Raw genomic sequence first — 243,793 nt, forward strand, 5'->3', positions numbered from 1 at the left:
CTGCATAATGTTAACCCATTATCCAACAAAATCTGGCTGCACAAACTCTGCTGAACTAGCTGAATGGATTACAAGAATAAAGGCGCTGACAGCTTTAATTTAGCATGATACTGAACTGCAATGCTTTGTATATGCCATAAGAGGGAAAATAGTACTTTTGTCATTTTTCCCCAAAAAAGTCAAAATCCTAAAGGGATTCTGGAGAAGGTGAAAGGTTCCTTGTTCTAAAGAAATACATTTAGAATAAAGCAGTCTTTTCTGATATCAAGTGAGCTCAAATGAAAACTCAATCCTTTTCCTCACCATCTATGCAAATGCCCATGATTTTAGGTTTTGCTGATTTTCTTTCAGTAGCATCAGTGAATTTGGTTTTTTCTTCCAGAAAACATCAAGGATCTTAAAGTCTTTGAGAACATTCTTCACATGTCTTATTCACTTGAAAATGGCCAAAAGGATTCAAAGGTTATTAAGTGGAATGTGGAAAAACTGGACAAGCTAAATATTTTGCTCGGAGTTCATTTCGTCAGCAGTCCAGAGTCCAGAAGCACGGGTTAGAGGTGTGCTCATGTTCTGCTGCACCCAGATGAGCAGGGCAGACCATGCAGAATGGAAGTCAGAGACAAACTAGCTCAGCTCTGAGAATCCCATAATTGCATTAGCATAGCATGGGACCTGAGCTAATATAGTCCATTTAACTGGAGCTGAACATCATGATACACCACTGTAATGGTGTGACAGTAGTGTCTGTCTGGGCTTTTATCTGCTGACCCAGCTTTGTGAAGCAGTGGCACAAGCCTGTATTCTCACTTGCTGCCCAGCCTGATGGAACAAAACTGTATTGACGGTGCTGTGGCTACCTAAGCCTGTGACCAAAAAAAAAAAAAAAACAAACACACAAAAAAACAAAACAAACCACAAAAAAAAAAAAAAACAAACACCAAAACCAAACAAATAAAAAAAAAAAAACCAACAGAAAAAGAGGCAGTATTTTATAGGCAGAAGAAGAACCATCTGTCACTGAAGCAAGAACTTTTTGTCTGACAGATTCTGGCAACAGATTATCAACGCTGGGCAGTGGTAGGTGTGAATTGAGCTGTTGATGTATGGGATAGTTCAATGAAGCCATCACTCCTAAGTGTTTAAACAAGCAACAAGATGTTTCAGTGGATTAAAGGGAATGATAGATACTCCAGATAAAACACCTTAATGACACTACACTTTGCTGTCCAATGAAGAGCAAAGTATGCTTTCATCCCAATTGGAAATCAAAACAGATGGAGAAGGAAATGGTTTCTAAATGTCACCAAATTTATTACCACATTTCCTAGATAAAAAAAAAAAAAAAAAAGAAAAAGAAAAGTGTAAAGGGGTGTTTAGTGGTGCATGAGAAGTTTAATAGGATATTCAAAATCATGTAAGGAAATCAACAGAAACATTTTCAGGAAAATCAGGGGAAAACTGATTACTTTTCCCGTGTTTTAAAATATCAAAGAAGAGCCAACAGACTGTAGCTAAACTGAAGGCAATCTAGAACCATGCAAAGGAAGTATCACTTTACAAGTCACATGTACGTATCCAGTCTATTGGTACAAATGGCCACTGAGACAAAATTTGTGCAACAAGAGACCGGACACTCATTACAAATATTAATTGTGCTTGTGAAGATTGTTGCTAGAAATTATAAGGGATAACCAAACTATGTATGTCATGGGTAGCATAAGTTGATCAAAATGGTATGTTTAATTGCTAATGATTTCATTAAAAGAAACTGCCACATAAGCTCACAGATATTTAATTTTACTAGACAGTTGAGGCTTTTCATGCCAGATAAAACTAATTCATAATTTCAACAGTATCTCAGCAATCTTAGGTATTCTTTATAAAGAAGAGTATTTCTCATCTTCAAGCAAGTCCTAGCACTGCCAATGGTTTGCTAATTTTCATGGTGTGAATAAGCAGCTGACCACTTTTAAATCTATAATGGCATTAGCCCACCATGCTTAAATGCAAAGATTAATTGCCTTTGAGTTTAGGAAGATTTGCAGTGGGATTTTGGTTTGGTTCTATTGTCATATTATGATTTAACCCCAGCTGGCAACTAAGTACCAAGCAGCTGCTCGCTCATTCCGCCCCAAGCCCAGGTGGTATAGGGATGAGTATAGGGAAAAAAGGGTAAAACTAGTGGACGAGGTAAGAACAGTTTAATACTTGACATAAAGTAAAATATAATAAGAAGAATAACAATAATAATAATAGAAAAAAAGAGAGAGGAATAAACCACACAAAACCACAAGTAATGCACAATACAATTGCTCACCACCTGCTGACCAATGCCCAGCCCATACTCCAGTGGCAATCAGTGGCTCACAGCCAACTCCCCCGTTTCTATACTGAGCATGATGTGCTGTAGTATGGAATATGCTGTTGGCTAGTTCAGTTCAGCTGTCCTGTCTCTGATCCCTTCCAGCTTGTTGTTCCCCTCCTCACTGGCAGAGAATGAGACTGAAAAGTCCTTGATCAAAGTGCTACTTAACCACAACTAAAACACTGGTGTATTATCAGCACTGTTCTCATGTTAAAGCCAAAACACAGCACTGCATCAGCTCCTAAGAAAAAAATAACTATCCCAGCCAAAACCAGGACATGTCATCATGGGCTGACCATAGAGCTCAGCTCAGGATCTGAAAAAACATGTTTCAAGGTTCTCAGACATGAGTTTAGCATCTGTATCATCTCTATGTGCAACTGAAGCTGACCCTAGCATACCTTCAGTATCAGCATCTTCTCTGTCTGGATGCCTCAGCTTTATTTTTTGCAATGGGCTTCATGTTCTGCCTGCTTGTTCCTCCTTACCCCCACCTTTTTTCCCCTCTCTGCTTCTTTCTGTGAGGCTCCTTCATTTGGGTGAACTCATTAAGTCAGTTTCTATTTCCTTATTTTTCTACCAAAGGAGTAAAAGTAAAAAGGTGACCTTAGTCCATCTATTTCAGCATTTTAATGGTCAGAAGCTTCCAAAGGACATGTGAGATGCTTCTATTTTAAGACAGTGACAGAACAGTCTGCCATGGACAAGTCTTTTCGAAAAGGTTAAAAAAATCTAGTGTAAATCGTAAAGTATGATATATTAAAATGTGGTAGCACTTATCACTAAGGTTCACAACCCTTTGTTATGCACCAAAGAGACTGATTAATTTTTAGTTTCCATAACTTCTTAAACAATTACATATAAAAACACATCTAGAAAATATTAATTTTTACCATCTGAATACAGCACATTCTGTTGTTTTCCCTGGACTTTGGCTCAGCAGAAGGAAACCCTCCCTAACAGAATATGCCACAGCCTCATAAAAATCATTTGTCTTTTATTATCTGTAGCTTTAAAAAATAGGGATAGTCAAGTATTCAAAGGTATTCAAAGATTTAAATCACAAGTCAAATATCAGTCCACACTTGAAATAACAGCTTCAAAACTGTTTTCAAATATAACTAATGCTTTTATATTCAGGTTACTAGCTGCCCTAGAAGAAAAAGAAGAAAACAAGTTAACTAAAACTAAGAGAGTTAATTTACTAATGTTCAATCGGGTGTATCTGAGGTCGGTAAGGTGCTGTGAAAAGCAGGGTTTACTGTCTGCAAGAAAGGATGCTAAATACAGAAAATATTTTGAGAGATCAGGTGCCTTGTTTTACATGTTGTTTTGAGCATTTATATTGTGCACGCCTAGGAACGTCTCTAGTAAACAGTTATATTTGTGACCTGTAGAATAGCCAATTCTAAAAGGGAGGGAAAAAAAGTGGCATGGACTGGCTTTTCCTCTCTTTTTTAATTTTATAAAAAAATAAAAATTGCTTTATTATTAAAGCAATAAGCTGCTTTAATTGGCCGCAGCAATTTCATCCAGCAGCACTGCAGAGAGCATCACCTCATTACTGAACAGACCAACTCCAACAGCTCTTCACTGCTATTATTGTTTTTCTCCTTTGATAAATTCTAGGTCAGAAGTAGACATTTCCATGCACAGAGCACAAAGCTGCTAACTTTTCTTTCATAGCCCAAATCCCCAGCTGTCCATAAGAGGGAACAGTAATCCCAAGGAGATGAAAGCCAACCTAAAGTGCATTTCCTCAGCTGGCAAGGTAAAAAGTGGAGGAGAGCATGACTTGATCTATGGTTGGGTTTGCTTTGTTCTCCCACTCTGAGTTATCACAGGTCTCATTTGGCTTACATGTTTCTTTGAATGAAACCTTATTCTAGCAGCTGCTGAGAAAACCTTTGGGGCCTGCTCAGTCTTTAGGCATGTTTATTTTCCTTAGGGGACAAGGGTAAGGTTTAGGAGACAGGGAAGGAGGTTTCTTCTTAAAATCACATCATGTAGATCAACGGATCAACATGTACACAACACTCAGCCTTTGACCTACTCAACCTGAAAAACTTCAGAATAGGACTGGTGACCCAAACCCCAGCTCTTAAGGTAAGTTAACTATCTGAACCCTAGTAATGGCCTTACCTGCCAACTGTATTGATAGGCTACATCAACAAGGTCACATCAGAGTATCCTGATGCTTCTGTCAGCAGAAAGTCTAGGGCAGCAGGATGAATCTTGCAGAGAGAAGCTGTGGCCCATTTCCAGCCAGGCAGTGCAGAGCCCTGTGGCTGGCAGCCAGGACTGCATCCCCACAGGGGCTGTACAGGGGAGAAGCTGCTCTGGAGATCAGTAGTCCCATCCAAATAACAACTATCCCCTACTCTCAGCCTTGCAGGAGGGCTAAGCCTGACTTTCTGTGGCTAGCTAACTAAATACCAACCAGGAGGCAGCAGATTTAGTTCTGCTCACAACTCAAAGAAGCTTAGCTTGCTGTGTGTACAGCTGATAACACACCCTGCAGTTCATGGACCTGAATGACTTGCTGTTTCTAACGCTCATTTTACCTGAGGTTACTTCAGGCTTTCGAAATATCTTCCCATTTTGTTCACTTATAAGAGCTTTCTGGTTTTATGAAAAAGTGCTATAAACATAAGACATTATCCCTTAAAGGGTACAATATAATTTATCTAGCTGCCTCACCTTTTATTTCTAACATAGCGATTTCTTTTATAGCAGTTAATCAGACATTGATTTGCTTCAAAAGAGAGAGACAAAGAGAGTGCATACGACTTGTTACTGGTGTCAGAACATTTTGCACTATTTCTCCCAGGTCCACACAGTGCAGAAGAGCAGTCTCCTGGGGGGCTTACTGCAGGCTTGCTCACCTTCTGTCCATCCAGCTGCTGCAGACCACCACCTTGAACATCTCCCACATTCAGGATTCCACTTACCACGTGCTCCAGAAGGCCTTACCTGAATCTGTGCCCACACATTTGCTACATGAGCAGAATGCAAAGCTGGGCTTGCCTTGTGACGGCTCTTGCAAGACGCCATGGCTCTTGTTCTGCAAGCACTTACAATATGGGCAGCCTGTCCCTCGCTTACAGTGTTAACATTTCCCCAGACAACCAAGTAGGAGGAAACCAGAGCTGCAGGAAACACCACTAGCCCTTCTTTGCCCTGGATGGCTGAATGAAACCGAAGAAGAGTTGTGGATGTTCATGCACTATCCTAACCAAATAGCAGAATGAAATTCAGACCCTGCTTAAATGTGAGTAAAACCAGGACACTTCCCTGCTACCACCATTCAATACATCCTTCACCCAGAACAAAAGGAAAAACAAAAGCACAGCCCAACAAGACTGTCCATTCCCAAGCATGAACTCAGACTGTTGGAGAAGAGCTTTGGATGAGATGGAAGAGGAATTATTACAAGTTGGCTAAGATGGCATGTTTCCAGGTATACCATCAGGTTAGGAAATTGTGAAACATCTGCTTGCTGCTTGAAAACATGAAAAATGTCCTGTAGAGGGTTGAAGAAAAATGTGTTTCAGCTGATATACTGCTATCATTTAAAAAAATTACATTTCCATGTCTATGTATGTAGCATGGGAAGCTGAACTGCCAGAGCTCAGTATCTGTTCAGCAAGGTAGCCTGGTCCAAGCAGAGCCTAACGATAACACAGGATTTGTGCTTCCAGGAACTAAATGGCTTTCCTAGAATTGCTGACTCCCCAGATCACTTCTGTTCCTTTCTTTCAGGAATCATAGATGATCCAGCCTCAGCCTTTCTAGCATTTGTCAGCTGTTCATTTAAATTACAGGATGACCTTGGTGAAACATGAATGCAACAAAACATGATTTATCATGTAAATAGCTAAGAACTAGAATAATGTGCCCTGATATTAGACACATTCAGAAAGACTAAGAATTTGTATCAACATGAAGAGGCTGAAACAGCCATTTAAAAACAACAGTTTTAGACTCTGCAGGCTTATAGCTATAAACATTTGGGATTATATGTTCTTTGCTGTATATTACATCTTGCCCAGAAAACAAAGAGACAGGACTGGGAACAATGCTTGGAGCTTTTCTTAATTGTCTTCAATGCGTTTCAATACAGGTGTATAGATGAACTTGGTGCTTGTCAGCTGCAGTGACCGTATTGCATAGATTGCCCCATTGTCTCGTCAGACTGTTCCAGAAAGAGACATGCTTCAAGCAAAGCAAAGCTTAGCTTCTAGAAAGAAAGCACAAAGGGTACTGACTTTATCATTTCAAGTGAAGACACATCTTTGCCTTGGCGAGTATTAATTAAACAAACCAACCCCCAGGAAATTACTTAAGGTGAACTGGAAGACTTTCTCTTCACCCCCCAAAAAACATAGTTATAAGTAAAAATAGGTATTTGGGTGGAAACTAACAGGATGGAAGTCCTGGGTGAAGAAATGATAAGGAAAATCTCCACCTTCGAATAGCAGGTGGTCTCTTGCTGAGGCGTATACTTAAGACTTTAAAGTCCTGTCTTCAAGGCCCTACTTGTCTAGCACAGCTGACAGTGATTCTGAAATCCTGAGTATGCATGACCTTCCTTTCCCTTGAAAATAAACAAAACCTGTTGTCTTGATACAGTATTTGAGACTCAAAAACTCTGATACAAATATAGTCTCACTTCAGTCTAGTCACTGTATTAATAATGTGTAAGACTGATAATTCAAAAAGTCTGAACAGCAATGCAGAATCCTACATCGATTAAAAAAAAAAAGTTTCTAAATCTGGACAACAGATTTCTTGTAAGTGTTCAAGATCATATGTCATTTGTTAAGTGGGATTAAGTTTTGACAGGGAAAGAAGAGGCAGCCCTAGGAACTGTATCTTTAAGTGCCTTAGATTCACAAGCACTTACAACTAAGGGCAGGGGCACTGCAGAAACAAATGTTTATTAAACAGAGCTTGCTGGAGATGGATACTGAAAAAAGAAGAATGATTTTCAAGTACTTGAATGCATCTGTGCTCCTGCTGGGAATCAATGTCAGAGCTGCAAATAGATTCTAGGCATCTTGCCTCTCGATTACCAGCTCTAACACTGGACTCATTCACTCCTAACCAAACATTCTGCTTGAAAGGCTTGTGCTTTAGTGAGTCCAAAATTCACTTCTTCCCAAACTACGTCAGACTGTGGGATTGCAGTTATTTTATTAAGAGAGAATGTGCTCCCCACAGGTGAAAAGGCCAGCAGCTGATTCCATTAGTTATGCAGCTGGCTCCAGAGGATCCACTGATAAGAGATGCAGACAAGTTTTTACTCATTTGCAGAGCATTTCTTTTTCCTTAAGCTGGCCACCAAATTGCAGGATTTGAGATGCTTGCTGGAAAGAATCAAATGCATTACCACTGAGGCATATACTTGCTATAAAAGCTAAAATTACAGTCTTCATGTTTAAACATCTGGTCACAACCCAGGAGGGATGTATCCCTGCTGGCCATGAAAAAGTAAATCTTAAATAAGTATAAGTTAATTGCCTGTAGTAATATGGAATCCTTGTAATCATTTCTGTTCAAGTGTATGAGTGGGTATTCATTAAACTGTATTTTCAGGCATTTACAGAGATTATTTAACACATACATTACCAAAATTATTATCTGTAAATTGGAGAAAATGTGCCCTGTGCACTGGCACTGTCATTTTATTCTATTCAGTGGCACTGAATCAAAGAGATAGATAATACATTCACAGATCAACATCACAGGAGGAGGAGATAGATGGTTTGAGCTTCTATGTATGTCTTTTTTCATCTGAACACACACTCTGCACCTACCCATGCTTAATGTGTTGTTATGTTACCTTTTTCCAGTACGCAGGGCGCACTGGAGTTTAAGATTTGACCCATCCCTTTATTCTGTCCTCTGTAAATTTTTGTATATAACTGAGAGCAAAAGAATAAGAGAACATTCCAGAACTTTTCTTCAGTTTTCTATTCCTTCTTGTACCTCCTTAGTTGCTGGACTTTAAGTCCCTAAACTTCTCACATATTTTCGTTCACAGGACAGTGGAGGTGAGAACCTACACTAAAAAGGGATAAGTGAAGTTACAGGGAGTCATTACCACCAATGCATTCAATTGGGGGGCTGCAAGGAAAGCAGAGTGATAAAGATTTTGTCGTACTGCTGCCAAGCTTGAGACACCAGTGTCCTGGGTTCAGCAGTAGCAGTCGTTTTTTCTCCTTCTTAGTAGCTGGTGCAGCGCTATGGTTTTGACTTTCAGCCTGGGAACAGCGCTGATAACACCGATGTTTTTAGTTGCTGCTCAGTAATGTTTAGTCTGACCAAGGACTTTGTGAGTCTCATGCTCTGCCAGGGTGAAGGGGAAGATGGGAGGAAGCAGAGACAGGACACCTGACCCAAACTAGCCAAAGAGGTATTCCATACCACAGCACGTCATGCCCAACTGATAGTTACCCACAAGGGTGAGTTCACTGTTCGGTCGGGCGGGGTATCGGTATTGGTTGGCAGGTGGTATTGTATTCTCTTCCCTTGTTATTTCCTTTATCATTATTATTATTATTGTGTGGGCAGGTTCGTCATAGCTGTGAGCAGAGGCAAAGGCTTGAACAGAACTTGTGCTCCTTTAGTTGAAATAAAGAGAGCCTGGGCTTTAACATAACCAGAGCATCCGGGGAGGCATGTTAGGGAAGTAAGACTGCTGATGGTGTATAATCTTACAGCTAGAAACAGGATGCGAAACCGCAGAATTAAGATGTTGAAAGGTCATGGTCGGCAAGCAATTAGCAAGTCGACATTGTTAACTTTCGAACGTTAGAATGTTAGCCAATGGAATTGTTGTTTCTAAGCTAATGACGTAAGTTAAACTTTGAATGTTAGCCAATGGAATTGCTGTATCTCAGGATATGACGCAAGCTTGAAGAATGAGATTGGTATATAACCCAGTGTAAATGCAATAAACTTTGGCAATTGCTTGATCACATTGATCATCTCTGCATTGTCCGTGACTCCTGCGTCAACATTATTGGTGGTAGCAGTGGTGGGTTTGTGTTATACCTTAGTTATTAAACTGTTCTTAACCCATGGGAGTTACATTCTTTCAATTCTCCTTCCTACCGCTCCAGGAGCGGGGGGAATAAAGGGGGTTGGGGGTGGAGAGTAGACTGAGTGGTTCTGATTTATGGCCTGGGCTTAAACCACGACAACCAGAAACAGTAGTTTGCCCATGTTCTTATTTATTAGTAGATCACTGACCAATGTATATAATTACTAGGCCTTTGCAAGTTTCCATTCCTTAACCCTCAACAATGGAATCAAGCCATCTTGTTGACAGACTTGCTGCAGAAACTGAATGTCTTAGGCATCAGTGGAGAATGTTTTAGAGCTTTGGTCATACCAGTATAATACGAAGCAAACTCAGCCACCAACCAAAATCTGGAAATACCCAACTCTGTTCTGAATCAGTTACATCAGTCTATGTGGGGTCTCAAGGGAGCAGAGTAGAAAGGCACGATCACCTCCCTCAACCTGCTGATCAAGCTTGCTTTGATGCAGCCCAGGATACGGTTGGCTTTCTGGGATGCAAGCACATACTGCTGGGTCATGTTGAGCTTCTCATTGACCAGCATGCCCAAGTCCCTTCCCTCAGGGTTGTTCTCAATCCAGTCTCCACCCAGCCTGTAGTTGTACTTGGGATTGCCTGATACACATGCAAGAACCTTGCTTGCACTTTAACTTCATGGGGCACAGGCCCACCTCTCAAGCCAATAGGCTTTAATAAAGTCCTTAATAAAGGTTAATAAAGTTTTAAAACATATTATCACTTCAGAGACACAGATAGAAGGATAGTTCTATGTAACAATAATGGCTATTAATTGCCAATCAACCTTCTATATTGCAATTCTGCCCCCTGAAATGTAGGGCAGAAGAGCGAAAGAGAAGACAAAATAGGTAATCCACCCATTCTTTGTGAACAAAACACTGCAGGCAGCCTCAATGCCAATAATACTTCCTTCTCAACAAGTTCATATTCATATGTGGCACTGACACCACCAGAAGACAATTTATAAGTACCGAAGAATCCCACCAGAGGAGTTTCACAATTTCTTGAAGGTATGTTTGTTGGTGCTGCCCACTGCTCCTATATCTATCAAACAATGAAATTTGCCAGGAGAAATGTAAAAATCCTAGGTGCCACATCCTCATCCCCAATCAAAAAGCCAAATGGATTCTCCAGGTGTGCTTTATATCAGGCAAAAAAGCGAGGGACCAGAGGGCATAAAAGCATAAACATAAGCCATCAGTGCATTTGCTTATCATACTGTCCTATACTTAGACTTGAAATAAAGAATTCATCTTCCAATCAACCATATCAAGTCAGGGCAAAAGAAAAGTCACTCGGGCCAGAACTACTGGTACAGCTATACAGTGTAGTAATTTTTCCGGTGTGCTGTTGTGTGGTAACACACATAGAGCGTTGCCAGGATTGGTTTCATAGCCTAAAATAAAATTTGACCTACTGAATTTACCTTACTATTCTGCAAAGAGTCAAAAGTCTCATCATATGCTGGGGGGAAAAATCCAGGGGTTTTGGCTCTTTCCAGTCTCTAGATAAAGGCAAGGAACTATCTACCCATAAAAAGGTCAGGTGCAAACCCGAATTTCAGTGGTTTTAGATTTTATTTTTTAAAAATCTAACTAAAATTCCACAAAAATCACTGTGATTATCTTTCCTATAGGTTGGCTTATTTTAGCCTACCTTTATTTCATAGTTCCTAGAACCATCCTCCTTTCTGCTTTGCAATTGTTTATCACCTGGTTATAATTTTTAAAACTGTATATATGAAATTAGCATTAGGGAACCCATTTAGCATATTCTACAATACTCTAAAATAATCTATCAAGAATTTACAAGGACCTAAAGTCCTTCATAGAACAGCAAGAGACACCTGTTTAGGAACACAGAGTACTGAGCTACTCTGGCAGAGAACTCATTTTTTCAAGGACAATAGATTATATCTTCCCTTATAAAGCAGCAGACATGTAAAAGAATCTGTCATGGATGTTCAATGTATAGCTTGAACTATATAAATACTGAAATCCATAAATCTGATATTAGACATCTATATATCTAATTAGACTAAATAAAACAATGGTACTTTTAAGTTTAAAAAGTGATGCAATAGTTTGAAAAATTGTTCTAAAACCAGATTTCTATTGCCTCACAGTAATTCAATTTCAAATATGTTCTTGCAATAGAGACAGATACTTTGCCCCCTCCAATTTATCTAAGAATATGAAAAATGAATTGTTTTGAGCCCATCAATCTATGCCTAGAAAACAAATCAAACAAAGGCAATGCAGCAAATAGAAGAATCAGACATGTTTTCTGTTTCTGTGCTGTTTGTGCAAGGCTGACATGAATAATTCTGGCCACCTGAAACACTTGAGCTGAGGGTGATCAGGCTGTGCAGAACACATCTGGGTAAGAAAGCAGGATTTAAATGCAACAGGTCTTCTGAATGAGATGTTGTTCATACAGAGAAAAAATAAACCAATTAACCACAAAAATTACAACTGCCTAAAATTAAATATTAAAATACATGTTTTGAGAGTTGCTTTTTCAGAGCTGCTGCAGCTATATCTGGAGATAGCTAGAGTTATCTGAAATCCCCATTCAATTTTGTGTTAACTGCAGATACTTAAAACTTAGATCAAATATCTTCAGCTTCTAATTATGAAGCAAAAAGGACTAATTTAAAACATGTAAATCTGAGATTTTAGACCTGAGCCTACAGATGCATTTGAACCTCTGAGTGCTTCTTCCACTTCACTTACTCGTAAAACCACTTAGTCTGAATGCGCTTGAGGTCAGCTTCCTAACTGAAGCATTAACAAATTGCAAGATGAGCAATAAGAGAAGATACAGCTTTTTTTGAGTTGAGTACAAATTACTTTGTCTGTCTGAAAGGTGTCAGCAGTGTTGCATGAAGAAACATAAGTTGAGTGGTTTTTCTGTAAATCGATACAGAATATTTTAAGTATTTTAAGATCTCGTACAAGTTCAGCTGAATTTTCTGAATGTTTTTGTATGCAGCATTTTATGAAGCATCTCCTTAGGGGACATTTCTGAAATCCCACTAGTTCTCAGGAAGTCAGTTCCATGATACCCACATGCTTTAAAGGTAACATACTGAGAAGATGTGGAACATGAAAAAATACATTTAATTATAGTATTTAGGTGAAATTTATGCATAGAAAATAGCTGGCAGTCAAAAGAAAGCTTAAGGATTTTTGCTTCAGCTGTAGAAAGACTGATATGTGCTTGCAGTATTACAAAAAGCAGCTGAAGCCTGACAGTGAGACAATAGTGAAACCCAGTGCATGCTAACTAAGTAAGATGCCTGGTGTGAAGGGATTGTATTAACTGCAAAAGCACTTATTATACAGGTATATTTTCTTCCAGAACAATAAGAAAACACTGTTACACTGTTCTTGGGATTGGAATAAAAATCAAATATGCCAGGAAAAGAGCCCCAATTCCCTAAGGAGTCTGTTTGTTTTTCAAAAGAAAGCAAGTTCTTTTTCTATAGAGTCATTTTCAGTGATCAGAAACTTTCCCACTGCTGGAAAGGAACAGGGGATGGAAAATTCAGTGTGTTTCTTTTGTTTGTATCACTACACTTTACACAGCCTCTTATAACCCACAAGTTTAATATGTTCATTAAATACACCAAGCTATAGAATGACTTCAGGTAGCAGCAGGGGGATATTTTTTCACTTGTGATACGCTGCAGAAAATACATGTCAGGCTTTACAATGACTCAGCTATTGCCCATTAAAATGTTCTCTGTCAAATGAAGCTGTCTATTATTCTAGTCAACTTTTTCAAACCTTATTAAACTCTGAAATACACAATTTTCAACCTTCGGGGGTTTTCTGTTTGTTTACAACATTCTTGAGTATGAGAAGGAGTTTTGCTGTTGTTTCAGACACTTACTGGCATTTTGGTACGCCTGTACATTCACACATGGTGTTTGTCCTTATACACCAGATTGATCTGGAGAGGAGTAAAATCTGAGATTCATAATTTTACTATCAGTTATCCAGAGGTAAACGCACTGTATAAGGATGGTGGCAGTATTATTGTGTTAGAATGCAGTAAAGCACCCTGCCCTGGAAGGGAAAGGGTGGCAACACTTAATAGTTCTCTCCTGCCTCCAACAATTATGGAAGAGGGGCAAAACAAATCTGAAACAGTTTAGCCAACACTGTAACAGTTGCTTTTTTTTTTTTTTTTTTCTCCACCAAGGAAAATGGTGGTTGTTAGGCTAAATCCCAAAAGGGGTACTTAGAGAAGAGAATCTTGATTAGATCCAGTTTGCTGCAATATTCAACTTATTTGAAGTCAAGATGGAGTACTTAAGCACAGAAGAAAAGCTGCAGCTATTGAGCAGGGAAGTTATAGCCACATTTTCCCTTTGTATTCCCCATCAAAACCACTTCTGACCATAGTCTGCCTCTGTACCCAGTAGATGCTATACTTAAAGTTGTACATTGCACATTGAAATCCCAACCAAATGCAAAGCATTCATTTTTAAAGAGCTACAAATAGAGAGACCAAAGGGCAGTTATGATTAAATAAGAAGTTGAGGGCCTTTTTTTTTTTCTTTCAAAATCAGAAATAATGAAATTCTTAAAAAGCTTTCAAGAGAGCATCCAGAGCCAAAATGCTTCACATGTTCATAAGTATGTAATGATCATTCTTCCTGAGTACTTGAGATTGAGATTGTCTCAATACTGCAGACAGTGTATTTTATTTTCTTTTACTCTTATTCTGTCTCTTATATTAGTGATAGCTGCAGGCAAGGTTTGTTTTCCTTTACTCATTTGCTTCAGTTATAACACGTCATGGTTAGCTTCTTTAATGGAGTGCTTGCAGATGAGGTTGTAAAAGTCATTAGCCACGGCTGGCAGATGCTAGGTACTGCTAGGATGCTGTTCCAATAACTTCTTTTCTTTAATTAAAATTCTAAATAAATCATGAGGTTTTGCAAACACAAGACTACAGTTCTTGCATAAGATGAAAGATGTGCTGACTATTGGTTGCCTTTATGCAGCTCTTTAGCCTCTTATTTCTTCTATGACTTGTTTTGTTGGCTTTTGAGCTTTTTTTTTTTTTTGGCCTTCATACAAAATCCCCATATGCAGTTCTTCAATGCTTAAAAATCATTATTGCTTAAGATCAATACCAAGAAAACATCTGTGGCTCTTTGTGGTGCACAAACAGATTTACTCTGGGTTTGTTTTGTTTTTTACAATGAATATAACTAAAAGCCCATTAAAAGAGTGAAGGAAATTTTCTATATTCGGTTGCCTGTAGATTTTTTGTGATATTTTTGTGAAACATAGATGTGAGAGCATTAAATATGCACAGCAGAATATTTGCCATAAAACCTGAATAAATTGAATCTTTAGCTCCTTGTTTCTATGGGAACAAGTTCTATTGAATAAACAGTCTTTGAATAATATTTTATCATTTTTAATTATATTAATTATAATTAATTATGTCACATTAAAATAATTTCAATTGTAAAGAGAAACTTTAATACTGGTGCAAGCTTAAAAAATAGCCCAGTTGAGCTAAAGTAATTTATGCTGTCTGTAATTTTTAGTTCCATTGATACTAGAGCTAATTATTGAATGTTTGCATTTGAAATCTTAATGGGGTAATGTTCTATCGTGGTATTATGAAAAGATGTGAAATAACCATGATGAAAAGAGCAGACGTTGCAGAAAAAATAGTTTTACTGATGCAATGTATCAGTAGGGAATTTTTCTTGGTCACAGGATCCCTGCATTTTCCCTGTTTCTGTGTAACAATTATCTCTTTTTTTTTTTTCCCTAAAGTAGCAGATAAATGTCTGAAATATAATTTTTCATACAAATTAAAGATTTGTATTAATTGCAGTCTAGTCTGTTGGTTAGCCTCTTATGCCTACATAAGACCAATGGAGTCCCTCACAGCTCAGATGGATGAGCGTGCAGAAATGGGCTCCCAAACGACACTAGGATGGAATAGGATAATTATTTTGAAGTGAAACAGCAGTGCTTAACCAAAACTAAATTGAGCAAACCCAGTCTAACCAATATAAATGTCAAGAAAACAAACTAAAATGACAAAATAAAAATAACCCAAAACGAAACAAAAAAGGCACGTAAATGAAGGGAGAGAGATGTTATCACCATTCTGGAGAAATTAAAAACAATGTAAAAAATTCACTGGCTTTTTTTTGTGTTGCATTGCTGCTGATTATCATATTTCTGTTGCCATCACATCCAATTACTCATATACAAAATATCAAGTCAGTCAAAATTTTGTTTTAAACGAATTAAATTTACCTGTAGCCTTACTCATAATTACCCAGCCTTTTCTTAATTATTCTACAGCAATATCAAAATCTCTTCCTCTTTTATTCCTTTTCATTTCAGAAAGCTGCCCAAATCGTGATTTCAACATAAGTTAAAGATCAGATGTTGAGTCAGAAAAAGAAGAAAATTCCTGGCACAGTATGCATCTGTTGTACTGAAATAGCAAAGTGAAATCTGAAAACCACGTGAAGAGAACAATGCATTATTACTTTATAAAAGCCAGCTTTTAAATTATTCTCATGACTACACATGTTTAGAAACACACTGACTAGCAAAGTACTGTTCATGTTCTCCAGTGGTAGGATTCATGGTGACAATAGAAATTTACTTTCATATTTTTCATCTGCCACCACTCAAATCTCATAAACCTGTCAGAATTGATCATCTACATTAGAAATGTTTCAATAAGTTACAAAAAACCATTGCAGATTTTCATTTAACAGCTGGAATACCTAATGAATTTGAATAATGATTTTATAATTGTAGCATGCTGGAGGATCAGAAGTCCTCTTTATTTCACACTAAAAGGAATAAGCCACTATCCATAAATATTTAAAATACACTTACTTAAAAATGTTATATTTTGCATTTGGCCACATGTTGTATAAACATGATGACACCAGAGAGTAAAAAATTCTCATTACAAGCTTCTTTGTTCTGTTTTATTGTTGCTTGTGATCTGCGATACTGTCTGAAATGGCAGGATTTTTATTAAAGTAGAATAACAATAATTCTTTTTCAATATAGCCCTGGATTTGGGAGAGTGAAGTCATTCTTATTACAGTAGAGGTAACACTCCCCGTAATACAGACTTGTCCACATTTTATCCCCAAAATAAGTGGCAAAAATATTTTTTATGTAATTTTGTAGACTTGGCACATTTAATTCTAAAAAGTTTTTAAAAGTTGCTTTTGTAATTTGGTCCAAGACCATGTAACTAAAGCAATTACTTATTACCTTTTCAGGAAAAAAAAGATCCTGTTGTAAACCCTAATGGACAGAAATGATCCTACAAATCAAAGTTTTAGCTTCAATGGAGTTTGTAACTGAGACTGAGGACACTCAAAAAGGAGAAGAGCCACTTAAGGAATTAATTTTGAAACAATTGAATGAGGTACTTGTAACCACAGCAGGAAAGAAAGAGAAAGGCTCTTAAAGCCTTTGCCTGTACAAGTAATTTATTTTAGCTATCATCTCCAAAGTTACACAGGAAACAATATGGAAAGGAATTAACTAATGAGAGTTCATTAATCTAAACTCCAGCAGTCACTAGTTTATAGGAATGAGATATGTATTGAAAGTTTCAATAATGCAAACAATATAAAAAGAAATGTAGCAGAAAATGATTTTTTACAGTCAGCTAGAAATAACTTATGTAAGCATCTTAACTAGGGTGAAAACTTCAGGAAGTACAACCAGCAGATAGAAAATGCATATGCCAAAGAACTCAAAGCATTACTTTTGTCACCGGTTTGTCTGAAACAGTCTTCTAGTTAAGGGCTATACTAAATAACTAGTAATTACTTTAGAAGTTCCAGAGGATTTAGAAAATGCTTAATACACTTTCCATCTTTAAAAGTAAAAGAGCCTGTTTCTAGTAACTGTCATTAGTTAAGTTTATCTTCTGTCTGGTAAAATGCAAAGTGAGGATATTATGTGATATGTTAGAAAGCTGCAGTAAGGAATAGGACTGCAGGAAAAGCAGTAAGAAATAATAAAATTCTCAACAGAAATTAGTTTAAAGAAATAGTAGGGAACTAAGGAGAAATGGAAAAATAAGTGGTCAGAGGAAGAGAAGGTAGCTACTGAGGAAGCAAAGACAGACAATAAAAGGACAGGTAGTGACGACATAAGGAGTAAAGGGCCAAAGTGGCAATGGGTAGGAAATAATACATGCATTTGCTCCTGAGTAGATTTTTGTTGTTATGGTTCTGAAAACAGAAACGGAAAAGCATATAGAATTCTCCTGCATGAACTTCTGACATGGGCCAGGATACTGAGGCCCTCCTAATAAACCCTAACCACTAATAGATCCATAGGACCAGATTGGAGCTGATATGAAGTAAAACCTCTTGACATACACATTGGTTAGATGCCATGTCTACAGTATCAACCATTTTGCTCTTCAGTTTCTCTCCCATTGTTCTGCTTTTACAACTTACATAGATACAGCCCCAGAGGCACTTGCAAAAGCACAACCTGCGATCTCGCATCAAACCTGTTGCCCATGCCTTTAAAAGTTAGGAAGGTTTTCCTTGATTTCGCCTAACTTTGCTTCCCTCCCTTGACTTCATAAACCCTCTAGGTTACAACTTGGTTAAGATCATACAGGTTAAAACTTAAACAGGGGATGTTTAGATTGGATATAAGGAAGAAGTTCTTCACTGTAAGGGTGGTGAGGCACTGGAATGCGTTGCCCAAGGAAGCTGTGAATGATCCATCCCTGGCAGAGTTTGAGGCCAGGTTGGGCAGAACCTTGGGTGACATGGTTTAGTGTGAGGTGTCCCTGCCCATGGCAGGGGGGTTGGAACTTGATGACATTAAGGTCTTTTCCAATCCTAACTGTTCTATGATTCTATTCTATGATTCTATACATTATTACTTTCAGAGGGCCTGAATTCTCAAACAACAAAAAGAAAAATCCTTTTTGAAACTATTGCTTGAACACTGACAGCTGGTTTTTAAAAGTAGGCTAATGGTGGAACATTTGATCAGATAATAATGTTGTCTCCATAAGAGACTCAAGAACATATGATTGTTAAGAGTGAGATAGATACTCTGTATTCACTAGAGGTTTTACTGGGAGAAAACATACAAGTCAATGGTGAAATCACATAGCTATACACATGAAAGAAAAAACAAAGATAAAAACCTACAAATCTGAAGATTTCAGCACCCTTAGTTTAATTTCTTTGTCAAGAATAGTCAGATAAAAATAAGAAAACAAGCAGTTTCACTATTTTGAAGAATAGTTTTAAAAGAAAATTTTAACAAAAAAGACAAAAGTAATTCAAACTTTTCCACATCTTTTCAAAATCAATATCAGTATATATTTAAAATGCTGAAATATCAGTATTTCAAAATCACATTTTTTCAAAAGCAACACACAAAATGATAAAAATGCTTAATTTCGTAGCTGGATTGTGAGTAGTAACTGAAATTTCATAATCACAATACAAATACTTATCCTTTGCTGGGTTTAAGTACTGAGTTAAAAAAGAAAAAGAAAAAAATAGAAAAACAAATTAACATTGCAGGGCAAAAATATATTTTCAGCAGCTAACAAAAATAATTCTGCTTTTGCAGTTTGTGTCAATAATGAGTAAATGTAATCAAATATCATGATAAGCATCTCAGGAAAATTATAGCATTTTGGATATGCAATCTTTTACATATTTAAAAATCAATCTACAGGCTTGAGAAACATATTCTCCTGCATCATCCCAAATAGCCAATTTTATTTTTGTGCTATAAACTATACACTTCCCAAACAGTTCCTCTGTAATATAAAGTGTGTTAAAGTGACTTTACTAGCCCTATTCAAAATCAGGGCTGCAGCAAAATTATTTCATTTTAAACATAAAAAAGTAATTTTTATATAACATAAGAATCACCAAACGGAAACACATGATCTATTAAAAAAATACATGGCAGACACAGCAGGTAGGAATGAGATAACTTCTTTGATACCCAACAGTGTTTTTCTGTGGAAAAGAGCTTGTGAGTCACTGACACAACCAACAATTTCAATTATCATTACTAATCTAAAAACAATAAAAACAAAAAAGAAACCCTCATTTTTGTTTTACTGAACACCAGTCACTTTGAAGACCATCTTAGGAACGTATGAAGTAGACAATGAAACTAAATGACATACTAAAAGAAATTATCACATTAATAAATTGAGAGAAGCTTTTTTGTTGATTTTTTTTTTTTTTTTACTTCCTTTTGTCTCTTTTTTTAATGTCATCTACACCGTTGTTGCACCAGGTTTGTACAACATAAAATGTCTTTACATAAGCAAGCTTGCAGTTGATGGCATGTTCCCAGAATCCATCTTTGATGTATTTTGGGGGCACATATTTTGTGTTGGCATAAATAAATTTTTAGGAAGACATTGAAATATCCATTTTAAATGTTGTCACCCAAACAACACTTCAAAGAAAGATTTTCTTAACATTCAGAAATATAGCAAAGAAAAAGGTCTAGGTTTAAAAACCATAGGTCTGGGAATTAAGATCTCTGTACAAGAAATCATACTTATGGTTTGCTACAGTTTTCTGCAGACCCTCTGAGACACACTCTCATTTAACGTCTTTTAATTTTTCCTTGTTTAAAATGGAGATACACATTCCTCACGGAGATGCTGGAATGTTTAACTTATGAAGTACTTTGGAGGGTTATTTTAATGCAAAAGAAAAGAAAAAATAAATTAGATAGACGGTCTCTCTCACACACACACATGCAAAGACAGATCACCTTATTTTTAGTGACAGTTTGATCTGACTATTTCTTGATGAAATCACAAGAACCATTTTGCCTTAACATAATTTAGGTTTAAACACCATATGACAAGGATTAGAAATTATTCCCTACTTTTTCCTTTCACCAGCACTCTCCTGCATTGAGTGCTTTGTCAATTCTTTGCTTCCCAGCCTAACACTTAACACCTTGACTTCAGTTTTTAAAGTTTTCAAAAAATAATTACATGATGCATACACTATTATAACTTTTACCCTTTCCCCATCAAGTAGAAAAGAAAGGGGGAGGTCAAGGATATGCTTATAGGAAAAGGAGTTTCAGCAGTAAATGTGAAGAATAAACATTTCATCAATTTATATGTTTTACTTAATGTATCACTTTTAAATGTCTTGTTTTATAAATAACATCAGCTTGCAGATCAAAGAGCTGAACACAGCAAAATGCATTAAATTGGTGCCTGTCTAAATGTTAGTCTTGTAAATATAGTTCAGCTTGACTCATATAGTGAAAAATGAAAATGTTAATAAATATACATTGATAACAAATCTTATCTTACTGAGTTCTTTCAGATTACACTGAAATATGACTTTGTCCCTTGTCCGCATTCTGGTGTCTACTGTGAGAAGGCAGCTCAACATTAAGGCCTGAGGCAAGAAAAAAAGGAAATAGGAAAATAAGACTTGCACAGTCAGGAAAGTAAAAGCACATAGGAAGAAAAGGACAGTCATTTCCCTTCTCACATAACTTTCTGAGGTTCCGAATTTTTCCGTGTTTCACACCAAGTACTGTTCTCCTTTTCTAATTTCCCAAGAAAAATGAGGAAGAGTGAATCATGCTGGATTGATGTTTCTTAATTCATGTATCTCACAGTTGATCTTGTAAGGCATTGTAAGAATAGAGTTTAGTTTTGCCAGCCTTTCTCCAAGCTTATGTGGAATAGCTCAAGAGGGGAAAACAGGAGAGGAAGGTCAATGTGTTTTTCACTTTCTGATGCTTAATATTCAGTCTTGATCATTAAAACAATGGATTCCATTTTTCTCCAAATGACTGATGGTGTTCTCCCTTCAATGATACTAATACAGCCATTGCTGATTTAGACATAACTCTTAGGTGCATTTCTGAAGTGGAAAAATGGTTTATTATGTATCTGGGAACTCAAAGTGAGTTGCTGGGGATGAACTCTTCATCAGGGACTGTAGTGACAGGACAAGGGGTAATGGGTTAAAACTTAAACAGGGGAAGTTTAGATTGCATATAAGGAGGGAGTTCTTGGTGGTGAGGCATGGGAATGGGTTGCCCAGGGAGGCTGTGAATGCTCCATCCCTGGCAGTGTTCAAGGCCAGGTTAGACAAAGCCTTGGGTGAGATGGTTTAGTGTGAGGTGTCCATGCCCATGGCAAGGGGGTTGGAACTAGATGATATTGAGGTCCTTTCCAACCCTAACTATTCTATGATACTATGATTCTAAGATAAGAGTGGGTAAGCAAGAAGTGTATGTAGTTTAACAAAGACAATTGCAAGGTTCTGGACCTGGGACAGAATAACGAAAGAGTCCAGTAAAAGCTCTATACAGCTGGGGAGTAGCCATTCTGAAAGGGACCTGGTGGTCCTGGTGGACAACAAGCTGAACATAAGTCAGCATTATGTTGCTGCAACAACAAAGGCAAATCATGCTAGGCTGCATGCACAAAGACGTTATCAGCAAAGATAGAGATGTGATCGTCCCACTCTACTCAACACTCATCAGGTCACACCTGGAGTACTGTGTCCTGTTTTGGTCCTCACAATTAGAAAAGGACGTGGACAGACTGGAGAGGGTTCAAATGAGGGCCACAAAGACAATAAAAGGGCTGGAGAACCTGCCTTATGAAGGAGTTAAGTCTTTTCACCCTTCAGAAGAGGAGACTCAGGGATAACCTCATCACAGTTTCACAGTACTTAACAGGCAGCTACAAAGAGGATGGAGGATCTCTTTTCACTAAGAGACGCATGGAGAAGACAAGGGACAACAGGTACAAGTTGCACCAGCAGAAGTTTAATCTTAATATAAGAAAAGAATTTTTTACAGTAACAGCAATGATTCACTGGAAGAACCTCCCTAGGGACACGGTGGAGACTTCATCACTGAAGGTTATCAATATGTAACTGGACACGGTGTTAAGTTATATTATCTAGGTTCCCTTTCCCACAGATGTCTGGATAAGATGATCTTCTGAGCTCCTTTCCAACCTGGGCTGTTCTATGATTCCATGATTTCATAATTCTATCTATAGAAATGAAAAAACAATTTCTTCTTCCTGGCAAAAAACATAATGGGGAGGGTGAGTGGGCAAACAGGCCTCTCTCTAAATAACCAGATGGTTCGCATTCTCCTCCACATTTCTTCAGAGCTAAAATTTTCAATTTTGATCTCAAGCCTATGGTAATATCCTTTAGAATCTTGTGCCTCCTACTTACAGATCATCAATCTCAAACCTAGATAGATCATGGAAAAAGCAAAGGCATATTTCTTGAGTGAGAATATTTCATTACATATTATGTCCTGCATTTCCAGTATTTCTTCTGCGCATAAATTGATGAAACACAACAAAACAAGTTTACTTTGCTGACTTCTTTCTAACTCCAAAACTGTTAAACCAAATAGCAGTGCACTCCATAGAACATCCAGCCACAGATGTATAACCAGTGACCTAGATACATTGCACCTTGTCATGCAATCTGTTCTCAGGAAGGAAATCCTGGCCATGAGCAGGAAGGGAACTTTGGTGATTTGTATTGGTCTGAATGATGGAGGGACCCAGGCCAGGCTACAGCTCACTGAATATGTCTGCCCCACTGCATAGACACGGCTCATGAGCTCTCAGATCTTTCCACCAGTCCATACTCAATCACGTAGATTTCAAGTCAAAGTAAAGGTACCTAAATATATGTATCGGCATGTAACTTACTGTAAGCCCAAGTGCCCATTGCACTCAATGGAGATTTAGCTGATAGTCAAGGAAACCTATGACTTTTAGCTGACCTGCCTGCTTTGAATCATAGAATTGTTTGATTTGGAAGAGAATTTTAATGATCATCTAGTCCAACACACCTGCCATGGACAGGTACATCTTCCCCTATACAAGGTTGCTCAAAGCCCTGTTCAATACCACTTTGAAGTCCTCCAGTGGTGGGGCATCCACAGATTCTCTGGGCAATCTGTTTCAATGTCTCACCACCCTCATTAATAAAAAATGTCTTCCTTGTACCCAGTCTAAATATAACCTCTTTCAGTTTAAAGCTGTTGTCTCTTCTCCTTTTACTATGGAACTCAGAGAAAAAGTATTTCTCCAACTTCCTTTATATAATGAAAAGCCACAATACATTCTCGAGAGCCTTCACTTCTCCAAGCTAAACAATGCCAGCTCTCTCAGCCTCTTTTCACTGGAGCAGTGCTCCCGGCCTCTGGTCATTTTCATTGCCCATCTCTGAATCTCCCCTCTGGGGTCCATGTCTGTCTTGTTCTGGGGACCCCAGAGCTGAATGCAAAACTCAAGGTGGGCTCTCATAAGAGCAGAGGGGGAAAATTACTTCCCTTGACTGGCTGCCCACACTTCTTTTTATGCAGCCCATGCATAAGGCTCATGATAATCACCCTTTAGCTTCCATTATTCTACAGACTTGTGCTCCATTGACATAGTAGGAGTCTGGGCACTTTGCTTGTTTATAGACACTTGTATTTAGATATTGCAGACACCTGATGTCATGTGTCATCTAAGGCCAAGTTGCTTGGCCTGATCTGGCCTCCAGACTCTCTTTCAGAAAGGCACAAAGCCAGATAATATCTGCTAGCCCTATGCAGATGCCTCACCTACCCTAAGGCATTTCAATACACCAACCAAACAGGGACCACAGTGTCAACTCATTGTGCATGCATTTGATTATCAATAAATGGAAACCTCTTTACAATAAATGGAGACAGCATAACTAATATCACTGAAGACACCTTACTCCTGAATTACACTGTCATAAATATCAGAATGTCTTACAGCATAAATTAATATCCTTGATCTGCTTGCAGTCTTTTGACAAAATGCATTCAAAGAGGCTACAAAAGAAATAAGGACTAAATATTTGTACATTCTGTCTATAGAGGTTTCAAGATTCTCATATGTATTCCTATAATGTGGAGGAGTAAGTCATCACACTTCTTTGAAGTAATTAAATTCCTTTTAATGCATTGTGTCAGACATTATGTGGAACAAATATGACACTGTTAATGAAATGTGTTATGAAAAATGAAAATTCTATCACATAATAATATGATAGTTTTCTAAGTTATTTTATATCTAGATAGAAAAATAGATAAGAGGAAGAGGAAGAGAAAGAGAATTTGGCTCACTTATGAGCCCGAGAGATTGGCCTGCCTCCTTTCACAATTCTATCCCTTTACACATGCCATAAATGCATAAATCCAGTACAAAAAGAATAAAGTACATTGTCGTGTGTGTGTTAGTTTGGATATTTTAGTTCTGCTCTTGGCCATTCAAAATAACATTTATATATAGCTTCACTTACATTTACCAAAGAGACTTCTGGTTAGGTCAGGCTGTGACAGGACAATCTTAGGCATGATAACCTAAGTTTTGAGTCTTCACCTCAAATGGTTATGCTGATAACAGAAATGTGTTTATTTAACTATCAATTTATTACTGTATTTATTACAAAGTAATGACTTTGTTATAATTAGAACTGTAAGTTCAAAAGTATTCAAAGATTTCAAGTACATATGCATACAACACACAATGTACAATAGACAAAAAAAAAAAATCCAAAGCAAAATCTAACAACTTAGAACACAGGATTTTATTTTCTTTGAGATCTTTTAGAAAGCCAACTTACTAAGAAGTCTCAAATATAAAAGCTTTATGAATTGAAAAGCAGATTAGAGTCTAGGGTAAAAAGAGAGAGAACCCATAAATAAAAACCAGAAAAGGATTGATGACTCACCTAATTATCTTGGTTTACACTTTCTTCAAAAGCTGAACAATTAAAAATCTTGCAGAAAAAAACAGGTTCGCATAAGAAAAAGGTTTGTGCCATTTAGATTTCTCTTTTTCTTCCTCCCTCTTTCTTTTTTTTTTTTTTCAAGGGCAGTTTGGCAATCATGTAATTAATGCCCTGTCTGCCCTCTCAGTCAGTCTGCTCTGTCAGGGATGCCAGAGCAGTGAAATACTGCAAGTGTGTCATGGGATCCATGCCCAGAGCTCTACTTTTCTCCCAGCTGTTGGCCCGTCTTGTTGTAATGACATTGCACATCACTCAGCATGGCAATACCAAAACAGCTATCAACCAGGAGCTGCACATGTAGCAGGCTGTTGCCATGCCGATCTAGCGCTGACTTATGCCAGTTTCCGCCAGCGTAAACCAGCAAACTACTCCATTGGCCTGTTGAGAGAGAAGGAAACAACAGGGACACCATTGGAAGAGCAGTAGGACTGAGACTATTCTGCCAAACTTTATATTTCTGCTTGAAAGCTGCTTTAAAGCCCCTGTGTCCACTTGCACTTTTTGTGCATTTGAGTTGCCAAGACTGCTAGTGGAAAGCAAATAAAATCTTTAACACAGAGACTGATTTATTTATATAAGGTCAGTGTATGCTCTACAAACCAGGAGGAGACCAATAACTGGAAAAAGATGTGCCAAGCTATACACAATCCCTTAGCCACTGTCACACTACAGAGAGTACCCACAGAAATCACCTGTCTTCTAGCTTCCCATTTGCCTTTTACTGCTGAGCCTCCATTATCTGAACTTGCAGGAGTTTGATGACTCAAACCAAACAAAAGTACATGAAGTGCATTGCTGTTAGGGACTACTAGGTGGTTGTTGATGCTATTAGTTTGCTAAAGTGAAACAAGGCTCTGAAAATAGTGCTTGCCTTACATACTCAGGACAGAGGTATTGTATGGATAAAAACGATGCCGTCCAGGTCAGGAAACTCATCAACAGATTTTAGAGCATCTCTTTTAGGACAGTGAATTTTTACACTGATGTTCAAAACATTTGGTTTTAACTTCTACTTTTTAAGACCTACTTGTTTAGTAGTTCTGATTAGAAAGTTTGTTGTTGCATTTCACATTTCAGTACATTCAGAAAACAACTGTCATTCATGTTCATATAACTCTGGTAAAATAAGCCCAAATGATCTATTCTTGAGATTTGGTTTGTTAATAATGCTTCTAAATGACCCTGGTTATTTCACAAGAGCATAGACATATTTCAGTTGTCTGAAACACAAATACTTAACTCATGCCACAAATGGCTTTTGAATAGTCTACCAGGCTTAGGATATGTAACAGCTGCCATTAATTTCTTTTTCACCTTTGTTATATACAATATAAATTGAACAATGCAAGAATAAATATGATGATACTAAGTTCATCTTAGTTTGAAGTCAGTGACATTGTGGAGTCTACTGATTTTTCAAAATAGATAATTTTTTTAATTAACAGGATACTTTTTAACTGTGAGCTGGCACAGCTAATAACATATGACCTCCATTTTATGCTGCAGATGTAAGCATGAATGCAATGATTAAGATAGGTCTTTTGAATAGGCATGCTGTAAAAAAGGGACACTTTCTGTGTGCAGCTGCATTTGGTGGCCTCCTTATTGCCTTGAATTTGAGACTAGAACCTTTCCAGACCACTTAGTTACTCACGCACATGCCAGGAGTAGTTTTGAGTTATGTTTCCAGTGGTTCTGAGTGAGATTCCTTCTCTGGCATTCGGCAGTACCTCAATGATTTCTGCAGTTATACTATCCTTACATTTTAGTTTGTAGGCTTGGCTGTAGACACTTGGGCTCAGTTCTTTCTCCAAAGCCTACTTCATCAAAGCTGACCCTTTGTACCAAGTGGAGGTCTCTCTGAAACACACTGAAAATGTCCTAAGCCTCCATTTGCTTGTACTTTCGTAGGGAGGAAAGAAGAAAGAAAATTCTATATTTATGCTTTGTTGGTAACACTGTAGCTGCAAAAAATAAACCAAGCAAAGGCTTTCTTGTTTAGAACAGCTCTTTTATTCTTTCTGGTTGTTGTTTATGATTACTAGACCTGACTTTCAATATATATTTGTTTTTTCTCGTTAACAATTTTACTATTACTTTTACTTGTTGACAATTTTACTATTACTTTAACTTCAAGGGTTTTTCTTTTCATTAGCATTAAAAGATATCTAGGTCGGTCTGTGCCTGTTCATAATAGCTTTACACATTCTGCTGAAAAACTGTTTCTCTCTCCTAGCCAAACCATTCCTAGATATACTGCCATGTATATCTCTGAGAGTTTCTTCAAGTTTCTCCTCTCTTATCAGAGATGGGCTCCTGCAAACATGGTGGAAAAGCTGTCTCAGAGCAGAAGTTCTAACTCCTTCCTGCTCTGATAGTAGATGATACATCTGGAAATAAGCATTCTTTGAAAGTACTTTTTAACGAAAAAGAAATTCACAGCACGCAAATCATGGCCATTTCCTATATTGGCTTCTCTGACATACAGATGTCTAAAAGAATGAAACTAAATGCTTACTTGGTTCCTTGCTATTTATAAATCACATTGCATCAGTGGCTCACTTTAGTTTATGATTGTCCATACCATGAAACTTAGGGAGACTATAGAAAAGTAAGGTAGAAACTTCTAAACTTTTTCATATTACTCACCTTAAAAGCAGAATGCAAGATGATAATCAGCTGTACACACTGCATGTGAGTTTTGGAAAATACTAGTCTCAGCCTAGGATGACTTTGAGTCCTATCACTCATGACTATAATAATTCCTATTCTTCCAAACAGAAAACTCCAAAGAAGTTCATCAGCCTCTGGTCATGGGCTGAGCTCTTTTCTGTCCAGTCAAGAACTTGATCACACATACCCCAATTCAGGCCATGTGCAAGCATTCAGCTTTGTTTTGTCAATGTTAGGAGATTACAGGACAGCTAATCAAGTAAGTGTGTTTGGCTTATTTTATCTTCATGAGGTATACTTAAAATATCAGCTTATGTATTCCTCAAGCCTCCAGTAAAAATAACAGCCCCAGAATCAATTAAAAGAAACAGGGAAACCTCAACACACACTTTCTGTAGCACATTCCTGCCGTCTGTATATTGTAGACAGCAGCCTGGGTGAGAAAAGGGTTTTCACCAGAATTTGTCAAAACTAAAATTTGGTGTTTTCAGAACACTTATCCTCTGTTGAGAAATTTTCCCAGCAGCAAGGTGGGCTTATGTGTTAGTTGTAACCTCAGAGACAAGATTCTCAGGGTTGTAGGTGAACTTGCATGCAAGTTTTGGACCCTGTCTCCACTGAGCACCTTACCCACTGCAATAACTCGTTATTCCCTTTCTGGTTGCTTCCAACATAGAAGCCTCAAAGCTCCAACGACCTGAAAAATGTGAAAACATTTCTCATTTCCCTCTTTCACTATTTCAAGTAAGCATGCTAAAAAAAACAATAAATAAACCATGCAGTCAACCAATAAATCTTGCAGTAGCCTAATTTTTCTTGCAATGATGCCTCCGGCAAATCAGCTGCGGCAAAGAAAGGAAAATCATTAAAGCTTTGTCAAATTCTCTCATTTACTTATCTTCTACATCTTCTTAAACTACTACTCCCCTCAAGGGATTCAAAGTCCTAGTGTTGCTCAGCTCTTTTACCAACCACTGCAAAGAAATGTTTAATGATGCTTATCAGACCAATTCTGACAAATTTCTCAGGAGTTTCAAACCAAGTAATTAAGTAATTATTACTTTTAACCATAACACAATAAAGATAGTATATAAGAAGTTTGTGGCAAATATTAGTCCTTCAGTTCTTTTCATGGACCCTTCTCACTCCATGAAGAAATATTTATTTTCTCTTTCAACAATAACACCTCTGATTAATCCCTATAGAAATTCATCTGGATTGGCTAGCTACTACCCTTTCTATTCTTCAGTAATTTCAGAGAACTGCTTTTAAAACGCACATAGTCATTTATCAGTAATTTTGATGCTGTACTACAGACCACATCCAGAACTAAAAAGACATTAGCCATGCTATTTACTATCCCATAGATAGAAGTTTAATACTCATTCTTCTGTTGCTGGCATCTTTCTGCATCACTCAGTGTTTCCATCATGAGACAGAAGTGCGCCATCAAAGGAGGTATTTCACACGTTGTACAGCATTCTGCTCCATTATCTTTCAGAGCTTTAGCTAATGTATACTTCTACTTTGTTTGGAGTTGCTTTGATAATTTTCTTGATGTAAGAACTCCAGAAACTACAGCCAAGGCTGAAATCCAGCAGAAAGCTTCCTAACTTACCATAGAACCACAGGTCTCACTCATTTTTGCCTTTTAGTCTCCCTGCATAATTTCCAAACATGATCAACATCTCGAGTCACTTTTCAGGATGGGCATCCCTTAAAAAAAAAAAAAAAAAAAGTATTTTCCTTAAAACACCACGATAGTAAACAAATAAAATGTTGCCTTTTACCAGGTGAATAAAGGCTCTTTACCGGAAAAAACATTACTTGGAGCTAGTCCCAAACTGTTGAAAACATTCTCAGAAAACCTAAAAACCAATGCAAGCCCCACAACCTTACCCCCTGCCTGCAAAACCAACTTCCTTGACCTTCATTCTCCTAATAAACACCCAGCAGAACATATGCAAATGTAAAAAATACTTTGTGTTTTTTCATCTGCAGACAGTTATCCTTCAGGAAAAGACAGAGAGAAAGAACAGAATAACCTGTATGAATTAAGCCCTGAATTATCGATTTTTCTGAGTATTAATATTTTCATGTGAAATAACAATTCCTTGTCCTGCACATTTGAAATAATCTGTGAGGTTTTATGATTCAGGATCAGGGTTTGCTGCCCCTAAAGAACAGGGTGTTTTTCTTGTTTATCATTCAAACACACCAGATGTATCAAATTTTGATGTTACAGATAGTGTTTCTTCTGCCTTGTATGATTTGTGGTATTTTAAACTAATATTTCACCTGTAAGTTATGTAACCAGCCTCTGATTTCTACCAACAGGAAGCAGGAAGCAGATTCCTGCTTATATCTTCTGTACATTTTGTTTGCATCATAAGGCTTGGTGCAATTTTGGTACTCATTGTCAACATCCAGGATTTATATATGTTCTGGAGTTTGAGGATTCCAGGTTGAGAGAAACACAACACAATAAAGAATCATGACTAATTTATTAATACAGGGAAAATATAGAAGTAGCAAAAGATATGGTAAAAGATATCTCTGATGCTTGGTTATCTTACCAACCCCAAAGACCGTGTAATGACTATCAGAAAACCAGCTCCAAGAAGCATCATCACAGTGCGAGATGGCAGGCTCAAACTTAGTAGGCATTGCCTTGGAGGCAACATTGACCTGGTTGGTATGAGGTTCTGCGTCCTCACATCGCCTGATGCTCGGGCTTTTATACTAACAAAAACGCACACTCATTCTGACTCAGGGGCCAGCCTACATCGGAAGAAGTGGCCAGCAATATCTACAAAAGTCTCGGAGGGTCGGGACTCTTCCATGGATTTCTAAAGCGGGACCTTCTGGGGAGGAGCTGACACGTACAAAGAGTACTTTTCTGTCTTCATGTGTTTCACCACATTATATAATGCCACTGACACAATATAATTATGGGAAAAGGAGTCAGTGATAATGGTTTTCAATCAAAGTTAATTAAAAATAAATGTTATTAAGTAAAGTAACATGCTTTTAATGAACTAAAAAAAATTTAAAAAATTAAAACTTACAGTAATGATCCAGCTGTAATGTATTAAAAAATGAAACTGCTTGTCTCTATTCATCTGTTTTGAGCTATCACTCAAAAATCCCCAAATCCTTCCAGTAACTTCAAGATCTACTATTAACACAGAGTCTTTAATTTGTCTCCAGTCATGGATGACCTAAACTCCTTTTAAACTTCTGCCTCTGCAGCCAGTCATTTCCATTGTCTGCTCAGGCTGGAGGCAGAGAACAGTTCTGCCATCTCATTCAGAATTCAGCACCAAAAGGCAGAAGAGATAGGACAACACATGTATGGACAATACCAACTTTCTTTAGGAACTTGAGTTTTAACCGTTTGTACTACTAAAGTGTAGCATAGGTAACAGAAGTGTCTTCCGACCTTCCTACATACCAGATACCATATGGCTTCAAACAAGAAAATATAAAGTGGTATGTTTCCTTGAAAGAAATTGAAAAAAAAAAAAAAAAAAAGAGAGAGAAAATGTCAAGGTATATAGAAATTAGTAAGATAATGAGTAGTATTATTCCTACAAAAAAACTGTTATTGTTGATTTTAAGAAATATATCACCACTTATAAAGAGCAGGTTCAACATAATGCTAACTGGCAAGGCATAGAAATACATGAAAATACATGTAAATGGCTTGTCATTTTCATGAAAAATACTTCTCTAAAAAAAGTAAATTCCTCTCCACAACATGACAAAATACAGGTGTAATGACTAGTTGATGTTAGATCAATCTTTCATTTTCAAGCTAAACTATAACTTAGGTTCCGGCAAAAGCAGAATTGCCTTTTAAATGTGTATCTGCTGGCTAAACTAGCCTGTAACAAATTAAGCACTTAATAAATTTATTTTCTTTAATGACCCAGCTATATGAATACAGAACTTGCATGGCAACACCAAGAATTATACCGATTTCATTCTGACTGACAGGCTTTGCAGAAGCGTGTAGAATGAAACCACATCAACTCAGGAACTTCCTGCTGAGATATATCATTTAACAAAACATTAAATGGTAAGAAGCAAAATTGTTCAGCATGAAAACTTCAGAATTAGCTAAGACAAGTTTAAGACAGAATCTAGTAATAGGGTGAAAGTGGAAAGACATTAAGTGTTACTCACTAATTGATTTTTTCTGCATTACATAAAAATGAATGATCCAGTTGCTGTTGTAAACATAGCTCATCAACTTAAGAAATTACTAAATTTATATTCTCCTAGACAATACTTTATTTTCTTGAAATGGAGGCTGAAGTTACCGATCTGAAATGTCTTAATATACTGTCAGAGGCATTGTATTTCTCAAAAAGGTCAACCAGCAAGAAGTTCAGCCACTGTTCTACAAAGCAGATTACTTTGCCCATTTTCAGAAATGACAGTGATGCAGAAAGTACAATTACAGACAGCAAAGCCAGTGGAAACAGAGGCAAAAGAATGGAAAGGTATGAAGAGCATTGCCTTGAAAAAAACAGCTTTCAAAAAATTTGTTCATAGACTAATTTTCCTCAGTGTTTTAGAATTTGTATTATTTCATTGTTTTTATTAAGTTCTTTAGCACAAAAGTGTGACTAAATTAAGAAACTGGTTAACATCACAAAACAGGGAATATAATCTGTTTGAGAGCCAACTGGAGTAACACCTGGGAAAAAAACAGATGACTTTGAAACATGAAGAAACAGAAATTTAATAGTAAAATAAAATACAAGGTCCTGAGCTGAAGAAAGTACAGGAATTGCTAGTTTTAAATGCATCAGCTACAACTGAAGGAGAGAGAAATGTAATCACAGCAAGACCAATAATCAGCAAAGAGAAGCAGCTATGATATGAAAAACTTTAAAAAGTGTTTCAGTCAAGCCGTTTCTCGTTGAACTAGGTAAATACAAATGTGATGTGTGCATCACTATGTGATGCCTAATCTAAAATACAGTTTTCACCACACATACTTAGATACAAGGAACTCAGACCAGAACAAATAGAGAGAATTAGTACTGGAGTGGTCTGAGCAATGACTAGCCCATCATATGAGGGGAGGTTAAATGGTTTGTTTTCAGACAAGTAAATCAAAGAACAGGAGGAACTTGTGAGCAAAAGAGGAAAAAGGATGCTTTAGTTTAGAGTATAAAAATCAGGTAATAGGATGAAAACTGTTATTGAGATGTCAGAAAAAATCTAGTTTCTAGCTTGTCAGGTAGTGAAATCTGGAGCAGCCTTTTTAGAGGCTTTTCATCCATCATTATCTTATCATCCTTCAGTTTTGATTAAGTTAAATTCAATTAACTTGCACTACTATTATTAAATTATAGAAAACTGTGGGCTTACTGAAATCAAGAGGAAATTGACTATATTGGTAAAAGTCATTGTTTTCTTGTTTGCCATTAGTCAGCCTGGCAAGCAGGATGGCATGAGCCTTAATAGTTGTGCTAGAATGAACCTCTGAAACTTTAGCCTCCAGGTAATCTCATCCTCTAAGGTAACTGGCTTGGTGTCATCTATATAAAGTTGAAAATGTATTCTCATATGCAAAATTTCAAATGTGTTTTCCCACTCACAATTATTAAAAACTTGAAAAAAACCAGCAAAATCAGGTTATGCATAGAAAGCCAATGAATGCAGATAACCATTTATGGAGGCAAAGAAGTAAGAAAAGGAGGAGCAGTATTTACTTGTATAATGATTCCCCAAGTGACAGAATTTGTATGGAGAAACTACTTCACTATGCAGCCCAGAGGAATCAACAAAGATTGGACTGCATCTACAGTGAGATCTGAGCACTATAACTCAGGGTGTGCATGGCAACTTCTTCTTGTTTTCCTAAATGAAGTGCTTTTTCCTGTAGGAAGAGCCTAGTCTGCTCAAATTAGTCCCAGGTGCAAGAACAGACATTACCTGGCAGACAGTTTTAAAAAATCATCCTTCCCACTTGTATTTTATCTACTTGGCATATAATTTCATAGTCATTTGTTAGCCATATCAATTGAGATACATTTTTTCTTAACTACAAATATCTGTTTTGTATCCTTAGATCAATCTTACTACCATATTACTATTCTTGCATTATTATTACATTTCATACCTCATTCAGTTGAATGGGTTCATGTCTATGTATCGACATAAATACACTAACAATATAGAGTAAGAAAATTTTTAAACCTAAACTCTCCTTTACATACTTCCACAAGTCTAGATTAGGATCATTGCTGCACAGTGCTGAAGAACATACACATTCTGCCTAAAAGTGTTCCCGTATTGAAACAAGGGGGATAGAAAATCACAAAATGGAATATATAAACCTTTAGAATCAGTTTTAAGTAATGTTAAGTTTGATGGCTTTGTAACAGTAGCAATGGAAAATTACTAAAGTGCATGATACATAGAAAAAAAAATAGAGTGCAGCTAGAGAGCACACTGAGCATTCTTGTACAAGATAAATTGTTATAGTTGACAGAGTTTTAAGAAAAACAGGCTAGAAGAACAGGACACAGGGATAAGGAGTATCTGGGAATGGCAGGTGTCCAGGATGGGCTACAGTTAAACTAACTGATAAGTAAGAGGATAGGAAGATTATTATGTCTCCTGTGCTAACGAACCAATTAAACTGGTATGAGCATCTACTGCGCGTGCTCCGAAGGCTGCCAGAAGTGATGAAGATTGTTGGAAGAAGTAAACAACCCTCAGAGACCACCACCACAATTCTGTACGCATGCGGGGAACTTTCTGGAAAATGACGTAATGTATGTATGCCCAGGGTCTATATAAGGACAGCCTGTGGAGCAACAGAGAGACACACGCTAGGAGGAGCTATTCCCTGTGTCTCCCAGCGCCGCAATAAAGAATACCTGCTTGTCAGCTTGAAAACTTTGTTGGCAAGTTTGTTCCTGGAGTTTTCTCCGAATCAGTATATTAGAGTTTGTCTTAAACACTAAAGCTATTACAGCAATTTTTAACACTGCCACCTAGGGCCACCATTAGTGGTGACAGAAACAGAAACAGTGGTACAGCAGCAGTTACTGGAACAAATTAATTATACTCATTTGACAGGTGCACCTGTGACATTCAGAAAAAAATTATAGGAGTTAGGCTTAAGGTGCAGCTTGTGAATATAATTCCCTATGAAAGGCATTATCAAGCATAGCTTTTTGACAAATCAGAGGTTTAGCATAGATTTCTATCGGCTCTTGTACTTACCAAACAGAAACAAGAATGCTGGGAAATCATTGCTGCTTCATTGCACTTTCACAAATAGAACAACCCTGTGAAGTAAAAAGCAAAAAGATCCTGGACAAAGAGCACCTTTACCTGCATTAAGTGCTTCTAAGCATCTATCAGGGAAATAACATGTAAATGCAAATATTGCAATGCAGTATGAAGAATTTACAACACCCTTATGATCCACTTGCAGACAGTAGAAAAAAATAACAATGACATAAATTTAAAGGCATGAAAAATGTGTAAAACCTGAAGATTTTTTCCTGTTTTTACACTCTCCTAGCATCAAATGCAGTATTCAGATGAGGTATGCAGAAAGGTCATGGAAGAAGTGGAACACAGGATCACATGCAGAACACCAAAACTGTATTTAGAAATATAGTCACTGACTTAGGAATTCCTAAATGGCAATATGGCATATCTGAACTTGTTAAAGTGATGCGCAGCACTGATAAACTGGAAGGGGTTCAGTGAGCAGTCCATGAACACTACGCATTCATACAGCTATTCAGCTACTGCACTCAGGCCCTCATTTACAGTTCTTACCTCCAAAAAGGCATAAATAGAAATTTTCTCTATCCTGAAATCATGTGACACTTCATTGAAATGAATCATTAAACTTAGATAGGCTAAAAAATAAGGAGCATAGGCTCAAAGAACAGTTTTTACAGGTGAGCGTGATTGCCTTAGGATGTGCAAAAACAGTTGATGGAGAAAGCATACAAGAAATAATAGTTTTGAATCTAGTGAGCATTTAACTTATTTCAATATCTTAAAAAGTTGATTTGTATAAACTCGGATAGTGATGTTATATGAATTAAAAATAGCTGAAAGACCATGACAAATAGGAATGATTAAAAGAAATGTATTAAGCTGTGATAGCTCAGCAGTAGTGCTCACTGGTAAGATTAGATCAGTCTGTTAAACCGAAAGAAATATTACAGCCATCAAAGGGAGATGCAGTTGGTAACAATGGCATATTTATACCAATGCAACAGCTCTTGAACAAATCACTGTTCTACCTGAGTTCTGAGTAGAGTCCAGACAATCTAGAACTACCCAGAACAGGTCCATCAGCATGAACTGACATCTGTATCTGCATCAGAGTCACAGAAGAATATGCTCTAGGGGACCTCAAGCAGTCCTGACCTCAAATGCAGAGGATATAAAACCAGGTTGTTTTGATCATTCCTGCATCTTAATGGAATTCCTACATCATTTTGGCAGCTGAGAAAGAGAATAAAGTTGGTCATGAAAGGTTGCTGATCATAAGAAAAAAAAAAGTCTTATAGGAGTAGTGTCAAATTAAAGCAGAAGTTGCCATTTGACAAGCAGCTAAGATTAGGTGAGATCCTTAATCATCCTTAATGTCTAGACTACTCCACATCCAGTGTCTGTACATGGGGTAACAACACTTACGAGTTCATAGATACACTATGGTTTTATATTTTTTGTGATGCTTTGCTAATGAAAAAACACACAGAGTATTTCCTAACAGTGATCAGATTCCATATTCACCTCTGGAAAATTGCTGTAAAACCTAATCACACCACCAAGAACCAACAACAAATTAGATTAATTTAACTCAGCAACTTTGTACTTCTCCAGGCAGAAATGACAACTCAAAAATAAAAGAATATAATTAGAATATAATTACCCCAAGTTTTGGGTTTTTGTTTTTTTTTTTTTTTTTTTTAATTATTATAGATAACACATATTTCTGCCAGCTTTTTTCTCTCATGAAACAGAGCTCTACATAACAGAAAATACTTTAAAAACTTTTGCATCTATTTCAGTTTAAATAAACACACTGAATTTTAAATCATCTATAAAAAAAAATCCAACCTTTTGAAGGCTAAATTTAGATTTCACTCACACTGTTTGAACCTTGCATTACACCTACTGAATTCAGTAGCACTACTCCTAACTCAGGCAGGAATAAATGCAACTCAGATCGCTGAAGTCTGCAAATGGGAGTAGATTTAATACAAGAACTGCTTGTCTTTCAAGATTCTCAACACTTCTGCTCCAACTGGAAATTTCTCAACAGCAGCATCTCTCAAGGTATCTTGGCACTTCCAGTGCTGGCCAGCTCCCAGAAATTCAAGGGCTATAAAAATAATAAAGGTAAAATGCATCAAAACATTTCAGAATCTCAATAAAGTTTGTATCACATTTAGATAGTGGGCCATTTTTGCAAGAACACCTACAGATTAGACAGGGTGAACAGAGCTGTTAAATTCCCTACTAATTCTCTGGCCCTAATTTTGTTCTTGTACTCAAGTTTCCCTTCAGTCTATGCCTGAGTGCAAAACAATGTTTCATTTCAAGACACATAGTGACTCAAGGACCGGAGTTTAGTTTCTTGCTTTCAAAAGTGCTTTTATGAAATGGAGAAATGAAAGGTACTAAAATAAAATCATGTTATATTCTTTAAATCTGTCCACTTGCATTATGTTGAGGACTTGACTACTCCTTCACATAATGTCTAAGAAATGAGAGCAAGAAAGAGTTCCTGTCGTGCACCACAGAACTCTGAAGAAGTTAGTTGTGTCATATTTCTCAGCAGAGATTCATAGTTAGGTTCTTCTCAAGTATTTGTGTAAAAGATAGAACATCAACCAACTTTTTTTTTTTTTGACAATCAACCAACTTTTTGCATACAATTTTTTTCTAGCCAATTATCTAGTAAGCAGATAAAGTTTTCTATTGAGCAATGTATTTTTCTCCCATTAGCATTTTCAATGTAAAAGTAGATTGTTATAACTGCAGAAACAAAAGGGAGAAAATTGTTTTCACCAAGTTTGCATGAAATTCATTATTAACTAATTCATTTTCATTGGCTTTCTCTGTGTCCTTTCCCTTCTTTATGTCTGTCTCTGAATTATGAAATCTGGCCCACACTTTAATGATTGAGAATCATGTTTGCAGAAGAAGTCTCTATCTTAACAGTGAAAACAGCTTGAATAAATACCTATTCCATGTTTTACATATATGGAGACAGGAACTACAGAATTTGTTCCACTGCCTTAAATGGCAGGTCTAAAGCTTCTTCCAAGCCACGTTTTGCTTTGCTTGCCCTTTTATTCCTGCTGGACATTTCCACCTCCTTTTGATTTGTTGCTGGAGATCATCTGACCACATAGCTACAGTCAGTTCAAGGCTGAAAAAAACCTGTAGTGAGAATAACAGTAATGATAATGAAATAACGAAGTAACAAAATAACAAACTCACAAAATAACAATAACAAATAATTAATGTATCTCTATATTCCAACCATCAACCATAAAATGCAACACAAAATGTAAAAAAATATAATAAAATTAAACATAATTTCCTCTTAAATTAACTAAAAAAACATTTTCTCCTACCCTTCCTTTTTTAAGAAATTATTTAATGAAGAGAAAAATATCATTCTCTCAGTCTTTTGTCTAGATTTAGAAGAAACAAAACAGAAAGAGATGCACTTTCACCCTGCACTAGGGACCTATCATTCCTCATTCTCACCCCCAAAATTCAGATTTTAGGTCTGGTCTCTGACTATAGGATTGCAAGCTTTTCTCCAAATCCAGGACAGTAAGAAAACTAATGTTATACAGGAAAAAGAAATACAGTATGTAATAGCATACAGAAAAGGCCATAAGAAAAATCAATATATACCACACACACTATCACTATTATACTACTCGGCTCCCTAGTGGTATCTCTTGTCATCACAAGCATCATGTCCTCTACTACAAGGAAAGAAAGCCTTTAAAGCCCTTTTGCCAAAAACACTCTTCCATGAGCTTTGTAGCAACTGACGTTTGTAAGCCTTAGTTTCAGAAAGAAAAGTTAACTCCGGGTTGTTAGCCAGAGGTTACAGAAAACAGAGTGGGTTTTTACATGCAGAATGGTCAGTAGACTGTCTGATTTTGGGCTGCAGAATTGGATTTGGGCTTTGTTGGCTTTTATGTTGTTGTTTGGGTTTTGTTGTTTGTTTTTACCTAAGGCACAAGTGCTGAAATCAGCTCAATAAGAATTAAAAGAAAACATAAAAACTTTCTGCCATTCCAGTTCTAGAAACTTTATTCTCTTGGCCTCTTATACAACCAGGGGTACAAAATCTTCAATTATTTTGAGACAGCAAAATAAATGCACTCAAGTGCAACAATTCAGCTGGCATAAAGTTGTCATGAATATTCTGTATAAAACCTCTTTGCCTGTGCTTCTCATTATAATTGACAAAAATGTTTAAATTTTTTCTTTATCAAAACAGGTACTTGTTTTGGATGAATGAACAAATGGAATTTTCCCTGCATTTTTTTTTTAAACATCTGTTCCTCTGTCCCAATCCTTTTTCTGCTTTCCAGCCCAACAAAATAATAGAAAGAGACCGACTATTCCAATTGGCATGTTCAGAGTACTCACACATTTCCATAAGAGGAGACATCTCAAGCACTGGACTAAACTCTCAGGTTCCAAGTATAATTTTGGACCATTTATCTAAATTCAAACATCTCCAGATGGAAATTAAACCTCTGTTTTATTTCCTGGATGCTCACAATGGAAATTATGTCGCTTCTGAAGCTTGCTTGTGGTGGCCTCTGTGTCAAGCCACCTTCTCTGCCTCAGTTTTTCCATTAAGTTTTCCATTTTCTTATTAAGAAAATGAAATTGTGAAGTCATCTACTTCTAGAGCTATAGTAATTTTTCCATGGTCAGCTCTCAATCTCCATTATTCAGGTCTTCCTGGCATGCTGTCATCCCTTATCTTTTAAGCAAACTATGTTGATTTCTCACTCCCTGTGACAAACTCAAGTTCCTCAGCATCTCTTGTACAGCTCAGATCCTGCCTATATTTCATCTTGACTTTTTCATGCCATAAGACTCAAGCCACATACTAGCAGTTATCTCATAATATTGCTTCTTTGCCATGTGATTCTTTCAAGCCTTGTAGACCTGTCAAACCCTCTGGGAAGCATAAATATAGCCTACAGCAATCTGGTGTGAGAACACCAGGAGGGTGCATGGGACCACTGAAGAGCACCTTCTTCCAAGCCTGCAGAGCAATTAACATTCAACAGCATCAAAGACAACAGGTTAAACCAAGAAATGTTATTCCACTGCAAAGAAAGGTCTAACTATTGCAACAAACCTTCAGCCTCTTCCTTCCCCCACATCAGACCCAAGTGCCCCTTTCCCTTCACTAATATTTCCCTTTGAAGAACATTTTGGAAGGAGCAGCAACATTTTGGAACCCTCTGCTTTTTCTAAAAGAGTTTGCATTCTATTGCCAGTGCTGGCACAGTCTAGGCCCAGATAATGTCTGTTCCAGCATTTTCAGTCCTTCGTTTATTCAATTTATTTCATTAATTTCTCCTTTCTGGACATGTGACCTCATAAAGGCTTGAGTACATCTCCCACTCTCTCCATGGGTCATTAGTGCTTCTGCAGCCAGGAGACAGAAAATACAGTTAAAAGAGGGGAAAGGAGGGGGCAAAGTGAAACTACGTGGTTTTGAGGGCAAGGGGGATATTTTATCACCTTATCTCCAGCTTGATTCCGTTAGAGGGAGTTCAGGCATAAGCCTTGTGTCAGTCGTCTTTTAAAGCAAAAGCAACATTTCTACACCTATGAAAGCTTCACAGTTCAACCATGGGGAAAGGTTTCACGTTTATCTTACTTCTTCAGGTAAGCAATGCTTGCAAAAGTTCCTCTGATTTTAAAGCTCCAGTGAGGAGAACTGCCTGGCTGCTTCATTAGTCTAAACTGACAATGGAGGGATGAATGAAAAATCTCATGCCAATTATGGATTTAAACATAAACAAGAGTCAACAAGCATTGCTTGTACACAGAAAAATCACATTACAACACTGATATTTCTTACACGAACTGACAGGAGATACCAGGACACTCCCTGCCACAATGGGAAAAGTCACTCTCCATGCCAGAGCAATATTTCCCAATACCCTCTGGCAGTTTAAAGGACAACAGATTCCAGGCTGCTTTCCTAACCATGAAAAGAGGGTGGTGATGTCCCTGTCTAACTCTAAAGTGATTGCTTCAACTCTATAAAAGTGTCTCAATATTTTATATGTCTTACTTGAATCCCTAGCTCAAGGATCTATTATTTTTAGCTCCTACAGTCACAGAAAAGGCTCATAATGTAAACTTTATAGGCTTCTAATTTTGAAAGATTTTTTTTTTAAATAAAACAAAAGTCATGGTTTCAAAGAATGTCAGAATTTAGACAGCTCTTGAGCTCTTCCAGCTGGCAATACTGATGCTACCCTCTCCTTATTCAGCTGAATCTATTAACATTAGCTGTAAGCGGTCCATTTGTTTGCAGCTTTGTAGCTTTGTTATGAGTAGGGCTGGGGAAGTAATCCCTAGGTGTCCTGCTCTTTTCCTCCTACACTGTCATCACCAGCCATTGCTGACAAGCATCAACAGCTTTGGGCATAAACCAAATATGTAGTTGCCTTGTACTGAAAATAATAGACTTTGCTGTAATCTTTGCCTAGGTTTTGTCTTGTCTAAATGTTGAACTAGGGGAATTGTGGGATGAAGTTACAGGAATTACCTGCTCCCTTATGAGCCCATCCTTTGCAACATGCTACTGAAAGGTGGCAATGGCGTGGCATAAAGTGTCAAGGCATAAGAGTTTTTTCTTTGGCAATGCCATACCTCCCTAGCAAAAAATTGAAATCTGTTGATTCCATGGTTTTCCATCACTTTATTTTGCCTACAAAGCTGACAAGCCTCAAGTCAATTCTTCTAACAATTCAATACATATTTACATAGCATCCTAATCTATGGAAAAGTGAGAGAATATTGCAATAAAAATTAACAAGCAAAACTGAACATATCATCGGTTGGTGGTCCCAGCAAGAGCAAAAACTTGAGCTTATGTCAGAAAGGAAGGAGTATATGTCACAATTATCCCAGTTGATGGTAGTTTTATACAAAACAATTCTTATTTCTGGCAAAATCAGTAAGAAAGAACAGCAAGTTGGCATTTTTGCATGAAATGAAAAGTAGCGCTTGTTCAAAACACTGAGTCACATAATTATATACAGGAGAAAAATGTTTTGAGAATTTTCCCAATGCAGCCTATAGAAAGATTGGGTTAAAAAAGAACCACTTTTTCATACAGACAAGCAAACAAACTTATTGCTTTGATTTCATTTACCAGAACCCCAAACTCTGGTGGATTTTAAGGCACATTTCTGACCAAATGCATAATTTTCTTCCGTTCACAGTACCACACTAAACATTCATATATCCTGGACTTCCCTTTGAACACTGGCTGACACAGCTGTTTATTTACTTAATACTAACCCACTAATAAAAACAAACCAAAACATAAAAGCAAAAAAGCCCCACAAAAACAACAACAACGAAAAAAAAAAAAAAAAAGGAAAATCCTAGTCCATAGTCTGTAAAGTCTGGCAAATTAGCTTGCCATTAAAAAAAAAGTAAAATTTTCAGTGGAAAAATGTTTCTTGGTAATAAATCCATACAAAACCCTATAAAAATACCAGCTGCTCCTAACAAAACCCTGAAGCAACATTAACACTTCAGTACAATTTTAGCAGCTGCAACCTCTAGGCAGTAGCTGAGTTGATAACCAAAAATAGCTATTATGCATATTTGATATTAACTGAAACAAGGAGGCTTCTGACACTGTATTTGCAGACTGAAGGGAAAACAAGATGGCACACAAAGGTCAGGTTTTCTGAAGACATGAATCACAGAATCATTGAATGGCTGAGGTTGGAAGGGACATCTGGAAGTCACCTGGCCCAATAAGAAGGGCCACCTATAGTGAGTTGCCCAGGACTGTGTCTAGACAGATGGAGACTCCGCAACATCCCCAGCCAATCCACTCCAGTGTTTGATCATTGTTACAGTAAAAAATGCATGCTCCTCTGGGCATTAGCATTTACTAAGCATTTGCTAAACATTAGTAAATACTAATGTCCAGAGCAATCTCTGTTATTTCAGTGTTTTCCCTTTGCCTCTGGGCCTGTAACTGGGCACCACTGAAAAGATCCTGTCTCTGTCCTCTTTGTACCCTATATAATACCTTAGGGTATTTATCTACATTGATAAGATACCCCATGAGTCTTCTCTCCTCTAGCCTGAACAGTCTCAGCTCACTCAGCCTTTCCTCATACGTGGGGTGCTCTTGTCCATTAATTACCCTTATAGCATTTTGTTGAACTCCTCAGTTCTGGTGTCTTCAACATAAAAAGGACATGGAACTTTTGGAAGAAGTCCAGAGGAGGGCCACGAGGATTATCAGGGGACTGGAGCACCTCCCGTATGAAGACAGGCTGAGAAAGTTGGGGCTGTTCAGCCTGAAGAAAAGGCTGCGTGGGGACCTCAAGCAGCATCCCAGTATCTGAAGGGGGCCTGTAGGGATGCTGGGGAGGGACTCTTCATTAGGGGCTGTAGTGACAGGACAAGGGGTAACGGGTTAAAACTTAAACAGGGGAAGTTTAGACAGGATCTAAGGAGGAAATTCTTTCCTGTTAGGGTGGTGAGACACTGGAATGGGTTGTCCAGGGAGGTTGTGAATGCTCCATCCCTGGTGGTGTTCAAGGCCAGGTTGGATGAAGACTTGGATGAAAAATCCATAAAAACTAGGTAAAACTTGGGTTTAGTGTGAGATGTCCCTGCCCATGGCAAGGGGGTTGGAACTGGATGATCTTGAGGTCCTTTCCAACCCTAACTATTGTATGATTCTGTGATTCCATGTCTCTTTTGTACTGGAGAGCCCAGAACTGTACACAGGATTCCAGGTGTGGCCTCACCAGTGTTCAGTAGAGCAGAAGGATCACCTTTCTCAGCCTGGTGGCAGTACTTTGTTAAATGAAGCCAAGAATACTGATGCAGCAAACTCCTTGACTGTTAAAAATGTGCAGTTTACTTCTGTAGCTGCTTCATTTTTAGCTCCTGGAGTAGCTAGCGCTCGAGCTTTAGCAATATTGAATAAGTTAGGATGTTGGCTCACTAAACAAACTAATGCTACAGCATCCGCTCTCTCTGCATTACTCGCTGATGTTGATTCTATTAGACATGCAACTTTGCAAAATACAGCAGCAATTGATTTTCTCCTCTTAGCACATGGACATGGGTGTGAAATTTTGGAAGGAATGTGTTGTATGAACTTGTCAGATCATTCAGAATCTATACATGAAAGTATTCGTAAATTGAAAGATAGTGTGATGAAGTTAAGGGAAGATAAAGATTGGCTATCATCACTTTTTTCTGGTTGGGGTATAACTGGATGGTTATTAGTCTTGGTCAAAGGAGGACTGATCTTGTTGCTTGTCTTTTTTGCCATTAACTGTATTGTACCTTGTTTGTTACAATGTATTCAACGTATGACAATGAATGCTATGAAGCATGTTTGGCTTGTGCAACAAGAAAAAGGGGGAGATGTGGATGGATTTTTAGCAAAGAATGGCCACATTCCCAAGTCAGCAAGTGCCAGCTGGCCTGTATTCAACCTGTTGTCCACCAGAACCCCAAGCCTCCCAAGGTCCCCACCAGAACCCCTATGTCTGTCTCTGCCAAGGTGATTTCCAGCTGGCTGGAGCCCTGCATACACTGGCACATGGAGTTGTTCTTCCCCAGGAAAAGTCAGTCTTGCATGTAAGGCTAGTACAAATTCAATAGAAATAGTATTGAGCCAGAGAGTCTTAATTAAGGTGCTACTATGATGGCATTGCTTTCTTCATGGGATACAGACATGCTGCTGAAGCTCTGCTAGTTACTGCTGGGGAAAATATATCGCAGACAAAGAAACTTACATTTCACACTAAGACAGTCACATGTTTCTACAACTGAAAGGAAAGGGGACAAGTAAACACTCTGGAAGTTACTGAAAGACTTGGGACTGAACATAGAACTAGAACTGCCACTTCTAGTAACCCCTATATTTCAATCGGTACCTACATTCAGAATAAGGTACACTGTGCTTGTGTCCATTCTGGAGTTCAGGCAAAATCTCTTTTCACAATGGGTTCCTGTAATAAAGTGTTTTTGTCAACATACTCTTGGCTGCACTAGAGCACTGGCAATCAAATCATTTAACAAGGGATATGTCTATCGGGTTGTCTAGGGTTTCTTCTAAATGAAGCACAAGCTTCAGCTGAAATTCTCATCTAGAGGCATACTTAAATATCTTTCCATGGGAAACTGAAATGTAGTTTTGTGTATACTTTTGGAAGATACTTATTCTTCTTTCTCCCAGCTCAACAGATGCCCTGGGGACACAGCAAGTCTGCTTTGGAAAACACAGTAATCAGCTGAATGGGTTAGTTTTTCACATAAATTCTGCACTGCTATTCTGATAACAGCTCCCTGTAACTACAGCTTGCAACCAGCTCCCTGGAAGTAAGGCACCAATTCTGGTACTATCTGCAGCTCCAAGCCAGGTGACCAGGAGAATCCTAAGGTGAATTTTACAGCCACTTTCAGTCCCTCAAACAGTATTGTTGCTACCACCCTTTCCTTCCCTTGCCTATCAAACATACGCCTGGAAAAATGTCAGACTATCTATAAAACTAAAGCTGCTAAACTAAATCATAAATTTTCCAGACAATTAAACCGCTTGTGTGCATAGGTATTCATGTCTGCAGGTACATAGCCTCTACTATATACAACAAAGGGAATTTTCAGATAACAGAATTTATTTCGGAGGCACGCAAATGTCAGCAATCACAACTGCCTTTCAGCTTTTTCCTTTTATTGGGAGCAGGAGAATTCCTTCTCTATTCCACAGAGAAGGAATCAGTGAGTTAGACTAGTAGCAAAAGACTACATTATCAACTGTATCATTTAATCTAGAGGGATTAAATCAGCACTGCTTCCCTCAAGCTTTCTTGTCAGCATTTCTCCCTCCAACCCAGCCTGCTTCGTTTTATCTCTCTCTAGTACTCCATTCAGTTATAGAGTACTAGACCCTTACATTTATTTAGATTCTCAGTTTCCTGTGAAAACAAATGGCAAGCTGGTACTTAATGTTTTTGAGGGGTTGCCTTCTAAAGTCTGAATGTCCATTTGATAACAAAGACAAAAATAAGCGAGCATCCCAATGAAAATTAACAAATATCTGGCAGCAAACAGAAGATTATCTTTCACTAAGATTTCTTCTCTTAATCAACTGATACCGAGTGTTTAATTTTTGCTTTACAATAGCTAAACAAGCAGAACCAAATGCCCTTTTTATCATAATAAATTCAGCTAACCATGAATCTCATTTACAGAGAGATAGCTTTAGGAGGTAAAGGCTCTGAAATGCTTTAAAAAGCTAAGCAAAAGACAATACCCTTGGTGGAAAATATCTTAGTTATTTTCTTAGGCTTTTTAATATACAGTACATAAAGCAATTGCTGCATCAATTTTACCCAAACTGTTCTGGAAAAAAATCAACAAATAAAGCAGTTTTATTGTTCAGATCCTATAACAACTTACCAAGACAGCAGTGAAAAAGAACTTGGCTTCCCTCCCTGATCCGCTAAAGCTCTCTCAAAACAATAAGCGAGGAAGAAAGGATGAAAAGCTGAATTTATGAACCACGTTTAATACAAATGTATACAAGTTGTCAGCATTCCACAAAGAAACGCTATCAATAAATTTCACAGTACAAATAGACCATGCTTGCTTGGAAAGGGTAATTCTGACATGGTCACAGAGAGACCAGTACCCAATGAATTTATGAGCAAGGCTTAACTGAAAGTCCTGCAAACTGACAGAAAAGCCTTACAAATGGCTTTTAAAATTACTTCAGGCAGGTGCTTGTACTTAACTAGATGCTCATTAAATACACTATCAAATAATACCCATCTAGGAATGTGACTTTTGTTACTCTGAATGCTATGATGTTACAGAGGAAGCCTCCGTTCCTGATATGCTGCTTCCCTTTTTACTTTAGAAAACACATGCTAAGGGAGTTGCATTTGCAAAATTGTATGCCACCTATCAACCAATACCCTTACTGAAAGATTATATACCAAAACCCACAGTAACTTTACCAGTTTGTTGCTGGGCTTTGTAGGTGTGTCACATTCACCTGACTACATAGCTGGGAGATAAAACCTTATATTTAATCACCACACAGAAAGATTCACAGGAAATAACCACTAATAAAAAACATCCTACACCCACAACATCTGACATAAGAAATGGCAAGATGGTGGTGCATCTAGTGTCCCAGAGCCTGAGCGAGTAGCAAAAGCCATGCATGAATAAAAAGGGAAACATGCTACAGGGAAAAGGAATGGGTTATTTTTGTCCTCAGGCCAGTGGAATCTAATCAAGAGTCTGTGCTACATTTGTGCATTTTAGAGAGCATCACCAGAGAATTTAGGTTGTAAGAGGTATGCATAGTGAAGGAAAGAAATTAAATAGAAGTTGCTGTCGCACTCATGGCTGAATAAATGACTTCTCTGTCAGGCTTGACAAAGTGATAGTATAAATAACTTCCAAGGATAATTTTCTAACACTTGGCTAGTTGATTTGATTCAACACTTGGCACTGATAACCGAGTCTGATTCTCAGAAGAGCAATGTATTGTTTAATTCTTAATTCCCACTGCAGAAAATTGCAACCTGTAGTAAGGTCCAATGATTTACCATGGTAACATATATCACCAGTCTACACATTGCAGTCACAGTAGCTATCTGTATCATTGTCTCAGAATGTGTATACCTGTATAAAATACAGTGGAGGAAATGGAACCAAAATGTAAGTCGAAAACATCCCAAAGAAAGTAAAACCACAAAATTAATATTTTTTATAAATACTAATTATAGCTTTCATGGATTTACAGGTATCCTGATGTTGGGATCTAACCGAAATTATTATACGGACAGACCCTTTCTGGTTGTCCTCTTAGTTCTCATGTGTCTTAAAACAGCAGCTCAGTCATGAAAAAAAGTCCTTCTGCGTGTGAAAGTATGAAGTTTAGTACTGCTTCAACTTCGATAACAACTTGCTTGTCCAAAGGAGATTGCTGTCAAGCTGCACCAGCTTCAAGTACTTTATACACTTATAGTCACCTGTTTGGTCCAACTATCCCTAGTCACCTGTCATTCTCTCCATTTTGAAACCTAAATCTTCCCCAGCTGCTGCTGTGTCTGCTTTATGTAGCATGACCAATAAAACTGAAAGTGGTAAAGAGCGCTCTGATAATTAAGGATGCTCCAGGGAGAAGAAAGACCCAAATAAGTGAATCAGACTGTAGCGACCTTCTTGTTGACAACTGTCAATTCAAATGCTCATATTCATGCTCATTGCTGACTACCTCACAGCAACCCTTCCTTGACTACATGCTAGCCTGAATCATACCCTCTCAAAGGTATCCAACAGCAGCAGATGCAAATACTTTTATCGATGCAGAATTTTCTTGTAAAAGGAGTTTATGTTATTAAAGTACTGCAAACAGAATGCAAAAAATCAACCACCTGTTGTACAATAGCCACGTTTTTCTCCAATTCACCCAATAGGGTGGTCCTAAAAGCAGAGGAACAGAGGCATGAAGAAAGTGTGTGACCCCACAAAAGTCCCTCACCAGCAATGGTAATAAGAAAACCATTTTGCAGCATCCTCTGCAACCACTTGAGTACCACAAAGACTTTGAAGTAGTGATGGATAACAGACCTGGTGACTCAGTCCAAACAGTTACTTCAGTATTGTCTCCATCCCAACTAACTGATGCAACACTATAAAAAAAGGGACGCAGATGTGAATTTCAAACAGTGTTGCTAAAATTCTCAAAGCTCTGATTCATGCATAGTCCACATTGTTGAATGTACCTTAGAGGATAAACCAACTTGAATTTCATTGTTCAAAAAAACCCCACAGTTGTATGCAAAGAAGAGATTTAGAACAGAAAAAAGTTTTGATGGGCAGCAAGAGGACACATCCTATTCTTCTTTTAGACTTTTCTGTCTTCCTCCTCCTAATGCTATGAAGCTTTGAGGCGGTGATCCCTTGGTTATTTCAGAAAGTTGTCAGCTCTACCATGAGCAAGAGAGGAAAAATTAACTGTACCATTTCTGTATGTATACATATATATACCTATAAATAAATCTGTATGTGTTAATAAAAACCTTTCCCAAGAAATACACTATAACTTACAGGCTATTTACCCCATGAAAACGTAGTGAGAAAAAGAATGAAAAATAGCAGATGCTAGATACTCAGCCTCTAGGATGATGAAGGCAGTGAAAAGTCTGTGTAGACTAAAATAGCATAGAACAGCAGAAGCTTGTGACATGGAAGCAGCTACCTATATAACCAGCCAGACCTAGATGAAATAGATGGTGGATCTGCTACTGATGATAAACTTAACACATATCAGGTGTAAAATCCAAAACTACTATTTTTACAAAAAAACAATTTTCCCAAAAGAACATTGGATATTTTCAGGAAAAACAGAAATATGTAGACCATGACCTGAATGATTTTCAGAGACTTGACATGATAAGTCAACATCACAAGGTACATCAAGGGGAAAAATTAAAGAATGTTAATGAAATATTATAGATGGGGTGGTAGACATCACAAAAGACAAAAAAATTAAGAAGTTAGTTTTCCACAGCAACGTTTGCTTTACTGTGTTATACAGCATTACAAATACTATATAACCACAGCATACTAATATCTACATTTCACAAAGAAAAAGAAACACATGTAGCTTTTGCCCAAATTATAAAAACAAAGCCAGTTTTGAACTCAGTGGAATTGAGATTAAGACCCTCTTGTAGCAATGCATGTATTTACATGTCCCATATGAAGAGATATGAAAACTACATCTGGTAGCAGAACTTAATTTGCAAAGATAAAACTTAGTGGAAATCAAAGAACACTAAATACAAATTCTATTGATAGGTTGAATACTGTTTTGTAATTCATTCTTGAGCCTATCATGGCCATTCAAATGGTCTTTTATTTTTAGGTTTCTACATCAGGTGAAATTAATCATAAAATCATAGAATAGTCAGAGTTGGAAAGGACCTCAAGATCATGTAGTTCCATGCCCCCTGCTATGGGCAGGGACACCTCACACTAAACCATGTCACCTAAGTCTTCATCTAACTTGGCCTTGAACACTGCCAAGGATGGAGCATTCACAACTTCCCCAGGCAATCCATTCCAGTGCCTCACCACCCTTACAGTGAAGAGCTTCCTCCTTATATCCAATCTAAACTTCCACTGTTTAAGTTTTAACCAGTTACCCCTTGTCATGTCACTACAGTCCCTAATGAAGACTCCGTTCCCAGCATCCCCATAGCCCCCTTCAGATACTGGAAGGCTGCTATGAGGTCTCCACGCAGCCTTCTCTTCTCCAGGCTGAACAGCCCCAACTTCCTCAGCCTGTCTTCATACGGGAGGTGCTCCAGTCCCCTGATCATCCTCGTGGCCCTCCTCTGGACTTGTTCCAACAGTTACATGTCCTTCTTATGTTGAGGACACCAGAACTGCACACAATATTGCAGGTGAGGTGTCATGAGATCAGAGTAGAGGGGCAGGACCACCTCCTTTGACCTGCTGGTTGCTCCTTTTAGTGCAGCCCAGGATATGGTTGGCTTTCTGGACTGTGAGCGCACACTGAAGCCAGCTCATGTTCATTTTCTCATCAACAAATACCCCCAAATCCTTCTCCACAGGGCTGCTCTGAATCTTTTCTCTGCCCAACCTGTAGCTGTGCCGAGGATTGCTCTGACTCAGGTGTAGGACCTTGCCTAGTCATGGTTAAACTTCATCAGGTTGGCATCAGCCCACCTCACAAGCTTGTCAAGGTCCCTCTGGATGGCATTTCTTCTCTCCAGCATATCAACCGAACCACACAGCTTGGTGTCATCAGCAAACTTGCTGAAGATGCACTCAATCCCACTGTCCATGTCACCGACAAAGATGTTGAACAAAAGACCGGTCCTAACACTGATCCTTGAGGAACACCACTCATTACTGGTCTCCAGCCAGATATTGAGCCATTGATCACAACTTTTTGTGTGCTGCCATTCAGCTAGTTCTTTATCCATCGAGTGGTCCATCCATCAAATTGATGTCTCTCCAATTTAGAGATAAGGATGTCATGTGAGACAGTGCCAAAATTCTCTAGAAATATCTTCATGAACAAAAATGTGTTAAACAAGGAATACAGACTTGCTATCATCATCTGAAATGATGTGAATGGCCTCAGTTACCAGTCTCTGAAATGTTGGCTACTAGAGGTAACTTTAAAAGAACATAACACAGAACCAGATCTTACAGAAATAGAACTGAAGCATAGAACCTGAGTTTATTGTTTAGATCATATATAATATTAACAGCATGAATGGATTTAAACTTTAGTAATGCCTTTGTGACAACTGTGACAACATGACACCCTGCACAAATTGCTTCAGACAAACAACAGTCATTAATATTTCGGAAATTCAAGAAAGGACTATGATTATCACAAGGACAAAGCTACAAAATAATAAGGTTATTAAAAAAAGGGTGCAATTACAGGGATAAACAAACTACAGCTGACTGAAGCAAGCTCAACTGCTAATTCAAAGGCATTAGCAGAAATTCTGCTATAATCTGGATATAAAGGCTGGATAAAAAGTTATAAGAGTACCTGAATACCATAAATTCCACCTAAAGGGGATTATTGCTATGCTATTGTACTTACAGAAGGAACTGACTTTTCAAATAAGCCCACAGAAACCTATTTCACAAGAGGTAAACAGAATGACAGGAAAGCCTAGGAGGATATAAAACTTTATAAGCAAAGTACAAAGATGAGAGGGAGAAGACGAGATTGAGAACAGAAGGGGAAAAAAGACAACTTCAGTCTCTGTCACAGGAAATAAGAAGCAGACTCAGGTACACTACAAAATAGCAGAACTGTAATTTGCATAAGTAAACAACCTTATCTTGCCAGCTTCCTCTTTTTATCCAATTTTATTCATAACCTCAAGATCTCCTAACCTATATCTGCTTCAGCTGCACTTAAAACCCCACTTCCTTAGAAATTAGTTTCCTCATTACAGCATTCCTGAGCATGTTTACACACTTTTAGAGGACCTCTACCTTGGAGCTTCAAATAATTCATAGTTTTTCCCCAAATAATAATAAAAATAATGAAATTAATTATTTGCTGCTTGAGGTATCTATAGCAAAAGAAAGCAACAGAAATGGGGAGGACATGGTCACTCTCCACAAAATCTTGTGAGCTGATGGTGAACAACAGAGCACTTGATTTGGGCACCCATCTTGTTCTGCTGAAAGCCCAGTCTGCATTTTGTCCCATTCCTGAAAGGACTCAATCCATGTCACCAAGTGTGGGGAAGGGGCAGTTTCCAATATCTGCTGCTGAGTATCTTACAGCTTTGGACAAGGTACTTGAATATTCACTGAGCCAAAGAAAGGAATGACATTATAACCTAGTGGCTGCAGCAGTGCAGTACATGCCTGTTCATAGTCCCTGCTCCATGAATATAAAGTACATTATGAAGCAGAACAGCAGCATCAGACAGTACCAAGAGCTGTCCATCCATCAATGCCCTACAAGACAGTGCTTAGGATATGGTCTGAAGCAGCAACTGCTATAAGAAAATCAAACTGAGATCACTCACCTCTTTATAAAAGTGGTCTAAATACAGCATATCTCATTAGCAGAATGAATATTTATATATCTGATATGAAGCAAAACAGCACCAATACAAAACAAATGCACCCACTCCTTCAGTTATGCTTAGTCTGTATCATGATGCTTGAATTATGAGGAGGATTCAAACCACCAATCTACTAGGCAAAAAGGTAAGCACCACTAGATGGAAATATCTGTTATATTCAAAACAAATTCAAGAATAATTTCAAGCAATTGAGCTACTTAAGGCCATTTAGCTCCATCTAATACAAATTTGCAATTCAAATTCCATCATTCATGGACCTCATATCAAAGAAGCTACGTAAGTACAGAGTATGAATAATTAACAATAAACTTGAATTTTGAAACTGGGACGATACTTAAGTAATAATTGAAAGAGATGATCTATTTTATGTAAATCTAACTGTTAACATAAATTTTATCATATGTTTAGCATTGTTGTATTTTGCAAATAAAAAAAGAAATAAGATGTAATACACAGCTGACTCAACATTTTTTCGTTTAAAACTTATTTGTACACTTTAAAAAAATAGCATTTTAAAAATAAGCAGGTTAAGTAGTTGAAGGAAAAGTCTTTAACTAGTTTGCTTCTTTTTCTTCTTGAAGTGGAAAGGAGGGAACGTCTAGTCTCTAACTGTTAAAGCCATAATTGTTTTTTCCATCCCTACCTCCTTTCTTCCTTCCTCTTTCTTCCTTTCTTCTGGTTCTGTTTTAATCTTTCCATCCCTGCACTTTTTCGTTTTCTCAGTTCCTCATTCCTTTCTCCTCTATCTGTTGTGGGTTGTTTTTGTTTTTTTTTGGTTTGTTGGTTGTTTTTTTTTTTTTTTGTTTTGGTTGGTTTTGGGTTTTTTTAATTCTCTTATACTTTAAATAGAGTTTATTGCTTAAATAGTCCAGAATCATTCCTATATAGACTCAAGCGATGAGTGAGGAGAGGGCAGAGAAAGAAAAGAATCAATACCACAGCGACTCCAAGACTTCTAAATTAATTCTGCATCTTATCCTCTATTCAGTGTTTTTTTTCAAATTTTTATAGCCCATTTCATAACAAATGGCAACTACTGCCACCTCTAGCAATCACAGACTCCGCAAATACGTAACTTGCATGGGCTCAAGACCGTACGAAGTATTTATGCAGAGACAACATGAATTGTAAGGTTTCAGGATAACTTTATTATAAGTTGGCTGAAGATGTTCTTATTTTTTACACCATGTTATCTGTGTCCTCTGAAATCCTGGAGGATTTCCACTCTCCAGTAAAGCACCGTTGAGGAGTTTTTCTCTGCCTCTTCCCATCCCTCCCAGCTGCAGCAGGACATCTCCAGTCATTTCAGACCACATCCTTGCAGCTGTGAGGTCACATCCACAGTAGGGAGCACAGCAAAGGTGCAACCATATAGCAGATATAAATGTCCAGTGCAGAAATTGAATGGTCTTTAAATTAAGTCCACAATGTCAATTCTTCATCTTTCACATTCTTTGAATTTATGATTAACAGGCTTCTTGTTCTTGACACTTATCAGAAATGATTAATATTGCTCTAAGATACAAATAGTCCCTCTTCCAAATAAAACACAAATAGATTTTTATTTTTTATTTTAATAACTCTGAGCTCACATAATTGCCTATCATACTTTTGAGCAAACAAGTTTATGTTTCTCCAGCAAGTATAAACTTTTTAGTCTTGCTTCCACTACTGGGTATTACTGAGCCTCCACAGTGACTATTAAAGAAGGCAAATGTAGAAAAGTATAGTAATGAGAAGAAAAATGGAAAAAGTAAGAATTATGTTAGTAATTCTTTAATTTCTTTTAATGATGATGTTGGATTTTCAGTTGAAGTTACTATGCTGGTAGCCATTTAAAAGAAAATCCAGCAGATTAGGATCTTGAAGTGCTATTTCTAACTCCTTTCAAAAAAAGAGATTATAAAGTTTGGGAAGGTCATCTTTGCAGTCTATTTCAGTGTTTCTAGGGTGCTAATACAATTGCTATAGGAACAAGGGAAAGTGACAAACCTGGAAAGATTCCCAAAGAGCATATAAATGAAACATGAAATAAAGATTATCATTCTCAACTTTTTGCCATCATTAACGATACACTAATGTTCCCATTAGTTGACATGGGTTTAGAATGAAAATAATGGCCCTTACAGATACTTTGAGAGACATTGTTTCACAGGGAGCTACATCTTGTTTTTTACATGCCTGAATTAGGCCCCACCGATTCAAGGAACCAGATTAAGTCAGATTAAAGGACAACCCCAGCAAGGCGCAGATCTGTCCTTCAAACCTGAATTTTCTGAAGAATTATAAATAGTTAAATGATACAGGGTGTTGGGTTTTTTGTGTTTCAGAATGCTCCACATTACACAAAGGGATCAAAAAAATCTGATTATTCTTATTCTTGTGGCTCTTTCTGTTTCTGGATTACAAAAAATATTGTGGCTGGTTCAATTTTCAAAACACTCTTCTCATATCACTGTTTGTGAGAACTGACTGGAATGGAGTCAGTTTCTGGTGTGGCTCCAAGTTATTGGGAAATGTGTTCCTAAGAAAAACAGTGATATTTTCAGAAATGCAGAGCTCATACCACTCACTGTGAAGTTAAATTCCAAATTGTAAAATAAAGAAAGAAGCAAACAAAACAATAGAATTTCACATAATTGTGTCCTTCGTCCACTAGACTATTGCAAGATTTGCATAAATTAATGGCAGAATTTAAGACCTGTTTAATTTTTTATTCTTTTTTTTAAGATCAAGGTTTAACTTGACTATTCAGAAAGACAATTACTTCTAAAACCTGGTTTTGCTCACACTTATACAAACTGTAAAAATTCTGAATTATCAGAGTTTAGGAAGGGGACTTGATTGTCGTGACAAGCTCTTTAGTAAATGTGCAATTATAGTCAAATCAGGGAAACAAGATGTTGTATATGGACTAGGGAAAAACACTTATGAAAATGTTACTTTTTCTATAAATCAGAAGTGTAATTTCATCTGGATTAATATGTAGCCTATTCCAAAAAAGGCAATGCAGAATTAGGTAGGATTCAAGGCATGACAGCAAGAATTATCCACGAGGACGCAATCTGATGAAGAAAAACCAATTTATTTTGTTTTTACATTCTAATACTTTCAAAATGATTTGCACAAAAATTTATGGACATCAATAATTTTAAAAGATTCAAGGAAAACCTGAATATTTGTACAGACAACAAGAGTAGTACAAGTTAGAGCTGTTGGAAAATATCCTGTCTTGGTTACAAGAATTTCTTAAAGAACAGCTAGCTTTTGGTGCTAGCTGTTGTTGACAGCATCAGGACATGGAAAACAAACCACAACTCAGTAAAGTCTGCTAATTCCTCCACTCACATAAAATTGCCAGTCAAGGGAACAACCTTTTTCTTAAATTCTCATGTATTAATTAATATGTCTTCATCTATAACCCATAAAGAATACATTGCTGTATAAGCTGTTAAAGTAAGAAGAGTGACCACCTCTCTGAATGTCCTTCACAGAAGGTAGGAAAAGAGACCCCAAGTAAACTCATTTTATAGTCAAGAACTAGTGTATTTTATGCCAGACAAAATGTTTTTAAAGCTGCCTATATTCAGAAGTAACCCAAAATTCACTAAAATTGCAGCACCTGGTCCATTTTAAGGGCTTAGTGAGAAAGAGGACAGGTTAGGAAACAATCTATGACTGGGTCAAATCACCTCTATGTTGTGACTAGTCTCTGCTAGCATCTCAAATGCTGTAATAAACGCATAATACTTCTATAAGGGCTGCAGAGTGAAGCCTTTTCTTTTTGATATTCCAGACTCTTATTTTACTTTCCCCACAAACAAGTTAATTCTATAGCTTGTTCCAGTGACCTTTTTACCATTTAAATATCACAAAAATGGTACTATGCATGATACTACAAAAGCAGCTCACTGTGAGGAACTAGGAACCACTAACCTCAAAGTTTCAAGCAAACATTGCGCGAAAGAAACATTTTGTTCCAACTTTCTCTGCTCTTTCCTAGTGTGGAAAACTACATAGAAGTTTTCCCTTGCTGGAAAACTGCAATAGAAGTAGACAAATAAAGAAATGTTCTAAATCAGAAGTAAAAAGTGTGAGAAACACAGCAAAGGAAAGTCATTCTGTCCCACATAAAGTTCTTGCGTAGTTCTTAAGTTTTGTTTAAGGAAAGGGGTGTCTTTCAGAGATTTGTAGGATCGAACCAGCATTCAAGAAGTCATCTGTTTAGCTCTCTGACAAACAACTTATGACAGTCCTGACATATTTTTTTAAAGACTGATTATAAAAGACGTGCACTAATAGAGACCACACAGCCCCAAGGGCAATGTAATCAATTGCATTAGGTAAAAGAATTTTCCAGAGCTAAAGTGTAAGCTCTTTATTATTGCAATGCATCAGAAATAGAGAAAGGAATTTATTCCTTCCCTCTTAAAGGTGAACTTCATTTGTGACCTTAGTCTCCCTAGTCCTCTTCAAGTCAAACAATGCTGTCATTTACTCTTTCCCCCAAAATCGCATTCCTTTGACCTTTGACCACTCTCATTCCCTCCACCAGTTTCTCTCCAGCTGGTCCACATCTTTTACTGTCTGAATACACACTGTATGCTACCTAATGCCTTACAATTGCAAAACAGAGTTAAAAGGATTACACTGCTCATTGTAAGGCTATATTCCTGTATATTATTTTAGCTCAGCGTATCGAAGTCTGGCAATGGCAGGATGTTAACTCCTCTTTGTCTTATGATGCCCAGATGATATTTTTGCACAGCACTACTACCTAATTAGTGGTATTTGTACTATTTTAAGCACCTAATTTAGATGCTTGATCTAGGAAAGTTCAGTTACTGATTTTAGTCCTTTGCATGGCCCCCAGGTCTCATGTCTAAAGTAGCCTGAATTAAATAATAGATACGATTTCTCGGCATTTGCCACATGATGTAAACATTTATCTTGTTATCTTTTTCAGTGAAATACTACTATAGGCCTGATATATTCGAGTATTACACACAAAGATTCCTGAAGACAAAATGTTCATTTCACAGTACATCTAGTCTGACAGAAATGCTAGTTATATAATAATAGTTGTAAAGTTCTTTTATATACCTGACGACTGTAGCAGCATAAATAACTAAATGGGAGATGAAAGTGAAGGGAATGGCCTGACAAGGAGAAGCCTTCTGAGTAAAAAGCAAAGATGGACATTTTGTTCCAAGCACTTCGAGTGTCAAGTGGCACAGGATGAAACAATAGGGGCATTCAGTTTTTCCCTTTATACGTAGCTTACACTTTGCAGTAGTCTGTTTTATCACTAGACATGCCAAGAAGCCCTCAAAATGCTCTTCCAAACTGCAGTTCTTATAACCAACTATATGTTGCTAAAGCTGAATTAAAAAAAAAATAAATAATTGTGACAGCAGCATCCATAACTAATTGTAACAGACTCACTGAGGTGTCTAACTTCCACCATACTGACAAGATCCCATGACACATACTTTTTCAAAGGAGTCATCCAAAACTGGATCAGGGGCAAAAGCTCTGAACTAGGGTATTGAATTTCATTATCTGTCAGTTAGTAATAGACAACATCTGAAAAACAATCTGAAATAAGTTATATATGCATAAAGTTATCGACAATAAGATGGGAAAGAATGGACATTTATAATGTCTCACTTCTCCCTGGTCACCTACTGTCACGGAACCTGCAGGGATAATGACATCTTTGGCTCTCCTGTGGCAACTGTGAATGACATTAGCCATTGGATTTAAAAATTTTAAAGAAAACATGCATGTATACAGACACACAAAGACATGTATATATAAGTATATCCATATATATAAATATACACAACTATAGAGAGTCTTTTGTTTCCTTCAAAAATTTGGCAATGTTCCATGTTCACCAGTTTCAGAAAGAGGAACCTTCTCTGTTTACTCTACTGGTTTTACACTTGGGAAGTGGCTTGAGGGACAGGGGTTTTAGGTTTTCAGAAATGTATTTTCCAGAGTATATTTCCCTCTATCCCAAATAAATAATTCACCTAATTATCTCAGTATTCAGTTTTGTAACTTCTATAGTAGATGAAGAACGTTTTCTGCCTGCCACCCTTATTCTCATAACAACATCATCTGCAAGTTATGTAAGCTCCAAACACAGCCTACAATCATACACAAGGCCATTTTCATCCTGTGAGGCAGACTTAAAATTAAAATTCAACATTCTCTTATTTTAATATGCTGTTCACTAACACGGATTAATTTATTTGATTTGAAGACTCCAGAAAGCTCACTTGTAATTGAGGAATATAATAAATATCTCTAATTTCTGATATGTTACCCTTTTCTGAGGTTGTAGTCACTTCATTGTAACATCCTTCCAGATTCCCCATAAAGGTGTTATTAAGAGCGTTAGTTGATGGATAATAACTGCATCTGTAAGATATATTGCCTTCTAGAAATATATGAAAAAAGTCCATAACTTGTAACATATTCTCATGTCTACTCTGTACAGTATTTGGATTTGAATATATTCTAGACACAAATATATTTATATGTAAATGAAAAGCTTTGGTTTGCATTTGCTGCAAATCATAGAATGCTAAAAAAGTCTGGGTTGGACCTTAAAGATTATTTTGTTCAAGCCCCCGTCATAGGCAGAGGCTCTTCCCCTAAACTAGGCTCTCAAAACCCTATCCAACCTGAGTTTGAACACTTCCGGGGATGGGGCAATCACAGCTTCTCTGGGCAACCTATTTCAGTGTCTCACCACCTTCACAGTAAATAATTTCTTCCTTATATTTAATCTAAATCTATCCTCTTTCAGTTTAAAGCCATTTCCCCTTGTCCTGTCACTACATGACCTTATAGAAAGTCCCTCTCCAGATTTCTTGTAGACCGTCTTTAGGCATTGGAAGGCTGCTCTAAGTGTTCCCTGGTTTCTCCATTCTGAACAAGCCCAACTCTCTCAGGCTGTTTTCCTAGGAGAGGCACTCCAGACCTCTGATTATCTTCGTGGCTCTCCTCTGGACTCACTCCAACCAGTCCATGTCCTTCTTTGGGGAACTGAATACAGTACTGCAGGTGGAGACTCACAAGAGTGGAGTATAGAGGCAAGATCACCTCCGTCTACCTGCTGGTCATGCTCCTTTTGGTGCAGCCCAGAATATGACTGGCTTTCTGGGCTTCAAGCACACACTGTTGGCTCATGTTACCAACACTCCCAACTCCTTCTTCTCAGGGCTGCTCTGAATCCATTCTTTTCCCAGCCTGTATTTGTTCTTGGGATTGCCTCCATCCAAGTGAGATTGCCCCGACCCAGGTGCAGGACCTTGCACATGGCTTGTTGAACTTCATGATGTTTGTAGCTGCCCACCTATCGAGCGTGTCAAGGTCTCTCTGGGTGGCGTCACTTCCATCAAGTGTGTCAACTGAATCAGACAGCTTTGTGTCATCATCAGACTTGCTGAGGATGCACTCAATCCTACTGTCCATGTCACTGACAAAGATGTTAAACAGAACCGGTCCCAGTGCCGACACCCGAGGAATACTATTTGTTACTGGTCTCCACTTAGCCACAGAGCCGTTGATCATGACTCTTTGAATGTGAACATCCAGCCAATTCCTTATCCATCAAATGGTCCATCTGCCAATCCATGCCACTCCAATTTGGAATTCCTTTGTGTTGCTCTTCAGGTGCCCTTCTACTGACCTCAGACCTCTGTCCAGGCTCTGGGCCTGTCACTGTCACCTATTGCTGTCACTGGCCTCAAACTGGTAGGAGTGGGATGGACTAAGGTTCCCCTCACACAGCAACTTTAGTTTAAATCCCTGATCACCAGTTTGGCAAGCTTATGACTGAAGATGCTCTTCTTCTAATATTGCCGCCTTATTATTTCCATCTACTTTTAACAGAAATATGATCATTTTCTTTTGTTCTGAAAGAACTACATGATGCTATCAAGGTTTACTTTAACAGAATGTTCAATAAATCATTCATAATAAAGCTGACGAAATTACAGAACTTTAAAGTATAAAATGCAAGTTTAGCCACAGTGTGTATTCAGTATGAAGGTATCAGTCAAGTACATCTTCAGACTAACTCATAGGAAATAGGTGAAGGAAATGGATTCTTTTCTGGTACAGACAAGCTGTGGATCACTATTACACCAGCCACTCCAGAGTTTTGACTCATTTTTTCCTTCATATCTACTCTGTATACCTCTGTTTCACTCAGCCTCTAAATGAAAATTGTCAACCTCAAATCTAGTGAGTAAAATAAATAAATTTGTATGTTATTTACATAGCAATGTATTTACCTGGATATTATAGGATGTTATGACTTAAAGTAATGCTGTTAAATGCAAGCAACAAAAAACTTCCAGCAGACATCAGAGAAGCTCATAAAGTTGTCTTAAACAAGGCTAATAAAAATACAGTTAAACAGCCTTCATTCCTTAGGTATACAGGTTAAATCACAAAAAGAAATAGAAATAATAATTGCAAGACTACAGTACTGTCATTATTTGTTGGCAGTGCAGATGAATGAGCAGTGTCAGACAGCTGAAATGCCATAGCGATAGCTTTAGAGGTCATTAAGACCTTCCATGATAATCCAACTTTTGAAATGTCATACATGAACTTAAGAGAGATGCATGAGAGTTCATTCTTTATTTTACATAGACCATTTCTCAAGCAATATTTAAATGACTTTGTTAATGATGACAGTATAATGTTCCTAAGCCTGTTTAATTAAAGGTATATTTCTCTGTCTCATGACATTCCTGAAGCTGTTGGCTCCATATCCAGACACTGTGGACATTTTGGTCTGATAAGGCAAAACACTATTAAACATTCTTACGTCAGAATTTATGAGTAGAAGGCTAACTAGCTAAAGTTAGAAGGAGAAGACTTAAAATACAGGTTCATTTAGAAGACCCCTGATAGCCTATAACATGACATCTTACCTATTTACCTGGTTTTTTTTTTTCTTTTTTTAAGGTAAGCATGATAATTAGCTTTCTCTGAGCATATAAATAAAAGCTGTACACAAACATCTCTCAGGTTTTCTTTCTGTACTGTGGTGCTCTTCCCACCTAATCCTGATTGCTAACTGGAAACCCTGAAAATATGAATTGCTTGTGAACACTTGTGAAGTGGGCTGATGCCAACCTCACAAAGTTTAACCATGACAAGTGCAAGGTCCTACACCTGAGTCAGAGCAATCCCAGGCACAGCTACAGGCTGGGCAAAGAAGAGATTCAGAGCGGCCCTGCGGAGAAGGACTTAGGGGTGTTGGCTGGTGAGAAAAAGAACATGAGGCAGCTTCAATGTGAGCTCACAGCCCAGAAAGCCAACTGTATCCTGGGCTGCATCAAAAGGAGCGTCACCAGCAGGTCGAAGGAGGTGATCCTGCCCCTCTACTCTGCTCTTGGGAGACCTCACCTGGAGTACTGTGTGCAGTTCTGGTGTCCTCAACATAAAAAGCACATGGAACTGCTGGAACAAGTCCAGAGGAGGGCCATGAGGATGATCAGGGGACTGGAGCACCTCCCATATAAAGACAGGCTGAGGAAGTTGGGGCTGTTCAGCCTGGAGAAGAGAAGGCTGCGTGGAGACCTCATAGCAGCCTTCCAGTATCTGAAGGGGGCCTATAAGGATGTTGGGGAGGGACTCTTCATTAGGGACTGTAGTGACAGGACAAGGGGTAACGGGTTCAAACTTAAACAGTGGAAGTTTAGATTGGATATAAGGAGGAAGTTCTTCACTGTAAGGGTGGTGAGGCACTGGAATGGGTTGCCCAAGGAAGTTGTGAATGCTCCATCTCTGGGAGTGTTCAAGGCCAGGTTGGATGAAGACTTGGGTGACATGTTTTAGTATGAGGTGTCCCTGCCCATGGCAGGGGTCATGGAACTTGATGATCTTGAGGTCTTTTCCAACCCTAACTATTCTATGATTCTATGATTCTATTAATTCAGTCTTTTAAAAACATGTTTTGCTTCCCTTTATGCTATACTTTGTAAATGTGAAAATAAGAAACAAAACTGGATAACAAAGATGGGGATTGGACTACATGACCTTTGAAAGTCCCTTCTGACATAAACTATTCTAGTATTCTATGATCAAAATACGATAAAAATAATTCACTAAAGATGCCATACGTCATCTATTATGCATTAGTTTTATGTTTAAAGGAACTAAGGTTGGTTAAATATTTGACACAATCCCACCTGAAATTCTTAAAAGCAAGGTTATGGAAATCATAGGATTCATATGGGGCTTAATATCATGGTACCAACACATATTTCGGAAATTACTTCAATCCATTTCTTCCCGAGGATCTCAATTGTTGAATACCTGCTAAAGATTGCAAGGCATCTGCTTACAGCTCTGTTGTTACTTATTACAAAACCTGAATTACTACTGAAGCAACATTAGAAGACATTACTTTTTAATATAGCTGCACAAGTAAAGCAAAATAGGGAGTGACTATTAAGGCTGATGCTGTTTCTGGAGGTTCCCCTGATATCTGCAGTTATTTTTTAATATCACTCATTCAGAATGCTAAGCCTTCTTTCTGGATACAGTTGAGATTAACATAGTGAAATTTTAATAATTTGATGGTCATCTTACTATATCTTTAATTCTATTAGGCATAATAGAAAACAGTCAATAGGATCAGGAAGGCAAAATACATTCATACAGTAACTACTCGTCCAGCTGTTTGCTAGGTTAAGAAAATATAACTTTAGAGAAGTCACAGAACTCTGCCTAAAGCATTTTTATTTATGTTTAAAATAATAAAGTTTACTAGTGAGACAAGGGGGAGACTAGTGAGACAAAATACTTACACAACTCGGTCTCGATTCATAAACTATTTACAGTAAATCTGAAGCAGGAATACTATATCCTACCTGAAATACTAAAGTTTAAAAGCTGGTCTTAAGTGGAAAGGTGATTCTATCATCAGTGGATTCCTGACCTCATTGCTAACATCCAGACTATCGGGCCATGATGCCAAACAAAATTTCAGTTCTTGGCATACACTGGACTATACTCAGCTCATTGAAACTGCAGAAATACCTGTGCTTACCATTGTTCCATGCCAGTAAAACCACACAGTTGAAAGGAGATGTTTTCCAATTCTTTCTGAGGATATAGGCATAGGCAACCAAATTTATACATATCCTTCAGACTATTCCTACTGTCAGAACATTCAGTTTTCTTAAACACCACTTGAGTTTGGAATGAAATTTGGCCCCATGGACCTTCATTTTCCCCAGATTTTTTCCAGAATTTTTGATACTATGCAGCATAATATCTTAGTAACTGTCAAAGACTTTATTCACATAACCAGTATTTAAATGGGAGGCATTTCTTTCTATTTTCTCCAAAACTGTTAAAATCTGACAGTCCTCCTGCATCCGTTAAGAAAAATTCATCCCCTAGATGAATTCTGACTGGACTTTTACTGAGTCCAAATGAAAAATAAGTTCTTTAGCTAGGAACCAGACTAGCCACAGCTAAGTAGCAATGTGATTTTTTTCTTTAACACTGTCCTTACCATTCAGATTCATTATAAAATAACAAAGTTGTAGGACTTTTAGAAGCAAAGATTTTGTTTGTTTGTTTATGACCTAGAAGAAAATACTGCTTTGACAAAATAGTAGGTCAAATTTTGCTTAGATTTATACCTGGTGTAAGCTTTTGATCTGATACAATAGCTACAGATAACATGCCTGTATCTTCCATCTTTGCTTCTGAATTCTGATTAATGCAGAAAGCACTGTTCAGCTTCCCTTCATCATCCTGCATGTCTGACATTTTAAAGTGGTTTGGTCCTAGCCAAATATAATCCTTCAGCTCTGATGAAACAGACAGCAGAAATCCCCAGCCCACCCCTGCTCTGTGACTAAAAGATCCTGAATCACTGCTGGGAGGGCTGACAGCAACCAGCAGCCACACCAGAAAGCGTGAGCCGCTGCACCAGAAGAGAGAGCTGCCTACCAATAAAAATAACATTTGTTTTCTTTCACTTGTGACAGCTGCCAGCATATAAATCTGAGCATTTTACACTTCTTTTTTCAACTAAATAAAGCCAGACAGGTGCCTCATCCACCATGGGAACCATGGAACAAATCCAGACAAACAGTAGTTGAAGCCAGTCTTTCAAAAGGTACAAAACAAAAGGACAACAATAATAAAAAAAAAAAAAGTAAAATATATATATATATGTATATATATACATATAAATAAAAAAAAAAAGAAGCTGTAACCATGAATTCTCTAGAGTAGCTACCTATCCTGGTTACGCATTAGATGGTAGACTCAAATTACAAATACCGTATTTGCTCTTTAGTCTTCATGTTTTCAGGTGGCAATCTAGGACATCTTTAGCACAATCATATATAATGAAAATGCGTATTTTGAGGGTGCCAGCGACACAACAGAAGTCTCCTTAGTTTTAGGATTATTTCTCTCCTTGTATTGTACAGCTCTCTGACATTGACTCAGCTTTGTTAATAGGACATTAAATTCTACTATCTAAAGGAAAATGAAATCTACCTAGCTACTTCCAGTCATCAATAAATTTCAAACCATCTTGCAAACTACTGAGTTATGGTAATCTTAAAAACAGCAACCTAAATATTTCAGAATGGTGCCTGATGTGCATGACTGTTTCCTCACCAGAAATGCAACCTGCTTGAAAGCCTTTCAGAATCTAAAAATCCATTTATAGAAGAAGCTCAGTATACTAGTGTCTGACCCATGTAACAAACCTCTGATCCTACTGTCACCATGCTGCTGCTTTGATTTTTCCCTGCTGCCTCACACCTCATGTTAGTAATCTGCACCAGAGCAAAACGAGTGCAAACAATCATTACCTATTTTGTACAAACATAAGTGGCTATACAAAGCATTGAAGCTTTGGAGAAGGATGCACTATGTACATCTCAAGTAGTCAAAGGGATCTGGCACCTAATTCCAAGATCCATTTTCATAATACAAGGATAATTCCAACCCTAAGCATTATGAGTGTCCTGGAGAAACTTCTAAGACAGCTTTACCTTGTTTTCCTACAAATTAATGCATAAATTAAGTTGAAAATTAATAGAACAAGAAAAACTATCCAAGTTTTTTTTGCATAATGTGTATACAGTTTACAGTTTTGTATCTTGTTATTAACACATCTTTTGTCCATATAAAAAACATATAACCATATAAAACCTACCTATGGTGACATTTTAAATCTTTACCCACAAATTGGCTGGCCTGCTAAACAAAATACATTATAGTTTTCATTAAGATAAAACCTGTGCTCTTACTGTGATGCATCTACAGCTTAAACCTCAGTTCCCCCGTGGTCACACTCTCTTAGGTGAAGCTAACACAGCTTTGCATCAAAGACAGACTCCCTGCCTCTGGAAAATGTATCTGCTAAGTAAGAAGGTTCAAAAGGGCCATCCTAATTTTAGGTGTCGAACTGCAGAGTCTAATTTTCAGTGCCACTCTATTCAGAGGGGACAGGCTAACACCTCTACTCTGTGTGGACTGTACAGGGAGCCTGATGTGATGAACCTAACTCCAGCACCTCATCTTAGTTTCTGAAGTTCAGCAGCATGAAATCTCTTCTTCTTCCCCTCCCATTGTGTAATCTCAGGGCATAGTTTGATTTTTGTTTGATTTTTCATTTCTCAGAAGTGCATTCCCATATCAGAAAGAGTAAAACACCTCAGCAAAAAAAAAGCACTTCAAGGCATCTAGGCCAGCATAAAGCCTAGGCTTTCCTATAAACATTATCAGTACTTGATCACCTTCATAAATGTCCCACTAGACAAGCTCCTACCCTGAGGCACTGGAGCCTAAAAATATCCCAGCTTTTGTCTGAAATAATGAATTACAAGGGGGAATGTAGGCAGCAGTTGTTTAAATGCAAATTGTTATAAGAGTTGGTTAACTTCTGCTTGCTCTCAGAATTGCATTTGGAACCTCAGAAAGGATTCAGAGTGGACCTTAGACACGCAGTTACAGGGTCTTTATAGATTTGAGCCCAGTCATTTTGAGGGCAGAAAGGAAAGAAAGCTAACACAATTTTGGCTTCTGTTCAGCCTTTAGCAGCTGTAGGGTGAAAAAAACCCAGCATAGTCAGTTAATCATTGACAAAGTAGCAGCTCCACCTAGCTAAAGTCAGGAGGTTGGTGAGGTAAGAGGCAAGCAGAAGGTCAGATGCCCCTGTTTCTGCCTGCTGATGTGAGTACATAATGGGGTGACAGCATAAAAAGCAGCTACAGATAAGGATTGCTTACTGCTTCTGCTACCTGGAGGAAAGAGGGCCTGCCCTGGAAAGACAGACAGTGTGAAGAGATGGAACACAAAAAGGAGTCAAGGCATTGATTTAAATGAGGTTCAGCAGCCCTCCAGGTGGCATCTATGATGACAGAACTTTTTCCAGCACCAGACTATAAGGCAGTGCCTGGCAGGCTATGGGCAAAAAACATGTCTCAAAGGGGTGAAATCAACACAGAACCAGGAGATCCCCCCCCCAAAAAAGGCAGTATCTGACATATAGGTAATGGCCCTGTTGTAAAAGATGGGCTACTTATTCATACTCTCCTGACCCAGAGGTTTGCAGGGATTTCATTCAGCTGGAAAAAGCTGGGTTTTAATCTTTACCATGCCCTGAAGGTTGCTGGAATGGGTTGTGTGGGACTGCCCAGAAAATCCTCCTTGCAAGAGAAAGCCTCAGCTCTAACCAGAGTGCACAGATCTAAGGACAGATGAATTAAACACTTATCTTTTAACTGCTTCCTGCAGGTCAGCAGAGGAAGCAGCCTGCTAGAGATGTAGGTCATAGGCCACTTGACAGAGAAAACATCTTCCATAAGAGTGAAAAGGAAAGAGCACGATAATAATAACCAGAAGCCCCACCTGATGTTCCTCACTCTAGATACAAAGAAAATGGCAGAAAGTCAAAACACAGAAACACAGAAAGTTATTCAACAAACCCAGAGAGTGATTACCTGCTGAGCTTGTTTGAAACAGATTTATCTATTAGCTTGACCATTTCTTCAGCTTCCTTTCCTTTACTCCCATGCCAAAACAAATCTAGGAGTTGTCCCCATATCATGATAGTGTTCATTTATTTATGTATTACTTCTTCTTTCTACTGATACAAGTGCACTACAATTTGGAGAACTCAAGAGTTTTGGGGATTTTTCTGTTGTGGTTTAACCCCAGCTGGCAACTAAGTATCACCTCCACTCACACCCCCACCAGTGGGTGGGGAGGAGAACTGGAGAAAAAAAAACCAACAAAACTCATGTTTAGACAAGAATAGTTTAGTGATGAAAATAAAATACAATACAGTATTAATACTACTGCTAATAATGAAAGGGGAAATGTCAAGGAGATATAAACAAAAAAAAAACCACTACAAAAAAAAATAAAAGACAAACAGCAACCTAAGCCCAACAATGATACACAGTACAGTTGATCATCAGCTGTGATACCCAGCCCATCCTGGAGGAACATTCAGCCCCTCACAGACATCTCCCCCAGTTTAAATACTGAGCATGAAGTGCTACGGCATAGAGTACCCCTTTGGCTAGTTTGGGTCGGGTGTCCTGTCTCTGCTTCCTCCTGGCTTCTTGTGCCCCTCCTCGCTTACAGAGCATGAGAAACTGAAAAGTCTTTGATCAGGGTAAGTGCTACTGAGCAACAGCTAAAACACTGGTGTGTTACCAGTGTTGTCTCAGACTAAAGCCAAAAAATGGCATTGCACCAGCTACTAGAAAGAAAATTAACTCTATCCCACATGAAACCAGGATTCTTTCTTTTCCTGACATATACCAAAATAAAACTGATACTCCAGACTTCAGCAGCCTGGGTTGTGGATGCTTCTTTTTATTACAACAAGGTCTGTAATGACAAAAATCAGGATCTGAATTTCACTTTGAGAGTTTTCAATTTATAGAGAATAAATTCCTGTTGCTAAATATATTCTTGCACAAATGAAAGCAAAAAAAAAAAAAAAAAAAGAGGAACACACTGTCATTCTTAATAAAAACTATTTAAACTCCTCTTGCCTCTATAACCACCATAGATTAACATATATTGTGTGTATTTGGGCTCACATTTTTAAATAGTATTAGCAAAAGCAGAAATTTACTAGACAAAAGTAGATATTGTAGCAACAGAAATGTTTTTAAGCATCATCTTCCTTTATAAGGCCCCAGTAAAACCTTATTCTGAATACTATGTAGAACCCTTATCTCCCAGAGGCAACAAAAGTTAATTCAGTCCAGAACAGATACAGTGAAGGGTTTCTAAGATGATCAAGAAAGCAGAGAGGTGATTTTAGTAAAGAAGACTAAAAGGGCTATCTCATATACCCAGAGAAATGAAGGCAGAGAGTGGATATTAAAGCTCTCTAGTAATACATCAAAAGGTAAACAGAAGGGAGGGAAAAGGGATTATTCAAACTTAGAGACAATGTGGATGCAAAAGAAAATGGTTGTTAAGTGACCATGAATATATTTCAGCCAGAGGTGAGAAGGTTTCTGAACATCAATAGAAACAGAGCTTTGGAAGGCTTTTTCAGTGAGAGCAGAGGGAAAAAACCTTAATTAAATGTAAGATGAAGCTCAATAAATTTGCCCAGTAATAGCAGCAAGTTAGAATAAATGACCCAGTCCCTTCTGTTCTACATTCCTTTTTGTCAGAGTAGAAGCTGAGAATATTTGTAGATATTTGCACATAAGGTATACAAGAATTAAGGTAAGCCTCCGATGTATGCAACCTTTTCTACTCCTATGAGAGCAGCAATTCACATTGCCTTCAAAAGAAATCATGATGCAAAATACAAAATCTAGACAATTACTCTTATTCAAGTATTCCCAGATTAAGTCTCAGATTAATTCCAAGAATAATGCAATGGGTGGTGTTTCTGAGAGACTGTACACTTTTAGCTCTTGGAGTCATTTTTTGTACTATAATCTAAAGACATAGGTAAACTCTCCAGACTGAATGAGAAATTATTCCTGTTTGATTCAGCCTTGCAGGATGCATGTACAGCTAGCCAATAATCCATTGTTTTATTTGATTTTAAGTATTTATTTTTAAATGCTGCACTGCTGATGTTGGTTAAAATATGTTCCAACATCAGTGAATCATTGATAATCCTTAGGTAACTAGGGGCTATTTATATATAGATTTAGAAAGCCAAATTTAAATAAGACATCTAGAGGTAACAAGTATTCGGTGTATACCCTTACCTTATCCATGTATACCCTTAGGTTTGAAAATGAGTAAAAAGCAAGAAAATACACTGAATATATCCTTTCAGAAGGACTTGGAGGGGTGAGCCTATTCTGAAAATGATAGCTTTTAAAATTGTTCTATCATCACTTGGAAAATAAAAAGAAGAGCCACTGATTTTGCAAATATATACAGATGGTGAAAAAAATTACAAAATGATCTGTCATGAGCGGAGTGCTAGCATGTTTATTCCGAGGCATTAAGCAAATTTTCCTTCAGAGACTTCAGGCACCAGTGTTTGAAACATTTCACTAGCTTGGTTTGGGTGTTTGCTTTACTTTTAAAAAGTCCTCAGCTATAAATTCTGTAGTTTCATTTAGATTAAAAGGGTAAGTAGGAATAGTGAAAACAATATTACAGTGACACAGCAAGAGGGACACTGATGTAACAGGCTACTAGTCCTGCAAAAATGTTCAGGTCTTATTACTAAATTTCAAGAACTGACATGTTTCTTCTTTTGGGGAAGGGGATATCTTTTTCCAGTGAGGGGGAAGGGAAACAGTTAAAAAGGTCAAGACCCTGGTTGCCTACCTGCCCTTGGAAATGTGAGCAAAAGACATTCCTTCTGGAAAAAGGGATAGCTAATTTAGCACTGAAGGGTAAGACCAGCTTTCTACAAATAGTTGGAAATTTCACCTTCCAAATCTCTTGATATCAAAGCATCCTACAATGCTGAATATGGTCTTGATTTCTTCCTTTGACATCTCTCTGAAACACTGAGCATCTTATTATCAATGTGAGTTTTCCAGTTTGAGAAGAGAGAGTCATTTAGTGGAGATGAGATGAGCAGAGCAAACATTCTGGTGAGCTTTTTGGACTGTTTCTATTCTGAAAGTTCCTGTAATTGAGGAGGCTAGGGTTTAATGTCCCTAGAAGTCACTTCTGAAGTCGCTGTTCCTTATTAACCACTTATTTCTTATCAGTAGCTTGTATAGAAAGCTGACTTCAGTAGCATTATTTTGATTCACACCATTTGACCCCAAAATAAGAAAAAGACTTTGTTTGTAATTATGTCTTTTAGGAAGTGTGAATTTCAGGATTACTGATTCTTCCAGGCTTGACAGAAAGGAAGAGAAAAGAAAATAAAAAAGTAAATGGACCTTTACATCCCAACTCTTTATACTCCAAGAAAACTAATATATGTTTGGTACTTAACACATCATTTTAGTATAATTTATATATGTGCTTATGCTTATTATTGAGAAATTCTGAACACAAATTGAAAAGAAGCATGGTTTTCAAAAATGTCCTTGAATTTTCATTATTATCTGACCACCTCCTCTAGGGTCCGCTTCTTAAGATCATTCTCTGTAAACCACCTCACGATCAGGCTGAAAAGCTGGTCCTTTTCAGCTCCTGCCTCTAAAGCAGCATTCTATATCTTTCTGAATCATACATAATCCCTTTATTTAAAATTTGTTTTCTGCTATTCATGCAATTTTAAATTATTTCTTTTACTGTGAACACTGAAAAGGCAGCCGTTTTGCAATATTTTGTGATGCTGAGTCTGAACACAATGTCTTTCCAAATCTTCTGTTGATGTCACTACATCTATTATCAATAAAATCAGCTCCAGGTGTTTGGCCTGCTGCATTTCTTGTGAAAGACAATACATAAACAGATTACACTGATAACACGTTTCCCAAGAGTTGTTAGTTACCACATAAACTTTTCCTTGGTAACAGGGATTTTTTTTTTTGACTTTCACTTCCTTTAAAGCTTTGGTTAACCAATTGACTATCTTTAGAGCAATCAGTGCTTCCTACTGAGAACTTAGTGTTCAAAACCCACAGTTTTTTTCTGTGTAGAGATTATCAATAATCCTGTAAGTAACCAAAATTCAAATTCCTCAGAGATGGTGAGATTTCTGTATGATTTCCCATATGCTCTTTCCAGGCTAGCTCCCATATTTGCATCCCTGTTGAGCTCTGGTTGTCTTGAGGATAATGCAATACATGGTTACAACAATAGCAAACCAAGCAGTGTCAGGACTCAGACCGACCCAGAGGACTAAAAGCCCAGACTGCCAAGATCAATATTATTAAGCTTGTAGTTTCCAAACATATAACAACATTGAAAGTGCTGAGTGAGAGTTCTGTCCTGGAACTGGTCTGACCAGCGGTACTCAGCCAGGGCCGGCAGCTGTGAGGGACCATCTGTCAGTTTTACGGGTAAGTCTCATGCCCAGATCTACACCCTTTCAAATTTATGAGCAGGGATGTTGCCAGTAAATCAAAGGAATTTTAGCATGACTAAACAGAGATTTACCATTCATATCTTAGCTGAACATAACTAGATTATCTCATTTTAAAGATTCTTAAACCATTAGCTGTCAAAGAATGAGGCTGAAACAAGTTAACAGCAGCAGTTTTCAACAGATTAAATAAATATGTATAGGATGCACTTTCACAAGCTTGGCAATGAACACAGGAGCTAGGTATAAAATTCCTCTAACGATACTCCTTGCTATGAGAATATGTACTTTTTGTTTCTATTAATTATTTCCCTTGTGAGTTTTTAATCTCTCCTACTGTAATTTAAATAAAAGCTAAATTAAAAAAGGATTTGAGGAAGAGCTGTGAAGAATTGGAATTTTCACTGCCTCAGTCTAAGGATTTAGTTTTTTCCTTGGCTCTCTTCTCACTTTTGTTGGCTATAGAAACTAAACTCCCACTCAGTAAGACATGTTCACTGGGTAAAAAAAATGGGTTATTGAGTAAGAAGCTGGCTGCCTGGCTGAGCCAAAGGGTTGTGGTGAATGGGGGTAAATTCAGTTGGCAGCTAGTCACAAGTAGGTTTCCCCAGGGCTCAATACTGGGGCCAGTTCTATCTTCATCAATGATCTGGATGAGGAGGTCAAGTAGACACTCTGTATGGACCTGGGACTGTTGGTCAGCAGCCACTTGAACATGAGCCAGCTTGCACCCAGGCAGCCAAGAAGGCCAACAGCATCCCAGCTTGTATCAGAAATAACATAGCCAGCAGGAGCAAGGCAGTGAGCCCTGTACTCAGCACTGGTGAGGTTGTACCTTGAATCCTGTGTTCAGTTATGGGTCTCTCACTACAAGAAAGACATTGAGGTGCTGGAGTGTGTCCAAAGCAGTGCAACAAAACTAGTGAAGGGTGTGGAGAACAAGACTTATGAGCAATGGCTGAGGGAACTGCGGGGGTTTGTCTGCAGAAGTCTGCAGAAGAGGAGATTTAGGGAGACCTATCACTCTCTATAACTACCTGAAAGGAGTTTGGAGGTTCATCTCAAAGTAACAGTGATAGGACAATAGGAAATGACGTTAAGTTGCACCAGGGGAGGTTTTGACTGGATATTAAGAATAACTTCTTCCCCAAAAGGGTAGTCAGTCACTGGAACAGGCTGCCCAGGGAAGTGGTGGAGTCACTATCCAAAGAGGTATTAAAAAAATGTGTAAATGTGGTGCTTAGGGATATGGTTTAATGGTGAACTCGGCAGTGCTAGGTTAACAGTTGAACTCAATGATTTTAAAGGTGTTTTGCATCCTAAATGATTCTATGATTCTATTCTATGTTACATTATTAACCACCTGAGTATGGAGAATGCAGTTTCACTCAAATAATGCATGCCTGCCAGCTTTCCAAACCAGCAAAACTGTCACCTCATCAGTTACTTACAAAAAGATTAGGTATTTGAGAGCAAGACTACAGTCCAGTGAATAAAGGAGTAAACAAGAAATAAGCCTCGACTTTGCCTGTGACTTACTCTGAGATTTTAGACAGGTCTCTTAACTTCTCTACCCTTCAGTTTCTTCACCTATAATGCAGAAATAACATGTCCCTTGCAAAGTGTGTGCATGCAAAAGTGTGGGTGAAAAGCTTGTTGGCACAATCACCACAGCAGTTACTGATTGAATACAATGCCTCACACTCCTCCCCCCCCCCCCCTTTTAAGTTTGAGAAGGAATTTGAATTTGACCTACAGATGTTCCAGATCAGTGTTTGGGCCATGAAGGAGCTGATAATTTGGAGGTTGATTAGTCATCAGTACAAGTAGATATTCTAAACAGAATATAAAGTTTTTCTCAAACGTGATAGGCACTTACTAATACAAAGCGTCTTTAACCAATCAATCCTTTCTAACAAGAGAAGTTTAATTTTCCTTTGGAAAATGCTGCCTGTGTCTAACCAGTCAATATGGTTAAACCTCAGAACATCAGAGGAGCAGCACATTCCCTGACAAATGGGTGACCTACTGGCAAAGAGAAGAATTTATCCAGTTTTCAGTACCAGTGTTACAGTTTCATCTTCCTTGATGCCACAGCCTCATACAGCATGGTCTCCTAATATGATATTATTTTCCTTTATTTGCCTTCAGTTAGAGCAGGGAAAAAATATTTGTAAGTTTGTATCGCCTTTAATTTTTGGCTGACATTTTGTGGAAAATCTCAATATTATTTAATAAAATAATTTCAGCATGAAACCATCTTTCACATTAAACTGATTCCACTTGTAAATATATTTAATATTTTTAATGGTCAAAAATTTATCCAAAGAAAATATTCTTTTGAATCACAAGGAGCAAACACAAAATAAAGTGCAAAATTTGTCTACTTCACCAGCAAAACTGAAAACTTGTCTTTCTGAGCTCATGAGAAGTCGTATTGCTTTTTTTATTCTTTCAGAGATGCCAAAAATAATTTATGCAAACAGCTTTGTCCCACATATTCATTATTTCCTTTAGAAGATCTCATCTCTTTCTTTTCCAGATTTTGATGGTTCCCTTCAATTTTCCCTTTTAGATATGACTAAACTCAACTACAATCATAAATGTAACTACCACCCTCTTTCAGACCTTCATTCTGTAGACCTATTGTATGAAATTCTATATTTAATCTTGTCTACCTAATTTAATAACTGGTTTCATATCAAGCTTAAAATGCCTATAAAAGTTCTATCAACATTTTTTTGCAAACCTTCATCATTACATTATATATCAACAGCCACTTGTACTGTCATCCTACTCTATCTTATATTGAGTATAAATAAAGCATCACCTTCAAAGTGAACCTCTTTAGTCCTGACAATGACATCACTGCTACATGTTGCAGCTTCTCTCTCCACAATATATATAACTATGGAACAGTAACCCTTCCATCTCCAAGGTCCCACTAAAGTTCAAATACTGCAGACTTTTCCTGTGGCTTTTATCCTACATATAGTTAGTAATCATATTGGGTGATCATTTCTTCTGATCCTTACATCTCTTTGAATCACTTTTTCAGCTCTGCTTTCTACTACATTGTACATCAGGTACTTACTCTCTCTCTACAGGCTCTTAACAACTCAGTTTAGGCCTCACAATAACCTCATATTCAGTTGCAAGAAGTTCACTCTAATCAGCCTATGGGATAGCTTCGATTTTGAAACATACTTTTGGTTTCTTTTTTTCGATTTTGCTTTCCCTCTTAGGATGAATTTACTGAATCATCCAAGAAACTCCTTCATTATTCTCCTCCAGATTGCTCCTAAAGTCTTTCCTTTGATGTGTCATTTAGCTGTTGATGCATTAAAACTGCAATCTATCATGCTGAATAACACTGGTGTGGTGATTAATTATAGCTTTACTTGGCATCCTTGGTATTCTGCAAAGATAATAAAGTGACAAAGATAAGCTAGGTTTATGTTCACAATAAATAAATCAACAAATCCACAGCCATCTTTGTATACGTTTGCATGTTCTCTAGTAGCAGAACATAAAGGAGGCTAACAGGAGGCAGAAATATTTTGCATTCAGTCACAAAATTACATTTCAAATTAGACAGAGAACTATCGATAATCACATATGCACACTTGCTTGGCTTCTTTTCATAGCCTTGTAAAGCAACACCAGAAACTGCCAGGTTATCAATGTTCAGTTACCAGCATTGTCTGGGAGACTTCCAGGATGAAAGTGGCGCTACAATTGGTTTAGCTCTCCTTAACGCTATGCATGTTCATGCTATTAGAGAGATGCCTCTGAGAAGAAACCATTAGAGTATGTAGCAAATTCTAAAACTTACCAAAAAAGTTTTCTGTGTGTTGCTTTTACAACAGAGACTTGTGGTAAAAGAGGCAGCATGATTCAGCTCCAGCACATGGATGTGACTAAGGTGAGATGTCATTTATGTAGTGTCTGCCTTCCTTTCCTGTGAGAAGTATATATTCCTTATTGTTCCCTTTGAGTCTATATCAGAGCTAGCCTTGAGCAACAGAGCAACAGAATTGTCTATAAAGTAAGAAAAACATAAAACAACTGCAAAATTTTTTCCCGTTCATCTGAAAACACGTTGGCAGAAAAGTGGTGTTGCTTCAGCTGACAGCGCCTCCCAGAGGGTTTGAGCTAGCTGGCAAAAACTGTGGATAAGAGGTGCCAAAAAAATACAATAGTGGACAATAAATTTCAAAATATCAACAAGACCATAGAGGAATCAACAGAAATTGTAGGATTTATTAAGATTAATCAATCTAACTGAGATCTGCGTGGATCACAGTGCTTACCTTCTGTGTGAAAAAGACAGAAAAAGGAAACGGATTTGCCACTTATGTGGTAAAATTGGGGTGCAAAATTAAAGCAGTAACAAGTAAAACAAAGGTGGATTTTGGTGATACCACAAATTACTTTAAAAGATTATTATTGCATTATCTGACAAAGTTTACAGTATGTGCACCAAGCTTTATAAATGTATACCATCTGTAAGTTAGATCCATCAACACAATCTCTATCATTTTCCATCAACATTCTCCAGAAAAATAAGAAATTCTTTCCATAGTTATTAGTAATAAGGACCAACTGATCACAAAACTGCGAAAATAGTGGTCTCTTTCCAAAGAGCTAGTAAATCATTAGATGATGACAACATAATAACATTTAAAAAAAAAAAAAAAAAAAAGCAAAATGACACACACAATCTACACCGCACCCAAAAGTTAAACTGGCTTGCAGAAATTTACTTTGGAAAAAGTATGGAAAATTCCACAACAAAACATAAAGGCAGCAAACTTTTGCATTAGCAAATGCAAAGATATATTTCTTCCAAATAACGTTAATCCAGAAATCTGCCCTAAAATCTTCACTGTTTCATTTTGGAAAATCATTGTATTTTAGCTTTCTCATGCATACACATTTTTTCATACCTAGCTTCACAGTTACCAGCTACCAGCAGCTACCAGCTCAGTTACCCTAATCACAGCCCATACAAATATTTAACTGACATCAAAATAGTAATAATCTTCTTTAATTCAGAAGGCCAGGGAAAGTTACTGTGGGATAGTCCTAATGTATACCTCGGAGGGGAAGGAAAGCAAGGCAATTCAAATAAATTGAAAGCCAAGGAGAAGTGGAAAATTGTCACCATAGCAGAAATTCCCTTCCACTGTCCTAAGGTCCCATGCCATGGCTACCACTTGTGCAAATAGTAACATATATCTGCACTTACTTCAAACACTGTAGTCTCACATGAGGCCCACAAATCTGCTACATCACATACTGGTGCCTGTTTCGAGCTGGAGAGCAAAAATCTCATTTTTCAGTCACAAGCAGCAACAAAATGATGACCCTGGGCAATTCTTCAGGTAGAATAATTCAGTTTGGCTTTCCTACTCTACAGGTAGCTTTAAAATATTCCTTCATGAGAGGCAAGGAAAGGGAAAATGGTGTGGTGAGTTGTGCTGCAGTCCACAAACACATCAAGGTGAAGTTTCCCAGGTACATGCCTCTGAGCGACACAGCAGGATCATCTTTTAAATATGGACATCTAAAAAGGGTGGCACATATCCTCCCTTGAGGACCAATTCAGGGAAAATACTCTTGCCAGCAAGTTAGTAACTTGCAATGCAGGCAAGTAACACTGACTTCCACCGTGGGGGTTTTTTTTCACTTTTCATTGCCTAGGTCAGGGCTCTTAATAGTTCAGTCCCACAAGCAAGGATAATACAAGATTCTGATAACTAACAGGTAAAGACAGGTCCTGAAACTTCCAGGTATCTCAGGTAAATTGTGACTTTCAAGTGACTTCAGGCACAGATGTAATTTGCCATTACCCATTCTGACAGCATTGGCAAAGACTTCAGCTATTTTGGAGGGAAACCTGAAAATAGTGCGGTGTGAAAACCTGTAAAGGAAATGGGGGAAAACAGTTCAGAAATCATCATTTCAGTAAGATGTGGCACGGTTAACAACAGCTACAGAAGTGATGGGGAACAAGCGTCTTTTTTATTTTTTAAAAACATGGTGAAGAGTCTGTCCATCCCCAGGAAGCATAAAGAGAGATTTACAACTACAGCTCATATGAGTTAAAACAAGAACCCAAATGCATTTGTACAGGAGTTAATACATTGCAAACAGTCTATCCTGAAGATTTGGCGTATTTATACATGAATGCATTTGAATTCCTAACCTTTAAATCTGGCTGGTGTTTTTTCTAAGGAATAAGGAGTTCGTTGCTATCAGTGGGTGTACATCTGTGTGTTGCTGTGGCTAGAGGAGTCACCAGGTATCTGTGACTTGGGCTTTTTTATGCTGATTTGCCATCCTGCTTACTGGCAAAAGAAGTGTTAGAGATTATCCAGCAAACTCCACTCCATGCCTGTGAATAACAGGCTTTCATATAGTTATTCATTCATAATATAATTTAAAAGAACAAATTAAACTACACTGTGGGATATATTTACACATATACTATATTGGCTAGTGCTCCTCCTTATCTTAAAGGCGTTTAAACTAAAGCCTTCCTTTACTTAAGTGGCCTTTCTCAGTCTTTAAGGGGAAAAAAACACTCTTTCTCTCTTTTTACGGAATAGTGTTTAAATGACCCAGGGTCTCTATGAAGACTGGAAACTCTACGCTATTTCTCTGCCTTGAGACCCCTTCCCTCTTCAAGAAAAGATCTGAGACAGTTTAGAAGCTGGCCACAATATCCTCTATATTTTCTCTATAACATGGCAAAAGGCACCTCTAAGTTTTAAATCTTCTCAGTATGTCCAAGTAAATGGTTATACATGATAACCCGTGGGCATCTACATTCTCCAGTTAGATTAAATTTGTCTCAGAAGAAGAAACTTGTACAAAGGATCGGCTTCCTTTTGAACTTGATTCTAACAGTGGTACTTGAGAGTGAAATATACTGCAAACATATTCCATTAAAACAAAAGATCAAGATCCGGATTACAGACAGAAAAACAATGGCTAAAGATAAGAACTAGAACAGTGTAGTTCTTGGGTTAAACTTTAGCAATGTAATTCACCCTTAGCTAGCCAGGTAACTCCCCATGAGGCAATCTAGGACATATTTCTACCACCTACTCACATTCTGTCTTTCAAGTGCTACTACACACAGCTGAACCCAAGTCATACTCCAAAAATTGCATATTCAAGACTTCCTCTTAAAAGTGTCAAAGTTTTTCTTGCAAAACTGGCTTCTTTTCCCATCTAGCCTTCTGTAGGATAAAATCTAGACTACAGATTCTCAAGCCTATGGACATCAAAAAAACTCTTTCAGTCTAGACTATCTGGGGACAGCATCACCTTTTCATGATCACAGTTTGTTAGGCTGCCAATTTCCCATTTCCTCTCCCTGTTCTGAGTAGGAAGTAAGTTGACTAGATGTCTGCCTAGCCAGACAAGTTAATGTTCTTTATAACAAAACTCCTTCTTTCCAACAGGAAAAAAAAATTGCATAAAAGGCATAGCCTGCCAGCTGTTATCATACTCTTCTGGCTTCTTGTGGAAACCAAACAAAATACACCAGTAATACAGATTCTACGCTTAACAAGGATGTATAAGGCAGTGGTGTATACTCCACCCTCAAAGGTGTTGTTAGCATTGTCAGAATTCCTCAGCTCAACTGAGTAGGATGAAAGTCTTCCTATGAAAATTAGGGGACATTTATGAGATCTTCAGTGCCCTGCATTCCCACTAGTTGTTGGGGTAGAATGCTGAGAAACAGTCTATTCCTGCAGTTAAAATAATGGTTGTTGTTTCCGCCAGAAATGCTTAGGCACAAATGCCAGACAGCATTCTTGTAGTTATAGATATCTTTGCTGCTATAGAAAAGAAGCTATTGCCTGTTCAGCTCTGCCTGTTTCCATGTCTGTCTGAGGTCTGAGAAGCAACGGAGAAGCAGCAACCCTCTGGAGGCTGACCAGCAGGGACCATGATGGAGTCCCACTCAGCAGAGCAAGCTTTCCTACACCTGTCTTCAAGCTGACAAAGCACAGGGCAGGGGAGTGGAATCTCTACACTGCGCCAGGCTCTGCCCTCAAAATTGTATTTCAATATTGCATAGTATAAGTACCTCACCCTTCTCTTTTGGCTGTGATCCCATTTCTAGTTGTCCTCTTCTGTCAGGTTGTGAAGCCCATGCACTATAATGGCAGGAAGGGTCAGACTGATAATCCCACTTATCCTGGGATAATCCCAACTTCACCTGGGGTCATGACTCCTTTCTGGAAACTGCTGACAATCAGTAAATAAGGCTTATGGTCACTCATTGATCAGTGAAAGCAAAGCAGATCATTTAAGGGAGTACACTATGACTGTGCACTGAAAATATAATGTTCATTGTGTGGGGGAGAAAAAGGCTTCTAGGTAAAGATTACTGCACAGTGTGAACACCCAAACGGAATGACCAAGGCTTATAATTTCACTTCTGACACTCCTGGATTTTTCAGTGTTTGGTCTTTCAACCCTAATTCTCTCTTTTTTATTGCCATCTTGTGTGGGCAAAATAACAGCAGAAAAACAATTCATAGAAAATATCAAAATTGAGAAACATTGCAATTACAGTCTACACACACTGGTACCGGATTGCAGAGTCCAAAAGGATATGTCTCGAGAAGAAATTTCATAAAGTATGTACATCCTCTTGAAGTGATTCTATGATATTCTCCCTCTCAGAGATGGTATCAATCTTGTAGATTAACTGCTACTCACTCAAGCTACATCCTCAAAGGAACGGTGGTTCTCTTCATAAATGATTCAGGCAACAGCAGCATACAAACTCAACTCCTTGATGAGGAAGGAGCACCTACTTGATCATTTGGTTTAGATGAATGCATCTTGCTCCCTGTTACTCAGTAGCACTTATGGCAACCAGACAGAGGCTGGGAGAGCTCACCTCATTGCTTTTATCACTTCCACAGGCTGAGAAACACCAAATTTTAACAAAAAGAAAGGACTGACCTTGGCAAAAACACACCAGCAGTCAGGGATAAAAGCAAAATACAAAGGTTGTGTGTTCGTCTGGACAAATTTTGCCTATTTACCTTTAAAATTTAAGACTAAGGAGAGTAAAAAGTGAATCAGTTTATATCCCCTTAGGTGTCAAATTCACATTGCACACCTGAGAACGAAACTGAGTAATGCAGCATAGAAGAGGAATAAGAGAATGCAGACGAGACAAGGAAAAGAGCAAGGGAAGAAGTGAGCCAGCAAGGGGCCATAACAGAAGAGAGATAAGGGTGACCTACTGTTCTCTGAAGTAGAACAGAATGATCCACTGACAACAGAAAGAAAGCCTAATATTTACACCAGAACCAGGAAAAGGTACTGACTATGGGCTGTGTTGTAAGAATTGACAAGTCTGTCACTCAAACTGTTACAGCCAAGGAAGATGTATGATATCTGCCATGAGCAAAAGGTATGATATGTGCCTGAGGCAAGAATTAACACTGATAGGAAATGCGGGTGAGGAAAGCACAAAAAGAACTCCCCTAGTTGCCCTTCCTATTGGAACAAATGATCCTGCCAGATTCCTGTTGAAACAAAATCCAGAATAGCTCTGACCACTAGAAATGAGGCGCAAAGCAATATGGGGAAAATGAGAAAGTGAGGGTCAACAGATGAATTAATGGAATATGTTATTTGCATTTGAGGAAGATTTCAGATGTGTGATTCTTGGGACGAATTAAGGAGAAACAGTCTCTTGACACAGGGATTTCGTTATCAACCACAATACCTGGCTAACTTGCACACCAGGGTCAACTTTCATGTGATTTAAAGCAAATAAACTAGGAGAAGAACTTTTAAGAGAGAGCTCTGAAATCCATTGCTTCTGTCAACACTTAAGAAGAAAGCATAACAGATATGGAAACACTCTGTATTAATGAATGCCTGGAAGCAAAAGAAGGTGAAAAACAAGACAAAAAACACACACTGAAGGAAGTGGTGGTGTCAGCAAGGCAAAGTAGTTAAAATCATATGATCAGAAAAAGAGAGGAGAAATACAAGTGCCCCAAGTCTACACATAAAAGCAAATGGAGTCACTAGAATTTGATAAAATACATACAAGCAAATACTGTAAGACTCAGCAGGTAGTGGAGAAACAGGAAGGGTTGATCAGGATAAAACATAATCCATAAATCAAAGTGGGGTGGGGATGGGGAATGAAAAAAAGGTTTAACTGTACAATTAGTCAATCAGATAAAGGTTCTGGCTGAAAGACAGATCCAGCAATAAAAAAAAGCTGAGGAAACTGCAGGCACAGCAGTGGTTTGATGCTCCTGGGAGTCTGGACAGACGTGCAAAGACTGCTAGCAGTAGTCTACAAGAATTGCAAAGCAGTCCATATGTGTAACACAGAGAGAACCAAGGAGAGAGATTCTAGGGGAAGAATTCTTAGAAGACCCCTTAGAAGACCACCAGGGAGGAAACTGAAGACTAAGACACACTGATAGCAGGACCAACTATAAGGTTATTATCACATGCAGGGCCAGAGGTACAATAGCTATTCATGGAAACTTTGTAAAGAAGAGAGGTTAAATTCTTTAGGACTCAAGGAAACATTTACAACTAAAGACTACCATGGGGAAAGGGCTTTAACTAAGACAAAATGTTAAAGATTAGGAGGAATTTTCAATCAGGGAATTGCCAAAGAGGGCACAGTTTGTGGTGATGCAGCTCCTCAGATAGAGTCACAAAAGCTCTCTATCTGTATCCAATATCTTTACAGAAAAAAGAAAAACTGGGAAAAATTAAACAGGAAATATTGGTGAATAGTTAGGTCACTAAAAAAAAAAAAAAAAAGCTACAACAAACTTAAAATGTCTTCTACACAGATAAAGTAAGAAAACGGATGATAAGAGCAAGAATACCTAGCTTGAAAACACAGAAACATTGGAAATGTCGAGAAAAAAAGGAGACAGAAGAACATTATTCCATTGGGATGTGAAATATAGGGAAAACTACTGGATAAGTAAGTGTAACTATACATTGTAAACCTAAAGCTTTTATCATTCACATCATAAAGCTTTAATACAAAGTACATGTTAATGGAAGATCTCTACCTACAACATGGTAGAACCCCTATGGACTGGCATTTTAGACCTAACTAGAAGAAGTTCACTAATGGGGTTATACTGACTGGGTAGCAACAGTAAGCAACATACTGAAAAAGATTTGTGAGGCTGTGATATCAGTAGACAGTAAAAACAGGCCTCTATGCTATCTTCCTAAAGAAATTGCTAGTGCAAATGTCACATTAGGGTTGATGACATAAAATATTTTTATATATTTTTAATGCTTAGGTGCTCAGGTAACTCCTAACAAGAAAAGTACTGTTTACTTATTTGACCAGCACACAGATGCAAGTTCAAAATACAGCAGAGCCCTTTTGACTTTCACCTTTTGATCTGAGTCAGAATTCAGCTAAAAATAGGAAAAAAACCAAAGCCATGTGCTGTACCTGTGCTTAACTTGAGATTGCTTAACTGACTTACCTAGGCTGGTGGGGTTTTCTAGCTCACATGCCAAGGACAAAGTCACTCTGGCTTTGAAGTTTTTTGTATTACTTCTAAAATGAAAAATTGAAACTTTTTACGAAGCAACTATAACGGTATTAGCTGGCAGCATACAGAAAACACACTTTTATGAGTTCCTAGCTATATCTTCTGTAGGAATAAAAAGAAAGAGCATGAACACTAATGTAATCCTGCATCACAGCATATTTGAATAACTAAACCAAGAATAAATCACAGGAGTCGAAAAACACCACAGTAAAGAGTTCTGATACATGTTATATCAAACAGAAATATGACAAAGAAAGAAGTGCGATTAGTCATTAAATTGAAAGTGTGTAAAGCCTTATCTAACCTGCTGGTATTATAAACAAGATACCTTACACCTAGCAGTTTATATTGCATGCAAAAATACCAGTTATGGTTTAAACATTTTTGTGCCCAATATTGACTTTAAGCCTGCAGTGTAGGCAATCCAACACTTTCCAAGATCATATTTCACAGTTTAATCATCCTTACGTTTAATGATTCACACTTTATTTTCAGCTGGAATGTGTCTAGTTTTGGCTTCCAGCTGTTTGCTCTTGTTATACAGCTCCCTGCTAGATTAAAAAGCTCTGTAGTACCCAACAACTTCTCATGAAAACACTTATCCATATTGATCACATTACATGTAAATCATCTTTTGAATAAACCAAACCATACTGTGCTCTCTGTCTTTCATTCTGACATTATCCTCAGCCCTCATACTGTTTATGTTAGTTTCTTTTGTGTTCTTAGCCTTTCAGCATGCTTCTTTTAATATTAATTCATCTCAACCAATTTTAGCTGTCTACAAGCTGGGCACCTAGCCTGGGCAAGTCTGCAAGGTCCTGCTATAGCCCGCAGGGGACAGAAGGCAACTCCAGAGAGCGATCCATACTTATCTCTTAGACATCTCTCTTAGGATCAGTTAATGATAATTTGGATGCAACTCTCCCTCCATGGATTAGAGCAGGAATCTAGGCCACACAGCTGGACTGCACATCCAGCTTTCAGAAGGCTGAATTTCAGTGAGATCACTTCTAGCTGATATTCAAACTCTAGTATCAGTTGTTTTAAGCATTTTAGCATGTGCTTCATCAGGACTGCGTATGGTAGTCAAATCACCTCACTGCTCTTGCTATACACACTTGCATGTGTGCCCTGTCTGCTGCATCATAACTGAGAAGCTTGTTTTGATTTCCTTCGTGGTCTATGATCTTTGTATCATTTTTTGGAACCCTCTTCCAGATTGCAATTTCTCCTTTTGCAATCTGTATTTGGACCAAAGGTCTCCTGGAAAAATTAAGATCACTCTGCAAAACTGTATTACTGTTCCCATTATAGCTATTATAATCCAAGTAGTCCCACAGCTCAATTGCACTTATATAAACTTCCCATTTTGGAGGTTGAATGAAATGAAACTGAGCTTTACAGTTGATATAAGATGAACTCTTTCTTTTAAAGATGTAAACTGAATGAGAAACACAGGGCAACAGGAACTCCAGTAACCATCCTCACTGGTGAAGAAAAAGATTGCAAACCCATGTCATGAAGTAGAACAGCCTAGAGCAGTTTGACAATCCTGGTATGAATCTGAGGACCTACCAGTCCACTGACTCATACGCCACCTACCCCAGGTATACCACCTCCTCAAAAGATTACAGAAGTTAAAATCTTCAAAATTGTAATGAGCATGCATATTAATCTACGTGTTAGATAAATTTTAGCCACTTATCTAAGAAAGTAGCAATGCATCTGTATCGGGAGATTGAATATGTTAATGTTTTGTGTATAAATAGTTGTGATTGGAGAAACATTGGTGCGCTAGCTTTGTGGAATTACCACATAGCATCCATCTCTGTAGAAATGAAACACCTAAATACCTTGACCATGTGTGTTTATTGGCTTCTTGCATGCCAGGTGAAAGAACCCAGATCTGAGACAAATATGCCTGTACTTATTTTAGCAGCAATCTTATTCTTACCCATAATCACTCTTACTTAAACTAAAACAATTATGTTCCAGCAGTACAGAGCAAAGGTTTCCTAGTATTTCTTTTGTCTTTTTTTTTTTTTTAAGTTGTAATCTTCACTGTCTGCTTTGCATTTCATTGTAGGTTATTATGACATGGGAGTGAAACTTGTCAGTTGTCAACCTCACAGTGTCAGCAGCCTGGAAATGCTCATGCTGCTAACTAGCAATTACTCATATGTCAGTGTTAGATCTGAGCAAGCACAGGCGTCTTTGCGAAGCCTTCAGAACTTCAGTTTCAGCTCTCAGTGCACGCTATTAATGACAAACTACAAATCAGGGAAAGAAATGCCTTTTCAAATGCAGGCATTCAGCCTGGGATATTACCATTTGCTTTACTATAGCTCCAATCAAGGAACTTGGGAATGTGCTGATTTACATGGGACCCTACTGGCATTGCAGAGACGCCAGATGGTGCTTGGCCAATCACGAAATCAAAACGTGATTTTTCAAAGAAATGTGGTGCGCTGTACCAGTGCTGATACACAAAGTTTGTATGCAAATGCATCAAAAGTTTCTGCCACTAATGACTAATTGCCAAGTCACTCAACTGTAACTCAAATTGCCACTTTTTTTTCTCAAGGTGAAGGTTTTACTCCTCACAAGTGAATTGTGGGGTTGATTTTCTTCGAAGTGTATTGACAATAAGACATACTAGCCTAACTTTTGTTGACAGGGAACTTGCAGGAGATTTGCTGTCATGCACAACATTTTTATGCTTTTCTTATAGACTAGTTCTACATGTTCTAACTAATCTTGATATACTGGTCTCCTTTTACATCTTTTTTTTTTTTTTTTCTCAGTTCAGTAATAGAACATTGAATGGTAACAGCACCACTGTTGTTAATTTAACTGAAAACACTGGGTTTATCAAAATAGAAATCCAATGTCATGTAGTTTTAGCTTATTGTCATAAGTTACTATGGCAGCAGGCAAAATTATGTGCAGTTAAATAAACATTCTTTTAGATGACGATAAATTATTTCCACTCAGAGGAATAACTGCTATTTAACTAAGCCATATTATTTCTCCTAAAACTTGATAAATTTTTCTTCAAAAACTCATACTCCTTGCTAGTCACTCTTTTTTAATGATCTTTACAATATTTTAGATTATAATTACCTATCTAGCAGTGGAAAATTTTTAAAAAATAATTATGTATGGTATAATTTTTAAAGATTTTTCCTTACTTTTTGCTCCTTTGATTACTGATTATACAATCAAGCATAGTAAAATTCATCATCCATAATAATCAGATTAAAGTTATTATAAATATCAATTGTCTTCAAGTATTCTTGAAGAAACCTCTACTTTGAGTAAATGGATTACATCAGGTACTTAGACCGGTATTTTAATCTGTGTTTTGTCATGAACACTTGAGCATCATGTGACAGAAAATAAACCTTGAGGTATTTCTTGTCCTAACTTCAAATGCTAACAGTCATATCCTCTCTCCTCTGAAGGAAAAAATGATGGGTAAAGAAGAGATGTTTGTACTTTCCTGACTAGCAAAGGCTAGACTTGAAAGAGTTGTTTAAAGACCATTGTAGGTTTTCCAGAAGATTCTAGTCTGAGGACACCCAGTGTTCAGACAGGATAAAAGACTGTCCAGAAACTCTTGCCATAATGCTGCACGTGCACTATTGCAAAAGTCAACTCCAAGGAGTAAGCTCCACTTGGCAGCACTGTCGCTTCTTAATGACAATGAAAAAGACTTGGACAGTCATCTGCACATTCTTGGCTAAGAATCCCTTCCTCAGCATTCACAGTTAAGGAACATATGGGTTCCCTTGTCAGCTTACACTCATACCCATTTGTTCAGATGGTGTGGAGTCTGCCCACAAGTCAGTCAGATGGTTACTCTAGGATACATGTGACATGCAGTAATGGGTTTAGCTGAACCGCCTGCACAATACTGAAAATGCCTTTTCTGCTGCAGGATGCCTCTCATCTGTACCAGCAGTCAAGCACTGGCACCACAAGACTTCTTCCACTTGATCAAAGCTATTTGAACAGATTTGCCAGAAAAGAAAAGGAAGCTATCAGCTGACCACTCTCATTGATTGGAGGAAACAGGGCTGTCTGAGTAATAAAAACACAAAGAGAAACACTTTCTCAAGAAGCAGCCTTGGTTAACCATGAAAACTTTAAGCAGCCCAAAGAAATATAAAGAATATACAGAACTACAACTGAGCAATTCGGTGAAGATTAAGGCATAGACTGTAATTCCTAAAAAATATCTAGAAATGTCATTTATTTGCCTTTTCTTCCACTGTTGCTAGGAAAACATGGGGAATAGGTGCAAATGACAGCAAAAAAGATCATATAACAGGCTCAGTCGACTCCTAGATAATGGTATATCAATCTCAAAGCATAGTAGCATTCAGAATATTGGAACTTACATTTTGTATAACAAGTTTAGACTTGGTTTTAGATTTTGCAGTAGCTGGTACATAAAGAAACACCACAGGCACATTTGTAACAAACCAAGTTTAATGTGGGTGGCCCAGGGCATATAGAAAGAAGCTTCACATCTCCAGGGTACTAAACACAAAGACAGTTTTCAACATCTGTATAGTCACATCCATTAAAGAAAATCCCTACTGCTTCCAATGAGAAGACTTGTCAGGCAGGTAGGTAAAACAGGTGAAGACACAATCTTTTCCTATGTGTAACAATGTGGCATCCCAGCATATCGCACCAGGAAAGTTTTATAGAACAGATTACTATTTACATACATCAGGACTGCATGACTGGGACAGACATCTGTATCTGAACAGAGATTAGTCCTAGCAGGAGAAACTTATCAACCTTTACTATACTTGCTACACTTTCATTTAGTTCATGTAGGGCAGCTAACCACAGACACTTTTCTACAAGATAAAGGAGTTTCCATGGCTAATATTTCAAGTAGTATTTTCACAAATTAAATATATTTTTCAAATGGTCTTTTTTTTTTTCTCCAAATACATACAGATTCATGACAAATATTTGTTAACCCCACAGGCTGGTATGTTCTAGCAAGTATAAGCATGCAGGAGGTAGTCTGAGCTGCAGATGAAAAACCTTTCTCGGATAATCCCCATTCTGAAAACTGTTTATCCAAACTACTTTAGGGAATGCCTTCAAGTAATTAACATACTCACAAAAACATGATGAGTTTGCATAATTCAGTCATCAGAAATAGATTAAACTGGTAGTAAATATTGCTTGAAATGTCTAATCAGAAATCCTCTAAAGTGCTACCGTTCAGTTCTATGTCAGTAGAGACTGAATTAGGAGACAGATGAACCACTTAATGAAAGTAAATCCAAAGGTAAGAACAAATCCAAAGAAAATAATCCTTCAGTAAGCAGAGGTGATTCAATACAATTAAACTACTCAAATAACATAAAATATTTCATGTAAATATTTCTTTTAATTCTTTAGGTCATTCAGACTACTACCTGTATTTCCTTTCTCTACACTCCTGAGTAGCAAAGCTTTATCTGCAAGTTCAGTGGAAGATGAATTGCACAGTCTGTTCTACAATCATAAGTGAAAACCAGTTTTCAAATTGCACATAAAGCAGTACAAAGAATACCTTCAAGAATATGTTTACAATATTGGAGGAAAAAAAAAAGGTAGCTGTGGATAACGTGGTATTAACTTCACTGCCTCTGTTTTTCTGTGCTAATTTTACTGTGTGTTCATTGTTTTTCTTAGCAACAAGGTAACAAGAGACTGTGCCATAGTACCTGTGATCAGAAGTAGGGGTCAACATGATCTTTTCTCAATAGCAAACTTGAAATAAATCCTGCTTCTTTATGTTGGTTTGCATCTCAGGTTTAGAAAGTCATATCGAATGGAAGTGTAAGGACTATGCTTCGATGAAAAAGTGTTCATTTTACCTTGAACCTCTTTTCTAGCTCTTAAACTATTCCCCTTCAAGAACAAAAGAAATAATAGCACTATAAAATTCATGAAAGACACAGCTCACTAAATTTGGCCTTGGATCTTAGGCATCTGTAGAACAATGACAAATGAATTTGCTTATATCATTTATATCCTGGAAAGAGAAGGAAAAAAATCACAAAAGAAACTGCTACTTTTCATGCATAGACTCAACATCAAATGTAATCATTCTTAAGCCACCAGGCCTTACCTTCTAGAGCCTATAATTAGCAAACCTGAACAGTGTCATGCATTTGGCTATGATTCAATACATACTCCACAACAAAAACTATAATTTAAAACAACAATACATAAGCATACACGTAAGTAAAACTGACCACAATACAGTCACACTTCTCCCAGGAGGATTCACTCCACAAATTTCCTGGGGGCTGATGTAAGATTGATGGGCCTATGATTTCCTGGAACGTCCTTTAAACCCTTCTTGTAGATGGGGGTGGCATTTCTTTTCTTAATCTTCTCCGATGTCCCCTAATCCCCATGACACCTTAAAGACTGTGGAGACCGGCCTCACTGTGACATCGGCCAGCTCTCTGAATGCCCTCGGGTGGATATCCTCAAGGCCCATCAATAAGGGTCAGGTTCCTGTAGGAGTAGTTCATGCACCACCTCTTCTTTCACTGATGGTGGGTCTGTGTTTGCAAGAACCTGGATTATTGTTCCCAAGGCCTGGGGCTTGATAGTGCTGGTAAAGACAGAGGTAAAGAAAGTACTGAGAATCTCTGCCTTTTCAGTGTTGTTGGTGACCAGTTCCCCTCACCTGCTAACAGTGGACCAATGTTTTCCTTATGTTTCTGCTTGCTGTTTAAGTACCTGAAGAACACTTGTAGTTTTTGACATCTCCGGCAATTTCTATTTGAGCTGGTGGACCTACATACAGAATGCACGGCCCTTCTCATGCACCCTTCTGCACAAACTGCTGTGCCCTCTCAATCCATGTTTGCCTACTCTGCTTGCAACACTTCTGATCACTTGCACGTCCTAGGCCCATTTAAATCTCCCACGGTTGCTCCTGGCAATGCCCAAGCCATGTCAGCCCCTATCATGAGAGCTGATGACTCCTGGTGGGGCCCTCTGCTCTTTCTCAGGTTTCCATGGCTCCAGGAACCCCCCGTATATCTCGATCTAGCACCCAGCCACCTAACTTATCATTGCAGCAACTGCTTCTCTTCACCATACCTCACTGACCTACAAATGCATAAAATACTGTGTATCCCTTAAACATTTGGTACACATAGTACAGAAAATCCACACAGGTTTCAGACCACATCAAACAATGAGCCTCGTCAAACTTTGTGCATTATATTCACTTTGATAACTGCTATTTCACAGTCCCAGATAAGTTCTAAAGGAGAAAAGCTTACTTCAACACTACACATGGTGACTCTACGACCGTTCAACAAAGCACACTCTCAACTTACCACTGCATTAGTATTTCAGCCGCTCAGGACATAGACAGCCAGCACAGCATTTGTGAAGCAAGGTGAGCTTAAAGGCCCATGTACATATAAAGAATTAAACATGGGGACAATTATCAGAGAATGGGACATTTGTGGTATAATTACTCTTAATGCTGGAAACTAATCAAAATATTTTAGCCCGTGCTCTGGATGCAAAATTCAGAGCATTTAAAGATGCCAGCTCTCCCATATGTAATCTCTGAGAAAAAAACAAACAGGCAAACAAGACATAAGTCCGTTTTACTGAAGTTAGATCAGTAGTGTTTACCCAATCAGAAAAGCAGAAAGGACTTACTCTCTCCCCCATCTCTACAGTAGAAAAGCAATGCATGAAGAAATGCTAGTTTTAGATAGCACTTGCATTGGGATATATCTAACAGTTCCATCTAAATACATGTTTCCCAGTCAGTGCAAAGATTAACATTAGGATGCAGCACGAGGACTGAGAATTCAGGAGTACAGATGTGGTTCCTGAGCAGAACTCTAACTAAGCTATGGAAAAGTCTTCAAGCAAAAAGTCTATCAGTCAGGTCAGTTGGAAGTTGGCAGCAGAGATCTACAGACATGTTAAGAATTAGTTATACACTCATGGGAACTGAAACTAGAACAAACCACCTTTTAAAACTACAATACAATAAACTGATTTTCAATCAGTATGCATATATTGTCTTATTGTGTGTAATTCTGTACACCAACAACTGTAAGGCAGCTATCCTCCAGGACTGTATTTTCTTTGAAACATGAAGCAAGGGAGTCAAAATGTCAAACATTACTGACTACGTTATACCAACCTGTGGGAAGATCGTGACTCCTAGGGAACTCAGCTTGTCAGGGCATCCCACCAAAAATAAAAAAAAAAAAAACTGGTTTCCAGCATTGTTTGGCTAATGAAAAATAGAGTGAGGTGACAAGACTAGGAACATAAACCTACCCAGAGTTTGCACGGCAGAAAAGCTGAAACACCGTAATGGAGGAGTGGCCTGGGACTGCTGCGCAATGAGTCCTAATGTAACAAAAGGAATCTTTCCATTTTCATACAATTAAGGTTGTTGCAGACTGGAATTGATTATGCAGAGCTGATCATCAAAGTTACTCAGCCTAGGGTCTGCAATCCACAGAAAAACATCTTATGAATAAGGTCTTGTGTTAAGGCTTGTGTTTAGTATTCTGTTAGGGATTGATTTGATTATTCCAATTATGAGAATTAACTTACACGTGGACTTTGAAAACACGAAACCATGTGGGCAATCTCTTGCACTGCAACAGTAACTCTCATTCTTAACACATTTGATGCTGATGCCAGCCTTATGAAGTTTAACCATGACAAGTGCAAGGCCCTACGCCTGTGTCAGAGCAATCCCAGGCATAGCTACAGGTTGAGCGGAGAAGAGATTCAGAGCAGCCCTGCAGAGAAGGACTTTGGGTGTTGGTTGATGAGAAAATGAACATGAGCCGGCTGCAGTGTGCGCTCGCAGCCCAGAAAGCCAACCGCATCCTGGGCTGCATCAAAAGGAGCGTGACCAGCAGGTCGAAGGAGGTGATCCTGCCCCTCTACTTTGCTCTCGTGACACCCCACTTGGAGTATTGTGTGCAGTTCTGGTGTCCTCAACATAAAAACTACATGGAACTGTTGGAACAAGTCCAGAGGAGGGCAACGAGGATGGTCAGGGGACTGGAGCACCTCCTGTATGAAGACAGGCTGAGAAAGTTGGGGCTGTTCAGCCTGGAGAAGCGAAGGCTGCGTGGGGACCTCATAGCAGCCTTCCAGTATCTGAAGGGGGCCTATAGGGATGCTGGAAAGAGACTCTTCATTAGGGACTGTAGTGATAGGACAAGGGGTAACGGGTTTAAACTTAAACAGGGGAAGTTTAGATTGGATATGAGGAAGAAGCTCTTTACTGTAAGGGTGGTGAGCACTGGAATGGGTTGCCCAAGGAAGTTGTGAATGCTCCATCACTGGGGGTGTTCAAGGCCAGGTTGGACAGAGCTTTGGGTGACATGGTTTAGTGTGAGGTGTCCCTGCACATGGCAGAGGGGCTGGAACTAGATGATCTTAAGGTCTTTTTCAACCCTAACTATTCTATGACTCTATGGCACTAATTTAATACTGGATTATTTATCATCATGTACATAAGTAGAAAAGAGACATTTCCCAGAAACAGAGATGATAAACTAGAGAAAGCCTTTCTATCACACTCAAGGTTTAAAAGCATTTGCCCTTGCATGCAACAGGGGATGGTGATACTCTAAGTTGAATGGAGATGTGTGCAAATGCCCACATCAATAAAAAAGGTTTGTACACTTTTAAATACAGTCCTTGGAGGTAAGCTAATTAGTAAACTAGAGAGTTTTAAAACTCTCAAGTGCAATCTTTGAACTGAAAAAAAAGATATCTACTAATGAAGTCCCCAGTGGGTTAACAGTCTAGATTTGGCAGCACTCATACTGCTATAGCTGAATTTCAAATAGGTTGATACACAAACGCTAAGAAAAGTTGTATTTAAGGACAGAAAATTGATGGGTACATATAGAATATACCCAGTGACCAATATCTCTCTTCACAATTATTAGTCTTTAAGTTGTAAAGTGAAGAAGAGCAATCTAGAGGTCCTACCACTAAAAGGGAAGTGGCAAGTGAGATACACAATTATGGATGATTAGTTTCAAGCAATATCTGAGAAGTTGCTCACCCATATAAAGCACAAGAGAATTTATCATTACGAAAGTTGCATAACTACATATATTCAGTGTATTGCACAGAAGCATACATGACCTTTCCATTTTGGTCTTAATGGTTTCTGTAAAAATGGTGTTTTCACTGTACTGTTTAGTATAAAGTGTCCAGGTTTACAACTAAACTTGAATTAGAATTTTGAATGTAACAAAAAATTGTAAGCAGACTAAATATTCAATTTGGAGCTCCAGATAGATTTTCTAATTGTCCTAATCTTGACAATAAGAGAAGGATTTTACCTGGAAGTGCTGCTCACTCCTTATTAGGAATCAGTGATTTATCACACTGTAACCAAGAAGCTGGCTGGTACGAGCTACATTATTTAATAAACATGATACTTTCATACGGTGTTATGATTCCTTCTCTCTCTTTGACTACAAAACCTGGAAATTACACTAAAGTTGCTTTGGGGAACAATAAAAACAAATTAAGCTCTGAAGTTATCAGCTTCTTAAAACTTGTCACAAGTCAGAAACACAGAGACAAAGGTCTGGACTGAAAATAGCAAAAGTTGTTCCCTATTCTCCAGGAATAACATCGGGACTTTAAAGCTGTCCTCAAAAAGGCCAGGGGACTCAGGAGAAAGAAAAAGGTATGCAGAAGGAAGCCCCCAGGAAACTGTCTCTAATAAACACCAGGATTAGTATGTCCAGGCATATGGATGAAGAAAGAATTAGATCCCTCCCCTCTTACCTACAACGATTCTTCCAAGCACACATACTTCACACTACTTTTGCCTTCCAGATTGAAGTCTGGCTCCTTTTCAACCTATGGCTTTGTAGCGGAAAAGGGAAGAAAGCACTCCCAGGCCAAGTTAGAGAGCGCCTCAGAGCTGTAACAGAAAAGCCAAAGCAGCACGGAAAACCTGATTTCACATTTTGTGAGAAACTTTATTTTTCATTTCATTATTACTCACTAAAATCAAGCTTGAAGTTTCTGGTTTTGTTTGGGTTTGGTAGCAACACACTTTGTCTTTTTGAACTGAGCTAAACTTGCCTTGCTGACATATCTATTCTTTTATTTGCCAGATGGGACTAGCTTCAAAAGAGCATTTATGTTTATTCAACTCCCATCTTTCAGCAGTTTTACTGGTATTTAGTGAATACTTTAATCTAAGGGATTCAGAAAGCCCATTTTAGGATGTGTCAGAGTCATCTGAGAAGAGGGGACATTAACTTTCCCACAAAATAGAGGCAAATTATTCAAAAATGCACATTGCCAATATAAGTCAAAAGTAGTGATGCCACAGGGTCACTGTAAATCTCCTCATCTATTGAGAAAAGACCAGTTTAAAGATGGGCGGTTTGGACCTCCCATTGTTTGGTTAATTGCCCTTGTGATGCCTTTGGAGGGCATAAGGTTCGTTCTTATCTGAGTCAATCATGTTTACACTTCTCAGAGAGCTCCAGGCTACTCATTAGTTGTTTACCAGACACTGGCTGAGAACAGACATTTTTTCTAGGTGGCTTCTGAATTATTCCCTGCCTATACTGGCCGTGACTAATCCTATAGTTTTCTTTCCAGCATGTTTGGAAAAAACACTCTTGTGTAGTTGTGAAAGTGTTAATTTGTATTCCTCAAATGCACAGTTGCATTAGAATGCTACCTAGGGATCACTTGTTTGTATTAATGCAATCAAGAAGAAAAAAAAAAGGGGGGAAACTGAGTTTTGTATATGCAGAAAGAAGCTGCAAAACTTTTCTGCTGTGCTAGAGAGAAGAGCTTGTCCCCAAAGCAAATGAACTGAAAGGATCTCTTTATTCATACTGCCTGCCCATACACTTATTTTACGTTATTTCAGCATTGTAAAGAGACAACAATCAGGTTACAAATGCCTGGAGACAGGGAAAGGAGAGGGCGGGCAGGCAGGCAGACATTTTTTTATACTCCTCTTCTACATTAAGAAAAAAAAAAAAAAAAAAGAATTACTAGGTTGCTCAGAACAAAGTCAACTTTATCCAGCATCATGTCTGACAGTGGACAGGAACAGATGCGGCTAAAACAAGAGGGCAATAAGCATTATACTGTTAACTTCCAGAAATCTATGGCTTAAGGTCACAGTAAGCCACTGTTTACATCTTTGAGTTTAATAACTTGTGATGGATTTTTTATTATTATTCCATGAATTTATGCAGTGATTTTTAACCTGTTTCAGTAAGAGTTTTCTTTCTTTGTATAAACCAGTTGCTAGTTGATTCTTTTATAATGACAGAGTGAACACTAATTCTCAAGAGCCATAGGTGCAGTTGCTAGTTGATTCTTTTATAGTGAAAGAGTGAACACCAATTCTCAAGAGCCATAAGTGCATTGGCTTTCATGGGATCTCCATTACTCTCCCATACTCTCATCCATTCCACAGCTGACCGCCAAGTTAACAGTCAATGTACCTGTCCCTGGTGATTCCAGGATCTATTTTCTGAGGAGCAATAGCTGATTTTGGAACAACACTAATTTTTTTAAGTAAGGTTGTTTCTCTCTCAAGCTTACTAATAGTAGTGTGCCACTGCCTACTAACAGGATCCCAAGCAAGGAAATATGACAAAGCAAAATTATCATTGCCAGTCTGTCATTTCTTAGGAAAGGCCATAATACCTTTTGCTGACTGGCTGGAAATACATACCTACTGTATTTTCATGCATGTAAACTGCATGTCAGATAGCTCACATCCATGCAGAAGACCAGGTATTTGAAAAACATGGGCTAATGCACATCTTCATATAGCCTGCAGGAAAGCTGAGGAGCAGGGTGAGGAAATCAGAGCTGCAAAAACTCGTAAATAGGAGAGAAGGAACAGCGATTGAATTATCTGGGGATGAGGAAGAAGACAAAGGCCACTTATACACAGGAAATATGACACAGGACAGATAAGTGTTCCTCTTGGATTATTTGCTCTTCCCTATTACTATCATTGATACTCAACACAAGATCTTGGGGACTCTAGTAATTAATTTTGTCATTGAGGATGTTTTAGAGGAAGAAGGGGGGTTGTTCTGATAACTTAACAGATACTTCATAAGTATTTATCCTTCTTTAGGTACAACTGCTTCTCTGCAGACACTACAGGGGTATAAACTTTACATCACATTAGAGAGAAGGGGACATGTAGCAATAGGGACATAAAAAAAGCAAGAGTAACAAAAGGGACATAATCTAAATGTAGCAAAGGGGACATAAAAGCCTTTCTAGATCACTTACACATTCAAGATTTGGGGGCCAAATAAATGGGTGAAATTATGTAGAGAACTCTGGCACAATGTCTCCATAGTGATTAGAAAACAAGCAATTAATTTGTTCTGTCTTTCTAGCACCTTGCTTGCCTCCCCAGCTGGATGTTTTTACAGAGTTTGAAAAAACAGAAGTGCTTATTTTTTAAGACTTTCCCAAAATAAAAATGTCAAATGTAAATATCTACAGAATCTTGAGGCCTTATTTCATTTTGAACTTTTGCACAGCACTCATGAGATTACATCCAGACTAAAAGTAATTCTCAACCATGCTGTCGTGTTTTTCATCTCCTGCCAAAGACTTCTTCGAAATTCACAGCTCATTTGAACCTTATGACTACTTAATAAACAAAGCTTTGTGTTATCACTCTTATAACCTAATTAAAATATATGTCATTTCAGAGCTTTATTGCAAAACGTAAAGATTTTGCTGCAAGTTTGTACAAAAAAAAACCTGTAGAGACATCAGCTAATTGCACCTCTCAAATCATACTTCTGTTATAAACTGGCACAAGCCAAACTACATGCCAGTAATATCAATTACTATTCTGTAAAAAAATTCTGGAGAAAAATCATATTAATTTTAAGCTCAGCTTTACAGAAAACACAATTCAGCCTACATCTTTACACATATAATAAAGTGATAATTCTGCTTTTAACACCTTGTGGTATCTGAAAGGGTTTCTTGTGCAACTAGGGGTCACTTTTGCAATTGAAACTGCATTACCATTATTTGTTTCAGGAAGAATATGACATATCACAACTTAAAAAACCACCCCAGTGAAAACTTTCCTAAACTCATCACCACGAAATCCACTGGCACAATGCAAGCCTTGTACTCTGCAGGCATACCTACCCACAATCTGCCTGCACTGTGGGGGCAGAAGAATAATTTTTGTGGTATGTTGAGCATGCTTATAAATTACAGTGGGTGTGTCAATAAAGACAACATAACTAAGACAAATTATACCCTGCAGTATTTCTCACACACAATACACATATCTGCCTTTCTGTTGGAGCTTCCTGGGGCAAGAAAGAGGAAAGGGTGCCAGCGGGTCACTAATTAAAGAGTGAGGTGGAAAGTGGATACCTGTCAATTGCCTGGGAAGACACAAATAGTGTGACAGAAGTAGCAAACTCTTCTTTTCAAAGGGAAAACCCAAACCGGCTTGGGAGGGGACTTGGAGAAAGATGTGACCACCTAACCCATGCTTGCAGTGTGTTCATCTGAACATTGCTGATTTTCACTTTTGTGCTGTCCACTAGGGCTTGAACTGCTTCCATCAGTGTCACAAGGATAAATTCACAGCTATGAGATGTTGCAGCAAAACTGTCTCTCTTAATATAGAGGAACTGGCTAGCACAGCATAATGCCAGCTCAGTGCTCATAGTCACACATTGCAATGACAGGACATCCTGTGCTGGACTGAAATCACTGAGACTGAGATGGTTCTTGAGATGCAGATCATGACAGTTACACTACAGAGAAGACAAGGGGCCAGATCAACAGATGCAGTCATAGCAATTCTCAACAGGAAACATTTACAATGCCAGGTAACCCTCCTGTCAGTAGTGTCCTCCCATTACAACTGAGGTGTTCAGCTGCTTCCAGAAAATGGGGCAGGATCCTTTAGTTTTGAAAAGGACAGCATGATCATAATACAGATACAACTTAGAGACACCTTCCTCTCAACAAAGATGACTAAAATGCCATACATAATTTGAATGCAAATTAACATAGTTAGATTAAAAAAAAAAAAAAAAAAAAAAAGGAGAAAGGAAAAAGCGGCAGTGGGAGGCATAACAAACCATGAGAGCAGTTTTTGTGCAATGCTCTCCCTGCACAGTATTCCCCTACAGGCAAGTCCTTGTTTTCATATAAGCTTGGGATAGTCTGAGTTCCGTACAACTCTGCTTGCTTTGCCTGATCCCTGGAAAATCCTTTCTGCCCTCTCCAGAAGGTCTATGCTTCCCCTCTGGACCTTGCTCTCACAAGAACAGATCCCAGCCCCACCTACAGCTGCTGCCAATGTCAAGTCTTTCCTGTCCTCATCTGAGCAAAGTACCCAGGCAGCCACCCTCCCACTCCATCCATGCTCTCCTCAGAGGGGTGGCTGGGCACAGCAGCAAAACCCAAATGCCGCACATCAAAAAAAAGTGATAGAGGAGTGTAACAGAACAAGGAAAGGATTAAAGAAGCGCAACCAGGATCATCCAAGAGGTGCCATGAATCATGAGAAATATGATGGATGTGCATAAACAATAGATTCAATGGGGAAAGGTTCAGTCTTTCATCTTCTTTCCTAATGTAAGAATTAAAGTGCAATGAATGGCAATAGTAAAGGATGGATTCGAAACAGATAGAGATAGTGCCTTACACATGGAATTCAGCTGTGTTTTGGATACCATAAAAGTTACCTGTATTCAAAGGGGGACAGAAAAAAATCTTACATGAAAAAAAAAAAATCTATTTAACAACACTGACTACAAGACAGCAATTCTGACTTGTGAGCTACAAAAATCACAGATCAGTGGTTGCAGAGAATATTTGGATCAAATATCATTGCATACTTGTGTGCCTCTTCTATTTCTCCCTATTTTTTAGTGACAGAATCGTTGATGACCACCAGAGGCAGGAAACTAAGGCAGATTCAGTAAAGCCAGGCCTGTGGTTTTATGGAAAAGGAACTTTTGTTTATACAACAGAAATAGTTTTTATAAATTATACACATGAAGCTCCAGACCACCTGTATATGTTGGTCTAACTGCATATAGATGGGTGTCATGTATCCCTGCTCAGATAGCACTAACAAAGTTCTGTCCTGAAAGTAAACATTGAAAATTGTAAGATTTTTCCTATTAAATAAATAGAGAACTATTCTATCACAGACAATCAGTCTGAATTCTTTTCGGATTTTTATTAAATAACCACTGACGGATGTGAAAGGAATCAAAAAGCTTGACTCTAAGGTCACTCTCAGAGTGGGACAAGAGGGAAGTACAACATGAATATGTAATTAATAATACAAAAATGGAAAGCAGGAAGCAGGACAATATAACACTTTTATGGTGTCTGGGAAACTTAAGCTCAAGACCCCGTAGCATGACAATCATCAAAAAAGCAACGGACCAAGAACAGAAAAGTAGAGAAAACACAGAAATATTGGTCTTGGGAGAATATTTGTCTCTCTGTTAGAAGATTAGAACTGATTGCATTATGAACCTTTAGCTATTTATGAATTTAATTTTTGTACAAATTTGCAGAAATCTTTACATCAGAGAAACAAAGACAACCATACTTGCACATGACAGCATCAACAGTGCCAGCATAACAACTTCTTTCTTCACAAACACTGGGACTTTTTATCTCAAGAGTAATTTTAATTTTGACAGCATCTAAGTGGTTTTTAGGATGTATTTACCCCTATCTTTGGTAAAATAACGTCCTTGTTGTGATTAAACTCTTCCTCTTTTTCGCTTGGGCTTCTATATTACTGGTGATTATTTTCTTTCCATACCTCTCTCTGATTATACCTTAATCATTAAGGAGGGTCTTTCCAAATAGGTTCAAGATTGTTAAAATTAAAAATTCCGCCAGGTACTTCAGGAATTTCATTCCCAGATTGCAGCCTGGTCGGTTTACAAGCCCTTTACAGACCAAAAAAGTCATAATTATTTCCTAGAGGAAAATACACAGCTGCTGGCACCGCTGGTTTCTGCCAGTGGTTTCATTTTATTCCAAGGTCACATATCCCAGTTCTCAAGAGGGATTTTTTTTCTTTTTTTTTCTTTTTTTTTCTTTTTTTTTTTTTTTTTAATTTATTTATTAGATCAGTTAAAAATTTCCTGACATTTAACTTGGAAATATCTTCTTACAGGATTGCTAAGGAGACCACCTATTGGTTTTGCCTTTGGGAAGTACCTCCCCCACCCCAAGAAATGCACTTTGTGATATCATATACTACATTGTCTTTGAATGCTTTGTTCTTTAAACATTTTCATGCTCGCCATTTTTATAATCTTCCTGTTTATTCCATTTATCCATTTTCTTCACTTTGGCTTCATTTCTGGAGCTTTCTGCAGTTTATTATTAGTATTAACAAAGGCTTAATGATGGGAAATATGCATGATCATTGGATTACACAAACAGAAAACCAAGCAGTGCACACAATTAAAATCCTCACCTAACTGTTATTAGGAAGCAACCAGTCGAAATTTTCAAGTACTGCTTGCCACTTTGTCACCTTGACAGTTGCAGTGCTAGTTTAATTAAAAGAGGGACAAATTAAAAATATTAGAAGTAATGGAAGCACTTCAACAAAACAGGCAAGTAGAGCTGCCATCACATTTCCCTGTGATGGTAGTGGTGTTATACTACATCACCCTGTAATACCAGCCCTATCTCAGAAGGAACAGCATGTAGTACCTTCCCTCAGCCCATGTAAAACTGCAGACTAAAGGATCTGTTTTATTACAAGGAACAGTAAATAAAGCTAATTAAAAGAAATCTCTTGTTTGCATACCCAGACTTTTAGGAACAACAAGGCCTAAAACTGTCATACTATGTAAGTCATGAGTTCTGCAACTCTTAATTTTAAAATTATGCATGATGTTCCTGCCAAAACATGTTTGTCTACAACCTGAGTTATTATTGTGAGAGGGAAAACACGATGTTCAGCTCATAGAAGGAAACTAAACAGAGAATTTAGACTTCCTTTTAGCAGTAAATAACGTTGAAAGAAGTGGCATACAGCACATTTCAACAATCAGCTACAGGCTAAGTGAGCAGGAAACAAAGCTCTATGAAGCAACACAGTGTATTGATTCATTAGGTTTGCATACCAGCAGAGCCTGGTTTGCATCCCATCTTGAGTTAGAGGCAAAAATAAAAGCAGCTGCCTCAACTTTAACCTTCCTATAATACCAAAAAACATCAGTTATGTTCTTATACAGAGGAAGTGGCAAAGATCACAGGAAGCTATATTAAGATGACAACAGGAAACCAAGGTAGAAAAGTTTTTCTGTGCAAGGGTAACAATGGGAGGTTAAAGCAGCAATTTTCGTGGAGACAGAGATACATATATTTGAAAACAACTGGCAAAAGCAATACCTGCTCCTCTAGCACTGAGACAACACTTCCACTGTTTTCTAACAGCTCCAGAACAAGGGGTACTTCCCAGACATCACTGGGAAGATTGATTTTTCTTTTCTCACCATCCACCTGGCTGCAGCTGTGCATTTTATCAAACATCTACTTTAACAAATACAGAACTTACAATAGAAAGGTTTTTAAAATCTAGGAATCTGCTGCGATACAGTATTGCTAAGCCTGACTGAATATGCAGCCCCATCTCATACAGAAAACCAGCCCCCAGTCATGTAGAAAATGCTGTAACTCTCTATCAAAGTTTGTTTGAGAAGTATTTTCTAGATTTTGCCTTTCCTTTTTCTAATGTAGAATCAAAGGACAGCAGATGCAACATATCTGTGATTTTATTGCATTATTATGTTAGTATTTTATTCTGCATTACTTCTTTGCTTCTCTCTCATATTTTTGTTCCTCATGGCACCCAGAGAAGTCACTGTTAAAAGCAGTACACACTGTATGATTATTATATTGGCTTTTTTTCAGTTTTCTGACCATGTCACAAGTTCAGTTGACTTTTAATTAATAATCTGATAGACATTGATAAACATTTCCTTAAATGATAAGCAAACACCATTTGTATGCTAAACTCACTGAACCATATTAGGTAAAACAGTTACCACCAACCTACTCCACCAACAACCAGCAGTTATCACCAGCCACCAACCCACTCAGTATTCAGCCATAGATTCTGTTCAGAACCTGCTATTCAGCAGATTCCCAGTGTTTCCAAGTTTTTCCTACTGTAGTTTCATAAGAATTTTAAAATATTATTAAATATTTAAAAATAATCTCCAGGGTAGTATTTTTGCCAAGTTCAGTCCAGTCCTTGTGAGATCACTCGTGGGTTTCCCTGCATGGTTTCATAAAGGTTTTTGCCCACTGCCCAGATAGAGTGAAGGAAAAGTGCTCGACTAGCAGTAGGTAATTAGAAATATATGCTTTTGCTTTTGGTGGCAAGACCAGAATATTCTGGATTAAACTGCTCATGAAGCAATGGTGTAATACACAATCCAGGCATGAAAGGCTGTGCTTTACCTCATACTTCCAGTGAACAACAAGAATTCAAAACTCATTGGAGGAGCAAAGAAATATTTGAGGAAATTATCTAGGAAAGTGGCCAGTGACAGGCACTTCAGAGGGCACTGATCATTATGTAGCCCACTCTGGCTGTACAAGTTGCGTTTGTTAATTTGATAAAGCCCTATACATATGGAACCATAAGACTGCCCTGTGTAAAAGCCAATATGGGACCAGGTTTTCAAAATTGGTGTGTCTGGTTGCCAAAATTTCTCATGCAAATCAGTCACTTCCAGAAAGTGGTGCTTGCTTTACCTCCCTAATTTCAGTTTTTATTTGTAACAGATAAGCTACAAAACATTATGAGACACAGCAAAGTGGGAGCCGACTGTACTTACAAAACATTGGGCAACCTTTCCAAAAGTTTGACTCTGTAGTTCTACTTCCTTCAACTGGCAAAATACCCATGATGATCCAATCACATCCTATTGGAGCTTGCCATGTTCTGTTCACACTAATTTGTTGGGGTTTTTTTAACAGGAATCTTTTTTCTGTCATAATTGGGGCAGCAATGAAGACCTCTTTCTGTTACTAGTATTAAACATTTTCACCTGAAGACCAATAAAAAGAGGGAACACATTTGAGAGCTTCAGTCTTTGTGAAGCAGCAGAAATAACAACTCTTTCAGCAGCTGGGCTAAATGGGGAGCACTTATCACCTGGTAGAAACAGAAAACACGCAGGAAACAAGGACTATTAGTTTGGTCAAAGTTTAAAAAAAAAAAAAAAAAAGAAAATCCTTGTCCCAGAGAAATGGGAGAATCTACCTTCATTTCACAGCTTACTTCACTCTGAGAAGAAAATGTTTGATAGAGACAAGAGCTGGAAAGAGAAACAAACATCCTTATTTTAAAAGGCTTGCAACACTGGAAAATAATACCACAGCCAAATCCCTGCTGCCTGCAGCAAGAATCGAGTGAAAAGCCTGCTTGTTCCTGCCAATTAAAATTTGTGGTTTTCTCTTGTAACACTATCAAAGTCTCTTCCAGAGAAATTTTATAGTGTTTTTCTGCCTCTGGGTCTCCAAGGAAAAGGAAGCTAAACACCTCACTTTCGCTACGTGCAACATTTATTACAACTATGTTGTGTGTTTTAAATATATCTGAGTCCCTTAAGAGCATTTTAAAAGGGGAGAGCAAAAATGACGAGAGTGGACAAAACCCTGGGACAACCATTTAAAAGGTGTGTTAAATGCACACGAAACAATTTTTTTGGATGCACTGCTTAAGAAGGATACATGAATTCCTGAAGATACCTCCAGGATGTTCACGAGACCTTGTGTGAGAAAAAACATATACTTCTTTAGTTTCCTTTTCATGTACTTTCAGTAATATGGCATGCTCATCAGTATCCTAATGTTTTCCTACATGTGCATTTTAGGCGAGTAGGGATCCTAGGAATCCACCTAATTTAGTTTCTGAGATTCCTTTGTTATTGTGTTTATATGACCACTCTTCTGTCTAAAAATGAAAACAGAAAAAGAGTACAACATCACAAAAGAATCCAAGTTATAAGACATATGCTTCTGCAGTACTTTTTAAATGTTTCGAGGCATCCTGAAAATGTATAACTCAAGAAAAAAAAAATCACAAGAAATAACATTTAGATAAAACAGCTAGCAAAGAATAACCAGCTAAACCACAAAGCCATGCTATTTTCTTTAAAGTGAATGAGGGTTTTTATATCTGTCAGTAGCACATCCAGTATTTCTGGTTAGAGCTGTAAAAAACACAAATATCAACCTTATATATATTAGAAAAAAGAATACAGAACCTTACCTCCATTCAGCTCTAAATGACTAACAGCAGGACCCTGGGATATGCGTGATAATGAGTGTATTATTTAAATTGATTTTTTTTCTAGAAAGGTTTTGATAGTATACTTCACATGTCCAACTACGTCACAAGCATAAATTTCATTTTTATTAGATCTATCTTGAAATATGTAGGTATATTAACAATATACATTCCCAGACAAACAACACTCATTTATAGCACAAATTACAATATGTCAACTACAGTATTACAATATAGCACAGACTACAATAGGTCTCTTTTCCCTTTCCTTTATATTGGCTGATATTTGTATATAACCTTGCAGTATGGTAAAGAAACATGTTCAGTTTTTCACTTGCAGATAACTAAATTTTTTTTTAATAAAATTAAGTGTAACAATTAAAGGAACCATCTGGGAAATTTTTACACTTTAATTGAGAATAAACTCAAGTTACAAGTTCTATCACCCATACAACACCTGAAAAAAACTTTGTCTCCTTGAGATCAGTGCCCTCTGGGTTTATGCTGGCATGCAATCAGAATTCTCATTTACTTCTATTATTTACTTTACAGATATGAATTCTGGCATTTAATAATTTTCTTCTGATTACTCATAAATCTTTATATTATTCATTCTTAATCAGCTTCAGAAGTTAGAACATTTTATGCACTATTTTCTCTTACTTCAGTTAAAAAGCTTCAATACGCCTTTGCGTTCTCTTTCTCCTATTTGCTCCTCCAGTTAGTCTGCCCCCTCATCTTTTTTTATTAAGCTTTGTAATATTTCTGAGATTAAATTCACAAGCTTAGAAAATGGTGAGGATGCCTGTTGTTTCAGTTCCTGAATTTGCCTCCTAAATTAGCTGGCATCCTGCTGGGGTGAGCCACAGTCTCTTTTTCCTGTCATTGTTAAGTTGTTCATTCTCTTAGGTTGTTCATTCTTGGTGTTTGCTCACCAGTGATGTTGTTTTCTCAATGATATTGATGTCTTTGCTTTTCCTTGGTGAATGCCGCCTTTAAATAAAAAATAGGGGCTGATTTTCAAGGATTATACACAGGTCAGACACTTATATGTCTCCAGTCCTTGAAGTTTTTTACTGGATACATTCAGTGCTGTATCAAGTCACATACACCTGATATGTCTGTAGAAAGGGATGTGTGCCTCCTTCCACCCGATCCCTGTTTACATCTTAGCAACTGAAGATCACATTTTTTCATCACATACCCATGTTACCCCAAAGATATATTTGAATTCCAGCATCTGGAACAGACTTGATTCAATCCCATTGTGCAATTGTTGCCCTACTGTTAAGTGTAATATCGTAACTGCACAGACTTATGGTGTGGAGAACATGTAGGAAACTCATTTAAACACAAAGCTCAGCCATGGATCCTGCCCCTCAGATGCCAGCAGGGAATAATTTTCATGACAACTGGGGTGCATACTCCCCTCTTAACACCAAATAGCTTCTCATTTCTGCTGATGTCTAAGCAGTATTTGTTCTCCTTTGCAGGAGGAAGGTAGAGGACCATGATAAACATTACCTACTGGATTATTCACCCAAGCAGGAAGGTCTGCCTGAAAAACTGAATTTGCAGCCAACTGTGCCTATCATCAGGTCCAGTTAAAAACACATGGGAGGAAGGATTCCTAGAATTTCCTAAAAATTAATATGTACACTAGATTACAGTGTAAAGAGAGAATAACAAGATCCACAAGTTTTCTTAGCCAACCTGTTCAACAAAAGAGAAAGAGAAGAAAGTCACTACCTCTCACTTTTCAAAGTCACAGAAGCACACATCAGATTTATTTTTCTATTACCATAGTGGTTCCTTGTCATTGTTTTCTCTTACCTCTTCAGAGCTAAGAAATTACTGGGCCAAATTGCTTTAATCAGAAATAAGTTGCAGGACCTTTTCCAATCTGCCATTCCTTTCCTTCATTCTTCTGCTCATTGGTTCAACTTTTCTCCCCCAGAGCAAGTCAGGAAATATTGCCTCATAACTGATCTTTCGTGGAGTAGCCATCGCTTCTTTGAAAGATGCTTCCTGATATGTACTCATTTTGCATGTAGAGGATTTGCAAGATGTAACTGCTGAAAAAGAAACTGACTCGGAACAGTGTTTCAGAGGCAGCTGAATGGTTGCTGGGCCTGGATTCCCCAACCTACAGGATAATGAGTCCATCCAAAATGTTTTGGGGTTTGATTTTTTTCCTGAAGCACTGCAGGAAAATATCATTGAAAAAATATATTAAAAAAGTTAATGTGGAATAAAGAAAATAATCACTCTAAAAAAAAAGATATGAGGAGGAGTTTCCTCGACTACAGTGCAGATGTAACCCAACCTACAGAACAGGCAGACAAGCCTGCGTCTCTGAATGCAAGAGTGGCCTATCCATGCAGTGCTCATGCATTGTTCACTACAGTATCAAAAGATATAACCTATAATGTAAGTAAAATATTTGTAACATAAAGATTCCATTTTCTGTTTAAACGTTTTTTCTACCTGCTCAAACTTCAAATCAGGCTGCAGTTAATATTCTGCTTTTGAAATGGTACAAACAAGTTTGTTGGATGTCATAATTTTCCTTTGCCCACAGGAGTACCTGGTGTTCTGAAACATGCTGTACTGAATTCTTCCATCTATGAGCATGGAGGTTTCTCCTTCTTTCCAGCTCTTCTCATCATGCTACACTCACACTGTTGTCTGCCTCTTCAAATGCCCAGACAATTGCCACATCAGAGAAAAGAAGATAGATTTCTAACTAGTGGGTACTGTGACAGTGTAATTATCTCATGGCAGGAAACCTTATTTACTTATTATCCAAACAAGTATAAATTTATAGAAAAGAAAAACCTGCTAAGAAGAAAACCTGAGGTACCATTTTCTGGGAAAAAATGTTTGGAGACCCTGCAGAAGGATCATTCCCCCAGAGTTATTTAACCTCAGTATCTCAAGAGACTAAAATATTCTTGGTCTTTGATCACGGACACATTTAGTCAACCAAGAGAAATTTCTGATCTTCCTTAAATTGCCTGTACCCCTACAGTCTGTCCAGATAACCTACTTTCTTGTGCCTCCTATCCTGGGGACCCTCCCTGGTAAGACTGAATTCCTTATATTAGTTTAATATAGACCCCGAACTATGATCAGAATAGAGCTGATATGGAAAGCATATTTAGAGCATGCCTAGGACATGCTGCTTGGAGCTCTTTTGGAGACAAGGTCAAAAGAAGTGGAGGATTTCGTTACCCTTTGTGTGATAACCTAATGGTTAAAACACCTACCAAACAAGTGGGAATCTAATCACACAGCAGCACTTCCCAGATGAGAAGGATACTGAAGGAGGAGGCTTTCAAACACAACTGTTGAATGGTCAGGAGGACAAAATTCACAGGAACAGCTAATGAACAAATTAAATAGAGTATAAATCTGCTTTCATATGAAAGTTTAAGAGGATAGACCAGGTCTCCTGCATCTCTGGCAGAATATTTATCAATATTTTATCCAATGCATATGTAATTTAAAACGCATAAATTTTCCTAAGCAAACAGATGAAAAGGTGCTAAACATAGAATTACTCTCATAACTTCTACAGCATTAGATAATGAAGGAAATAGTAAAAGTAACAGTTCTAAATGTGCATCCATTGTGAATTCAGAAGACTTTCTAAGAGGGAGCAAACAATAAGCAACGTATTTATTCTGCTGCTATTTTAACAAAGTAAAATAAGTCTAGAAGACAAAAGTGGATACTACTGAGACAAGCATTATTTTTCAGATATTTTCTGTAAGAAATTTTAAAAAAATTAAAAATGACAGTAATAAAAATTTGAAAACTAAAAATCCATGATACATTCTTAGGCATGCTGTTCAGATACTACAAACTCTCACTGGAATACATAATTTGGTAATATTTCAAGGATAAAGCTGAAGAATAAAAGAATACAAATATTTTTCAAATTCTCTCTCTTGTATTTTCAGCTTGATAAATAAATTAATAAACATTTGATGCATAAGTTATTCTTTTCAGGGCAAAAAATAAAATATAACTATCTGCAAAGTGCAATACACTCTGTTAGTAGAGCAATGACAGAAAGTATTATATTAAAGGGGTGCAATGTGATCAACTTGAAACAGCCCTCACGGGAACAGAATAGGCTAGTGCACATTCATAGATGAAAAGTTGGGAAAACATCAGAGACTGCTCAACATGAGCTTTCAACAGCAAAGCTGTGCCCCTCCAAGGTATATTTGAGCTCTCCGTCACGCCGTATGTTCTTTTCTGTGAGCCAAAATTCTACTCACATCACTGAAATTTCTCACAAATGAGACTAAAACAAACATACGTGGTCCACAGATCTCATCGAGGAGCTTGGCTCCGCACTTGAAAAAAAAACAAAAAAATATATACATGTATATGTACAAGACAGAAAGGATTTCTGTTGCTTCTGCCTGTTGCATTCTAAATGCATGTTTTAAATTGCTAAGGAATATGCATGTTCTGAATTGCTGAGGAATACATTTTCACACACTAATGATAGTAAGCTGGCTAGTTAGAAGCCAGGATAATCAGCTTAGAAGACATAGAAGTATATTGCTAACAAAGTAAATGACAGGTCACAAGACCTGCAACAAAAATACATTCTAAATTTTCAAATCTAAGAATTGTGCTAGAAAGCCATGCACTTCCCATATTTCATAATTCAGGTTATAGTGAAGATAAATAATGAAATCTGAAAGAGGACATTTTGGAAATATTTTACGTAGTACTCCCATGATAAGTGAAGATCAAGTAGAATAATTAATCACATTTTCTAAGCCAAAAGAGATAGGACCAGCCACGAAGACATGCAGGAATAATAAAGAACTAGGTCTAGCTGGTTTTATCGGGAAATTCACAGTCTACTTAGAGAAAATGTTGCCTGTAGTCAGAGAAATGCATGAATGTTAATGAGAAGTAAAACATAATAATAACTCTCATTGGCATAAAGGAAGCCCCAGTTATTAATAAATGCTACAAGGGGATTTATTTGCTATAAGTTTGTTCAGACAGTCTCACCTCCTCACTGAGGTAACTGTTATGCCCATGGAACCCTAGAATGACAGTAGCTGAGAGAGGCTGTGGAGGGACACAGCTCATCAGCCCCCAGACCTGTTCTTATACAGCTCCTTATCACATATGAAACATGTGAAAGGTTTTCATGGGACTGGAAAGGAAAGTTGTCCATGCTTCCTTAAACTGAACACTGAATATTTTGGAAGGCCTGAGGATATCTGGGAGTCACAAGCCTAGAGAAATTGAGCAGTGAAAACTCCACCTCTGCTGGTAATTTGCTATAATAGATCATTTTGGCCAAGATGTGTGAATCTTAAAGTATCCAATTTTCTGGGCTTTGCATGCCCAGTTCCAATATTAAACAATAAAACTTCTTACGTTTGCTGACATCTTAATGCCTTTTCAACCACTCAGTCTGCATGTGGAACCAAAAGCCCTGTATAAGAGGTAGTGTCTCAAGAAGCAAGCTAAGACACATCCCTTACATATTAAAAAGATCCTAAGACCTATTGCTTGTATAACACTGGGTTCCTTCACAGGAAGAATTGCTAAGGAAACAACATATTTTCCCACATACAAAAAGTTACCTGGAAACATACATTAAAGGGAACAATGTACAACAACACTGTATCCATGGAATACCATAGAGCAAACGAATGCAAAAGCCAAAGGCTATCCACATGTAAAGATATGTGATAGCTCTTTTTCATATTATGGATGACATCCTGTCTTCCTGTGATGTTACAACTAACTTCCCATCTCCTCTAGAGACTCCCCAGTTGTTTTGCAGAATCTGCTGGTGCTCCTGAACTGTCTTAGAAAAATTGTCATCCATTTACTTTAACTTTTCCTCATACCCTAGACTGCCCCTTTACTTTGATATTTTCTACTTGTAGCTTTAGCCACAGACATGGAGAGAGTTTTCATCTGCAACACTGAGTCAAAAGTCACTAAAGAAATTTATCTGAAAAACTGAAATAAATTATGGTGGTCTAAAAAAAGACTTTAAAAGGAATTTTAGCCAATATTTTCTATCGCTGTTTTGCTTAAATAATTTTTTCCTAATATTTGGTGCCAATAGAAGGACTACCTTTTATGCTTACTTTCAAATGAAATTCGAAGGATAAGAAAAACACTACAGATGAAGTGTTCTCACTTCAGTTTGCTTCAGTTCAGTTTGCTGCAGTGAGTTCTCACTAAACAAATGGCAAAGTTTTAACCAATATACCCCTTGAAATATCATATCTTCAGTTGCTGAGGTGAGTAGCTTGAGAGAGGACGCCTGCAACACCGGAGCGGAGAGGGGAGAGATCAGCGTCCAGGAGCCTCACCTCAGAGCGACAAGAGCCACTGAGGAGGGAGCCTCAAGTCCTCAACAGGACTTGGCCAGGACTCGGAAGCTCAGCTCCCGCGAGGGGCTGACTCACAGGGGGCGGAGCCAGGAGGCTCGGTGTCAGATTCAAACCGGCCATCAAGGGCCACTCTCGATCAGTTGCTGAGGTGAGTAGCTTGAGAGAGGACGCCTGCAACACCGGAGCGGAGAGGGGAGAGATCAGCGTCCAGGAGCCTCACCTCAGAGCGACAAGAGCCACTGAGGAGGGAGCCTCAAGTCCTCAACAGGACTTGCCCAGGACTCGGAAGCTCAGCTCCCGCGAGGGGCTGACTCACAGGGGGCGGAGCCAAGAGGAGTGGCACCAGCTGGGAGTGGCTAAAAAACCTTCCCAGGGAGCGCGGCGACCAGGAGCGCGGCGAACAGAGCCGGCAAACAGAGAGCGTCGAGGCAGAGGGTCGAGGCAGTTTGCGCGGCAGTTCGCTCGGGCAGGCGAGCGGGCAGGGAAGCGTTCCATCCGCCTCATCGAGAGGACTCGCCTGGAGTACAGGAGGGGGAAGGAGTGCTGAGGGACGTAGACGGATTGATTGACCAGATAGATCATGGTTACAACACGATCGAAAGCTGTAGGGAGTACTAATGTGGGTATCCAGACTGAGCCTTCCTGCAGACATGCAGCTGTGCAGGTCTCTGGCTGCAGCGAATGCCTGAGCCTGGCACTTGTATTGGAGCTAAATGTTATGATCTAGTGGCGATTACAGAGACATGGTGGGACAGTTCACATGACTGGAATGTGGTCATGGATGGCTATGTCCTTTTTAGGAAAGATAGGTCAGCAAAGCGAGGTGGTGGAGTTGCTCTTTACGTGAGAGAGCAACTAGAATGTATTGAGTTCTGTCCGGGGTCGGATGAGGAGCAAGTGGAATGTCTGTGGGTACGAATCAAGGGGCTGACTGGCACGGGTGATACAGTTGTGGGGGTCTATTACAGACCTCCTGATCAGCACGAAGGAGTTGATGAGGCTTTCTACAGGCAACTGGAAGTAGCCTCGCGACTACATGCCTTAGTCGTCGTGGGGGACTTTAATTACCCCGATATTTGCTGGAAGACTCACACAGCCAGTCATTCACAGTCTAGGAGGTTCCTCGAGTGCATTGATGATAATTTCTTAATGCAAATGGTGGACGTACCAACTAGGGGAGCAGCGCTGCTAGATTTAGTACTCGCCAACAAGGAGGGTTTGGTCGAAGTGGTGACGGTCAATGGCAGCCTTGGCTGCAGTGACCATGAGATGGTGGAGTTTAGGATCCTGTGTGGGAGGAATAGAATACCTAGCAAAGCCACAGTTCTGGATTTCCGAAGGGCCAACTTTGGCCTCTTCAGTCAACAGCTAAGGGAAGTCTCATGGGAAAGTGTACTAGGCGGTAAAGGGGCTCAAGATAGTTGGTTAGCATTCAAGGACCGCTTCTTCCAAGCTCAGGATCGGAGCGTCCCAATGAGTAGGAAGTCAAGTAAGGGATCTAGGAGACCGGCGTGGTTAAACAAGGAGCTGCTGGGCAAACTCAAGTGGAAAAGGAGAATCTATGGATTATGGAAGGAGGGGCTGGCCGCTTGGGAGGAATATAGGACAGTTGTTAGAGGATGTAGGGAGGCAATTAGGACAGCTAAGGCCTCCTTGGAACTCAATCTTGCTAGTCGGGTTAAAGACAATAGAAAGGGCTTCTTCAAATACATAGCAAATAAAACTAAAACAAGAGGCAATATAGGCCCACTGCTGAACGAAGTGGGTACCCTGGAGACAGAGGATATAAAGAAGGCAGAGGTGCTGAATGCCTTCTTTGCCTCTGTCTTTACTCCTGCAGACTCTCCCCGAGGGCCCCGGATTTCTATAGCCCCAGAAGGAGTCAGGACAAAGGAGGAGTTTGCTTTGGTAGATGAGGATTGGGTTAGGGATCAGCTATGCAAACTGGACATCTGTAAATCGATGGGTCCGGATGGAATGCACCCACGGGTGCTGAGGGAGCTGGCGGAGGTCATTGCTAGGCCACTTTCCATCATCTTTGGTAAGTCGTGGAAAATGGGCGAGGTGCCTGAGGATTGGCGGATGGCAAAGGTCACACCAATCTATAAGAAGGGCAAGAAGGAGGACCCGGGTAATTATAGACCGGTCAGCCTTACCTCCATCCCTGGAAAGATGATGGAACAACTTATTCTTGACTCCATCACTAGGCATATCAAGGATGAGGGGGTCATTAAGAACAGCCAACATGGTTTTATGAGGGGGAAGTCATGTATGACCAACCTTATAGCCTTCTATGAGGAAGTGACTAGGTGGAGGGATGATGGTAGAGCGGTAGATGTGGTTTTTCTTGATTTCAGTAAGGCATTTGATACTGTCTCCCACAGCATCCTCATAGATAAGCTGAGGAAGTGTGGGCTTGACGATCAAGTAGTGAGGTGGATCGAGAACTGGTTGAAAGGAAGAAGGCAGAGAGTTGTGGTCAATGGCGCAGAATCTAGCTGGAGGTCTGTGACTAGTGGAGTTCCTCAGGGGTCGGTGCTGGGACCGGTGCTGTTTAATATTTTCATCAATGACCTGGATGAGGGAACTGAGTGCACCCTCAGCAAGTTTGCTGATGACACAAAACTGGGAGGAGTGGCTGACACACCAGAGGACTGTGCTGCCATTCAGCGAGACCTGGACAGGCTGGAGAGTTGGGCGGGGAGAAACTTGATGAAATTTAACAAGGGCAAGTGTAGAGTCTTGCATCTGGGGAAGAACAACCCCATGTACCAGTACAGGTTGGGGGTTGACCTGCTGGAAAGTAGCGAAGGGGAAAGGGACCTGGGGGTCCTGGTGGATAGGAGGATGACCATGAGCCAGCAATGTGCTCTTGTGGCCAAGAAGGCAAATGGCATCTTAGGGTGCATTAGAAAGGGAGTGGTTAGTAGGTCAAGAGAGGTTCTCCTCCCCCTCTACTCAGCCTTGGTGAGGCCGCATCTGGAATATTGCGTCCAGTTCTGGGCCCCTCTGTTCAAGAAGGACAGGGAATTGCTTGAAGGAGTCCAGCGCAGAGCCACAAAGATGATTAAGGGAGTGGAACATCTCCCTTATGAGGAGAGGCTGAGGGAGCTGGGTCTCTTTAGCTTGCAAAAGAGGAGACTGAGGGGTGACCTCATCAATGTTTACAAATATGTGAAGGGTAGGTGTCAGGATGATGGAGCTAGGCTTTTTTCAGTGATATCCAGTGATAGGACAAGGGGCAATGGGTGTAAACTGGAACATAGGAAGTTCCACGTTAACATCAGGAAGAACTTCTTTACTGTAAGAGTGACAGAGCACTGGAACAGGCTGCCCAGGGGGGTTGTGGAGTCTCCTACACTGGAGATATTCAAGGCCCGCCTGGACAAGTTCCTGTGTGATGTACTGTAGGTTACCCTGCTCTTGCAGGGGGGTTGGACTAGATGATCTTTTTAGGTCCCTTCCAACCCTTGGGATTCTGTGATTCTGTGATTCTGTGATTCTGTGATTCACTGTTTCTAAGCAATTTATGAGTGGCTACACAACAAATGAAAAAAAAAGATATACAATTCTTACTTTAAATCCAGAATACATTAGCTTGTCAGAGGTCCATTGTGTGACAAATGATGCTTTGGATATTTTTCTCACAAGTCAATCTGTATAACCTCATAAATACCAACAGACATAAAGTGGGTTAAACTGTGAAATAATTCAGAAAGAGGATAAACATTAAGAACTTTCTATTTGAGGTGCTTTAATTGCTGCTTTGGCTAGTATATTGAACTGTCAGATTAGTTTAATTGAGGGTGACAAATATATTACATTCTTCCAAGAATCAATTTGGACTCCCTAATATATTTTAAATGAACTTTCCCCTATATTGCCAGTTTCACTTTACTTAATTTTTCAGTACTTATTTAGGATAACAATATATTTCATATTAGGGAATGCGTATGTATAATTTTTGTGTTTATTTTAAGCCTACTACAAAAACAAAACCAATTCCGCAACTCTAAATTTTTAATTATATCAGGATACAAATTCCTGCCAATAGCAGATGCAATTGCAAACCCAAAGCTATTATTTGCCAACCAATTATTAAAGTTGATTATTCTATTCCTCAATTAACAAAAGAGAAGATAGATGGTGATATTAAATGAAATTTGGACTTATGGCTATCCCTATATAAAACTATAATAAACTAGAATCATGGTTACTATCAATTCCAGTTTGGTTTTTAAATGAGAAGACTTCTGATATAGATCTTGATTTTTTTTCTGTAAGAATAGTCCCTAATTCAATATTTTTATCAGCATATATAATGTGATCATGTCTCACTCAAAAGCTTTAGCCTACTACTACCACCAATTTATCATTAGCACTTTATTATTAAGAATGGAAAGATACTGCCTCTCTTGCAACCTGGAACTGCTATGAAACATTTTGATCACCACTTGCAAGAAAGGTAGCCAAAATCTTAATGTACAGCCTTCTCCTAGTAAAGTAGGTAGTTACATATTTGCAATTAGAAGTCTTCAGTCTTAAAGATAAGAGCATCCTTTCTTTCTTAAAAATATTCAATAAATTGTTAAATGCTAAAATCATAAATTAATGTTTGTAGTGTCTCTGTGGGCATCATTTAAAAGTGCCCCAAGAATCTCTAGCTTTTACCACTTCATATGCTATTTTTTGAAACAAAACTAAAAGCTCTTTCATTACTAAGCAGTTATCTATGAAAGCAATACATATTTTCCCTTAGTACTATACACTGGCGTTTCCAAAATTCCCACTTTGTGACCAAGGTCTTTCTTATGTAGAGGACATATATAAAATTCATAAAAGACAAACTGGTTAAAAGTTGTCCTATGCCTTTTTAGGATCATCTCTCTTCTTACCAGTGGACCGTCTTTCGTGTGATTTAAATGTTATTTAAATTGATGTTTGCAAACAGAAATAAGCTAAAGACACTAATGCCTCCAACTATGTTTCTAGCACACACAGGTAAAGGATGGTGTTCAAACACACCTATCATTCATCCTAATTTATGGTGGATTTGGAAAGAACATGAGAAATTAATTTTCAAAAGCTGACTATGGAAAAGGTACTTTAAATAAGCACTAAGAACGGCAAGTTGTGTGATGGCAACTGTACTCAGATTTTTTCATATAGTTTAGTTTTCATTCATCAGAGATTTGTTCATTAGGATTGTGTGTTTGATTCCAGCTTCGTATGTATACTGGCATGTCTTTTGCCTATGTTTCTTCTAGTCTAACTAGGTGAATAGATGGCATATCTACAGGATGAACATTTGCGACTTAAATATATCAGCATGGTAACCTTGCAGCAAAATCTTGCTGCATGCTGAGTTGCATTACCCAGCAGGTCCAGGAAAGTGATCCTTCCCCTCTCTTCAGTACATGTGAGACCACTCCTGAACTGTTATGTTCAGTTTTAGCTTCCCCAGTACAAAGCAGACATCAGCATACCAGAGTTCAGCAAAAGGCATGTTGTGGTTTAAGCCTAGCCGACAGCCCAGAACCACGCAGGCGCTTGCTCACTCCTCCCCTTCCTGTCCCCTCTCTCAGAGGGATGGGGAGGAGAATTGAAAGAATGTAACTCCCACGGGCTGAGATAAGAACAGTCCAGTAACTAAGGTATAACACAAACCACTGCTGCTACTACCAATAATAATAATGATAAGGGAAATAACAAGAGAAGAGAAAATAATACCACCCGCCGATACCCAGCCTGAAGGAGCAGTGAACTAGCCCTTCAGGGTAACTCTCAGTTTACATCCTGGGCATGATGTGCTGTGGTATGGAATACCTCTTTGGTTAGTTTGGGTCAGGTGTCCTGTCTCTGCCTCATCCTGGCTTCCCCTCCTCCCTGGAAGAGCATGAGACTCACAAAGTCCTTGGTCAGACTAAACATTACTGAGCAGTAACTAAAAACATCGGTGTTATCAGCACTGTTCCAAGGCCAAAAGTAAAAAACACAGCACTGTACCAGCTACTAAGAAGGAGAAAAATGACTGCTACTGGTGAACCCAGGACAGTATTCACCCCTCATTCCATACCATTCACATCATGCTCAGATCCCACATTTTTCAATATACCATCACTCTTGTCTCATATATATAACTCACACACACACACAAAGAGAGAGAGAGATCATTCCTTAGTTCATGGACCAATCCCTATAAAGCTGCTGAGTTCGTCCGGTCCATGATGTCGGGCTTCATTTCTTGTAACAGTCTTTCAGAGCAGGAGAGAGTGTGTGCAGTGTTGGATTGTTGTCTGCTGATGACACCGCAGAACTCATCTGGTTTCATCGAAGTTCATTCTTTGTCGGGATGATGGTCAGATGGAGTCAGGGCCAGTCACTGGTGGCCTGAAGACATCTACTTGGTGGGCTACATAGCAGGCAACAGCATACAATTGAGTTCATTGGCTGTTATTATTGGCTGAACCCAGGACAGGGCATTAAGCTGGTCAGGGAGCTGGACTTCTTCAGCATTAAGAGAAGGCTTCAGGTAGGCATCATATTGCTGTCTGCAGTTACCTAATGAGAATGTATAGAAAATACAAATACAAGCTTTTCTGGAAGATACACAACAACAAGATGAGAGGCAACAGGCACAAGCTGGAACAAGAATATTCCAACTAGGTAGCAGAATATTTCCTTTCTTCACCACTAATGAGGATGATCAAACAATGGAACTTGCTGCTCGAAGAAACTAAGGAGTCTCCATCCCTGGGGATATCAGAACTTGACTGGACACAGTCTTTAGCAACCTGATTTGGCTGGCCCTACTTTGCTCAGGGGCTTGACTAGACAACCGACAAGGTACTTTCTGAGTTACTCTGTGAGTCTATGAATTGCAGACAGCTGTATGCTGCATTCATATATGCACAGAAGAGGATTCAGTCATGTTATCACAGTTCTGTAAATGTTTTTAAATGGCTTCTGGACTGGAGCTGGCGTACATCATTCGAGCAGTGAGTCCTAGGCTCCCAGAGAAGGGGCAAAGCTAGCAGGGAGCTGTCTGCTACTGGCTGCACGGACAGCAGCTGCAGGGAACAAAGTATCAGTTGTGATCTTGATTAAGAGGTACAAAACATCCCTTCTACTTTCAAACATTATCTGTGGTGAAAAAGACATCATCCTTTTGCCAGTCAACTGGTTTCATACCCCTGTGAAGTGTTACCATACCTCTCCAAACTACTTTACATGGTTGATTCTTAGTCCCTACCTCTGCTCTTCATGTGGTATCTGCATGCTTCACTTCCCATTATTCTGTGTTTGAGTACCAGCTTGATCTCTCTTTCAGAAAAGGATTTTTCTTTCTTGGATCAGATGAATGCTACCTATGACTTCAGCTGCCTGACATGAAGCTAAAGTTCCTCTAGAGTCAGTGGAGAGAAAAAGGTCCCTCCAGAGGGTGATTCATCCCTACTTTTCTTCAGAAACAAGACTGGTAAATTTCTTAGTATATGCAAATCTCAGAGATGTACTGTTTGCACACTGTTTATGTCTTTAGCTGTCTTCATTTGTAAAGCTTTCAGTGAGACACAGAACAGAAAAACACAGAGGGTTTTTTTGGACAATTTTGAATAATTTAGTTAGTGGGACCTGGAGAAGGCAGCACTGAAAGCAAGAAAAAAGGAGCTTTACAAGAACTGGTTTCATGTATAAAAGGGGGTGGGAAAACAGCCATATGAAGTATTTTGATCTTTGAAACAAGTTACGATTTTGTAAATGAGGATGCCTTATACAAGTATGCCCTTACAAAAGGTATAGCATTTATGTAATACTCCAATTGGGAGGACTCCTTCAAAGAAATGACACCCAGGAACCTAATAAATAAATAAATAAATAAATAAATAAATAAATAAAAAGAACTCTTCTTTTGATCATTTTCAGAAACCTAACACCAGTATCAGTAGTTTTCACAATCGTGACAATGCCATTTTACCAGTACTACGAGGTAAGGCTGCACAGTGGCATGAAGAGTCTTTTATCATGACACAGAGTACCGAACCTCTCTTGGCTAAAGAAACCCACAGAGCTGTTGAAACAGCAGCAAGAGTTGAGACAAAAGCTGTAAATGGGAACTTCTATTGCTGCAAGATGAAGAAACCAAGGTGTAAAAGAAAAATCAAACCTCTCCATTTGAAAAACACCAAAATGACTGATTTCACATCATATTTGCTCTTTGCTATCTCACAAGTCCTGTTCTTCCTTCTGGCATCATCTCCAAAGATTCAAGGTATGTCAAGTAATCTCAGATCAAGACCAGGAGAATGCCAACAGCCTGCAACTCGTGCCAAGCCCTTGCTGCATGACCAGGAGCCCACTGATCCGGGAGGTGCTCCAGCAGCAGCGCTCTGGCCAGCTGACAGGCGTCAGCCCATATGGCAGGCATGCAGGAGCAGACTGGAAAGAGAAACACTCGTATCAGTGTCAGCTGAGTCACCAGGGTGCCCGGGCATAACAAAAGAGGCATGTTAGAAACTGTCCTGGCTAGACAAGTGTAAAGAGGTTTCTTTGAAGGATGAGAGGAAACCAGACTCCTTTGGAGCTAGAGGATGAACGGAGAATATGCCTCTAATCTTATTCTCCTCCTGTGAGGAAAAGCTAAGATAAACTCATTACCTTGCATATTTCTCAACACATCTGTAAATAAAAGATTACCATTAGCACTTCTCACCAGACATTATTTGTGTGTCAGAATTGTTTAGGGTATTATTTGATATTCTCTCCTTCAGAGAGCATGAAAGCAAGAAACAGCTGCCTTTGATTTATTAAAGATGAACTATCACTACTGTAAAAGGCAGAATGGGAATATATGTGCACATCATAAGAGCAGGGCAGGATGGATACCACCTCCACATTTATGTATAAAGCTCAGTCCACAGCCTTTCCTTTATATAAGCCTGTCAACATTTATGCAGCCACAGTACATCTACACTGATATTTTTTGAGAGGTTTACTTGTGTGTTATTTGCCCATGATTGCACCAATGTAGGTACAGAATGCTTTGCTGTCTGCATGAAGCATATTGACTTGGGAATTAGATTTTGGGGATCAACAGGATATGAAAAAGAGTATAAGAAACAGCCTTATTTTTTAGTCAAATGAAAGACAAGGCAAGATTAATTAGAATTCAAGCACAGGAAGCAAAGGAAGAGTAAACTAGTGAGAGGCATGAGGATGAAAGCCCTGTACGACAGTACCACTGCACTTCCAAACTACAACTGGCTCAGAATTCAGCTCTGGTTCTCGGAATGTCAGGAGGCCGTGCAGCCAGAGCTGTACTGGACCTGATGGAGATATCACCTTCAAATTACCAAATTTACTCCTCAGCTGACAACAAGCAGGTCAACTACATTATCTCAGTCATTCCTCTACAGAAGCCATTAGCATGTGTGCCATCAGTGTCAAGGGATGTAGAACACTGTAGTTATTGCATACAATAATGCATACAAGCACTTCCCTGCTCCCCTTTTTAACTGTTGTGTGTGAGGCACCTGGGAGCTGATGCTGGACTAGTGCTAGAAGGGAGTGCTGTGCTATATATGCCATTGGTATCTCAGACATAGAAATTCTGACCACACTGAGAGGTGTTGGAGCACTTTTGTGCTCCACCAGCTCCTACTTCCCACCACACAACCTAACATCCAGAATTACCTTACTGGGCAAAACAGTTCTCAAAAGAGCAGGAAGTGACTGTGGGCCATGATGCGTAAGCAGCATGGAGGAGGAAAACAGACTTAGTTCTTTGCGTAGATACTTAAAACACTACTGTTTCATATTCACCACAAATAAAATAGAAGAAAAGAGAAAGAAACAAAAACTTGATTCAAGCTTGTCTTTTTTAATGCTTATGTCCCTAAACCAAGGCTATTCTTTCACGCTCTGTTGTCAGTGGCTCTCAGCTACTAACTCAACCAACATGAAATTATCTTCAGAAGCCAAGTGAGAAGCAGCTCACTGCAGAAGACAGTTGTTGGATGGCTTTGTTGTCACTGCTGACTTGTTTTTGTTCTCCATGCAGCACTTGATGAAGTGCATATTATTAGTGCCTGGGGTTCCCTGTGTCCTGTTCTGCACTGCTGCTACTAGGAGCCACGTGCTCTCACTTTCAGTGGTGGAACAGAAGCAAGTATTTGCTTATTTTGATGAGTGCCGGACTCAGCATTTCCTGGGAGGGGGTAGGGGGAGCACAGACTTGGGCAGCACCTGCCAGGCTAAGAAGCTATTCAAAGCAAGCATTTGAGGGGAAACAGTAGAGTGTTAGGAAGGCAATTTGATGCTGTGCAACATGTCCCTCAGCAGATCTCTCCAGCTGCCTGTGTTACCTACAGGCAGGGTTAGTGGCAGGCACACTGACAGCCTGCCCCTCCTACATCAATATTTTGTGTGGTTCAAGCTTCAGCCTAACCCTCATGGAGCCTTGGAGAAATTCTGGCAGAGCCAGACTCCACCACAGCTCTGAGTGGTTTTCCCTTTCTAAATAACCACCATCAGGCTGCTATTGTATTTCATGCCAAATGGCACTGCCCTGCAAAAAAAAAAAAATAAAATAAAATAAATGGATTGTGACCCTGCCAAAAGCGCAGCAGCCCATAGAACTGCTAGCCTTCCCTTCCCTCAGGTAAGCAGAAGGACCAATGTGCTTTGAAATCTGACAGCCGTGTAGCTCCAGTAGAATTCTGGTTTTAATATATTTTTGAGGTGGCTGGCAGCACTTTGTGAGCCAGCCAGATCTACCTCCCTTGTTACTGCCCACAATCTGGCACTCAGCTTTCCGCCTCACCCTGTTGTTCAGCAGGCAGGAAAATGACTAGTAAGGCACACAACACAGCAGAGCACCAAAGAGCAGCAGGCAAAATCACACACGTTCCTCCCCAGCACCAGTTTGAGCCTGTGCAAAGTTCAGTACGTGAAATCTCCTGGTAGTAGGGAGCACTCTGCCCTCAAAGCTTGTGTTTGATGAGTAGCACAATCACCCTTGGCTCAAACAAGATGATTAGCTGTAGCAATAAAAGGTCTGCTGTAACTAGCTACCTTGAATCCATTTCCTTCATGGGGGTTTCAGGCCTGGAGCAAGGGAAGCTGAGACAGAGCCTTTTCCAAGCTGCCTCTGATAGATGGTCTTCTGTGAAACCCTGCTGAAACCATCAACTGCCAGCAACAAATTGGCCCTCCTCAGAGGCACCAAATGTATCATATCAGGTGGCTCCAGCCCAAAGCGTGGAAACTTGCTGTGTCAGCACATCTGGGTTTGTGTTTTGGCAGGAAAGTGTAGGTTCTGGGAGAAATTAGCAATAATGGTGCTCAGCTTTAGACCATTTGAATTGAACATAGACATTCAAACTAAATTAACAGCATAACCCAAACTCAATATGGACAAAATAATCTTTCTCAAAACTACCCCCTCTACCTGCTTTTTCTGTGCAAAGTATAATTCATCCTGCCTGTCATAAAATCTTGCACCTCAAGGCCACTTTCTATTTAGGTATCCTACTAGGTCTTCACAATAGGTCTAACAATATTTGAATGTGTCTCTCCAGTTTCCAGCTATGTATCTACCCTGTTTTTCTGCATTACATATCTCACTTCCATTATTTCCATTTCAAAAAATGCTTCTCATTTTACACTGCCAAAAATACAAACATTTCTGCCTCAAATGTGGCAACAATTTTCTGTCCAACTATACCTACAAGACTTCAAGGTTTGACCCCTCCAATCTTATAATCCTTCTCTTATTCGATTCTCCCTCCTTTTCTGACACACTGAGCATCACACAATTACCTTAAACTTTCATAGCCGTGTTACCCACAACCACCCTCCATGTATTATGCACCTCAGTCAGCACCTAAATACAGATTGCTGTTCTGCTTGTAGCACAGCCATCAAAGTCCCTGTGAAATCTGCCAGCTACAGACACCTGCGTGACTTCCACACTTGGAAGAGGCATATAGCCTTGGACGAGGAAAATACTGAAAAACAGAGCTGCCTGTCCCTTGAAAAATCCCAATAATATGCCACATGCTCAAGGAGCACTTGCAGAAGGGCAAAGCACCAGCAGCTTCAATGGGTAATTCTGGCTCCTGGCCTGTGTTGCTTCCTTTGTTGAAGTCTTACACTACTGAAAGAGGCTGGTGAGCCTGAGCCAGCACACCAGCAAAAACAGCTGAGCAGATGATGCTTAATTAGCTGAATGAGAGAGCATTGCCAACTGTGCAGGGGGTGGCCCAGCTCTTTGCCTCCACCGGGGCTCCCTCCAGCACAGCATCAGCCCAGCTACTCACCTTGGAGCCCTTCTAGTTCACAACACAAAACTCACGCAATGTCATGACAAGGTGGTTGCTCTGGCTGCTCAAGTAAGTGAATTTTAAGCTGGTCACTGTCTCAGATTTTACTCAAACAGGCTGTCTGCTACCAATTACATATAACATCTTGAGTGTGTGAAAGGCAGTGTGACTGCAAGCACAGGGGTAATAAAAGTCTTGCAACTATTGCCAAGAATAAAAGCTTTCAGAAATATGACAAATACAATATGGACAAATGAAGATTGCTTCTGAATATTTAACTTGATACAATTGCAAAGATACTGTTAAAAGAAGATCAAGAAACAAATTTAATTCTCAGGGTTGTGATCAGAGCCTCCGTATTAAAAGGCGATATGCAGTTGCTAAATAGACAATTAGAGCATGAACCTTAACTCTCAGGGACATCTGTATTCAAAGCAAAAGTAAATATCACATATCGAACTGCAAAACAGCCAATTAACAGCTTACCAAAATTAGGGATATGTGTAAAAAGGAAAAAAATAAATAAAAAGAATGTAATGGTAAATGTCTTGACATAAAATTTAATGACTTTACACCTTCTTGGTTTTTCTATTCCCCCCCTCCTTAAAACCACATTTCCTTATATTAGGTCTCTTTAGGTTTCTCTCTAACTCATCCAATCTCAAGGATAATTTGGGCAGAACTTGAAAACCCTGAAGTTTCCAGGAGAAAAAGCTTCATTCAAAATTTTGCCACACCTGGTAGCAATAATCCAGGGGCACCAAGAATTCAGCCTGTGCAGAAGGCTTAGGTTTTTAATGTTTTTAATGTCTTTTATCTCTTGCTGATCTTCCAAATTATCTTTTAACATATATATTTTAAGGCTTCTTAAACTTTCAAGTTTTCCTGACAGAACTGGTTGCCTGATCATGCTGAGCTTTTTTATGCAATTGCTTTGTTCTGCTGCTTCTCAGTACTTTCAGTCAAGTCACTTCACCATCACAGAAGGCAGTTAATGAGTGGGATTGTAGTTTATGGCTCACAGACACAGTTGAAAGCCATTTCTAGATTTTTGTTACTAGTAATTTTAAGTAGCTCAAGTAACTCTACAGCAATCAGTGTTCCAGCAAAGGTTTTTGTAAGCAGGCAAAACTTGATGTGTTTGTGCCAACTCCTCAGGTTGTGTTCACCTTTTCAGGAACTGTTCCCAGCTTTCTGTTTGCATTTTCCCACTTATGCACGGCATGCAACTTGTAAGACATGACATTGAGAACCTTGTATGACATTCTCGGAGCGTGGCTTGTTGAGTGACAATAACAGATAGACCGTGAATATTTACTGAGAAAATAGCAGACTACATTTTAGAAAGGCTTTGCTCCTCCATTGATGTGAAAGGACTTACTTGGAGTGGATGTATATTTTTTTTTTTTTGTGGAATGCTTAAGGAAGCCAGAGATTTTCCTAGGGACATAAAAAATCTTGAGGTTTTGGTTTTGTTTTAAGGGGGGTTAACTTATCCTGCAGGTGCAGAGAAGAATATTCCAGAAGTATCCACTGAGGTTTCTACTACGGACAGGTGAAAGTTTCCCAGAAAAACTATATTTGAACAAAAAATGAAGTTTTCATCTAAAAATGAAATTTGTGTAATTTCTTGTTCCCATTCCTCCCCAAAAAAGTTAAGAAAACCTCACACTCTGAAATGAACAAGCAGCCTTCTGCAGTGTTTCATTAAGGCTCAGTTCAATGTTAAACATATCCTGGAGAATAACTGGGACACTGGACATGTCTACCCTGCAGACAGATCCACCCTCTAACTGGTGCTTGTATGTCAGCTACATTCAGCAATTGTGTGAATCCCTCAGTGCATAGTGATTGCCAGTAAAGCAGAACAGTCATAATAAATGCAGCCCTGTGATGGAACAGGGCTCAGGGAAGGAAGCAACATCCTGAAGGTGCTGAAATGCAGGGTTTATATCATTGAACCAAACACAGGTCAATACTGAGATCACCTGGCTAAGTTAGGTGGCCAAACTAGTTCACTATAGTTTCTCAAAACAGAAAAGATTACAAAATAAAAGATATTTTCAGCAACATCTCATCCAGAATTTTGCCGTCATTACATATATGCTAGCTGTAAATGAAGCATTAAATTCAGCTCTTTCAATAGGCGTCAGAGTACATTACTGCTAGTGATACAACTGACTTAAAGGATTTTTTTACTGTTGGTCCTCAGTTGAGCTCCACCAAGATACTAAAGGACTTTATATGCTAAACTAAGGCCTTATATCCACACAAATTCTGCAGTGCTGACTTTTGGACCCTTTTGAAAATGTGACCCTGAAATAACAGTTGAAAGACTAGCTTTGAACCTTATAAAATACACTGCCTTACAACACTCAGATTTTGCAGTAAACCTTGTGTATACAACAGCCTTACAATAAAAATTTCATAACAATAATTTTCTACCAGTCCAGACATAAACTGAAAAGAGACACATGGGCTGGATTACATTGAGAACAAAGGAAAGGCTGTCAGTGCTTCAACTTCGCTGAGTTGAGTCACAAATCTCCAAAATTATGGACACTATTGTAAGTCTTGCTACTGGATCTTTACACTAAGCTCTAAATAGTGCTCTTCTCATAGTCAATATTACCTTTTTTTTTTTTTTCCTACATATTCTGGTCAAAACAACACTAATACACCATTGAAAACTGAGGCTGAGAATAAATTTGATTGGAGTACACAGAGGGGGGGTTAGAATCAGATTATCAACCTTATGGACAAGTCTTCAGGTATGTCAGAAACAGGCAAACATTTTTAAGTATTTTTTTAAAGACATAATTACAACAACCACCACTCTTCTACTGAATCCAAATCAGAAAAAAATCCAGGTTGCTGCTGCTGTGTGATTGCTAGATTGTGTTTTCTTCTGGCTTCAGTAGCTTTTCGTCATTTAAAGTATTTGTTAATAGTTTAAGAAATGCAGTGATTCTTTTCCATGGCATGATCCAAGCAAAAGCTGCATGAGCTCTTTGGAAAGAAAAATACACGCTAGCGAGTAAGCTCTCAAATAGAACACTTGGAAACAGCAGAGAAATGTTGCATTAGTACTCTTTCTTAGCCAATGTTAAAAGAAAACAAAAGAATTAATCGACTGGATTAATGAGGATTTACTAAGCTACAAATATTAGGCATCAGCCCATATTTCACTTGGGAAATCAAACATTTTCATTTGTTTGCAATTCTTCCTTCTCATTTACCTGAAATAATGTCAGTACCAAACCACCAATCCCTGTTGTTAAGAGCTGACAGAAGTCTGTTTCTGATCAATGCCTCATTTTTTTCTTTTTCTCTTTTGCTTTTGTTTTTCAAACCAAGACTTGAGGAACTTCTGTATTAGTTAAAGCATAAAACCCAGTTTATTTCTGTGGCTTTCTTTGCTAGGATTTCTTTCCCTCAAATAAGATGAAAAAATGGCTGCTAGATATTCCGTTATTGCTTTATTTTCTAATGTGCCACATCACACTGGATTATGGGGGGTATCACTCAAATTAAATTTACTCCCGAGAGACACAATAACTTTCAGTCAAACCACGGGTACTTCCTATACTTCTGCATCCTTCAGAAGCAGGCCTATAATGCAGGATGAATGAATGGGAGTGAGCACAAACACTGTAAGACTACAGATCAAATCAACTAAGGAAGCACAAATTACCACTGCTGGATGAAAATAGTTACAGTCTTAGAAAAACTATTTCGGTCAGCTGAATAATTTGCAAATTATGTGTGATCCTGGGAAAAAGCATTTCTGAAAAAGCAGTTCTTCAGAAATGCTCTTGTGATGAAATGATGCCTGCTTTTACAGATTCAAATGGCCTACATTCAGAATTGAGTGCTGGCTTAGTGTTATCATACTAGGCATCAAGAATAATAATAATTAGAAAATAATCCTTGGCAAAATATACATAGTTTTCCTATTAGCTGGTCTCCAAGCTGTTTCTGACTGGCTGCCTGTCACCCAACATAGAGAAAGCTGGTAAGCAGGAAAAGTGAAGAGGTGTGAAAAGCTGGAGTGCAGAATCCACACCAGGAGAGAAACCCTTTGTGATTAAAGTGTGCCCACACATGGGCTGAAATTCCTTCCACCAAACACTTAAATCACTTGTGTTCAGGACCCTTCCAAAAGCAGGATGCATTTTAGAACCATTCCCACCACTGACCCCAAGCCACTCTTTGATGAAGAAAGAAATCCTTGGATACTAAAAACTTCTGGTACCACTGTCTTAGAGTCCACTCCACCTAAATGCTTGCTTAACTCTTAAATTGAGAGGGCCTCTTACTAATTGACATGCTCATCATTCATGAGTTTGTCTCAGTTGGCCACACATGTAGGACAAATTAAAACAACTGAGAAAGGTCCAGCTGCAGCAGCTGGGGAGAAATAGTACACTTTGAAGTAGCTGTTTTCTCAAGTTGAGACAAGATAATTGTGAGGACTCTGTCTGCTTTGAGGAAATTAAGGTGTTTTCAGAAAACTTTTCATCCCATGATAATATTTAATTGCTCATAAAAACATGTGCTCAGTGATCCCATGTTAGACACTCTATAGTTTATGCTCAGACTCTGGATGGTTTTAACTGCTTGTAAAACTTGGCATTTTTATAGAGGCTGAACCATTATGAACCTTCAAATTTGTCCTCTGACAAAAAGACCACTGTGCCTTGCATCTAAAATATAATTATTAAAGAAATTTTCATATTCTGATATAAAGCACAGTATCTGCAAAATGGGAAATTTCAAGGCAATACACAAGATGCTCACAATCTACTGGGGGCCATTCTTTTAGTGCTGCTTTGTCACACAGGAAGGTATCTATCACTCCTTTCGACAACCCCAGTGTTTTTGGCTTGAGCCTAATGCCTGATGGGATATTTCATTCCTTTGTTATTCTCAGCTTGAAAAATTGTTTCTTAAATCCCTTTTTTTATCTGTTGATATTCAATTTGCATCATCTGTGCTGGGCTGCAAAAACCAGTTGTGATTGGTGTTCTGTGCCAATTAAATTTTTATTGGCTTACATTACATATTAGATTACTCTTTTCTAAGCTTTACTAATACATTTTTAGGTCTTTTTAGCCAAGAATCAATTTTCTTCCATTGGAAAAAAACAAACAAAAAAAAAAAAAAAGAAAAAAGAAAAGAAAACAAAAAAAACAACCAAACAAAAAACCCTACACTGCACTAGCAACAAGTTTATAAATTTAAATATAAGTCAGCAAAAGATGAATTTTAAAAACAAAGTATTAATTATTTAGACAATATGTGACCTAAAAATTCTACTAAGAATTGATACACTTACTCTTTAGAAAGGTTGTGATCCATATCCTTGGTGCTACAAATTTTAGGAAGTTTGCAGAAATTTGTATATTTAAATTATTCTGTATGAACAAGTGTGCTATAGAATTTGCTGAAAATACACATTCATGTGTAAAGTTAATAGAGTTACTCAGGAATGTAAATTTACTGATATATATAATTGGTTGCAGGCCAGGAAGATAATGCTAAGTATTTCAGTCCATATAATGACAACTTGCTCATCTGGAACATACTGTATCCTTCAGAACAGTATATCCGGGTTACTTTTGACAAGAAAAAAGGATTTGAACCATAATTAGTCAGGACAAAATTAACAAGTATTACAAGAAGGCATAATTTCTGTTGCTCTGAATTTGGTGCTTGATTATATCATAAAAGAAGTGCTGCATCAACAAAGACTTAGTTTTTTATCAAACTAGTTTCTCTAAAAACAAACACAATGCACCTCCCTACAATAAATCCTGCAGAATTCAGCAGGATGCACACACAGTAAACTTCTGGAAGACAGAAAAGGTCTCTTACTATACATCTGAGGACCAATCAGTGCAAGAAAACAGCCTGTTAACAGAGTCTGCAGTACAAAATAAAAGCACTAAAAAAGATTAAAAAAACCAATAGCTATATAAGTTGTTCATGAAACAAAACAATTTCAATGAGAATTATTTCTTATTGTACATTGTATTGTACAGAATACATGAAACATATATCTTTATATATGTAGAGACAGATGTATACATTCTCTCTTTAAAATATCTTTTATTAAATTCTATGTGTAAAGTTCAAGGCAATTCACTTTCTGCAAGGTTAACATTTTATGCCTCAGTTCATGGTGCCCATCTCTGCATTTAATGAGCAAAGCTCATGGAGCTAAAAATATCACCTTTCATTGCTTAATAACTTCAGTTAGCTAAAAATCAAGCACCTTCAGTTTCCACTGCAGACAAAGGGTACGGGTATTCAGCACCTCCAGGAGGAGAACATGAGGCCTGACTCTTCCTGAATGTGTGTATGTATGTGCATAATATGCACCACACACGTAAAATCCATTTTATTGACTTTTCTCAAAGTTGTGGATATTCAGTATGAAGAAATCTGATCATGCTTACACACTATTCAGTGTAAGGAATCAGATTTGTGCTTGTAAATCTATTAGCACAAGTAGGTTTTGTGCAGGCCTCTGCTGATCTAAGAATGAACTCTTCAATTTTGCTATCAGTTGAATACAACATTTTTTATGTCCCAGGAGAATGCTATATCAGTTTAATTGAGTGTTGCTTTAAAGTGAAGAGGGAAATCCAGTACTTTTAACCTTTACTGCAACCCTCACTTAATTTCAGCTGCCAGGGGTTGGGTGAAAGTAGAGATTATGAAACATAAGAATGATCTTATAGATTCTAATGATCTTACAGACTGTATAGACTTTCGTAATTAAAGTGATATTACTGTCCAGTGATCCAACTTTGTCAGAACTTCAAAATTCTATCAGTTTGCAATACCCATTCTTTTTGTTCTTTTGGTACATAAGCACAAATATTTCTGCAGTTTGTCATATTTTTCAGGTGCAACTAAGAAACATATGTAATGTACTGGTTTTGTAGCCTTAGAAAATGGTTGCTGCTGGTAAGATGTGCAACTTATACCTGTTTAAAGATTCATTCTTCAGTTTCATGTTTCTGCAAATGCTGTAAGTTTTACTCACCAACCCACAGACCAAATCCTGCCTCATAAGCAGCGGCTGCACACAGTCAAGCAGCATGAGGCACAAAGAATAAGGCAGCTTTTTGAAGAATCAAATCATAATTCTGGATTCCAAGACTTAGGTTATGCTACACCATGTTATATTTTCCCTGATTTAATCCACTGTGATAATATTTGCCCACATGCAATACTTCCAGCACATTCATCACTCAACCCATCATTCAACATATTTCTCAGTGAACTTTCATGATGAACAATATCTTTCTCTCCCTGTAATAATTCATTATTCACATTGTAATCATAACCCTTGCTGGTCATAGAGAAATTACTACTGCTGGTCCATTTCATGCCTACTTGTTTAAGAAATGTCAGAAACAAACCTCAAATACAACTGATTAGAAAAGAGTTTCTGTGAGAGTAACAAAGAGCCTTGGAAACTCCAGCCGACTGTAAAGGGTAAAACATGATTTACTTAACTGGATAGCATTTCTGACAATGCTGGGTGTTCTATACTTAAATATCAACAGCTACAGTAATAAAAGTTTTATTTTAACTAAGTTAATAGATAAATGTAGCAAAAGGCGTAGAAGGCTAATCTTTTTCAATGCGCCAGTGGCAGTTGCAAAGCGCTGCAGACTGGTCCAGGAAAGAGACAAAACAGTAATCACACTAGCTAGTGGTAACTTGTTTGGAAAATGCAAAAACAAGCAGCACAAACCAATGCTAATTTAAACACTTTGAGTTCAAGGGACACAACAGTTTGTGCACATCCATGCTAGGAAGCTTCGCAGAGCCATGACCCCTGGGAACATCTACTGGCACTGTTGGAAAGAGCAACACACACAGAGGACACCATTAAAAGTCACTTCCAAGCTCTGTAGTCTTCCTGTGGGGATGCAAGCCAAAGAGATGTCAGAATTGAGTGTGTTTCTTCCTATTCTTCCATTGCACTTTGCTGCATAGACATATCTTAGACAGCATTTGACAAATCGTCTCTGAGTTGCACTTCTCCATCCCTTGGGAACTGTAAGTCACTAGTATCCAAAAAAGCTTTTAGAAGGGTAAATGCAGTAAAGATAATGCCACAACTTATACATTAGGAAACAGAACACACACATAGATATCTTTCATAAATTTGCATCCAGAGGACAGCTGTTGGTCTAAATGAGGTTCTTTTCTTTTTTACAACCCTTACATTGACCAATGTTCTCTCCTTTTGTGTGTGTGCAGGGAGCCTTACATATTTCTTATGAGCAATTTTGAGCAAGACAGACCCCTATTCTCAGACGATCTTTTTATGGAGGCATGTATCTTAGTCAGAGTCAGCCTGTTCAGACAAGACACTAGTACAGTCTCCAGGCTGCCAACACTGACTGCAAGCCAAACTTCGTGGCACAGAGTGAGTAGGATGCAAGTCAGAAGGAGACATAAGTGAATACTGCAACACAGCTTCTGCTTAAGGAAGCCTTTTCCCTTCCCCACCTTGCTTAGCATCTCATCTGAGTCATGATGCTACGAGAGTGTTTGACTTGCTCAAGATGCTCTTTCCTCACTTTGTACCTTTCACCACCATTGGAAGTGGCCATAATTATTCCCCAGCCTTAGTGCTTCACACATTCAGGGCTGACTGTGAATACTTTGTGATTGCTTATGAATATGTCATGCTTATTTACTCTAGAAAAGGCTGTTAATTATAAACACATTTTGTAAATATGTATTACATGCATAGGCATACTAAAGAAAGAAAGAGAGCATAAAAGCTCACAACCTTTAGGATAAAAATAATTTCTAGAAATGTGAGCTACTGCTTAAGCAACACTATCTTAATCATTTCATTAAAAGATGCCCCATCCCTGGCAGTGTTCAAGGCCAGGCTGGATGGAGCTTTGAGCAGCTTGGTCTAGTGGAAGGTGTCCCTGCCAATGGTAGAGGATTTGGAACTAGATGATCTTTAAGGTTCCTTCCAGTGCAAACCATTTTATGCTATGCTATGGTAATTTATGGCTACAAGCCCTTCCCATTTTCCAGTTGACAAGAGAGATGCTGGTGCCCCTAACCATCCTGACGCAAGCAGCTTTTGAATGCTCTTTTAAAATAAAGTGGTGGGACACCCACCACCCTCAGCAACATATCCCTTACAGCACCTGACTGCTTAGCAACATGTCGTGCACCTGACTCCTGGAGGCTCCATCAGAGCATGATATTGCCTGCCCATACTGAGCTGGCACACAGCCAGAAAGAGAAGCAATCACCAGCAGCCTTTCTTCTGTGAAGATCCCAGTTAAAGTCCTTATGGGTGGCCTACAGTTCCTCAGAAGTTTTGTCTGGACGCTGGACAATGGGCAATGGGCAAGGCATCACAAGAGAGAAGAAGAAATAATTCTGGAAGAAAAACACAAGTCTAAGAATAAAGACTATTCAACAGAATACAGAAGGGAAGACAATGAAATTTAAAGCAGGTTTCTGGTGCATGAATGAGTCATTGTTTTATTCAGATATGTCATTGTAATTTGTGATGATAAAACCATTATTATCTCCATCTAAAAAAAAAAAAAAGCCAAAAGAAAACAAAAAAAACTACTCCAAAAATAAATAAAAAAAAGAATTCTTTAGCCTAATGCAGTCATGTAAACAGATGCCAGTGAAGACTAGAAGATAGGATGAAGTAAGATCCAAGATGAACTATCTATGACAAATAGGTTTCAGTGCAGAAGGTACCTGAAGAGAAAGAGGACCACAGGTTGATTTTTTTTTCACTTGGACCTTCACTCAGAGGCAGCCACTGCACTGCCCGCTGCATTGAGACTATCCTGTAGAAACTATTATATACTGTAAAAAACTTGCTCAAAACTCAGTGGTCCCAAGACATATGGATGTAGTACAAACCTTCATATAATGTATGAGGAATGTCTTCATGTTCTTTCAACAGCTCAGAAAGAAAGGGGATGCAGCTCTTCTCCTTAGAGGTAACCACTTGTGTGTCCATTGAAGAAAACTAAGGAAGGAAGAGATGAAATCAGTCGGTATATTCAACCATCTTGCTCAAATAAAAAGGTTGAATGAGGTAGCATATGCTCACTGCCCCATAGCAGGGAGCAGCCAGTTCTTTCTGCTTTTTTTACCAAGCTCTGCCTGACAGGGCAGCCTGTACTGCACATGCCAGGAACGTGGCTCTGTTCACCTCAGAAAATCCCTGTTCAATCTCATATCTACAAAATTCTCACCTTTGTCTGCTTCCTCCCATATGCCCACTATCATCTCCTACTAAAGTTGTGCTTTACATAAATACACTGCTATGAGCAGTGGAATTTAGAAAGCGACAATAAAATCCCCCAAAGATTTTACTTCAGACAAAATCATTAGCTTACTGAAAGTGTTAGAGGTGACCTCTGGCATAAAATGTAATGTGACAGTAAAGGGGTTACTATCTACAGATACATTCAAATCCAGTGCATGATAATAATTCAGAAATTGACAATCATTTTCCAAACCTCCTGTGCAGAATGCAGTTATTATTCCTGTGACTATCTCTTTAAGGAGGTGAGTTACAGAAGTATAAGATCTCTTGAGAGAAACTGTAATAAATCTTTACTGACTTGTCTTTTAAGCAGGAAGAAAAATCCATCTATGAAAAGGCTTCAAGGCAAAATGTTACCCAACTTTTTAGATTCAAACTTTCTATTTATTAGAAGAGATGTAAAGTTGTCTCCAGGTGCTTGATGTTACTTGTTCTGAACAGCGGAAGTAGTGATGCTACTCCAGGGGAAATATCTTCCACTCTGTCACTGTTGATCTTAAAATATAGTGTAGTATAAATACACAAAGTCATGTCTATCAGGCAGGTACTATTCCAAGATATAAATCACATACTCATGACACACATACAAAGTAGTGCTGTGTAGGCATTGAAAAGGGAATCTGATCAGCAGTATCTGATTTGCAATAGATCAGTTCATTATGACCCCTGTTCAGGGGCTGAGGTGTCAGCATCTGCACTGAATCCTCGAAAGGGATCAAGGTTTTCCTGGTTTGGTTTGCTTTATGTTGTTATACTAAGCTCTTCTGTTATTACAGTAAGCTTTTTTGTTGTTACAGAAAGCTCTTCGGGGTTTTGTTTTCAAACCAGTTCCTTCAACCTTCAAGAGCAAAGACAATTTTGCTGCTGAAACACACGATCAACTTAAGCAGCAAAATGTAAAATTCAGCATTTACTGCATTTGTTTCTAAACCTATTCCAGTAAATAGTCTCAAGAACTTTGATCTCTGACAGGTCTAATGGGTTTGCTAATAAAAAAGCCTAACTGTGGCAGCAAAATACACAGCAAGAGAGATTCCACAGATGTTTAACTATACCTATTATCACTGAAAATGATCTCAAAAAATTGCAGATACCCCTATAGGAACTACTAGGAGCTTTGTGTCCAGAACAGGAGTTAAAATAAGCATGGAGAATCCTCTGGTACAAAGGAAATGGGATAAAAGCTGTTTTCTAGCCACACATAAAACCATAGCCAAAATAATAAAATACTTTCCACTGATCAGATGGAAGCTAAGCCTTTTATTAATTCTCCTATACCACTGACGTCCCTGAAGTGGAATTTTCCACTTCATAGTAAGGTTGAACAAAGAATTGATACAAAGTGATCCTAGAAAACTGAAGTATACTGCAACTTTCCAGTAAACAGAGATTAAAGACCAGGTTGGTGATGCTGCATTAACATGTTTCTGAAGAGCACGATAACAATTACTGCTAGGTGATAATGGGTGGTTTGTCTCAAAATGTCCAATACTACCCAAGCACCCCAGTGAAAACCTTACTAGGAAAACTGTACTTATAGCTCCCCCTTGCTGGGAGATGTAGCTTCACTGGCGTTTGAGAGGAAAAGAAGCCAGGGGCATGGAAAGGTAGCTCTGCTTCCTGGGAGATGAAGACTGATGAATTTAGGTGAGGGACAGACCTGAAAGATTACTTTTTGTGAGATTAAGAAACTCAACTCATACAGTTAATCATGATTCATTCCATCTCTGACTAATGGGCAGGTGGTTTAGTATGCTGAATAAGATTTTTGTCTGTATCTAACTGATTACTTGTACAAGCCAACTTTTTTTCCAGTAACAAGTATAAGTCATACCAAGGAAATTATTGAATCATAGAATAGTTAGGGTTGGAAAGGACCTTAAGATTATGACTCTACTTTGGTAATTTAATAGAGTCATCTTATATAAAACTCAGAATCTTTCAAGCCTCTTGCTCAGTTTAGCCTGTGTTTTTGAACTCACATACTTAGGTAGAAAAATAATGAATGAGTGGGGAACTGCAAATATTTTCAAATATTAAGGCATCAAAAGTCTTTAGAGTAAAAAACATGTAAGTTGTTGGAGCAGAAACTTATAAAGCATGCAATTCAATAGACAAGTGCAAACCATTATTCTAACACAAGAACATCTAAACAGAAACACTGTCAAAAAGGGCCCACAGAATTAAAAGGTTCAGGAACTGCCCAGAGTGAACATTATCATTTCACCACCCTGTCAGGCAATGTGTTTATAAAATGGAGCTTCTTTCATGCAAACCTTGCACAAGACCACAGCTCAGCCAACATATCATTGTGTCCTTTTGGCTACCAAACTGTAAGAAACTAACCAAAAAGTCTCTAAAGAGCAAAGCAGGACAAAAAACAGCAAACAAAAGAAACAAAAAAACTCAACAAACCAACCAAACAAAAAATAAAATATAAAAAGCAAGGTGGAGAAAACAGACAGCCAAACTAAAATGGGAAGAGCTAAAGCTCAATCAGGGATTAAAAAAAACCCATGGTAACAATTTTCAGATATTTTAAAGATATATATTCTTCGTCTTCACTGGTGAAAGGAAAATAAGTAATGGGTTTAAAGTAAGAAAAGATGATACAAGGTAAACATGACAAGGAAAAATAAAATCTCTATAATTAGAAGGATAATCAGTCAACAGAATAGAGGAGCACTTAGGAGGGTGATTGACCTACTTGGCCAGGATGCTTTTAAGAACATAGCATGAAAACATGAGAAAGGCTCTCAGAATAACTGAATCTGTCTCAATAAAAGGATGACCCACAGGACCTCTCAAGGATCCTTCTAGCCATATTTATAACGATTAAATCAGTTTACAGTTTGGGTACAAAGCTTTCACAGTTGTGACATTATAGACACTTGGAAGATGTGCAATTGTGGGGATGGATCATATACTCCTGTTCTTGAAAACGGTAGCCGCTATTTGTGAGAAATGTGAGAGGCAAATAAATCTTCTCTCAAAGTGAGTGGAAGCAGTGGTTGCTATTGCCCAGAAAGCCAGCTACAGATAACGCTAGCCAGAAACTGAGCTATCTGGAGGAAGAAACAGGCCTATTCACTGTGGACATACTGCAAATTCAGAGATCTGATTGCTGTTTGCAGAAGCTGTTATTACACAGCCAAAGCCTAAAATGCCAGATGCATAAACACAGAGAGTGGCAGAAGGTCTGACAGGCAGAGATGCACTTATGGAGTCCAGAAACAAAATTAAAAGGATTTTTTAACAGAAAACCGTCTGCAAAAGACGCAGAGAGACAAGAAAGAGCAGGGAGATAGGAAGTCTTGGATTATTAAGCAGGAAAACTATATATACTTTCTGTTACCCAGTTCTACTGTATTAGGAGGATCAGGGTTTTGTAAATTATGGTTGAATCAAAAGAAGTTAGATAACAAATATGAAAATTAGCACTTGGCTGCAAAGCTGATATTGGTTCAAAGTTCTCCATTTTTCTTAGAAGTCAAACACATGATTTTAAAGAAAACAGGAGCTCTGTATTTAGCCTCAGATCATCTGGGTTATCAAGGTCATGATTAGTTTAACTGAATGTAAACATATGTTTGAAATTAGACCTATTCTTATATTTTTTACTCAGCCACCACGTAATGGGTGAAAATGGGTTTGGAAATACATCTTTGACTCTTAATAGTTCTCTTTATCTGTCAGCAACCTGATTTTCAGATCTCAGACAATGTAGTATGCCCATATTTGAATTCACTGCTAAATCAGGACTTAAATAGGCTTTTTTCTTTACAATCAAGTTCTATTTTTGTGTTGGCAATTCACTTCTGAAGAGTTAAGTGAGTATATAAATCTGCAAAGAATTCATTGCATTATTCTGAAATAAGACTGTCAGAAGAAAAAAAAATATAATTCTGAGGTGCAGGAAGAGAACATTTGTACAAAGAGTAACATGTTCACAATTTTTCTGTCTCATTTTCTGATATTTGAGACAGTTTGAACAAGTGATTTCATTTCCTATGACCCAGCTCTTTCTCCTGATAATTGTCCTCCAAAATATAATGCTTTCTTGTGGCAGTTCAGCTCTTTGCCATCCAAATGAACATAAGTGTTACAAACTCATAATTAAAACTACACTGAAAGAGCAACAATAGTAAAAATGAGCTATGTGGAGAAGAAAATTATTGCTAAAAAATAAAAACAAAAAAAAGGAAAAATATATTTGGACAACTGGAAGTTCCGTGTACCTCTCTTTTTAGCAAATACGGATTTAAAGTAACTCATTTATTCCACTTAGTTTGAAACAATAGGGTTATTCCCAATTTACACCAGTATAAGGATCAGAATTTTCCATTTATTTTTCTTAGGTATCAGTAATAACCCCTTGTTGCATGTATTTTGGCATCACATCCATTTCACTGAATAAGGAATTTAGGGGGAAACAAAGGTTTTGGAGAGAAAAATACTTTTTTTTAAAGTTGAGTCTTGGGTGTTCAAAACGAAGAAGAAATTTTTTTTATTTGTGTGGCTCCTAAAGATGACTTCTACTGTTAGGCAGTACACTTATCTTTCCTTAAAGTGAATCAGTTCCCTTAAGAGAGAAGCTATGGTCCCCCTGTCATTTCCTACATTCCCTCATCATAATTCCAGAAAGACCATTTTCAAATTATCGAACAGCAGCAGCATAGCAGGCAGAGTGTATTGGGTCAGAATGTATTGTTTGAGAGGAAAAGTGCCATCATCACAGTAACCTGGCTTCATTTTAGATTACAGTAATAACAACAGTCTGGACACCTTGGCAAGGCAGATCAAACAGTACTACAATAAAAAAAAGAAAAGAAAATAGAAGCATCCGTGACCAGATTTTCCATTTTCCATATGCAGGGTTTTTAGGATACTGTTCCCTACTGATTTTTTTAAAGTTTCATCCTGCAGCTATACTGCAGATAAAGAATGAAATGTGTCTTCATATGTATTATGCATCTTTTCTTATGACTTGGAAACAGCTTTGAACCACACTTGGAAGGCAAATGCAGCAAGACAGGAGTTTCATCAGAAACTCAGCATTACTGGTGTCTGGAGGTTAGTTATGACAGTAGTCAATACAATGTGGAGAGGGAGAGGACAAAACCAAATTTAGGGTGAAAAACTGATCAGGAGGAGCTGGATGAACTGTTTGCAGCACCAGGGAGAAGGAAGAAATAAGGAAAATCGTAAGCACTGCTCATCAGAGGAAGTGAAGAAGTAGGAAAAGGAGGAAACGGTAGTTCAGAGTGAACACCGAGAAGGAGCAATCTCAGTATCTCCTACCATGGCCTAATACAGAGGGAAAACTAAAAAAGAAATGGTGTAGAAGCAATCAGGTAACCTTCCAAAACAACAGAGTTCAGCTCTCAAACCTACAAAGTAGCAGACAGGAGACGATGGAGGGGATTCACCTATTAGTTTTTAATAGGCGTGAGGAACTTAGTTGGAACTGGATGATATTTAAGGTCCCTTCCAACCCAAACCATTCTGTGATTCCATGAACTTGTGGAGAATGCAAGAGAAGAAAACCAAATGGGCATAAGGCAAAGGATGGGAGTGCAGAACAGCAATGGTAGCAGTGGTGACAGGGAAAGGGAAGCCACAAGAAAAAAGAGCTAGAGCAGAAAGAGGTGGGAAGATGCAGGGGACAGAACAAATGTGGTGAGTTTCAGACAAGCACAGCTGCAAACAAAGTGAATAGTCCTGTAAGAAAAATTTGTTCAGCTCTTCTCCAGGAAAACGGGTTATATTCCACTTCACACATACATGCAGCCAAGCTAGAACCAAATGGAGTGTGTGGCATCACAAGGATGACATGTTCTTCCACAGCCAGCAAAAGTGCACACAAATTCCTGCAGAATAAGTGCTTCCAAAGCACTAGAAGTTCATACAGTTAAGGTGATCTTTCCTGTATTTAGCATTTCCATGAGGCTCAGCATATTCAAATCACAGTACAACACTGCTCGCTGTACAACAGCAGGCATAAGGCAAGCAGGGTGGGCTGTGGAGAACACAGACCACTGACTGGCCTATGCTATAGCTCAGAACAGGAAACACGTTTTGTGGGCCCCAGCTCAGCACTTGAAATGGAAGTCCAACCATCACCTTTCTGATTGATGCATAATCTTAAAATTTTGCATAATCGACATGTCCATTTAATTTGGTTTAAGCAACTCTGATGATAAAAGGTCATCTTTCACTGAAAGCATTGCCATTCCCACAACATTTTGTAATCAGAAAGCAACACCAAGGATTTCTGCCAGTAGTAGTCCTCCTCTTGTTCCTGTCCCATGCCACTACGTAACTTTTCTTATTGAACAAAGTTGTCTTCATAAAGATAATATCCCTCAGCATGTCACTCTATTCATTTCAGTGTCCTTTATCTTTTTTACTACCTACCTACTGATTTTTCTGCCAAGACCTTTTCATGATTAATCTGTTACAACTTTATTAGAAACTGTTCACTTACAGAAGGCTTGGGAAGGGTCATATTTACTCCTAATATAATTAAACTGACAGGAGTGGCTTTACCCCAAGAAAAAAAAAGACAAAAAAACAACTGTGTAGATTCACAATAAGTAATGAATTCCAAAATTACTCAATCTTTTCCACATCACTTGTTTGTCCTCTAGAGAGTTAAGGATTATATTGAGCCATACATCCTGGTCTTGTACACGTCCTTTAGTATCAGGAGATATCAACAGTAATTACATCAGGATCTCCAAGTTAGTTAATTGGACTTAAAATATTCTGATCATGAATCTAGATCAAACCTAGGTTTGAATCACAGGCATCGTAGCTACACAATAAACATTTGTTAGTTAAGTCCTGCCTCCGCATTTCATTTATTACCTATTGTTACAAAGTAAAAAAAAAAAAAAAAAAAATCATACTTATAATTACAGTCTTTCTTTCCCTGCCTACCTTATCACACATTTTGCTTCTGTTTCTTCTGTACCATGTTTCTTATCTCCTCCCTTTATTACCTCAAACCCATGTGTCCTGGTTTCAGCTGGGATAGAGTTAATTTTCTTCTTAGCAGCTAGTGCAGTGCTGTGGTTTGGCTTTAGTCTGAGAACAATGCTGATAACAAACATGTTTTAGTTGTTGCTAAGTAATGTTTACCCTGATCAACGACTTTTCAGTCTCTCATGCTCTGCCAGTGAGGAGGGGCACAAGAAGCGGGGAGGGAGCAAATACAGAACACCTGACCCAAACTAATCAAAGGGGTATTCCATACCACAGCACATCATGCCAGTGAGTTACCCAGAAGGGACCAATCACTGCTTGGGTTGGTCTGGGTACTGCTCCAGCCATGGTGAGCACTTGTATTCTGTGTCACTTGTTGGTGGGGGTTTTTTGTTTTGGGGTTTTTGTTGGTTGGTTGGTTGGTTTGTTGGGCTGTTGGTTTTTTGTTTTTTTTTTTTTTTTTTTGTCATCTTCTGTCTGCTTTTCACAAGCACTGTTCTCTTTTCCTATATGGAAATTAGCCATGACTACCCAACTTTGTATCTTCAAACTAGTTTCCACCTAAAAGTCTAAACATTGTCAGTTCCTCTCTGTTGTATTATTTAGTGCTAGGACTTCCCCCTGGGATTTTCCAGAGAGAAATGATTCTGTGACTAAGTTTTTAAAAAACTGAGAGCTGTGAAAGTATAAAGTTGAAAGGACAAAGGGAACTCTTTATCCTTCATAGCAGCAAGAAAACCCAGGAAGTTGTGAACTTTGCCTGGTTGCCAACATTTAAGAAATACTCTGTCCCTTTAACAGGCAAATCTAGGTACAGATCTCCTAGGCAAAGTTACTTGGAGATAGTATGAATAGATTTTAGGCCATACCTCACAGTTATGTGGTCATCATCTATTTAAATAGTGAGAAATCTTACTAATGGAAGAACTTAACCAGGAAAATAACCTAAGATGACCATTTTGCATAGCAAAAATTAAAGCCATGCTGTATTACAGTGCTGCAGCACCCATTCCACCTCATACCACACTACGAAAACACTTGTGACCATGTGTTAGTCAGCTCTTCACAGATACGCACCATGTAACAGTGAGCAGTCAGCAGACAGCTCTGCTCTCTTCAAATAGTTGCTCCTGTGACTTTACTACTCAGGCTAACATCAGCTGATGTGATATTTTCATGGCCTCCAAAGGCACTGTAGGGACAACACAAATGACCTGCCATTTCCACAAAACCCAACACAAAATGTCAGCTGTTAGAGTAGTTTATGCCAGTTTGTGTTTATAAGGTGCCAAGGAAAGTAATTATTGTGGTTACGAAAAATGTCACACAAAGTGTCCTCTAGAGCCTGAAGCTGGGAAAACACAGAAAGGCAAAGCATCCTCTACAAAGCTGTTAGCTAAAAGGCAACATAGGAAATACACAGATGTAAAATTTGCTGGTTTAGGCAATCTTCATGCAAATAGGAGGAGGATAGCACCTCGTGGTCATCATGAGCCAAATTGTGGAAGTGCTTGTGAAGCAGCAAAACCACCAAACTCTGCATAAAGTAAGGCTCACATAGCAAGCCCAGTCGTCAGGTAAACAGTGGTGGTGAATCACTGCAAGAGGCAGACCAGAGGCTGAACTTCCTTGCCTCAGGCACCTGCCAACTAATTCTGAAGAACACCAGTAAAATATAACATATGTTTGTAAGTATTCGGGGGGGGGGGGGGGGGGGGGGGGGTGAAGCAGGGAGTGAGAGGAGGAATGCAGTTCAGGGAATAAATAAGTATGTTGCTGTAAATACTGAGGCTGGTTATTCTTTTGCCTCATGACTTGATTTTATCACACATACTGAAAGTACTTTGGGTTTAATATCTCTAGCTTCTGGGTAAAGACACTTTTTTTCCCATTTCCTTCCCTCAATTGTACATCCACATTTAGGTTTCACTTCTGCTTCATCTTTATCTTCCAGCAAGTTCTGTCACTATTTTTTAAAATAGGAAGGTTTGGGGGACAGAGAAACTGTGCCAGGACCTATATTCTTTGAACACAGGTTCTGTAAACTTGCAGGTATACAGTACAGCAAAATGTCGACATCTTCACTACACCCTTCCACGAGCAAAAATGGGGCCACCTTTTTTATCCTCAGAAACCCAACTGCAGAGTATTGCAATCTGCAATCTCTTCTTCCACACTGGGGATCTTTTCTTCCCTGTCTGGATTAAGGAGGGATACAGTGTACCCATCTGTTTAAATGTGGTTCTGATTAATACACTGTCAGTCACCCTGAAAACATTCAGATATTAACTTGCTAATATGAAACTTGAGCTAATTAATAAGCTTGTACACACTCGTGCAAGTGTGTTCATGTGTTGATATACATGTGAAGTGAGTGTGCCAACAATGGATTCTCACCTACAGCAGAGCAGAGGACCCACCAACAGGGAGGTGAGCCAGGAGAGAGTCCCCAGGTCATGCTCCACCTTTTGTTCCTCCTCTAGAGCCAGCACAGCAGAAGCAATAGCTCCCTCTGATAAGTTTTTAGATTTGTCATGTCTGCACCCACTGATGTAGAAATTATGAAAGTGGCACCAGGAGCAATGATGGAAGGATAATTAAAAAATAATTAACAAGAATAATTTGCAAGGGGCCAAGGGACAAGAGCTTTTATTTCATCAGCTGGTGTAAGTGATTAAATAGGTACACAACACTGCAATAAAAGTATCAGTTTTCAAAAAGGGAGAGGAGAGAAGGTGTAGAGGGAATAATTACTGATTACTTGCTTTTTTTTGTTCTTTTGTCAGACTAAATAACTTGCATGACCAAATAGTTTATTCCAAGACAAGCAGTTAACAAATCACCTACCCACACTCTGAAGAGTAGCTCTGGCAGCATGATGGTATCTGATGGAGAACACAGCTGCACAGATAAAAGGAAAGAGAAGCAGCAGAACAATAGACTCTCTGCACTTCAATGCCCCTGGGTGGGGGCATGATTGGAGGAAGGGAGGAATTCTTGCTGCATCTGCCATCAGCTGTCACACTGTTCTTCTCATTGGAAAGCATTTATTGCTACAAAAAAGAGAAGAAAAAGAATGAGTTCCCTCATAATATTTTGTGATCTGTTTTGGTTTCCAAAACTAAGATTACACCCTAAAAAGTACACACCATAAGACTTGCTTTCAGCCAGTCACATCTTCTTAACAGATGATTGTCTTCCCCCAGCAGAGATACCTTCCCCATCATCTAGCAATTTTCTGCTGCTGGTCAAGGTTGCTGCACTGTGACTAGTACCAGACTGCTTCCCAGTAAAGCATGAATCCCACAGTAAAAGAATAAATCTCAGTGATATCATGCATTCTTCTGAAAATAATCCAGCATCTTTCATTTGAGCATTTTAGCTCTCATCCCTTCTTCCTTTCAGGTCTTGTGGCCACCAGTTCCTGCATGTGAACAGGAGCTTGCTGTCAACCTTATCATGGGCAAGAGCTGTTTCTTCTGTCTTAGATTAAAAATCAGGAGAGCTGCTTTTTTCCAGGGTAGTTTCAATGTACATTGATCTCTGGTTCCCTGAAGCTCCCTATTCTTGATATTCCCCTGTATTTGGCTTCTGCTAGAAATGCGATCAAAATTGTACCAACAGCAAAATGATTCACCTGTACAAGAACTAGCCTAAAATGTACAACAGGCCTGAGAAGAAGCTTCTGTTATTAAAATACTTCGCTGTGAAAGAATCAAAATCCCAGGTCAGCATCTGAGCTGCAGATTTTGCGCCAGATTCCCAGGCCAGTACAGCATGAACATGTTTCTGGGAAGTATCCAATCCTTTGAATACTTTTCTAGACCTTTCAAGTTCACCAAGCATTAATGACTGTACGAAAAATGCAAATTAAGTACCGTATGTGAATTCAGAATTAAAGCCTTATTGAGAACAATGTGGAAATATACATTCCAAACGCATTTCTGCTTGGAAGCTAAAAGAAGAGCAGCTTTTAGGGTTTTGCCAGGTTCCCCCATTGTAATTCTATCCTTCCTTTTGAACAGCTCTCTATGTAAACCATGACAGCACAGTTAAGCACAGTGATTGTTAAATGCTTCCTACTGTTCAGTGCAGTTTTATCAGAGGTTTTCAAATGCAGCATCTTTATCTGTACTGCCTTTCAGTCAGTGCTAAGTGCCTGCTTCTCACCACTCCTAATAAATATCTCTTCTGTAAGTTTGATCTTCCTGCTGTCACAAGTATTATACAATATAAAAGCCAGGCTTCTAGCAGCAGAGAAGTGCATCTAGTCACGTGCCAGACGCATGTCAATTTCTTGTGCTCTGTCCTGTTTTATTCAGTACAGGGAGCAGAAGCAAGCTACCTGCCACTGCAACAAGGGCTAAAGTCTTGCCTGCACTAGGCTGGAGAGTCTTATAATCACAGTAAGATTTTCCTAGTGCCCCTAAAATACAACACATTCCAATGAAACGAATTACCAGCAACTTACTCAGGAGTGAAGATTGCTCTTGACCCAAGCAAGGTTAATTGTCATTTTAGTCTCTATGCACTCTTTGCAGTAGAAAGCATTTCCAAACAAAACCATGGAGCTCCCAAAGTCCTTATTTTCCACATTATCTGTTCTGTTTTCAAGATGCCGGTTTTTTTCCCTCCACTTTTTTTTTTTTTTCTTTTTTTTTTTGTAATCACCAAAGTTGTCTCTACACAAAGGAAATTCTCATATTATTTCAGTGTCATCTCTGATAACATGTAATCCAAAAGCAGATGGCACAAACACTGCTGTGACAGATAACACCATTAAACTCCACCTTAGACCTTCCCAGAGCAAATCTATTCCATGTCCTGCCTACAAGCATGCAGAACTCCTCACATTAGGACTGCCAGAATAAGTTGGAGGCCACAGATGTCAGGAAAAAGTGGACCATTATCAAATATCAGCAACAACTACAAAACCATTTTCTGAAACAAAGCTCCAAAGTCATCCTTTTATTCATATGCATATATGAAATTCCCCGAAGTGTATGGTACTTTGTCATAGGCTCGCACAGCACTATGTCCCCTAGAGCATGACACTGTTGCTCAGAACCTGGGGCAGACTACAGTATATTCAGATTCTTTCCTCCTTTTCCCTTCAGCCTGAAAGTTCCACATGTGTACCAGAAAAATATGAAGAGCTTAAAAAAAATATTAAAAAAATTAAAAAAAAAACTTAAAAAAAAATTTCAAGGCTTTAGATTTTCTATAGTTCCCTGCTCAGTAAAATCTACCAAAACAAAGCTCTAATAACCTGCAGAGCTGGCTGGTGCAAACGGAGTTTCTCATCTGCTAATGTAACAATTGCAGGTAACAGTGGAGTATCTACAATTATTCTGTGAAACATCAATCAGTTAACTTTCAGACTCACTGTCACCACACCCTGAAGAGGGAGCTTCTGGCTATGGTAGATTTCTAACTACAGATAGGCATTTCATAACTTGTACTAAGTTAACTATAGATTTGACCTCTTTGTAAAAAATGGAATATCATGCCATTTCTCCAATAAATGTTTCTGAAATGTTAGAATATTTTGGCTTGATGTTTTCAAAACCACTAACATTTTTACTTTTTACTTTAAAAAGCTGAAAGTTTTCTAAAAATAGTTTTAACTGAAATGCCAGCAACAATAAAAAGCATTTCATTCCTGGCCAAATTAAACTTTTAGGGGAGGGAGAGGTGTCAAACAAGAAGTTACACAAAAAAGTTTTCCATGGTTTTGATTCAGTCTCTGAAAACATGCTTTCATCTTTACTCCTGAGTACAGGTCATTTGTGCCTTCTACAAAAATCTCAGAGCTGTCATAAAGTGATAAATTCAAAAGTCCCACTTAAGATAGCCAACTGCTAAGAAAAAATATGAGTTAGCCAGAAATTTGGTTTAGACTGAAGTTAGATGGTTTCTCAATAGTTAAGGAGCTGAGGTTCAAGAACAGTTTTCCCATAGGAACACGAAAGAAAACATAACAAATTTAACACGCATTTTGCCAAACATGTGAAAGAGATTACAGGATGTGACATTTCACAATGCAATAGATTGGTTGTATAATACAGGAATCACCAGTCCCTGTAAGTCTCCCACGACAATTACCATCTACAGGAATAATTTCAGAAGCTATGGAATAAAAACTCATAAAGCATTAGATATACAGTTTATAACTATATCTGTGTGCACATACAGAAAACAACTGAAGGCAATGCTAAGTTGGACTGAACACCTTCACTCTCAGTAGAGGAATAATCCTTGTAGTGTAATTTCCTGAAGAAAAGGATATCAAAGCAGTCATGTGCTATTGCATAAAAGCATTTAGAAGCATGGCTCACTGATTGTACTGTAAATGGCTTGAGCTCTATCATGATAAGGCTTTTGAGAGAGCAAGAATTGTCAGGTATTGTGTAAAAGTCTCTGCTCAAGGATTCTGGGAGATCTGCAGCAAAATCAGGAAAAAAAAATAAAAATAATACAATTTTGGCTAGAAACTACTGTGGAAACTTAAACTTTTACGGGCAAGACACCCAATGCTCTCAGCTGTCCCACGGACAAAGGGTAATCCACATGAACAGGAACACTGCAGGTGTGAAGCCAAACTCCAAAGCAACTTCTTTCACAAAGAGGGAGCCCTGGTGAGGGGTGGACTGGATGGGGTCCTGGCACCTGGAGATATTTCCACTCCTTTCACAAGCATAATGCATTGAGCAAAGCTTTTGGCTAATATTCACAAATTGAAAAAAGTAGATCTCCCCAGCTTTTATCTTGTAAAGTTTTCCTCACAATTTTTCCTCTGGCTCAGACCCTCCCACCTCACCAGGCTAGTGCTTGGCATATATCCTGATATCATCTAAAGTGACTTCTTTATTTCCATACAAAGAGCCAAATGAAGTTTTTGAAGTGGGAACACTCTTCTTCAAGGAACAAGGCTATATCTCCCATATGTTTTCAAAGAGGCAGACAAATATTCATCAGTTAATAACATCATAACTATCCTGATGAAACCAGCAACCTAAAGTGAAGCCTTCTGGTTTTCATTGCTTACTTTCTACCACATCCGTTCCTTTAACATAATTACTTACAATGCTGAACGTTTGACAAAACTGGAAAAGCTGGATATAAAGACAAAGAAGCTACCACTGGCATGTGTTATAGGTGCACCCCTTATTTTTGCTCATGAGGACTGACCAAATCAGCAGGTTAGGATTAGGGTTTTATTTCATTCTTTTATCATGAAAATTGGCAGTGACAATTTTATCAAAATTACTTTTAACTTCAAATCACATTGATACTTGTTTGTCCAACTTCCCATGCTACTATGAAAATACTGCCAGTGTTTTTTAGCACTTTTAACAGCATAAATACAAGAGGAAAAACATATATATTACTTGAGCACCTGGCACAGACCAATATAAACAAGACAGAAAACTAACATACTGCCTGGTTTTCGATACACGAGGTAGAAGACAATAGCTTACAGAATCATTGTTAAAAGACTATACTGTCGGATGTTCACAAATAGATGTTCACAGATATGCTGTGACCTTTCACTGATAGCGTGTGACGTCATATATAGTAACAAAGGGGAAAACGATTTGAAATTTTACTTAGCATTACATTTTTCTTTGTACTGACACCCTTGACAAAGAAGCCTATGGTGATATGAAAAGGACCATATTGACCCCTTCACTTTTTTAGCAGGAGGGCTGGCAATAACTGTCTCTTTTTATTAATACTGTTTCTATCTAGAATTGTAATGACCATTCTGCACAGGTGAAATGAAAGGCATTTATTTTGTGCCTAACCCCTCACTGGGGATAAAAAAAAAAAAAAAAAAAAAAAAATAAATTAAAAAAAAAAAAATCTGTGTATTGCACTAATTTGCTGAATAACTTTTTGCTGCTGAGGAGAAACAGCCCTTCAGGGCCAGCCACCTCATCTGGCATGTTCAGAAACTAATTGGAAGTTGCTGTGCCTGAGCAGTGGGATCTCACCATTGAGCAAGCCAGAGACTCCAGCTCTCTGTGCTAATGTGATCAGAAATGATGACACTGATTACAAAGAAGTTCCTTGAGTACAAACTGTGTCTTTCTTGCAGCACTAATCAATGTTCTCATAAAAAGTAACGGAAACTATGGGACAGCACTGACAAACCCAAGCGAACTGTTACATGTTAGACTTGCCTGGGCGAGCTCACTCTGTTGAGATATGAACTAAGATGCAATCATCTCCAGGCAGCAGCAACAGCAATGAATTGAACAATTAAAAAACATTTCCTTTACAATCACTCCTCTCTAGATTCTCTTCTAGAACAGAGAAGTTTATTGGATATTTTAAAGTTGAGATTTCTAGTCAAGACATGTTAAAAAATAAAATTAATTTCTCTCCCTAGCAAGAAATCTACAGTAGCATGTATCACTTTACTATGGGACCTGAGGATACGCCTGTACTGCTGTTACCACCCAGTTGACCTGGTTTCAGCTACGATAGAGTTAATTTTCCTCTTACTACCTGGTGCAGTGCTGTGTTTTGGCTTTAGTCTGAGAACAATGCTGATAACAGCCAATGTTTTAGTTGTTGTTAAGTAGCACTCACCCTGATCAAGGACTCCTCAGTCTCTCATGTTCTTCCAGTGAGGAGGGGCACAAGAATCCAGGAAGCAGCAAATACAGGACACCTGACCCAAACTGGCCAAAGGGGTATTTCGTACTACAGCACATCATGCCAGTGAGTTACCCAGAAGGGACCAATCACTGCTTGGGTTGGTCTGGGTACTGCTCCAGGCATGGTGAGCAGTTGTATTCTGCGTCACTTGTGAGTGTTTATTTTTTGTTGTTTTGTTTTGTTTTGGTTGGTTGGGTATTTTTTTTTTTGTTGTTCCCTTCCCCTCCCCCCCCCCTTTTAGTTTTATATTCTCTCTTCTTGTTATTCCCCTTATAGTTAGTAGTACTAGTATACTGTACTTTAGTTATTAAACTGTTCTTCTGTCAACCTGAAGGTTTTACATTCTTTTGATTCTCCTCCCCATCCCACCTGTGGAGGGGGGATAAGGGGGATGAGCAAGCAGCTGCATGGTAGTGAGCTACCAGCTGGGTTTAAACCATGACACCAGTATAACCAGAATATCCTACATCACTTGCTCACATAACTGACAGCAGCAGAGATACAGCACTGTGTTTCTCAGTGAAAACCTGTCTGGGAAATTTAGCCTACACTTGAACAGGTTTAGCAGCCTGCACTAGGTTTTATTGCCATAATGATGGTGTTAATGCTAATTTAAAAATAGTTCAAGTCTTTTCTATAGAACAGCCACCCCAATCTCATTTGAAAGAATAATCTGAGATAGCAGCAGTCAAAAATCTTACTTTGGCTTCACAACTTCACCAGTACCAATGTAGCTAGGGATTTGTCTTTCTTGTGCTTTTTCAGAGGGAAACACCAAGTCTGTGGCTGTCTTGCAGCCTGATTTATCTCAGAAGTCCTGAAGCTGCTGAGTTAAAGAGGGAGCCAAGAGCAGTTTGTAAAACAGCAGCTCCCCAAGCCTGCTGAGCGTGAAATAATGTGAATTAAAACATCTCCAAAACAGATAATCACACACAGTAAGGAATGCTATTGGTACAATCAAAGGTGTTATTCTTAATTTCTTGAAGCTCTGAACTATGCCAGCAAATAGGAGTAGGATTTGAGAGACCTAGACCTGAAGACTGGTGCCCTGATCTTTCATTTGAACTGGCCTTATTCACCCTGAGCAAGGCTCAAGGTATTCCTCTGGACAAAGCACGGGTCTTAACAGCATCCCATCTCATATCTAAGTTTGTAGCCTGTAGGAAAACAGTAGAAAGATTTATTTACTCGGCAGCTCAGTGTCAACAGAATTTTATTAACATTTGGATTTTGGCTTCTAATACATTATCAGGTGTCATGTTGTCTTTTTCAGCTGCAGAAAGAATCCATTTCCTTTCATGAATGGCACTTGTGGATCTCTGTTCAGGAATGCGTAAGCTTTCCATTCCCTACCTGGACCCAGTTTGACAACGCAACTACTTTTGTATCTTAGGAAGATGTGCTTCAGTCATGATTGTCCAGCTAGTTTTTGCTCTCTATTACCAGTACCAATACTGTCTTCTCTTGTTACTTGTAGCCTTGGTGCTTTTGGATTGCAGATTGAAAATGTGCCATCATGCTGCTGTGAAAGAACCCGATACCTTCCTGCGATGGAATCATCAAAATACAGCCCAGAAGGTATGTGGAGTAGTTGTGTTACTCTGTTTAATGCGGCAAAAGCTCCCATTGCAACACTGTGTCCAGTTTCAGGTGCTAGACCGGAGGAAAGATGTTGAGTAACTGCACCTAAAGAATAGCTACAAAAGTAACCAGAAAGCATGAAAGAACCAGGGTTAGCTAAGCTAAAGTAAGTATGACTGAGTGACGTCAAAAATATAAAAAGTTTGTGTGAAGAGGAAGAGAAAAATCTGTTCTCTGTGCTTGTGGTAGAGGGAGCAACCAATAATGATATGCAAAGTGCATCAAGAAGGATTCAGATTAGACCTCAGAAAAAAACCTGCAAACATTCTTGGCATGCAGGCAGCTGATCCTGCCTCATGGTGGGCAAATTAGTCTTCTGAGGCACACATCACAGTTCTATGCTACCCAAAGAGACTGGTCCACAGAAGGAGAAAGCTCAGCACCATTTCCTTTGGAGAGCACAGTTTGACCTACGGGTTGTACTGGAGATGATGAGTGCCTCTTCCAGAGGATTCAGCTCACTGGAAAAGCAGGCTCCAACATCAGCTAGACACTGTATACCCACACTGCCACCACTATGAAAACATACACACCTCATAAGGAAAACAAGAAATGAAATATCAGTTCTCACTTTACAGACATCAGCCACTTGTTCTAGTGTTTCTACATTTCCATCATTATCAGTAATTGTGAAAGCAGCTTTCATCTTTAAACCTTTGGGCAACTTACATTATACACTTTCCAAAATTCTTTTTCTTCTATTTCTTGCAATATCAGTAAACAGTAGCTTTTCTAGCTTCATCCAGGATACAAACCTTAAGGCAGAGAGATGTTGTTCTTGAGCTCTGGCCTTTTGAATCCATATACTCAGACTTTGTCCTTTAGTTCCCTCACTCCTAAATATTTTGGTTTATTTTATCTTCACTTTCAATAGAAGACTCAAATTATATATTTTACCCCCATATGACTGGATGTCAGGATGAAAATTAGAATGAAACATATAGTTCCTTTTTCATCAGAATAGCTTGCAGAATTTGTTCCTTCACCTTTTTATCACCTCTACATGTTGTATTATTACACTACTAAATGATGAAGAACTCCAAATTGTATTTTTCAGAACTATTTGTGCCTAGTATGTCACTCATATCATCTTATATATGAACACACACACAAAAAAAAAAAAAATGCTTTATCTGTCCTCAGTCATTCATCCATCTCAGTGTTTTCTCATAAGGTAAATTCTTCCAATTACTTTGGGCAGCTGCAGAGAATTTTTTATGGGATAGAAATGTTTTCCAATAAGTTATGTCATCTTTCATCTATAACTTACAATCCAATATATACCAACAAGAAAACTTATGGAGATACTCACCCAAGATGACTACAAACAAAAATGAGTTTAAAATAACTTGAAAGAATTTATAACTAATAATATGTCCTCATCTGTATAGAAAACAGTTATTGAAAGTCAAGGAATCACGTGCAAGAAAGTCAAAATACTGTGGAATTGTGGAACTCCCCTGATGCTGCAAAGCTGCTAGATGGCAGTAACTAGGAGCTAAGATGGGAGTCAGGCATGCACACTGGTAAATAATAATAGTACTACAAGATAAAAATTGTCATGTCATAAAGAAAATTGATTAATAGGTTATTCTACTCAAAAAAAAAAAAAAAAAAAAAAAAAAAGATTAACCGGCAACCAAAAATTTCAATTAAATTACTGGTGTTTGGCTCCAGTTGTTTCTTATAACGCTATACAAAAACAAAGTTGTATTTTTTCTGATCTATATCTGTGCAAACAAATATGCTGCTACAACAGCAGGGAAAATTTACACCAAGATGTTTCTCCTTGTTCTTTAACAGACTGTAAATTTTCTATAATAGACCATAAATTTCTGTTGTACAAATTGTTTGTATGCATGAAAAAGCATCTAGGTAGGTGCATGTGAAACAAATCTCGGATAGAGAAGGAAGCAGGACATCTTAATAAAATTAAGCTACTTTTACTTGACTTTTCTCATCTCCACTCATGATAACAAACACAGCCTGTAACAATACCAACCAGATACTAGCCCCATGATGCTAGGGTGAGTAACATAGAAAAGGCTAAATGGGCTGCCTGTATCTACAGTGAAAATGCCAGAGACTGAATTTAAAGTTAGGACTTTCTTGGCTCCTTGCCCAGTTCTTAAAAACCTGGACTACTGCCTTGCCGTCAACACATACATTTCCCTGCAAAACTGCACAAACTGAAAGCCTCCAGCCTCTGCTGCATTAGCAACTTCATCTCCTCAACCTCTCGCTTGTGGGTTGAGCCCTCTTAATTAAGATTCAAGAAGACCAAAATGGCTGCTGCTCAGGGTCACTGAGCAGCCCTGCACCAAACTCTACTGCTCTGAAGAGGAATGTTTGGTCAGGCGATCTGCTCATTAGGGAGTCTGGAGGGTCTGTGTGTATTGTCAGACCATGGGTCACAGCTTTTCACAACCTCTCTCTGCACTGGGGCAAGAAAACTTAGGAGGCAAACTGCTGATGAGTTCTGCCATTGTGGGGAGATGTGTTTTGCACCAGACCTGTATGCTTACACCCAGCAGGGAGAATTCCTGTCCCCATTAGTTACTTCAGTAAACACTTAATGGTGTTTCAGCTTGTTATGACATGATGTTTTTCAGGTACATACATAGGAAATCTTCCTAATCCAGCTCTCTGTGTGTTTACACAGCAGGGAAAGTAAATAAATAGTGATTGTATGTCCCAAAATAAATATGATTATTACACTTCTATTGTGAGATCAATAGAAATATGTTACAAACACATGATAAGATGATTTTAAAATCGGGATAAGGATTTATAAAGAGCTAAAGCAGTGAACAACAAATATATAATAAGAAATATCAAATTATATTTGTTATGTGGGAGGAAGGTTTGACATTAAGGATTTTCTCTAAATATTTTTGAGCTGTGTAGTGACTAACATTAAAATATCAAAATGACAGCTGAAGTATTAGCACATCAGCAAGCAGAGGCTGTGTATAAGTATGATTGCTAGGATGTTTGAGGATATTTAGAGGCTGACTGAGGCAGCAACACAGCTTCAATGAATGTACTCAGCAAGACATTCTGGCATTCAAAAACTACACATTTTAAGTAATAACAAAATTAATGCCCAGACCAGTATAAAACAGGGCCTGCCCCTCCTCTAAACACTGATTCTTTGGGGCCAGTCTGGTTATGAGATGGCTGGCCTTTAGCTTCCAATCACTTGGCCATTTCTAAGGCAATATTGCAGCTAATTTGCCTATCAAATGATAACTCTCTGCTTTGTGACTATGTGTGTCAAGGATTAAGACAAACTAGATACAGTCTCCTGTGGCAATTGTAAAAATCAGCTTCCTTTCTCCTTTCTCATGTTCTATATGTAACCAATAATCAGTCCCACAGCATATAACAATTTAGAACAGTATTTTACAGAAACTTGATTGAAATGACACAAGTTGGGAGGAGGAGGGAAGAGGAGAGCAAAATGAATTTGCAATTGCCAGAGAAAAATGCATTATCCTTGATGGGATTTTTAAGAAGTTGATTTTGATGCATCCAGACACTTCTTTTGATGTCCAGTGCATCCAGCAGTTGTTTTCCAAGTAAAGTGGAGGCAAGAAAGGAAAGAAGACAAGGAAAGAAAGGAATATAGAGAGGAAAATTACTAGACAAACAGCTCATCTTAATATGAAGTTAAGACATGCTTGAGGTTTGCGGTCAGACAAGGAACCTGAGAAATGCTCCAGTGTTGAGTAATATAGGCTGTTTGGCGTTTTTTACTTGACCAGCAAATCCTCAGCGGAAGCTCTCCAGTGACATTCACCACATTGACACCTGAATACTTAAAAAAAAAACCTAATGCATTTCACTTTTCTTCCATAACTCTTCATTAGCCAAAGATTGCACCAAATCTAACAACTGTTTTTGTTACTGATGACAGTACACAGTGAAGAAAGTGATGCCTAGGCAGGGATGTGGCAGAAGGGAGAAGAGCATGGCACCTGCAAAGAGATTAAGATGGAGCCAGAAGCTCCCCATCTGCAGGTTTGCTCAGCGTTTTGGGAAGCACCACCTCTTTCTGCCCTCCAAGCCATCACTGCAATCTTGGCTCAGGGCTGGGACACAAATTCAGGTGAGATGCCCAAGCCTATGGTAAGGGAAAACCACTCTTTTCTGAATGTATTGGAGAGCTCTCACTCTTCAGAGAAGTTAGGTCAAAACAAGGACCACTCCTTTGCACTCAATAAGAAAAAGAGGTTTTCCACTCAGATCAGTGCCTGGTTCCTTCTTTTTTCAGCCTTTCCAAACCACACAGTTCTCGCTGCATCATTTTACCCTTTCAAAATGTACCTACTGCCCCTAGTCACCATGGAATAACAACGATGAGTAACACTGCAGGCTGCTGTGAACTGTCGTGGTTTAAACCCAGCCACACAGCTCGTTCACTCACTCCCCCCCCTTCTCCCTCTTTCATTCCTTCCCCTCTCCCCACCTGCCCCAGGAGGTATGGGGAGGAGAATCAAGAGAATGTAACTCCCACAGGTTGAGATAAGAACAGCCCAGTAACTAAGGTATAACACAAATCACTACTGCTACCACCAATGATAATAATGATAAGAGAAAATAACAAGGGAAGAGAATACGATACCACTTGCTGAACGAGTCCGACCCTCCCCCGAAGAGAGCCTGTGCCCTTCCGGGTAACTCCCAGTTACCTCCCTGGGCATGACGTGCTGTGGTATGGAATACCTCTTTGGCTAGCTTGGGTCAGGTGTCCTGTCTCTGCTTCCTCCTGGCCTCCCCTCCTCCCTGGCAGAGCATGAGACTCACAAAGTCCTTAGTCAGAGGAAACATTACTTAGCAACAACTAAAAACCATCAGTGTTATAAGCTCTGTTTGCAGGCTGAAAGTCAAAACACAGCGCTGCACCAGCTACTAAGAAGGAGAAAAACTGACTGCTGCTGCTGAACCCAGGACAGAACACAGCTTGGGAACCTGGATAAATCAACGCACTAATGTTTTGTCTTGTTCTCAGTGTGCATAGGAAATAGGTTTCTAGAAGGCCTCAAAAAAATAAAAAAATAAAAAAGTCAGAGCAATCTAGCTAAATTATTTGTGTGTCTTACTTAGATTGAACAGGCTTAGGTTTCAGCTGAAACTTATGAATTGGAGAGTTTCCTTGTTTGGGTTTTGCTTTTGCTTTTCAGTGCTCTAACCTTTGAACTTTGCTTTAAGGGAAATTAAATGTACCACAAAAATTCAGAAATAATGGGAAATCTTATACAACTCCTCTTTCCAAAACACAGGGAACATCTGATGAGGTCTGACAGTACCACGACTCATATGGGCTGTAGTCAGTAATTAGCCAAACCTTGAGTCTTACTGGACAAGTCTGGTTATATCATTTGCACTACAGCCAGGTTGTCCATGTATGTTCCCATTACTAGTACAACACAAAAGCTTCATAAAACACATCAGAAAGTGGGAGGAGATGCTGATCACAGCAGCAGTGAGACTAGTCGCACAGTCTCTTTGCATGCACTGGGAAGTCTGGCACAATATGTGAGGCTGCAACCTCTGTTTACTAAACTCAACTGTAAGAAGCCAGGCCCTGCATTGTGTTACCAAAAGGTCACCACTCCAGCCTTGCCATTTCCATTAAGCTGACAATTTGGTTTGTTCTCCGTTCTGCCACCTTGTGAAAATAAATGCCATATGTTGTAAAAAAGTCATTTATATCTGCCATGAATGCTCTTACTTCCAATATAACACCATGTTATGCATGCATCCTACATTTACATATGACTACTCCCCTCTTCTGGCTGGCTTCCCCTAGACTCATTCTCAGAAGCACCTGGGAAAGGTTTAACCTTTCATAGTTACTCTGAGTTACTGTAAAAATAAAACAAACAAAACACACTTCTATCAGAGAAGTAGTGAAGTAACTGAAATACACATTTTGTTTGCACAATTACATCTTCAGTTTTGACAAAGCAGCTGCTGGACTCGCATCTGTGATTCTGTGATTCTGTGATCTGCTCCTGGAAAGATAGCCTAACTCTGGGGAAATTGCAGTATATATCAAAAAAGTTCAGAGGATCTGAAAAAGTGCAAGAAATAAAAACACAGGGGAAAAAGGCTTGTAAACTTGATTAGAAAATTAGAAAAATATATTTCCATTGTGTAAAAATCTTTAAAAAAAAAAAAAAAAAGAGTTTTTTTAATAACAAGTATACCTTTAGCCTTTATTTGACTGTCACTGAAGCCCTTAGGCCAGTGCAAACACAAACATATGCATGGCTTCCTATGTCTTCAACAAGAAATGTGAATACACAAAATATTCAAACCTGTCAAAACATACGGTTCTTTCTCTGCAGCTAAACATCAACTTGGCCTTTACATTAGGGTTGAACGGAAACCTAGAAATTACTGGACTCACTTTTTTATGCCATGCCTTGGTTTCTATCAGTCATACTGTTACACCAGGATATCTGTTTTTCCATCTGGATGATGGTCCACTGGATCATGGTCTGCTTTGCTACAGCATACTAAAAGATTCATATCACATTATGCTGTAATTCTACAAGTGAACTACAGCAAGACAAGTATGAGATAGCTTTCAAAATACATATCAAAATGGTGGTAAATAGCAACAGTTAAAGGGCAAATTTAATTTTAACAGATCTTATTTCAAATTATATTACCATGCATATTTTCTTGTTTCAGTGTACAGTTTACTTTTATGTCATTCTATCTTGACCTCAAAAGCCTTCCTGACAATAAGAGCAAGAATCTGTACCCAGTACTGGCTTTTCTGTCCCTGTGCCTCATGATCTTGTCTGGGATGCATCATGCAAGGCCCTGTAGATAAAAATTTTTGCCTCATATGTATACACAGATATCAGATATTCCTGAGGCTGTGAGGGGGGATGCGTTGGCTGCAGTGACCATGAAGTGGTGGAGTTCAAGATACTGAGGATGGCAAGAAAGGTGCACAGCAAGCTTTCTACCTTGTACGTCAGTAGAGTGGACTTTGGCCTCTTCAGGAACCTGCTTAGTACCATAGGATAAAACTCTGGAGGGAAGAGGGGCCCAAGAAAGTTGGGGATTCAAGGATCACCTCCAAGTTCAGGTGCATCTCAAGAAAGAGGAAGTGAGGCAAAAATGCCAGGAGGCCTGCATAGATGGATGAACAAGAAGCTCCTAGACAAACTCCAACACAAAAAGAAAAGACAGGTAGCAGGGGAAGAATATAGAGAAATTGTCCAAGCAGCTAAGGATCAGGTTAGGAGAGCTGAAGCCCTTTTAGAATTAAATCTGGCCGGGGACATCAATGGCCAAAAGAAAAGTTTCTACAAGTATTCTATTGATAAAAGGAAGACTAGGGAAAATCTGGGCCCTCTCTGGAAGCAAACAGGAGAACTGGGACATGAAGAATGCTGACATATTCAATGACTTTTTTGCCTGAATCTTCACCAGCAAGTGCTCCAGCCACAGCGTTCAAGTTGCAGAAGGCAAAGACAGGGACTGGGAGAATGAAGAGCCACCTACTTGTAAGAGAAGGTCAAGTTCAGAACCATCTAAGGAACCTGAAGGTGCACAAGTCCAAGGGACCTGAAGAGATGTATCTGCAGGTCCTGAGGGAGCTGGTGGGTGAAATTGCAAAGTTGATATCCATCATATTTGAGAAGTCACGGCAGTCTTAGTCTCAGGGTATAGAGATGCGTGTTACTTTCAATGGCAGAGTGAAGAAATACAATTAAATCCGAGCAAACAGTCCAGGATAATTTAATCTCAGTTACTCCTTACTGCTGAAGCTAGGAAAAGCCTGGCCTGTCTCAGGTCCCTGTAGATTGATAGGCATTAGGACAAGACATTTTTTTAATTATTGCTTTTTAAGTAAACCATTATTTCGTTTTGGCTTTACCTGGTAGGCACTGATCCTTTCTGAATACAGATCCTATTCTTCTGCAACATCTGGGCAGTACAGTGAGGTCATGTCTGCATTCAGCTGCCAAGACAAACATATCTCACGTATCTTCAGCGTATGCCTGGTTGGAGCCCCAGCCTGAGCAACCAAATCTACTAGAACTCCTGAAGTTACAAATACAGTTTTCTGAATTCTCCAAAATGTTTTAATGTGCCTGGGGATGTTCATCTCTGAAAGGAGTGTTACTGAGAGAGTAGGCCCTGATTACAAGGCTCTGGTCCTTCAGAAGGTGCTTCAAGACACAGCCAGCAGAAGGGCAGCTTTGAAGGTTGGATTCTTCAAATGAGAGATCAAACCATACCACCAAGTTAATGATCTTAGAAAAGAGATCTGACAGGCCATTCAGGAATGTCAATAGAATGTCCAACAAAACAAACATTATTTTGGTTGATTTCATTAATCTTGGCCCAAATTTTGCTAAGAGCCACTACAATTCAGAATGGCAAGTACTTCATCCATATGATACCATAATAAAATTGCCACTCAGGCTTAGAAAATGAGACTTTTACAGATTTTGACATTCATTTATCCAGAGGAAATCATTCAATACCTGAAATTAAATAGGCTTTATCTCAAAAAAAGAAACCTTACTGAATCACAGAAATTGTCAATACAGTTTTAACCTTCGAAGAAACACTTTCTTTTCAAAAGGAGTCACATTGCCTTTTGCAAGGATAATTCTTGTAGTGACCCATAGAAATATTCCAAGGAGTTCTTTCTTATTAAAATATCTAATATCCTCTAAAATGATCTCACCCCTTCCTAGAGTAACTTACTAGTTCAAATAATAACACTAAGTGCTGTGACAGCAAAACTTTAGTAATGGAATGTGCAAGTTGTCATCTACTTTTAACAAATCAAAACTTGATGAACTATTCCTATACAGTATCATAATAACAGATAACCCTTTTGAATAGTTCTAGCATCCAGATACTTGGCTTTGCTTACGATAAATAATATTTCCAACTTTTAACTTGAAGTTATTTAAAGAAGAAACAATGTTTTGTCTAAGCAAGGTAATTCAAAAACAGAAAATGCTTATGATGTTTAGACCAGCAATACATGCTTAAGACTGCCGCGAATAAAGATGAGAATGGTCTATCTTGCCTATTCTTCTGCTAATACAATTTTCTTCTTATTAATTACTTGCCCAGTCTAATTCAAACTATACAGGCTACTTCTCTTGGGGCTATCTGTAACGTTCAGAAATCACTGTTGGGAATTACTTGTAGATACTTGTCCTTGGTTTTATCTTGCCCAGTGTTATCCTATTATTCAGATTTAACTTTCTCCCTCTACTCCTTTAAGTTGTTCTTGTAAAGTATAACTACAGCTACATGGACAATATTCTTTCACACAGATATGAGGAGGCAAAAAGTTATTATGGCCAGTGAGAACTTCTTGCACGCTATAATAATCAGTAGAAGCTGCCTCACAATACTAAAGCAGATTACTTTATTCATCACAAATAAGCTACCTGATTAAGGCAGCCCAGTTTTTATTTACAGACCATTTGCAAATTGGTCATGATTACTGTAGATCTATTGGTAAGTTCTTTAACAAATTAAAACACAGATTTCCACATGCTGGTCAGTCAGAAAACTACAGAATATTACCTATTTTTCATTTAAAGTTGAGATTGGTGGCGAATATGACACATCATTCATGTGTCAGGAGAAACAGCAGAGAATGCAGGCAGCAGTCAACAGAAAACGTTCCCCATGTATAAATATGTAAATGAAGATTCCTCAGGTGAAAATACATGAAGTTTCTCATGAGTAAACCACTGGTGACATGAACACCCAGAGCTAGTGGGGACATACAATAAAATAGAAGACTGAACTTTATTAGAGTCTGTTGACAAAATGCTCTCAAGAACTTCTTTTTACCAGTGCTGCAGAGATAGAGACCTCTTTAAATTGTGCACACTCTTTATGGTAATGTAAAACAATGCAAAGCTATTCCTTATGACTGTGAAGAAAAGGGCACATTTTAATACATCAAAAGATAAACTCTAATCTGTATATTGATATTTATGAGGAAAACATTTAAATCAAATGGGTGCAGTTCATTAAACCACAAAAACAAACAAACAAACAAACAAAAAAAAAAACCACAAAAGAAACCCCAAACAAAAGCAAACCAACAGTACCCTGAAATGAGGTTGATTGTTTGGAAGGACACCGTCAATGCAAAGAGTAATTTCCAAGGGCAGTTACACAACTTAGACATTGTCTCAATAAACTAGAGGGTTTAGCCTATAATCAGAGCTATGATTATACAGCATGTATAACCCATGCTAGTTTTAAAATCAAGCTAGCACTGATATCGTAGAGAACTAACTGCTCGTAAACTGTAGGCACCGCAAGGGACTTGCTGTAGTTAATGAAGCAGCCAGCTTATATCCCTGTCCTGGGTTCAGCAATAGCAGTCATTTTCCCTTTCTGTTCTTCCACATGTGGGATACCAGCCTGCATTTTTATGAGTTTTATACCAATAAAATATGTTTCCTCTAGTTTTTTTTCCCCCCTCTATAACAAAAGTCAAAACAAAGAGATTAAGCCCTTGCTCAGGAAATTGGGGATTACGCAAAGTTTAATGCAAATGTGAAAAGAATTTCAGTCTCTGTCAGTATTAATAGTCCTGTATTTTGTGCAAGTGTAAACTTTTAATCTGCAACTATGGCTTAGCAAGTTCTTGTTCTACAGTCTTTTACAGTAAGATTAAACATCATGAAGAAATGGGAAGAAAACACTGAGTAGCTATTCTTTCACTCTCACATGAGTGATTCAGATAGTCTGTTCCTTCCCCTTCACTACAGATCTTCCTATGCAGATATATCTATCAACCAACACCAAAACCACACCAACAGCTTGAGGATGAGGATTTTGTTTATTTGTTGAGGGATGATTTACAGCAGTGACCCTGACCTGGATTTTAATTTTGAGCTATAAATTCATCTTCCCTATAGCATCAATTGCTGAGTATGCTTGTGTTATATTTGTTTTCTTTCCAATCTAAAAGTACACCTCTTGTTTTAGATGTCTAAATCAAGAGAATATAGTCTTCTCTCATAAAGCTTATCACCTCTTACTGTTTCCTTAACTTCTCACATTCTTATTTATTCATAACAATGAGGCTACTAGATCTAAACACAGTATGACCAGCAATAAAAGCTAATGCATTACTGTCATTGGGTTGAGCAGACCATTTGATTTGTTTCAGGGTTTTCCTTGCTCATTGGCGGTCCTAGGGTAACAGTTGGACTTGGTGATCTTGAAGGTCTTTTCCAAGCTGGTTAATTCTGTGATTGTGTGGTTCTGCGATCTGCGAGCTCTGTACTACATTTTTCACAAAGCCATGTTCTGTATCTTGTTTTGGCTACTTCTATTTGTCATCAAAGAAGCACAGGACAAACAATTGATAACGTTTTATCATGTCGAAAACCAATATTTTAACCTACACTTGTCATAGAATCATAAAACAGTTACAGTTGGAAAAGGGCCTTAAGATCATCTAGCTCCAACCCCCCCTGCCATGGGCAGGGAAACCTCACACTAAACCATGTCACCCAAGGCTCTCCCCAGCCTGGCCTTGAACACTGCCAGGGATGGAGCATTCACAGCTTCCTTGGGCAAGCCATTCCTGTGCCTCACCACCCTTACAGTAAAGAATTTCTTCCTTATATCTAACCTGAACTTCCCCTGTTTAAGTTTAAACCCATTACTCCTTGTCCTATAATTACAGTCCCTGATGAAGAGTCCCTCTCCAGCATCCTTGTATGCCCCCTTCAGATACTGGAAGGCTGCTATGAGGTCTCCATGCAGCCTTCTGTCCTGGGAGGATTGAAACAATATAACTCCCATGGCTTGAGATAAAAAGAGTCCAGTAACTAAGGTATAGCACAAAAACACTACTGCTACCACCAATAATAATAATGATGATAACGGAAATAACAAGGGAGGAGAATACAATTGTTCAACACCTGCTGACCAATACCCAGCCTAACTGAAACAGTGATCTGGCCTTCTGGGTAACACTGCCCAGTTTGTATACTAGGCATGACGTGCTGTGGTATGGAATACAGCTTTGGCTAGTTTGGGTCAGGTGTCCCGTCTCTGCTTCTTCCTGGCTTCCCATGCCCCTCCTCACTGCCTGAGCATGAGACTGAACAAGTCCTTGGTCAGAGTAAACATTGCTTAGCAACAACTAAAACATTGGGGTGTTATCAGCATTGTTCTCAGACTAAAGTAGAAAAGACAGCACTGCACAGCTACTAAGAAGCAGAAAAATGACTGCTACATACGAACCCAGGACACCTTCTCTTCTCCAGGCTGAACAGCCCCAACTTTCTCAGCCTGTCTTCATATGGGAGGTTCTCAAGCCCCCTGATCATCCTCGTGGTCCTCCTCTGGATATGTTCCAACAGTTCCATGTCTTTGTTATGTTGAGGACACCAGAACTGTATACAGTAATCCAAGTTTGGTCTCACAATAGCAGAGTAGAGGGGCAGGATCACCTTCTTCAACCTGCTGGTCACATTTCTTTTGATGTGGTTTAATTTGTGATCCATGATGGCATTTCAGGTGAGTGGCTTTTTAACAACTTTATGAGACACTATATCAAAGGACTTTGAAAGTCCAAATAAATCCTTTATATTAACCTCCAGGGCTTGAGAATTTAAATCTCCTTGGCATTTTAAAAAGTGAAGACACTTCTTTATGAACCTAATTTTCATAAGTTTCAGTTAACACTTCAAATAATATTTTAAAAACACCAAAAAACTTTGCTGTTTTTTCAAGTCCATTTCCATACATTAAACTCCTGCATGTAACTGGGTAATATCAGCATGAACTGATACTGGAGTACTACATTTGCATATTTTTCATTATTAATATTTCTAGCATACTGTAGTCTCTTCACACATCACCACTGTCAGTGTTCCTTGCTTCCTCACCTAAGATATCAGAGGATGACATTCCTGATTTTTACAGAAAATGCTATTCTTTCTTTGCAGAACAGCATTTATCAACTCTGCCAGGCACCACAGATCAGATAAAGGAAGAATCAGTAGTTAAGTCATATCAGATTTCTTGTACACCAATAGCTCTCCGCATCACTACTTCTAGTTGATTTCCAGCAATATTGCAGATTTTACAATAAATTTTTTCTTTTTCCTATCCCAGATTGATGTACCCTTGTTAAATGTTAAAATGAACACAATAGTATCTTCTGTCAAAAGTTCTGTAGGTCAGCCTTATTTCTTTGGTTGGAAATACTAACAGAGACTGATGAGATTTGCTGTCCCTGTATCTCAGCCTCTCTCCCACATTTCCAGAAAGACACTCCATGGATTTCTGTTTCAAATAGCTCAGTTTTGTTTTCTCTGCTAATTTATGCTCCTGTTTCTGAGACAGATGATCAAATGAGTCACAAAAACAAATTCAATAAATGAAATAAACAGACAAATGGAAAAGAAAAAAACACCCATAAATAAGAAATCACTGATCAACACCATGATCATTGAAATTTTGACAGCCCCTCTGAGATGTATTTGTAGCCAGAAGGAGAGATGGAACAAAACAAAAAATTAACTAGTCTCTCTTGCTGGTGGAAAACAGTGAAATCAAATTTCAGGGTGTGTTAGAAGTGAAAATCAAGTTAGACTGACAAAGTAACCACCATCTTTCTGTGATAAGACAGTCATTGTAGCGACAAGCAGTCTTGCAGAAGCTATCCAAATTCTGCACTAAAATTTTTAATCCCTCCTTTCAGTCGATATGGGTCTGCAAGTACTTTCATGTCAGGAACTAACTAAATAAAGCGTTTAAAATTTTTGAAGAAACAAAATAATCTCCCAGACTTAATTAACTTACTTACGCTTGGAGTATTAGAAGAAAACAAATTTAGTCTTAAATGGTATTGATAATCTCGTGAACTTGTCTGCAGTAGAGCTGTCAGGAATTTTAATTTCTCCTTTTGATACAATACAGCTCTCAAGCATTGCGATGGCATTGTTTCTCACCACCACCGTTCCTTGCCATTTTGCATCTACCTAATTGCTGCACACCTTTCCCTGGATGACTCTGCCAGAACAGAAACCTCACTGCTCCCCATATTATCTGACACTGCTAAAAATTCAACCCAGCACTCCTTGTCACTCTTACTGCTGCAGCTACTCCAGGCTGCATCATGGGGTCTTTACTTCTACCAAACATGAACTGAGTAACTTGGTGGTAACAGACTTGTGAGCCCTTCTTTCTCATCCACTCTTCTGGGAGACATGTGTATGTGATGTGCAGTATCTCTCCAGCCAAGTGAAAATGTCTTTCAAAGTAATTTTTCTAACCCATTTTCCCAGCTGAGGTAGCAGAGTCCCCATCCCTAGAGACATGCAAGGTCAGGTTGAATGGGGCTCTGAGCAACCTGATCTAGCTGAAGATGTCCCTCCTCACTGGAGGGGGGTTGGGCTAGATGACCTTTTAAATTCCCTTCCAACCCAAACTATTCTATGATTCTAATTACAACACACTGGAATTTATCCTCAAATCTTCCACTGAGACCCAGTATATTGTAAATCAAATCCGAATTTCCACTAGATGCTTGACTCTTGTGTCTTGCTATGCTTCTCACTTGCTTTCTTGTTCTAGCAGCAGATCATGCACCTAGGTGCTCGAGAAGTCTCTGAGCTTTCCCCCCTAGAAGCTACTTCAACACTGAATACCCTAATCAAGATAAACACATATATCCTTTTTTAATCTAAATCACTGCCCAAAATCCATCTTTGCTGTTTTGCCTATAAAAAGAAGAGTCAGATAATTAATGATGGCTTGAGGCACAAATAAAGCCATCTACCAATTTATGACAACAGTTAAAACAGTACAAATGTGTATCAACTCAAAACAGACTTGTTTTATTTTCTCCTTTGTCTCTCTTTTCAGGTCACATCTTTCCTTAAATTGTGCATGTTTATACAGCACTTAGCACAGTGGGGGTCCCAATCTTGACTTGGCCCCTGGGCAACAAACATTACAAGCATTAAGCAATAATGTTACACATGCCTAATGATGATGCGGATAATAAGGTCTTTAGAAGAACAGGAAATTAATTACATAACATGACAAATGAAGCTGAAGCTCTGCTCCCATTGCTTCTATGCATCTTAGTATTAACTATGTTTTTAAAAGCTACGCTCTTTAAATCAAAGGATTAAAATCCTAAATACCTGGCCATATTTATGTAGACACGTGGATATGTGAGCACAGGTCCCTCATGTTATCACTCTTTGCTTTCTAATGTTTGTTTTCCTTTGCAACTATTGTAAAAAAGCTATATTAATCCAGAGAGAGACATGAGTTACATGGCTGGGAAGAGGACACATAGTCCAAGAGACATTTTCCTTATTAAAATAAAATTGCTGCTACAAAGAGATTCAAAAGCTCTTGCATTTCCAGAAACTGTTTGGAGGTCTGAGATTCAGGATGAGTCTTGCTACTAGTACCACACTGGCCTCCATGGCCATTTGCTGTGGTTACATCCCCACTTAGCTGGTCATGCCCTAGTGCTGGAGGGACATGCCTCACGGTTCAGGTCACCTCTGCCAGGGCCAGCATCCTCCTCTGAGCTGTTCCTGTCACACATGATCACTGGCTCACTCTTCACTTTCTTGGAAGGAGAAAAAGGAGTAACAGCAATAAGGAGGAAGTGCTGTGTACCTGTATGTCATATCCCAGGTCAGAATGCACATTAGTCACTGGTGAAGTGTGAAACAGCAGTGGGAGCAGGACCTGCACTTACTCTTCTAAGCTCCCTCAGCAGTGTTGGCACTGAGCTGAGACATGCTCTCTTTTGAGTCATGGATCTTTGCAAATGTGGCTGCACAAATCCAGACACAAATGCCAGCCATGTTGGGCTTCATTTTGTTTTCAAATAGAAGAGATATAAACCCTCTAAGACCAACCCAAATTTGGGGGAATAGTCCCATGACCACCTCACCTCCACTGTTTATAGCATGCTCCTGGGAGATGTCTTTGAACACTGACAGGCTGGAAGGAATTGACCCACATTTCCCACTCCAGGGTACAAGTATTATGTAGAAAATCACCAGTACTCTTTCTTCTTAGTTGCTACATTTTTAAATGAAATATCCAAGGTCCTACACTCACTGCTGTCAGTGACTGGTCCTTGGGAGCCCAGGTGAGCTAAGAACAATTTTCGAACAACTCTACCAAGGCTATCTGAGCAATACAGACCACACATTCACTGCACTCATGAATCCTGAAAAGTTTACACATGAGGTTGCTATGGCAGGGGTAGTTTTAATCATGTGCATGTCCTTCGCCACTCTGCAGTTTCTACCTGACACTCATTCTCCTACCAATGATTAGTCTATATATAGGATAGATAACGCAAAACAAAATAATAAGAAAGTAAGAGTTACTACGTAAAAGCTGACTGAATATTCAGACTTTGTTTTTAAGTTACTGCTGAAGATAGCTTGGGTGGGTTTTTTTCACTTTATTCTATTCAAAAGTGCACAAACATGGGGTTTTTTCTTTTACATTAGCTAGGTATATTATATTTTAAGACTAATATATATAACGCTTTATCATGGACATCATAATCATCTTCTGTCACTGAGGCTGCACCTGACTTAAACTCTGTTTTGCACAGCTAGGCTTTACACAGAAGCTGAGCTGCTGGCACACAACTCTGGTTATCTTCCTCAAACTGTGAAAACAAAAGACTTCTTAAAGGAGATCAGAGGCACCCCCTTTTTGAATACTGGCACTTGTGCTCTATAATATAGCCCACCTACAAATAAGCAAGTTTGCTGAGATATTGCAGCCTAAGAGGGGCATCTTACTACTGTATTTGTTACAGTTATCAGCTATTATTAGTATAGACGGGAAGATTTTAACTGCTGAGTCATAAATATCAGCCAACCCCCTACCCAAAATTAAAGCTGGGAAAGATAACCATCATTACCAGTAAAGTTTCTTTGCCTGTTTCCTGTCCAGCTGTTTAACTTTTATTAAGGCATAAAAGAAATTACTCGATTTCACCATTGCATTACACATGCTTCACTGGAGTTCCTTTTTGCCGCAGGCATGGCAGAAGTTTAACTGAGTTATTCTCAGGAAAGCTATAGAAAAGATTATCTGTATCATAAAAAAAAAGAAAGAGGTGGAGGGAGAAGCTGCCAACAAGTGTGCCTACCCTTGTATTACCCATCTGCAGAGTAGCTCAGCTGCCTGCCATGAACGGTGTCCTTAGAGCAACCCTTCAGTGCTGCTGTTAGTAAGGCTGCTCTCATTCACTCAGCATTGATGGGCAGTGCAATCACTACAGGAAGATTGTTCTATCTTCCTTAAGCATTAGACTTCCAGGCTTTCGCATTTCCATGGAGAAGCCTTTCTGATTTGAGGTGAGATGAGATGCTGCTGGTAAGACTATCTGGCAGGAACACTCTAAGGAATTAAATATCTGAGTTACACCTGGGAAAGATCTTACAAAGCGCCAACTACAGAAATGTACTATACTTACCTACACTCTGCACTTAAAATTATTTTGATATTGTGTTTTGATAAAAACTTGTTAACTTAGAATGAGCAAAACCAACAAATGCCAAGATCTTTAAAAGCTTATATTACAAATGCTTGTTTTCAATTCTCTGAAACAAGGTCATTCAGTGAGCAGCAACAAAACCTTTCCAGGAAAGGAAAAGGTTGATTGCTCAGTGAAATGACAGAAGCTAAGAATTAAAAATAAAGACCCATGATGCTTATGAAAGAATTGTAAGGTTTGGTTTCAAAATTACTTACGTTACTTATAAGTAACAAAACCTCAAGAGAATTTTATACGCCACCCTAGATGTCAACTAGACTGCCATGCTCCAAGACACCAGTGCCTTTTCCAACTTTTCCACCTGTATTGATGCATTTTCTTAGTGCCACAGGTCTAACAGACTCAGAAGAAAATGAAACTGTAACTCCTAAAATAGAGCCTAACTCAAGCCAAGCACTGTTCAGCTCTAGAAGCAACTCCTGCTGGAAATCCCACCTACCTAATGAACTTCTAGCCCAGATAAGTTTGGAGAAGTAGGTGAAACTGAGTTGATAGCCAGAGCCTGGACATTGAGTTTGTTTCAAACACTGCTTGCATTCCATAAAGTGAGAGTCAGAGGCAGGAAACTGAGCTTGTCTCAGGCACCATTTACATTTGAGCATGGAAGGCCTTGAGCTTAAATGAAGAAAATAACAAGGATGTTGGCTCTCAACACTGCGTAGATAAGATTGTTCTGACCCCTTTGTTCAAAGATGATAACCTCCACAAGAATGTGTAAAATGCTTAACTCTAGCTGATTCAAAGGATGTGGTCAAATAGCGGACACCTCAATATGAGGGACAACGACCACCTGGAAGGCCCTCAGGAAAAACCCGTCTTTGGAACTGCACATGTGTTCACTAAACTACACCCATCAGTATCACACCATCACCTCTCTATGCTTCGTATGCAAATTATGGATAACCACCAAAAAAGCTGAACAGAAAAGAGCAGGACTCAGGTCAAAGGGAAGCTCCCACCACTGATGATGCCCTTATGTGAAGAGGACCAAAGAGACATCACTGGATCCATGGGTGGTGATACTTCTCTCTCTCTTTCTCTCCCTTTTTCTCTCTCCTTTCCTCTTTTTTACTGAATATTGACTAAATCTAAGTAAAAACACATGTCATGGGACTTAATTATCCAATTAAATTAATCATTGTTGACTTACATCTAACCACATGCTTCATATTTTGTGTTAATAAAACTGGTTGGTTGGCGTTGTTTCACCTTAATTCAATGCAATGATACCACAAACCTGGTTGCTGGTCCCAAGGGGAGGGAGATCATACAGTCATATTAAATGACTCCTTTAGGGTCATGACAAACACTCTCAAAATTCCCCCTTCTTGTGACAAATGTTTTCTTTCAGTTCAGTTCATTATGGAGGTTCAGAACTGATGTCCTATGGCCAAACATCCCAACTACAATACTGTTAATGTTCTTGTCTTACCACAGGTGCTGGAAGCTGCTCAGGGAATGTACCAATAAATCTGGCAGAGAAGCATTCGTGGGCAGAGAGGCATAAGGCAAATGCAGAATGAGAACTAAGATTAAGCACGTAAATGTCTCCATCTCATATTGTACATATAACTGAATGCCATTGAGCCAGTAGGACAGATGGGGCTTTGAGCAACCTGGTGTAGTGGAAGATATCCCTGCCCATGGCAGGGGGGTTGTAACTAGATGACATTTAGGGTCCCTTCCAACCCAAACCATTCTATGTTTTTCCCCTACAAGATCACATTCTCAGACCATTCATTGCTTAGAACTTGGGTAGTCCAAGAGAGAACTGCAGTCAACAGTGAATGCAAGAATATATATTATGATACTCCAAACAGAAAATGAACAACCTATGCCTATGTCTGGATTGTGCAGAAAAGGCAATGAGTGAAAGCCAGAAGCATTTTCCGAGAGCTATAAGCCTCTATAAGCCCCCTCCTCCAACAGACAGCTAGGGACTACCAAGAGTCCTCCTAGAAGAAAAGCATATGAGTTCATAGGTTAGACTAATGAACCTGTACAGTGGCCAAAGATGAGAAAAATCAGCCTCTACTACAATTCTCATACAAACTTTACATGGTTAGGTGATGTTTTATCACTTAGTCTCATTGCTGTGCACTTTGCAAATACACAGCCCATGTCGCTTACATATATGTTTATGTTAAAAAAATCCTACCTACCAGTCATAATTCTCACATGTGCCTAAATCAGTGTAGTCATGCTGGAAGCTATTGATAACTTCCTTACAGAAAATATTTATAACCAAATTCAAACACTTCATTTCATAAGGTAAATAACTTGGACAGGTTAAGAACTGTATTACAAAGCACAACATTTTTATGTGGATATATTATCTATTGAATTATCATTATGTCAAAAGAGTTATATTTCATAACACACAATATTTAAAGGCCATCATTTTGATATTATTCCTTACTCATGAAGTGAAAATAATGCTAAAGGACCATTATTGACCTGAAGTTTGATCATTCCTACACATAAAAAAGGGAATTATAACAAATCTAATGTGCTGCTCACAGTCTATTTCATCTTGTCATTTTCCATGAGGTTTATGACCACAGTTTTCAATTAATTTTTATCTTTCACTGATCACTGTGGCAAAAGAGAAGAGAGGAAACTGAATAAGGCTCTGTCAGGCCTTGTCACATTTAATAACTGTGGGTTCAGACATCATCTTCTAAATCAAACAGATCTTAGCAGTTTGAGCCCCAGACTTTCAATTTTACAAATAGATCTTTACACAGAGAAACCCCTATAACTGCAGGGAGTTCTGTAGAGATTTAACATATAACTGATCATGACAACAGGCATGATACAGGCAGTGGAAACACGGACTAAATTACAAAACAAAAGGAAGGGATGCTGGAAAATGGGAAAAAATATCTCATCACTTCTCTGTAGCAATCTTACATATTTTATGTAACAACAAAAGCATAAAATAATGTAGACAGAAGAAAGGTATTGAGGTTGGTGGTCGCTCTCATCACTGTCAGAAGAGGTACTAGCACATAGTAGAAACTAATTTTTCAAAAGGATGTAATTATACAGGGTGTAAAAGCAAAGTGTCAGTTAGATTTTGAGATTAAATACTAGGGTCTGTATTAGTTTATGTTGCATATGATTCTCATACATTTCCACTGTCAGCAGGTTATACCTTAAGAGAACAATATTAAGTGCACAGTCTTTGTTTTAAGGCAATCCAAACCCTGGTTTAACATTACAGTCTTTCTACTGACTGCCTTAGGAAGCACATAGACTCTGTGTGAAATTCCCCTGATCTTACTTTTGTAACCTAAAACGTAAGCATATGGTTGACACTAAAGGTCCCTGTCAAATTTAGAAAGGGGAAAGCTGGTCTTCTCCCAAGGGTAATTCATTTCATCAGAAGTAAGTGAGATAAACATCCTTCTGGAAGTGCCCAGTCTTCATCCCCTGCCTACAAAAATAAATGAACAACAAACCCTAAAGACAACCTATGCACTGTTTATGTTAAAAAAGAATCATTCATCTCCAAACATTTAAATGGCTAGTGGCAGATGAGAAAAAAACTCAACTTCACTGTCTGTGGGGTCCACAGAGTTACAGGTATGGCTTTGATTCAGAAATATAATGCTCTAAAATTAAAAGATTTCCCAGCAGCCAGGGTTTCCAATATTTTTCTTATTTTGGAAAGTTTTTTTGTAAAGCAGAATGAAGACGTGAATGTAGGCCAAACAGCTATAGTGGTAAGACACTTTATAGGCAGGTTTTCAAAAATAAACCCAACTGATTTTATTCACAAGTTATGCAACTTAGAAAAAGGTTTAAATGAATCCAAGAAAGAAGGCACTCTTACAGTAGATGGGCATCCACACAAAGTATCAAAAGATATTGACATAATTCTTTGGAAAAAAATAGGTCTGAAGAAAAGATGGGAGGAATTATAGAGCCACTCAAGGGAGATAAATGTCAGTTTATCACATTTGCACTCATTTTCTAAGATAACTTTAAGCTCTCAAAGACTAAAACTCCTAGTAGATGCCTCAAGAAGCTTCTTCATTATGGGTAATCTATATCCTCAAGGGATGCAGCTTTATGCACAGTCCTATACAGCATTTGTCTAAAGGATATAGATGGTGGCCCCAAAATTTTATTACTGGGTGAAAAAACAGAACTGCAGATCTTCATTTTCCCAGTTTTGAGTGGAATGTGAATTAATTTTTCACACTTTCATAGTTTAAAAATGCATAAGGAATCTGGTGTCCCATTTAACACAAGCTGCAGTATTTCACTCAGAAATATCTTCAGTACTTGCTTATCCCTTTTTTTATCACAGAAGGTAATGGCAGTAAGACAGTGAAAAACTTTTATTCACTACAATTAAAGGTGAATTAGACCATGATCCATGGTTATGATTTCCAGTCACTTACTACACTGTCTTTGGATATTCATAGAGAAGGCCAACTTTTTCTTTTTCCCCTCCTATTTTCATCTGAAAAGAACATAAATTCATAGAACTATTTATTAGCAAATCTATTTCTATTTCAAAAGCAATATTTGTAAATCTATAGCTGTCAGATATACATGCAGTGAGCAATACGCATTCCTTGCACAAGAAGACACAAAGCCAGTCTTCATGCAACATCATCATGATAAAAAGTTGTCCACTTAAGTAGAGTTCATGCAAAAATGCATAAATGCATCAGAATAAATCAGTAGTTTAAATAGACTATTGTTTCTAGTATTGGCCACTACCAAATATTTCCAAGGAAAAAAATTAACTACCCAAAGTGAGACCAATTATAAATCAGTATGTAACTAAATTATATTTTTTCCCCAAATGTGCTGTCTATGCCCTGAAACACAAAGAAGAAAATTCCCATGATTTTTTCTACCACAGGTTTAGTTATTTTAGTTGTTTACTCACAAAGCAATTAATCTTCTTGGATTGCAATAACTATTTCAATATTCAATATTCAGTAACAATTAGATGCTCAGATGGGGCTACATCTAGGATGTAAAATGTTTTTCCTTTCTGAAAAGCTCTCGGGGAAATCGATTATTACTCAGCATGATAGAATCCCTAATTTTGGATTAATAAGCATCCCTTACGAACAAAACCAAGATAAGAAACACTCTGCAGAACTACTTTTGAAAATATTTTGTTGAATAAGAGCTCTCTTATTTGGTCAAGGATTCTAGGCAAGCATGAGACTAAAACAACTTGAAATGTAAGTGATGGCATAACCTAATTCTATCACATTTAACCTATACAGAGTAACTTTTTTTATAGGCTAACAGTAAAAAAAAACCGAACCAAGCCAAACCCCCCCAAAAAAAAACCAAAACCCAAAAAAACCCCCCAAGGAACCAAAAGAAACAAACAAAAAACCCCGAAAGAAACAACCAAACACACAAACAAAAGCACCACTTAAAAAAAAAAAAAAAAAAAAAAAACCACCACAGAAAACAAACAAGTGGGAGAAATAATATGAGACAGAGAAAAAAGGCATGCTTCTATCTATGGAAGAATCACCAAGACCATTAGCATCTCATGTAAATGACAATACAGGAGAACAGGATTTCTTTCCTACAGTGTGCCTCTGAAAAGTGTCACTTCCACATATTTGATTAGATAAATTGCCTGTAATTGTACGCTTTTGCATGATCTTTTACATCAAATTGTAATCCTAACAGGCCTCTGTCACCACAGCCTTTGCTGCTATAAATCTTATTAATGACAATATCTCTATAGCCTTTCTGTTTCATACCCCAAGCACAGTAAAATTGTCAAATCAGTTCATGAAGAAGTGACAGGCCATTGTTCTTCCTTGCATTCATGAACACCTCATTAACACAAATTTAATATCTCACCACACTGTGTAAGGAACAAAAGTGTACCATCATTGCACAGAATATAAGCAAATGTTCACAAAAATTAAATCATTATTTTTAAAATGGAAACTAAAAAAAAAAGCAAGCAGCTTCAGCAAAAACAATCCTTTCCAACCCCTTTTCTGGATAATATTTTTTTTTTTTTTTTAAGCAAGATAAGTAAATTATTTATGTCAGTCAAAACAGAGCAGTACATTAATCTGGGTTCCGTACCTTCTGCCCATATTCAACTGACTGTAGGCTATAAAAATACTCGAGGGAAGTTAGTTTCATTTGGATTACCACACATATTTAATGTATAATAATTCACAATATAGAAGGATCTCACACTGGGACTGAAAGAATGCCTTTTAATAAAAGAGATCTGTATTGCAGTGAAGCCATGAGAATTTCTAGTCAATGGTGTATGAAATACAATTTAAAAGTTGGTTATTCCATAACCTATGTTTCAATATCAGTTTAGAAAAAAAATAGACTTCACTTTCTTGCAGTGCATGTAGCCTGTGAGAAGTGAGAAAAGGGCTACAGGAGCAACAGGCTGTTCTATAGGGCCAGAAGCAGAGCATTCCTAGTTTAAATTATGTTAAAACAATGGGGTTTAAGAAGAAATTTACAGCTAAGTTTTTGGTAAAGTGTTTCCTCAGGTCCCTGGTCAGTTATTAGCCCTAATACTTTTTCAGTAATCACTTTGTCTTTAAGTCCCGCTACTTTCTGCCATTCAGAAAAATTCTAAGAGTGGGGTACTATGACCACAGTTCTTGGTGTGAAGCTGTTTCAGAGCTTTTAGGGCTACTAAGGTCTACAGCAAGTGACAGGATTATAGCGTTGATATTGGCATTAAAAAAAAATAATTACTAAAAAAAAGTGAGAGAACTGGAAAGGATTTTCCTGATAAAGGACTTGCCTGAGATTTGATATTGGAATCTATTCCTGCCTTCCCAGTTATTGATTCTTAACCTTTGCCTGTTTGCTCCATCTGCTTCCCCACCTGCCCTTTCACTACACAATCAACTTAGAAACTGCAGTTTTCGAAATAGGCATGTCACTCCAGCGCTCAAAGAGAATTACAGATTAATAAATATATAGGAATCCAGGATGAATTCAGTATGCAGCAAACAGACCACATATGCCATCAATATGCTGCACTTGTTACATTTTTCAGTTAATAAAACGCGGGAGTTGTTCTCATAAGACTCTCAAGCTGAAAAGACATTGAGCACTGTTCTGCAGACAGCTTCTGTGGCTGTTAAGGTTGAATGTATTTTTAGGTTCTGAAATGCTACTCCAGTACATGTAAGGTAGTACTCCATGCCCACACAGATTTCCCGTGCCTTCAACAGGGCTCTTACAAATGGCTGCAGGAATATGCCTTCATTCAGCAAAACACTAAGGCAGAATCTTACTATTTCCTTGCAAATCAAATCCAAGAGGAGAGCCTGCAGGGTTTCCAAGGCACAACTGAAGCCTCTTATCTGAGGAGCATTGGAGGAGACAGCATTTACAGCATCTTGTTTGCATGAATAATGTAAACTATGAGGGTGATGTTTGTGCACAGTGTAAAGCAACTGTATCATGCTACACATTCAAAGTGTCCAGAGGGCTTTCATTAAGCATTTTTTTTGGTTTACAAGCACAAAATTATTTTCCCCCAGCTGCTGGCTCTGAAAGCTTCAACTTTCAAGTTGATTTGAAAGTCAGGCAAGGCTCCCATTTATTGCACATCACAAAGATTTTGTGAGCCAGACTGCACTCTAAATTACAGGTATGAAACTGCATTTGTCCTCAAGGTCTTCCTTTCTGCCTTGGCAATTTGTCCTCATAACTGAAGCTCCTTTAACAATTGTTGATAATGTATGAGCCAGATGGAATCCATTTTGCCTTCCTATAACTACAGGTTCTGTGATTTGAGCAAAGCAAAGCTGTAATAAAAACCTTTTATCCACAAGAGTGATAACCATCACTGCTGAGTCAGAAAATGTAATTTCTATTCTTATTTCTCAAATACAGCTGCAACTCCAGGAAATGCCATGAATTAATTGCATAATGAAGGTGGTTGCCCCAAATAATATAAAATAAACTTTTGAAAATACAGTGAAATGGTCATATTAAAAAAACACTGCCTTTTGCATGTGACCTCTGGAAGCAATATACCAAAAATAAGCGGAAAAATGCTAGTGTTAACTTCAGCATGATCATCTGGGGGGACACCCCATACCTGGCAGCTGTGAGATAACACACATTTTGCGTAAGCAGAGAAGTACTGGGGAGCTGCTGTTATGTCACAGTGAAACCACAGCTGTGCTAGCCCATTTCAGGCCACTGCTAAGGTGACTGAAGTACTTCCTACACCACATTCTTGGAGGCTTCTGTAAATCTATAAGCTTCATGAAAATCTGTTGTTACTTTGGCTAAATCCCTAGTACTCTTTAGCCTACATGACCCCTATAACACAGAGACATGTAAAGTGATAGCCAGATTATTTCGATTTCTCCTCCATCAGTGACTACAATATTCCTTTGGAGTTACTCTCTATTAGGCAACACAAGCAGAGATCAATACTCTGATCTTTATCTGTTTCAACTTTATTTGCTTATTCCCTGCTGTGCTTTCTGTGGGGGAATGATATCTAGTACATTCTGGTTTATGGGATTTTGAACAGCACCAAAGTAATACAGTTCAGGAGAATTGTTTGCCTGAATGCTAAACTCATGAGTGTAAGGCTGAAATTAAGATAAAGTTTTGTTTTATTGGTAGAGAAAGAAAGGAAATTCTGAATCTTTTCCTCAGCTTTAATCTCATCACCCTATTTTCTGCTTGGTTTGTAAGAGGTAAGAAATCTCATGCATTGCTGTAAAGCTTCTGCTAGACCCTCTGTTGTAGCACTTTACAGCAGCTTTTGAGCTTGCAGGTAATGGATGCAGGAGTTGGGAAGCAGCTTGCAGACTGCTTCGGACAGACCAGCCCTTCCCAGATCGCTGTGCCAACTGTGCGCATGGCCCCTCACCCTGCCTTTCCCTCCTCCCTGGCTTCTGGGCTACACTCTCTGCTGGAGGTTATTCTCTCTAATGTTTCCCAGCAGAAAGGATGGTATGGTGGCTTCAGGCAATGAAGCTGCAGATAGTGTCCTGTGAGCAGCCTAATGAAAGAGGGGCTGTTTCTCCATCGTTCGCTGATGAGAAATGAGAGGCAGCAACATCTCCCATCAGCTTCACTCCTTACCGGCTGAACACAGATGGGAGAGGGCTAGGTGTAGGCATTTCCTTAGACTTTTAGCTTTCCAGCAACAGGTGAGGATAAGCAGATATTCAGAGAATGTCTATTGGAGGATGTACATCGAGGATTCATTCTTCCAACATGTGCACCCCATTGTGTGGGACTTGGTAGCACACCCACAACTCCTAGGAGGGTTGTTCATGCTTTTAAAAACAAGTGCATTCAAAAGCCTTGCTGCACCAGGATCAGAGTATTCACTACCGGATGGCACCCAGAGGTGGTGAATTTTTATTCTCTTTATTACATTATTTTATGATGCTTCTTGTGAAATAGTGCTAGATACAAGACTATTAGAGACTATCCTGACAGCTGTGATTGGTTCTCTTTTGTTAGTTTAAGGCAATCTAACATTTTAAAACCAAATTATTTACCATTTTTAGTGGAATAGTCATGTGAAAGCAAGCAGCACATCAGCAGCACTGCATGATGTCAGACACATGCCCCAAAACCATATTCTCCTGCTTTTCAGTCTACTGTATGTTCCTGTGCTTGGAGAGCTACCATAGCACTGCAGATTTCATTTCATCCGCATGCACTCCCAAATCACAGGACTGTGGACTGAGATGCAAAGACCACACAGCATGAGGTGCCAAGATGAGGTGCGTAACAGCTTGCCGTGTATCTTGTCAATGAGAAACACAGGTTAATAAGTAGGTCAGAGTACAATATCTACAGCATTTCCTTCTGAGAATTTACCAACAAATCATGTCAGTCTGTACAGTGTCAAGCTCTTACCATGTCAGTAGTTAATACAAACTCAATTTTACTGTGCATGTTTCCAAGACCAAATGCCACTCTGCTATGATCAAAGGTATTCTCAGGCATGCAGGAAGGCTGAGCCACATAGACACCATGCTTATAGGACCTATTTGCCAATGAAGTGGGAGGCCACTAATCTCTCAGGTGCGCATGCTTCTAGAGAGTTCACTTGGCATAAGTAGCAGAGCCTGAAAACATGCCTCTGGATTTAGGTGTGCTAGTCACAGACCCTCAATACCTCATGGCAATACCCCCATCCATGGGCAACAAGCCTCTCCCACTTCTACATTAAGTCACAGAATAACAGAGTATGAACAGACAGGATTTCATAAGAGAAAAAAAAAAACAACAAAAAATCACAGCACAAAACTGGTGCTATGTTTTCTAATAAGGTAGAAGGCATCCAGATCTCCTGAAAACTGCACGGTCATACACTCCATATTCCTATGACAAGTCCAAATGCCTAGCATCCCAATTCTCCTGTAATGGCTCATGTACCTATATTATTTTCCACAGTTTCTCCCTCCTTAATCCCTCATGGAGACCACTATTACTGTTATTATGTGACTCAGAACAATCATATAAGTAATTCAGTTTTTGAGTCTCTTTATTCATTTTGATATTAAGCAGATTCCACCATGAAAGAAAAGTTCTGATATGAAAAGTTGCACACACATACAGGTTTACAAGCTAACAGCTGTTCTTGCTGTTTTAATGCAACTTCTAGTAAACACTGACAATGAAATTCAATATAGATAAATGTAGGAGGATGCAAGTAGGGAAAAACAATCTACATTTTACATCTGCAGGAGAGGGCTCAGAGCTGGATCCCAACCAGACTGAGATCTTCAGCTTATAATAAATCATTTAAAGAAAACATCAGCATGATACTGAGCAGAAGCCAAATAAACAAAACAAATGTTCAGAATTATGAGAAAAGTAATAGAGAATTATACTGTTTTCTTCTGGGGTAGAGTTAGCTTTCTTCATAGTAGCTGTTACTGTGCTGTTTTGGATTTGTGATGAAAACAGTGTTGATAACACAGAGATGTTTTAGCTATTGCTGAGCAGGGCTTACACAGAGTCAAAACCTTCGCTGTTTCTCACACTTCCTCACCAGCAAATAGGCTGGGGATACACAAGTTGTTGGGAGCTGACACAGCCAGGACATCTGACCTCAGCTGACCAAAGGGATATCCCATACCACATGTTATTATGCTCATCAATAAAAGATGGGGGAAGAAAGAGGAAGGGCATTTGGAGTGATGGCATTTGGCTTCCCAGTAACCTTTACGCATGATAGAGCCCTGCTTTTCCAGGAATAGCTGAACAAATGCCTGCTGGTGGAAAGGAGTGAATTAATTTCTTATTTTACTTTGTGTGTGCAGCTTTTGCTTCATCTACGAAACTGCCTTTATATCAATCCATTAGTTTTCTCAGTTCTACCCTTCCAATTCTCATATCTCCATCCCACTGGGGGGAAGCGAGCGAGCACTGTGTGGGATTGAGCTACCTACCAGATTTAACACTGACATGTTACCACATACATCTCTTTGTGAATACTGTGTGTTGTTATTGCCCTCCTCCCCATAACAAAAGGGAGTTGAGAAAAGATAGCAGAGAAGAAAAACAATGATGAAGCCAATTACAGAAGTTGCCTAAAGCCAGTTTCAGAATGGCTTCCATTACAAGGAACAACTGAAATTACTTATTATATCCAGAGTCCATCTGAGGGTGCATTGCAACAGAGATCTATGAAATGATGGAGTGAAAAAGGAACAGAGTTCATCAGCTCAAACTGATGAACCAGCAACAGGTTAAAAGTAAGCACTGCAGAAACACTCTCTATGAAAGCAGAGGAAAGCTAGGGGATTCCTTGCAGCAGAATACACAAAGCTAATAAGTTCACACGAGTTTAGAGAGGAATTGGCCAAAAAAGGAAATACCAAAACCATTATGTGTTTCAGGAACACTCTGAGCTGGAATATGTTAGAATGTAATCTAGTGAACTAGCACTTCATGTTTGTTCTTCTCTTACACACTTCTCTACAAATTTGCTGCTCAAACTGAGGCATTTCTTGCACCCATTTCCATCTTTAAAGGGTTACAGAAAGCAGTTTCATGATTTGTCCCCCATGTAGTAACATCTGAGTGGTTTTCTATAGAAATATGAATTGGCAAAATGCTCAAAAATCCACATATATCCTGCAGATCTTCAAAACAGGATGTAAACAAGTAAGACAGTCCACATGAAGCAGAATAACCTCATGCTTGGCAACGCCTCGTGACTTCCCAGGACTCTTTTGTTGTATATCCCAACCTGCAGACGTAGAGTGAACTCCCATGGAGGAAAGGATAATAAAAATGGGGAGAGTGTTAAAAGGTTAAGCAAAAAGAACATCCAAGGCACTCCAAGAAAGTTAACAAAGAGCTCCAGGGAAGTATCAGAAGGAGGAATTGTTATGAACTTGACCCAGTCAAGGAAACATAATTAATGGAAACACAGCTTTCAGAGGGGCTGAATGAGAAAAAAGTGAAAGGGAACTTTTTAGCTCCTGGTTCTTCCAAATTCCTGATTCTTTTAGGTATTCCAAAAATACCTAAAAAGCCCACAGCTAAACAGGTGCAAATAAAATGTCTGCCTGGAGCCCTCTCTGTTTAATAGCTCTCAGGAGACTGAGCTGTTCTATCTAATTTGTTAGGCTACTAACACCAAGAAACTATCTATTACTTATGGAGCCCTGTCAACCAGCAACCACTACAAGAGGGTCTCTGCTTACATATTGCTTTTATGCTCAGGGCCTCACAGATTCCTAAGGCAGGTTTACATCAGACACTCTAAGAACAATAATCTGCCTTCCTCTCACCAAACACAAGTCACAAAAAGCACAAAGAGCCCTCTGCAACAGAAAGGATCTTACCTGGATGGAAGACTTCCAGAGACAGATGAGAGAAGCAAACTGTGATTACTGCTTGATAAACAGGCATCACCCTGAATCCCATTACTTAGTTTAATTTAGAGTCTTGCAGAATGCTCACAGTGGCAGGAATGTAGCATTGCAGTGCACAGTAAATTGGAATTTGCAGCTAGTTTCTAGTAGGCTTTTTTTCATTCCTGTCCTTATAGATCTGAGTAGATGAAAAGTGTTGGTATTGCCCTGACCATAACTGAGTACCAAGGCTAATACTTTAAAAAATAAAAGTAGAAGCCGTAGCATGGTAAGGAGCATGAATGGCGAAAACATAAGAATGAGGAAAATGTTTTATGGACTTAAACCAAGAGGATTTAGACCCTGTAGTTTACAACAAGCCTGGAGACTGATTACAAGTTGGTGTAAAACAGAGATTCAGGTGGTTTTGCAAGTTTCTGAATCTATAAATTTATTTCTTTATTGTTTTGATATTGATTCAACCTATGTTTCATATAGAGCCTTTTAAATCCATAAGAACACTATAAACACTTGAACAGTTCATTTTCTTTGTCCCATCTGAATAAGCTGGAAGATTGTCAAGGCTGGAAGTTAAAGTGAAAGAAGTTAGGTGTTTTGGGGAAAATGGATGACCCGGGGAATTATAGCCCTGTCAGTCTCACCTCTCTGCCTGGCAAAATCTTGGAGCAGATTCTCCTGGAAAGCATGCTAAGGCACATGGAAAATAACAAGGTGCTTGGTGACAGCCAAGCCTGTCCAATTTGGTGGCCTTCTATGACGGGGCTACGGAACTGATGGACAGGGGTAGAGCAGTTGATGTCATCTACCTGGACTTGTGCAAAGCGTTTGACTGTCCCACACAACATCCTTGTCTCTAAATTGGAGAGACATCAATTTGATAGGTGGACCACTCGGTGGATAAAGAACTGGCTGGATGGCCACACACAAAGAGTTGTGGTCAATGGCTCAGTGTCTGGCTGGAGACCAGTAACAAGTGGTGTCCCTCAGGGATCTGTGTTGGGGCCAGTCTTGTTTAACATCTTCATCACTGACAGGGACAGTGGGATTGAGTGCGCCCTCAGCAAGCTTGCCGATGACACCAAGCTGTGTGGTCCGGTTGATATGCTGGAGGGAAGGGATGCCATCCAGAGGGACCTTGACACGCTTGTGAGGTGGGCTGATGCCAACCTTATGAAGTTTAACCATGACAAGTGCAAGGTCCTACAGCTGGGTCAGAGCAATCCCAGGCACAGCTACAAGTTGGGCAAAGAAGAGATTCAGAGCGGCCCTGCGGAGAAGGACTTTGGGGTGCTGGTCGACGAGAAAATGAACATGAGCTGGCTTTAGTGTGCGCTCGCAGCCCAGAAAGCCAACCGTATCCTGGGCTGCATCAAAAGGAGCATGACCAGCAGGTCGAAGGAAGTGATTTTCTTCCTCTGCTCTTCTCTCATGAGACCTCACCTGGAGTATTGTGTACAGTTCTGGTGTCCTCAACATAAAAAGGACATGGAACTGTTGGAACAAGTCCAGAGGAGGGCCACGAGGATGATCAGGTGACTGGAGCACCTGCCGTATGAAGACAGGCTGAGAAAGGTGGGGCTGTTCAGCCTGGAGAAGAGAAGGCTGCATGGAGACCTCATAGCAGCCTTCCAGTATCTAAAGGGGGCCTGGAAGGATGCTGGGGAGGGACCCTTCACTAGGGACTGTAGTGACAGGACAAGGGGTAATGGGTTTAAACTTAAGCAGGGGAAGTTTAGATTGGATATGAGGAGGAAGTTCTTTACTGTAAGGGTGGTGAGGCACTGGAATGGGTTGCCCAAGGAAGTTGTGAATTCTCCATCCCCGGCAGTGTTCAAGGCCAGGTTGGATGTAGCCTTGTGTGGGATGGTTTAGTGTGAGGTGTCCCTGTCCATTACAGGGGGGTTGGAACTAGATGACCTTGAGGTCCTTTCCAACCTAACTATTCTATGATTCTGTGATTCTATGTTTGCATTATAAACACAACAACTTCTCTAGGCTACTTCTGGGTTTTTCCTACACTGAGAGTGTAGGGGGAGTGACAGTTCAGGCTGCTCTAAAACCACACAAATGGGCTCTCAGTGTAGGATGAAGCATCCCTTTGGATAGTTAATTGAAAGAAGCAGGTCCACAATAGCTGTTCAAGGCCAGATTTCTACTGGAGACAGTTTGGCTGAAACAACTGTTGACAAAGCAGCCAATATACGAATCAGCTGCTTGAGCCAGCCTCTGGCACACCCTGCTCTCTGCCTTGCTTGGACTTGAACAGAGAAATCCCAGGTCGCTATGTGGTGCAGTGGTTCCCCATGCTACAACCCTGCACTCCAGGCACACAAAACAGCCAATTCTGGAAATGTGGTGTGCTGGGGGTAGTTTTCAATGTATTAGGAAGTCCTGGAGTGAATATCAAACCCATAACTCTTATTTAGAGCTTGACACTGGAATGATTTGGGAGATAGTATCTATGTCAGATCAAGCTGCATAGCTGGTAATTGTCTAAAAAGGAGTTGTAAACCTACATGTAGTTAGAGATTTAGTTGCTCAGCTGGATGATTGCAAAATCTGCAAATTGGGCAATGGTTGTACTGATTTAAGCTTCTTTTATTACATTAGAACTCTCCGTGGGAGAATGAGTGTCGTCTTCCTTTCAATATAGCCAGCACAGTTAGCTAAGTCAAAGCAGAAAGATCAGGACATTTTCTGTGAAATTCCTTATCAAAGAATATTGATGGACAAGCAAAAAAAGATATGCTGGCAAAAAGAAGAATATTATTCCACATATGACAAATTTATTTTTTTATTTTTTTCCAGGCTCAGAATTCAGGTCCTTCAGTTTGCAGTGATGTGTAATGTCATGTCCATCTAAAAATAAATAATATAATCCTACATCAGATTAAGTGGTCTTTGCATTTTCTGTGTAAATTGGATCAGATTTGATCTGGAATTCACTGACACAAGCAGTGAACTCTAAAATGCTCTTTTCATCCAGATATTGCTCAGAAAAGAAATGCACTCAAATTATTTTCACTGTTTGGGCCAACATATATGTCAAAAGAAGGAAAATGCAAAAGAGCACGAGGTAATTTTTTTTTCATTTGGATAGTTTAAGATAGTTGAAGTTTAATAAGCTATTTTAAGAATGGAATACACACAGTTCCTTCTATGCCTTTCCAAAACTACTTTTTTTACTGCCCCTGACAGCCTTTGCGGTGCTCTTCATAAACTATAAATGTAATTAATTGATTGTGGACTGTATTAAACTACTCCAGCAGGAGACATCACATGTGCAGCTGTCAGCTGTGAAACTCAGTTCTGTCCCTCAGAGCTTTATCTTCCACATTTACATTATGCTGCACCTGGAAGACATTTTTCACCATTACCAGATACATATAAGCAGTAGCTTGAAAGCATAAATAAACATTCAGAGGGGATACTAATTAAGACTCAAGCATCCATTACCGAAAGTCCTCAGCACTAGACACACTAAATGTACAGCAGGGGATGGCTTTCTCTTCCATTTTATTAATTCTGTGAAAGTTTACAAGTCTTCTGCCTAAAATCAGTTAAATCTCAAATTTTTGCTTCTATAACTCATTCAATTACAACCAAATGTTACCTATGTGATGACTGAACCTATTCCACATGACAAAGCAATGATCATTTAACATATCACACACAGATTGCTCTGCATTCCACCCAACACCATTTGCGCATGTAAGTTAGCACTGCAGAGTGCCAAAGTTTTGTTCAGCAGCTGAAAATGCACAGCAGTAACTCAGTCAGATTCTGCCTGCTGTCAGAAACATGACAATGAATGAAGGGGTGACAACAGATGACATTATTCTTCTTTTCTTGCACACTGATGATCATCAAGCATAAAATCACGAGTTTGGGTTAGTCTGGGACTTCTAAAAGTCTGCTGAAACCTCCTTTAAAGAAGTGCTCAAGAGACAAGGAGTAACAAGCTCTTTGTGGACTCAGTTGCCTAATAACAGGGCACAAACTGGGGATAAACAAGCATGAAAGAAAGTGTCTTAAGTAATTATTTAAAAAAAAAGAACAAAAGAGTAGAACTCTGGATTGTAATTTTATTCTATCCTGTTTAGTTAACGCATTTTACCACTTATTTGTAGCCTCATCTCCTCACACATCACTAATATTTAAACTAATATAATTCATTAAACGGTGGGTAAAAGCTGAGGAATGTTCATTATCTGGACTAGAAGACTGGTTCAAATATTTTTCATACAGAGATTTTTTTGTCCTCTGACATAACCTGACTTGAATTTGAAAACAATTTTTTTTCAGTTTTGCTCTAAATTTGCTGTGGCTTCCTCTCTTTATTTCACCATTGCAGTTATTCTGGAACCATGTTATTTGTTACAAAAAAAAAAAAAAAACTAACCCTAATTTGCTTTTAAAGTAATTTTGGGTATTCTTTAAAAGTGGTTATATTTTAGGGTTTCATATCTTATAGGTAGTGAAATATGGTGAGAGGGTGCAGTGTCATAACTGATTAAGCCAAAGTAAATTTGTGCTACCAGTGAATGGAGGGGTCCTTCATTTCTTTTTTCACACCAGGCTGCATATTCCTGGGCTCAGAGGGTCACTGAGGGACCAAAGCACTAACTCATCTGGCTGAAAAGTAGCCAAGAAAAGAACTGGGAGCAAACAAAAATTGAAACAGGAAGTGTCTTTTTAGTGTATATTAGTACTTTACACAATGAAATCTGAGAGATACAGATTCCCCAAGGGCTGACAGCATACAAATCAGATCCCACAATACACCCTATGCACACTGCTGATGAGCCTGGGCTTGTATATCAGCTGTAATACGCAAACATTACCACAGCATAAATGTTTAATAATGGAGGGAGACATTGTGATTGATATAACTAGAAAGCAAATCCAGTTGTGTATTGACTGCACTATTCCACTTCCCCTGCAGCCTAACTCTGGGACTTAATGAAACAAAAGGAGTACATTAAATTCGTGCTGACAATGAAAAAACAAAGCAGGGATCTTTTAGTTGTTTTAGGGTCCGTCTATAAAGGTTAGTTGGCTTAGAGCAGCAGTAAGCCAAAATCTTTATGGTAAAAATATGTGATGATGTAATGTGGTCATCCCAAATGCATGGTTATAAAAACTTTACAGCACACACATTTTGCAAGGCACTATAAAGATTTTATGGCCATGCATTTGGAATGAGTGCTTCGTTCATGAATGATGAAGCCACCAGTGAGTTATGCAAGTCTTTGCTAGAGGAGTAGCATAGAACATAAACATTTTTATAGCACTCCACACAATCTCATGTAGTTATTTGGGGATGGACCCTTTCAGTTTCCCTTTTACTTTTCTTTTTTTTTTTTTTTTTTTTGTCCCTGTTGGAAAAGCAGTCATTAGAAACATTTTATGAGGAGTGGCAGAACTCATTTCTATCACCAACACCCTTCAGGAGCCATTTATATAATGAAGTTCTGTCAATACAGTTTGTAGAGTTGAAATTTGACCTACAGACACCTGTGCTATTGCTATCACACATGCCTGATGGGCATGTACTCAGGAGGAGTAAGGAAAACACCAGAGCCCAAGGTCCAGGCAGACTTAACATCCTTATTTTCCTGTACCCTCTGCACCTCTGTGAACACATTGCAGAATGAATTCCTTTGCATTCCGTTTGACAAGCTCTGTGCTTTGTGGGTTTTCTGTATATCAAGCTATCCAGCCAAAATACAGAACAGTCACTATGATAAAATTGTCCCTGTACAAATTTGGGCCCCATAGCTAGACAGTGACCTTAATAGAAGACAACTAATCTTAGTCCCCTTCCCCATGTTAGACTGGGCAATGTTATCCAACAGCCACTTCCTCAGAGACCTACTTGAAAGGAAATGCTGCTAAATATACCCAGGAATTCATCTCGTGTTAAAAGGGAGCCTGGGCCCACCTTCAAAGAAGTGCTTGGGAAGTTAGCCAGTCTGAAGGCCACCATGGAGGGTCTGCAGCTGATTATTTGAAGCAAACAAAACTGAAGTTTTAGAACTCAAAGCAAGCATGATTTTCTGAAATTAATTCATTTATTCTTTTATGCTTGTATGTTGTATTTCTCTCTCTTGTACGCAGTACTGGTGGCCTCCTCTGGGGGCTAGAATTCAGGAAGCATTTTGCTGTTTCTTCCATGTATCCTTAGATACAGACAATTTAGCAAAGAACTAGTCAGCACTTATTAGTCTATCTGGCCGTCCTGAATGGTGAAAGTCAGCAGGCAAGCAAGGTCCACTGGCCCCTTTGTTCCAAAATGGGATTTACTTGATCCTTAAGAGTTTTGTATTTTTTCTTTTGTGCAGTCTGGTCAAACTACCCACCAAAACAGAAAAACTATTTTGAATTGAATGAACTTCTGTCTTATCACTGTCTTAGACTGTTGAATTACCACTGCTAAGATCTGCTACCAGTTTTGCCATTTCTGGATATTGGGCACTGGTTTTGTGAAAACAACTGTTAGAAAAAGATGCTGCAGCATGCAAACTTTTGTTATATCTCTAATATATGCATTGCTGTATGTATATATGTATAAAACATATTTTAGTTCTTCCAGTAAGGAAATTAAGTGCAGAACAGTTTGAACAGCAAATGTTCTTCAACCTACAGAGAGATGGAAGGGTGTATCATCAAGTGGGGTGTATATTCTGTAACAAGATTAAAGGGGACTGAAAAAGAGTACAAAAGAACAACAAGAAAAACAAGAATGAGTTCATACTGAGCAAGATCAACATGCAAAATATGAAAAAACTAAAGCAAATTAGTTAAGACTGTGTCATGGGAAGTACTTTTCTTCTTTTGCAGAGTACGGTTTTGATCTGAAAAATACTATGCAAAAAATTACAACATTTTCCTCCACAGTCTTGCACCCTGTGCATTCCACTTGATAGGAGAAAAAAATTAAATTTCTACTTTCCTTTTCTGTTCACATATCAAAAGACGCAAAGACACAGGGAGCCAATTTGTATTTCCTGTTCTCATGCATCAGCAGAGCTGTTTAATAGGTTCCAGTCGCCTAAGCAAAACTGCAAAAAAAAAAACCCAGGGCTTTACAGGTGGCAGTGAGGTCCAGCTCAAAAAACAGTAGACCTGCTGTGGTATAACTGAATACTTGGTTTGGCTTGTTGAGTGCTCCATTACTGGCAATTACATAGGAAAAGAAAAGAATCCAGTGTGAACTTCAGGTCTAGGCTACGTTCATGGGGAATGACAGGCAGGAACAAAATTAAGTGTCTTTTTCATTGCTCACAGAAGACATTTGTTATGGAAATAGTTTAGAGATGATAGGCACTGAACCCGCAGTGCCACTTTCAGAATAGCTTTTCAGTATAGAGCTGCACTTAAACTATTTCCAGAAAATCAAAGGATTTGGGAGCAGCTAATGACACTAGTACTCCTGATGATATTACCGTCCTGCCAGAAACCATCAATTAATACCACTGAAAAGGAGGAAAAGCAAACAAAGACAGATGAAAAGATGAACAAATTGCTCTCTCTTTGCACCAAGTGGCATGATCTAAGGGAGACCCTCAGCATCTGACTTAGCAAAAGAAGGTGTTGTGGTTTAAACTGATCCACACAGCCCATCCACTCACTCCCCAACCTTCTTTCCCTCCCTCTACTCCTGGAGGGACGGAGAGGAGAACTGTGAAAAGAATGAAACTCCCACGGGTTGAGATAAGACCAGTTTAGTAACTAAGGTATAACACAAATCACTACTGTTACCACCAGTAATAATAATGATAAAGGAAATAACAAGAGGAAAGAATGCAACACCTCAACACCAGCTGACCAATAACTCACCCCACGCCCCCCAGCCGAGCACCGACCAATACATCGTCCAACCCTGCCATTCCTAACCCTTCCGGGTAACTCCCCGTTACATCCTGGGCATGACGTGCTGTGGTATGGAATACCCCTTTGGTCAGTTTGGGTCAGGTGTCCTGTCTCTGCTTCCTCCCAGCCTCCCCTCCTCCCTGGCAGAGCATGAGGCTCAGAAAGTCCTCGGCCAGACCAAACATTCGAGCAGCAACTGAAAACATTGGTGTTATCAGCTCTGTTCCCAGGCCAAAAATCAAAAACACAGAGTTGCACCAGCCAGTAAGAAGGAGAAGAATTACTGCTACTGCTGAACCCAGGACAGAAGGTTAATGGAGCACAGAGCCACCCCCACTGGCAACATATGGCTCATCAAATGCTCTGGGAGGTATTCCTGAAAACTGCACATATATCTCATGCAACAGTGAAACCAGCACTTCATGCCTTACCTTGGACACCCTCCTGAATGTCTAACTTCCCTCATAACAACCTGAAAAATTCAGCAGTGGAAGATAATCAGAAATGAAGAAGTAATGTCGGAGGAAGATGTCCGTTAATCACTAGCCATACAGCTTTCAGAGTTTCATATGGGCTATGCATGAGTCTTATTTAGCAGAGCTTAGTGTAAAACTGTGGAGTCTCTTTCATACAGTTCATGAAAGCCAATTCCCATTCCACAATCCGCAAAACAATACTTAGAAAGAGTTGGAAGGCAAAGAATGGAAGGATATAGAATCATAGAATGGAGTCTTTCAGAGAGGCCCGTAAGAGTTATCCAGGCTCTCACACTCCTACAGACACCCTTTCTCAGAAGCTGGCAGCAGGTTCTGCTCTGCTGCTTTGAGGGAAGCTTATCTAGCTTGTGGTGAAGCTTGAGATTAGGTTAGACTAAATATTCACATGGCTGTTTCAAAAACCTTCCTTTATTGTTTTAATCTATTGCTGATGATGGCTGTATATGAAGAAGGATGTTGGTCAAATATCACAGTGTTTCAGAAGGAAGGAATTTCAGGTGCCTGAAACCTAGTCGGAAATACAGTATGTGAGGAAGTCACTGAGGTACAGCAATAACCTTACATGCTTGTCCTAGCGATGAAAGCAAAGGGTTTGGTTTGAATTGGATTTTTACCTTAGCATAACTTGAGTGCAAATTAAACAAACAAGCAGATAAATACCTTTTCATTTGTGCAGACAAGCCTGTGGAAAGGCAATAGAGATACAACACTGAAATCACAAAAATGCATGAGGTCCTTTCACAGCGATGAGCATGTCAGTAAGACAGTCATCTGTAGGTACCCAAGCATACAATGACATGAAGTCAGAGCATCATATGTGCCAATGCCTTGTACTTGGTGCCCACTGATGCTTTTACTTAAAATGGACATTTAACATTTCATACAAGGCTGCTTTTCAAGACCTGTTTGGTATAAAAACATCAGCAGGTACCGGGCATGGAGGATGGATAGAACTTTCACGAGATCATTCAGAAAATGGTTATATCCATTTTGGAATTAAATATCCTATGAAAATAACAACAAAATGAACTGAACAAAAGGGAATCACATAGAATTTTTCATTGGCCTGCCATACTTCTAGTATGACAAATCACGCTGGAATATAGAAAACAAAATAGTAACAACACTATGGTTAAAGAGAAGGCACAATTTAAATACTATAAACCAAGGCAGAAAACGTAACCTGGGAGATGTGGGCTCTACCGGTTTTCTGTTGAAAATTATCATGAGATCTTCAGCTTCTACCCAGTTGCAAGTCATAAACAAACAGATAAAGTGACTCATCTTTCTGTCTTATCCAAAGGAAAACATTTCCTAACAAATCACAGAGCCAAAGATAAAAACCCTGAGGCGGTATGTATCTCTACTAGTAAAGGAGACATGCAAGGCCCTGTTTTCTGGCTCTGAGATCAGCTGGAACAATGCAGCCATGTCTCTTCTACTAGGTTCTCTTTAACCTCCAAAACAGGATCATCCAAACCACCAGACCAAGTATTGTCCCTCGTGTGTGTTAAGCCCCATGCTGTCCCCGAAAACCACTTGCAAAAATGATAGCTGTTTTGTGTGAAAAGAGTGCCAGAGACTATTCCAGCAAGTGCCTGGGAACATTGTGACACTTAATTCAGCAGCATAGGTGCTACCTAAGTCTCAGCTTTCAGAGCTAGATTTAAATCTATAGAAATAACAGCAAGGCAGGGAGTTAGAACTGGGGCTTTTGTATGTGGGAGTATCTTTAAACTGAGTGGCTAGATCCTTATGAAAAGGAGACTTGCTGTGAAATTCACAGTAGGATTAAACATCCTGATGTTTGAGCCATGTTCAGATCTAGGTTACCTGGGTCTGAGATTATGGTTAAAGTACATCTCTAACTGAAACACTCTGCTGACATGAGTCCTGAGTAATGAGCATAAGGTACTTTCCCCTTGTAACCACAACTGTAAATATTAATGCTAAGAGACTAGTTTTGCAGTGTCGTTTAGGCACAACAAACCGATACAGAATTTATTGTACCTGGAGAACTGCCTCTGAAAATCCTAAAAGAAGCATGAAACTGACCTTAAATAGCTTCTTTCTTATGAACGATAGGACCACCAAGTCCTTGTACCCTGGTCTGTAAGATTACAGAGGCAGACTAAAGCACATTGCACCAGCACAGATTTATTGCAAACCACCTCTGATTAAGTAGCCCAGTCTACATCCAAACATTTAATCAAACGCTGAGCAAAAGATCAAAGGGAATTAGAGATGTATAGCTCCAAAAGGAAGATCAGATTTCTTTCCTCTTTGCCTCCTGTGATCCCCAATTCCTTTTAAACCAGTAGGAATTCCAGAAGACTCTTACAGCAACAAAAGATGATTCTGTGTGCTCCTGAGCTTCAAAAAGAAGCCACTCTCAGAGTTCAAAATCTACACAGTCCTCAGAAATATATATACTCGCAATGTTCTTAAAGTCAAACCTATTCAATGGGCAAAGTACTTTACTCAGCTACCCAAGAGAAAAGCAACTCACATGGGATAAGTAACCGGGAACAAAGTGAAAGGTGGAGCATGGCAGGTGCTAAGCACAACCCTAGTCAGTGTGCCACATTGTTTTTGGCTCTTACAAGCCCTGTGGCTCCCCCTAATTCCAGGGACGCAGCTGCAGCTGCTCCCATAGTTGCTGTGGTCATGGGCATCATCCCTACAATTCCTTCTACTTCTGCAGAAGGTTATGTATGAACAAGAGGCTGCAAGGCCACCTGTTTTTGCCTTGGGAGGAATGCAACGGTATTAGCATAATCTTTTAGAAAGCACCATCAATAAGGATAGAAGCAAGCACCCTGCCCAAGCTAGTCCTATGCAAGATAAAACTATTGTTCAAGTAGTAGAAAGCCCAAAGGCAGCTGAAGGACAGAGCAGTATCTCAAGAGCACAGCATTTGGAAATCTTAGGAGAAGTCTCATGAAAGTTCTCATTCACTGGGATATCTGAATTAAGGACAAATTGTCTGGCTTGTTTTTCTTCTCTGCCTATTTGCACTATAAATCCAAGATCTGAAATTTGACTGGCTACTTGGCATGTCTGTTTTAAGCAATTTCACCTCAATGGACTTCCTTCAGTTTTGGTTGTTTACCAAAGCTCTGACCCTTGAATCTTATTTCCTTACTAATCTTATCTGTTGCAGAGCTCTGGGAAGCTGACATATGGGTCAGTGTCACCAGAATGACTGAACAAAATAAACCTAATAATCCAGTCTATATTTTTACATATTTACATAGAGATGTGAAGCAAGTGCAGGAGACTAATCTCTGTTTGATCTTTAAGGACAGGAGAACATGCTGTCCTGTTTTGTTAGACAGAGTCCTATTTTTTCTAAGTCTTCTTGTGGCAGAATCCTAGAAGAGGTATGATAAACATTATTTGAAAGATAAATTAATATCTCATTTCAAGGCAATAGTTATATCCTGGGCTAAATACAAACTTGGTAACAAAAGACTGAGAAGTTATATGCTCAAGTAAAAGTGACTGGCAGGTTAAAGTAAGTACTTTTAAGCTTCTTCTTCTTTGTTCTAAAATATTTCTGCCTCTGAATATGCCTCCTTTGCTTCTGCTTCACAAATACTGAAATAAGCTTATTTCTGCTCCTGATCACAGGTGATATAAGCAGCAGAAACACAGAAAATGTTAGGACTGGTAGTACAAATGAGTAAGGCAACATTATGCCTCCTTCCTGGTCCTGTAGATCTAACTCCTGTTTTCTTCCTATTTACTGAAGGTTAAAATGAGAAAAGTTAACACTCGTCACCAAAAATAAACTATCAAGAAAAGAGTGGGAGCTCTCCCTATATTTGCAAGAAATTCAGATTAAGAAGTCAAGATGGGAGGGCAAGGAAGTACTTTCCTCCAAGGCAAAACTTAAATGTCAGTATAGATTATCAGTTAAAGCTGTGTTATTTTGTGCATATTCCTATGCCAAAAAATCCAAGCACAAGCTTAATTATAGTAATAAAAATATGGAGACAGGATAGGTTGCCAGTGTTATTTTCTTCAGGGAATTTGTATAAACTATACAGGCAATCTCCCTATGCTGAGAAAGCTGCACCTCCATTAGAACATTTTGTCACACAGTTATAACATCAAAGGTTTCCTAGTGTTGGGTAAGACCTAGTCTGGAAATCAGAAGGCAGAGAAATCCTTACTTATTTGACAAAAAAGGGCAGAGAAAATATTGACATTGAGTCCTGCTTTTAAGAAGTGCTCGGAGTTTTTGCCATGTACATGATTTATATCTGCAATCATTATTTAACACACAGATTCTGCCTTTTTCCCTGATTTTGTAAATTCAAAGGTAGTCCCGTAATTAGGCAAACACCAAGGTCCAGGTTGTGCAGCTCAGAGTTTTATGTGCTATGCTACAGTTTTGTTCTGGGAAAGAATCTGGTAACTTTATAGATAACCCTAATTTGCAATACACAAAAGCAAGGCTAAAACTTATTATCTGGCCAGGCAATGCCAAGGCAACTGAGCTGGCCATGTTGGTGTCCATATGCTCTGGGCATGATGCTGCAAGTACGAGGGACTGCTGTAAAACACCATCTATGTCACAGACTTACAGACAGGAATGTCCTTGTGCTTCATGGTCACAAAATCGTCTGATGAGCAACATTTCCTGAAGCAGGCAGGATGGAGGGACTTGGTCCAATGTTCAAATCACAACTGGGCATTTATTTTTCTAAATTATGTCATTCCCTACATCCTTACTGAGAAGGAGTGAGATATACAGAAATAAGTAACTTGTATAACCACTACCTGATAATTTCCAAATAAGTATATAATGACTGCGCAAATCATTGCTATCCACTGGGTTTTAGCATTTCTTTCCTAGAGAATTTCCCCATATCCACTACTATCTCTTTCTAATTGCTAGTAGAAATAGTGCTTCCACTGTCCACCTTCTCAGTTCTCCAGTTTTTTGGGAGAAAATGTCTTGCAGTCCCCAAACCCACTATTTCCTTGTATATCTTCCCTATTTTCAAATTAGAGCAATGCAGTGTGACAGTGTAGAAAAGGGAGATAGAAACTGAGAGCACACACAAAAATGCCAAGCTTAAGTCTTCATCCAAAACTAAAGAAGACCTTTGGGTTTGGGTTCTATTTTTAAAAAATCCCACAGCTTCAGCTCTTAATTTCCATTTATTTCCAGTATTTTTTGGTGTTTGAAAAGTCATAGGATCACGTGATGGTTAGGGTTGGAACGGACCTTAAGATCATCTAGCTCCAACCCCCACCTAGTTCTAAAATGCACTAGATCAGAGTCAAATAAAGCAAGAGCTGGTCCTGCTGGTAGGCTCAGCATCCTTGGAAACATAAAGTCACAAGAATTTAGCTTTGCAGTCACTGTAGGTGGTTGGAAAATGTATTCAGACTCTTTAAGTGTTTTTCCAACTTGAACGTTCAATGCTGCTGACATGTAAGCTTTACCAAAATTGATACCTTTAGATTTAACTGGAACCCTAACCCACCCAGATGCTGTGGTGTTCATACAACTTTTGCCTTTAGAGACACACAGTCCTCCTACTCTTCCATAATGGAGATTACTGTAAATATAAAATTAAATGCCTAGGTCCACCAATTTAACACATAAATATGGAATAAGTTGTTGGGCTTTAATCCAGCAAACTTTTAAACAACTAAGAAAACCAGCTTCCTTGAAGATATGAGGTACTTAAAAGCTACCCCCTGCATGTTTTCGGAACCAGGTTGTTAGCCACACACTAACATGTGCTTTGTAGATGTTATAGCTAAGGAGATAGCCATTTGTCAATGACTTTTGCAGTGACACTGCATAGCCACTCATAGTATGTCTATCATACTATTTCACTTGCAGTAATATCTCTTCTCATGAAGAGAAAACAAGCTCTCCTCAGGGAGGCTTGTTTTGAATCTCTTATTAGTTCTAAAGTAAAGCTCATGTGTTTTAAACAAAAGAAAATCTTCCACTGTGTTTCCTGCCCCTCCTCAGCACATCCCTGCCCATGGTGGTACACAAAGGAGCCCAGCGTCTTCCCTCCTGGCTGCAGCTCAGCCTAACATGCCATTGCAAACTTGCCCCTCCTGGGATGTGAGTGGCAACAGCCAGGTACTATCACATCATGTTGCTTGGACATCGCTGAAAGCGGGCTGCGGAGACAGGCAACTTCACCAACATCTGGTGCTCCCATGCCTCAGATGGGTGAGGAACAGCTCGCAGAGATGTGGAGGGGTTGGCGACAGTGATATGTTAAACCACTGCAATTAGGTCTGCCCCAGCTAACCTGTCATGGCACTGAGCTCCCTGTTTGACAGAATGTCACTGTTCTGGAGAGTAAACTAAAAGAAAGCTATACAAATCAAGCAATTAGAGCTAAAGTTTTCAAATCTGCCTGAATCTCAAAGCAGCATTTGTCAAGAATTATTAGTGCCACAGTGAAGATTTAAAAACCTTATTGCTAGGATTTCTCAGTCCTGCTTCCTCCTTCCTGCCATCCATTGCCCTAATATTTTAATTTTGCAATTATAAAGCCTTGCCTCATTAACCTCATCCCACCTATCAAATAATTTTACCTTCTTAATACAATATTTCATCATCCTAATTCTATTGTCCTGCCTTATATTGCTTACCATATTTTATCAGATTTGATGTGGTTTATCCTAGTTCCTTGCCTTTCATTTCTATCATGTCACACTGTTTATGCACTGCACATGTATTTGCATTGTCCTCTGTAGATTATCTTGCATATACAGAATATTTAAATGAGAAAAAATTGAAGGACGAGTAGAGTTCACACAAAGTTACTCTACAGATTCAGTCATTTTTGCTGAGCTAACTGAATAGTTGTTAATAATTTACAGCATCAATACCATTCCTATACAAAACACAAGACTTGTTCCTTGCCTTGGAAAGTTTTCTTTTAAATTATTAATCAACAATGTAGTTAGGATATACTAAGAATATACTAAGACAATGATATATAGTAAAAAAATTACACCTAGATCAGGTCATTTCTTAGGAGTCTGTTACCCAGCTGTGTCACTCATATTTCATTCTTCAGTTTTTATTTTATAATTTTTTTATGATTAGCAAGAGAATTATTTTTTTCTAGAAACATCTAAAATATTTCCATGATGCAATTAAATTACCTGGTTTTAAACTATTATCTGAACTAAATTATAGGCATGGTACAGACCACCTAATTGTAAAGAAGTAGTAGATGATGTCTTCAGACTACTAGAAGTCTTACGCTCACAGGACCTTCTCCTCATGGGGGACTCGAACCATCCTAACATCTGCTGGAGGGACAGTACAGCAGGAAACAAGCAATCCAGGAGCTTCCTGGAGTGCACTGGTGATAACTTCCTGATGCAGAAGATGGGTTTTGCTGGACCTTGTGCACCAGTACATACCGGGACCAATCGGCTGGAAAGCAGCCTTGCACAGAAGGACCTAGATGTGTTGGGGGAGGGGGGCATCATTCCATCCCAACACACCCAGTCAGTTGCCAACACCTATAATAAATGCTCGGAACAATGTAGAGACATTCCAGCTGCACCAGCCAACGAGCCGGCTTCATCTGGATCTTGGCTCAGATGCCTCTATGCAAACGCCTGTAGCATGGGGAACAAACAAGAAGAATTAGAGATGTGTGCACGTCTATGGGGGTATGATATAATAGGCATCACAGAAACATAGTGGGATGGCTCCTATGACTGGAGTATTGGAATGGAAGGTTACAGGCTCTTTAGAAAAGACAGGCCCAGTGGGAGGGGGAGTTGCCCTTTATGTTAGGGATAGGCTGGAGAGTATGGAACTCTGTCTGGGGACAGGGGAGCAGTTTACAGAGAGTTTGTGGGTCAGGGTTAAAGGGAAAACAGCAGTGGGAGACATTACTGTGGGAATCTGTTACAGGCTGCCTGATCCAGGAGAACCTGTGGATGGAGCACTCTACAGACAGATAGGAAAAGCCTCACGCTCGCAGGCCCTTGTTCTCATGGGGGATTTCAACCACCCTGACATCTGTTGGAACGATGGCACTGCACGGCACAAGCAGTCCAGGAGGTTCCTCCATTGTGTGGAAGACAACTTCCTTCTGCAAGTAATAGAGGAGCTAACAAGGAGAGGTGCCGTGCTTGACCTTGTGCTCACAAACAGGGAAGGGCTCGTTGAGAATGTGGTGCTCCAGGGCAGCCTTGGATGCAGCGATCACGAGATGGTGGAATTTGAGATCCCCAGGACAGTGAGAAGAGCGTGCAGCAAGCTCACTGCCCTGGACTTCAAGGGAGCAGACTTTGGCCTCTTCAGGAGCCTGCTTAGTAAGGTTCCATGGGATATAGCCCTGGAGGGCAGGGGGCCCAAGACTCTTGGTTGATATTCAAGGATCACCTGCTACAAGCTCAGGAGTGCTGCATCCCAACTAGAAGGAAGTGCGGCAGGAGGGCCGGGAGACCTCCTTGGATGGATAAGGAGCTGCTGAGGAAAATTCAAATGAAAAAAAAAAGGCTTATAAAAAGTGGAAGCAAGGACAGGCGGCCTGGGTAGAGTACAGGGATGTTGTCTGGGAAGCTAGGGACCAGGTTAGGAAGGGTAAGGCCCAGTTAGAATTAAACCTATCCAGGGATGTTAAGGATAATAGGAAGGGATTCTACAGGTACGTAGCAAACAAAAAACAGACTAGGGACAACATAGGCCCCCTGAGGAAGCTCTCGGGAGAACTGGCTACACAGGATTTGGAGAAGGCTGAGGTTCTGAATGACTTCTTCACCTCGGTCTTCACTGGCAAAGGCTCTGACAGCACCACCCAAATCTTAGAGGGTAAACACAGAGGTTGTGAGAATGAAGACCTTGGGCCCACTGTAGGAGAGGATCTGGTTCGAGACCATCTTAAGAATCTGAACGTGCACAAGTCCATGGGACCTGATGGAATCCATCCGCAGGTCCTGAAGGAGCTGGCGAATGAAGTTGCTAAGCCACTGGCCATCATATTTGAAAAATCATGGCAGTCAGGTGAAGTTCCCGATGACTGGAAAAAGGGAAATATAACCCCCATTTTCAAGAAGGGGAAAATGGAAGACCCGGGGAATTACAGACCAGTCAGTCTCACCTATGTGCCCGGCAAAATCTTGGAGCACATTCTCCTGGAAGGCATGCTAAGGCACATGAAAAACAACAAGGTGCTTGGTGACAGCCAGCATGGCTTCACTAAGGGGAAATCCTGCCTGACCAATTTGGTGGCCTTCTATGATGGGGCTACGGAACTGACGGACAGGGGTAGAGCAGTTGATGTCATCTACCTGGATTTGTGCAAAGCGTTTGACACTGTCCCACACAACAACCTTGTCTCTAAATTGGAGAGACATCAATTTGATGGATGGACCACTCGGTGGATAAAGAACTGGCTGGACGGCCACACACAAAGAGTTGTGGTCAATGGCTCGATGTCCGTCTGGAGACCAGTAACGAGTGGTGTCCCTCAGGGATCTGTGTTGTCTTGTTTAACATCTTCATCACTGACAGGGACAGTGGGATTGAGTGCGCCCTCAGCAAGCTTGCTGATGACACCAAGCTGTGTGGTCCGGTTGATATGCTGGAGGGAAGGGATGCCATCCAGAGGGACCTTGACACACTTGTGAGGTGGGCTGATGACAACTTTATGAAGTTCAACCATGCTAAGTGCAAGGTCCTACACCTGGGTCGGAGCAATCCCAGGTACAGCTACAGACTGGGCAAAGAAGAGATTCAGAGCAGCCCTGCAGAGAAGGACTTGGGGGTGCTGGTCGATGAGAAAATGAACATGAGCCGGCTTCAGTGTGCGCTCGCAGCCCAGAAAGCCAACTGTATCCTGGGCTGCATCAAAAGGAGCGTGACCAGCAGGTCGAAGGAGGTGATCCTGCCCCTCTACTCTGCTCTTGGGAGACCTCACCTGGAGTATTGTGTGCAGTTGTGGTGTCCTCAACGTAAAAAGGACATGGAACTATTGGAACAAGTGCAGAGGAGGGCCACAAGGATGATCAGGTGACTGGAGCACCTCCCATATGAACTGTTTAGCCTGGAGAAAAGAAGGCTTTAGAGGGATCTTATGAGTAAGTCCTATAAATACCTGATGGGGAGAGGGAGAGAAAATAAAGTCAGACTCTTCTCAGTGGTGACCAGTAAAAGGACCTGAGTCAATGGACACACTGAAATACAAGAATGTGTATTCAAAAATAAGAAAAAATTTCTTAATTGTAAGAGTGATTGGAACATTGGAACAAATTACCCAGAAAAATTGTAACGTCGAGTCACTATCCTTGGAGATAGAGAGTCAAAACCTGACTGAGCACAGCCCTGACCTGCTGTAGGTGACCCTGCCCTGAACAGCAATTTTGAACAAAGCAATCTTCAGAGGTGCCTTCCAACCTCAGCCTTTCTCTCTTTCTGTGAGCTAACTTTATTTGAATGCTCAATGAGTAGGTTCCAATCACCCAGCCTTTAGGACTCAGTTTGTACTTCCTTCAGCGTTCTAGATGTAAAGGTCAAAATTTTTTCTAATCAGTGGAAAGAGGCTAACATCCCCAGTGACAAATTTTGTCTGCCTAAACATGAGGGGATTCTGAGCTAAAGCACAGGGTTGTTAGCCAAATTACATAGACTGGAATTTATCCACTGATTTTTTTGCTGACAGACCGAAGGCTACAACTCCAAATAACCTACTGAACAAGGGAATCTGACCAAAGTTCAAGTGTTGTGTTTATCAGAGGGTTATTATTCAAATAACTGGAGCTAGTACAAAGGTCCATGGCTGAGTTTGTTGTACCTTACTGCCATTCAGCTGAGGCACTGTAACATCTTACCCTTAAGTGAATTGTGCATCTGTCTGAGTCAGTTCTGAGTTTGAGGTTATGTGATGCAGATGATTCCATTTAATATTTGCTGTGATCAGAAAGGAACTCCAAGTCTCCATGTAAACACACATTCCTGACTATATCGTCTTTCCTGCTCCCCCTATGCTACCTTTAGAGCACATTTGAACAAGCAGTAACCAACTCACTAATGCAGAGGAAAAAAAAATACTTTCTTTTTCTTTTCCACTACATTGATTTTCTACTAGTTGAGCAAATTTCCTCAGAATCAGAGGAAGCACAGAGCCAGCTCAACAGAGAGGTCAGGACTGCAGGGTGAAGAGCTGTAGGTAAAACAGAGGAAAATGGGACAGAGAGTAAGCGGCTTGAATTGCTCCCTGAGCATCACTGAACCTTCAGAATATCTCAAGCCCTGTCACATATCTTTTACCCTTAGCTACCAGCAACCCTAATTCCTAATGCCCACAGGCATAAAGAGGTGACAAAAATGAGATTTGTAGTCACAGTCAAAGGACAATATGGCTTTGGAAAAATTAATCCACAATGTGAGTTTTCTTCTTTGAGCACACATACTGTGCAGCACAATGTATACAGGTATTCACATCCAGGGGGATGCAGGACAGCAGATGATCAAGGCTAACCAGTAACAGAACAAGGCAAGGCTCCATGTCATGTCAACAGGAGGAAAAGGCTGAGCAGTACAAAACAAGAGAGAACTTTTTCGATCTACATAAATGGGCTGGCTTGATATACCACAGGAGAAACAGTCAAAGCAGGGGAAGAAATTGTTCTAACAGCTAGTGCTTCACTTCAGGCTTGCATTTATATCCACCAGCATTGTTAAACTTTAGACAAAGTCCCACGTAATCAAAACAACTGATGAGAACAGAACGCTGCACCAAACAATATGTAGCTCTGGCTTACATATCTCAGGCCCTCCTGCAACAAAATATTGTCTCTCTCAGTTGCAATCATGGCAAAACCTATTTTTCTTCTTTTTTTCAAGCTAAAAAAATGAAATGCTAAATAAATTAATTCTGCACTTAAATTTTTGCGTTCCAAATCTAAAGAGTTCAGTCAGACAGGCTAAAGAAATACATATGCAAAATCTAATGTGTCGTTATTGTTTCACTGTTTTGCATAAACAGAACAGCATATTTTTTAGTGGTTTTTCTACTCCCATTTAAAACATAGCCTGGGAAGAAGCTGAAAGCTCTCTCCACTTTTCTCTTGATATTCAGTTGTTGTCCTAGTCATAAATTGTTCTTTGAACACTTATTTGTCCACTGTGATGAAATATACAGTTGTTACTTGTCATTAAATTTTTCAGTCTTCTGGGAAAATCATTGTCTTCCATTTATGCTTTAGGTAAAACTTTTGGAAAACTGGAGCTTTAAAATTATTTTAAATTAAGTTTTCATTTGCAAAATTGAAAGCAGCTTCCCTATTCAGCAAGGATACCACTGAATAACTAACAGCATCTTGACAAGATACATTTTAAGAGATTTGTATATGCAAAAAAGCAATCTGTAAAGAAGTCATTTCCTAGCCTATATGTCTCTTTTGTTTTACTATTTGAGTGCCTTTGTCTTGGCTTTGTCTTATGCCAGTCAGTACTCTTGTAGGTAATACACAAGCATGATTTGGAGTTGGGACTAGTCCACATGGATACTTTGAATGCAACAAATTCATCTTGAGGCAGAAGGGAGATTAGATATAGCAAGAAGAACCACACTTTGAGAGACAGATTGTAGTCCTTTGGCTTTTTGATTAAATAATTTAGAAATTATCATAATGTCCCTAGAAGGTATCTTGAAAAATTATCAGCCTGCTCAGTGATAGCTGTTTCAAGCCTGCATAAAACAAGTAACTTCTCTGCAGTGGTCCTTGAAGATCAGCCAGTGCCTGTGCCCTGAAGCAGGTAGAGTAGCCATGTAATGTGAAGATGACCTCAGCTTAAAAATTATGGAGGTTTTGGCTTTGATCTTCCTGTGGTTATAATTTATATGTTTTAAACATTTAGTCTAGCATCTGTTGGGGACAGGGGGTTGCATCTCTTCCCTGAAGTTATGATTAGCAAACAAGAAAACAATTTCACTTTCCTGAATTTCTGATTAACAAACAAGAAGACAATCAAGGTAAAGACAGATAAGACAACTGCAAGTAAGAAAACACCAGATAGCTATAATTATATTTGTTTGCTTGATTAGATTGCAAATAAGCATTTTTCTCCAACCCAGTAATTCAGTGGAGGGAATCAATAAAAATAAATAAATTATGGTACGGTATGAAAAGTATTATCTGCAGCATGAGCACAGGAGGGGTGAAATTAACTTATTTAGATAGACGACATCAAACAAGAGCTAACAAAACTTTTAATACCTCTCCTGCCTCTAACTATTAGTAATTATGTGCTGCTAGACAGCAGAATCTCAAGATTTTAAAAACATATTTATAATTTTTAGGATCCTTTGGCAATCTTTGTTTTAGTTTTCTGTATTTGTAAACCTAGGTACTCTCATTACAGCCTCAGAGGAGCCACTGACATCCATGAGTTCAATGCAATTCTCATCAGCATAGCAGGATCCTTTGAGCCTTGGTTGTGTCATTTCATGGAAATCTGACCTTGTATTAGGAAAAAGGCTCTAGTATTCACATTTAGGAAGAGCATAGACACACTATGCTATGCTCCTTTTCAGAGAAAAGGAGACAACAACATTTATGGACACGTGCTTCATAAAATAATAAGGGGAAGAGCTCACGATTTAGGGAATAGGTTTATTCATAACGAAGCTATGATGAATGATTTTTGATATTCATACAGTAAAACAAGAATGCAGTGAATAAGAAGAAGGAAGTCTTAGAACGATTATGCTTTTAGCTTAATTGCTGCAGAAGACCTAGTGAATTAGTTAACTTAGCTAGAACATAAGCATGGACAAGTTATTGAAAGCAGCCCTGTGATGAAGGACTTAGGGGTACAGGTGAATGAAAAGCTGGACATAAGCTGATAATGTGTGCTTGCAGCCCAGAAAGCCAATCATATGCTAGGCTGCATCAGAAGTGTTGCCAGCAGGTCAAGGGAGGTGATTCTGCCCCTTTGCTCTGCTGAGACCCTACCTGAAGTACTTCATTCAGCTCTGGAGCCCTTATCACAGGAAAGATATGGACCTGTTGGTCCACTGAAATGGTGGAATATTGAAACATTTTGCCCAGGCAGGTTGTAAATGCCTCTTCCCTGGAAATATTCATCAGATTGGACAAGACTCTGAGAAACTTGATCTAGTTGAGGATGTCCCTGCTTACTGTGAGAGGTTTGCACTGATGACTTTTAAATGCTCCTTCCAACCCAAACTGTTCTGTGACTCTGTGATTCTAAGTACGGCTTCTACAGAAGTGTGTAGAGAAAAAAAAAAGGCAGTAGATATTACCTTGCATTTGAAATGCAAGTTAGGTGACAGCATATACAAAATAACAGATAAGTGGAACTGTCCAGCTAATTAAGGACAACGGACTTCAGAAGAGTAACTCTTAAGAAATTCTGAGAACTGATAGCTAAGACAGAACAAACCTAAAGTTCCTTAAAGAAAAGGAAACTATCTCAGTTCTGAAAACAGAATAAACTGAACAAGGGTAGGTGTATAAATGCGACCCTAAAATCAAATCACACAGAAACTGTAAATTAGGTAGAACTGATACAGGGGGATTTGAAAGAACATATGCAGACAAAAGGAAAAAAGTGCAAAGACCAAGGTCCAAAATGAGACGTCAAGCAACAGAAAACAAGCATATTGCAATGAAAGCTCAGGGGAATATTTCCTGCTCTGTGGCAAGTAGGCTTTAGGATCTGATGTTGCCAAGAAAGAAAAAACACCACTGTCATGTCATGCAGTAAATATAAGTAGTAGCAGTGAGAAAGAGTAAGAACTCAGATGCAGCAGATGAAGAGGCTAGGAAATGCTTTGATAAATTAGCTGATTTCACATCAGTTGGGCCCAACGGATTTCACTCTTGTGTGAAAAAAAAAAGTATCTAAACAACCTCAGAAGCATTAGCAGTTGTCACTGAGAGCTCAAGGAGAACAGAGAAATATTCCAGAAAATAAGGCAAATGCAGTTTATTTCTTTCTTAGGAGAAAAAAAAAAAAAAGAAAAAAAAGAAGGAAATAACTGGTATGTAAGCCTCTAGAAAATAACAATGATATAAATGGCAGTCAAGAGCAAATCAAGTCAAGATAATCTCTTTTCCTGTGACAAAGTAATGGTTCTCACAGACAGGACAGAAGCACTACCTTTGAAGTACCTGGATTTAGGCTTTTGACGCTGCTTCTCATGACTCTTAAAAGCAAGTGTGGGTTAGAAGGTGCATCTAATGGATTCTCTAGGAGTCTGCCCTGGTCTTACGCTTGCACAGCTCAACGATTGCACCAACGGTTTGGATGAAGGAATACATACTAAGTGTGCCGCCCAAAGGGTCACAAACACTCCAGAGGACAGGATTAAAATTTTTATCTAAAGCCTCTTACCAAATGCAAAAAATGGTCAGGAAGAAAAAAGATGCACTGCAGTCAGGACAAATAAATAAAGGTCTGTGCTTAAGTAGAAATAATCCACTACATAAATAAAGATTGTACAATAACTGCTTCAGCAATCATGATGGAGAAAAGGATTTGTCATTATGAATTACCATCTGAACTTGAGTCAACAACATCATGAAGTTGCAAAAAAAAAGATAAATAGCATCTATAAGCTAAAGGCAAGGAAGATCTATAAGCGTGAGTGTCGGCTATCAGCATAGAGTAATGCTTCTGTTAAGCCGTGGTAGTACAGTAGTGCACAATTACAGCATAGGGGAGGACCTTATCCTATCTTCCCAATGGAGTCTTCAAGCATAAGTTAAACAAGCACCTATTGGGAACTGAACAGCTGTGGCTGACCTTGCCTTTGGGCAGGATATTGGACTCCATGGCTTTTCAAGATTCTCTCAGCCTTACCACTTATAAGTTCTGTCACCTGTGAAACTCTAGAACAGCTTAAAATTGCAGTGGCAGAACAGCCTTCACCAATACTTTGCTGGTGTTAGGAGGGCAGTGGTGAGCACTTAGTGCTGCACTCTAAATGGCATACACAGTGAAATGGTCCTTCTCTCTGTGAGTTCTGGTTTTAGAAGGGAACCCCTTTTCAAATAGTGAACCTATAGTGTAGTGCTTTGGCACTCTGAAACTGAGAGACAGGCGTATATACCCTGATTTCCTTAAAAAAACCCAAAACACTTTTTGAGGAAGAAAAGCAGAGCAGCCCAGCATCTGTTCAAAGACATCAGTGAAACACCTGCAAAGATGAGATGATTAAAGCAGGCAGAGTAAGATTAAGCCATGTAGGCTGTGTAGACAAATTTGACTCCCATCCTCCAAAGGAAATGACAACATAAATTCAAAATTCAATTAAAAAATAGTGGCAGAATGGATAAGTGGTGTAATAGTGGACAACAGATTTTAAAGGCTCTAGACAAAAGAGGTCATGGGAGTTGTGGGAAGTACCGCTCGGATGCAGGTGAAGGTGCTTCTTTTTCTCTCTCTGCCTCCCCAACTTTCCACCCCACCCCAGCTGAAGACCCCCTTCTTCCTTCTCCAGGAGGAAATGAACCCCAGCATCACCTACATTTTACCCAGTCTCTGAAATTCAGTCTTGCCCAAATGACTCTCTACCTTCCTCCTCCCCCAGGAGCTCCCCTCCCACTCCCACTATACAGTCCTTCTACCTCCACCCCAAGCTTTTCAGGTCCCCCTCAGAGCTCTCCAGGTGTGACTGTGCAGGGGCTACCATGGTCCTTTCAGGGAAGGGAGTGGGACATCAGGGCAATCTGTGCTGCCCTCATGCAGGGGCCTCTCCCTTGCACCATCCCAGCAGCAGCAGCAATGGCAGCAGCAGAGGTCTTTCCAGGCAAGGGAAGAAATTAAGAAAGAAGTTGCTACCTTCAAGCACTCTGCTCCTGTAAGCAGCTGCCTATGTTGAATTTATAAAAAGCCCATCCTGGCTTATCTGTGGGGGTGACGTACAGCAGTGCCTGCCGCCTAAATAGTCTGCTTTGTAACAGTTTGGCACCATTCCCTTTGTTCTCAGAGAGCAGCTCATCCTTCTCAGCCCCAAACCTCTTGGTTTGAGTTTGTTTGGTTTTTTACCATAAAAGAGTTTCAGTCTGTAGCAAAGCCTGTATAATGGACCTCCTGGTGCTGTAGAGGTCTTCATCATACAAAGCAAAACAAACAGAAAGAATGTGAACAGAATCATCAAGACAAATATAATGCTTCCTTTGAAATTATTACTGAAAAAAATCCTAAGGAAAATGAAACTTCCCAAATTCCTATTTAATGAAATTGCACAAATAGTACCTGAAGCAACAGGTATTGGAACAGAGCTGTTACAGCTAAAATAAACAACTTACATGCATTTTATATACATACACCATAATTCTTTCCATCATTCTTGATGCATTCTTGATTCTTACACACTAATTTAGCTACAATGCAGTAGAGCTCAAGCTGCAGTAATAGAATATTGATTGTACAATGTTCAGAGACAAAGAATTCATGTTGCTGAACTTTATACACATGCATGTTGTTGCGGCAAGAAATCTGCATCAATATTCCTTGCCAAATATATCCAACCACCACTGTGCCTGCTGGTGATTTAATTAAAAATTATAGAATTTTTGGTGGGACACAATCAAGTCTTCAGTGAACTGACATGCCAGTAATGGAAATGACCTTGAGAAAACAAAAAGGTTAAATGTTCAAACCCAGAAAAGTTTGTTGTCCATTTAGTTCTACTTCTTTGCTAGCTTATGAATATACATAAATATACTTCAGAGTTGCCAGGAACTTTTGTAACGGTGAGTAATGTCCCTGTAGTGCAGATTTCGCATCCTGATTCAAAATAGCTTGAATTTTTGTAGGTCTTCATTAGTTCGAAACCCACTGCTAAATGAGAGATAATGAACCAGTGGTCACTATTCATGCATTACTCCTCAGAACAGCTTCCCGATACACTTCTTTGAAACAGATCAATCATAATTCAATAGCAATTTGAGAGCAGTGCAGGCTGCTTGTCTCTCACTCCTTGCTCCTGCCTTTCCTACAAGCCACACATCCCACTCCACAGCTGGGGCACCTCCAGCATCCACCACTGCTCAGTTCCTTGCTTCTGTTTCACTGCTGAACCTAGTCATCTTCCAAAAGATCCCCTCTTAAATCCCCTGGGATCTCCTGACAGTGCCTTGAATATAATGTTAATATTACATGTATTTTAAGGCAATTTCTATGTAATAGTAGTTATGCAAAAAATGTATGCATAGCCAACTTTTTCTTTCAGGTTTTTTTCATTGTGGGTGGAGAGAGGATTAGGCATTTAATCACCTAGCACTGACAACTCATAGACAAAATACTGGACTGATGGCCTGATCCCCTAAGGCGATTTCCATGTTCCTGTTTTCTGATTTGAAAGAGAATAACATTATTCTCTTTTTTTCACTGAGCAATATCCTACCAATGATGTATTATGAGCAAACATATCCATTGAGCATACATTTGGATTGTAAGTTTCTTTAAAAAGTCTTTACACTGTTAAGATCACCAGAAATAATTTCAAGGCAGAATACTTGTAGTAATTTTTTAACTATGCAATGCACAGAATTTTATAAGCAAGTAACTTGCATAGTCCCGCATTTTTGATTCCAGTTGTATTTCAGTATCCCATGGAATAGTATCTACTCATAAAATAGCAGCATAGAAATAGAGTGAGACCCTGCCCCAATCAGTTAACTTCTTCTCTCCCATTTTGCTTTTAATGCCCTTTCATCCGGCAGAGACAAATGGTGACTTTTAAGCTGTGTGCTGCTCACCACCAATTACCTTTCCCGCTATAGTACACAGTGGGAGAGCAAAACCAAAAAAATATTACAACCCATGTATTTGTAGTCTCCTCTGTGTTCCCATTAACTGCTTACTACAAAGTTTTCTTTGTGATGAATTTGAACCCTTTAGAACAGGGGAGCTCAGTACCATCAGCTGTTCAACATTCCACCAATAAAAAATATTTCCTTTAAAATGCTTATACTTTTTTAGAACCTAAGTATGTCTTAATCTTACCTACAAGAAAAAATGTAGTCTCTGTCTTTCAGATTGGTATTCATTACAGTCTATTATGTAATTACCTTAAAAACGTTTGCAGAAGATGATACTTTTTGCAACCAGCTATGTATTCATTTGAATTGTCCCTTCAAGGCATTAGTTTCATGTACTATAAAGCACAAGAAAGATGCCACAATTTGGTAGACTGTGCTAAACAGTGCCAAATGAAGAAACATTTTCTCACTATCATTATTACTTAATCCAATTTAAATTTTGCTGAATAGAAAAGAAAAAGAGTTATATTTTAAAATTAAACTTTTGTCAAAAGTAAATGTGATTCTAAACCATAGTGCAGAAAAAGCCTGGAGGCTATTTAAATTTCCTACTTTATATTTGAAATCCATTAACCTGCACCAGGAGCATCTTAACTAATCCTGAACACTTATGCAAGAAAAGTGCACCAGACTTCTCTACCATCTAAGAGGCCTCCATACAAAAATAAAAGCACTTCTGCGGGAAGAGCTCATTTGCAAAAAATAATCTTCCTGTGATTGGAAATATTTTTTGTGGATGGACAAAGGGCACCAACAGAATGTTTATTTTACATCCCACATTTTAATAGGTGTCAGGATTCAAAAGACAAATGGACAAACTCCCCACTAAATTGTTGTTGAGTGACTTCTGAGGGAAGAAAAAGCTGTAAAAAGGCCAATCTAGAGTAGCCCCCTTAGGATTTTGACTAGCAGAAGAGGAAGTCCTGCTGCAACACAGAGTGCTAAGGAGGCTTCATACAAAGAGTGTTCCTAAACCCACTGAGTCAGATTCCCCACTGCATGGCTAAGGGCATATGTCCTTTCACCAATATGAACCCTAGTATCTGAGGAAAACTGCTTCTGGTGAACAGCAGGCTATTTCTTTTCATATCTCCCTGGGGTACAAAAGGAAAAAATTGTAGGCCAGAAGACTTAATCCTAATTACCCACCTTGGCCAGCTTTTTGAGTCATTTCCCCTATATGCACACAGTCCATTGAGCCCAGCACTTGTTGCCATGCCTCTTGTCCAGCACAGAGCAGTCTGGCTGAAAGACTGCGTTTGTAAGGGCAGAGTTGAGAGATGAGCATCATAAGACTTCAGTAAAAGAAAAAGAGCAATGTCATCACTCTTGCATATTGCATGTAAAATCAATAAACTTTGTCCCAGTAAGAATGACGAAAGCTGGAGAAGGCTCTGGGGAAGCCCTGAGTCAAGGAGTTCTGCAAAATTATAAAATACATTATGAAAATGCTTCCTGTGTCTCAGAAAAAAATGGATTCAGTACAGGTGGTGAAAGAACAACATAGATCAAATTTCAGAACTCTCTATGTTCAGTGAGCAACAGCAATACACATATAAAAAGAACACACACCAAAGAAGCTGAGATGCAGTGACATAATTCTTCTTGGGGGCTTCCAAAGCAAAGAGATGTTACTCACACTGGGAAACAATCAGTTGCTTTTAGCTGCATGTCAAACAAAATAAATGAAAATTATCAATCTGCAGTGTTAAATACCAGCAGTCAGCTATGATGTCATCATCAGAACTGAAAGTGCAGTGAACTGTAGCACTGACAATATTCTTTAACACGTGCTCAGTTGTAAGGGTCTTTTGTGGAAAGTCTGAATCAAAACCAGTGAGGCATGGAACTCAATGTACTCAGAGAATGCTGGCTTATCCCTATAGATGCTCTTCCTGCACGAAGGTATCTGAGAAGTTGCTTACGTTTTCCAATGTGGTTTCTCCCAGAGCCACGTTGATCCTTTACGTACTGGGTGGACATCTGTATCATCTCAGGAAGGTCAGAGAAAAGAGAAACTCTGACATTAGAGGAGACCACAATTTATGTGAGGGAAAGAAGAACAAGAAGACCAAAGAAACATGCACTGAGATACCTGTGTCTGGTGAGGTATTAATCTTTTTTTTGTGACGAAGAAAGTCTTCTGCTGGATTTAGACCCAAAAGATGATGTGTCAATCACATTTCTGTTCTAAACTTATGGGAGGGAATGTTCAATAGCAAAAACCACATACCACAAACGTCAAAGACAAAAAAATATTTGGCAGCCTGTGCTGCAATTGACTCTGGACCATTTTATAGTGAAAGAGCATGCCAATGAAAACAATTACCATTATGAGATTTCATTTTAAGGTGCAGTTTGGATAGTCAAAGCAAATGCAGACTTCATATATTTTTTTTTAGATGGTGTCAAACCAGGGTGCATTTCTGTTTAGCACTGATGCTATCTGCACTGTTAGAACAAGCATGTACACAGGATAGGCATATACAACACTGGCACTGCCTGTCCTGACTGCACATTAGAAGTAGGTTTTAAATAAAGACATTGCTCTTCTCAGTAACAGAGGAGCTGATCTGCAAGCTGTTGCCAAAAGAAAATAGGGTTAAAGGTGCGACAAAACTTAATTTAAAAGGTCCACAAAAATTCATGAGAACACATTTCCTCCCCTCCTCCTTCCCTGAGCAGATGTTTTGCCAGGCCCCTAATAGTTTAACCCTAAGGAGACTCCTCTGTCCTTGCAGCCCTGTAGAAAGCAGCTCCCTTGCTCTCCAAAGTTCCCTCACATGGAAGAGAAGCCCTAGTCCTTGCCTGGCTCTTCCTCTCCAATATCCTCTCCCAAGACAAAATGCTCCATTAGACAAATTCAGGTAACAGAAGAAATCATATTTCAGAGGTTACATATTTTTTACATTTTTTGCATTTGTTTCCCAGAAGGGAAAACCATTACTAATTGGCAATGCCAGACTACAGGCCCTCAATCCTACTTCCAATTTAACACACTGTTGTCAAGCCTGGAAATCTTCTTGTGCAGGCATCAAAATGCCTTCAGAAGCACATAAATCAGGAAAATACCAGGCAAGTAGGAAATTAATTTTTAATGAATGTTATAGCTGGCCACAGAGTTCAGCAGCACTCTATTTCCAAAGGTATCTAGAGGGAAAACATGTGGGACATATTAAAAAAGAACACAGTCTGTCAATGTCAGTGCATCATTGGGCAGATAAAGCAACATTGAGGAGGCTGATGGACAGTCATCTGTTAAACAGCGTGTTGAAAGGAAAACGTAAGTGTTTTAGCAACAGACAACAGCCTAGACAACACAGGCAGAGCTCTGCCTGTGCTTACGGCAATGTTTTTCCATGCAGGAAAGATTCAGAGCTGCCTATTGGCGTTTAGGATAAATGAAGATTTAATTTATCACATTGCAGTAATTGATGTGATACACTGACTTGTAGTCAATTCTAGGAAGCTTTTGGGTGTAGTTTGTAATGAAACCACTGAAAAATGGAATTCAGGAGTAGTCAAAGGGAGAATACTTGAGCAGACAATCTACTCTTCTCTCTGAGGAGATTGGAGCAAACAAATTCCAGTCTCATGAGATGTAATAGAAATTCCATTAATTTTGAAAGCATCCAATTGTCTTGTAGTCTCAAAGAGGTCCCTCAGGGACAGAAACAGAAATAGGACTCTGAACAAACAACTCAAGATCATTTTTCTTTTTTTAAAAATTTTAATCACCAACTGTAGTCATGCCAAAATACCCCTTGAACCTTGGCACAATTCCTTACTAAGGAGAGTAGTCGCCCCTTTTTGAATATTTACAAATCATAGCATTTTAAAATAATCAAGATTTATTTTTTAACCAAATCTCTGCATGTTATTTGGTATGTGCTAACATTAAATTACTGATAATAAACTGCAGTTCCTAATTATTTGGAAAAATTTGGGGAAAAATATTTTCTGTGAGATATTATACTTCTTACTTTTGTGTGGGTTGTTTTTTCTATAAGTCTGAATAAACAAGGAACGTAAATAGAACACTGAACTGGCATCTTTACTGAACAATTCTTTTCATGTGTTCTTGCAAATGCTAAGGATGTATATTTTTCTCACAGATTTCAGTAGGCTTTAATATCTTTTATTAGAAACTTATCTGAGTGGCACATTCATGCAAAAAAAAAAAAAAAAAAAGAAGGCATTTTTTCTGCTTTCGCAGACTGCTTAAATTTAAAGATAATGTATTCTGGACCAGCTCCCCAGTAAGAAAAAATATATAATGACATTATACAATAATTTGGGTATTTTACTGACTTTATATTCTGGCAGTATGTTTCATGCCTCATTTGGTAGAAAACTCATTACTAGTGCAAACCATGTTTTAATGCAATAGGTTGAGACTCCTTTCCCAACTAACTTGAGTCCCTTTCTATTTTCTGTACTTTTATGCTCGAATTAATAAATTACAAACTTTAAACTTCTCAGTTTGCTCTGGTCTCTTTTACATAGCATTTATTGGTAGCTTTATAATTTGAGAAAGAAGGATGAAATGAAGAGCAGATTATCCCCTTGGGCTTATGGAATAAATTTTGTCTTTATATAATCTGTGTTCTTATAGGGCATTATATTTTATTGAGCTTTCAATTTGTGACAAAATCATTCACTGAAACACAAGAATATCAATAGGGAAGAACATCGAAGAACAAACAGCTGAGAAAGTTTCAAACCCAGAGTCTTAGCCAAGATTTTGGATTTAATAGATGAAATCAGTTGGAAGATCTGGTAGGGCCTAGTCTATTCTAACATCAAATATAAGTAGATTGCTAATGTGCTTATAAAGTGTAAAATAACATTACCACTGATCAATTAAAAATGGTGCACAGGCATACATATGCAGTGATACATACCTACACTGGATTTCTTGGTTAACTGAATGACCATCCAACTAGTAAGAACTCAGGAGTGGGTAGCTCAGCAATGCTGTGTTGCCACCTCCAACCTCCAAGACTCATGAGATATAAATGTGCCATGGCTCTGGCTTCAGCGTTCAGAGAATTTACTGAGACTAGACCTAAAAGTAATACTGGCAGAACAGCACTGAAATTCTTCTTTAGGTTATCCATCAAGAGTGTAGTCTGCAACATACTATTTGTGATTACAAAGTAAGAGCTGACAGGACTGTGGTTGCACCACACATAGTAAGAGGTGGAAAACACCAGTTCTAGTCTTGAAATGCAATTACTTCAGAAAAAAATTTGACATTTTTGTTGGAGGATGGATTTACCGCCTCAAGGACCTGGTTATGTTAGACAACCTAGAACACAGAATAAAAGCCTCTCTAATATCATATTTTTTCCCTAAAATTACATCCCTTGATAGGATCATAGGATCAGAGAATCACAGAATAGTTGAGACAGGAAGGGGCTTCTGGAGGTCATCTGGTCCAACCCCCTGCTAAAGTAGTGTTATGTAGAGCAGGCTGCCGAGATCCATCTCCAGATGGCTTTTGAAAATCTCCAAGGATGGAAGCTCCATAACCTCCCTGGCCATCCTGTGAGTTTGCTCAGTCAATTATCATGGGACAACTCAAGCTGGATGGGGGAGTTTCCCCACTGGCCCTATGGAGAAGAGTGTTTTCCTTATATCCCATCTGAACCTCTCTTGCTTGTTTCAGACAATGTTCATTGTCTGTCTAGCTCCCTCTTCTCAGCTACCTCCCCACCATTACCATGGGTACATGGGTACTATTGGTAGTCTCCCCAGAGCTGTCTCTCCCTGAGGCCAAGCCAGGTCAGGTCCTTCAGCCTCTCCTTGCAGGGCAACGCATTTACAGGCGTTATTTACTATGCATTTGTCCCCAGTGAATTTCTTAAAGCTCCTGCTGGCCTCCAGCCTGTGTTTGCCCCTGTGAATGGCAGCCCTGACCTCAAGCTCATCAACTCATCTTTCCATCTGCTGTCACCTGCAGACTTGAGAGTTCTGTCCATCAACCATCTCCAGATCACTGACAATGATATTGTATGGGACAGGTCTCAGGACAGACCCCTGCAGTACCCCATTTGTTACCAGCCTCCAGGCAAAGTATAACCCATTAACTACCATCCTCCAGTTGTGCAAGTTGTCCCACCACAATAGTCTCAGCTATTCCAACAATAGCGTAGGTTTGTGACAACACGTGGTGCTCAAGATCCCCCTGCTTATTTCCCTGGTTAAGTGCATTTGTGTGAATACAGTTAATGGGGTGTCCCCCTACATAAATTCTGGAGCAGACACTGGAACCTCACCACAATTCACATCTCCCTTACGGCAACTCTTTAGCAAGGTTAGAGCAAGTAATGCACATATTAATCCATCCCAAAGAAGTATTGAGAAAACTTTATAAAGAAAATGGTATGCAACTATCTTCACTGATTTCACCAGGATTAGATAATGTCGTCACTTCTGATGCAAGTCACACTTTTGCCTCAGGTTCATATGTACACAAGACGCACTATTGTCAGCTATTAGTGAGATTATTGTAAGAAAAAGGTTCTATCACAGTAACACAACTAAAGAAACAAAATTATAGGAGTAATTTATAGGTCAATAAGTATCACAGTTGAAGGAAAAGGAAAATGAGTTTGTAGTTACTCAGGACTGCTTGCAAAAATTAGAGTTTGAACAATAATGTAAGCATGAATAGAAATGACAGCCAGGTTTCACTTTGTACCTGTGATATCACCTGCACTCTTTCTGTGAATCATTTCAGAACAAAAACACTGAGTATGTTAAAACAGCTACATTTAAAAAATAATTTTAAAATGATCTCACAATGAAATAATTCCTTCTTCTTCTTTGACGAACATGTGTCTCCCAGGACAAAATCATGCATTTCTGGATCAGTTACAAATTTCTGAGACAAAAGGATATTTAATGATCTACAAATCTAGAGGCACTGTCTTTCCACCTCATTCCCTGTGAGTTCTTCTGACTCCTTTGGCTTTGAATTCCAATTCTGGTTGTCCCAGATCATGGCATGTGGTTTTTTGGATCTACATTGTTGCTTATGTGGATCTAAAAATAATTTCAGGTTGCATCTAGAGATAAACCTTATTGCAAATAAAATATAAAACTTCCCGTGCTAGTAGAAACAAAAAGTGTCAACAATGAATATAAACAATTTTCCTGTATTACATAACAAAGGACAATCTCTGCATAAGGTTTGTTTGGTAGTTGTTGGGATGACCTACATAATTTAGCTTAGGCTTTATCTTCTTTCGAGTAACGCAGGCGTCTCATGCTGATAAATTCTTTATATTACACCACCATGTCTTCCCTGTACATAATGCATCATGCATGGTTTGGAGTTTCTTGATGTGTGTCTCAGTCACATGCACTTCTGTTTTCCTGAGGGAGATGGACTGAAGGAAATATGTGAACAGAAAAGATAAAGTGTTGGCACAGTGTAGCACTTACATATGCAGGCACACAGTACACATTCCCTTTAACTTAAGTTGCACAACAGTTGAATAACTCTGGCTGAGCACATCTGGTTTAAAACACTGGAACCACTTAAAAAGTTATACATAAAACAGGAGAGGGAGAAATGAAAACAGTATTTATCTTAGGGACTTCAAACACTACAGTTATTTTTTTGAGAAATATGTATTCTGCCAGCTTGATTCTCCTTAACTTACTTGTTCGAGTTCAAAAGTTCCAGGTGAAGGTCACACCTGTAACACTCTGAGGATTTTTGTGTGGCAAGTACTTAAAAATACTCTCCCCAGAATATGACAATGAGAAGAGCCAAGCTTATTTGCTTTCCTCAGTGCCCCTCCTGTATGCTCACTTTTATTCCCTACCATGGATAATGTTTTTCAAGAGCCTTGAAGGTACTGTGACCAAACTGTAGTATTCTGAAACTAATTAATTTGTGGCACATTTGTAAGAAGCAACTGAATCTCATTATACTTATCTATTGCTGTAGTGAAAGAACAGCTTAATCTTTCTAATATCTAGTCTTACACGATTTATTACTCAGCTTCTGGCATGATTATTCTTCACTTTTTTTGAGTATTTCTCTAATGATTGATAAGCATTCTTATAAAAGTGCTCAGGTGAGATCATTAATCAGTTTTAAGGTATTTAAATTGTGATTATTAATGCCCATGAAGTGTAACAGAGACTAATATGCAGGTATGAGGCCTGGGTCAGAATCAGATGACATGGCTACCTGGTGTCTGACTACCTGTTGTCGTGCCGCGGCACCCCTCAGCTTACTGGGTGCTCACCAGCTACTCTGAAACATTGCAGATGAGTACACCAAAAATAATAAGGCAGAGATACAACTGTGGTAATAAACATTATGTGATTGCAATAAATATTAAAACAGTATCACAAATTACTCTGATGTGTGATGAGAGAACCAGCCATCTGTGACTGTTGCACAGATCAGGTGTTAAAATCTGGGGTTACAGAACAATAAAATGGTACTGAGCTGTACTCCACTAATCCCACTGAAGATGATAAATGCTTCTCCTTTCCATATCCTCTCTTCCATGTGCTAGTATTTTTCCAGGGGTATATATTAGTAGATACAGAACCGAGTTCTTTGCAGATGAAGCGGAAATATTAATTTAAAAAAATGGGAGTCTGCAGTTAGGTTCTGTAATCTCACTTTTTTTAAATGTTGACCTTTTGGTATTGGTGTGAAAACCCAAAGCTCTCATTCTTCAATGCAAGCACCACCTGGAATACTTTCAGATTTTATATTTGTGTTCATCTCTTCATAATTTAAACATTTTTTATAAGTGACTCATGCTACTTGTGATACCATTCTCACAAAAAAAAATCCTGAAAATAATTCTCAGTAGACTTCAATGCTTGCTGCTTTGCATACAAATACCTACAGGCGTAGGTATGTCATATATATGTATGTATGTATGTAGGTACATGTCCGTACACAACTATCAGTGTGTGAACAACATTTGTTTTGCACTTACTTTTTTTTTCTGTCTTTTTTTTTGTTTGAGTTGCCCGATTAAAGGTCAAATCCAATACCCTATGACAGAAAATTTTGCACATTGAAATATTCATTGTGAGAAATTGCATACAAACTTTATACCTAACTATTCAATTAATTTGTCAACTAATTATAAATAACAAATACTTGCAGAGAAATAAATGCACAATCATACACAGAAAAGACCAGTTTTAGTTATATTTGCAAGGACTATAATGACCAGCTCCAATCCTTACACAAATATTGGCCCCAAATATAGTTGCCCAAGTTAGTTCTTTCTTTTTTGTCTTATTTTTATTTTGCTATCAGCAATAGCAGTATTCACAGTGTATAGCAGAAAATAGCTAATTTAGGAGAATGAATCACCAAACTGTTTCACAGCCTGTCAATATAATTGACAATCAATACTTGTTATTGTTTATGTCATTAACAACCCGTTCAAGTAAAGGTGCTTAATGAAGATACGTTATCAAGTGTGGTATGTTGCCATGGCACATTCATTCTGTATTCCAGGAGAAATGCAGACTTTAGGGGGAAATCTCTCCTTACTCACTTATCAAGCAGAGCTGTTGAAACCTTGACACTTGCAGAATTCTATGCAAACCTTTCCCTTGGCACAGATTCTAGCCTCCTGAATTTCACTGAGATCTTTAGACTTGAAATAGTCCAAACCCCACAGTAACAGCCAAAATTGTTAATTTCTGCCAAATTCACAGAGCTTTGAATGGTTTCCATTCCTTGTTAAATCACTGCTGTACAGCTGGCTTTAAAATTGGTTCAGGTTTGGCACTGAACTTGGAAATTAAATCTGACTCAGTTCTGTACCCACACTAAATCATGCCTGGTAAGTTCAAACCCACTCAGGGAGGGGGAACACAGCTCCCACTGTGGGTAAACTCTTCGAGAAGCAACCCATGGGCAGGTATGAAGAGCATACATAGCCTTCACCTGCAGTGAGCATCCCCTTTCAGCCTGCTCTGTACTGAAATGACATATTGGATGCTACTAAAGAGACACTCATGAGGGCAAGCATACCCTGCTTTCTGCCATGGAGATTGTTCCTCCCCAGGCATTGTCATGTTTTTGTTTCTTACATTTCATGTAGCTGTTAATTTCTCATTATTATAGCAATCAAATATCCCATCATCTAGTGCTGACTATATTTCAAGGACAACCCCAGCCCCCCACCCCACCCCCCAGTACCATTTTTCATCTGGATTAGAGCTGCCTGAAGCAGATCCATACCTGTGCCAGGTACCTGGGATTCAGGGTTCTGTTCTAGAGATGAGGACTTTCTATCTTGGGACAGTGATCCTGGTTCCCACTTCCATCTCCCTGCTTCCACTCTCTTCCTCCACTGTACAGGTGTCAAAGACACTCACCTGGACCCTATCTACCACTTACCAAGGTAAGCTGGTACTTGTTTGACATTGCCAGAGTACAACAGGCTACAAACTATAGAAGCCAAGCAAACAGCTAGGCCATCCAACAGGAGGGGTGAGGAGCTCCAAAAAAGAGTGGGCTAAGCAGATGGAGCCAGGAACGACTGTGGGTTCCCACTGTTGTAAATCTGCATAATTTCCAAAGCCATCAAGTCAAGTGTCAGGAACATTAAATCACCTCTGCTGGATCTGGGATTTTTCCCACTAAATTTAAGATGGGATTTGCTAAAACTCTGACACCATTTTGAAAAATAATTTTCCAATTTTTCAATAATACTCTCCAATATAAAACAAACTACAGCCAACTAACAGTTTTCTGATCCCAAAGAAAGCCTTTGTCTTGCTTTCAATGGTCTGTGATTGACACACATAAATTTCACCACCATGAAGAAAAATGGTATATTTAAATTTTTGCTTGTCAAGATGAGGATGAAGTCTAAAGCCATTTCAAAAGCAGCTTAGCTGCAATTTCTATTTATGTTTTATTACAAAAAGAGCACAGCAATAAATATATCTACCCAAACTAATTTGTAAAATATTCCTTTATTTGGCAACTTTCACAATGCCTAAAATAACCTGTATCATAAAATCAGCTGTTTCAGAACATTCCAAGTGATGTTCAGATTAAATCTAGTGTCAGTGTCAACCAGCTTGAACAGAGTGTACACCCATATCTAAGCTGCAAAATCATTTGGTTAAAACAGCAGCAAAGTAATACAAAAGGAAAACAAACATTAAAAAAACCTTTAGTCTTTGAGCTTCCTTTATGGAGTTGCTTGGACAAAACACACAGCCTCTGTTTCCAGGTGTGCTTACAGTAAGCAGTTCATCTGCTATTTAGAGAGTGTGACAATGCAGATGAACATCAACAACTGGTCTGAAAACAGAGGGCACTAATTTAGTTTTTATCATTTTAATAGAAGGAAACCCAAACTTTTTCCTCTTAATTGATGTTTCTGCTAGCATGCTCTGCAGGCAAACCAGTGAGGAAACAGCCCTGGCAAGAGACCTGCCCCTAACTCCAGGAGGGGTCACTTTGCCTCACCAGGCAGAACCAGCCTCATACGGCCTTGATGTGGTGGTAGTCCCTGAGCAGCTGGCCCAGCACCAATGTCAAGCACAGGATAATGCTCTGAGAGGGTTGTGCTTGGAAACCTGAGTTAGGTTGGCAAAATATATAAAGAGCAAAAATATAAAGAGACCTGGCATTTTCATCTCCTCATACCACATCAATTTTCCTTCTGCTTTCTTCATTCTCTTCTGATCATTCCCCCTCTTCCCCTCTTCCTCAGCTGTCTTTCTGCCTTAGGCAGATGTCAGAGTGTAACTTTTACCACAGGAGACATCAACCTCTGTATGGCTGCTGTTACCTTAATCAAAGGAAGTATTGCTGATAATGCTGACAGTGATGAGGAGAATTTTAGATTTTAGAAGTGAAAAAGTAGACTATGTTTAGGAAATCTACAAGGAGGGAAGTAAAGCCACATGGCAGAGAGCAGATGGAAGAGGAGGGATCCTTTCACAGAGGGGACCATCCCCAACCTTTTGGCAGAAAAATGGGTGTCAGTGAAGACCCTCTATTCTGATGCTCCTTTGCTTTATAGTTATTCTCCTCCCCACTCCCACTTCTGTCTTACCAGTCCTCTCTCCTCCCTTCCTCTCATGCTCTACCCTGGTATTTCACACTTCATCCTCACTTTTTTATCTTCTTGGTTCCTTTTTTCCTTCCTACTTTCCATGTCTTGGAAGCCTAATGTTCCTCCTAGTGGTAAAGCCTGTCTTCCTTTCCAAGCTGAGGATGAATGTAATTCTCCTACCCGAGTTGCCCTGTTGCTCTTCCAATCCTGCCTCCATAGCTCCCAAGGGACGTGCTCCCAGCACAGGAGTGTCCTGCTCCGGCAGAAGGGCTCCCCCCAGATATTTTCCCCCAGGCACTGGTAGCAGATGCCCGGCTTGCTGGAGCATGACGAGCTGCCTGGGGACTGTGTTCACAGTCAGCCAGCATGCATGCAGTCTCACTGGAATGGAAACAAGCAGGAGGATCTTGAGCCCTCAAGGAGCCCAGCTTCTCAGATTTGCAGGTGTTAGAGCAAAACACTGATTTGTGTCACTGTGATGAAAGCTGACAAAGACGCAGTGATGGGCCCTGAAACCAGTGCACATTCGCAGTTACTAAAGATATGTGTTCTCATTTGTGGTGTCTTCTCATGCATTCCCTCAGGGATGGTACCAAAGGAATTTCACAGAGAGAGCCCAGAATGGCAGCATGGATCACACAGGAATGAGCACCAGGGAGGGAAAGTGTGAATATTTCTAAAGGCTCTGTATGTCTCAGCCTGCCTACCCTTTGCTGCTTACAAGAAAATACTCCTTAATCAAATACTTGTATCAAATGGATCCAAATAGTCCTAATGGAAAAGTAGCGTGTTTAATATGTTCTTGGTATGCTAGGATGGTTTCCATTAATCCTTCATGTAGCTTTAAGATTTCAGCCAGCAGTCATTCATTGTGCTAACACATCCTGGATTTTCTAGTCATTACTTTATCTCCTACTGTTTAATACACTATCAAGCACTTTCCAGTTCTGCCCTAAGATCTATTTCCTGTTTTAAACTAAACTTAAACTTTTTCACATTAATTTTATAAATTCTTATTTCTTTTATAGAATTATTATGCTAATTCCAAGTCAATTTACGATAATTTAAGGATGCAGTTGTGATAGCATAACAAAATGTTATTGTTTTCACTGAGTTGTAGCATTTACAATGCAGCTATTTTTATGAGAAATTAAACACCTCCAAATTTATGAAGGCTATTATGTTTTTAATGACAAAATTAAATGATAGTGAGAAGAGATAGAAATCGATACATTCAGACTAGGAGCAGAAAAAATCTGAAATAATTGGGATGATCCTTTTGACAGAGAGAAACTGGGAACTCATTTTCTGCAGTGTTGATAAGATTTACATCAGTCTAAGCAAAGCACGTCATCCAACAGAGACATTTCTGGGTTTTCCTGTCATTAAGCTGGAGACAAATTGTTGAAGATCTCTCCCAAAAATTTTCTTCAAGATTTGAAGACACAGTACATACCTTTGGGAAAAGGACAATTATTCTGTAATACTCTCTGGAAGACTGTTCATGCAGGAATTTATTTCAGAGTAGCTTGGTTTACTATACACTCATGTTGGTCAGTCTGTACATGTTCACAGTCCCTTATGAACAGCAGAAAAGAAAATTGGGTAGAGAGAAGGAGGAAAAGAGCACAAGGGGAAGACATGAATCCATGAAACTGGGAGGTTTTGAAGCAAGAGTAAACCTGACATTAAAAACGGTGAGAAAATTCATTTAATTATACAGGAGAGATTGTGACCATGTGTGCATATGTGCAAATGGGTCTACCATTCATGTATTTTTTTAATACGGAAAACCATGGAAAAGGGGAGACCGTCATGTCATTTTTTAACAATTTATAGAAGAAATTAGTGTGTTGTTTTTACTAATACCAGCATACTCCCAGTAGGAAAGAGGAAAGGGACCAGTTGGGCAAGAGGTGGATTACATGGGTAAAAGTGAAAAACCCTAGTTCAAAAACTCAGCAGGACCCTGACATTCACGTGGGGGATGCCTTCCTTCAAAGAGCACTTCTGAGCATGGCCATGGAGATCCTGAGCATGCAGAGGACAGGCCAGGCAGTGAGATATCCCCATACTTTCTGCCACAAGCCCTGAGGCTTCATCCTTCTAAGAGAGAAGATCATGAAGATATATTACCCCCAGAGAGATCTTGGAGGCAGTTAACACAGCATTTTCTTTCTTCCAAATGGGGAAGTGAGGCCATCTTACAGAAACCAAAGGATCTATTGATTTTTTATATTTCAGCAAGAGACAGTGTGTTTTGCTTTCCCTTTGGCATTAGGTGTATGAGCTATCCCAAGAGAAATGCCCTTGCATCTCTTCTCTTTTTTTCCTATTGCTTTTCCTACTCTGGTCACACAAAGATAAATTAGTATGCAAGGTGAAAGGCAGAGAGGAATGAGGCAATCATAGCAGATTTATACGAGGAGACTTTGGCATCTGGGATAACGTGATGCAAACGAGAATTCTGAAGTACAGGCAGAAACTAAAGACATACTCTGCGCAAGAAAAGCACAAAGATAAAAAGTCCAAGGGAAAAACTATTTTCCTTAACACCAACCAAAGGCAGGGATATGGACAAAAAGACCTTTACATCTTCTTAGAGATGGTACTGTGAGTGTACAGTTGAGAATCATCAGCATTAAAGCATAAGATATGAAGGTCACTTATCTAAACTTCTATCCAGCCCTAAGCAATGTAGATGTTAATATACACTCATTACTTTGAAAGCTCAGATGACTCATAAACTGGGAGCTAAAATCTTCCATTTCCTAGCATTATTATATATAGCATTTTATTAGTTCAGAACGTGATATGGAGCAAATTCTCCCCATCATCCACATAACTTTATTTTTTCACACTAAAAAACCAGGAGCTAGCAACAAAAGCTCCATTTCATTATTGTTAATTTTTTTTTTTTACTAGCTGCCATGTTTTTAAGCTGCCACATCATCCTCCCTCTCAATTTTCATCAGTTTCTTAACAAAAAGCCATGTAAATACAGGTGCTTTCTCAAATATCACATTTGTTACTTGGAGATTCTTAATAACACCAAGGATCAAGGTTTGATTGCTCTGTCTCAGAGCTGAAGGGGCAGGACAATCTGACCTCCTCCTGTAACAAGGTGGCTCACTCTAGTGAATGAGGGAAAAGACTTTAGTAAAGCCTCTGACACCATTTCCCACAGCATTCTATCTGAAAAAATGGCTGCTTATGTACTGGTCTGGTGTACATTTTCCTTGGCAAAAAAAATGGCTGGGTGGCTGAGCCCAAAGGTTAAATTGTGGTGAATGTAGTTAAATCCACTTGGTGGCTGGTCACAACTTATGCTCTTGAGGGCTCAGAGTTAGGGCCAATTCTGTTTAATATCTTTATCAATGATCTGGATGAGGGGATAGAGTGCACACTCGATAAGTTTGCAGATGACAACAAGCTGGGCAGGAGTATTGATCTGCTTGAGGGTAGGAAGGCTCTACAGAGGGATCTGGACTGTCTGGATCTGGCTGTGGCCAGGTGTATGAGGTTCAACAAGGCAAAATGTCAGGTTCTGCACTTGGATCACAACAACCCCATGTAACACTACATGCTGGGGGAAGAGTGGCTGGAAAGTTACTCAGAGGAAAAGGATCTGTTGGGGGTGTTGGTCAGCAGCCGGCTGAACATGACCCAGCTTGTGCCCAGGCAGCCAAGAAAGCCAACAGCATCCTGGCCTGTATCAGAAATAGTGTGGCCAGCAGGGCCAAGGCAGTGATCATCCCCCTGTACTCAGCTCTGGTGAGGCTGCACCTCAAATCATGTGTTCAGTTTTGGGCCCCTCACTACCGGAAAGACATTGAGGTGCTGGAGCGGGTTAGGGCAACAAAAGAAGGGCAAAAAAGCTGGAGAAGGGTCTGGAGAATAAGTCTTACGGGGGGTGGCTGAGGGAACTGGGGTTGTTTAGTCTGGAGAAAAGGAGGTTTAGGGGAGACATTATCGCTCTCTGCAACTACAAGTTACAGCAAGTTGGGTCTCAATCTCTTCTCCTAAGTCACAAGCAATAGGACATGAGGAAATGGCCTCAAGCTTCACCAGGGGAGGCCTAGACTGTATATTAGGAAAAGTTTTTGCATTGCAAAGGTTGTGAAGCACTGGAACGGGCTGCCCAGAGAAGTGGTTGAGTCACCATCCCTGGAGGTATTTAAAAAACGTGTAGATGTGACACTTGTGGACATGGTTTAGTGGCGGACTTGGTGGTCTTTTCCAAGCCAAATCATTCTATGATTCCATGACTTGTCTCCATGTTAAGACACCAAAGTGTAGGTGTTTTATCCCCCAAGTTCACATATTGACATCTGCAGTTAGGTACCTTACTCAGTGAATCCCACTCTAAACCCTCAGTAGTGATATTACATGGAATATTAATATTTCAACAATATGCATGGCGATTTCAGTGATTCTTATTTATTTCTAGAAGTACATATGTGCATAAGGTACACATGTTGATTGTGCACAAGTACCTGTGGACCCTAGAGTGTAGCAGTTCTTTTCTCTGTAACGATGAAACTGAGTTTGTACAAGTATTTTTCTTATTTCCACCCATGAGGGCAAATGATAGTAGTATATAACCTTTGCTAAGACGTTGCAGCTTTTTCTCTTCAGTTGCCACATTCTGTCTGTTCTTTTATCCTTGTAATGGATGTCTGTTGCCATCTCTCTTGCAAAAAGTCTGTGGCACCACTAGAAACAAGGTTGTAACCAGTTGATTTATCACTGTCAGAGGTATTTTATTTCATACTATCTAAAATGACTGTTATTATTAAAGCACTTTTCTGATTACAAGCTCTTTACATGTTCACTATTTGATACTAAGGAAATCATTTGTGGTTTTGCAAGGGAAAATTACGAAGGTCATGTAACTTTTCCACATCTTATTTTGTATTCTTAGATGGAAACACAGCACTCTCTTTCTCCATGCAGAGTAATTGCTGCCTGTAAAAGGGAACATTCACTGCTCCCACTTCAAAGGCCATGGTTTTTATATTGGTTTATTGCTTTCTGTGGGCCAGCTACCTCAGTGATTAGTACGTCCTGTGATTGTTTTAATGTGACCCAACAAAGCAGGTAACGTTCCCACTCAAAGTGTCCCTTGACTGAAAATTCACCAGTGCACCTCCATTTCCTGACACTGAACACTCAGTCCTCACACAAGACTGAGTCTGTCAGATCACTCTGAATTGCACTTACGACTTAAACTCTCAAGCTTTTATATCCTCAGGGGATTCCTATAGTTCCATTTTCCTATATACAACAGAGCCTTACCTGCACGCAGATCCTCATGGAGCTCACCTTAATATAACACTTCATCATCAAATATATGAAGTAGGCAATAGATGAAGTATACAAGAGTTCTCCATAGAGATCACTGCAAACACAAAACCAAAGTAAGTACTTCAGCAATGTGAGATCACAGCTTCTCTGATCATCCAATACAATTAGTATCCAAATGATATTTGGCTTTGAATGCAAAGCCCTTTGAACAGACAGGTTCTTTGTGAATAGGTTAGACTATGTCTTGGCAACAAAGGGAGAAAAAAAATTCTTCTGTACTACCAAGATTACAACTGCATAAACCAAATGTCCAGCCCTTTTGGTGAGCAAACTAACAGACCTTATTCCAGAGGGCTTTCCACTAAACTGACTTGCTCTTGATATGCTAGTTCCCTCAACTTTCTTCCTTCCTAGACAGCCTGTGCAAGGTGAAAGTTATAGGAGCACCAACACAACCACCAAAAATACTGAGGTAGTCAAACCTCACAGCCCAGTCCCACCTTCCCCTGTGTCCAGGCAGAGGACTACCAAGATCCATAAATACAAGTCTGGCCATGACAGTTTTATTAAGTCAGAACTGCAGTGCTTAGTACTGTTTTGAATTCAGCTGCAAGCCTGACTGATCTTTCTAGCTTGGCTCTCACCTTGAGCAAGGATGCCTATGGGAAATTTCAGCTCCAGTTCACACTCATGCCAAGGAAATGGGCTGAACATCCAAGCTGAATTATTTTGCCTCTAACAATCACATTCTAACTACAAACGCTTTGGTGATGTTCAACTTTTTTTCTGATTTTAACACACACACCCACCCCACCCCCGTCAAAAGTAGTCTTCTGCCAGTATATAACACTGTGCCTGCTGACAACACAATTAAAGTTGGCTCAGTACTATCATTAAACTGTCATCCAGTATAGCCAAATTTGAGAATACACTCTTTGCATCTACAATATATTGGCTTATACGTACCAACCAGAGGCTCCTAAAACAATTCATTCTTCATGTCATGCCTCAGGTGGAAATCCCCTTGCCCCTCCTTCCAACCTGGGCACTCACTGCAAGCACACCCTTAACAGTTTTTGTCAGAGCAGGGGTTCTGAAGATACTTTTTTGTTAAACAAAGCCTACACAGGCCTATCACAAGTAATTCAAAATCTAAGAAAGTATAAAACATACAAGAATTCTGACGGAGTAGACCTGCAAATCAAAGAATTTCTTTGAGCCATCATTGGTGGGTGATGGGAACATTGCACTTACTTGGAACAAGTAATAGTGACTGAAACATTCTCTCAGTGCAGAGGTGGTCTCTCAAATGCAGAAAACATGGAGCAACATTTACACCAGAAAAAAAAACCCAAAACAACAAAACCAAATACCATTAAGATAATGGCAAAAAACTAAAAGGAAAACATCGTACCCTGCATTCCTTGGTGACTTCTGGAAATCATGCATTAATCAAAGATCTGAGCCTGGCTAAGGAACTGGAAAGAATCTACACGCTGACTTGTTTAAGAGGTGAAACTGACTTACTAGTCTACTTTTGTCCTTAAAGTCTAGGATTACCTGTCCATCTAAAACCTTGTAAAATACAACAAAAAAAAAAAAAAAAAGACAAAATTTTGCTGGCTTTTTGTATGTGAAGATGCAAAAAAATAAGCAAACTCCTTAACCTGCCCTTGTGCTTTGAAAGAGCAGCAGAGTCCAGCCTGATGCCTCCCAGTAACTCTTTGGCTCAGTCTGCAAGTAAAAGTGAAAGTACAGAGCGTTTCCTGCCTGCCAGCCCAGCATAATTTTGTCCTTTCCATCACACACAGCAGTAGCAACGCAAAGGTTAGCAGGGCAAAGCGTGCACATTCAGGAAAAAACAGGGTCTGGTCCTTTTGCCATGTGTCCTATCACAGCAGGAGGAACAGATGGGAAAATCAGCAAAACTTAGATGCACAAAAAAAGTTGCTCCATTGGACAGCAGCATGTAACCTATTTGAAAATATGCCCTTCCAGAAGAAAGCTTCCCACTAAAATCTCTAGCTTAACACTGCTTTACATCAAAAGTAAATGTCAATAAAAGAATTTGAGGTAAGCAGCAAATCTGATACTTCTGGGCTTGTTCTTGAAAAGGCAAATTTACAACTCCAACAGTCATTAGTCAATTTGCAGCTGTGACAAACAAAAGCTATTCAAATCATGGTATCACCAATAGTATTAATGATCTTGGTAATGAATAGCTGATAACTTTTAACAAGTATTATGTTACACAAGATAAATACTATCAAATATGAAAAGTCTTTTTAATTATATATGGACTTTAGAGGCTTGTAAAAAACAAGCACATTGGTATGCTGCTGTCACCTTTACCTGTCACTGGCAGAATAATGGCATCACTCAATTACTGCCAGCACCACCCATACCTAAGCCTTGGCTTCCCACAAGACAGAGCCACAGGCTTCTGTTCCGGATCTTTCTGGATCAGTCAGCAAACTGTAGGTTCAAGGTAACTGCAAAACCAGGACCAGGTAGTTCTTTCTGTGTAACTGGGTAGTAAAGGTACTGCAGGTTCTCAGGTAACAAAAATGTCATCACATTTAAATGATTTTAAATAAGCATTTGTGTTTTCTGTGCAAGAACTTTACAGAGTTGTCTATGCTGTGGTTTTCTCTGAGACACTGATAGTCACAAAAGAATATTGTATCTCTCAAAGGAAAGTTAAAAAGGCAGTCTGATAGTCAATTCCTGACCAGGCTTGTAATTTAGAATTCAGCAGGCTTTTGTTTCAGTGCCCATGATAAACACTCTGCTTAAATGCTCTTAAATGCCCTGCCTGCTTTTCTGTGCACTATTTTCTTAAATAAATCAAATTTCAGTTTTGATTAAATTGCACCGTTGTTATACATCTGAAAGACATGTATAACAATGAGATCTGTCAAAAATATTATATATATAAATTAAATATCTATAGTATAGACACAGTTATCATTAACATATGAAAAGCTTCAGTTTCATTTAACAGAGAACTAAATTAAAAATACTTCTAGGGTGAGGTCCTCTGAACACCTGCTATCCAACTTCCTTTTTCTGTTTCCAGAGGAAGAAGTAATGAGCTCCTAGCAGATATGTATAGAAGATGCATGCAAAAATATTTGGGATGAGTTTATATGTATGTTCTAAACTTCCTGGATCCACTTAAACAGGAAATAATATTTCCCATTAGATTTTTTTAATTTTTTTTATATTAAAAGATGTACTTATACTTGATTGAAAAGAAATTCTAGCTATGTTAGAACGGGGAAGAGAAGGGAGGGGATGGGGCAGAGAACAAATTCATGAAGTATATTCACTTCACTTGCCAGTTGTTTAAAACAGAAGAAAAATCCACGTCTCCTTGCAGTTTCCTGAATGGCACTTTAGCTGTAATTCCTATCCTGCTCATTTTCACTTCTCTGCCACCAGAGTTTTTGAATGTTTTTGAGGAGACCATTTAGCAGTGCTTTGAGTAGCAATCTGGGTGTCATACGAGTAACCATATAAGCTTATAAGCCCTAACCATGTATGAACTGATACTCTGTGGTACCTCATAGGATTGGTGTTTTACATTTCATGCTGCCACATGCTGCAGAGTCACATCTAGTTGCTTTTAATAGGATTAATCAGTACTGTACAACAGACTCTAGTCCTAATAGGCAAAATTTGCAAGACCTGACGCTGCAAAATACAGCATTTTTCCTTTGAGATGTTCCTCTCTGGAGCTGAGGAGCCTCAGTCCTGCCAGGAGTTGCTCAGCTCACTGCAGAATCTAGTCTGTTGGTTACTTACCATTCCCTGTGTATTAATTATCATCGCCATAGAAACAGACATAAAGTGCATTCGACTTAAGGAGGAAGCACAATTAATATTTTGTAGTTCCAATTTAAAATGTTATTAATCTTTCGTAATCAGAACTTGATACTCACAAATTTTTAAATGATACAGTATTTTATTAAGTTTTGAAGCTGTCTCCAATAAAACCACTGGAGGTGTTAAAGACATGTCTTTGACTTTTCATGGGAACAAGGTAAACTCCTAAGTACCTGAACTAACCACAGGAATTTTTTATGAATTATGGGGTGTGATGGGCCCATGAGAACATGGAAAGAGTTTCACACCTTTGCAATACTAAAGGGCCTTGTCATGTTTATTGCTCACTTTCTCCTGGCCTAAGTATTTGAGAGGCCAAAAGGGAATGATGAAAGGAGGTGGACCAGGAAAAAAAAACACCACCAAACACAGTATTAAAAGTGTGTGATGATTATCAAATTATTAAAAGAAGATTAAAAGTTTAACATATTTAATTATGGATTTTTTTATGGAATTCATAATCCGAACAGCTGGCCACCTTTATTTTGCCAAGAAGAGCCAAGCAGTAATTGAATTTGAGTTTTTCTCATCAATACACACCTCATTTGTAGATCAGAAGCACTGTGGGAAGGAGATGAGCCACCAAACTGCATGGTAGGTAGCTACAGATACAGTGACTTTAGCATCTCATTCTGAGCTCACTGTCTTCCTTGGGGAAAATCACAACGTTAAAGGTAATATGCTTTGTGGTATTTTACTGTGCACTAGATTTTTGGGTGGCTTCAGCTGCCTGCCAGCTTAAATCACCACTGTGAACATACACACACGGGATACACAATGTGTGAGTTGTCCTAAGGCCTCCGCAGCAGCTCAGCTGACGTCTTCAATGCAATAAGTAAAACCAGGGAAAACATGATAATATCCTAGCATCTCAGTTCCCTTCGCTTATTGTAAAGCTATACCCCACGAGCTTAGGAAGCTCTTGTTTTGCTCAGAGGGCACAGCTGGAGGACCAGTGGAGCGCAGTCTGTGCTTACTGCCACCTCCATGTCTGCATTGCTTCAAAGGCAAAACTCCTGCTGACTCCTATGGTGCAGTATCAGAGGGAAGGTGCTCCTCAGTATCATCTGGGGTTGATGTAATACGCCAGATGACGCACAGACTTACGAATCATAAACATTTTCTGTCTTAGGAAATGGAACTGTAGCAACAAAGTATTAATGGTTCATCTAGTAAAAGCTTCACGACATGTTTGATCACACAGCTGTCAGAAACTGCCTTAACTTTCCCTCTGCTTTTAGTGCAAAGTACAGCACAAAGGCTCCACATGAAACAAAACCCTATGAACAGAGAAACACCTCATACATTGATGCATTGTAATTCACACAGACTTTGTTATGGTTTACTTTTCTTACAACTCTGCCTTAAAAATCATACTTTAAAATCACTTTAGATTTCTAACTATGAGTAAATGACATGAATATGTGTAAGCTGCATTGCAAACACAGCGAGAAAAACAACCAAAACTTAATACCTAGAGTTATAAACTGCAGGAATATTAAGACTTTATGTGGTAACAGCTTCATAGTATTCCATCCCAGAAATAAACACAAATGATTGTACGCATTTATTTTTCCCAGTCTAAAATAATGCATTGTGGTTTTTTGGGTGTGTGAAAATAAAACCTGTTGAAACAACTTTGCAAGGAACCATCAAAAATGTATCATACACACCAGCACACATGTGAATCAATCAGTAAGTCTGTATGTCTATATCTCTCTGTGTGATATACATTGTAGTTTTATCATCCTTACTCCACTATAGAAAGCAAAGACACAAAAAAGCAATAAATTTAATGTTTAAATTTAAAGTTTAAAATGAAGTTTATTTAAAATCGAATTAAAATCAGCCCAGAACATGTTGGCATATTTCATAGAGTCATAGAATCATAGAATCAGAATGGTTGAAGTTGGAAAGGACCTTAAGATCATCTAGTTCCAAAACCCCTGCCATGGGCAGGGACACCTCACACTAGACCATGTCACTCATGTCACCAAAGATTCTGTCCAGCCTGGCCTTGAACACTGCCAGTGATGGAGTATTTATCACTTTGGGCAACCTGTTGCAGTGCCTCACCACCCTCACAGTAAAGAATATCTATTTATACCTAACATGAACTTCCCCTGTTTATGTTTAAACCCATCACCCCTTGTCTATCACTGCAGTCTCTGATGAAAAGTCACCTCCCCAGCATCCTTATAGGCCCCCTTCAGACACTGGCAGGCTGCTATGAGGTCTCCACAAAGCCTTCTCTTCCTTAGGCTGAACAGCCCCAACTTTCTCAGCCTATCTTCATACGGGAGGTGCTCCAGTCCCCTGATCATCCTCATGGCCCTCCTCTAGCCTTGCCCCATCTTGCTCTATTTATAGCTATGTTCTTCATTTGAGTAATATTTAGCATTCTTTAATGTATTTATGTGCTGAGGATGTCTGAGCCCTCTTCTATAGGCAGTTGGGCAGTAGAGACAGAAAAATATCAAGCAAAAATCCATCGGCACAGGATGGACAAGTAATAGAGGTGGAAACAAAATTCATAGACCTGACATGGGGGGGAAATAAAGCATGATATCTTGATGAATCAAAATGGCATAGTTGTTGTAGAAACATTTTCGGAAAGATTTCCCAGTGTCTCCCATGGTTGCAGGGAGGAGTTGGGTTTTTCATTGTCAAATTCAGAGGTACAAGAAAGCTGTGCTCCAGAATGGCAAAGCAGTTTTGTACTTGTACCAGATGTGGGTAGGAAAGGGTCTTGCCCTTGGGCTAAAGCAGATTGTTATGCTTTTCACTAACCATTGTGAATGCCCTAAATACCCAGCTACTACTCACTTCTAGTGCCTTCACTCCAAATAGATAAATTAAAAAAAAAAAATTATTAACACAAAGTCTTATTTTCCTCTCAGTATAAATCAGGAAAAAAGAAGAAAACTCATGTTCATGGGAGTAAAAAAATATCCAAGGAATTGTAACACAAATAGATATTTCTTTCTCCAGAGCATGCTATTACTCCTATATTTTTCTATCAGAAACATGGAAGCAGTATGGCTGAGAGATGCAGCCACCTGCAGATACTGAGAAAGTCATAAAACACTTCCTGAAGCAGCAAATGTTTAGTTTGTTACAGAGATTGAAGAGAAACAGGGACAGGAAGGCTCAAGAAGGAGTAAAACATGATAAAAGGTTCTGTGCTTACGTTACTGAAGGATGGAGAGATTAAATTAAAAGATGGCTAAATAAAACTGTAAATCTGTGTTCATATGTCTTTTCTGAGAGGTGTAAAATGTGCAGAATAAGCAGGAATGTATAGATTGTTGTTTTCCCTTGATTCAGGTCCACATTAATATTTCTGGTCTCAGAAATCTTCTCTCTTACTGAAAGTTAGGTACTCCTAACAGAAGGAGTTTCACATTTTAGGAGTGTTTAGCCTAAGGATAGGAGCTGAAGTATGAGTCAATAATGCGAAGTGAAACAAAGTAAATAATAAAATCAATGGCAAAGCTCCCACTGAATCTAGCTCCCAGGAGATTACATATCAGGCCATAAGGTAGTAGGAATACATCCAGTGGAACAGAGATCCTGAGAGGAAAATGTATTTAGTAAAAAAATGTTTCTGCATTTCTTAATGCAATTAAGAGCTATAGAAGGTAGTCAACCATTTGCATTACAATGCTGCTCATGATGATACAATGACCTACCTCACCAAGAACTCAGGCACTGCTAGGGTTAGTAGAGATGTGCAACATCTGTGCAATAAAACAAATTATTACTGGGTAGAGAAGCTATATTCCTTGATTGTTGTGCATGTTGGCAATAAACCCATATTTTCCATCAATGAGGACTTTTAAATTTCATTTTCAAGGTAAAAGGAAATGAAAACACCTTCATCATAAGAAATGCACTTGGAGGAATGAACATATAGTACTGTAAATAGGAAGAGGTCAGATCTCTTCTTATACTCGCTGATTTCTTCTCAAAGGTTTCATTATAACAATGCCTAAAAAAGCTGAACAATTTGTAAAAGCTGATTAAAAAGCAATATGAAGTCATTTGAGAAAGATTATATACGATCACAGGAAAGGGAATGAAATGTACAAGGAATGTAAAAATATTTCTGCCAGTCATTCAAAAAATACATCTGATTACCTCCTTTTTCATCATTTGCCTTTTCCTGTTTTCTATTTTAATAGAATTAAAGGAGCTTAATGAGTCGCTTCAGCTCCATCATTTTCTGGTTGGCTGCAGCTTTTAAAGGACCCAAAATTGCCAGGTATTTTTCTGGACAAGAACCATGAGCCAGGGGGAGATTATCATCCAGGTTTCTTAGGCAAAGAAGGAAAGCACTGAGTAAATTACTTGCACAAAGCAAAACAAGAAATCTGGAGCAGAAATGAGAAAAAAAAACATTACTTCCCAGGCAGAATTCAACACAGTAACACTTAGACCACATTTCTGTAACTACCTTAGTGTGATCACAAAAGTAGAACAGCAATTAAAATCTGATAAATGACCAATTATGTAAACAAGGCGATCTGTCCTGGGGAAGGTATGTTTTAATCACCAGTTTCCCTCAGTCTTTAACCAAAGCCCTGATGGCTATGGTAAGGTGAATCAAGAGCTCATATCTGGCAGAACAATGCAGAAAAAGATGCAAGTTCTTTAGTGTTATGACTTACCCGCAGTTCATTGAGGCTAAAATAAGGCACTAATTTTCCTCTGCATAGCTGAAAGGCTAAGTCTCATTGGAAATTTGGAGAATGATATCTGATTTTTAACTGCTTGTTGCTTCCCTGTTCCTGGCTCCCTGTTAAGGACAGGAGTAATACTATTGGCTGGTCACTCTTCCAAAATAATAATAAAAAAGTTAATTCTCTTGGAAATAATCAGATGCTACACACCACTCTACAATTATTCTATTGAACAAAAGTCCGTCAAAAGTAAAATTAGTCTAACACATCTAAATGATGCTGTCATGTACTTTGAGTTATCACAAATAAGAGATCTAGTCATACTCTTAGCATCATTTTTTGCTGCCTGGTTTTGTGGAAACAGTGCTCTTCAAAATTCATAACACCTCTGTTATTTTAATATATTTGATTAATTTTTATTATTTTTACTTTTATTATTATTATTTATTTTAATATATTCAATTCAGCTGTTCCAAAGAAAGATTAATAATTGCAATGAGAACTGCCCAATAGCTAGACGACTTCAAAGAATTCCTGCTTCTTTTAATTTAAAACTGAATAGCATTAGATATTCTTTTGAATGCTGGGTCATAAAACCATCTGGCTGTACAGTTGTTCTAGAGTTCTCATTATTTTAGACTGCATACTACGTGTTTGTTATTTTAAATTACAGTGCTGTAACTCACATCCACTGGCATGAGAGATGGAAACTGAAAAACCTCAATGCCTACTAAAGGCTGATGGGCTCAAAGCAGAGCAAGAAGCATAAACAAGTTGGCATTAAAATGCCCTTGTCAGTGATATTTTTACATCCAGCTAAAAACGCAACAGCTATCACATTTTTAAAGGTTCAATCTACATTGTTCTATATGTATTCCCTTGTGTAGACAAGCCTCTACTTCAAGAATGTTTACATAGCCTCCCTCTATAATTGTCTGCCTAAACATTTGTCTCTCTAAATAACTTAAAAATTACGCTTGTAACAAGTGGCTAATAAGCCATTAGGATAATTATAAACCTTTTCCTAACAATAAACTAAGACTGACAGAGATATGGGAAGAGGTTTAATTAAATCATAGGATACTAGCTTTATGTAAACAAAGTTGATGCTATCCATAAAAAGTTCTCACTGTTCAAAAGCTCAAAAGATTGGTGAGTGATTCAGTAAACTACTTGTTACTTCTGTTGATGAGCTTTCAAGGGAGAAATCTGGAGAAAAAACAACCCACCACATCTATGCAACACACCACTACATCCAATCAACAGTATTCTCTGCTTTCAAAATGGTATGGAAAAACTCAGCTGGAAATTGAGTGTTGCTGTTCTCACATTGACCAGAACAACATATTTGTCTTAGTGCTCTGACAGTTGAACAAGCAGGTATGCATGAATGATGCTTAGGGGTGGCACTTGAGAATGTAATGCTTCCCAAAACCTGTTCAAGGACTCATCATCCTTGGAACACACAATTTCTAATTCTGACAAGTTTGGTGCCGCCACAGGTTATCTGCCAAGTAATTCTCAGTTCTTTAACCTAAAAGTGTCCGGGGACAACATCGGTGATCTATGGGAAGACAGATATCTTGCTTTTCTTCCCTCTGCACATTCACTTCCCTTCAGCTGCAGGTTTTCCCCACATCACACCCTGCTTTCATACATCTACGTCCTCATAAAATGGTGATCCAGCCGTAACATGGAGTGATATAGGGCAGACCTGAGCTAGCTTATACTAAGCACTGCACAACCAAGGTGACCATGGTGCAAGGCCTGTTACAACAATCAACTGCTTACAAGCACTCCTAGCCCTTGCCCTACTCACCTCCGCAGTCTTGCCTCTGTGTCATCACACTTCCGCTACTGCTCTCACCCCTGGCTGCAAGTAATCTGCCTGCACACACATCCCAGTTCATCATGCTCCATCCCACTCTGTTTGGAAGGTTCCTGGCTCCACCCCTGCATTGCGCTCAGAGCCATACCATAGCTCCCAGCAGCCCATCCTGCAGACCCCTAACCCAGGCTCAGACTCAGTTCTTACCAGAGCTTTGGAAAGAGGTATGCAAAAAGCACCAATTACATCCTCAGCAGCACACAGTACAGCAGTCCACCTTGCTAAAACACAGAACCGGACAGACCGGAAAACACCAAGCATGCACACTGAGGGCATGAGAGGCCAATGGCGAAAAACGAGCACTCAAAGCTGCCCTGACATCCATAACCTGACCCAGCTAATGAGCAATGCCCCAGGCACATATCACAGACTCATCGGCAGCGTCAGGAGCACACATGCAGACCCCAGTGGTAGGCAGACATGTCCATCCCCTTTTCAGTCCAGAAAGGGATAATACTCATTTCAGAGGGACCCATAGCCCTGAATCAACACCTGTCCTCCTCAGACTGACTCATAGTACAGCAGGGTGAAGGTAATCTACATGGCGTAATGAAGTGAGAGCTAAGGCTATCTGCAGGGCATTATTATGATAGATTTGGGTGAAGTTTTACCCTCTAATTTTGGCTGTGACTTCCCAAGTGCTCAGATGGTACATTGACAGCCACATCTAGTTGCCTGCTTCCCTCACCTCACCCCTGCTTTGAAAATGCAGACAGAGGTAAAAATGCCATGTCACAACTGTACGGTTGTTGTAAAAAACAATATGTCATAAAATGTTATTAAATGTACCTCTACCCAAATACCATTTCATCTAACTCTCCCTCTCCTCAAAAGAAACTGAGATTAGTTTGATCCATTACTGGAAACTGATAAAATAGCGGGTGTTCTCCACAGTAAAAATGACAGGTGATCTCTGCAATTTTTTTGTTAGACCAGTCTCCCTGTACTATCCTTGTAATTTGCCATTTTTTCCCTATTACTAACCCAACTATCTGCTGAAGATGCAGAAAAATTCCCTTTATACAGACAGAAAAAACCTTCACTTCACAGCCCTGGTTCCGCTTTGCTGCTGGGGTGAGAGAATAAGGGGAATGCTGCCCTGACAATGGAAATCAAGTGGTCTGCAGCCAACTTCTGCTCCAGCTTTTTGATGAGGAGGCAGCTGCAGGAGCAAAAGGCATATGGCTTTGCCTGCGTCTCTTAGGTGAACAGGACCTGCTCCTGTCGTGCCTTCCTTTTTCCTCCTCGAGCCTGCAAGCACACAGGCTAACCCACAGCACTGTCTGCAGGCACTGAGATGCCATAGGGTGAACCATGGGATGTTCTAGACTATCTTTCCTGCAATCACATATGTGCTAAAGTGGTGATAGACAAAAGAAGTAGCCTACCAACATGGTGGGGTGGCTACACTGCAGTGCACTGACAAAAGGCATTGACTAATAAAAACATGAACTCTCATGAGACATTCAGAGAAACACTGTTGTTTATTGTTTTTCCAGAAATATATCAACGCAGACCTCTATTTCACCTACATGAAAAGCAGAAAACAATTTCACCCTATTGCATTTAGATCAGTACGTGTCTCCTCATTTCAATTCTGGTGCCATCTTGTTTCTCTCGTGCTCTGCTTCTTTGAAGTATCTCTTCTTTTAGCTATCTGGTCAAACACCATTTTATCAGTTAAGGGACCCTTGTGAAAAAAAATTAGTGCTCACTGATTTTACACCGTACAGACGAGGCATCCATCACTTTACTTTCTGGTTATCCTATATACACTGATACAAAGTTTGTGGAATATAAGTTATTCATTAAGACAGTCTCACGTGCTCTAAACAATCCTCTGCATTTAATTATATTGTCACAGAACAGCACAACAACTGTTAGGAGTCAACTACTAAAATTCTAAAGAAAAAAAATACTCAGACAGGACTTCTGTTTACTGCAAGTTTAGTTAAAGATGCAGATAATAGCTGTGGTAGTGGTGCCACTTCTTGGCTGGTGTTGCACCAAAGATTCAGTTGCCCTGTGTATTCCTTCCTGGGAAGCAGAAACACAGGGACACCATACTGTTGAACAAAAAGTCCCCCAAATCTTGCTCCTTCCCAGGCACTTCAAATCTAAATCGTATTCACTTGGGCCATATAAGCCCCACTGCTATAAAATGTGCTCTAACCTGTTTGTGTGAGTTTATTTTCTCCCAAATCTTTATTTGTATATGTAAATTATGTACCTTAATGATACAGTGATCTGCCCTGGACTGACCTGTACAACATGGCAGAGTACTTTGCTCTCTGTGCTCCACAGTGTTATTTCCCTAATAATGCAGGTATGTTAAAGCTATGATTTCCTTGGAAACTAAACCACAGAAAAGAGGGGTTGTCGTGGTTTAAACCCAACCACAAACCTCGTTCACTCACTCCCCCCCCTTCTTGCCCTCCCCCTGCTCCTGGAGGGACAGAGAGGAGAATCGAAAAGAATGCAACTCCCACGGGTTGAGATAAGAACAGTTTAGTAACTAAAGTAAAACACAAATCACTGCTGCTACCACCAGTAATAATAATGATAAAGGAAATAACAAGGGAAGAGAATACAACACCTCAACACCAGCCGACCAATAACTCACCCCACTCCCCCCAGCCAAGCACTGACCAATACCTCGTCCAACCCTGCAGTGAACCAGCCCTTCCAGGTAACTCTCAGTTACATCCTGGGCACGACGTGCTGTGGTATGGGATACCTCGTTGGCTAGTTTGGGTCAGGTGCCCTGTCTCTGCTTCCTCCCGGCCTCCCCTCCTCCCTGGCAGAGCATGAGGCTCACAAAGTCCTTGGCCAGACCAAACATTCGAGCAGCAACTGAAAACATCGGCGTTATCAGCACTGTTCCCAGGCCAAAAGATCAAAACACAGCACTGTACTAGCTCCTAAGAAGGAGAAAAAATGACTGCTACTGCTGAACCCAGGACAAGGGTGAAAATCAGTGAGCTGGGAAGAGCTCCTGGGTGGTATATGGGCTTGCTCTTTCCACATTTTTCACAGTTATTTAGGATAGCAAGGAAAAATAAACAGTAATTTATTAGGCAAAGCTTTATTTAACCTCTGTGAGTCTGATATTGTTCAGGCTACATTAAGCCTGACAGTGAAAAATCTGTTCCCTGTAATTGCAGATATGTAAACTGTGAAAAGATCTATCTTAAATGGCTTTCCTTTGCTGAAAGCTGTGACCTCAGTCTTACCAGAATACTAGATAACAAGAAGCTTCGTTATAATTCATTCAGAGTGGTAATGTAACAAACAGTAAACTAAAACAAATGGAAGACTGAGCTGTTGGAGCCTTAAAGTAAAACACCCACTGAAAGCCCTTCTACAATTCTATTGTCTTCCCATGAACCTATAACGTAAGAGAAAAACAGACCAACCGATTAGTTACAAATTTAAAAACTGAGGTTGAAATTGCCCTTAGATTTTGTTCCCAGTGAATCACTTCAGCTGCAGAATCAGCTTTGTAAAGCTGCCTTCTGGGTAGAATCTGATAGGATGAAATTAAGTTACTTTTCATTAATATGGTGCCTAAAATATTTGTACAAGGCCCAACATTTATTCCTAACAAATTTCTGAGTTTCGGAAGTCTTATTTTAAATCATGTTTTTAAATACATTGCTTCACAAATGTTACACTACAAAATAAAGATTTTGTTAAAAAAGCAAAATTGTGCTGAACATGTGTCAATGAAATGTTTATATGGGATTATTATTGAGTCCTCAGAGATTTAGCTGCCTGTTTTTTTTCCATCACTGTTGATATATAGAGAAAATTGCATAGTTTTAATAACCTACTTTTAGCCCCAAATATTATTTTCTAATGGCTTAAGCCACTGACATTCAGATGCCTGAACTTACTTACTATCCTATAAGTGGGGTTATTTACCTTTAAATCCAATTTTCAGCTCAAACCTCTTTAGTTGTTCACAAGTTACCAATGAAACTGTGTCAGATACTCTCACAGCTAGCAGCTTCCTACAGCTTGAGTATCTCATATGCTAGAAAAATAATTTCTTCAGCTGAAAAGTACGCTTTGTGTTTCATAAAAAGCTGTTATAATTACAAATAAGCAAAAATATTTAATTAATATATATTTTACCTTTTCACACCCAGTGCAAACCCAGCATACAGCACTTGCCCAACAGAAAATTTGAGAGACAGAGCTTGGTCTCATAAATTTCTGCCTCAGCATAACCTTTAGGAACATACTTTACTCTGTGTTTATAGAGAACATGACTGAAGGAATTTGCAGGAATCAGGACAAAGAAGAGTAGTGTTTATCATGCATACTAAATTTGCTCTGCAACGAATGGTAGCTTTTAAATCACTAAAGATGTGAAGATGACATTTGTGAAATGAAAGAAAAAATATCTAGGTCTGGGGTACTAAATAATAAATCCATCAGGGATTAAGATGACTCTGTTAATTAGCAACAGAGTCTGAAATTTTAATCTTTAGGTCACCCATTCAAATCCAGCCAAATTCAGTCACAAAAGGTTATTGCTGTTTAATGACAGCTTTCTGAACAAGCAAAATGTGTGTTTAAAGGTAGCCTTAAAGGAAGCCCAAGTACAGAAGGAGTCCTTTGATTGAGAATCCACTGGTTTGAAAGAAAAGACACTTGTCTTAATGACAGCCACAACACTTCACTATTTGTCCCCACATTAATGAGAAAACTTCAACAATATTATATTTGAGTAAGCTGTGAAGTTTTTCACTTTGATTGCATTAAATTGTCTCAGTTCTTCACCGTGCTCTATAAGGAAGGAGCTTCCCCACATACAATGCTCTGTTTGCCTGAGTCACTGCACAGAAGAGGCTTTACATGGAGATGGCTTTTATAAAAAAGAAATTATTTTGTGAATGTAATGTATCAAGCAGTAGCTCGAGGGGAAAGGAAAACATCCAAGGTATCAGGGCACTGACTTTATTCGTTCTTACATCAGTTTAAAAGAAAGTTTAACTTCACAGTCTCTCAATACCTAGTGTGAACATTTCAGAGCTCATGGGCACTGCCAGACCAGACTATGGATACTCTATTACCTCTTCACAGGGTAAGAAAAGTCCTTGCAAAGGTGAAAGGCAAAGGCTGGTCAGGACAACATCCCCACTAAGGGATATATGTGTACCCCTGGGGGAAGAAAAAGATCACCTATCAGCACTCCAGTCAAGAACACTGCAGCTCAGTGCATCTCACTACAGCTTTTGAACTAGCTCTGTGATGAGAACTTGTCAGAGTGCGATTCAGTTACTTTTCATTAATGCAGTGACTGGAAACTGCATGCAAGTCCTACTGTTTTACTCAATGCTTCTGAGAGGACTGTAAGAGAGAAAGGCCTGTTTTCACTAATAGTTCATGCCTTATGAACAAATATACAGAGCTACTAGCACATACTGCTGTCAGGCAAGAGTGGGTTTTCTCTTGATATTATACACCAGCTCGTTCACTTGCCTGCTTCCATGCCTGATTCAAGAAGGAAAATCTCCAGAGCTTTCCTACACTTCTGGAAGAAACCACTGGTGCTTGTCTGGTGCTCCTGGGTGATTATCACAGGCATTACTCTACAAGCTCCAGGAGTTTCCTCTGTTGCTTCCAGAAGCAATTCAGAAAAAAATCCCAAAGCAGCTGTACTTTATCACATCTGAAAGGGCTTATCTTTCTCCTCGGAGACAGAGGAGTAAGTGGAAATGGCCCTTACCAGACTAAGGGTAGCCATCCCCCATAGTGTATTATTTATACTTTGTCTTTGTTTACAAGCAGCCAGAAAAGGAAAGAGAAAGCTTGACAATCTACAATCTATCTTGCTTTGTAGGCTTTTTTTTGGTAATGTTTATTAGTAATGTTATGCTGACAAAATATTCTTTAGCATGTATTCATTGGACTACTTAGTATATTGACCTCCTAAATTATAGTCAAGAAAACCAAAAAATTACAGCAGAAGAAAAGAAGCATCAACTGGTTTTCACACCCTATTGAAAACTCATAATATCACCTTAGAAGACAGATTTTTCTAAGACACCAAGATTCAGACCATTTACAGGAGTAATCATGGAGTAAAGTAGAATACTTTCTGATACTTAGATTTGACTGCATTTCACACTGACTGAAGTTTCTCAAGAGCCTTAGAATGCATGTTAGAATGCATGTTAGTCTAACAAGGAAAACAATTAAGGTGAGGTGCATGAAAGAAGGGACATGAAAGAAGGATACCTGGGCACAAGGAAGAAGCTAGAGATTTAGTGGGATCACAGATCAAGACTCGGTAAAGAACCACTCAAAAAAGAGTCAAGCATAGATTTTCCTCTTCTTGGTGTGTTTCTTCACTTACCAACATCATTTTAGTCCTGTATTGCACTGCATTGTCAAAATTCATTTTCATCGGGGCTTAAACAGAGCCAGACACCTCTGACCCAGTACTTGAGACTGAGTGAAACCAAGATGCTTTTTATCA

The 243,793-nt window shown here is 38.9% G+C and overlaps 1 long non-coding RNA gene across 5 annotated transcripts; it reads right to left on the bottom strand.

Moving 5' to 3' along the window:
- Positions 1-90,579: 90,579 nt before the first annotated feature.
- On the bottom strand, positions 90,580-240,107 carry LOC136015260 (uncharacterized). 5 transcript variants are annotated; one of them, XR_010613133.1, is made up of 7 exons: positions 239,959-240,107; positions 226,837-226,939; positions 190,580-190,620; positions 144,357-144,562; positions 134,111-134,219; positions 107,293-107,662; positions 105,600-107,172 (listed from the first exon to the last, which is right to left on the bottom strand). It is a non-coding gene; the product is annotated as an uncharacterized LOC136015260 (long non-coding RNA). The 5 variants fall into 5 exon arrangements; XR_010613135.1 differs by lacking the exons at positions 105,600-107,172; positions 190,580-190,620 and adding an exon at positions 90,580-90,705; XR_010613131.1 differs by lacking the exon at positions 190,580-190,620.
- Between the last annotated feature and the right edge of the window lie 3,686 nt (positions 240,108-243,793).

Source organism: Lathamus discolor, chromosome 5 (genome assembly GCF_037157495.1).
Source record: "Lathamus discolor isolate bLatDis1 chromosome 5, bLatDis1.hap1, whole genome shotgun sequence".
In the NCBI taxonomy this organism is placed as follows: Eukaryota; Metazoa; Chordata; class Aves; order Psittaciformes; family Psittacidae; genus Lathamus; species Lathamus discolor.